Genomic DNA, 246,183 nt, shown 5'->3' with positions numbered 1-246,183 from the left:
AATCACTTTAACAAGGGTGATTTTTGTTACAATGCTTTCATGTATATTTAAAAATGGTTTTGTTATGTGGTGTCCCAAGCACTGGGGATGGGGGTGGTGTCTTTAGCAATAAGTATTATATACACTGTGTGTATTTGTTATACTTGGAGAATAGGTATGGAGCACTTGACAATGGTGAAAACACACTAGAATAAAGACAAGCGTGTTTGTCTGGAAGATGTTCTGCACCAGCCTGGGCAACTCATAACTACTGGAAAAATGTGAAATGTACATGGAGAAAATGAGTAGTGCAGAAAACATGAATATAATGAACTTCCAAAACATGCCATATAATCAAGACTGTGTGTATGTGCATTTGGGATGCTATTAACAGTAGATGAGTTAACACCGTTTTCTAGCGATTGGTTGATTAACTAAAATCTAGTCTAATGCAAATTAAGCGATTAAACAGCTACTCAGTCTTTTTCAGACTTGCTCACAACCGTCTCCATTCTGTTAGTGCCTCTCAATGCATTGTCACTGAAAGGTCTGAGAGAGGCAGCACTGAATGGCTTAATCTTCCATGAGAGAAGCAAGGTATTTTCTTTTACGGTTTGTTTTATAATAGCAATAATGTTGATTGCATTTTAATATACTCACAATAAAGGCCTATTGAGATTGGTTAAGTGCCTGGGCTCCCTTTTGGTGAACTAACATTTCAACAAGCTGATCTATGCTTTATATACTTTGGAGCATTAGGGAACTGTGTCTTAATTGTATAAAGCCTGTCAACTAGTTTTGTGTACACATTATTCATTTGATTACATTCAGAGAGACAAGACATTGATTACTGTTACAGCACTTTGCAACAAGTCTACTTAACCTTTCTAATACTTGCCTCCTTTCAACCAAATTTGTCAGAGATGTAAAATGGGAGGGTACCTTCAAATGAAGTGGCCTTTCAAATATGAAAGATAGTGTGGCTGGGCCAAATTCAGACCCTACTGTAAGCAGCTGCACCATTATTGAAATGAATGGAGGTGCATTGGCTTCTTTATGTCTGGACTGTTTCCTTAATACGCTCCCATTTGGGTTGAAACTCCAGTGGATTCTGCTTCCTTCACCTTTCAGACATACCCAGGGGTGTGAATACATACAGTTCTATACATTTAGCTTTTGTAATAGGTAAAAGATGCATACAATGGCAATCTGAAAAACTGCACAGGGTCACCAAATGGATACATGAGAGGAAAGCCGTTATTCCTATCTCTCTCCTTTGAAGCATCAGAGATGGTCATGGCTGGAGATGCTTGGCTGGCTGGTTCATGCTGACATGCTCAGGTTCTAACTGATTGCCATATGTGGTGTTGGGAAGGTCAGATTGGCAGGGACCTTTTGGAGTTTTTTCACTTTCCTCTAGCATGGTATGTGGGGTTAGTTGCTAGGATCATCTGGGTATGTCTCAGTTCATAGAATCATAGAAGATTAAGGTTGGAAGAGACCTCAGGAGGTCATCTAGTACAACCCCCTGCTCAAAGCAGGACCAACCCTAACTAAATCATCCCAGCCAGGGCTTCGTCAAGCCGGGCCTTAAAAACCTCTAAAGATGGAAATTCTACCACCTCCCGAGGTAACTCATTCCAGTGCTTCACCACCACCCTCCTAGTTAAATAGTTTTTCCTAATATCCAACCTAGACCTCCCCCACTGCAGATTGAGACCATTGCTCTTTGTTCTGTCATCTCCCACCACTGAGAACAGCCTAGCTCCATCCTCTTCAGGTAGTTGAAGGCTGCTCTCAAATCCCCCTCACTCTTCCGCAAACTAAATAAGCCCAGTTCTCTCAGCCTCTCCTTGTAAGTCACGTGCTGCAGCCCCCTAATAATTTTTGTTGCCCTCCGCTGAACTCTCTCCAATTTGTTCACATCCTTTCTGTAATGGGGGGCCCAAAACTGGACACAATACTCCAGTTGTGGCCTCACCAGTGCCGAATAGAGGGGAATAATCACTTCCCTTGATCTCCTGGCAATGCTCCTACTTATGCAGCCCGATATGCCGTTAGTCTTCTTGGCAACAAGGGCACACTGCTGACTCGTATCCAGCTTCCCATCCACTGTAATCCCCAGGTCTTTTTCTGCAGAACTGCTGCTTAGACAGTTGGTCTGCAGCCTGTAATGGTGCATGGGATTCTTCCTTCCTAAGTGCAGGACTCTGCACTTGTCCTTGTTGAACCTTATCAGATTTCTTTTGGCCCAATCCTCCAATTTGTCTAGGTCACTCTGGACCCTATCCCTACCCTCCAATGTATTTACCTCTCCCCACAGCTAAGTGTCATCAGTGAACTTGCTGAGGGTGCAATCCATCCCATCATCCAGATCATTAATGAAGATGTTGAACAAAACTGGCTCCAGGACCGACCCCTGGGTCACTCCACTTGATACTGGCTGCCTACTAGACATCGAGCCTTTGATCACTACCCGTTGAGCCAGACTTTCTAGCCAGCTTTCTATCCACCTTACAGTCCATTCATCCAATCCACACTTCTTTAACTTGCTGGAAAGAATACTGTGGGAGACCATATCAAAAGCTTTGCTAAATTACCTTGTATTGCAAGGGCCTCACACATTGGTGCACCTCGGTCCCTCCCATTCTCTTCCTGTGGCATACAAGATCTAATCTCCTGAGGATTGTAGTACAGTAAAACCTACCAAGAGCAACCACTCATGGGAGTTAGCAAAAGTGGTTGCTTGTAAGAGACGGTCTCTCTTCAAAGGTTTGTTGTAAAATGGGCACTTTTACAATGTACAGAAAGGCTACTATTGTTTCCGATATTTCATGTTTAACTTAATTGCCTTATAAATGAACATTACATTATGCAATACAGTACTGTACTGTATTTAAAATTTAAAACGGCTGTTTAGAAATATAGTGACAAAGAAATCATCTGTAATTTATATAACTTGATTAATTGGAAATCTTAATTTTAAAACAACACAGCCAGAAACAAAAATCAACGTGAAACCAAATCTGACAAGAGCCTGGGAAAAGTGATTCATGCTCAGAAATAAATCTCCCCCCTGCCTGTTACAGTACACTATAATATGCATCTTTCCACTCCTCTTTTTTTGTGAGCTTTAAAGGTGGTACTCAGTAACATCAGTCTACAATTTTACTTTCCCTGGACTCATCAGAATCGGATGAGGACTGTTCCCTCAGTTATAAATATGTTTGTTTGGTTTCATAGACTTGGAAAAGCGATGGCATTTTTAAAAAACAGACACTGTGTATGCATCACTTGATAAAGTTGGCCATTTGGCACTGAAAATCCAAAGTTCTCCCTGAGCCACACTGGAGTCTCCCATTTTGTTTGGCTCATGTAATCAGATCGAGGCCTCATTTTGTACACTGCTGGTGTACAGCCAGGCACCTGTGGGCACCGGTGGTAAAATTTTTCGTGCACAAAAATCTTTTATCCAATGGAGCCTTGTGCATGCAGACACCATCACAACTGCACAGACATGTTGGTGCTGGGAAAGTGTGTGGGAAAACTGTGTGTGCACAAGTGGAGACTTGAGGCTGCACGGAAAATCAGGTCATTTATCCCTAAAGTTTTCATGGTTTTAGGAAGTCACCTTATCATTCCCTTTCTTCCCCAAGCCCAGTAGAGAATGCCCAACAAAGCTCATAGTCTAGAGTTTAAGAGCCACTATATTTATTTAGTTATTGCAAATAGTTATTGGAAGTCTAAGAAACTGTTTCCAGAGGTAGCTTAATGATCTCTAAATCATTACTGCGTGGAATGAAGTCTGCCAATATGGTCGTCTAAACAGTGAACAGAGACCCTTTCCCAGTCCCTGTCCCCTGCCCCCAATCATTTCTACACTAAATTAAGGGGTACTTCCATCTTCAGTGGAGATAGGGCTGAGGTGATGACAATATTGTGGACCAGTCCATCCTGTCTCCATTTTTTATCATGTTATTGGCTGGGATTCATTTATTTTGAATTTCAGGCTGGCCGTAGACTTCAAATGCTTTTAACCATTTTTGAAGAATGTGGATTGCACAAATTGCTCTGTAAACTACTTTCACCCGCCCCAAGAAGCTGTTGCATCCCATTGAACATGTCTGTACCAAGATTCATGTCTGGGCTTTGACGCAGATCTAGCTCTGCTCAAGTGGTGCTGAATGCCAGAACTCACCAAGTCAAGCTTGAACTCACCAAGCTGAACTGGGATGGCCCAGGGGATGTTTTAAGGAACTAAAAGTAATAGCGGTATCAGTGATCTTGGCTGGTTCAGCTAGGTATGTTCTATAGTCAGCTTTTACAAGGCTTTCTGCTCCCAAAAGCCAGGACCTGCTGGCATTTCTATTGTACAGACAATAGAAGCTTTTTTCTGTATTGCAGAAGCCACAGCAGGTCTTGGCCCTCATGTCCTGGGTCTTGGGCACAGAAGGTAATAACACCACTTTCTTTGGATAAAATTAATTGAAGCCACCAAAATGCACAAGCTGTACAAAGTCACCTCCTGAGGTAGTTTACCCTCAATCCTGGAAATGCCTTCACCAACCTGCCCCCCATTCTCATAGATACAACCCCTTCCACCCTTCCTTATACTTGTCCACTGGGTATTTATTCATTTCAGATTCCCTTTCAAAACTACATTTCTTGCTTTTAAACCCCTCCACAGCCTTGCCTCTCTCCTCCCCTCCTTATTCCTTCATCTGTTAGCCCCGGTCTCCTTTTAATTGCTTTACATACAATCTTCACCCTGGCTCGTGCAAGAGCCTTCTTCTCTGCAACTCTTTCTATGCCTCATCTTCTTTGTCTCCATCTCTTTTCAAATCTCATCTTAAAACACATCATTGCCTTCTTGCCTATGCCACTTAATTCCTCTCCTGATACTGATTATGAGCCCAGCTGTGCCACCTTTCTTCCCAAAAGTCAGCACTGCTCACACAAGTCCCAGTGGAATTACTTAAGCAAGAGCTTGCCAATGAAGTAAGCATTACACAGGCAAGTCCTCAGATTTTAATGATGATTTACACATTAGGGGGATTTCAGTGCCAGGATTTCATAATATTTCACAGGTATTAATAAGAGAGGCCTCATGTCACCCCTGTGAAGTAGCTAAGTATTATTATTCCTATTTTATAGATAGCAAAACTGGGGCAACAGAGAAGTTAAGTGACTTGCCCAAGGTCACACAGCAAGCATGTAGCAGTGGAAAGAAGAGAAGCCAGGTAACCTGATTCTGTGTTTTTTGTAGTGCAATAGTGCCTGCAGGCCCCGACTCTCACTGGACCCCATGGTGCTAGGCACCATGCAGTCACATAGTAAGAACAGTCCCCGCTGCAGAGAGCTCATGTTCTAACTAGACAAGACAGATAAAGGGTGGTTTAGCTTTAGTTACGTAAAGGTAGTAACACAGCGGACAGAGTGTGTTGGTTATGTCTGGTTGTCTTTCAGATGCAGATCTGTACTGTACTGACACTGAACCGTTTTGTGAAGACACACAGGTATAGTCCCAAAAAGAAACTAAACTGCATCTGGTCTGGAGCCAAACATTTTCCAGCTGGGATGAAAAATATTATCCCTTGCTGTGCTGCAACATTTATCACTTATTGCCTGTCAGCAACATACCTAGCACCATCCATTCATCTGAGTTAGCCACAGCCTATATGATTTAGTTCAGATGCACACAATATATAGCAGGTGACACTCTAAGCTCCCACTCGGCAAAGTCTAGGTCCTTTTGTGCTTTAATTATGCTTTTGCACGTGGGTTAAATTAAGCCCTCCAGTCTCCTCCATTGTATGTTGGCTGTTTGTTCTGCTTGTTCTCCTTTCAGGTGACTAGGTGTACAAGTGCTCCCTGGAGAGGAGAGGAGAGCTGACTGACGAAGAAATCCACTGGGGACGTTCCAGGTGAATGAGGCCCTCATGATTTTCTTAGAAATATAACCTGCGTCAGTCACCCTATTTAGTGCCCAGTCTACCAGCTCATAAGTGAATCTGTTCAAACAAAGGCTGCTATAAAAGTCTGCCAGAAGCCAGTGCAGAGCGTGCAGGGTCTTGATCCCTCAGCATAAGAAGGGATCATAGCTCCTGCATTGAAAGATGGGCCCCGTACTTCTCAGCACCCTTTTTTTCTTTATTAGCACAGCATCAGCCAATATATTCGGTAAGTTTACCTTTACTCCCTCTTGTCCCTTATGTGTGTCAGGCTGGAGCCACGCTGCGCTTGCCTCTGCCTGAGAACTTGGCACTGATACTCCCCTATTATTGATTATTTGTATTATGGCAGCACCTACAGACTCAGAATTTGAGCAGGGCCCCATTGTGCTGGACAATACACCATGAAACAAGACTGATCTTATTTACCAAAGAGATGTGCCACTGATTCAGTGGTCACTGCATTGCCAGGGCTTTGAGCTTGGATTCCAAGCTACAGCCCACGCTCCTGGGGCCAGCAAAAGCTCCGATTCTGTGATGTCAGCATGCACCTGTCTCAGGGAGGTGTGACATGGGCTGATGACTCCAAAAGAAGCTGCTGGAAGGACTGACTGGCCAGCACAGATGCTTGGGTGAAAAGTATGGGGCGGGGGGGCGAAATACAAAGGATCCTGGAGGATGCCCTCAAATTTAGGCACCCCAGTTATTCATATTGATTAACCATTATTCCATTTTATGATGAGACTCGTGATCTCTGGTGCGTTAATGTGAGTACACCAGAATCTCAACTTGCATTATTTAAAAAAAAAAAAAAAGTTTCTCGCCTTCATGGTTACAGAGATCAGGTTTCAGAGTAACAGCCGTGTTAGTCTGTATTCGGAAAAAGAAAAGGAGTACTTGTGGCACCTTAGAGACTAACCAATTTATTTGAGCATGAGCTTTCGTGAGCTACAGCTCACTTCATCGGATGCAAGTATGCATCCGATGAAGTGAGCTGTAGCTCACGAAAGCTCATGCTCAAATAAATTGGTTAGTCTCTAAGGTGCCACAAGTACTCCTTTTCTGGTTACAGAGAGAGGCTCAAAAATGTGACCCTGGAAGGTAAATAAATATCGCCTACTGGTGAGTGTCTATTACCTGCCCCCTGCTGTGCTAATCCACAGCAGATGTGAGTTGATACTGCCCCAAGTCTTAGAGGCTTGGTTCTTTCAGTCAAACTGTGGCAGCTCATGATTTTTAGCTCTGCTGGCCTCTGATTCAATCCCTGCTGTGTTGGCCAAGTGGGCAGCCATCCAGCAAACATGACCCCAAATGGATTATTTCTCAGAGTTCATTCTTTTAAGATAATCTCATGATTTTTTTCGGGCGGGGGGGGGAGGGGAAAAACTAGCTCGTGGTTTTTGATCATTAGGAGTTGGGAATAGCTGGTACAATCTCCTCACTGTGAGGTCTGTTAGACTGTGGAATAATCTCACCAAAGAAGGGGAAACCCCACTGTGGTGTTTAAAATCAGACTCAAAATGGCAGCACAGACGATAGTGTTGGAGATGATGCTGAGCCAGGCTCAGGATCTAACAGGAAGGTAGAGAAATCTCAGTGATCTCCTTCCCTGTTTATTGCATGCAGAGTACCAGGCTGAGTCCCAGCCTCTCCGCCCCTGTGAGCTCCAGAGGGAAAAGGCCTTTTTGGAAGGAGAAGTCTACGTCCCCCAGTGCTTGGAAGATGGCCAGTTCCGGTAAGATAGGACAGCCACCTGTGGACCCAATCCTGTACCACTGAGGCAAAGGGAGCTCTGTGGCTGAGTGGGATTGAACCCCAACATACTGGATAAGGAGGGCTGTGCTCCAGCTTCAGACTCTGTTGAATGAGTTCTGTCTCTCTCTCGTCTGCAATTATCTGTGGGGTCCCTACTATTAATAAAAAAGAACAGGACTGTTTTAAATGTGGTGGGCCAGATTGTCCTTTGCACAACACACCTGGTGGGTTCCAACACAGGGGGAGAGCATCCTACATGGGGTTGCTACTTTCCCTCCCACAAATGCGGTGGGGAGGGGTTGGAGTCAAAGCTTTGCCACCCCCAATGTGATAGCCTGCATAGCTGAGCTGGAGTGAGGAGGGGGGGAAGTAATCTGTACCAGGTACAGGGCTGGCACAGTTCATGACTTCCTTGGAGTGAAGGTGGAGACCAGCAACTGGATTGGGACTCTCAAATTACCAGACTGGCCTAGATTTGAGCTAGAGAAGAGACTGACCTGTGCAGAGTGGATCTGGATCTGGATCTGGATCTGGATCCAGAAAGGAAAGATAGCCTTGTGGTTAAGGCGCAGGACTAGCAGTCATAGTTCTGCTATCAACTTTCGGTGCCACCATGGACAAATCACATAGGCCCAGATCCTCAGATGTATTTAGGCACTTAACTCCCTTTGAAATCAATGGGAGTTGGTGCCTAAATACCTTTGGAGATCTGGGCCTTAATCTCACTGTCTTTCAGTTCCCCATCCTCCCAAATAGGATAACAATACTCTCCGACCTCACGGGGCATTGTTAGGGTAAGATCATTAATGTGTGTGTGGTGCTTAGATACAAGAGTGATAGAAAAGCCTATAATTAAAAATTAATGCAGTATTTACAAAATGAATCTGAGCTTTCCCGCTATATGGGGCTGTTCAGGCCTGAATCTAAATGAACATATTGTAGATCTGATAAGCAGTTGCACAGCTAGGGACCCATCGTACTACGGGCTGGGCACTGAACTGAATGAAGACAGGAGGGGCCCTGTGAGAATTCCAAAGAGATCCCATCAGTTAGATCTGAATAGCCTAGAAGCCATTTCTAGGATACAGTTCTTCCTCACGCCATTGCTGTGTTGTCACATTGTTCTTTGTTCTGTGACCGTCCCGTTGCTGACAGGTATATTTCATATTGATGGACAGTTCTGTTGCCAATAAAAAATGATGATGTGTGTCTTCTCCCCAGGACTGTGCAGTGCAATACGAATGGCCTCTCCTGCTGGTGTGTAGATGCCAATGGTATTGAGGTACCAGGCACTAAACAGACTGGAGTTCCAATAGCCTGTAAGTCAGAGGTCATCACTTTTTTCATGTGTGGTGGTAAAAATGCTATTTGCATCTCAGTGTGACAACCATTGAAGTCGAGTGGCGTTTGGCCATTGACATCAATGAGAGCAACAGCAGGCTCCTGGTGATTTATCGATCGTCCTCAGTGGAAGCTCTTTAAGTTACTCAGGACCTGATCATGCAAACTTTACTCACCTGAGCAGTCCCTTCTTGTGTGAGTTACCCCAGTGTAATCAATGGTGGCCTTGCAAGGGCACAAGGAGAAAGTGTGGGGAGGGGGGAGGATGAAACAGAGGCCATGGGCCCCCATCCCTCACAGTTTGAGCCTAAATGGGGCATAAATTTTCAAAAGCAGGTGCCAAAATTTCACATACAAAAAAATACAAGTAACATGTGGCAACAGCATATGCAAATGTAAGCTCCATGTGGGATTTCCCACTGTTTCCTTTGCACTTCCATGACCAATTACTTGTTTTAGTAGGAACAATTACTCATTTACTTTCTAAGGGCTAAATCTGCTTTCCAGTGCCACACCCAAGTAGTCAGGTTGGGTGCAAGGACCTGGGAGGAATTTACTACAAAACACCTATTGTCTTTAATAGGAACCGAGTGACTATGGCTTTAATAGCAGCTGGGAGGAGAATTTGCTCCTCCTCCGGCTCTTAAGGGAAAGAGCAGGAAATTGACATGATACAGCATTGTTGTGGCTTTAGTCACTCCCAACCTTCTGGTACAATCTCACTTCACATGGCTTCACACCCCCTGAGTTTGGATTTTGAAGCTCAGACCGTCGGCTGGTGTAACGTGAAGTAATGTCACTGATATGAACAAGTCGATTCTCATTTAAGCTGGCTGGTGAGTCATAGATTCAAAGGCCAGAAGAGATCATTGTGATCATCTAGTCTGACCTCAACTCAGTTTGATAATCTGCCCTTGAAAACACGCAGTAGAACTCACCTGAACCAAGCAGGGTTTGCCTGATTTCAGCTGATGTCAGGTAGAATCGCTGTGTTTCTCTTGGGTAACTAAAACCATAAATCCTTCCCTGGTCCCCACAAATGGTGAGTTTAATCTGAAATTTATCCCAGGCTCTCTTGCAATATTTGATCACTCTCCTGGGCAAACCTGGCTGAGCGCAGAACAAATTCATGGTCTCAGTGTGGCCCAGAGAAAACTCAGATGTCCTCTAGAAAAATAAATGGTTTTGTGCCCAGCAATCACCTTCCGCTAATGATGCCTCTTTGGTATTGTAGGTTTATCCTTTTGCCAGCTCCAAAAACAGCAGATCTTGGTAAGTCATTACATCAACAGCAGCAGCACCTCCTACGTCCCAGAGTGCTTGAATTCTGGGGAGTTTGACCCAGTGCAGTGTGATGTGGGGCCGGGGCAGTGCTGGTGTGTGGACTCTGAAGGGATGGAGATTTACGGCACAAGGCAGACGGGGAAGCCAATGCAATGTAAGTAAAGTTCAACAAAATGTGGATTTGATTTCATGTTTGGAGGAAGGGAAATAAAAAGCTTGTATGTGATGAATGGCAGGTCATAAGCTTGGCTGCCAGGAAATTTCAGGGTTGTCTTTTCCGAATCATGGGATGATGGTAGCATGTCCAGACAACTTGCATCCAAGAGCTGGATGAGGAGCTTGCTGGACTGTTAATGTTGATTTTCAATAAGCCTGGGAGCACTGGGGAAGTTCCCAAAGACTGAAAGAAAGCTAACATTATGCCAATATTTCAAAGGGGTAAATGGAATGACATGGGTAATTATAGGCCTGTCAGCCTGACATTGGTCCCAGGCAAGATAATGGAGCAGCTGATACAGGACTTGATTAATAAAGAATTAAAGGAGGGTAATAAAATTAATGCAAATTAACAGGATTTATAGAAAATAGATCGTGTCAAATGAACTTGATATCTTTTTTTTTTTTAATGAGATTACAAGTTTGGTTGATAAAGGTACTAGTGTTGGTGTAATATACTTAGACTTTTGACTTCATACCACATGACATTTTGATTAAAAAACGAGAACAAATAAAATTAACATGGCATACATCAAATGGATTAAAATCTGGCTGATTGATAAATCTGAAAATGTAATTGTAAATGGGGAATCATCATTGCTCAGGTGTGTTTCTAGTGGGGGTCCCACAGAAATCTATTTTTGGCCCTCCACTATTCAACATTTTCATCAGTGACCTGCAAGAAAACAAAAAATCATCACTGATAAAGTTTGCAGATGACATAAATATTGGAAGAGTGGTAAATAATGTACCAGGTCGGTGATACACAGTGATGTGGTTTGCTTGGCAAACTGGGCTGTGTTGTCAGGTGTTTGGCTGCATGTGTGTGTGTGTGTTCTCTCTGTGTGCTGCCCCCAGCCCTGTGCAGACAGCTGGCACGGCAGACCTCGAGCGAACCAGCCAATGGCCACAAGATCTGATAAGGTACGAAGGCACCTGGCCAAGTTTGTTGTCGACAGACCACGGTCCTAGCTCCCCGGATCAATGTCTACAGTTACACTAGCATGTGTATGCCCATGACAATTGACACAGCTCAGTGAATGGCGGGACTTTTCATTCCCCCCCTAGACTGGCCAAAGACACTCCCTCTGAGATACCTCTTTATACACCGATACGAACGAGTTACATATTGCCCCTCTGACATATCTGGGTGCCACCTGTTGGCTTATACTTATTGGCTCAATCAAAACATTTCTATCCATCATGCTTATCTTTAGGATGGGTCAGCATGTTCCTGTTATCTTTGGGTGAATGTGTTTGGTATTGAGGCGTTCTGGTACCACCCTTCTGGAATGTGTTTGCGTGAGTGCCTAGCACTACTTAGGAATGTGTATTTCTGCAATATCAGCCCTGTTCTTGCCAGATCCTGTGAGCAGGGCCTGCCTCTTGCTCACAACTTAACTTTGCTTTATATCAGCAAAGCTTGGACACTACTTTAGCCCAGGCCTCACACCAGGTCTCTGATACAAGGGCTTATGTCTCAGGCTCTCTTCCCACTACAGGCTGAAGCAAACAATATGCCTTTGAATAGATCTCAGTGTGAATGTATGCGTCTGGAAACAAAGAACATAGGCTATACTCACAGGATGGGGGGAGTCTATCCTGGGAAGCAATGACTCTGAAAACGAGTTTGGGATGGGATGGGGGAGCTAATTAGCTGAACATGAGTTCCCAGGTGCTACACTGTGGCCAGAAGTGTGAATGTGATACTTGGATGCATAAACAGGGGAATCTCAAGTCGGAGGTTATTTTACTCCTATTTATGTATATTTACGGAGGCATATTAGGCACTGGTGCAACCACTGCTGGAATACTGTGTCCAGTTCAGGTGTCCACAATTCATGATTAGAAAGGATTAGAAAACCTGCCTTATAATGGCAGACTCAAGGAGCCCAATCTATTTTGCTTAACAAAGAGCAGGTGAAGGGCACTCGTGGGAAGGTGAATTCATGACAGTGGATACTTGTTTTCCGTCAGGTCCGGGGAGCTGTGAGATCCGAGACCGTCGCATTCTGCATGGAGTTGGGGAAAGGAGCCCACCACAGTGCTCAGCAGATGGAGAATTTTTGCCTGTCCAGTGCAAATTTGTCAACATGACGGACATGATGGTCTTTGATCTTGTTCACAGTTATAACAGGTAGGAGCAGACATTTCTGCAACTGAGCGGCAATTCTGCAGACCTCTGTGAGTCATTACCTCCTTGCCCATTCCAGCTGTAGGAGACTGATGGGTCGTCTGTTTCCCAAAAGCGAATAGACATATGTTCGTTTCCTCAGTTGCCGTTTGTGGTTTAAAAACCAGAGCCAGCTCATCAACCCCACAGGCCTTGGAACCAGAGTATCCTTACGCACTCTCAGCTACCTCAGTGTGATTGTCTTTTGTGCAGTGTCTGTCATCCAAGGCAGCCCTCGCCGTACAGAATGAAATAACGCAATGAACGAGCTAGATCAGAGCAGCGGGAGAGAGAAATTAAGAGGGGACGGATAAGAGATGAAAGATGTTCCCACTGGAGAACAGGACACAGATGCAGAGTCAGTGAGGAGGAAAATTACAAGGAGGATGTTTCAGCTCTCAGGGGTGGCAGCGCAGAGGCTCTTGCACCCACGGTGGTGAGGGTGCAGGAAAGGGCATGGCAGCAAGTCAGCCAGTGGGAGATGAACAGAGGGTGCAGAGAGGAGTACAGAGAGAGGCCAGGGCTCTTCCATGGCTGAAGCAGGCCATGTGTGGTGGGCTTTAAAACATTAAAACACACAGAGGGGGCGGCTCTCTTTTTGCACAGCTGCTGCTGAAGTGGAGTCCAGTTTTTCTGTGAAACAGTTTTGCCTGCCTCTCTCTAGTGCGGCTAAATGGTCAGGACTTCAGACTCATTGCTTGTCTCTTTCCACTAGAGGGCAGTAAAGTAAACCTAATGCCTCACTTCTGGCTAAAGCCTATTCCAGTGAATCTTCTTGTTCTGAGTTTTGGCCTTTAATTTAAGCAAAAATAAAAGTACTGCAAGGCAGGCCAAGTGCCTGGTGCAAAGTTGTCAATGTGTCAGAGGAGGCTATTTTGGTAAGTGAAGGATAATGTGTCTGTGTCACTAGCTGGCTGGTGGGTATGGACTACCAAAAAGGCAACTAGAGTGAAGAAAGTGATGCTTTAAAATGACATTTTGTTGTTCCCATTGGGAGTTTTGCCTGGAAAGTGGCTTCAGGACTGGGTTTGAGTAGCTTCCATATCACCGTATAAATCTAAGCAAGATTGTTTTTACTTCCAGCTTTCTACCCTTCTCTCTAAGGAACTTACATAGACAACGTTACTGCAGCATCTGAGCGCCTCACAGTCTTTAATGTATTTATCCTCATAACACCCCAGTGAGGTAGGGCAGTGCTATTATCCCCATTGTGCAGATGGGGAACTGAGACAGAGAGAGGCTAAGTGACTTGCCCAAGGTCACACAACAAGCCTGTGGCAGAACAGGGACTTGAACCCAGGTCTTCCAAGACATAGTGCCTGAACCACTGGGTTATCATTCCTTTGCACCCTAAGAATGATACTCAAGACATGAACATTCTTTTCTACCTAAAACCCCCCCAGCCACAATAATCAAAATTACCCTGAAACAGATCAACCTTACAAGAATGGAAGTAAATAAAATCAACCCAGAAACCCTACTCCAAGCATAATAAGGAGAGGAGCCAGGGACTCAAGAAGTCCATGAGGGACTTCGCTGTTGCTATTGATTTTCCATGGAAGTTGCTCAGATGCTGTGGCGATGAGCAGCAGCACAAAATCTGGAGATAGAAAGGTAAGAGTTGGAGAGCTGAGAACTATTTTCTTTCTGCTTCCCACATCATTTCCTCCGCAGTAAAGATTCTGGGGCAGATCTCTCAGCTGCTGTAAATTGTCATAGCTCCATGAAGGTTCTGCCTCTCTGTGTTGTTTGGTTGTTGAGGTACAGAACACAACTCAGCCACTTTTCTTGACACTGGGTGTGGTCAGTAAATGGTAGATACAATTGGAGCTGCACAGTCTGATGGTAAAAGGGGGCTTTCTTAGAATCACTGAAAAATGAATAACAATGTAAGCCAAGACCCCTGATGATACCAATAAATCTGTGTTTATCTCCTTTACTTTTCCATTTTCTTTATATCTGCTCCCGTCTCAGAACACACAGGACAGAAACACGAACATGGTCACAGTTCACACATTTGCTTCAGCCATTTTTGTGACAGGGTATGAGAGCTAAGATCTTGGCCATTTTGTCATTATCCACTGCTGGACAAGGACAAGCAAATAATGGGAACAATGGTAAAAAAAGGAACAGAAACTGTAAGAGGTGGATTTTCAAAGCTGGGTGCATGCAGTCCTAGACGCATTCTTACGTGGGCCTGATTTGTACTTTTTGCATTTTATTTTGTCATATTCTGACTTCAGGACAGAAATGACTGATACCAGGATATGACCATGTGTCTATCCACACATTACACATAGCATAATTTGGTGTGTAGTCCATTTTTCAAATTGAATTATTAAAAGAAAATCCTGTGCAGAAATGTATTTACCCAGCAGCCTGTTTGAAAGCCATGCAGGTTCAGATGCCATGGTGATAGGCACGGTATAAGCACCTGAATCGACTAGAAGACTCCCATTGCATTTAGTCACACTACTCTCATAAGAACAGAGGATGTGCCACCCAAGAGCACACCATTGGTTGAACAAGTGTGGTGACCTTTCTTCTGAAAATGACCGATGCTTGGTGCTTAAGAGGAAACTGAAAGCACCAGCAATGCACCAAGTCACTTGTGCCACTCTGTACATGGGGGACAGGAGCAGAATTCTCTGGCCTGTGCTGTGCAGGAGGCCAGACAAGATCAGCATACAGGTCCCTTCTGGCCTTAATAATTTATTACTGAATTTCTTCCTTACCCCAATAACAATCCAGCTATGTCCTGGGGCATGAGATTTGATTGCTCTTCTTTTATCACGCCAACTTTATTGTTAGTGGGCAGATTCTCTCTTGGGGTGTGGCAGCAACACCAGTGTAAAGGGGCCCCAAAGATGATTTAACCAGCCAGTGGAGTATGAGTGATCATCTGTGGTGTGAAGCTGACATGGGGCTCTTACATCTCTCCTCCCATCTCACTCCTGGAAGCATGGCCAAGACAGCCCTATGCCAGAGTGATACTTGGCTGTATATTTGGCCTCTTGGGAATGTTGCAGCCTGATGTTAGTCAGAGCAGCCCCAAGGCTACTGTAGTATCCACGAGCTACTGCATGGGGGACCAGCCCTGTATACAGCTGCAGTAGGACCAGGGGAATGCAAAGAGGAGCTTCAAACTGCCTTTGTGCAACATCCCTGACCAGTATCCCAGGGTGCAGTCCAGTATGTATCTACCCGTCCATCCACCCTGTCTCACTTTTTTATACAGCACGAATCACCATGATATCTAAGGGTGTAATACATTATTTCTGCTTATAAAAGCATCCATCATTTTTGAAAAGCCTGACTAGATTATTTGATTCTGTTTACTTCTTTGGTAGTGAATTTCACAGCCCTTTACTGGATTTCTTCACACAACTGCACACAGCTGGGAGTTGGGTGCCTAAACCACATTTAGGAATATGAGCATGGATGTATAATGCTAATCTCATTGCACTAACACATGGGGAAACTGTTTCATTTGCCATAATACCTGAACCTAGAATGTTGTATCTTCTATTTGCTTGAAGAAGCCCTGATATATCTGTCAGCTAAGATCACACAGATGTTTTTTTCAGCTCTGACGGTATTAAGTTTCCTTCTTAAATCATTCCTTTGCTGGAATCTGGCTATCGTCACTACTAGAATATGTTAAAAGAATCCAGAGGTCCTTTGATCTCCAGAAATAAGAGTCAGTCTCACTTGTAATATGTTTAAAAAATAAACTTTCCTTTTAATCCATTGACCCATGTTTTCATAATGTAACAGATTAGTGTTAGTTTTTATTTGCTGTTCCATGCTTAATTCAGTGTGGAAAGCAGATGTGGGGGGGAAAAACAACCTCTTTGTTTAGGCTTTCTGCCATCTTGTGTGGCTTTGTGGAAAGCTGCTAATGAGTGGGTATTCGTAATTACGTTTGCCTCACTGACACATATTTTACAATTTTTGCTGCGCTTTCAAAGGTTGGACCAGGATCCAAAATTATCTGTCAACATTTCTACCACCTTCATCATTGTAGTACATTAGGTGCTAATAAGGCTAAAAATGGCCTGAAATCGGTCCAAGAAATGACCTCATTGCCCTTTGCTCATTGGGTTCTGTTATCCAGAACGATGGTGCTTAGGCTCATTTGTTGAGGAAACATGTATAAACTCTTGTAGCATATAGTGAGCAAGGCAAATCTTGGACTAATCCTGATCTGTGAGGAGCCAGGACACATTGCTCCATAGCCTAAGGCCTTGTTAATAAAAGGAAACACTAAAATTTGGATCACAGTGGAGTAGAGTTGACATAACTAGCCCCAGAAGTGCCATAATGCCTTTGTGCTGTGATCCCTGCAGTGGGAGTTTGGAGAAGAATATGATTTCTTTGTTATTGTCAAAGGATCACCATGAACTTTCCACTTCATAACCCGCTGCTTTTCCTTTTAGGTTCCCAGATGCATTCCAGACATTTAGCTCCTTCAGAAGCATGTTCCCAGAGGTCTCTGGGTACTGTTACTGCGCTGACAGTCTGGGGCGGGAATTAGCAGAGACTGGTAAGTGCCTTCCAAAATCTGGTATGTCTTAGCAACGGGACTCAGAATTCTCAAAGAAGGGTAGATAATGAACAAACACAATGACCACAGCTTCATTTCAGTGAGAAAGCTAAGGGCTAAGCTGGAGTCATCTGTGAGCAGGCACAGCAGCCGATTGTCACCAGATACATATCTGTGGCAAGATCACTTAAGGATGGATATTACTAGCTACATTTTCTCATTAAGAGAGTGGCTGACCACAGCATCATCAGTTGCACTGGCCAACCCAGGTTGGCATCTTCCTCGGTTGCGTTGCCCAGCCCAGTTTAGCTGTGATCAAAAGTCATTTTCCCATTGTTGTTGAGTCCCTTCTGTCAATAGTCCAGTTCCTACTGGGCTGGTTGCATATCCGAAAGCCACCCTTCCAACCGGCCATCTCATGGGCAATCTCAGCAGAGAGGTGCAGAACTGAATGGACCTGGAGACTGAACTACTCCCTTCCCTGTAGAGCTGGAGTTCTCAATCTTTTTCTTTCTAAGCCCCCGCTCCCTCCCCCAAAGTGCTATAAAAACTCCATGGCCTACTTGTGCCACCACAACTGGTTTTCTGCTGGCATTAGGAGGTAGCAAGAAGGGTAATTGCCTGGGGCCCCATGACACGGGGGCCCTGTAAAGCTAAGTTGCTGAGGCTTCAGCTTCAGCCCCAAGTGGTGGGGCTCATGTCCCCGGGCTTCAGCTCCATGCAGTGGGGCTTCGGCTTTCTGCCCTGGGCCCCAGCAAGTCTGTTATAAAGAGGATGGGCCCCAGCAAGTCTGTGAAAGTAGGACAAGAAGTAATCAGCTTAATCTTCAGCAGGGGAGATTTAGGTAAAAATATTAGACAGTAGGAAAAACGTTCATACTATAAGTGTAGTTAATCACTGGAATAGGCTTCCAAAGGAGGTTGTGGAATCCCCATCACTGAAGAATAGGTTAGACAAACACCTGTCAAGGGTAGTCTAGGTTTACTTGGTCCTGCCTCAAGGTGGGTTAGGGACTAGATGACCTCTTGAGGTGCTTTCCAGCTCTACATTTTTGTGATTCTTACACTGCATGTCCAGTCACCCATACACAGTTACAGCTTGCTTAGCTATCACAAAGCAGCTCAACCCAGCCCCTTTGGGGTAGATCATGCAGCCCTCATTCATTTAGGTAGGCGCTTACTCACACAAATAGTCTCCTTTAGCTCAGTGGAGCTACTTGTGTGAGCAAATGTCCATCATCTAGCCTCATAGTTCGACTGATGGAAGAGTTGATGTTTGTCTGGTAGGAGGCATCCATTTCTGTCACCTCTCAGATGTGTATGAATAGCAGATGAAGCCTCTCTTTTTAAAATTCCCCCCTGTGCTGAAAGGCTCTCTTCTCTCACAGGCTTGGAATTGCTGCTTGAGGAAGTTTATGATACAGTTTTCACCGCATTGCAACCTGCCCACACGTTTACTGAGACCAGCATCTATCGGATTCTGCAGAGACGGTTTCTAGGGGTGCAGCTAGCGACCTCTGGCAGGTTCAGATGTAAGTAGCACCAGACTGGAGTCCCATGGGTGACACAAGAATTCTGGAATGCAAGTGTGATCACCACTCTCTTGGCTGGCACACTGGGGACTGAACCAGGAACCTCCAGAGCTAAAAGCATGAGCTGCTTCTACTTGAAATGAAGAGCTAAGCCTCTTTAGCTGGGGCTCTGCAGACCAGGCACAGTGTGGGACTTGTAACACGCACTCAGCATGAGAGTGTTATGCCTCTGTACTGAAGCAGGTATTCTTTCGGCTACACGGAAATCATTTTGCCTTTCATATTTTCGGTGTTAGATGATCATTCTTGGGGTCAGGAAGGAATTTTTCCCTCTCATGTGGTTAGCATTGTGAAATAGACTCTGACTGCATATATTCAGACATGACAATTGTCAACAGAGAACAAAGCACGGACTCTCAGCACCTCTAGCACCGTAACAGCCACTAGAGAGAGGCTTGATCGCATGTGCTAAGACACTGTACTACAAGTGGGTAGGTGCATGATGGGAGTTTTACATCATCCTCTAAAGCTGGTACAGGTATAGACCATTATATACCCTCTGGCAGATGTAAAATGAGTTGGTGGCCTTGGATCCATTCCTAATGTACAGATGTCCACAGCACAGACAGCATTCTTCTTAATATTTGCAGCAGAGAGACTAGGGATTGTCCTGTCCAGGAAATGCAAATACCATCCTACCAGGCCCAGGGTAAGAAAATGTGGGACTGGCTCATATTGCCATTGCCTACTCTGGACCCATTGCATGGATAAAGAGAGACTGTATACTCTGTCCATCCACTTGGTACCATTCATTACCATTAAATCCACTTTAAAAGCAAATGCTTGTGTAGCCCTGCGCCATTGCCCACTGAATGAGAAATTACTGCATTTACAGTTATGCAATAGCTATTAAAATGGCTGAAAAGTGTGTTGAAGTTTTAGTCTGTATCGTTTACTTTGAGGAAGTAATTCTAACAATTTAAAAAAACCTAAGCATCGGGGCCTTCCCTGAACAATTGTCAAGGAGTTATTCAGACATGACAGAACCAGGACTGAATGTAGATGTGCTCCAACACTTAACACTTTTCATCCTTAACCAGCAGCATTTCTGTTCCAGGCCCCTCTAAATGTGAGCTTGAGAGGTTTGCAGCCATTCGCTTCAGACATGCTTATAGTCCGTCTTGTGAGGATAATGGGGACTATGCCCCAGTGCAGTGTGAGCAGGAAGGGCCGTGCTGGTGCGTGGACCCTGAGGGGCGGGAGATCCAAGGAACAAGGAGGCAAGGGCAGCTCCCGACTTGTGGTATGTATTGGAGTGATATAGTAATAAATTCCCAGCACTAATTTTCACATAAGGTGTACAAACGCACATTATGTATCCTCCTTAGATCCCCTGGAAGATTTGTTAGATTCTGGGACAAAATACCACAGTTATTGTCAAAATCTCCTGCAGGCTTCTATTTTCTCTCCACCCCTTTTTCTTCTCTGGCCCCACAGTTGCACAATACACAGTCCTGTGAGAGAACATCAGCACTACCAAATAGACTTCACTTCCTGCCCACCCAACCCAGTGATGGCCCCCTATCCAGGACCTCATGTCAGCCTCCCTCTCTCCTAGCCTTTATCCTGAAATGGGAGTGTTCCCTGAGTGAAAGGTGCAGCACCAGTTCTCTTCTCAGTATTGCCAAGCCCAAGCATTCAGAAATCATGAATCTGGCACTGAAAATTCATTAGATTTTAAAAACAATAAATGGTGGGTTCCTTTTGTTTGACCTCCTGATTTTGGCTCCTTTTGGGTTCAGATTTTCAAGCATTTTCCCCTAATTATGACAGCTAGAAAGTTACATTTGTTTTAAAATAGAAGCTGAGATTCACCTGACTCCAAGAGCTCAGACTTTAAGAAAAACAGCCAATATCACAAGGCTTGTGACAAAATTGCGAGTGTTGGTGACACTGCACTTGTGGTTTAACCCTCTTTTTCTGCTGTGATGCCTCTGGTGTGGGGGTGCTTTGCTTCTGTGATCCCTCTGGTGTGGGGGTGCATTGCATTGGTCTCTTTCCAGCCACCTTGTTCCCTATTTCTGTCCCTGTTTTACTTGACCATGAAGGTTGCCAAATCCCATAGAAGCAAATGAAGAAAAGGTGTGTGAGCTGCCATGTCATGAAACAAGGGAGATTTCATTAAGGAAAAAAATGCATCAAACTGGAGCACAAAATGGAAGATGACAGCAGAAAATGTCAAAGGGGTCAGATGGGGGCAGGGAAGGATTTGTTTAAAACCCTTCATTCTGGAGAGAAATGCCTAAATGTTCAGGTTCATGCTGGAGGGTTGGGGCTACAAAGGCTTAACACAGGCAGCCTTCGGAAAAATTAGTTTTCTGTCTACTAGACATAGTTATGCCATGTAGACAAAGAAACAATCAATTCTGGGTGTCACTCATGATCCAGAGTCACTATAATCTTTAGGCAAAGATGGGCTTACTGTAAAATGAAAATGTTTGCACGCCTTCAAGGCTGACGAGCAAGGATATTGCGAAAGAGCCTCTGAGAGGCCTCTGGATCTGGCGGGGCTGGTTGTTTTCTCTCTGACTGTGCTCCTCTGAGATCTGCTGATGGTTTTTTGTGACATAACTTGAGGCTGCTTGAAACTCAGCTATGCAGATTTTTTTTTGGCAGACTCAGGAAATCTAAGCAGAGAAATTGGAGATTCTGCCAATGAACCACTGAAAAGGAATTTTCACAAGGATATATTCTTAGGGAGACTGTTCTAGCAGCCACATGCAATACAATCATCGCATTTTTTTAATCTACCACTTTCTGATATTACAGTAGTGTGTTGTCAAGCAGACTGTCTTCTCTTTACATGCTGGTGTGATTTGCTTCAATGAGGGGAGGGGAGAGCATTTAAGAAGCATGTATTTGTTTCTTATTGATATTTTTGGGGATGTGGATTTTGTATTGGTGAAAGGTGCTGGCCTATCTGATCCCTTGAAGGACCTCCCCGAAAAGTAACGCAAATAGCCACTAAAAATAAAGAAGGGGAGGCTACTGTTATACCAATAAAATAAAAACCAGCAGGAGCTTATTAAAGGGAAAAAGGCAAAATACCACATTTATTGTGAATACAGAAAGAATCATAGTAAGCAGTTAGTTATAGCTATAACATTCCATTCAATCTCATATTTATTCGCACATTCATTCATACAAACACACACACACAGGTTCTGCAAGGTTGTTATCATAGTTACCAGCCTTAGAGTTGCTCATGCCAAGCCACTGGCCAGGTGGCCTGGACATGAGGAGGGAGCAGGGCCTTGTCAGATGCTCATCTGATGCTCCTGGAAGTTGGTTTGCAGAATCAGACCCCAAAGTTCTCACTTTTTAGAGTCTATTTTTATAGGAATTTCTTCCTATGCCAGTCTATGGGAATTGCTTCATCATGCTGTTGCTGAATCAATCAGCAGATAGCACATTCCTGACGGCTCCGTGCTGCTAGATGTTATCTTGTTCTTTGGTTCTCCCATTCTTGAGGCTGTTGGGTGGATTCCAGTCTGCCCCCCGGGGGTCCTCTGGTTATTTCCACTTGACGCCTTCTTCAGCCGCTGGACGCTGGATTCTTAGGCTGGCACCTCCCTGATCATTCAGTTATTATCCACACCAAGCATCCATCCACATACATCCTCTATCTCTATTTTAATCACAATTGTTAATACAACAAAAGGGCGGGGAGTCTCTGGGTGCTGTTTCTGTTGTTAGAGTATTGCTTTGAGTCTCTCTCTCTCTGAATTGCTTTGAGAACAGACTCTGTCTTAGAACGTACTAACACAATTAGCAGCTTGCAAGTTTCACACATAGAGGGAGAGAAACAGTACCAAAAACCAAGAGACCTCTTAATTAGTAATACCCTGGAATTTAAACTATGGGGAATCAAACTCATTTGTGATTTTAATACAGAACTTCTTTATTATGATCCAACACTACAAAAGGACAAGGATCAACAAATTAAGGGAGAGAATCCAAAAGCAGGAACGGGAGTGCAGGCTAGAGGATGCAAATGAGGGAACCAGAAGGGGACACCAAGCACAGATCCTCCAGCAAGGGGCTGGCCTACTGGAATCCTAGGAGGTGGTGGGTGGATCCCACCAGAGCTAAAGGCCCACTCCCTCAGGTGAGGGAAGTGTCACATGACCTGGGGGACAACAAATGAAAAAACAAGAACAGGAGTGAGGGTTAAAAGTTCAAAACGAGGGTCTGGCATGGGGACATTGACCAGAGAATCTCGGACAAGTTGCTGGATTGATAGCCTAAAGGACCGAAATGTTTATCCACAAAGCAGGTACGACATGTGCAGGATCTGTGCAAGCTACCCCACCCATGTGCCTCAAATCTGTCTTCGGCTCTAGAGATGAAATGGTAGTTTAGTCTCTGTGGCCTCAGCAGAGGCTGCCATGAACACTAACAATGATGACTGTGGGTTCTAGGATCTTTGTGAGACGGTGGATTCTCACCTGCCCCAGGGTGTTCAGCAAACAATCACTACTGTGACTTGGCCCTCCGGCTAAGCCCCAAATCCTACAGCTCTGAATGTCACCAAGCCATTGCCTGATGACCTGACCACCACAGAAAGGGGTCGGGATTGGGGAGAGAAGGAGTACTTAGAAAAGGGGTGTGTCAGTATTTAGTTTATAATCATCTACACCCAAAGTCTTTAGTCCCATTTCCCCATTAGTTCACTTATCTCTCAGGCAAGTCAACAGTTTCCTAGGGAGGCTAGTCCCAGCCGGTGCCCTACCCTCCCCAAACTCATTTCCTTTTCCCCCAGAGTGATTGCCTCTCTTCTTGCCCCTTCCTGGGGCTGTTTTTCCTTTAGCCCTCCTTCACCTCTCTGTCTTCTTGGATGCTGCCTCTCCTCCTCTCTCTCTCCCCCCCCCCCACCCCCAGGATGAGCTGGTTGGGTCTGGTTTATATAGACCGACCCCACAACCCTCCTATTTCCACCAGCCTCTGAGAAGATTGGTTGATGGAATCATCTGCTTGGGGATTTCCCCCCTCCCATGTGACAGCTCATTCTATGTCACCAGCTCCAAAATATTTGTCTCCTTGTTTTCCTGTGTCCAGGTGAAGATCGAGCATGTGCCTCAGAGAGACAGCAGGCTCTGTCGAGGCTTTTTTATGGACCCGTTGGGCACTTCAGTCAGCACAGTTTATTCGACACCCCAGATATGAAGTCAGAGAATATAGACAGGTTTTCGAGTGCTTGCCCTCCTTCCTTCAAGGAGTTGTTTGTGGACTCTGGATTGCTATCTCCTATCACAGAAAAGCAGGATGCCAGCCAGCTGTTTGCACTAGAATCCATCCTCAGTGATGTTGTCAGAGGGATGTTTCCATCAAGACAATTAGCTCAAGTTGCCCTTCAGTTCACCACCAACCCAAAGCGCTTCCAAGAAAACCTGTTTGGAGGAAAGTTCTTGAAGAACCTGATCCAGTTTAACTTTACGGGAGCACTCGGCACTAGAGGGAAATTCAGCATTGGCCAGTTTTTCCAGCAGGGAAGCTTGATGGCAATGGACAACGGAGGAGGCTTTGCAGAACATCCCCTGGGGCTGTCACTGGAAACATCAAAGGAGAGCTTCAATTTGAGTCAACCTCTTGTGGACAGCTTTGGCCGCACAGTTAGTTTACAGAACAATCAGAATGGGGTGGAATTTCTTGCTTCTCTTCTGGAACTTCCCGAGTTTTTTGCCTTTTTACAACATGTTATTTCTGTCCCTGAAAACATCGCTGAAGATTTAGGTGAGGTGGTAAAAATGGCTTTAAAGTCCAAAGATTGCACCGAGCAGCCCATGGATTTGTTTGTTCCGACATGCACCAAGGAGGGGAGGTATGAGGAAATTCAGTGCTATGCAGCCACGTGCTGGTGTGTGGACTCACGGGGTAAGGAAGTCCCAGGCTCAAGAGTGCTAGGCAAACGTCCAAGATGTCCCACTGCATGTGAGAAGCAAAGGGAAAGTCTGCAAAGCTTGAAACAAAGCCAACCTGCAGGGTCTGATCTGTTTGTTCCCTCTTGTACCAAGGAAGGAGGCTTCCTACCAGTCCAGTGCCATGGAACGAATTGCATCTGTGTTGATTTGGAAGGCAGGGCTATTCCAGGAACAACAAGAAAAGCTGGGGAACCCATGCAGTGTAAGTCTGGGGGCTGGTGCTTTAGAAGGGTTTATTTTTTTGGTAGGGGTTGTGCTGCTGTTCATGCTGCTTCTCCTCTTATTCGATACTGGAAATATATGGGCTAGTATGTGAGAGCACCACTGCCCTCTGCTGGAAATAATCAGAAGTGGTTCAGCACGTGTTCATGTAGCCCTCTAATGGTTGGGGAATCACAGAGAATATCGTATCCTCAAACACTTCTAGAGATAAGGAAGAGTCCCCCTTAGCACAAGTGGGTGTAGGGCCTGCACATTCAGAGCAGAAGGATGTGAGCTCTGTCCTTGTTAATGAGCATGTCTCTGAGTTCTGCCCCTGCTGATGTCCTTGTGGCTAGTGTGAGTGGTATAGCTAGTCACCATGAAACCGAGTGAGTCCATGCAATTGATACATCATGCTCTGCTCACTGTCTCTAGAATAGCCTGCCTTTCAGTAGGGTGGAAAGCTGCTTCTCTTGTGGGACAAAATAATCCATGCAACTGCCATTGACCCACCTTGGGCTGAACCCAGGACCTTCTGAGCTAAAACTGTGAGCTGGTATTATATGAGCTACAAGACTGTGTCCCTCGACTGCTAGCTGTAGGAAACACATTAACTTCATGTGTGCACCAGCCACTAAAGGGGACAAAGGCCAAAACACCTAATGTGGGTCCCACAGTCAGGTCAAAACATTGAGTGTCAAATGTTACCTGTCTCTTATATAGTGATTTTCATCATAAATGAATCTGATGATTAGATGTTCTTATGCCTAAGTATGACACTGGGCATAAGCCTGTAAAATGTAACAACAGCCCCCCTCCGCTCTTCTATTAATATGATACAATGGCAGAGTGAAGGGCCTTGGCTAAAAAAAGAGGTCTTATATTGACACCTAAAGCTTAGTGGGCTCGACCAATGGCAGATGGGCAGAGGAAGCTGGTCCCAGAGTCCCAGGCCCCTATTGAGAAAAACCTGCTGCACATTGTGGAGAATTCAGCAGCAGAAAACAGTAGCAAAGCAGCGGACAGATTATCACTGCCATGATGGTCCAAACGGGGGGAGAGGGATCTCAATAACTATGTCCTGCAGCATTTAGGGGTTCATTGATTGCAATCTATTACCTGTTTGGCCCACAATCAGAAGCAAACAGGTACCATAGCCAGGGGAGAGCATGGAACACTGGTGTTTTAGGCTCATAATGCTCTGCTGGACTCAAAGAGACGTGCTATTACATTTTGCTGTTTCTATTGAGCCACTAGCAAGTGTTAACAAAATGAGATTTGGCCCTGACGGCAGTCGTGGCCTCCAAAGGAGACAAACTGACGCCTGTGCTTTGTTTGAGGGCTGAAAGTACATCCTACGAAATGGCTGTAAAATTTAGTTGGTGAGAGAAGTGAGGCTAGGAGTTGAAATTTCTTTTTAGATTGCGGTGAACACGTTCAGTAGGACTTTGCTACACAAGTATTCCCAATGGTATCTATGGGGCTTGGTTTTTACTCCAGCGGAAGTTATCTGAATAAGGATGGGAGGGTAGATTTTTGAAGGTATTTAGGTACCTAAAGATGCAGGTAGGCACCTCACCTCCTTAGATAATTTTGAAAATCCCATTTGGTGCCTACCTGCATCTTTAGGTGCCTAAATGCCTTTGAAAATCTGGCCCTGGGTAAAAACCTCAGGATTTGGTCCTCTTTTAATAATGGAACAAATAATAATAATTGCCCCAAAATAGTCATACTAATCATTAGCAGCAATAAGCAATTTCTCTAAATGTGTTTGCAAAGTAACCAAGTTCAGGTCAGCTTGCATCACATACCTATGGTGCATTCCTGAGATGGTTGAATGTATATTTTCCTTTCCCTAGGTCCAAGTGCTTGCCAAGTAATTGCTGCTCAAGTTTTTCTAAGGACGGTGCAGCTACTGTTGTCAGACCCACACGCGCTATCTCAGCTGTCCAGTGTTTATGTCCCACAATGCAGCACCAACGGTAACTGGAGACAGGTGCAGTGCAATGGCCCCCCTGAGCAAGCTTTTGAATGGTACCAAAGGTGGATCACCCAGAATAACGAAGGCAAAACTCTGCCTGTTGTTGACCTGTTGAACATACTACTTGAATATAAAGAATCATCTTCCCAAGGCTTTGCAGCCTTTATTAAAGGCTTGTATGTGGCTGGACACCAGAATATCTTCCCAGCATTGGCCAAGTATTCTTCTTTTGCTGCTCTTCCCCCTGGAGTGCTGGAGGGCAATGTGACAGTTGCGTCAGAGAACATTTTATTGGATCCATATACATTCTGGCAGCTTCTGCATGGTCAGGTCACCCATTACCCGGGGTCCTACACTGATTTCAATGCCCTTTTAGGCCACTTTGAACTGCGCAGGTGTTGGTGTGTTGACAGCAAGGGAGAAGAACTGCAAGGAACTAAGGCTGAGGCAAACAAGATTCCAGCATGTAAGTAACATGACAGAGTTTCTCGTTCTTTATTTACTCCAGTAAGAAAAAATCATTTAGAGAACTACAAAGTAGAAACTTACTGACTCAGGGAAGGACCCATTGATTCCACAGTCACCGCTAGCAAACAACTGTCTTTTGGAAAAGAATAGATTGCCCCAACTTTAGTATCAGGGAGTGTGGTGTGTTGAAAACTGTTCAAATGACAAGCTATCACTTTAAGTTTCAAGAGGTTTCCTGCTTCTGCTTGCAGGCTAGGGAACTCTTTAGGCAAGCATGAAATCTGGGTTTTCTGCAGTCAGTCTGCAAAAGACCCAGTTGGGTCCAAGACGGACTGAGTTGTGCCTTTCTGCCTTAGGTAGCAGCCTGCTCTCTCTCTCGCTCGCTCTCTCCATTGATTGTTGTGTGTTAGATTTCTGGATTCTAAAAAATGAAGTAGTATTAAATTGCAGCCTTTCCGGGAGCGTATTTATGTTTTGTTTCTAACACTGTGTGTGTATGCCGTGAACATAACATGGAGAAATAAAATACAGCAAATCCTTTCTGTGGAAAAAAATGACAGACAGCCTTATACCAGGGTCAAGTAGATTTTATAATAGTTACCAATTTTGGAATTTGAACACAATCAAAACACAGATCATGAGAAGGAGTTGAGCAAGTACAGATGGGTGTGGGTCTTAAGGAGGTAATAAATGCAAGTTATGAAAGCGATTTGTTACGTGAACTTATCATACAAGCATTATGTTAATGATAAAATAAAAGCACTATAAAGTAAGGTCAGAGGAATTTTCTTTGCCATTCTTATTACTCAGTGTCTTTATGCCATCAGCTTGATTCAGAAAAGCAAACCTCTTTAGGAAAGCACTTGAGCATGTGCTTAAGTCCTTTTGAGGCCAATGGGACTTAAGCATCTGATTAAAGTGAAACACATGCTCAAAATCTTTCCTGATTTAGGGCTTTAGTTAGCATGGTATAGTCGGATGCTGCAGCGATGAGGACCATGTAAGTACCTAGATAGATGGGCTGGATTTTCAAAAGCACACAGCAGTGACCTAATCCTGCTCCCATCAACTCAGTGGCAAAACTCCCATGGAAGTCAGTGGGAGAAGAGAAAGGCCAGTGAGGAATGCTTTTGAAAATCCCACCTGCACAGGCTCTGACTTTGTCATTTCCCAGGGTGAGTGTTTGATCCCTGCTCTGTCCCAGGCCCTGCCCCACCTCTTCTTGCCTGTGCCCTGCCCCTGCCCTGCGTTTTCCCACCCCATTCTGCCCCCTCCTCTGAGCGCACCCTGCCTTCGCTCCGCCCCCTTCAGCGGTTTAGCGGAGGGAACAGCTGATCGTGGCAGCTGTGAGATGCTGGGAGGGAGGGGGAAGAACTGGTCAGTGGGGCCCACCAGCAGGTGGGAAGCACTGTGGGTGAGGGGAAGGAGCTTATCAATGAGGCTGCCAGTGGGTGCTAAGCACCCACTATTTTTTTCCCGTGGGTGCTCCAGGGCTGGAGCACTCACGGAGTTGGGGACTATGCCCACCTATATATCATGTTGCTACCAAAGCAGTGGCGTTCTGCACTGCACCACTTGGGTAGATGAGCTGTGAGATAGCCCTGGGAACTAGAATCACCGTCTTAGTTCTTCAAGTGTGTGGAGGAAAGGACAAAGGGTGGAAAACTTCCAATGGGGGAAAGAGCACACAAAAACTCAACTATGGGTTTGGGGGGCAGGACTGGAAGAAGGGAGATATTAGATTAACACAGAGATATAGTTGCAGAGAAGCTTGCATGGAGCCTGTTCACAGTATGCCTGTCTACAAGAAATGAGTAAAAGAAAAAGTATAGAAAATGCAAATGACAGACCATATGCCAGTCATGACCTTGGATGCTTAGCTTGTATGTTGTATCCTTTCTCCCAACCTTTGTCTTAACTGACTCAAGGCAGGGACTGAGCCTTTCTGCCTGTTTACATGGAGCCTAGCACATTCTGGGTCATGCTTAATACAAATAAAGAATAATAATAAATAACTCTTACTGATCACTTATTTCGGGGTGTGTGTGTACAGAGGATTTTTCTTTTAACTGATGCAAACCAAAGTAAATATAGAAAGAAACAAGAAATGTTAAGTAAGAGACTCTTGAATATGAATGTGTGAATCTTTACTGGAGTAAGATAAAGGTTACTAAAACAACCCTTTGCTGTACATACAGGCCCTGGTGCATGCGAAAATGTAAAGAAGGAAGCTATGCAGTTCATTGATGAAGCAGAACAACTCATTCTAGCTTCGAATGGCTCCCACATTCCTTTGGGACAGAGCTTTTTAATGGCAAAAGGACTTCGACTAACAGACAACGATCTTCTTCATTTTGCGGAGACCTTTCAATCAGGGATCGCGTTCTCTGAAAAGCTGTTGGCAGGAAGTGACTATGCAGTCCGACTGGCAGCACAATCAAGTAGGTTGGGAGGAGTAGAAGTTGGTAAAATTGATTGAAAGTAAACTTTCGGAGAACAGGGCTTTTGCTTAAAGGGGAGTAGTGCACAAACTAGCCCCAAACATGATCTGTCTGTACTAGAGCTCTATAGGCCAAAGTCAGCCTTGCTGAAAGTGGATGTAAATCCATCAGAGTTAATGAAGTTTCAACTGCTTACATCAGGGCTGAGTTTGACCCTTTTTCTTATGTAGCACAGTGGGTGACATTAGAATCTGGACATTTCCCATTCATTAAATTTCCCAGTGTATTTGTAATATTTCCCCTTCTAAATAAAGGGAATAGAGTAGGGTGTCGTACATGTGCTTTTTTAAATAGCATCCATTTGAGGAATGGGTATAAGGAATTTGACCACATCCAAAATATCCTGGTTTGTTTATTTTTTTTATAGCCTTGCATTTCTACTGGCGGAGTCACTTTACTTCAAAAGGTTCTGCTGGACAAGCTACGCTCCTGGGATTTCATCCTTACATTCCCCAGTGTGATGGCCTGGGGAACTGGGAACCGGTCCAATGTTACAAGAGTACTGGTGAGGCATCACTTGCGAAATACTCACTGCTTCTTGTTGAGATGAGTAAAGGCAGGTCAGACTGACATATAATATAATAAAATTAGAAGAAATAACATCACAAGTTATTTCTTAACCAAAAATATATTTGCTGCATGTTATTTTAAATATATATCTGTATTGCTAGGAGAAAGACTATGGATGCAGCATGAAGATACTTGGCCAAATTCTGCCCCTCTGGCTCTCTGTTGTGAGGAATCCCTGGGCAGCACAAAGCTGGCATACCGGGCTTTATCACCCATACTCTTCCAGGTGTAGGGAGTATTCCTGGGGGCCAGATATGGGAAGGCAATCAAATAGCCCCTTGAGGTCTGTTTTACCTGAAGTAATTTAGAACAATCTTTAGGCTAATCTAAATTATGGCAGGGAATGGCTCAGCTGCCGCTCAGCTCTAGCTGGGCTTAGAGTCCCCTTTTCCCCTAACATTGGGCCCATTGTTGACTGCAGCTTGGCCAGACTGAGTGTTGCATGTTCATACAGCAACAATGGAAATAATATTCTGAACTTGTTATTTTTAAAATTAATTTTCTTATAAACCTTACAGGCAATCAGCCGAATTTTCACCCGACTTATTACCCTATAATAATTCAAGTGATTCCAGTAAAGTCTTGTGGGTTAACTGAGCTCAATGTGTTTGTGCGCTGATCACGTGGTTTACTCTTCAAAAAATGTGCCAGACCGAATACAATAAGAAATACCCTGATTCTTCAGCTAAAGTACAAACCAGAGCCCCCTGATGCAGAAATTGGAAACTTTTTGGTTTTTCTTGCCAAAATGAAAAACTGACAAAAAAAATTAATTTTAGGTGCAAAGAAGCATTTTGTTCAACCCCCAAATATCTTTTTTTAGGTTTGGTTTTGTTTAATTCTGTGGGTTTTTTATCCTTTTAAAAATAATCTAGCTAAATTTAGAAACAAAATGTTGTTTCTAAGCAAAAAATCAAAACATTTCATTTAAAAAATGTTGACGCTAAATGTTTCAACTTTTTTATAACAAATATTTCTATTTTTTGGAGGAAACTATTAGCTGAATTGGTCCTGAATTCACAAATAATTTCGGTGGACCCAAAACTGCATTATTATTATTTTGGTGAATAAACTATTCATCCAAAAAATTCATCCAGCTTGCTCTTCACTGATCTGGATTGTGGAACTAGCCATTATATTGTTTTCACGGTGATGCTGCCACATGGGCTGTGTTCAGTATTCCAGCCAGCAACAACAAAATCCTCCTGCAGTTCAGATCAGCATGTGATAATAACAAAGGAAAGGGACATACATTTTTCTAATGTACGGCTGCTGCTATTTCTTGCCTAGGTCACTGCTGGTGTGTGGATGAAAGGGGACGCTACATTACAAATTCTCTGATCATACGCTCAGCACACTTCCCAAAATGTAAGTTAATCTTTTCTTCCTACAATTTTCCCTATTCTTAGCTGACACATGCATATATTTTAGGTTTTTTTAATTGAGATTTTTAGTAAATCGCATATAGCATAACACAAGGTTGTTGTTTTTTAAAAAAACCTTCATAAAAGAAAGCAAAGGGAAGACAGATGTTTTGTTTTGTAGCTAGATGAACTGTGTGTGTCTGTCTCAAATATTTGGCAGACTATTTAGAACGTAAGAACAGCCATATTGGGTTCCTGGTTCATGGCAATGAGTTCCACAGGTTAGTTGTGCGTTGTGTGAAAAAGTACTTCCTCTTATTTGTATTAAACCTGCTGCCCATTAATGTCATTGGGTGACCCCTGGTTTTTGTATTGTGTGAAAGGATCAATAACACTTCTCTATTCACTTGTTTTCCACACGGCTCATGATTTTATAGACCTCCATCATATCCCCTCTTTCTAAACTGAACAGCCCTGCTCTTTTTAGTTTCTCTTCATATGGAAGCTGTTCCATACCCTTGATCATCTTTGTTGCTCTTCTCTGAACCTTTTTCAGTTCCACTCTTTCCTGTTTGAGATGGGTGACCAGAACAGGACACAGTATTCCAAGTATTGTGCGCCCCATGGATCTACATAGTGTCATTATGATATTTTCTGTTTTATTTTCTTTCCCTTTCCTAATGGTTCCTAAAATACTGTTAGCCTTTTTGACCACTGCTGCGCTGAGTAGATGTTTTCAGAGAACTGTCCTCAGTGACGCCAAGATCGCTTGCTTGAGTGGTAATTAGCTGATTTAGAATTCATCTATGTATATGTATTGTTGGGATTATTTTTTCCAATGTGCATTACTTTGCACTTATCACAGTTGAATTTCATCTGCCATTTTGTTGCCCAGTCAGCCAGTTTTGTGAGTTCCTTCTGTAACTCCTCGAAGTCTCCTTTGGACTTAACTGTCCTGAATAATTTTGTATCATCTGCAAACTTTGCTGCTTCTCTGTTCACCCCCTTTTCCAGATCAGTAATATGTATGTTGAACAGCATAGGTCCTAGTACAGATTTCTTGGGGGATCCCACTGTTCACCTCTCTCCATTGTGAAACTGGCCATTTATTCCTACCTTTTGTTTCCTATCTTCAACCATCAGTGATACTTGAGATGACCTTCCTTCTTATCAGTTGGCTACGTAGTTTCCTTAAGAGCCTTTGGTGAGGGATCTTGTCAAAGACTTTCTGAAAATCCAAGTCCACATATTGACTGGCTCACCCTTCATCCATATGCTTGTTGACTCCCTCAAAGAATTCTGATAGATTGATGAGGCATGACTTCCCTTAACAAAAGTAGAACTGACTCTTCCCAGCAAATGTTTTTCTGTGTCTGATAATTCTGTTGTTTGCTATAGTTTCTACAAATTTACCCGGTACTGAAGTTAGGCTCAGTGGCCTGTAATTGCCAGGATCTCTTCTGAAGCCCTTTTAAAAAATCTGCAATATTTGACTTCTACATTTACCCTTTTGCTTGATAGAATTTAGGAATGGATGTGGTTTTTTTCAAGGAAGTCTTTTATTTTATTCCTCAGAAATTGAATCTACAGGGTGATTAACTGGGCTAATGTGTATGTGCACTCCGGCACTCTACTGCATGGAGTTGGGATGCTCTGCTGAGCTTCAGAGGCCCTTTACTGCTAACATCAAAGAGCAATTCTTGGCCTTGATGTAGCAAAGCATTTAAGCATGTGTTTAACTTTAAGCACGTGAGTAGGTCCCTGACTTCAATGGGACTTGTCACATATTTTAAGGTAATCATGTGCTTACGTGCTTTACTGAATGGGGGTTGTAACTCAAATGGAAAAGGCATAAGCTTTTGGAGTATACGGATTTGAGTTCTCTCACTGCTCTTGTTGTGAACTTGCAGGTGGCATGGTCTGCAGAACACTGATAATAATGAAAACTTAGGTGGCTATAGATTTGTTTCAACAGAGTATAATTTCTTTTGCATCCGAGATGCATTCCTTTTCTGTAGGACCTCTCAAATTCTTTCAATATCTAGGAACCATGTTACTTTTCCCACTTTTAAATTTGGTGAAACTCATTTGGTCTTTCCATATTGCATGGCTGATAATACTGAGTTTTCTGCCAGGAGACATAAAATTTGAAAAACCTGGAATATTTTCTCTTATGATTCCATTCATTGTGATTTAGTTTCTTGGTCAGCTCCAAGACATGTGTTTGTAGGTTCTGATTTTCTTTGAATAGGTGCCAGCAGAGATTATTGGGCCAACTCACCAGAAGTCAGTGAAGTTACTCGGGGATGAATTTGTCCCATTACCACTTCTTCCTTGTTTGTTTGCCACGTTTGCTAATATAGGAGGCAGAATTAACACTTAACAAAGAATTCACATGGCAGCTGCCAATCTGAGACCATGGGATAGTACAAAGAAGATGTGTATGAGATCTGAGATGTTTAGGGTGACCATATTTCCCAAAAGGAAAATGGGGAACACTGTGTGGGGCTTGCTCAAAGCTCCTCCTCCCACTTCCTGCCAGGGCTGGCCCAAGCTGCTTGCCCAACCCTTGCCTGCCCCCCTGCACAAGGCTGGGGTTGCTGCTCACCCGAGCTCTGCCTGCCCCCTGCCTGAGCCCTGCCTCCCCCTTGCACGGGGCTGGCATTGCAGCTCGCCCACCACACATTCCTCCACACTTCACTTTTTGTCAAACGCGGCATTTGTCCTGTTTGCTCTTGCCAGCTGATCACTTTTGCCAAAAAAGTCAGGATGGCCAGAACTTAAAAAAGTGTTTGTCCTGGCCAAAACTGGACATATGGTCGCCCTAGTCATATGCTGCCTCATTCAGGAAGGCATGAGGAGATCAGATTTATGTCCTTCATGCAGCCGTACATTTTCTCTCTCAAAGGCCAGACATCATGTCAGCGATCTCGAGCCAATGCTTTAATTTCCAGCTGGAAACAGAGCGGATCAAAGCTCAGCGCTACTGCTGCAGACTTGTTCATCCCCTCCTGTCTTGAGGTAAATGAGTATAACTGGGGGATGGGGAGGGAAGGGGCAAACTGAGCCTTCCCTACCTTGTTTAATGCCCTGGCAAGGACACAGGCAATTGCAGTTCCTGTGCTGAGGCGCTTCCGCCACACCCCCCCCCGGGGGTTCACATCACCCTTCAGGTGGAGGCATAGAGGTAGGATGCTAAGCAGGGTCTGTGCCCAAAGGAGAGTAGATGTCACCCTCCTTAAAGGATGGCTTAATGTGCTCACCCTCCACACAGGGAGCTGGGGAGGAGACCGTGTCTCCTGAGCTGCCATTCCGGATGAAGCTTTCCCTGGACAATGTGGCTCTGCTCTGGCCCCAATGAAGAAATGTGCCTAAGTGACACTATTCAGTTAACTGAACTTTAAGAGGAACTTTCCGATGATTTCTTCCAATGGAGGGGAAGATTTGGGCCTCAGAGACAGAAATCAGTTCTGTCTGGTCCCAGGACAGGCTCCTCAGGGCTTTCTAGTTATATGACAATGATCCCAATGGGGCTTTGAAGAAGGGGACAAAGGATAAAATGTAATTTTAAACCGAGGCTTTTATAGGATTTCCATATGAATTCTTTGTAAAGGTAAGTGCTGCTTCTCTCAGGGCCCAGTTTTCTCTGCTGAATCAAGCTTGTGGGCTTACGAGCAGCTTTAATTTGATTTTTGTGGTTCATCTTGTCACTGCTTTCTTACATGAAAGTGGAAGATGCTTTTCACTGTAAGGTCCCATTGGAAGAAAATATAAGGGATAAAGGATTTCAGGAAAGCAGGAAGTTTCTCAGGGAGACACTATTAAAGCCACAACTGCAAACTATCCTGATGCAAATGAAAAACAGGAAGAATAAAAGGAGGCCAATATGGCTCCATCAGAAGCTTCTAAAGTGGAAACATGGATGAATTGCTAAAGAGAATTACAAAAGGATAGCACCAGCATATAGGAACCTAATCAGAAAGGCACATAATGAGTTACCCCTAGAAAGTGTAACCCTTCTGCCAGGTGGAGCCAGGAGCAACCAGGGCTGGGTTCAATATCTAGGGGTTCCTTTCCACTGTTACAACACAGAACTGGCTTGAGCGCCCACCCAGTAACCTGGGAAATTTATACACCACCCCTTGGGCACCTCTGAGAGGCAATACTTCCCCACTTGCAAGCACAGAGTCTGAGTGTAGAAAAGAAACTTTTAATAAAAGAAGGGAAGTAACTTGCTATTAATTTGGGAAAACACTGCAAACAGGGTTCATAAACATAAACCATGAGTAAAAGACCCACCCCCAAGTAGGTTGGGCAGTGTCCTTTTCCCCTCAGGTTCTTAAGTCCAGCAACCCAAAAGTCCCTTTCACATGCCCGACCCTTCTCTGCACCCCTCTAACAGTTGCTGTCCTTGGTCAGTGCAGACCCAGGGTTCAGAGGTACATCTGCAGAGTTCACCTCCCCCACAGGTGGCGTAAAGAGGTACCTTATTCACTCCGCTGCTCGGGCACTTGCTCACTGCCCCTCTCTGCCAGCTACCCTGCTGGCCGCTCCTGCTGGCCGCCTGCTTGCTGCTTCCACCAGCCGCCTGCTCACTGCTCTCGCCGGGCCTTTCCACCAGCTGCCCTGCTGGCTGCTCGTCACGGCCCTCCGCCGCCACCCTGCTGGCAACCCGCTCGCTGCTTTTGTCACGCCTCTCCACCAGCCTGCTGCCCGCTCATTGTGCCTCTCCGTGGCATTAGCCACTTGTTCACCTGCTGACTGTCAGTCGCCTTCTGCTGCCACCTGCCTCTCTGCTATGACCTCTGCGCTCCAGTCTCTTAGTAATGTTCAGCTCTGTTCGGACTGGGCAGAAACACTGCCCCATCTCCAGTAATTTCAGCTCTCAATGTTTTTTAGCTCTTAGCAGGCAGGGCAGAAAATTGGTTAGTCTCTAAGGTGCCACAAGTACTCCTAGTCTTACCACAAGTGATTTCAGCTCCTATTGAGCATTTAACATAACAAAGAGGCTCCTAATGACGCCTGTTTAGCTCTATTCTTTGAACAGTGGGGAGGAACAGGTTAAACCCTTGATGAGTGCAGCCTCCTGGTTGGATATACCTGTACCCAGCCCTCTTACTTTCACAGGGCTCTGACATGTGAACCCCTGGCTTAACGAGGTTCTTTCAACTGAAGGTGGCCTCCTCATTTGGGACAGGTAAAGCACAGTCCTGCTTTCCTCTGTTCCTACAATAATTACAACATTGGCAACCATATTTCACTACCCCTGCATTCAGTAATAAGGAGATTTGTACCCAACACCAGCCAAAGTTGATCACTTTGACACCACTGTATCTGTTGAATATGTAGGCAGAGCAGGAGCAAACGGTATTTAAATAAACACAACCAAATCATTCCCCCTCCCAGCTAGTTGTCAGGGAAGCATTCATTCATACTCTGCTTGCACAAGGAACATAAAACAACGTTCTCAACCAGGGGTCCATGGCCCCCTGGGGGGCTGTGAGCCGGTTTCAGGGGGCTATGAGGCCCTGCAGCTGAAGCCCGTGCCCCAAGCCCTGGCACCCCCGTGGGGCTGAAACCAGGAGTGGAACTGTGGGGCTGGAGCCCCATCGCTCCCCACGGGACTAAGACATAAGACTCAAGAGGTCATTGTAGCATTCTCCTTGATGCTGGTGAGGCCTCACCTGAATTACTGTGTCCAATTATGGGTGCCGCACTTTAAGAAAGATGTGACAACTTGGAAAGAGTCCAGAGGAAAGCAACAAAAATGATACAAGGTTTAGAAAACCTGACTTATGAGGACAGCTGGCCATGGTTTGTGTTGAGAAAAGACCTGATAAAAGTCTTCACATATGTTAAGGGCTTTTATAAAGAAGTTGATGACCAATTGTTTTCCATGTCCACTGAAGGTAGGTCAAGAAATAATTAGCTTAATCTGAAGCAATGGAGACAGGGTAGATATTAAGAAAACCTTTCTAACTCTAAGGGTAGTTAAGTTCTGGAAAAGGCTTCTAAGGGAGGTTGTGGAATCCCCATCACTGAAGGTTTTTAAGCACAGGTTGAACAAATACCTGTCAGGGATGGTCTAGGTTTACATGGTCCTGCCTCAGTGCAGAGGACTAGACTTGATGACCTCTTGAGGTCCTTTCCAGCCTTACATTTCTATGATTCTATGGCCAAGGCTTTTGAAATGTGGGTTCTGTTGCACATTGCGTGTTAACAACAGCTCTGTGTAAAGTACATCATCCTACAGTGACATTGTAATTTGTCCATCTTAGACTGGAGAATATACTATGCTACAGAAATCAGACACAGATACTTGGTGTGTGGATCCCACGTCAGGAGCCATAATACAACACAGCAGCAAGGATTCAGATGGCAGCCCCCAGTGTAAGTACTGGTATTCACCAACTTGCTGGCTAAACCATTTTGAAACTCAACATTTAATGCCTCAGTCTGACAGGTTCTCTATTACACAATGGGGAGTTGAGAGGCTTGGTTCTGTTCCTGGGCCTGCCACTAACTTGCAGTGTTCCCTTGATCAAGTCAACCTCCTTAACCTTATGTACTCGATAGTTGTAAATTGGCTTAATTGAGCTTCACTGATGTATATCAGCTGGAGGTCTGGTTCCTGGATTTTACAGTCCAATGGCTCATACTGGGGTATAAATTATGAGGAAGTCTCTGAGTACCATTGAACTTTAAAATATCCTCCTCCAAAGGGTGTAAAATAGCATATGCACAAAATCACAGGATGTACAAAATATCATCTATTTACATGGCAATCTGTGGACAAGCTCCAGGCTCCTGTGAGATTCCACTGTTGCTATGACACCCCAAAATTGTGCCCTGTAGCTCAGTGGAATAGGGAACAGTCCTATTTGGACATCTGGGAACCTTTTATGTTCTTAAAAGATAGGTATGAATCTGTCCCTTTTGCCTGTGCCATTTAGGGCTTTCAGTACATTAAAATACATTTAGTTTTTTTATTAAAAAAATTTCAAGGTGCCTTCAATACGTCTTGCTACTGGCTGAATAAATCATTACAAATAATTTATTTAACAAATTTTGCTTTTTTTATGTTTGCAAATTGTCCACAAAAAAGATTGTAAAACCCTTGAATTTATTCTTTTCGCTGAAATTGTTTGTGAATAATTTCTGCTTTCAGACTGTTCATTATCAGTGGATTGTGAATATACACAATTTACATATGCAAGAGTACAAGCTTAGTTCCCAGTTCTGCAAGATCTTACATCTATGTAATTTTACATACATGGTCAGTCCCATTGAGTAAGAACCAGGCTGAACACTTTGCCCCAAGCTGGGATTGAGTTGATTGGAACTATTCATGAGTGTATGGTTACGTGTTCATAAGTGTTGGCAGGGTTGGGAGATTAAAGTTAGATTTTTTCTGTGTATTAGTGTTAATAAATAGAGCTTGCTGGGAATCTTCTAATGAAATATTTTGGTCAGAAAATGCCAATTTGTCAAAACCAAGACAGTTCACAGGAAAGAGTTATAGAATCATAGAATATGAGGGTTGGAAGGGACCTCAGGAGATCATCTAGTCCAACCCCCTGCTCAAAGCAGGACCAATCCCCAATTTTTGCCCTAGATCCCTAAAATGGCCCCCTCAAGGATTGAACTCAGAACCCTGGGTTTGGTTTTCATGGATCTCCAGGTTCAAAATAATTAAACAAATAAATCTGGGGAACAAAAATTTGAAATTGATGAAACATTTTCAAAATGATAAATTAATTTTTTTTGGTTCAAAATGACTTTTTGTTTGAAAAAATTAATTAATTTATATTTAGGCTTGACAGAATTCGATTTTTATTTTTTGTATAATTTTGATGGATAATATCAATGTCTATCTTTGATCAAAATTTTAATCAGTCAAAATGTTCATAGTTGCTGTAAATTATGGTGTGTGTGAGTGAGGCAATGAGAGGGCAGACAATAATTATTTAATAACAGTAGATTTTGAAATTCAAAAAGTTAAAGCTCTGTAAAAACACAAATGGTCAACATCCTATGTCAAAGTGTACAAAGTAAATATCCTTAAATCAGACTCTAAAAGGTTCTCAAGCAGCCTTTTTTTTTCACTTTGACTATCTGTAAATTTTGATTATTATTGATGGAAATATTTTTTCATAAGTTTGTGAAATTAATGTTGACTGATATTTACTAATAAACAAACTACTCCCTCCAAGCCTCTTTATACTAAAATAAGGATTAAAAAAAAAGAATAAGTTAAATATATAAAAAGGTCAAAATCAAAATGTAACATTTTGAAATGATTAAAATGAAACATTTTTTACTGACATGATCCAAAAAAGTTTGATTATTGTTTTGCAAAAAATTTTGAGATTTCAACTATTTGTACCAGTTCAGGCTGGGAATACTCATGGAAAGTGAACACAGAAAGTGCTCAAGCACAGTTGAAGCAAAACTGTTTTAAATATGAACAAATATCAGTATCATCAGTACCATATTTATACAAGATCCACTTTATGAAGATTCAGATAGGTTGCATATTAATGGTTCAAAATGGCAGCATTTTGTAGAGATAGTAAAGTCCCATGTATATCTATACTGATACAAACTTAACTATGGTCTCATGACGATTTGTCCATTATAATCTCTCTGTTTCCTTCAGTAATAGCCCCAAATTTAAAGTACCATTATGGTAAGATGTAGTGTTTTGGACAATTACTGGATATTACTGAGGTTCATTTCTGTAGTTGCTCAGAGTTTCTCCTTTTCTGCTCTTCTTTCGCTTGTAATCAATCTCTTGTCTTTAAAGGTCCTGGTTTCTGTAGTATGCTGAAGTCCAAAGTTCGCTCACGAGAAATTGGCAAAGGATACATCCCTCAGTGTGAAGGGGACAACGGGAACTTCTCACCAGTGCAGTGCGACCAGGATCAGGAAAGCTGTTGGTGTGTCTTTGAGAATGGAGAGGAGGTGCCTGGAACACGAGTAAGAGGAGAAAGGCCAGCATGTGAAAGTGAGTCGTGGCAACAGTCAAAATAACTTTTACACAAGGTTCAGATCCAGAACAGGACCTTGATCTAAACTTCCCCAACATTTAGCTGTGTTGAGATTTAAGGTTCCTGTTCAATCTATTATAGAGATTTATTTTTATTTATCTATGTATTTAGAGGCTCCAGCCAGGCTGGGCACATTTTCCAAACTTCCTTAAAGTTCAGAGGGTTTTGTTAGGTTAAACAGGGGAGAGGGCTTTTGGATTCAGTGGCCAGTCTTAGTGATAAAGAATAGTCAAGACAGATGAGTCAGTTATGCTAATCTAAGAACCACCCTGAACACTTTGCCCAATACTTGAACTGAGCCCAGTCTCAGCCCGCCCTTGGATTGAAAAAAATTTAACTGGCTGAGGGAAAAAAAAGTATATTTCTGCAATTCCTACTTTTGGCCTTTGACCAGGATGGTAAAGTATATTGGCCAAAACACTACATGTTCACGGTGTATTTCCTGCATCACCAAAGCCACAAAGATCTGCAATTCTGTCAAGATTTCCAGCATGGTTTCAGAGAGGTTTGGATAAACTTAATTTCCAATAACTATAATAGATTCCCCATCACTGAACTGAAGCGGAACAAATTAAACATTTTTCAATAATATGGTCCAAATTGCAATGATAAATTCACAGAAATTAGATCTAGAAAAACCTCTTTACAGCCAGAATTATCCCCTGCTGGATAGTCTTGTTCTCTTTGTTCTGTTTTTGAAATGAATGTTGTTTGAAAATTTGAAAAAAGACCAAACTACAAGAAAGTATTTAGGATTCCCTATGTGATTCTGGGATTTGCAGAGTTCTCCCATATCTAACTGTTTCAACACAGGGCTACTGCAATGTATGTTAGTCACATGGATGAATCCTTTAGAAACTTGGAAGCGAATGTACTATATTACATTGCAGCAACAGAGCATTCTGTAGGAGAGATCTTGTGAGAAATCATGACGTTTAGGGAGCCTAGGAAGCCAGGATGCTTTGAGAGCGCCGGGAGAGCAGCAGGGAAAGGTGGAACAGCTTTCAACAGGCTCCAGGAAGAGCATGAGTTGGCAGAAAGGATGAGTGGAGAAGATCCAGACTAGATCCTAAATTCTGAAGTCCTTTCTCTGTCCTTTCTCCCATTGAAGGTCAATAGTAGTTTTCCCTGAGTATGGGCTGAAAATGGACTTCAGAAGCTACACTCGAAGATGTTGGCAGGTTTTGCCTGGGTGCCAGGCTCCAATTTTGGAGGCTTCAATGCCCACTAGGTTTTTCTCCATCTCTAATGGATCCAGGCACAAGAGTGATCAGTAACAATTCATGATTTAGATACTTCTCCAGCCCCAAATTGTTAGAAAGACGTATTGTAAAATCTCAAGAATAGGTTTTCTTGCAAGATTTCTGTTACCTTCTGGTTATGGTCAGGTTATGAAGATACCCTGAGAACAACCTTTCTCCTGGAATTTTGTCACATCTATTTCTGGAAGCGCAGAAAAAAATAATAAAAAAAAGGATAAAAAAACGTTAATGGAATGTTTTTGCACTTAAACAATTTGGTTAGAGTTTAGGATGAAGGTTCAGGGGGTTCTTACATTCCTACAAGTGGCTTGTCCATCCAGCCTGTAACTCCTTGTTGTTAAGAGCTCTGGAATAGGCCTGAGAAGTAGCCCAAGTCTTTATCACTACCCTGGACATATGTCCAAGATGGCCTGTCAGCAGATGAATAGTGGGAGAGTACAATAAATCCATATTCCTATATCAGAAAAGACAGTAGTAACTTTCTAGTGCACATTGAATACAATATGGTTTTTATTAGACCAATCAGTTCCATAATAGCTGGGTTCCCATAGCTCATTTTCTGCCTCCATATAATAGCGTTTGATAGAATCCAATATTTTCTTGTTGATGTGTATGTCATGTTAATTCCAAGTATTCTTCATATTCCGCACCATCCACATTCCAACTTTCCACTACTGATAAATGGAGTGGGGCAGAAAGAGAGACAGAATGCCCTGAGTAAATTCAGACGCAAGTCCCTGGATGTGACGACTTTCCTAGGTAGATCGTTAAAAGTGCTGGGGAGAGAGGAGTCAACATTCTATTTAGTGACCATTACGCCACAGGGATGAATTGCCAGTGACCGGATGGATGGTGAAAGGCACTATTCATTCCTCCCACAACAACAAATGGGCTTCAGACATGTAAGAATGACAACACGCCCTTTCTCTCGTGAGCTGCTGGTCAGTCTAACAAGAATGAGGAAGGAGCTGGAGGCTGGACCAAACAAGGAAGTTACTGATTGTGCTCAGTAATGAGGGACCCAAGTTGAAACCTATATATGATACAGAAAATACAAAGGGAGTACAGCCAACAACTCCAAATGTTACGTTCTTTGGGGAAAATTCTGCTCTTGATACACCAGCACACCCCATTAGAATTAACCATACTGGGCCAGTATAGATGAGAGCACAATGTGGCCTGTTGGTTGTGAAAAATATTAGAGCAATACAGAAGACAACAGATTGGTTTTACATTGACCTGTGTGAAGAGCTATTAATAGAGGTTGCCCTAAACGCCTACAATGACAACAGTTAAACTGGTGATGATAGAAATTACCTGTGTTATGTGTTAGAACTGATGGCATTGTGCTGACGATTGTATTCGTCTCCAGAAGTCTCAGGAATTGCTCTGGGAGTTTGTAAAGCAAGCGACCACCTCCCTTCCTGGCCTCTGGCTTTGGGCTTATGAGCTGATCTGGAATCACTAAGAGGATAGGCAATCTTGCAATGACCTTTTTACTGAGATATAGTACACTTCATTTTTTAAAAAGGTGCAATAAGGGAAACTTGTAAAGTAGCATAAGAGCTGGAAATTAAGACAATGAGCAACTGATATTCTTCTCTTCGCTCCACACCATAATGTTCGGCACTGAAGAGTGACAGGAAGAGGAGGTGCTATGACGCAGTTAGTGTTTGGGAAAACAAGCTATATTTGGCAAGCAAATGAGCTTTCTGATGGGAGGTCAAGAGAGTTGGATGAAATTGATATGAAGGCCTTTCCACTCTAATGGCCAAATATACTTTCAAGCCATGCATGCAGTAGTCTCTGACTACATCCCAGTCCAATGCCCACTGAAGTCAGTGTAAGTCCTTTCATTGGCTTCAAAGGGCATTGGATCAAGACGATTGACACCAGTGGGAACTACATGCCTAGGTCTAGCACACTGTGTGTGCTCCCGTGGGAGGTGATGAGGGTTATTTGGAGAGTTTATCCTGAATGAATGTTTCATAGTTTTATCTTCCACATGTTCCTTTTTCTTCCTATCTTCCCAGGTCCCCAATGCCTCCTGCCTTTCAATGTGTCTTACGTGGTCAATGGAGCACTTTTCTGTGCAAACATCTCTGATCAAAACCAGAGTTCTCAGAAGTGCCAGCTGATTTGTCGTCAAGGCTTCCATAGCGCCTTTTCCAATGTGACATTCTTGTGTGATAGAGAGAGTCGCCGTTGGATCTCAGAACCCCCCCTCTCTCAAAGCTGTCAGAGTAAGTACAGCTGCTACAGAGGAGTGTTCTCTTATTTAACCAGAGATCAATGTTTAGAAGCCACCCATGTTTAGTTCCTGCACCTTCAGGGATGATGCAGGGGAAAGTAAATAGATTTAACAGAAGCTGCCCTCATTTTGAATTACAGTAAGAGGAGAAAGTAATTAGATCTGTGGCTTCTAATTAAGATGTGCAGTAGGTCGATCTTGCTCTCTGTCTTCATCCTCATCTTCAACTTTGCCTTTCAGCTGCTCCCATACCTGGAACAGTCCTCTTATTTTGTAATAATAGAGATATAAATAGATGGATATTTAATCTACATGCAGATTTTTCTCTGTAAGTGAAAAGACATGGGTGTCATGAAATGGCTCTGATGGAATCACTTGCTTCTGAAAGAACAGATGAGTCCCAGATGTCTGAATCTGGCAGAACAAAAATGTTTATTTGCATAATCAAGTAACTTTGTTACTTCTGTGTCTTTCTGCAGCAATCTGTTCCCTAAGGTTATTGCCATCTTCATTGGCTGCGGCGTGGTGTTTTTGTTGTGTTCAAGAATAAAAATCACCTCATATCTTGGAAGCTGCATATGTCGTTCTGAACTCATGTGGCCAGTTCTTTCTTACCACTGGCCTTGACAATGATTTGGACAGAAATGGGGTCCGATCAAAATGTCAAAGCTGAACACTACTGAAGTTTGAGGTAATATGGATCAGATCTGGAACTCAACTTTGCAGCTGACCCTTGTCTCTGCAACAGGCTGGTTTCAAACATTCCTACCCACAACAAAGCACGCACCCCCCCCCACACACACACACGGCCCACCACCCAAAAAATAAAATAAAAAGTTAAACACACTTGGATCTGGATTCTGGTCTCCATCTAAAATTTGATCCATCTTTCACCCTAAGCCTAAGCAGTTGTCTCTCTTTATTTTTAAACATGTTCTGAATGACTTTAGTGTTTGCAGAACAGGGGTTGATGCAAGATCAAAACTTGGCTTGCGGTGTCAATGGCTTTTCTATACCCCTCACCTAGGTCATTTTGAAAGGCAGCTTTGGTACATGTTGTGTCATAAATATTAAGGGTACTAAACACCCTTTTTTCTTTTTCAGAACTCCAGTTATTTCAGAATGTCCAAGCTCAAACACACTTTGAGCTATTGCTGCCTTCTGAGAAGTCCTGCAGTTCTGACTACGCTGGTTTACTGCAGGCATTCCAGATCTTTATATTAGATGCATTGAAGGCCCTTGGTTTCTGTCACATTCAGGTATTTTACTTCTCTTTTTCTGGATGGGTGAAAAAAGTATGCAGCATCTTATGTTCTGGACATGAAAAGGTGGAGACAAAAAATATGGGGTCTTATAGATAACCCATTTACAGCTGATCACAGACCAAAAATCTCCCAGTGATCATTTGGAGTCTGAATTTTTCCACAGACTTCCAGGACTTTAAACAGACTTTCAGCCACGGAGAAGAGTGAGCAGGATTCTATTCTGACTCATGCAGCATCAGCTAACATTACACATTATAATAAATCTCAATGTTAGGACATTTATTTTGATAATCAGGGTCAAATTGACCATTCTTGAATTTCATTTCATTACTAGTATGTTTTCTCATAGGTGGTCTTGCCTAAATGTGCAGTGCAGTGGCTTTCTCCAAACTATGATATGTTTCTCTTATGTTAACCCTTTCTACTGAGTGAACTTCAACCCTTTGTGGAAGACCAGCATAAGGCCTATGCATTGCTTAAGTGGTACATAGACACTATGACAGCCCTTTGCAGAAGGGTGAATTTCACTCCACCATGCATAACAATTATTTCATTTCATACGCAAAATTCCAGTTCTTCTGCTGTCTCTTACCTGTTAAGGTTTCCTACAATATAAAATTAAATCAGTATTAAATATGGAATATGAACCAGTTTGATAGTTACAGTATTCCATTAATGCTGCTTAAAATTGTTGCTGTACTGTGGTGGGCAGCTTCAGGTCAAGCTGCAGATTCTTCCTGCTTGATAGACCTGTTCTACTATAACCAACATGACATTTACAACAATTACCCTACCCCCTCCAGTCCACTCCCACAATACCAGTGAATCCTGTCACAGCTGGGGTGTGAGTGGCTGGTCTAGTGGGTGGAGACAGAGTTAGGTCTTGTGGGTAGAGCTGCAGCCAAGGATCAGAGCTGGAGTTGGAAGCCAGAAATCAGAGCCAAAGTCAGAAACCAAAGCAAGGTGAAGGAACAGGGTCTGTCATAGCAGCCAGCTGGGGATCTAGCTAGGTGCACAGACAACTTCCAGGTTTCCCCTCTAGGCTTAAGTAGTGTGCCTGGACCAATCAGGGATCCGGGGAGCACTGCCAGGCAGGTTCTCTGTGGGTGGCATATCCTGTGGTGCTTGACCCCATGAGGCTCATAGCCCGTCAGTCACTACTCTGCCAGAGCTCTTGAGTGGTGGCACTGATGTGGTAGTTTCTCAGCAGCCAGTGGACCCAGGTTTTAGCCCCACACCTACCTAAGGCTGAGATGCGTATCATCAGAAAAGAGAAAAGGTAAGAAAATTCCATGGAGCCTACTCGGAACCTTGCCATGCCAGTCAGATAAACTGGAAATTACTTAGACATGAGGGTGATGGGGGCCAGTTCAAAAACCTTAGATAGGGAGTGAAATCTCCTGTGTGTTGCGTTGTCTATGCCACAGATATTGTGACAAAGGAAAATCAGTTAAGCAGTCTTATTCTGGTACAAGTAACAGTAAATACAATAAGTATAGTAAGCGCAATACATTTTAGAGTCAATATCTGGTTTGTGTATAAAAAAGATCTTGGATAAAAATTTCAAAAGCATCCAAGTGATTTAGAAGTCCGAGGTCCATTTTGAAAAGGCACTTAGAAGCCTAACTCTCACTGAAAGTCCATAGGACTTAGGCTTCTCAGTGCATAAGTCATTTTTAAAAATGGGACTTAAATGATTCTGAAAACATCCCCTCTTGTCAAATGCTTGTTTTGAGCACAGGCCTGTGTAAATATTCTGATACAGAGGCAGCAGGGAGGGTGAAAAGGCCGCAAACCTTAAAATCTGTCTCTTTTTAAAAATTATTATTAAGGTAAATACGTTTGGAAACCCGGGCTCAGTTTCTGTTTGCGATGATTCTGCTGTGCTGGTGGAGTGTTTGAGTGTGGACCGACTGGGGGTGAACGTCACATGGAAAGTTCAGCTTGAAGGCATCCCAGCAGAGGGTCTCCCGGATTTACATGATATTGGTATGTCTCCCCCCCCCCCCCCCCGTTGATGTTTCTATTTATGTAGCCTGTTTGGCTGTTAATTCTACTCCTCTGCCTACTCCTGGGAGAGAATAATGAGCTTAAAAACTGTCAGGAATGCCAAGTGGCATTGGGGGGTAGTCCTGGAATGTTTTTCCCCTCACTCTGAATTGGAGTTGAAGTTTAAGGCCTTCAAAATTTGGCTCTGAGAAGAATCAATACATGCCATTTTCAGGCTGTGACTACACTATGAAAAGGAATCATGTCTGAATATACTTATTAAACAGGGCTCCACAACCGAGCCTCCCTCAGCTGGTGTTGAGAATTGTTGTGTTTCTGACATGGGCAGGCTCATCCCAGCTGTTGCACTGCACTGGTCATGTCCCCAACAGCAGGAACAGCTGTGTTACATGTGACTTGAGTTGGACTCGGTGGAAGCCATAGTTTGCACCTGTTGTCAAACTTCCTCCCCAATACTGTTGTATTCTATATAGGTTCTTATGCTGCCTTCATCACCATAGTATCTGCGTGCCTAACTCTTTACATCCTAAATCCTGTGTCAAGTACGCACAGTCCATCACTGTGGTTGCTGAGTCAGGTACAGAATCAGGGCAAGGCAATCCTTTCTTGACTAGAAGCTGTGGACACTGCTGGCCTCTACCAACGTAGAAACAAGAGACAGAGCATTTATTCCAAGCTCAGGTGCGCCTCATGCTGGCCTGTCTGCAGTACTGTGGCTTCGGAATGCCATTCCCAGCATTTAAAAACCAACAATCCTACCTCCACAAATTCCCTCTTCTAATTTGGGAATTTCAAGACTCCATGTGCCTTCCAGATCGGAACTGAGTTCAAAAGTCTTTAGAACTTGGCTCTGAGTGGAGTGGTTGTGTGGTTACCGTACAATTACATGGTCTGTTTGTGTTTACATCCATTTGGGGAAACATGAGTATTAAATTGTTTGCGTATGGTGGATCAGCGTACAATTATGTTCAGTTTTATATTCAAGTTTATTCTGAAAAGTCTTCTAGAGTATTGAGAATACATTTTGTCCCTGTCCACGCTACAGTTCCCCCCGCCTCCCACCCTCACCCACCCCGTCTTGAAATGCTTTTCAGGGAATGATTGAACACTACAACAACACAGATGAAAATATGAATTTAGCCTGAATTGATGTAAAATGTCCCATTTTTCTCATACTGGAGCTATTCTATACACCTGAATGACTGCAAGGGGAGAAGAAAGGTCAATTAAAGTTGCACCAGCTTCAGTTTCTTACTATTGTAACTGTTCCCTGCACACTCACAGAGAAGCATCTTGGTTCTCCTGTCTGCGCCTTGGCTGTACTGTATGTACAGTTTGTGAAGACAGGAAGAATTTTCACCTGCATCCCTGGAGCACAAAATAGCTTCACAAGAAGGTGTTCCTATCATGACATAGTCAGTAGCATTACAAAACATTTCCAACAATTTTTCTTCCTCTCTTCTTTTTGTCTTGAGGATGGCTTACTATCCCACTGGAATCCAAGGACCCAAAAGTTCTTAGATGATTCACTGATCAGAGAATCTAGGGATTCCCCAGTGGCATAGCAACTTCCATAAAACTGTTCTATCCACTGTATCAAAGGCTATACAATTCATGATTTAGTTGGGGATTGGTCCTGCTTTGAGCAGGGGGTTGGACTAGATGACCTCCTGAGGTCCCTTCCAACCCTGATATTCTATGATTCATATAAAGCGGTGACTGCCATTTGACTGGCAGTTCTACAATGACATGTAGGGTTACTATTTGATCTATACATGATGTCTCCTGTCAGAACCTCGTCTGTTCTTGTCTTAACTTTGAATCTACCAATTTCTTTATTCTGTCTAGAATAATACATGTAAATACCTTACTTGGGATAAACAGCAATTGAATTCCCCTCCAGATTTTATACTGACTGAGGTTTCTTTTCTTTGGTAGCTTCATTATATAACCGTTTTCCCATTTGTTTGGTATTTTTTCTTCTTCCCATATCTTTTGCAAGAGGCCTTTCAAAATATTTACTGTGTTCAAGTCATTGACTGTACTCTCTATTTCTGCTCTGGGGCTAGGACTTAATTTGACATCCAGATCTTGTCCTTCTTTTGTACCTGGGGGATTGGTCACTGACTTGCTATTCAGTAGTTGACTAACGTACTGTCTCCGTGTATTTAATTGTTCTGATTACTTTGTTTTTAAGTTGCCCTTATTGCCTTTAATTGGTTGGTTGGTATTGTTTTTCTTCCTGACAACTGTCTAGCGATGTTGCAGAGTGTCTTCGTGTCATTTTGTGCTACAGTGATCTATGCATCCTCTGCTATTTTGTATATAAAGTCTTGTTTGTCTTTCCTAACACTCTTTTTAGCCTCTTCTTTCTTTATGGCATATTCCTCCTGGAGTCACTGTATCTGTGTTCTTGTTTTTGCTTGATTTAGTTTAATTTTCTGTCTTTCTTCTATTTTCTTCCATGTATCCTTACATAACCATTCATTGCGATGTTTATTCCTGAATCCCCAGTGCTTCTTCACATGTTTTAGTGAAAGTTTTCTTTACCTGTTTCCATTTGTGTCACCATCTCTCTTCTAGGTATATTTGAATTGAGTTGGATTGAGTTTGTTGAACTGAGCTGTGTGTGTGTATGTCTAAATTTCCTTAAGTTACAGATCATATTAATATGTTGCAGCAGTCCTTAGAACTATTATATTAACAGATTCGTAATTTAGTTTTATATAACTATAACTATAACTAACTAACTAACTAACTACATATATATATATATATATATAAAATAAATATATAATTATATATATATATAATAATATATATATAATAAATTTCCTTAAGTTACAGATCATTTTAATAAGTTGCAGCAGTCCTTAGAACTATCATATTAACAGATTTAGTATATAGTTATATATACTAAGTTACAAATCTGTTAATATGATAGTTCTAAGGACTGCTGCAACTTATTAAAATGATCTGTAACTTAAGGAAATTTAGACGTGCTTGGTGATTTGATTTTCTGTTGCTTTCCTACATGAGAATTCCCTCCAGCTGTCATTTAGAGATTATTTTTCTTCCGCTGCTATAGTTTTTTTTACTGGAAAATTCAGAGGGGTATCTGCATGTGTAAGAGACTAAGCTGTTTGTTCATGCTTTCAATTATTTAGACAATTTTTGGCAAAATCATTTGCAGAGAGCTAATTGTTATATGGCAAATTCCAGTTACCTGCCATTGATCTCAATATTATTCTTTATATCTGGGATTTAACACAACTGTTGATTCAATGTGTATCTCAACATTGGAAAAATGTATTGGTAAAAATTAAAGGAACTGTTGCAGTGAGGACATAAGCACTTGGCCCTCTGTTGCCCTAGCATAAGATCTGTGCATATGAACCACTTCAACCATAAGTGAAACTTAAGTGGTGCATAAGCCTTTTGTAGATCCTGTGCACGTGCGTGAATTTCATCCAGATATCAGAATAACTTATGGACTATGGATAAGAAAGTGGGGTCACTCATACACCTGTGCTGCAGGTATAGAGTGTTCTTGCAGAATAAGCATAATAATACTACAGTCTCTTCAGTGCAGCCATCTGTACAGAGTTGTGTCATTAGCTGCCTGCACCTAGTTGTGAAATTTTCCCACTTAGTTTAGCCGGAAAGATACTCCTAGGTTACAGCACATAGTTGGGAAACTAGACACAGTAGACTGCAGAAGTACAATGATTGATTTGAGTTGGCTGCTCTTCTGAAAATAATTTTACTGTAGGATGCACGCTTTCGCATACCTAACTCTCTGTTTATGCACATTTTGCTGTCTTTGAAAACCCAGCATTCACAGTCCAGAAGCTGTCGTTCCATTCAGGAGAACCCAAGTACAGTACAAAATGTACTCCTGGGATGCTTCCTGTTTGCTGTATTACCACCCTGGGCATCAGTTATAGCTATTCGGAGGCCATTTGGAATCTCTCAACTTGCAAATTCATAGCAACAAAATCCATGAACATTTCAAATGAAGCCATAAAGCTTCTCAGCAAGGGTTAGCAAACAAAATCTCCTCCAAGAGCCCTGCTCTGTCTCTCTCTCCTGGCCCATCCAAACCAAAGAATCCACACATACTTAGTGTAGGAGACTGTCCTTACAGAAGCAATAGGATAGCCAGGTTGTTTGGTCACAGAATAAAGGAAAGGAAAGGGAAGGATACTCGCGTTCCCCTGGAATGCAAGTCTCCAATTAATCTTTATCCTGAACTACAGGGCAGAGGGGCTTGGTCATCTCTGCACAGGTAGGTATCCAATCTGGTGCCGCAGGGCAGTAGAGGCTGGTTGCTACACTGTTAAAGGTCAGGAAGTTATTTGCCACTCCCCACCCCCGCCCGAGTCTGATCTGGCTTCTTTTTTTATCTCCTTCCTCTGAAGCATCAGGGATGGCCATGGCTGGAGATGAGTCACTGGCTGGGATGGGCCAGCACTCTGAAGTCTCACCAAGCTTTCTCTGTCTCAGGAGCTTGGCTGGCTGGTTCTTGTTCACATGCTCAGATTCTAATTGGTCACCATATGTGGGATCGGGAAGGAATGTTCCCCCAGGTCAGATTGGCAGGGACCTTGGGGGTTTTTCACCTTCCTCTGCAGCATGTGGGTGTGGATGACTTGCCAGGGTTATCTGGATATATCTCACTTAATCGGTTCCCTGACATTGCAGAAGCCTTGAGCATTGATGCATCTTGGTCCCTCCTATTCTCTGCCTGTGGCACATAATAGCTTAGTCTCCTGTGGGCTGTAATACTTTGATCTAATTTTGATTGTTGGGTTTAGGGTCCAGGTGCTGGGTGGTGGAGGTGGCCTGTGATATACAGGAGGTCAGTCTAGATGATCTAGTGGTCCCTTCTGGCCTTAAACCCTATGACTCTATGATTCTAAGAGAGAGAAAGCAATATCCACTGAAACAATATGTATAGGTTAAATCTGATTATCCAAACCTCAACTCTCTGAAATTCATGTTATCCTGAACTGGATTCTGTGTCCCAAATCTGATAAAAGACTAAACATTGAATTTTGTTCATCTGAAATGCCAATTACCCAGAGGTGTTACCAATGACTGGTTATTGTTTGTATTAAATAGCACCAAGCACTCCCAACCAGGTTGAGGCCCCACTGTGGAAGCATTATACAGATGTCTACACATCAGCTGTCCCCTGAGGCATCTGGAGAATCTGAATCTATCTGTACCTTTTCTATAAAGCTTATCAGCCTGGTATTATTTTTTTGCATCTAGATCCAATATCATAAGTGTGCTGCTCTATTTCTTTTTCCTTTAGAAAAAGCAATTGTTGGGGAGAATCTCATTGGACGCTTTGTAGCACTGGTTGAAAGTGGTGGCTTTGTGCTACACTTGGACTCCAAACGGTTCCCAGCAGATACATCCATTCATTTCCCCCGAGATGAAGATTTTGACCTATCTCCCAGTGTTCAGCTCGGATGCAGGAGTGGATTTCGAAGAAGTTCATCTCTTGGGAGAGCAATCCCAAATTCCCAAGGATGTGGTATGTTCCCTTTTGACTTTCCCTCCTTTGTTGCTGTGGTTACTGTGAGTCAGTGCAAAGTTACAGTTGGAACATAAACAAGCAACTTTCATTGGCACGCTTCTCAAGTGTCAGTCTTTAGCTATGGGTGGGATGTGTGAGGCACCAATATGAATTCAAGGCCCTCGCTACTCCTGTGCTACTCTTGCTATCCTTAAAGTGCAGTTACACTCTGAAAAGTGACTCTCTGCAAAGGGCAGCATTAGATTCTGTGTCTGACCCTCAGACTTCATCTGAAATGTGGTCATTTTATAAATAACAAGATCATGTTTTTGCAAGTTCAGCCTGGTATCTGAAAGTCAGGGGAGGCTCTTTCTGGCTTGTGCACCACCACTAGTAATGAAGGCTCTGCTAAAACGTCTGGTGGTGATGCATGAACCAGAATAGAATCCAGCTCACTGAGCAGCTACAGAGGTGTCAGCAGTCCTGGGATCTTGTATTCCTGGGCAAAGTCCCAGGCAGCTGGATGAGCCAGTACAAGACGCAGATGGAAGTTCTCTCAGCCCCGGCCAACACACAACCTAATAGCAGCTCTGCCCCCTTATTCCCCTGCTGTTAGGTTTCTGTGTCTCCTTCTTTCCTGGACACTGACTCACGTTCCCCCTAGTTCCCCTTCCCTTAGTGACTTTGCTCCTTCTGTCATTTTCCCCCACTATTCCTGCATGCTCCAGTCCTCCAGAAACTCTGACCCCTCTCCACTCTCAATGGCCCATTGAGCCCCAACTTCCCCAGGGCCCACATCTCCCAGCTGGACAGAAATTCCTCAGAACTACAGGGTAAGAGCAGGGACAGCTATCCTGTGGTGCAGGAGCAGGAGATGGGGTTGGCCAATCTCCTGGTGCAATGATACTCTTGGTGTGGCAAACTTCAGCATTGTCTTGCTAATTTTTGAAAACTGTATCCATTTAAAGCCCCTGACCATGAATAAATTCATATGAAGACAACCTGCCAGAATAAACTCACAGGGCCCTGTTTTCATTGGGAGAATTCCCTTATGGTTGGCATATTACAGGGGCAACAAAAACACTGAAAGCTGCTTGATGTCACTATGGTCAAACAATCTGACTGGTATAAACAGGGTGAAATTCACCCCAGTACAGAAAGCCAAGCCAGGCCTATGCACTGCTTAACTCCCACCGAAAGTCTGTTTTGAGGGCTGTGGGTGGTGCAAAGAGGTGAATTTCACGCAGAAGGAGCACATCTGCAGAGTGAAATGGTGCCATTCTGCCACAATCCTTTGTCAAACCCCAGACACCCTTTGTTTGCTTTCCCTGGAGCCTGGTGGGAGTTCACTGTTATGTCCGAAAGCAGAGAATAAAAACAGTTATTCCCTAGCTTTACTACACCAGATAATACCGACAACATCTTTAGTTAGTTTCAGTCCCATATTGCTCTGTTTAATGTTCTTTATTAAAAAAAAAATCGCAATGCCTTACAATGCCAGCTAAGTAGCTGGCCTGAAAACACAAGTTGGAGTTTTTATTTTTAAAGTTCTGAACATGCTGCAGCCCTTTGATGCTTTTTATATCTTAAAGAGGAGAAAAAAACCAACAATAACAATAAGTAACCAGATGATAAGGAGTGACGCTCCTACCTTGCTGTCAGTGGGAATACTGGCAAAACATTTCTTTTTCTTTGTTGTTTTAAAAGTTTTATGAATTGTAGTGCTGGTGAAAGGTTCTGGGTTGAAAGCCCTGGTGTCTGGTCTACACTATAAAGTTGAAAAGCTTTCACTACACCAGGATAATTAAAGCAGTACAACCCCTCTTATGGTGGCTGTAGTTGTACTGGTACAAAGGTGCTGTTATACCTATTCATGTATGGGAAGAGGAATACGCTATCCTGATGTAACTGCATCTACCTTAGGGGTTATACCGGTATGACTATTTTAATAAAAAAAATTCACACCCCTAACCAAAGTAGTTATACTGGTACAAAAACTGTGGGTTTGTCTTCACTAGGAGAAAACGTGTTCCTAACTCATGTCAGCTAACATGTGGTCACCTAAAGTCTGTGGGGAAGCCTAGGATCTTATTAAAGGGGAAAAGGCAAAATGCCACATTTATTGTGAATACAGAAAGAATCATAGTAAGCAGTTAGTTATAGCTATAACATTCCATTCAATCTCATATTTATTCACACATTCATTCATACATACACACAGGTTTGGCAAAGTTGTTTTCATAGTTACCAGCCTTAGAGTTGCTCATGCCAAGCCACTGGCCAGGTGGCCTGGACATGAGGAGGGAGCAGGACCTTGTCAGATGCTCATCTGTTGCTCCTGGAAGTTGGTTTGCAGAATCAGACCCCAAAGTTCTCACTTTCTAGAGTCCATTTTTATAGGAATTTCTTCCTATGCCAGTCTATGGGAATTACTTCATCATGATGTTGCTGAATCATTCAGCAGATGGCACATTCCTGATGGCTCCGTGCTGCTAGATGTTATCTTGTTCTTTGGTTCTTCCATCCTTGAGGCTGTTGGGTGGATTCCAGTCTGCCCCTCGGGGGTCCTCTGGTTGTTTCCACTTGACGCCTTCTTCAGCTGATGGACACTGGATTCTTAGGCTGACACCTCCCTGATCATTCAGTTATTATCCACACCAAGCATCCATCCACATACATCCTCTATCTCTATTTTAATCACAATTGTTAACAAAGCGAGATAAATACAACAAAAGGGTGGGGAGTCTCTGGGTGCTGTTTCTGTTGTTACAAAGTATCACTTTGAGTCTCTCTCTGTGTGAGTAGTAGTTACAAAGTATTGCTTTGAGAACAGACTCAGTTTTAGGATGTACTAACACAATTAGCAGCTTGCAAGTTTCACACAGAGAGGGAGAGAAACAGTAAAAATAAGAGACCAAGAGACGTCTTAATTAGTGATACCCTGGAATTTAAACTATGGGGAATCAAACTCATTTGTGATTTTAATACAGAACTTCTTTAATATGATCCAACACTGGAAGTTGCTACAATTTTTTGGTCATGGGTGTCAATTTTATTCTGGGGGAATGTAATCAAAATATTTGGACAGCCTGGACTGTACATCTCCTGGGTTTCAGAAGTCTGAGTTTTGCTCAGCTCAGCATTCTGCAAGGGACTGACAGACCACCAAGCAAACTTAACTTGGTGTTAAGGTAATTTTTTGCCATTGAATTTAATGGAATTCAGTGCACAGAGCAGGAGGACTTTTAAATGTAGTGGATCTTTTATACCTATCATGTATAAATACTACAGAAAGTGAAGATCAGGAATATGTGTTAACTGTAGCATTAAAAGTACAATTAATTTTGATGGCTCCTGTTTTGTATTGTGGTGATTCTACCAAACTTGAGAAACGGTCAACTGCCTTTATAAAAGAATGTCTTAATGGGCTTATGAAAGAACTGTTGAGTGGGGCAAAATGCTTCATGGTCCAGCTTTTATAGGGATTTCATTTTCTAGTTCTTAGTCTAGAAATGCAGCTGTGCCATTACTTGGTGAAGCCAGTAGGTCATGGCCTAGGAGTCTCTAAACACAGGTTTTAGCAGGTAGAAACTCCTGAGTTCTTATCCTGATTCTGCTATTATATGTTGTTTATGGTTACTAACTATTAAGCATCACAGATGTGCCCTATGGCAAGTCATTTATCCTCTCTGGCTTAGTTTCCCCATACGTAAAATGGGGATGATGATAATATTAGTAACTTATTACTTAGGAGTCTTTGTAAAGTGCTGTGAAGATGAAAAAAACTCCATCTGAGACCGATTCTTCAGTCAAAACCTCAATAGATTTACCTTTACATGCGAAATATAATTAGCAGTGAAAGCCATTTTCCTTGCTCTTTTCTCTCTTTCCTGGTCCAGTTGGTGGTTGAGCTACAAAATATTTTCTCAGATCCTGAGCTTATTTATTTAATGAGTTGTTTTATTTCTCGTTCCAAGACATTTTCCCCTTGCTACAGGGCAGTTTGGGTAGCTCTTGATGGCAGTGAGCCATTCTGATGGTCTCAGGAATTTGTTGTGTTCAGTGTATTCCTTCTGAGACATGCACTGCACATTAATCTTCCTTTTCATCTCCATTACATTTTCCTTCCTGTCATCTGGACAAAGAATTTAGGCCATACTTACAGGATAGAGGACTGTATCCTGGGAAGCAATGACTCTGAAGAAGATTTGGGGGTGGTGGTGAATAATCAGCTGAACACAAGGTCCAAGTGTGACGCTGTAGCCAAAAGAGCTATTGTGTTCCAGGTGTGTATAAACACAAGAATCTCAAGTGGGAGTAGAGAGATTATTTTGGCCTATATTTGGCACTAATGTGACTGCTGCTGGAATACTATGTCCAGTTCTGGTGCCCACAATTCAAGAAGGATGTTGATAAATTGGAGAGAGTTCCGAGAATGAGCAACAAGAATGATTGATTAAAGAATTAGAAAAGATGCCTTATAATGGTAGATTCAAAGAGTTCAATCTATTTAGCTTAACAAAGAAAGAGGTGACTTGATTAAAGTCTGTAAGTATCTAGATGGGGAACAAATGTTTTATAATGGGATCTTCAGTCTAGCAGAGAAAGGTATAACATGATACAGTGGCTAGAAGTTGAAGATGGACAAATTCAGACTCAAAATAAGGAGTAAATTTTTCATGGTGTGAGTAAATAACCATTGGAACTAGCATCATGGTAGATTCTCCATCGTGACCATTTTAAAATCAAGATTGGATATTTTTCTAAAAGGCATGTCTAGGGATTATTTTGGGGAAATTCTGTGGTGAGTATTCAGAAGGTCAGACTGGATAATCACAATGGTCCCTTCTGACCTTGGATTCCATGAATTTGTTGCTTCAGGTTTGCATGTATTGGAGGTCTATAACAGCATTTTTTCCTGACTGGCAGATGGATGTTTCTTTTTTCGTGTTTGCCATGTCTTAGTTTACTCTTATCTGCATTATCATTACATTGACTAATCCTAATCTATAAAGTATTTTGTGGATATAGTTCTATGTCAATTTGAGGTGATCAGTTGTTGTTCATAATTGAACCTTGATGAGTGTGGCAACAGAAATCTCATGCTTTTCTAAGATGTTAGTGGAAAAATAATTTTAAATACAGGCAACTAGTGTCTTTGTGAGCTTGGAAAAGCTTTTAACTTCAGGAGGACAATCTGAGGCCTTTCATGACACCATTTTATCAGTCACTTTTGTGTTTGGTGGTGATATGAGGTTCAATAATATGATATGATACGATATGATATGATATGAGGTTCAATAAGGATAAGAGCAGGGTCCTGCACTTAGGACGGAAGAACCCAATGCACCGCTACAGACTAGGGACCGAATGGCTAGGCAGCAGTTCTGCGGAAAAGGACCTAGGGGTGACAGTGGACAAGAAGCTGGATATGAGTCAGCAGTGTGCCCTTGTTGCCAAGAAGGCCAATGGCATTTTGGGATGTATAAGTAGGGGCATAGCGAGCAGATCGAGGGACGTGATCGTTCCCCTCTATTGGACATTGGTGAGGCCTCATCTGGAGTACTGTGTCCAGTTTTGGGCCCCACACTACAAGAAGGATGTGGATAAATTGGAGAGAGTCCAGCGAAGGGCAACAAAAATGATTAGGGGTCTGGAACACATGACTTATGAGGAGAGGCTGAGGGAACTGGGATTGTTTAGTCTGCAGAAGAGAAGAATGAGGGGGAATTTGAGAGCTGCTTTCAACTACCTGAGAGGTGGTTCCAGAGAGGATGGTTCTAGACTATTCTCAGTGGTAGAAGATGACAGGACAATGGTCTCAAGTTGCAGTGGGGGAGGTTTAGGTTGGATATTAGGAAAAACTTTTTCACTAGGAGGGTGGTGAAACACTGGAATGTGTTACCTAGGGAGGTGGTAGAATCTCCTTCCTTAGAAGTTTTTAAGGTCAGGCTTGACAAAGCCCTGGCTGGGATGATTTAATTGGGGATTGGTCCTGCTTTGAGCAGGGGGTTGGACTAGATGACCTCGTGAGGTCCCTTCCAACCCTGATATTCTATGATTCTATGAATTCATGCTAGTTCCCTTTTCCATTTAGAATTTTCTGTAATTTGTATTAAAATTGTTTGAAACAGAGATCAGTCTGAATCAAAAAGCTGCTAGGTTCACAACTGAATTAGCAGTTCAACCCTTTCTCTCTGATAGGCTCTACCCAAACACTAGTATCCCCAGACTTTGGAGTATCTCTGAGGTGCCTATCTCCATGAGGTCGAAGCACCAGACAACAATTAGAGGAAGCATTTAGCATATCCTAAAGGAACTAAGAAAAGGAGGACTTGTGGCACCTTAGAGATTAACAAATTTATTTGAGCATAAGCTTTCTTGAGCTACAGCTCACTTCATCGGATGCATACAGTGGAAAATACAGTGGGGAGATTTATATACACAGAGAATATGAAACAATGGGTGAGAGTGATCAGGTAAGGTGAGCTATTACCAGCCGGAGAGCCGGGGGGGGGGAAAACCTTTTGTAGTGATAATCAAGGTGGGTCATTTCCAGCAGTTGACAAGAACGTCTGAGGAACGGTTGCGGGGGGGGCGGAAATAAACATGGGGAAATAGTTTTACTTTGTGTAATGACCAATCCGCTCCCAGTCTTTATTCAAGCCTAAGTTAATTGTATCCAGTTTGCAAATTAATTTCAATTCAGCAGTCTCTCGTTGGAATCTGTTTTTGAAGTTTGTTGAAGAAGTGCCACTTTTAGGTTTGTAATCGAGTGACCAAAGAGATTGAAGTGTTCTCCGAGTGGTTTTTGAATGTTGCTATGGGTACCCGCATGGCCCCACAGTATGCCAACATTTTTATGGCTGACTTAGAACAACGCTTCCTCAGCTTTCGTCCCCTAATGCCCCTACTCTACTTGTGCTACACTGATGACATCTTCATCATCTGGACCCATGGAAAAGAAGCCCTTGAGGAATTCCACCATGATTTCAGCAATTTCCATCCCATCATCAACCTCAGCATGGACCAGTCCACACAAGAGATCCACTTCCTGGACACTACGGTGCTAATAAGCGATAGTCACATAAACACCACCCTATACCAGAAACCTACTGACCGCTATGCCTACCTACATGCCTCCAGCTTTCATCCAGACCACACCACAAGATCCATTGTCTACAGCCAAGCTGTACGATACAACCGCATTTGCTCCAACCCCTCAGACAGAGACAAACACCTACAAGATCTCTATCAAGCGTTCTTACAACTACAATACCCACCTGCTGAAGTGAAGAAACAGATGGACAGAGCCAGAAGAGTATCCAGAAGTTACCTATTACAGGCCAGGGCCAACAAAGGAAATAACAGAACGCCACTAGCCATCACCTTCAGCCCCCAACTAAAACCTCTCCAACGCGTCATCAAGGATCTACAACCTATTCTGAAGGACGACCCATCACTGTCACAGATCTTGGGAGACAGGCCAGTCCTTGCTTACAGACAGCCCCCCTACCTGAAGCAAATACTTACCAGCAACCACACAACAAAACCACTAACCCAGGAACCTATCCTTGCAACAAAACCCGTTGCCAACTGTGTCCACATATCTATTCAAGGGACACCATCATAGGGCCTAATCACATCAGCCACACTATCAGAGGCTCGTTCACCTGCACATCTACCAATGTGATATATGCCATCATGTGCCAGCAATGCCCCTCTGCCATGTACATTGGCCAAACTGGACAGTCTCTACGTAAAAGAATAAATGGACACAAATCAGACATCAAGAATTATAACATTCAAAAACCAGTCGGAGAACACTCCAATCTCTTTGGTCACTTGATTACACCTAAAAGTGGCAATTCTTCAACAAAAAAACTTCAAAAACAGACTCCAGCGAGAGACTGCTGAATTGGAATTAATCTGCAAACTGGATACAATTAACTTAGGCTTGAATAAAGACTGGGAGTGGATGTGTCATTACACAAAGTAAAACTATTTCCCCATGTTTATTCCCCCTCCCCCCCCCACTGTTCCTCACCCGTTCTTGTCCACTGTTGGAAATGGCCCACCTCGATTATCACTACAAAAAGTTGTCCTCCCGCTCTCCTGCTGGTAATAGCTCACCTTAAGTGATCACTCTCGTTACAGTGTGTATGGTAACACCCGTTGTTTCATGTTCTCTAGGTATATAAATCTCCTCACTGTATTTTCCACTGAATGCATCTGATGAAGTGAGCTGTAGCTCACGAAAGCTTATGCTCAAATAAATTTGTTAGTCTCTAAGGTGCCACAAGTACTCCTTTTCTTTTTGCGAATACAGACTAACACGGCTGCTACTCTGAAACCTGAATCTAGATAGAACAGCACCAAGTTTCAAACTCATATATGGAAGTGTTAGATCCAAGGTTTTGGTTTCTCCCATTTTAGGGGTATAAAGATTGAGTCCAGAGCTGTAGTTTAGATCTGGGGTTTCGTTCAGGCTCTCCTCTTGCCTGGTTAACATGTATAGATTTTAAGCTAGAAAGAGACTATTATGATTATCTAGTTTGACCAGAATAACACAGGCCACAGAACTGCACCTATTAATTGCTTCATTGAGCATAATTTGTGGTTGAACTAGGGCATATCTTTTAGAAAGACATCCAGGCTTGACAGCTTTATTTTTGCTTTAACCTTTCATCTTTTTTCCTTGCTGTTCACTTTTTGCTTCTATTAAGTAAGAGTATAAACGAGACATAAATCTACTCCGCCTGTTTACATACATGTGATATCAGGCACATACAACTTTCACTCTGTGACTCTACAACAAGAAACAGAGGAGAAAGTTCTAAAAAGTTTTTCTCCTTTTAAAACTTTAAATGGCTTAACTCATCTCTCTGTCATCCTATGCATTCTGCCCCCCAATGGCTTGTAGATTCTTTATTTCATCTGTAAGTAAAAAAAATAGTTTCTTCCCTTCAGGTTCTTTTTTATTTGTATGATCCCTTCTACATACATTGGAAAACCTCTTTAACAAATGTAACAAATAGGCTGGTGTTCTGAACATACGTGAGAGATGAGTGTCCTGTCTCTTCCAGGATTTTGTTCTGTCTTAATTGATTTTAGATATGTATCGTGCCTGGTTTGCCTGGTTTGGTGCCCATTGAAATGAATCCTCCAGTCCCATGACTATCCCAGACTCTCCTACTGGAACATGGCAAATGTGAAGAGGAATGAAGGAAGATGGTTGTTATTAAGCTGTCTGTCATTCTGATTTATCACTGAGGCATTCCAGTGAGTTAGTTAATTCACAAGGCAGCATGTTGGCTGACTAAACGCAAATACAGCACATCCACCCTGTGGACTATAGTGGTAATGGCCAATGTTCTACTAGAGTTACTCTTTGGTACAGGTTTAAATTGCTGTCAACACACTGGGCAAGAACAGAAGTGAAATTTTGCACCATATCATTGTCCCAAAATATACATTTGATGGTTTTTGAAGGAGACCTACATCTGGAAAGCAGCTGTGAAATAGCAAATAAACACACTGTCTGGTAAATGTGTCTGAGGCTCATCTGTGGTGGTGATACTGGTCCGAGTGATCTGAAAGGAAAGATGGTATTACATGATTGCCCAGAAGACAATTAGTCATCTGCTTCATCTGCAGACTGTCAGCTGGAAAACTTGCTCTTGGTTTTCTGAAATGCTGAACTCAGAAAGGTATTGTTAACCTATGGGGAGGAAATCTTTGTGTTGTGGTTGTCATGTATACAATAAGTTAGTTGTCTTTAATCCAACAATTACTTTCCTGCCTGGAACTACTTACCAACACTTTCATTACCAGAATTTTTTAATGAAAGCATTACCATATGGTAGCTTTTCCCTGAGTTTTTCAGAGTTTCTGTTAATGTGAATTTTCCTATTTTTGTCTGAAGCCTTTGTTGCATTTCGCAATCTGCCCCCACAATTGTATCTTATTACAGATGGACCTGATCCTCAACATTCACCCTTGGAGTCAGGTCCATCAGAGTTTGATGTGCTCTGGTTTGAGGGTCTTCTTTTAGACCCATCTGAATTAGGACCCTGGTCTAGGTTCCCTGGATTCCAGTCACTGGAGGCTTTAGGTGAACATTTTAAGTGGGGCAGTGTTGGTAAACCCTCCTAAGGTGCACATGTGTTCATCAAGGTCTTGCTCCAAAACCCATCAAAGTCAATGGTAAGTCTACTGAAGCTGTGTTCTGCTTATGAACATGTGTATGGATGTCTGAAATGGTAAAGTTTCAGTTGAATTCCGTAGAACTAATAATGTTTTTTTCCTCTGTAGTTGTTTGTCCTTCAGGCAGCTCCTTTCAGACTGATGAATGCATTCCGTGTCCTCCTGGGTTCTATCAGTTGCAGACAGGAAGCTCCTCATGCATCAGGTGTCCTGTGGGAAAAACTACCATCTCTGCTGGAGCTTTCAGAGCTGATCATTGTAAGTTCACTGATTATCATCCTGGAGGAATGTCATTCAGTATCTACTTGGTGAGAGCTTTTGAGCTTTCACAGAGCTCTTCTTCAGGTCTGGGCTTACTCTCTCTCTCTCTCTCACCAGAAGAAGTTACTCTAATAAAAGATACTACCTCACCTACCTCAGCTCACTTCACTGAAATTTCTAAGGACCTAACCAAAACTTTTCTTTGATAACTGTGCCCTTCTGTAGCACAACTTTTGCCCATAAGGCAGGGATCAATATACTTAGTAATTTGTATACTAGTAAAATCAACCTGAATTGCCTCTGTTGGCCCACAGACCGATGAAAATAAAAGCAATGATGCCTAAAGGAATGCACAGATTAAATAGGTCAGTTTGCTTTCAGTATCAGCCCTTGCGCAGAAAAGAGAGGAAGCAGAGAGCAGAGGTATGTTGATAACGTGGGGGAAGGTATTTGGGTTGAATTGTTGAAGGAGTGACCTGCATTTTGGCTGGTATCTGTTTAGTTTCGAACCTCCATTGAAGTCAAGGAGTTATGCCAGGGTGAATTTGTCCCGTGGTTTTATTCGTATAGGTAGCTCTTTGGGATTGATAAGGAAGGGGGCATATTTCTCATTTATGCTTTTTCCATTAGTATCACCTTCTGCATTACTCCCCAAAACACATGTGAGGAGACTGATGTTAGAGTAGACTAGCTCCTTGGGAAAACTTCTCTCTCAATACAGATTACTTTCTATGGGTGTATGAACTGGGGGGTTTAGTCAAGGCATTCCTTGGGCATTATTGTCACTTAAAGCATGACCCCTTTATCCAGTCAGCTTATGATTAATGAAAAAGTGAGTTGCAATCTCAGACATAAATGCACACTGCTTTCTCATTTTACAAAGCTACTGGGTTTCTTTAATACTCTTAACTAATTGGGCTATACCAATTTTTGAATAATAATAATAATTAATAAAACCATACTCTTAAATATATGGGCCTGCCCTCTGTAGCTGAATTTCCTCCTAGTGCCATGGACCAGAGCAAAGCATATGCACTGCTTAAATCCCACTTAAGTCATTTTCTGAAGTAGGAGGTGGGATTCAGCAGCACATTGGCCTAATGCTGGTCCTTTGCACAACAATAAATGTTATGCCTTTGGATTTATTCCCCTTTCTCCTCTAGCTTGCTGTTGGTAGAGTGCTGTCTCTTAAAAAGTGCTGAGGATTTGCTGGGCTGGGTACGGGGAGAAGAGTGAAATCCTGACTGTCATTATGGATTTGTTCCTTTGTGGAGTGGAGGAGACCTTTGGTCACTTCTGAATCACTAAAAGCTCCAGTTAGCACTGGGAAAAGCATTTTAAAATATAAAGCAAAGCTCTTTGCAATTTAGGAATATCTGGGAGGACTTAGTTCTCCAAGAAAAGGGGAATAAAAAAAAAATAGCAGCAGCAAATTGGTTTGGTGAGATCTTGTGGCTCCTTGTGACTGTTCTTGATATTTCAGCTTCCCATTGTAGCTGGCACTGCACAAACACACATAAAAACATGCTTCCTTCTCTGAAGAACTTGCCTGTGCGGTAGGATCCTAAGGAACCCACCGTAATCTCTCTGTGGCAGGGACTTTGTTTTTGTTCCGTGTTTGTGAATGGTCCATGGTTTGCACATGGTCCATGACTAGGGCTTTTAGGCTCTACCACAATGCAAATAACAATAAAAATCATTTAAAGTGATGGAATGGCAACTGCGAAATGCTCACTGTAAATGACATGAGAGAGCCCCTGCCTTCAGGCAGTAATAAGCATCCATTTCTTCTAGAATGTCGTTGTCCTACTCATACACTGAATGCAAGATACATAGTGGCCCAACTCTTCCCTTTCATGTGACAGGTATCACAGATTGTGAGAGAAACAGGCAGGGTTTACAGTGCAGTGAAGATGGACAGTATAGACCTTCTCAGGCTGATCCCATCACTAAGAAATCCTTCTGTGCTGATAGTCTTGGAATGACACTGGACTGGACTGAAACAGACCACCCATTGACAGATTCCCAGTGCCTAGGTAGGTATCAGAAAACTAATTGCATTCACTTTGATCCTATGCAAGTAACTTCTCCTTAACAAAATTCTGGTTTCTAAGGACAGCTGAATCTGAAAGGTTATGGAAATTCACTTAACTATAAGTCTGGTCTCTTACTCTCTTCCTCATCCCACATGCCTGCCATTCTCCCTGCTGGTGGGTTTATTTACTACCTGGAGAAAACATTATTTTTGAAAGGGAAGGGGGTGAAGTATGTTCATAAGTACCCTTGGATAATTAACAAATTGTTTGTATGAACATCTCTTGTTCTCTATCTGGTGGAGTCATTACGGTATAATGTAACAGGACCAAGGCAGAGTGAAGGATTTCCTAATGTAAACAGCACTCACGGTTGCTCTCATAAGACCTGCTCTGTAGTGTTAGACAAATGAACACATTGTCACTGTTTATTATCACATTTTGGTACACTTGCTCATGTTGTGTAGTGCCTTACTCCATGAGTGATCCCAGGTAAGTCAGAGGACTGGACTCCAGCATACATAAGGTTAATTTAATCTGTCCCTTAATGATTAATAATTAGATTTTAATTGATATTTTTAAAAAGTTATTTATAAATGTTGCATTATTGTCAAGATACGAATCTACGGCCACAGACTAGATTGTATACAGCATCCAGAGCAGCGGAACAGGAATCTCAAACATAAAATGAAATAAAACAGATGGTCACTATGGAAGGCTAGGAGACAATCCATTAAAAGTTCACAGACAGGGTAGGGAAAAGCAGCATTTCAACATGCTAATCATACCATATAGAAGGAGATGTTAATAACTACAGGAAATAATCCATCACACAACCCAAAACTTGCTTGTGGTCATTTGCAATCATGTTCCTCAGCCAGAAAGCTTGTACTTCCCCCTCAACCAAAGTGATCAGTTCAGCCTATAATTTTGTAACTCTGGGCTTTATCATGCCATCAATGGTGCAATTATTGAGGATCACTACTTAAAAAATGATGGCATGGTACTGTCTTCTACCAGTAATTTGGTAACACATTTTTGGTATGTGTTGAATGAAAGGTGTATGAAATGAAAATTTTCAGTAGTGAAGGAATTGACAGAACAATTTCATAGAATCATAGAAACATAGGACTGGAAGGGACCCTCGAGAGGTTATCTAGTCCAGTCCCCTGAACTCCTGGCAGGACTAAGTATTATCTAGACTATCCCTGACAGGTGTTTGTCTAATCTGCTCTTAAAATCTCCAATGATGGAGATTCCACAACCTCCCTAGGCAATTTCTTCCAGTGCTTAACCACCCTGACAGTTAGGAAGTTTTTCCTAATGTCCAACCTAAACCTCCCTTGCTGCAATTTAAGCCCATTGCTTCTTGTCCTATCCTCAGAGGTTAAAAAGAACAATTTTTCTCCCTCCTCCTTGTAACAACCTTTTATGTACTTGAAATCTGTTATCATGTCCCCCCTCAGTCTTCTCTTCTACATGCTAAACAAACCCAATTTTTTCAGTCTTCCCTCGTAGGACATGTTTTCTAGACCTTTTAATCATTTTTGTTGCTCTTCTCTGGACTTTCTCTAATTTCTCCACATCTTTCCTGAAATGTGGTGCTATTTTCAGTCCTGCAGCCCAAGCCCTGCAAGCCTGAGTCAACTGACCTGGGCTCAGACTTGGTGCTGCAGGTTTTTCTATGTGGTGTAGAAATACCCTCACACACCTAGACAGTTATAAAATCACTGCTGCTTAAGCAGTTCTGATTCCATCCAGTAGAGGCCAGTAGCTGATATGTGTACTAGCTTTACACATTATCAGCTAGGAGAGCTAGCTAATTTTTTTCAACTTTCAAAATGCTGATGCTTCATAACTTTAAAATTCAGGAAAAATGTCAATGGCATTTTCATAAAATCCCCCTGATTTCTGAGCAACTCTAGAACTTGTTGATTTTTTTTTGGCAATTTCAACCATATTTTGCATTTCAAACAAATTCCAATTTTTTAGTTTAAAAAAAAAGAGGGGGGGGGGAATGTGGTTGCTTTTACTTTTTCCATCCTGACCAGCTTCATTAACTATATTGTAGAATGGGACGTAACTGTGTAATCTGGGGTGGCTGATACTGCTTTGAGAGAAGATTGATAGTGGAAGGGGGTGGATAAGATTGACCCAATAGCTCTTCTGTCTTTCTAAGCTATCTGTCTTCTGGGGAAAAAAATCTCCTTCTTAAAATAGAAAGTGATAAATTATAACAAAATCTGGGCCCACCTGGGGTGTCCTCATTCCCCCTATGTTGCAAACTATGGGCACTCAGAATTGTATGGCAACAGCATGGATGGAATCTACATCTTCCTCCGCCAAGAGTATAGACCCCTATCATTTGAACTAAAAAGGAATCTTCATTAACAGTTATCAGAACAGGGCCTATGAGACACAGCTGTGCAATTCTATTTCCATCCCGACAGTGATGAACAACCAACAGCAAATTCATTAACGTTAGGGCTGGTTGAACGTTTTTCATTATGCAGGGTTTTTTTGACAGAAAATATATTTTTGAAAAAAAACCATAAAATTTTCAGTTTTCAACATTTTTTATTTCAATTTTTTTTCATGAAACAAAGTATTTAATTTTTAAAAACGTTTTTGTGTCTAGGGTTTTTTTTGTCCCACTGCTCCCTAACTTTTTTTTTTACCTCTCTCCCTTTTCCTGTGGAAATTTTTTCTTTTTAATTTTTTTAAAGAGAAAATGGGAAGCTCCTTCCCCAGGGAAAAAGACATTAAACAAACCTCTAACATTTGCATCCAAAAATAAAAAACCTTCATGAACGTTTTCAAACAAAATTTTAAAAATGTAGTTTATTTTGACTTTTTCCTGAAAATTGAAATCTGTTTAAGTTTTGTTTTTTTAACCAGCCATAAAGACAACAGTCATTCAGCCTGTGCATTTGAATAGAAGGAATTAACTGTTCTGCGTGGAATGGTTTTGGCATCGTACTTTAAGAAGGAAAACTTTTCTCCCCCATCTTACCCCCCTCCATCCCCTGCCTTTCAACCCTCTTCCCAGCCTCGTTAAATTGCAGGATTTTTTGGTGTTATGTTTTTGGCTTACTCCTTTGTTCTTTCCAAGCAGAAAATGACAGTTTTATCAAAAGCACCTGTTGACTCAGCTTTGACAACAACAAACATTTGTTGTCAATTAGCGCTGGCTGTTTTGCTTTAAGAGGACAAATGATTGTTTTAAAAATTGATCCTCAGCTTTTATTCTGTGGTTTATCCAGACATTTCTGGACAAGAGCTCGGCTCTTGGATCCTGGTGTAACATCTCTTCTTCGCTATTCCATTCAGATGTGCAGGGGAATGAGAGCTGAGCCTGCAGCTACTCCATGCAGAGAGCTCTAGGGGCTGAGTCCAGCTCAGGACGTCTGGTTGCTTTGGCTGTGTTAGACCCAGGGGAGGCTCTACTGACAGTCAGTCTGAAACCTCCCCTCGGTTGGTGGTCGGCCAAGGAAAGGAGGTGGTCAGGCCAACTGGGTGATGCTGCTGGCTCAGCTCATCCCCTACACTCCCGGAGAGACCTTAGCGGATACTATGGGCCAGAAGTCAATGCTGCTGTACTGATTTACACTCTCTGAGGATATCTCCCCACTCCCACCCCGGTGGAAACCCAAAGGGAGGATACATTTCACCAGGTCACAAGGGAATTAGCTGGCGTGAGAACCAGACTATAATTTAAAACTCTTGGAGCTGTGGTCTGACCTCCCCACCCCTCCGCCCCGCCCCTTGTCGAGTGGCTGAAGGATTTGCAAGGATCCAAGAGGAGAAGTTTCTGCTCTCTCCAAATCTTTGCGTGTTCGTCCAATTTATGCTCTTAGTGACGCTAAGGTAAATCTGTAGTAACTCTGTTACCCTTAGGGGAGTGGACTTAGTTCCGATTTATATTGGTGTGTCTGAAAGCAGAATTTGCTCCATTGCCTTTGTGTTTCATGTCATCACAAGAAAGAAGTAAAAACATCAGCCACAGCACTTTTCAATCTACCCCATCCAACGGTTTTACCAACCTGCTGGTGACTTTTCTTCTAACATCACTCTCTCCATTTAGCTCGTATTCCCTGTACTGTAATAGAATCTCCGCTAACGACCAAAGAAAGTCAGGATATTCCACACAGACTTCCACATTCAGTTTTCCCTTGCTTCAGAACTTGCTGTTGTACTGGAGACCATTTCTGGGATATTTGCTTTAGCAAAGTGGCTTTGTGTAGCAAAATGATTTGGACTCTGCTTCCATGACAAGATTGTATTATTTGGAGTTGTTATATATCCAGCATGACTAATTAAATTGTCTTGTTTTCCTTTCCTCCTCTCAAGGACAAATATGACAATCAGGTTTTATTTTAGGGTCATGTTCAGTTGGAGGGAAAGAAAAGAAGCATTTATTTTTCACTTTTCCATCTACATGGGAATAAATCTGGCTTTGATGAACCAAAAACCTACCAGGTTTGGAGGGATGCTGTCCAGGGCTTTCTCCCCCGCCCCCCCTTTTAAAAAAAATTCACAAGTGAATTTATGGCTATGAAAAGTGATTAACTGGCACTGCTACAGACTGCAATCACTGATTTACAGTGCAAGCACATCTCTCACCTGGAGGGATAGGTCCATCAATGGGTGACAGTGGATGGATCACTGGATGATATCCTGTTCTGTTCATTCCCTCTGAAGCACCTGGCATTGGCCACTGTTGTCAGACAAGATACTGGGCTAGATGGACCTTTGGTCTGACCCAGTATGGCCATTCTTATGATCTTCACTCAGAGAGAAGGTAGCTCCCTTTCGGTGTATTCTTTAACATCCGAGAATAACAACAGGGAAGATGCCTGGTTCTCTGATGGGCCCAGTTGCATGCTAAGGGCCACATTCAGATGTGATACACACCATATTGTAAATTTATCTCACATTAAATTAATTGGACTCAGTTAAACTCCCTTTGAGCTTCTGACTGATCTTTAAAGGAAACTAATCTTACATGCCAAAGAGACAAAGAGAGTTATAACAAGATATAAATTAATTCTTATTATTAATTATATTCCAGTAACTCCTAGAGGCTCCAAGTGAGACTGAGGCCCCATGGTGCAAGACACTGTGTGTGGTGAGAGAGACTCCTTACCCCAAATATCTTACACTCAAAGGGGACTACAATCTTCTCTGTACGTTTGAGGTTTGTTTCAACCAGTGAAAGTGGTCACATTTAGGTTGAGTGGTTGCAGATCCTACGTACACACAATGCGTCAGATTAATAACCTTATTCATTAACTCCTTGGCTCCCTTTTCTCTACTCAGCCCAACAGTAAAATGAATGCTTATCCCCAAATAGAGCTCACAGTTTGCATAAACCTGAAGACTGAAAAGCAAGAAGTCACCTTCTTGCCCATTTATGGCCTCGTTCTAATACATTCTGCTTCAAACAGAGACCTGGCCCTGAGCATCTAATATCTCCAAGGAGAGTTCTGCAACAGTTTGTTTCAGACGCTTTTTCATTTTTTCTGATTGTTTCACAGAAACCTGATACTGTTTGTCCATTTAACTAACGAATCCTTCCCCCTACACACCGTGAGTTTTTTTTTTTTAAGTAAAGTCTGTGTTGAGTTTCTCTGGAACTGAGGAGCAATGGAAATAACATGCAGGAGACTTGACCATGCTCTCTGCCTTTTAGTGCTCAGAAAATTTGAAAGAGTTCCTGAATCTAAACTGATCTACGGTGCAGAAGATGCTAGGATCCTTCGCTCAGAAACCATCCAAGGAGACTCCCAGAGTGCACTCTTGCAATGCATTTCAGGTAAGGGATGGCTCTCAGCAAATGTGTGTGGCATACGGTGGAGGTCACCAAAGAGGACAGCTTTCAAGGACTGAATTTACTGCTATGCCTTAGCCTAGCATTGGCTGCCTTTCCGTTCAGCAGCAAATTCACTGTGGGAGGATCAGTGTTTGTTGATCTTCCTCTCATATCAGAGAGGACGTCTCTGTTTGTGAATGTGCTTTCAATTACCATGTGGCCTTGGACAAGTCATCAATGGTCTGACTTTCAGAAATGCTAAATGCTCATAATTCCTGTTGACTATGGCTGGACACTATGGGTTTCAGTACCCCTAAAAATCAGACCACTCACCTCTCTGTACATTGGCTCTGTACATTACCTATAAAATAGGGAAAAACAATCCTTGTTTACCTCACAGGGACATTGTGAGTTTTAATATTCATGCATGATCACCTCTGTTTGCAAGGCAAGTAGTCCTTTGATCACCTCATGTGTCCTAACTTTGGGGCTAATTCAAAGCCCATTGAAACCAACTGGGAATCTTTTCGTTGATGTTAATGGCCTTTGGATCAGGCCCTTTTATGTTTGGAAGTGAGGGAGTTAGAAGGCAGAAAGAGATAGGAGAGTGTTTTAAAGTCACACAGGAAAGTGAATACAACATCAGCAGGGGCGGCAGTGAGGAGGAGAGGCACAGAAAGGGAGGTGGAGGGGGACGGTGGCTGAGCAGCAAAAAGGATCCTGGTCTGGAGGCACTTGGCATGTGTTTCAGCCCCAGAAAGTGTGGTGAGACTAGTCACACAGCTTGGATAGATTTCAGAGTAACAGCCGTGTTAGTCTGTATTCGCAAAAAGAAAAGGAGGACTTGTGGCACCTTAGAGACTAACCAGTTTATTTGAGCATGAGCTTTCGTGAGCTACAGCTCACTTCATCGGATGCATGCTGTGGAAATCGCACAAGACATTTTATACACAGACACCATGAAACAATGCCTCCTCCCACCCCACTCTCCTGCTGGTAATAGCTTATCTAAAGTTGGATAGCTTGGATAGAGAATTCTGACTACTGAAAAAATGTTTGTGCCAAACCATTCAGGGCTGCAACACACTATGCACAAAATGTTCATTGAACAACTTCCAGTAACAGTCTTGCACCAGTCTCTTGGCAGGCAATAAGTGGAGAAAGAAAAAGGGGCTAAATTCAACGGAGAAATAGTTGGCCAGGAATCCTTTGACCAGCTTTGGTTTCTTGAGCAAAGGCCACAGCACTCTTACAAGCCAGGCTCATTACATTACATACCAACTCTCAATCAAGATAGTCTGTCCTCCAGCTCAATCATGAGTAACTAAAGCCTGGTCTATATCCCTGGGAGCAGGTTATTCCATATCTGTCTGCTGCTGGGTTTCTTGCACCTTCCTCTGCAGCAGCGGGAACCGGCCGCTGTCGGAGACGCACTACTGGACTAGGTAGATGTGGGGGGTCTGATCCAGTCTGGAAATTCCTGTTTCTTTTACACATTGCACTAGTTTAACTAAAGGTGTGATTTTTAACTGATTTAGCTAAACTGCTGCAAAACTTGTGTGGAGACTTAAATCAATTTGTACCTGGCTTATGTCAATTTAGCTCAAGGAGCTTCGTGACCCAGTGACGCTAACTCGATATAAGCTAAATTTAAAGTGATTTAAGAGTGTCCAAACAGGGTTTTGCAGCAGTTTAGTTAAATTGGTATAAATTGATTTAAAAACCTGTTTTAGTTAAACTGGTGCAAGTTGTAATATAGCTGAGGGCTATAGTTCAAATCCAGTAAGAGGAGTCTTTGTGTATGTAGAAGACATAGCTATCAGCCAGCTGGAAACATGTGGCTTTGTGTAAACGAAATGGTGAACCTTTACATTTCTTTCATGCTTTCAGACTGTGAGACGGATGAGTCATGTGGCTTTATCACAGTATCTGCTCCAGGTTCTGAGGTGCTGTGTGAACTGCACAGTGCTGCTGAAACCAACTTCAACTGTACCACTTCTGGACTGGTAAATAATGACACTTCTTTAAAATGCATAGCCTGGACAATACCTGATAGCCAGTATGAGAACCCATTGTCAGAATGCCAGAGAGATTCCTGACTGTTTAGATGTTGTGTTTTATTATGGTAATGGTGAAGTGCTGGTGGGTTAGCAAAGAAATGAGAGTCAAGGTTTTCCAAAAGTGATTTTTGGGTGCCTCTGTGTTTGGTTGCGACACCTTAAAGAGGCTTGATTTTTAGAAAGTGCTGGACAAACACCCACTAGAAATCAGGTCCCTTTAAGGAGCTTTGATTTCAGCACCCTAAAATGGAGGTACCCAAAATCATTAGTCACTTCTGAACATTTTGGGAACAGCAGAGTGCTCTCTAATTCCTGCATCCCTGTCATGAATAGCATCCCCCCAATATTGCATCAGAGTATCAGTAAAACCGACAGTGAGATGAATTAACATGTCCAGAGTGTCACACTGAGTCAGTGGTAGAGTCAGGAATAAAACACAACAATCTGGGCTCCAGATCTCCTGTTCTAACTCCTGCACAGCACTTCCTGCCCTTATTGCATGTGAAATAAGAAAACTAATCTTAAATTTGCTGGACTGCCACCTATACTGGTCTTTCCTAGAAGATGTTTGCCTCCCCTGAGCTGATCTGCTACAACTCCAACCAAATCACCATTCACAAACTCCCATTCTTCAAAGATCTAGGCTATGCGAACACTGAAACAGATAATCGTGTCACTTGTCAGATCTTTGTCCATTCCTACAGTCCAGGGTCTTGAGCTAGATGGCATTTTGCCACTTTCTTAAGGCAACTCATTGTTTATGAAACTACGCTGTCATTGTTAATGTGTAGAGTAGCATCAAAGAATTATGCCCTGAGCTGATGGAATTGTGATCAAACAGCAGAACTAGAGGGCCCCAGGGAGTTGTGGCAACTATGAACAGTATATACTAATTCATCATCCTCATAAGCTTGAATAGACTGTATTTTCCCGGCTATGAATTAAAGCACCTTTATAGTTTCTCTGTCTGTCTCAGATGAAAGGTGTTATGGGAAATTCTGATGCCACTAGCATTGCTAATCTTAGCTGCCTGCTTAAAGTGAGGAACCCAGAGAAGGATGAAGTGACCGTGTATCTGAAAAAAGGTAGGTACTGAACCTCCACTGATAGGTCAGTTGTCTAGAAAAGTGAAAAACGGACCCTGCCAACAGTTAGGCCTCAACTCCATAAGGACATGAGTCTTTGCAGGGTCAGGCACCGAATAACAGCACGACAACCTCCGTCAGTCTTCCAGAAATAACGGATAAAGGTTTTTTGATTCTATTAAGATTTATTTTCTTGTAGTGTGATTTATATATAGGGAGCTTGAGTGGGTTTTTTTACCATCCTCTGGGGTGCTGAGCAGGAGTTTAGGATCAGGTGGGTATGTCCCACACCATTAGTTCCTTGGAACTGCAATGTGGGGCTGGGGGTGGAGGGTGAGAGGGCAGGGGCAGATGAGAAGAGTAGAAAGGCATTAGTCATTCTTAGCCTATTCTCTTACTTCTGTGTTTCTGTATGATGGGGAGTCTTTAGTTAGCCTAGGTTTTCTGTCTTTTTATTAATTACAGAAATCCGACACAATATTGTAAAGAATCATATACAAAATTAAAATCTTGTTCTAATTTTTCCTCCTTAGTAAAACCTTAGATCATTAAAATGGAATTTGCTTTTCACCATTTATGCTCTATACATTTGGCATTTCTCCTGGCTTGGGCAGTAATACTAGACTGGTCAGTTTTTAAACTATTATTAATATTATTAATTAGTATTACTGTAACACCTCGTCTTAGATCAGAACCCCATTGTGCTAGGTGCTGTATAAACACAACATTCAGGGGAATGTTCAAATTTTTAACAAAGTCATCAAAATTTCAATAATATCACAAAAATATTTCTATTCAGATTAGATTTAGCAAAACCATTTTTATAATATCAGAATATTGGGGCCTAAAACTCAACATTGTTCACCTTTTAAGCAACTACAAAATGTTATAAGAATTATCAATTCCATTGGCGGAAAAGCATAGCAACATGTGGGCATGTAGAATTACTATGTTATGTAGTGCCTCATTTCATATCTCAGGATCAGCTAATGCTCTGTTGTAAGTGTGACTGAAGGTGATTATATCTGAAAGTTTCTAGGTTGATTATTTTAATTATATTATTTCCTCACATTTTCAGGTCAAGACAGCGCAAAGAAAATTATTTTAACAAAATAAATGCAGCCAAACCAACCAAACAAAAACAAACCCAAAGCCCTACAAAAAACACATTTAATAGGGCACCTTTGATGCCTTTTCCTTTACAGTTTGAGTCAATCTTTAATGTCAAACATGAACATCTAAATGAATCACACAAAATTTGCACCTGCACCTCTTGCTTAGAAATATCCATTTCTGTGTACAGAGAGTACACACACAATCTTGTGGATAAGCACCCCCATTCAAACCTGTCTCCCTTAATGTCTCATCAGAAGGAACTCTAGAATCTGCTTGGAGCAGATATACAGATTTTTCACAAAAAGAAAGTTCTTGGCAAAAAACAAGTTGTATTTGATGTGTCACTTCATTGTGTCTGTTGTAGAACTGCATTGTTTGGCTATCTTGGCTCATTTTGACACAAATTGTGATACTCTTACACTGAGAAATACCTTGCTCCCCAGGTAATCTCATTGGCTTCAACAGGACTTACTCATGGTGTAAGGTACCATTCAGCCACACAATATTATCTGTCCCATGCGTTTTTTGTTCATGTGGGTTTTTTGTTCACTCCTTGCACAAACTCCAAAGTTCAAACAAACCATCCCAAATGGCAGAGTTCTACTAGGCCTGGGTCCAAAACATCTCCTTTCACTATTTCATTTGATTTCTATCAGAAATCGTAAACTGAGCTCAGATTTGCTCAAAATTAAGTCAAGTCCCACTTGAACCTGGGCAGAGACTTCTGCCTTGCATCTTGGTGTTTTAGACCATCTGAGATTTGAGAAAGATCATAGTAGCCTGAATATGTAATCCTGTTGGTGAACTTAGTGTGAGTTTCAGATTTGTAATGAAACTTAAAGGCCAGAACGATTTCGCTATGTTGGGCTTTTATTATAAAACATACAGCCAGCTTAGGTCTGGAGATATTCTGCGGCTATTGCTTTGCCTCCTGCACTTGTTGGAACACTCATTTCTTTTTCTTCCTGTTCTGTTCAGGACAAGAATTCACCATATCTGGTCTCAAGATCTTTGAGCTGACGGGTTTTCAGAATGTGCTCTCTGGTGTGTACAGCTCAGTGGTTCTCTCAGCAGCTGGCACATCTTTGACAGACGTTCATCTCTTCTGCCGTCAGGCTTGCAGCCAGGATCCTTGCTGTGACGGCTTTATCCTCAGCCATGTTGTACTTGATGGAGGTAATATTGTTCAAACTGCAAAGGCAAAATATTATCCCATACGATGGGAAACTTAACAGAAGCAAACCACTGGGTGCAATTCATGCCTGTGCAGAGGGCCAGTGCTATGCCTATGTGCAACTTAAATCCTATTGGCCTAATTGAGACTTAAGTGGCGCATAGACCTTGGGCTGCCCTTTGTCCAGGGGTGAATCTCACTCCATTATGTGGGCAGGCAGAATGTCTAAACACTGGATGTCTATGGTAGTAATCCCCTTTCTGTATTTGTATACATCTTTTAAATGGCAGATACTGCAATAATGAGGGTTATCAGCAAGTTTGCCAGAAGTGGGTACTTGTATGTTGATGGGGGAATTAAAATATAATATGAAATGTTTAAAATATAAAGACGGGTTTCAGAGTAACAGCCGTGTTAGTCTGTATTTGCAAAAAGAAAAGGAGAACTTGTGGCACCTTAGAGACTAACCAATTTATTTGAGCATAAAATGTATTTTCCACAGTATGCATCAGATGAAGTGAGCTGTAGCTCACCAAAGCTTATGCTCAAATAAATTTTCCACAGTATACATCCAATGAAGTGAGCTGTAGCTCACCAAAGCTTATGCTCAAATAAATTGGTTAGTCTCTAAGGTGCCACAAGTACTCCTTTTCTTTTTAAAATATAAACTGATTACCTTTTTCTATGAGCAGGAAAAGGAGCTTTTCAACTTTTTACATCAGGTTATGGTTTCCCAGGTACTCCATAATCACTGGAGTCAAACTAGAACTCAGTGAGATGGATGGAGTGCAAAGCCCAACCCAAGTGCAAAGGCTATTACATTGATCAGGGCAGTCTTGTCCATTCTGTCCTCTCATGCATTCTCTCCCTTGCCTTATCCGTATCCCCTACAGTCCTTCCTAAAGTTAGAATAACAGAGTTTAAGGCCAGAAGGCACCATCAGATCACCTAGTCTGACCTCCTGTATATCATAGGCCACTAACTCAATCTAGCACTCCCACTAAACAAACATGTATCATCCTGTGCAGTGCATCTCACTGACTTCAAGACTGTTCCCAAATATCTTGGCAAGATCATTGATTCTCTGTCAATCAATCAGATTTATGGTCTATCTACTGCATCATCTTTAAGGGCTATGCTTACCTGTCATGATGATATTCATTACTCAGTGTACATTTCTGTAGCTGTTGCTCTCTAATATAGTGTATCCTGGCTTGGATATTGGGATATGGTCTGAGAGGTCATACCTTTTGAAGTAAATGGTGGTATTCAATCTGGCCCATTTACCACCAGCACTTAAGCATGCACTTAACTATAAACACATTTAAATCCCATTGACTTAATTAAGTTAAGCATGTGCTGAAGAGCTGTGCTGAATCAGGGCCTCTTTGAGGCATTTGATTTTACAACACTGGTTCTCCAAGAATTGTTCAACTCTTTCTTGTATTTCCAAGCAGTAGATTGTACTTGGCAATGGGGCTGCTCATGGTAGAAAGTGCTATGAATGGGGTTTGCTCACTGGGACAGGGACAGCATGTCTTGAACATTTCTAAAGAATCATGCACTCTTGTAGTGTAATAGATACAAAAAACTGCATTAACAAATCATCATTAATTCTGCAAAGGATGATATGTATACTTAACTTTAAGCACATGGATAGTACCATTGAGTTCAATGGGAATGTTCATAGGTATAAAATTAAATACACTTGTAAGGGCCTGATTTTCCAAGGTCAGAGCCTGAGACTGCAGCACTTAACAGTTAGAAAATGCCAGATCTAGGGTTGTCCGTGCAATCGTGACTTTGCCCCTTGTGTATTATAATATGGTCTTTGATTAGATGGGCGAATACTGGTTTTTTCCCAGAGAACATCTGCATTATTCAGAGCACAGGATTTATTTATGCCATGTGAAAATTCAGTGCTTTGCAAATCAATGGCTTTGGATACAAACTTTCCTTCGTGTCAGAATTATGGAAGAAATGTTAGTGTCCCATGTGGCAATAAATATGTGAAAGAAAGTCAGTTTTTAAAGGAATCTTGGCTGGCATTTTAGCTATCATTTTTCTGGAACTTTAATTCTTGGTAACGGATTATGTGTATTGTACACAAAGTCCAAGTTATTAATGAAGGTCTAACAGAGTGTATTTACCAAGATTGATTTTGTTGGCAGATTTGGGGTGTATTTTTTGTGCAAAATGCCAAGATGAACAACCTTTGATGTTTCAAATTCATTGTTAATATACTTGCAATTTTATTTATGATGTGGTACAGTTAGTATATTTCTGCTCTTTCGGGATTGATACCCTGATATTTGTTTTTCATTTCTACTTCCTGTGTTAAACTTCGTGATATATTTCATTGCTTAGTTTTTTGGCTCATGTCATTTTAAAATGAGAGCTAATGATGCAGACCACAGCATGATGATACTGTAGAAAGTCACGAGTCATTCAACAAAGTGGAAGCACAGCAGGCCTGATTAACTAATGTGTAATCCAGTGTAACTCCAGTGAAGCCATTGGATTTCCATCAGCACAAAACTGGAGTAATGCAGTCGTGAATCAGGCCCATCATATTTCTGTTAAGGACAATACAAAACGAAAAGCAACCCAGTATAGTTTTGTACACTTTGCATGCATTCATTGTCAGAATGAGTTGGCCTCCCTTTTATGTGTTTAAGGTCTTACTATCTGAATGTGTGGAAGAGAGTATGAAATGGCTGCACATTATGAAGCTGTCTGTTTACCTGTGATAGCATGTTTGGGTCAATAATGTCTCAAAATGCAGGGTTCTGACTGTTATTTTTGGTTAAAAATTTAGCACATTCACTGCTAGTTGGAAATACTTACTTTTACTTAGTGAGTGAATTATTAAAGGACATTTTAAGTACATGTAGAATACCTCTATGTCTGAGCCATGACAGCAGCCACAAACCAAGAATGCAATGAGTCTAGATATTATAGGAGTAGATTGGGAGCCAGAATTCCTGGATTCTACACCTGGCCATGCCACTGACTTACGGTATAAGTTTGGGGAAGATTTACACCTAAGTTGACTGAATTCAGGCCCCTGTCCAATAAAGCATTCAAGCACATGCCTAAGTGCTGTGTTGGTTCAGGGCCCAAGATTGTAAGACTTCTGAGGCCATGAGTATGTCTCTCTAGGTCTGCTATGAAATGCCTTGCACACAGTTGGGTGGTGTTAATTATTGTTCAATGTTATCTGATAAAGTAGGAGGTATCCGTGGGTGCCTAGCATCTCTGAAAACCAGGCTACAAGCTTATATGTCTTAGGTATGAATTTAGGTGCTCAGCTTTATGCACTCAAATTTGTAAAAATTGGCCCAATTTTCTGAGCATCCACTTCTCTCAGTTTAAAAAGGGGATAACACTTATCAGTCTCACTGTGGTGTTGAGGTTTATTTAGTGATTACAAAGGTGCAGTATAAGTATTATTACAAACATACAATTCTCTCTTCAATTGAATCTAGGTACTATCCTGTGTGGGTTGATGAGCTACCCAGATGTGTTGATCTGCCACAGAAATGACTGGAATAGAAACTCAAAGCCTGGAGGAATATGTAAAGGGGTGAACTACAATGAAAAAAAGCAGCAGTTTTTATTCAGTCTGGGAGGACAAGAGTTCGCTGGAAGTAAGTAAATATATTCTTTCATCTTAAATTACGTTTGCTAAATTATCCTATACTCACTGTCCACATAGACCCTCCAGCCCTTTTCTCCTTTCCACTCAGTGAAAGCTCTCCCTGACTTCAGTGATAGCTTTGCTGGAATAAGGACTGCAGGATCTGGCTATGTATGAGCCAAGTAGAATGAATTTAATTGCAATGGGCTTAAAATGCAGCAAGAGCGGTTTAGGTTGGACATTAGGAAAAACTTCCTGACTGTCAGGGTGGTTAAGCACTGGAATAATTTGCCCAGGGAGGTTGTGGAATCTCCATTGTTGGAGATTTTTAAGAGCAGGTTAAACAAACACCTATCAGGGGTGGTCTAGATAATACATAGTCCTTGCATGAGTGCAGGCGACTGGACTAGATGACCCCTTGAGGTCCCCTCCAGTACTACGATTCTATGAATTATCCATTAGTCTGGTGCATTTGCAGGGCCACCCAGAGGATTCAGGGCGCCTGGGGCAAAGCAATTCAGGGGCCCTTTAATTAATTAAGCGCCTTTTTAATTTTTACTCACCCGGCGGCGCTCTGGGTCTTCGGCGGCATTTCGGCGGTGGGTCCTTCACTCGCTCCAGGTGTGTTCGGCGGCACTAAAGGACACGCCGCTGAAGTGCCACGGAAGACGCTATAGAATACTATATTCTCGTGGGGGTCTCTGCAGGGCCCGGAGCCTGAGGCAAATTGCCCCACTTGCGCGCCACCCCGCCCGGGCGGCCCTGGCATTTTTATGACTTAACCTACAAGATGGGCCCTTTGTACTTTATTGTGGCTACCTGTGTTAATGAAAATGAACAGAGTTCAAAACACATTGTTGTACATTGTTCTGCAAGGGCTTTGTTGAACACTTAATTCAGGTCTGTTCAAGTAAACCATCTATCTAAAAACAAAGGTATCCATTGTCTCATTTGTACTGTAGTCAGTGGCTGCTTCCAGATTTCATGTGATCTAAACTCTTGGCATAAATTAATTTTATGGCAATTTAATTTTCAAGGTTTGTAAACTCAAAACCATGTTTCAAAGACAAGGGATCCTGTGACTGTGCAGTTATGTGTTTTTATTACTTATTTAGATTCAAAGGTCAGAAGAACCTTAGGGATACGCAAGACAGATACCTTGTGTGGTGTGTTGTCTAGAGGAACTAAAAATTCTTATTCAGCTTTTAGAGTTAGATTTTTTTTTTAAATAGTGAGGCACCACAACTGCTTGTGTAAATTAATTATGTGTTTAAAATATGGGCATGCAGATGCAACTGGTCGATTGTGTGCACAAAGGTCTTGACTCACCACTCTACGGGAGTGACAGCTGGGTAAAAGCAGAGCAATATAGCAGTGAATCAGGCTCAAAATATGGAGTCTCACATTTAAACAGGATAACTGCATGAGCAAACAGATGAATGTATGCAACTGCTTTTGTACCCTCAACTATATACTGACAGTGTTCAGTTGCCAGTTTTTACCCATCACCATGTATTATGTATATGGAGTTCAGGTACCAGGTTCTGAAAACTTAAACCCAGCATTATCACAAGTGTTCACAATTTTAGCTGCCTCTCAGGGTCCTGATTTTTCAGAGGTGTGGACACCAACAATTACCGTTTAAATTGAGTGGTGTTATGAATGCTCAGAACCTCTAAAAGCCAGCCCCGAATATCTCAGCTTGAGTGGCCAAAACCTGGGGCACCAAAAATTGGTGAACGCTTTTGAAAGTAAGGACCCCAGTACTGCAGCTGGATCTGTCTAGGCAGAGACCCAGGCCCTGTGGCGCTTCATTGAATTCAGTGAGATACCATATGGGCATGGGGTCTGCTTGCATAGATCCCATTGCGGGATGAGGACCTTGGGACTTAACTTGTCTGCCAAAGATTCACCATGTGTAAAAAAGCAATAATTATGCATCGGGGTGGGGGAGAGAGGAGAGGAGGGGGTGCTGTGTAGGTCAGTTGATGTTTTTACAGCATTTTTAAGATAAAAGGTGCTGACTATTATAATGCAGTCTGTTACCAATGCTTTGACTGGTTAGACAGCATTTAAGATTCTTATTGCAGCGCTTAGCTGCTATGTTGATGGGTGCAGTATCAGAATCTATATGGACAGATAGAGAAATGCTGCTTACGGTACTTATGACTTCTCAATAAACGTCTGGTGGAGGTTCTTATACATCCTCCATTACTGCTGTATCTGAGCACCTCATACCCTTTAATGTATTTAGTCTCATGACATCCCTGTGAGGTAGGGATGTTCCCCCTTTTACAGATGGGGAACTAAGGCACAGAGAGACAAGTGACTTCTCTAGGTTTACATGGGAAGTCTGTGGCAGCACAAGGCTCACCAGACATAGGCTAGCACCCGAACTACCAGGCCATCTTTCCTTTAGCGTCGTCGTACTGTAATTGTTATTGTTTAGTTGTATTAAGCTTTGGAATGTGTTTTGATATAATGTCCTGGCCATTCAGCATAAACCATTTAATTAATTTTAGCAATTGCACTACTGAACATTTCTTTCTTTGTCAGCTTCTGAGCTCTCAGAAGAAATGGAAGGAGCCTTTAGCAGCTTTCAGCGGGTTTACCTGTGGAGAGGTGAGTTTTATCCTGCTGTCAGTTATAAGAGGTTGGAAAAATAAAAGACCGGAAAAATTGGGGCCACATTCTCTGCCAGTGTAAATTGGAAAAGCCATTTGACTTTAATGGAGCTACACCAGTAGAAAACTTGGCCTTAGACCAGAGTCTTTTCTCACCTACAAGGCATGATGCTGGTGTAGAATCAGTGTAAGCAAGAGGTGAATTAGGCCCATTGTTTCTTAAATCTATGCGAGAAGCTATGGAGATAAAGCCATTTATCTCATTGTCAGCCCCTAGATACCATGGTAATTTGGCATTTTGCAAATATCTAGATAGATTTGTTTAATTATCATGACTCATCGCAAGCTTCCATTGTTCCCATTAGATTTACTGCATGAATATCCCCAAACACTTTTTTGCTACTGCTCTAGGAGTACATAGGGTGACATGCTTCTAGATCCTTGGTATTGATTATTTCCTGATTATGGATATTTACTGAATTTAGCGGATTCATTTTGGTTCAGCATGGTGGGATTTTCAAAAGCACCTAAGGCACTTCTAGAGCTTTTGAAAACCCAACACTCAGAATATAAGAACTTCCCTATCAGAACAGACCAGTGATCATTCTAATCTGGTGCCCGTCTCAGCCAGTGGCCAGTGCTCGGTTCTTTAGAGGTAGTTGTAAAGCCTCCTGTAGTGTAATTCACTTGTGCAGTATATATCACAGAGAGGAATTTCTTCTGAACTCCAGCTGGTGAACTGCTTGTACCCTAAAGCATGGGGACTGATACACTAACTGGCCCCAAAACAGGGGCTAAGTGCAGACACAACTGTTTCATCCTTCGGTGAAACTTCCTAAGCTGTTTGCTTAGATAATAACATTGCACGGTAAAATGTTGTTTGTTAACTTGTTGTGTAAAACTCAGTACCAGCAAACTGTTTAGGAACGAATAGTCAGTGTGTTTCATAGAAGAACTGCATCTGGAATCAATATGAGCTTAAGGGACAGTCTCTTTGTTTTGTGTCCCTACAGCGCCTAGCACAATTGGGGTCCTAGTTCATAACTAGGGCTTCTAGGCACTATATTAATACCAATAATACAGAATAATAAATAGCTCTGATTGTGTTCTAGGTTCTGATATGATTACCCGGACAAAATCCTCTGCATGTGATGCGGCTGTTTTACAAACACAGACTGAGCTAATGTTACCAGGTACTGGGTAGTACGGCAGTAGATGCTGGGTGGTGTTGGTGACCTGTGATGTACAGGAGGTCAGACTAGATGATCTGATGGCCCCATTTGGCTTTAAACTCTATGACTCTGTGAAATAACAAGGGCAAACTTCAGATTTGATACATTTCATGTGACAAACAAGCAGGATGGGCTTAAGACAGCGTAGGAGAATGCAGAATTTAGCTGTGAGTGCCCAGAACACTTGGTGTCAAGCCTATTGTTTTTCTCTTTATTGAAGTACATGCATGGGGAATGAGTGGGTTTGGGCAGATTGGTTCAGACAAAACAAGAACCCCCCTGAACCTTCTGCCCAGCTTCTCTTCCTTTTTCATTTTCGCATGTCCCTGCACTTCCATGGCCAGCACAGAAGCGAAAGGTCTGGAATATCAGAGGAGAGCCTGTTCTCATGACAACTGTACAGACTCAGAGGATTTGGCTTCTTCTGATAATCTTCTGAATGAACATAATGGTCCATAACTATGCTGATTTGCACCAGCTGAGGTTCTGGCCCACAGACTTTTGGGAGCTTAATGGAACCAAGCCTGAGCTCTGAAACTAGAATCATAGGCCTTTTGTCCATAGCCACCTGCTGTTCCAGATTCTGCTCTTGGTTAGGCCAGTGTAAATCCAAAGCACCTCAACTGAAGTCACTAGAGTTTCTACACAAGTGTAAATGAGAAAAGGATGTGGCCTCTTGATGGCAGCGTTTTGGTTCATCTTTACCAAGTTGTAATCCTTCTGTGAAGCTTTGATGAATGTCTATGGGAGATGCAGCTGTGATTTAAGGCAGCTAAAATGGTAAAACAGGGCAAACTGTTATTGATTTACCTCATATAATTTGCATGAAAGATGAACTAAAATTCCTGTTTAACTGGCTAAGCTCCCATATGATTAGTGGACCATAAGTCTAGACTTTAAAAGGAGGAATAGAAACATTTAAAACATTGACTGAAATTCTTTTCATTTAGCTGCCAAGACTTGAGTTCAGGGCCTTGGGGTTCTACGTTTTCCCTGCAACAATTGATGATATCATTAAAACCTAAAGCAATGTAAGGAATGCAGCTTTCTGCACCGTGCCTTAGGGATGAGTCATATCAGCTACTGTTTCAAGAGGGGCTGTCCCTAAATTACGCAACACATTTTTGGTGATTTTTTTTTTCCAAGACCCACCCACCTCTTGTAACTTTTTGTAACACTGAAACAAACACACCCACTTAAGGACCTACTCACCCACTAATGTGTTACAAAATTTATGGACAGCCCCAGAGAAACCTAGGAGACTGAAAGGCTTGGGTCTTGACAGATAAAAAGACTTCAAGGTCACCTGTTAAAAATACAGAGTGACTGAGAAATCTGGGGAAATATCTGCAAGAGTGAGACTTTTTATTACCGCACGATCATGTTTAGAGCACATGGCAACATTTCTGAATATTTTATGATAAGGGAAAATGAATAGATACAATAAGCACCCTGCACATGTTCAGCCTGAGATATGTGTGAGGTTTAGCATTTGTGATCCAAGTATTAGTGTCTCTTTGGTTTTGTGTTTCAGTTTTTCGCTATTTTAGTGCTTCATGGATTAAAGAACGTGGGAGTTGTACAGCGCCAAAATAATGTGCGGTGTGGTCTGCTCCTCTCTTTTGACAAATAAGCAAGTGTTAATTGACAAACTGGAAGGAGATCAGTGAAAAAACAACAAAAATGTCCCGAGAGCTGCATGGGCTTATTTAAGGGGAACAATTGAAAAGAGACAAAAATAGCTCAGGGACAACAATGGGAAGGCACCACAGTCTACACACATTTGAAGACAGCATATGTCAGGGATAGAGAAGAATTAATTAAGGTGCTATGTGGGGGTATTACTGGGAGAAATAGGATTAAATTAATAAAAGGAGCATTTTGGCTAAGTATTGGGGGAAACTTGCTGATAGTGGGCTGTTGGATAACTTCCCAAGGGAACTGGTGGAAATTGCATCACTGCAGGTCATTAAAACTAACTTGGCTAACATACAAGAAAAGATATTGTGAGCAATGATCCTACAATGGCAGGTAGATGGACTGGATAAAGTTAACAGCCTTTCCATTTCTTGCTGGTGCATTTATTTTTTTAATTCCTGGTTGATGGAGATGCTGTGATATGAGCATATTCAGCTCCTTAATAGACTCTTGAGAAAAAAGATAAAATACCAACCCAAACACAGTTCAAATACAGAGGCATTATCCCTGGAACAGTCCTATTTAAAACCAACCTGGATATACATTAACCCTGAGAAAAGGTTTCAGCTGTCACACTGTAGAATTCAGAGTTTTACATATAAACAATCCTCATGTATCCCAGATTGTAAATAAATCTTCTTCTTCTTCTTTTTTTTTTAATGTGGATCAGATTCTGTTATGGAACTTTTTTCCCTAATGGACAACAGCCTGATACAACTAGACCAAAGCCGCTCCCTCCCATCCCAGCAGTACTGGCTCTTCAAACACAAGTATTCAGCAGAGCAGGCAACACTCTGGTGTCTCACACGTAAGAAATCTTAGACCTTTAGTCTACATGTTAGTAGGGAAACAATAATTAATCAGCAGTTTCGATAGCTACCCTAGTCATGGGTGTTAGAACCCGCAGCATTTATGGATTTTTTCACAGGGAAGGCGCAAAAATTCACATGGGAGTCATGTAATCGCCAGCCTCAATGAGATGCCACCCAGCCCATGATGAGGCTGGCAGGCTGGCACCACTCCCTTGCCGCTCAGTGGCTTTGTCAACTGTGGCAAAAAAAAAAAAAAATCACTGCTGGTGCATCTTCACTAGCGGTAGCAGCCGTGGAAGCTATAGAGTAGTGTAGACCGTACCCAACTGTTCGTACTACCAAGTTAGATGGCGTGTTAAAATCATCTGAGTCTTGCCTACATTAATGCTGTGGAGCTGCACCAGTGGTGAATTCCAGAACATGAATTTTTGCCAGGGTAGGCACAGTTGTTTGTAAAAACTTGAGTGAGCCCCTAGGTAAAGAAAAGGACAAAAGTCATGGAGTAATGCTCAAAAATGTTTGTTATAAAAGGTGAAGATCTCTCCAGTTTTCCGTGATGCTGGGGTTCAGATATGGGTCTGATGCTCCTCTCATACTACAGAGTCACTCCACTGATGTCGGTGAAGTTACACTGTGAGGGTAACAATGGGGTAAGAGAGAGGAGAATCAGGCCCTGTGCTTGTTTATTGCCTGTTCATCCATTGTGATGTCCCACGTGCCCGACTTTAAGACATTAAAACACCAAAGAAAGGTGACGTGCAAATGAGGAAAAAATGGTTTGCAGCCATTTTTGCTGTTTTAATGATGCATAAACAAACCCTGAAAGGTTTCTTTTAGCCACAGTGTGACCTGGAAATGGAATAAAAGGTAGTAAAGAATAAAGAAGGCGATCACTGCATAGTTTTCTCAAGTCATCTTCCTGGCACCTGTTATCCCTCTGTAAGACATCATTCAAATCAAGTTTATTGTCTATAGTACATATTTTATGAAACAGCGCTGGCGCAGTGTAGAAATGTTGGGGGATAACATATTTCCATATTTTGGAAAGATGGGTTGCTACGTCTCTGGCTATGTTTACACTGCTCAGGGCATCAGTTCAGTAGCACAATAATTAGCAAACTGGCTTGATCAGTTCTTTATTTTATTTTTTTAAAAGTGCATTAGCACCTTGGAGTTTTGCAAAATTCCTCTGCTGTAGCAAGGAAGGAAGGCAGCCAGCCAGGGTGTGAATTTCAAGGTAAACCACTAAAAGGAAGCAACTCATATGGTCAATCTGCATAAAAGCATTTTTAGTGTATGAGAGAAACTCTCCAGAAATAATTTTACAAACTTTTCATAGGACATTCTGGAAAATGTTTGCTGATATTGCCTTTTTTATTTTATAAACCAGAAGAAATATGCAATTGTTATTGTAGGCTTAATATATTGAATTAGTTTGGAAATCCTCATATCTGTTTCTTGGGTGTTCTGATCCCTGTTTTATAAAAAGATTGCCTAAAACAAAAAAAGACTGTGAACCAGATCCTATTCTCAGCTTTTTCTGTGTAAACCTGGAGTAACCCCACTCATGCCAGGAAATTATTTTGAGTTTACACCAGTTGAAAGCAGAATTTGTCCCTATTTATTTTTCTTATACAGTAATAGCATAATAAGATCAATAATACACACCTCAATAAAGAGTATTTGTGCTAAAGGTTTAATATTAAGAATGATAAACGAGTGAGAGATGGGAATGGAGAGAAGGGGAACACAAATAGCTAAGTTTATAAAACTGAGCTGCTTTCTGCCTCTTAGGTTGTGCACAAGAAGATGCATTTTGTCAGCTGGCAGCTCTTCGGAATACCACAAGCACATATTTTGCCTGCATTCTCTATCCAGAGGCTCAGATCTGTGATAATTACATCAACCACATCCCCCAAAACTGTCAGACTGTATTACCTCAGCAGCTGCAGACCGTGTATCACAAAATAGGTGAGCTTTAATTTCTGTGTTAAATTGTATATTTCAGACAGATGTATATTGTATTCCTGGCAGCATCGATCAGCATCTCAGCTTTTAATTTGAAGGATGTCAAATGGGAAGGTAGGAATGTTATAAACTGCAACAAGGAAGACTAGGTGGCTCTGGAAATAACATAAAGTAGCAATGAAAGACTAACATTAGTAACTGAAAGGCATCATGTCTATGTGGTGGCCAATGTGCTGGTGATCTCCCTTCAGTTTCTAGTGGAAGGATATTCATAACGCATCCCTGTTAGCGTCTATGTCAGAGGAGCCAAACGAAGCTGCGCCAGGAGTCCTCAGACCTTTTCCTAGTCTTAACAGTATTTGAGTATGGAGATTGTCTTTGGGATGCCTCCCTTCACATTCACAATCATTGACATCCCTGTGGCAACTGCAGTAATTGCGTTCATGGGAAAAGAAATGTTAGAAAAGTGTTTAAAGTATTTTTAGCTTCCTTATAGCTTCCAGCCCCATAATATCGCTCTGTTTTAAATGAAAGAACCCAACACCTGAAGTACTCAACATTGACTCTATTAAGAGCCCAAAGGGAAGGGGAAGCTGCATAAAATACCCACTCTGCATTCTTCCAGTCTGTCCAGAGATGTTGCATTCAGTCCAAAGTGGACTGCATAATTCAGTGGACTGGAATCACTTCAATACAAGTCCCTGCTAGCCTGGGAATTCAGAACCTGAACTTGAGTCCCTTACTTATCAGCCCATCTAGCTGCCATTATAATGCCTGTTGGGCATTCATCCTGTGTAGAAACAAATCTAACCGTCAAACATATTTATTGTTGGTCTAAATTTATCTTCCAATACACTGAGAAATCAGCACTGTGTCGTAGAAATGTTGCTTTCTCTCTCCTCTTTATGTTCGCTTGATAGTATAAATCATTTGAAGAAAGAAGTAACTTTCCCTTTGATTTTTTCAGTCACACTAGAAGGGACTGTGAAGAGCTTCTACACACGTTTACCATTCCGTAAAGTAACTGGAATCTCAGTGAGAAACAAGATTGATATGAGCGGGAAAGCCGTTTCCGATGGGTATGATTCAACTCAATTCAGTTTTGTTAGCATGGGACTTTGGCCACATCCAAAATATCAAAACCATATCATGTAAATGGAGAGGATCAGGCATATTCATTAAAAATATTAAAGAGCAGTATATCTTTTGGGAGAATAACCAATATATTACAAATATTAATCACACAATTTTAAGTGAATTTATAATGTATTCATTGTATTATCTAGTCTGTATAATGCGACACCACAAAATCAGTGATTGGCTGGATAGAAATGTTGTCAATAACACACAAAATGCATCTATGCTTATGTTTTCAGTACAGTCGCTCTTCTAAATAACAACAGCTGAACTCTTATACATACAATACAAAGAACTAGATAGTGCAGTCAGAGTTTGCAGAATCTGCACAACTCCTCACTGCAGTGTATTGGCTAAACCCTAGGGACCTGCAGACCTAGGGTTGCCAACAGTCCCATATTACAAGGGACATTCCTTATTTAAATAGAAAATTGCCTATCCCCTAATAAATTAGTGCAGGATGCCTTTTATCCTGTACCTCAACATATTAAAATATTATCAGTATGCAAAACCATTTTTATTATGACCTTACCTTCCAATGAGACAAAGTTTGTAAAATTAGACAATATAGTAATGCAGAGTCGGTCCCAGGATTTACTGAACTAATGTATGTCTAGCATAGAGAATCCCAAACTATGGGGTACAGCCCCCTGGGGGAGCACAATAAAGTTATCGGGGGGCATGAAGACTTAATGGGGCCATGCTGAAAGGCTGGAGTCAGAAGGGGGCTCTGTCCGGCAGGGGAAGCAGACAGGGCTCTGTGCAGGTGGTCTTGGCTTCCAGGACCAGGCTCCTTGCCCACCTTGTCCCCCCACTCCTGCAGCTGGAGTAGCCACCACCCAGCGGTTATGCTCTTCTGCTGAGGATGTTGGCAGAGACTCTGTGAGTGGGGAACAGAAGGCTGCACCCTGGGAGGACTGACAGCCCCTCCCCCCCCGCCGCCAGACAGAGCCCCTTCCTGACCCTTGCCCCTCAGCCCAGCTCCACACAGCCCCATCCACTTGCCCTGCCAGATAGAACTGGTGCAGGAAAAGCAGATGGGGCTGCGCTCAAGGACTGGAGTCAGCAGAGGGCCAGTAATCACTGGTGCATCTTTCCACTCCCGTCCCAACCCTGGCCCGTCAGTGCGGCCCTGTTCACTTTCAGAGCTGGGTCCCAGCAGCCAAGAGTGCCTGCCTGCCTGCAGGGAGAGGAAGGTTTCCTCAACTGCCACATGGTTCGTACGCCCTACCCTTTGTGGTACTGGGCACCCCACCCCTGGCCCCTGTGGGTACAGGATATTCCTCCGCCCAGGGGTGCTAAGAAAACAGTTCTGTATTTTTGAAATACAATGCTGGCAACCCTAGGCAGACCCCTGTCGGAATTGTGAGCAAGGCTATAGTTTCAACAGGCTGTCAATTGTACTAAAGTCTGGAGTATTTTTTCTTCTTCCCCCTGTTAGGTTTTTTGAGTGTGAGCGCCGATGTGATGCTGACCCCTGTTGCACAGGATTTGGGCTTTTAAATGAGTCACAATCAACAGGTATTCTTTACTGAAGCAGTCAGGGGGCGGGAAGTGGGAGGGGGCCAGGTTGTTTGGGGAGGCACAGCCTTCCCTACCTGGCCCTCCATACAGTTTTGGAAACCTGATGTGGCCCTCAGGCCAAAAGGTTTCCTCACCCCTGGGCTAGGCCCTCCATTTCTCAGAGGTGCTGAAAAGTTAGCTGAGAGACTCCCATTGACATCAATGGGCTTTGGAACTAACCCTATTTACCTGATGGTGTCCCCACTGAAATCAAGAGAGTTTCATCGCTAACTTCAATGGAAGCAGGATCTGGCCCTAAGTGACCTAATGAGTCTTTTCCTTCTCCGATTTCTGAGCCTAAGGAACTTTCATATAATACTTAGTGGAACCAGAAAATATTAATTTTCTTAAAAGTCTTATTTAAAACAAAGTTACCATGGTGATTTTTGTAACTGGATATTTTCCCGGTAGGTGGTGACGTGCTCTGCTTGACTCTGAACAGTTTAGGAATCCAGACCTGCACTGAGGAAACGGGAAGCACTTGGCAGATTTCCGATTGCAGCTCTCCAGATGTCAGAATATATCCATTTGGCTGGTATCAGAAGCCTGGTGAGTAATGCAGGTGGTCTGCCATTTAGAACGTCTTCTGCATAATGTTATTTATTTGCTTTATAGTAATGCCTAGAGGCCCCAAACAAAATTGGGAACCCATTGTATTAGGAACTGGACAAACACATAGTAAGAGACAGGCCCTGCCTCAAAGACGCTACAGCTAGAGGAGGCAGACAAAGGATGTATTTTATCCCCATTTTACAGATGGGAAACTGAGGCACAGAGAGGTTAAGTGAGTTTCTCAAGATCAAACAGAAAGTGAGTGACAGAGCCAGGAACTGAACAAAGATCTCTTATATCCCAGTCTAAGCCCTCAGTTTAGTTACAAGGTCATACTTCATTCCCACCATCCAGATTATACTAAGGTTCAGCAGTCAGTAAACCGTACCAATTTTAGAAGCTATACTGGGGTATGTGGAGGCCAATACTCTCTTATCTAGGTCTTGACTTTTGAACCACTGAAGTCAATGGGAGTTTTGTTCCTATGTTTAGTGAAGGCAGGATTATGTCCAGAGTTTAAATACCAATAATACTGCATTTCTAATGTGCCTTGAAATAATTCAGCCATTAATAAAAGATAGCCTATTTAGGTGAAGGAAGTGTTTCCAGAAGACAAGAACAGCATAAAGAGGGAAGTTTATTGGAACTGGTCAAAATATATTTTATTTTCCATAAAAAATGTCAACAAAACTAAATATTATTTCTGATGAAAATTTTCACTGAATTAGTTTAGGGTCAGGGGTTATGTGTTGTTTGTTTTTGTTTTTCAAGAAAACTCACAACCCCATAATTTTCCGTTTCGGAAAACTAAAACCAGGATAATTTAGGTTTTTAACAACTGCAAACCAAACTTTTTTTTTTTTTTTTTTTTTTTTTGCAAAAACATCAAAAATGTAAATGAAAATGGAAATTTTCTTGGGAAGATGTACATTTAATCAACAAGCCATTTTTTGTCCAAAAATAAAACTGGAAACCTTTCAGTCATCAATAGTAATAATCAGAGTTTCAAGCTACCAAGTAGCTCAAAAATATAAATTATGGTGTTTTTTCTTTACTTACAGAGCAATTCAGTGACAGTCACATTTCTTTTAGAGAAAGAGAACAAAACACAAGAAAGAATAAAAGTAACATGACTGTCAGTTATTAGCACTTAGAGTAACAGCCGTGTTAGTCTGTATTCGCAAAAAGAAAAGGAGGACTTGTGGCACCTTAGAGACTAACCAATTTATTTGAGCATGAGCTTTCGTGAGCTACAGCTCACTTCATCGGCATACTGTGGAAACTGCAGAAGACATTATATGCACAGAGACCATGAAACAATACCTCCTCCCACCCCACTCTCCTGCTGGTAATAGCTTATCTAAAGTGATCATCAAGTTGGGCCATTTCCAGCACAAATCCAGGTTTTCTCACCCTCTGCGCCCCCCCCCCCCCAACACAAACTCACTCTCCTGCTGGTAATAGCCCATTTTGAGAAAACCTGGATTTGTGCTGGAAATGGCCCAACTTGATGATCACTTTAGATGAGCTATTACCAGCAGGAGAGTGGGGTGGGAGGAGGTATTGTTTCATGGTCTCTATGCATATAATGTCTTCTGCAGTTTCCACAGTATGCATCCGATGAAGTGAGCTGTAGCTCACGAAAGCTCATGCTCAAATAAATTGGTTAGTCTCTAAGGTGCCACAAGTACTCCTTTTCTTATTAGCACTTAGATATTTAAGTGCCCTGCACAGAAAATATGGACATAACGTTTCCACAGCTAAATGGCCCATATAATGCAAAATCTTTCTTGATGACTTTCAGTTACTCTGCTTACAGTAGCTATATTGGTGCACTTGACACCAAGATTGCAAAAAAATGTAAAAGAATTTAGAACACCGAAATCCTCTTGTCCATTTATCTAGTGGAAAACTATAGTCATGTGGTTTTTTGACTTTATATTCTAGGGAGGGAGGTCCCAGGGAGGATAATTTCTAATTCGGTTGGGGTGAGGCAATGACAGGAGAGGGAGCAGTAGAGTAACGGGATGGTGCATAGGTGCTGAAAATAGGGGTGCTGCTGCACCCCCTGGCTTGAAGTTGTTTCCATTATATACATGATTTACCGTTTGGTTCAATGGCTCTCAGCACCCCCGCTATACAAATTGTTCCAGCACTGCTGGGATGGTGCATTTTGGAGTGAATGTTCTCTTGCTGGTCACCTGTTTTCTCGGAAGTGGACAGGCTGACCTGAGCTACAAAGTTCAGCTCCAGATCTGGATTCAAACTTCCCTGGATTCTGGAAATGTTTATAGATTCATTCATAGATTCCACTGCTAGAAGGGACCATTGTGATCATCTAATCTGACCTCTTGTGTAACACAGCCAGAGAGAGGCCATAGAACTTCCCCCAAATAATTCCTGGAGCATATCTTTTTAGGAAAACATCTGGGATCTTGGTTTAGGCTCATTTCTGCATAAAACTATTGTTTGTTAGTTTGTTTTTTTTGTGGTGGTGGGAAACAGGGAAGGAGGGGTAGTATTGTTTTTAGGAAGCCCTGCTTTACACTAAAATGCTCAGCCACCCTGAATTCTCTCTGTGTGGCCTAAAAAATATGCGCCACAGACCTTAGAGAACACGGGGGAGATTTCTGCTTGCTGGAGGGGTCACTGAACTCTGTTAGACTTGCAGTCTCTTTTTTAGCTTTGCCAAGCTAATTAGAATCCTGCCTGCGGGTGGCTGTTCTGCATGTACCACATTGGAGCCTAAATTGTTTATTTTTTCTTTGTCTTCTTGGAAAGTATTAAATTATTCTGAGCAACAAGCTCTGTGCTGTCTGACTAGCTGACCACAGCGTGTGGGCGGGGTTCCACTTTCTCAGGCTTTCCTTTGATGCAGCAGAAACACTAAGGGAAAATGGAGGCATGCCTGAGCCCAATCCTGCTATCGTTACTCAAGCAGACTACAGTGGGACTAGTTCCATAGAGTTTAAGGCAGAAAGGACCATTAAATCATCTAGTCTGACCACAGCCCATTTAATATCACCCTGTATTGAGCCCAGTAGAGGTATATGCAAGGATTGCTCATGTGGAAAAGGGATTACTATAGCAGGATCCACTGAATATGCAATCCAATCGGTGTGGGGGGGGGGGGGGGGCTTTGCTTCTGTGCAGAATCCCACTGAAGACAGGGCTCCACAGGGGTGCAAAGGCCTGCTGGGGTGGATCAAGGCCTGCATTTGTACCAAATGACAGGAGTAAGGACCCAATCCTGCTCCACCCCTGTTGAAGTCAATGAAGACTTTGCCACTGAATTTCATTTAGGGCAGGATCACACTGCCGATTGCTTCATTACTGCTATTTTTAAGTCTATTTCCTTTCTCCTCTGTAATACATAGAAAGCTTTCGCTTCTTGTCTCCTCTTTCCAAGGGAGGCTGTTGAGCTAATTGTCTGAAACAGCATTTGAAAATCCTTCTCTGGGTGACTATTGACAGTTTTGGTTATTAGAATTGAAATAACTGAGCAATGAATCCACTATTTACATTATGTTCTGCATTTCACTCAGCTTGGGCATTGAAATTAGGCTGGTCAGTTATGGTTTATGGTAGATTTTCATTGTTTGGTTCTCATGCACTGGCACAACATTTGAACTATAAAATGTGCTGCAGGGACCAATCCTGCTTGGGCGGGGAGATAATCTAGATGGCCTAGTGGGTCCCTTTCATCTGTAAATTCTAGGGTTCTGCCATAGCAGAAAGCCCAGTGGAGGCTGAAGGTACACCTGCTCCTGTGTTCCGGCTGCACAGAGCAGACACAGAATGTCCTCTTTAGTCTTTTGCAGCTTGACTGGCAAAAACGCCAAAGGATTTGTCCCCATTTTGTAGGTGCCCTGTTGTCTCTGTAATCATCCCTAAAACATAATTCAATTGTAGTTAAAATGATTCACTCTTCCTAAAGGGTACGTCATTCTAAGAGGGCAGATAATTTAAAACTATCAAACTTAGGTACATATGCACCTTTTAATGTATTTATCCTTACAACACCTCTGTGAGGGAAGGAAGTACTATTACCCTCATTTTACAGAGGGGAAATTAATGCACAGAAAGGCTAAGTGACTTGCCTCAGGTCATATAGGAAGTCACTGACTGAACAGGGGCTTGAACTCACATCGCCTAGGCTAGTGCCTTAACCTCTTGACCATCCTTCTTCTCACTAACAAGCAACCCTGTTAAAGTCCAGAGGATTTTTCATTTCATTCACTCCAGGCTTAGGTATTATACGGCAGTTCCATCAACAGAAGAAGTCACTTCTTACTGGACAAAGGCACTGCAGAAAGGAGCCTATGCCATTGGCAAAATGGGGAGCCGAAGAGAGAATGGAGTTCGCAGCATTTCTTTCTGATGGGAAGGAAGTTTTAATGCGTTCCCACTGCCATGCATCAAGACAAAAGTCTGCACAGATGTTAATGCAAATCAAGATATTTGCAGACAAAAATTTGTATCACTTGTGCAGGTGTGTTCCAGCTCCGGGCACTAGAAGTGGAACAATTATGATGAAAGTTTTGAGGCTGAAAAAGAAAGTGTAAAGTCAGTGGCTGAAATCTGGAGGGCCTTACAGACGCCGATGGACGTTTGCTCAAATAAAGTCGTCTGGCTTTAGCCCACTATAAAATATTTATCTTGCTGCTGAAATTTTGCTGAAATCTTTATATATTTCATGGTATGTTGGTATGCAAATAAAAAAGAGCTAAAATAACAGCAAATATGAACAAGCTCTACACCCTACAGCCAGTGTTTGGGAAGCAAAGATATTAAAGTCTGGTTGGTTTGCGTGGTGGATATGCAAATCCCAGAAATGATATTGCAGGTTCAGAGACGATCTAGTTAGATTTAAAAAACTGTCTACCTTACATTGTTATATCAAACGATGTCTTTTTTTTTAATTTTAGCAACCATGACGAAGACTATACCCAATGCGTGCCCACCTGTTCTGTTACCTCGTAGCCCAGAGAACGGTGAGTGTCATAGTGTATTAGGGCAAAGAAAAGAATTGAGGAAAGGTGTAACCTCTATTTTTCATGCTCTGCATAACAATCACTTGTATAACGATCCACTTATGTTTCCTTTTCTTACTCTGTACAGATATAGCAGGTAATTTCTTTCTTATGTATCATTTAACCAAAATAGATGAGCTATTGGCTGGCATGATTAGCCTGTGGAATTCATTACCACAAAGGTATTATTGAGGCCAAGAACTTAGTAGGATTCAAGAAGGAGTTAATCATTTATAAGTGGAATGGTAACATCCACCATAATATTAAAGATGATTTTAAAGGGATATATATACCTTCATATTTTAGTGCATAAGCCAATCACTAACTGATGAGGTGAAGAAGAAACTTCCCCTCTGGGTAAGTTGTTATTGTTCACTGTGGGGTTTATTGAACCTTCCCCTGAAACATTATTAGAGACATCATACTGGACTAGATAGACCACTCACAATTGCTATATTACTACGTTGTTCAGGGGAGGCTTTACCAAATAAAGGGAATCCAAATGAGTTTTCAGGTGATATACGGGAGCCTGTAATGTACAGTTGCCAATTCCCAAAACACAGAGTTTCAAAGTATCTGGGTTCCAGAATCTGGGAAAATGGAGGATGAAATTAGAGCTAGGATCCTCAATGCTTGACTCAAATGGAGAGAGAGAAGTGGTACCAGTAAGATGAAAAGGGAAGTCTATAAAACAGTGGTTTGACCAGTTTTAATATGTGGTGTTGAGTGTTTGGCAACAAAGAAACACGAGCAAATGATCTATTCCACTGAAACGCAAGTGTTGAGATGAATGAGTGGTGTAAGGAAGAAGGATCATGTAAGGCAGGTAAGAAAGTCCAACAGATCAACACTGAAGGAGGAAGACAGAGAGGCCGACCCAAGAAGTGGTGGTGGGATGTCATAAAGGAAGGCATGTTAGCATGTAGTGTGACGGAGGATATGGCATTGGAGGGAGAGGGCTCATAGAGCAGAGCCCATTTTATGGGATTAATGGAAGGGAGAGGAATACAGTAGCCTGTAATGACTGTACACAATTGCAACTCCAAGCTGAAATCTATTTTATTCCACATAAAGCATTGTCTTTTTTTAAGATTCTCTTTGAAATCAGAGAAGAAGGGTGGTGGTGAATCAGGACTTTCACGGTTTCTTCTTTTGTTGTTTCCTGTGATGGTGGAAATAACATGACAAATGTTGATCTGTTGGTTGTATATTAAATTACGTTGATCAATTAGAAATTCCAGTGAACACTCTGTGGTTTGACACAATCTGTCTTGACTATGGAGAGATCTCTTTAATGGATGAAGCTTAACTGCTGTTTGTTGGGACTTTACAGCTGTTGTCTTCCAGAAATGCACATAGACTGTCAGCAGGTATGGGGCTTTGCAGAAATGACTTTCCATTACTATACTATAATAGAAACACATCTGGAACCAACTACATTTAAACTTCTCTGCCAATGACTCGCTGTGTGGGCTTGGGAAAGTCATTTAGGCTCTTTGCTTCCATTGCTCTATCTGGAAAATGGGGATAATAATACCGACTTAGCGCACAAGAATTAGCTAACACTTGTAGAGCACTTCGTAGATATTTAAAGCAGTGTGTAAGGTTAAAGGTTTTTTATTCTTAACTGTATTATTTAAACTTGGTTGTAAGGTCTGTGTAGATGTCGCTGTGTAACAGGAGGAAAAACAGGTGTCCAGATGGGCACGTTCAGAGATGACTCCTTTGGTGTAATACTGACGTGAGCTAACATGGGTTTCTAATGGATCAGCGTCAAGCTGGAAAATTCCATTCCTTTGCAAACTATCTTTTCACCTGGAAATCCAGAAAAGGCAGTTCTATTTTAAGCCCTCTCTTCCTCCCCTTGTTAAAGGTGGTACTAACCTCATCAGCTTCCTTTTTCATTCTCTTGCTTTAGTGCAGGGGGCTGGAGTTGATGATCTCTTGAGGTCCCTTCCAGCCCTACATTTCTATGATCCTACGACATATGATATTTAAAAATTTGCAGATGACCAAGCTGGGAGGGGTTGCTAACACTTGGAGGACAGCATTAGAATTCGAAACAACCTTGACAAATTGGATAATTTGGTCAAAAAACATTTCCTCGCCGTGGTATCTGAGAGAGTGCATTTTATTTCTCTCCTTAGAATAGGACATAACTAGTTAACTACATATTTCAGACACCATGACGTAGTGACCATTAATAGAGGTTCATTTTTTAAATGGTGACCTCTACATCTATATACTGTGTCAGTCTTTTTTATACAGAAATATGATATTCATGGCCAAATCAAACAGGCCCCACTCAGTACAAACTCGGGTAAATCTCCCACTTGCCTCAATGTACAGTAAGGAAAAGTCCTACACTGGCCAGGGGATGGTTTAGATGATTCCTTAGGCCTTTTGCCATCATCTCCTATGGTTCTAATGGGAGATTTTCCCCAAGGAAGAACTGAACAATGGCTGTAAGGTCCAACTGGCCCCATGAGAATACATTTATCAGCATGACGCCTCCAACCTCAATACAAATGTTTAAAAAATGTGGATGCACCACAGCATCCAACCAGGAGAGGGAACAGTATGTTATGCTGGAGACAGCCTGAGCGAGGTCACAGGAGAGCTGAAAGCCAAGGGGAACGGAGGGACCAATTTCCTTCTTTCTCCCCCTCTCCTATCTCTCTCTCTCATTCTCAGCAGGTGAAATTTGCTCTTCTGCAAGCACCCTTATGTCTTGCTGAAGCCCACAGAGATGAAAGTGGTGCCTAGGCTTTGCGCTGACCCTTTGCTGTGGGATGAATCTTCTACTTTGTGAATCATCCCCAATTTAAAGGGCCTGATCCTGGGAAACCCTATAGTCCTTATCCTTGTAAGCCACCCCATTGATGTAACTGGGGCTGCACTGCCGAGAAAGGGCATCTCACTTGACTACCAGGTCCAGAGAAAGGAAAGGGACTGCTGAGGCAGCCTGCAGAGGGGTGGTCACCCGCTCGGCCCTGAAAGGGTTAAAGCCAGCCCTAGGAGAGGGCTGGGGCTGTGAGCAAAGGCTAGGCTGATTGGGGGAAGCAGCCACAGCTGAGCCATGCCCCAATCAGGCCACACCTGGCCCTGTTATAAGGGCTCAGGGAGGAGCTGGGTCAGGACTCTCCCTCCAGCTTCAGAGGGAGAAGGACCTAGCTGCCTGGGAGCTGAGGGTGCAGGCAACAGAGCAGTGCTGGGGAGCTCGTGCCTGGCAACTCCCCAGGCTGCAGGCCCTGTGCAAGGGCAAGCCAGGTACTGGGGTTGCAGAGGCTGCAGCCCAGAGGGTAGGCAAAGGCAGCAGGTCCAACCCCCCCCCCGCCCCGCCCCACCCCGCCTTTGCCAATGATGAATGGCTTGTACACTGCAGTCTGCCCCAGGGAGCAGGGGCTAGATGGTGACTGGCAGTACCCAAAGACTGAGGGGAGGTGGGGATAGAGGGTTGGGGGTTCCCTGGGGAGGGGAGATCCAGAGAGATGGTGTAGTGCCAGGGGGCAGCATCCAATATAAAGGGGCACTGGGGTCTGGGAGGGACAAGGGGGGCCTGAGACAAGCGGGACACCAGCCTGCAGAGGGTGCTCTGGAGGCTAGAGAGCTAATTCCCAGGAAGAGCAGCAGGAGGCGCCACGCCGGTGAGTCCCGCCCTGCTACACAGCTTCATACTATGTGGCATTCTGCCACCAAGTCAGAAATGGGCAATAGTGCAAACCTGGGTCTGCTGTACAAAGATCGTTCACCCCCATTATGGTCAAAGCCTGTCTTATACTTGCAGGTGTTAAATTGGGTGACCCTGAGACACTTTGCCATGTCAATATAGGCCCAATCCTTCAAATTTACTCATAGGAGTGATCCTTGTTCACGTGTGTTATCCCACTGACTAGTTGTGTGATTAAGGATTATTTACACAAGCAACAGTTGCAGGAACGTGCCGGGAAGTTATTGAATTGGTCTGATGTCTTCCTCCAAATGCTGTGGGTATATCAGAGGTCTAGATAAGGTAAGAACCTTCCCTTTCTCAACATTCTCCTTTAATGTATTTGGCACTTTCCTTGAAATAGTTTGAAGAGTTGGAGTTTACCCTTTTTAAAAACTGGATAAACATCTGGTGTACTTCTGTTATTGTCCTACACCACTTACTATAACTGGCACCACTGAAAGGACACTTGCTTCCATTTCACATCTGCGCAACATCATTACTGTGTCTCAGTGCCATAAATAACATCTTTGTATGTAGGTTAAAGTGATTATAGTTATTATATGGTAGGCTTAAGAAAATGGTTTATTCCGATTCATTTATAGCCAAGTAGGTTGGCAAAAATGTGAACAAAACCTATTTTTAAAAGGGAAGTGAATCCATGCTGCATTGATGATCTCCAGTGAGCTGGTTTTGGAGAGCAGTAGAATAAAGGCATTTTCTGAGAGGCATCACTATTAGGCCTGAAGGCATATACCGCATGCTATACACCAACTGTGAGTTTTCACTGAGTGTTTCCTACCATTGAGGTAGATAAAGTTCTGGACCCCTTTAAATCTGTATTTTCTAGTCATAAAGTTAGAGATGAATGAATTGGTTCTGAGTGGTGGTAGTGGTGAATCAGCCTTAGCCACCTTCTAAAATGCAAACCAAACTGACTCTGAAGTTCAAAAAGCTTGGATGACTTTTTCATTATCATGCATCTTTGCTCTTCTTCCTGGCTCTGCCCCTTGGTGTAGAGACCCTGTAATGCTATGGGAAAAGCTGTTCCCATGATCTTCCCAGCCAGAAATCTTGCAAGACAACTTATTTTCATGAGATTTTTCAATTCTGTGTTGCAGTGTCAGGAGGAAGATGCTTTGGAAAAGAATTTGAAATGTTATGGCATCAAACCTCTGCATTTTTTGAGATTTGTCCATCACTAGTAAAGACAGCTGACACTTTCATTCGTTATAATCATCTTAAAGAACCTTAGCCAATGCTGCTCTGTATCAATAGTGATAGTAGCAAATCTGCAATTAATTTGTCTAGTCTGAGTAGCTCAGATATTGATGGTTGTGTAATTGTTATGTTGGTGCTTAAATAGGATGTGGTGTAATCTAACATCATAGTATTTGAAGTGCAGATAATATCCAGTCCCTCTGGTCTGGGACTGTGCTTAGAAGGGAGTAACTTGCAGTAATCTTTGTGTACCCCAAGTGATGTTTACGTTAAAGTCCTTAAGCTTTGAAATCTCCCTCCACTATGTTTTAAAATGAACCAGCCAACTTTTAGTGGGAAAGAACAGCTATAAGAGACAGGGTCCTGTTGCAGAATTCAGATAGAGATTCAGAACACCCCAAAATTCAGGGGGGTTTGGATTTGGGATTTCAGCTTGATCCGTTACTATATAATCATAGAGGTCACTTGGAAAATTCAGTTCTAGATGTGAATTTAAAACACCCCAAAAGGTTGGGATTGCTTACATCCAGGTGTTCAGTTTAGTCCAGTTTAAATATAAGGGTCACTTGTGAAATTCAGAGTTTGTCTTTTGAACATAAATTAGGCATGTCAGATTCGGGGATTTGGTTTACGCCCATCTCTAAGCACATCATGCATTTTTCTCTGAACTGAACTCTATTCATTACAGTGTGTGTGTGCCTCTACTTCCAGACATCAGGGGTGGGATTGTCCAAAGCTTTGGCCTATCTCTGCTCCACTGAAGTCAGTGGAGTCCGTAATTGACTTCACTGGGAGCAGATAGAGAACAGTACTGAGTGCTTTTGAAAATCCGACCCTAAACCTTGCATACCCAAACCATAAAACATCTGGAAGACAGAAGTCCTCTGTATAGATGTATGTGACATCTGTAATTTTTCTATAAAAGTTAGAGCTGGATGGATTCAGACCACTATAATTATGCAATGCAAGCAATTGCTAGAATGGGGTTAGGAAGAGTGGCATCTAGCCTATACATAAAACAGTAACTTCTCCCATCAGGTGCATTCAGCATCTATGTACATTCAACAAAGCAGCACTTCTGTTGACCTGTGTGCCTTGTAATATATTGAAGAAGCAATTTCCACATGAGACAAGCTTAGATCAGACTTGGGAAGGCTTTCCTTTGGGTCATATTGGAGAGTGAGTGGGAATGAACCGGGGACACAGGTAGTTAGCTACCAGTTGGCCGATTAGTACTCCCCTTCTTTCCCCCAAGTCTACACCAATGTGATCAACAGCACAGCAATTAAATGGGTTCGTCCCAGAGTTCACGCTATGTTCGTCACCCAAATGGTCATGATTTTGCATGTATCTGGACTTGAACTCAGCGGCAGGGAGATAGCGAGACGACAAAGCTGAAAGTAATTTTGACAGATATTATTTGAGAAATGGAAAACGTTCCCATAGCAGTAAAATGGAAAGGACCATACATGAACGATGCCAGGGTCAATTCTTTGAGGATTAAGGCAAAGAACGAACAAGGATTGTGCCTAGAAAAGGACACTCTTCATACACCATGTGTGCTCCTTGTAAGTTTGCATTGTGCTTGTATGATCTTTGCACTGCTCCTAATATGGGTTGCAAAGCAGCTGCTGAATTCTCTGTGTTTTAAACTGAAATGAAATGTTTGGATCACTCCCTTTCACACACGACCACGTGTGCACATACACATATATCACACAGGTGGATAAAATCAATTACCCATTAACTTCTAATCAAGTTAAATAAGCCATTTGTATTCCTTGTTTCCCTTGGGGTATGTCTGCACAGCAACTAGACCTCCACGGCAGGCCAATGCCAGCCGATGTGGAAGGACAGGGTTTGGGCGGAGGGCTGTTTCATTGTTGTGTAGATGTCTGGGCTTGGGCTGGAGCCCTGGCTCTAGGACCCTGCGAAGTGAGAGGGTCCCGGAGCTTGGGCTCCAGCCCGAGCCTGAAAGTCTACACAACAGTGAAATAGCCCTGCCACCCCAACCCCATGAACCTGAGTCAGCTGGCATGGGTCAGCTGCGGGGTTTTTTGTTGCTGTGTAGACATACCCTAGGAATAAACCTTGCACAGCTGCTGTGAGGTAGCTATACTGGGCAAAATTCGACACTGGTATGAATCCAGAGTAACTCCATTCACTCTACTAGAATTGCTCTGGATTTACTCCTGTGAGAACAGAATTTGGCCTACTAAGAACTATTTTGCATATTTTGTAAATGGATAAACTGAGGCACAAAGGATATATGATTTGCCTGAAGTAACACAGTGGATGTTATGGAAATATAATTATCCTAGCGAAAATAGCTTCCAACCTCAGCAATGCACACCAGACATGTTGATTTGCAATGGAATCCAGACAAAGCTCTCTTTTTTTATTACATAATTAGTAATTTGAAACTTTGTGTCTGAAGCTAGACAGATCACCAGTTCCATGCTGTCAGAACTAGATTATTGGTACTCTGGGCTCTGGAAATTTGAAGCATAATGATTATGTAACAATCTGTAGCTTAAGACACATTGCAAAAAAGCTTCTTTTGTTCAAACAACAATAATAATAACAGAATTTTTGAAAAATTATTTAAGTGGGAATTGGAAAAAGAAGTCACCAAAATTTAACCTAGCAAAAAATAAGACATGGATTTCTAACAGTGCAGGCAAATAACTATTGGAACAGATTATCAAGGGAAATGGTAAATTCTGCATCATTTGGAGATTTTAAATAAAGACTGAATATTTTTCAAAAAGATATGCTCTAGTTCACCCACAGAGTATTGGGCTAGATGTAGGAACCGCGGCGGGAAATTCTTTGGTCTATGTCTTACAAGGGTCAGACCATAATGGTCCCTTCTGGCTTTCAAACAGTGAAGTCTTACAAATCTTAACAAATAAGATTTGCCTTATGATTCATATCATTGGGCCCCTGAGCATTTTGCCTCTTGTTCTGGCCAATACTCGGTGCTTTGAGCGAAGTTGAAAACCAAAGTATAGTGTACCTGGTATGCAATGCAGGGACAAGTTTACAGTCCCACTGATTGTATTTCTAGTGATGGCTATGCTCATTTGTAACTTGAAATTCTGTGTTTCTTCTTAAATATCACTACACGACCAAATTCACTGACTAATTATTTTTAGTTAATTAGGGACAATCCGCCTCCATCGTCATGGGCACAGGTGCCCTGATGTGTAAGAGAAGCAGCATGGTTCCAAAGTGTGTGGGAAGAAGATTAGTGGAGGCTGTGTATACGGCTCGCAGCTCTTCCTGCACTCCCCATTCACAGTTGGCCAGGGATGTGCCGCTCAGACGCAAACAGGCTGAGGGAGGGGGGTGGGTAGGTAGGTGGATTGGTCACTGCATGAATCCACTTGACATTGCTCCCCGAAGAGTGGAAGCGGAGGAGCTGCCGAAGCGTCTGCAGCTTCCAGGCTGAAATGACAGCCATGGCACAGCTTTGCAGCAGCTCTTTAAAGTGTGGGGTGCAATTCATTCTGTCTGATCTTCCCATGGGACCCCCATAGGACAGCCTGACCACGTGGGCTTCACACTGAGCACAGGATTTGTCCTTACTAACAAGGGACTTTTAACAAAATATATTTTGGTTTAATAATCCAGTGTAATAAATCACATATTATTCTGAATTCACAAACTGCACCTTCCCCTCTTGGGTTGCTTACATAGTTCAAAGGGCAGTGTCAAGGTGAAACTCTGAGCTGCGATATTTCTCCTGTGTTACTCATACGGTCTTAGATAAATTCTTCTATTACACTGTGAACAGTGGAACAAGACCAGTCTGTCAGTTTCACTTCCTTTTTCTCATGAACTAGCAAGGTGTTTCACTGTTAGGGTGAAGAATATGTCACAGCCCTGTTTATGTGAACCACCAAAACTTTCAGCGATAAGGTGCTTCGGATAATGGAGGAACCTGCTGACCAACTTAGAAAAGGCTCTCTTCCAGTGATGGGAATCAGGAGGAGAACGCTGGCCATCTTTACAGACCGGCTGTCTTGAAACAGACTAAATCCAGTCTTTATTAAACATACACAGCTATAAAATTGCATCTTGCATGGTAGGTGAACTCAAACAGCAGGCATTGCTGTTCACCAGCAGTCATAACACAGCAGCTGGAGCAGCTTTCCTCCACCCTACAATTATAGGGAGAGGGTAGTCCCAGGCTTGCAGGCCCCTCTGCTTTATAACCTGCTGAATTGGTGAAAGAAACCAAAGTAATTAAAGACCCATCCTGGCCCATAATTTTTCTACTTCTGAATGTCATTTTCTAAAGGACCCACATATGTTATTTTCTCCATTTGTATATGAAAAAAAATTCTGAATATATGGGGTGTTTTCCTTTGAAAACTGCTGTGGAAAACTCTAGGGCCAAATTAAAAAAAACCAAGAGGTGCCTAAGAGTTAGATCCTAAGTCCATATTTAGTTGTGGGCCTGATGCAGGAATCCCTGCCTGAAATTCTATGGCTTGCGTTACATGGAAGATCAGGCTAGAGGATCAGACCAGTTCCTCTGACCTTAAAATCTATGAATCCATGAAAAACTCCCATTGACTTCAGTGAGAGTTAGAGCAGATGCTGTATATAAATAAATTTAAGATAAGTCAAGGGGTAAAACTTTCAAAAGCATCTAAGTGACTTAAGAATGCAAGTCCCATATTTAGAAGTGACTGAAGGTGTGAAAGTGCCTAACGATGCAGACAGACACCCAGAGGGGTTTACAAAAGCTCTTAATGACAGGTTTCAGAGTAACAGCCGTGTTAGTCTGTATTCGTAAAAAGAAAAGGAGTACTTGTGGCACCTTAGAGACTAACCAGTTTATTTGAGCATGAGCTTTCGTGAGCTACAGCTCACTTCATCGGATGCATAGCATATCGTGGAAACTGCAGAAGACATTATATACACACAGAGACCATGAAACAAAACTTCCTCCCACCTCACTCCCCCGCTGGCAACAGCTTATCTAAAGTGATCCTCAAGTAGAGTCATTTCCAGCACAAATCCAGGTTTTCTCACCCTTCCCCCCCCCCCCCCCCCCCCCCACACACACATACAAACTCACTCTCCTTAAGTTAGTTGTATGCCTAACTCTCATCACTTTCAATGGTAGTTAGATGCCTCTCCTGCTTAGGTGCTTTTGAAAATCCCACTAGGCACTTATCTGTATCTTTAGGTGCCTAGTTTGAAAATGGAACTTGATCTCCTCAGTCACTTAAGTTTGCTTTTGAAAAGTTTACCCAAGATCTTCTCAGTCAGCCCAAAGGTAAATCAAGGTCTGCTGATGCACCACACCGCTTTTCCTCCTTGACTAGCTATTCCCTCTGAAGTTTGTGCTGGTCTGCTTATTCTGTTTGTTTTCCTATGCTTTGTCTCATAGTGCCTTTGGACTCCTGGCTGCTCTTGGATGCCTCCTCAGTACTTACTGATCCGTCCATCTTAAACTTTGACATTGCACAAGTCAGCAGAGAGTTTTCTGATGACTTCTCCACTGCTAGAGATTTTTGTCTGTCAGGTGAGGAACTGATTTTCTTATATTGAAGATGGCTGTTTTCTTTGGCTTTGTAGAACCTGATGTACTGGCTTATGACAATGAAGCATGTTGTTGTTGAGAACAACCGATTTTTTTTTTAATAACACTACCCTAGCATTACTTGAATTGGGAAGAGGGACCTGACATAATTTACCTAATGAAAGGCCTAACAGAGTCATCTGGTGAAGTGGCATACTTTTCAGCTGCTTTTGGATAACTTTGACACCTCATGTGTTCAGAGACCTTCTAGCATCTACTAGCCACCAGGCAATTTAACGAACAGCAACAAAAAATGTTTGAGGAGCTGATGGGATTAATTTATAAGTAACAATTAAAAGATAACTATGTGTAGCTAGGCTAAAAACTGACTAAGAGACTAGATGTGACCACTACTTTCAACTTTTTGAAGGCTCCAGGAACTGTTTAGGATGGCCCAAGGGGGCGGGGGGAGGTATAGTTAGGAGTAATGGGTTGAAATTTAGCAAAGGTATGTTTAAGCTGGGCCTGAATATCAGGGACAAATCTCCCCAATAGGAAGGCCTACTAAACAGTATATCAAAGTCTTCTCTCTCTAACTTCCTGTGCTCAATAAACCTTTATTCCCAACAAGTCCTGGGAGAGGGGCTAATATGAGAAGAGGAAGCTCTGAGTTTGAGTAAAAGCTTCCATTTGCTGCAGAAGGCTCGCTCTCGCTGCAGTGTCATCCCTCCTATTGTGCAGCTGGAGCTGTAATTCCCAGCTTGGGTAGATGTACAGTCGCTAGCTCTGATTGAGATAGTGTACTAAAAATAGCAGCGTGGCTGCAGCAGTATGGGCAGTGGCTTGGGGTAGCCACCCACATACAGTCCCATTTGAGTTCTTAGGTACATACTTAGGTTCCTAGTTCGAGCCATGCTGCCACAGCTACACTCATTTTACTGTGTTAGCTCGATCAGAACTAGTGCGTATCTGTCAATTGGAGCTGGGAATTATACCTCCGAGCTGCAGTGCACTACTGGGCTTTTCCATTTTATTTTTTTAAAATACTTTTAACCATTGGAAAGAGTGATTTCCAAAGGCAAAAGATGGCAGACAGTGGCTCAGCTCCATCTGAAAGTCAGGGGGAGTTAGGAGCTTCATTTTCCTCTGTGCCTTTGAAAAATCTCCTCTTAAATTGTTTGGGAGGTTTGATATTTTTAGGGTGACCATACATCCCATTTTTGGCCAGGACAGTCCCTTTTTTTAAGCCCAACCGTCGGGCAAAAATGGGCATTCATCCCATTTGCTTTGACTGACTGGATCAGTTGGCAAAATGGGACAAATGCCCACTTTTGCCAAAAAAAACCAGGGTGTGGAGGGCAAGCAGTGATGCCAGGGTTCGAGCCTCCCAGCCTCATGGGGGTGGGCCAGTGGAGCTCGAGTCAGCCCCAGCCTCACACGGGGAGCAGGCAGGGCTTGGGTGAGTGGCTCGGGCCAGCCCCGTGTTGTCGGGGGAAGGGCTCAGACTAGCTCCAGGTGATATCCCATTTTCCTTTGGGGAAATATGGTCACCTTCGATATTTTCAAAAGACATGGCATCTGCTTGCCTTGCTTGCTTGCTTTCTCCACAGCCTGTTCAAAGAACCAGTCCTGCACAGTGATTACTCTTGAAATCCAGCCATCAGCGATACGATGCATTTTCTACCCTGATACACAGATATGCACACATGGCCTGCAAGGCCACAGCTGTCGAGTTTTACTCAAGGAGCCAGCGACTTATATCTATTGGAGGCAAGGTAAGTGCAAGGCAGTACCATATTGAAGTAGACTCCATTGTAGAAGCTTGGGGGCTGTTCCGAAAGATGAGAGAATGGTGAAGTATCTGGTAGAAGCAAAGCACTAGAGTTGTCACCCATCTGATTTGTATGGGATGGTCCCAGTTTGGGTGGGGTGGCTGTTCTGCATCCAAAAAACCATGTGAACACCTCCCAAAATATCTTTCATGGTGAAGCCCAAAATCCTCCTCATTGTGATGTTGTATCACAACAGTGGGGTGCAATAAGTTTGGTCTGCAAAAAGACTTTGAAAGAGGGTAAATCTCTAATAATTTAGTAAAATTTTCATCCGTACCTAAATTACATAGAAGCCTAAGTTCCATTAACGTTTAAAGAGACAGGATCCATGAGGCCTAGATTTTAAAAGGTATTTAGGTGTTGCTAACCTCAGCAACTCTTAGCTGATTTAGGAGCCTAAATCTCATTTTCAAAAGAGATTTAGGCTCCTGAGTGCCTAAATCCCTTTTGAAAATGAGATTTAAGCTTCCAAGGAAAACAATTTTTTCTTTTTTTTCCCCCCTCTACAAATAGATTCATTTGCACCCATCTCTGCACCTGATTTAACTTCATCCGTGTACATTCCATCCCATGGAGTTTTGCTTGGCAGGTCCCAAGTAATCCGAGTTGGTTCTGAGTGGAGAAATGTTAGTCAGTTTTTTGGGATTCCATATGCAGTACCTCCGATAGCAGAGAACCGGTTTCATCCTCCAGAGCCCTTTACCTGGCTGCAATCCTGGAATGCTACTATGGTTCGGTGAGAAGACGCATTGTTGAATAGTCTTTTGATGTCTTTATTTGGCAGTGATGATCTAAACCCATTCAGGCACTCAGATACCATAATGACGAGCATGGTATAAATGACTAGATATGTTGATAAATGATTATATTTAGGTGCTAACAGAAAAACCACCCTACACTACACACTGCCCAAAAGTTGTATTTAACTGTACACCGTATAGTATATTATAAATAATACTGAGATTCCAAAATTAGTGCTGCTTCCATTTTATTTCTTTTTTTTCCCCTACATCTCTCGTATTTCAGCCTTAGTGAGATCTGGAGGGGGTTGATGTAGTTTGAGGTTATTGGTTTTTAACTCATTGAATCCAACAGATAGGCTCTTGCTCAAATAGAAGTCATGGGCTAGATGCAGGAATTACTGGGTGAAATTGTCTGACCTGTGTTATGCAGGAAGTCAGATTAAATAATCAGAAGGGTCCCTCCTAGCCTTAAAATTCTGTAAAAACACATTGATTGAAATAGTGGGAGTAAAATACAAGATTCTGAACATTACTTGTAATGCAGAGACTGATGTTCAGTGAGAGGAGGGCTTGGTGGGCATTGGGCACGTTACCTTGCAGGATTTCATTCATCTTTGTCGTGTGAAGCCAGTTATCGTTAGTCCAGGAGAGCCAAAGTGACCTGTCACAGATATAAATTGATTAATGAAAGACAGGAGATTCTAATGCAGTTGTACAAAATATCTGTGCATCTGGAATCTTTAAGTGTTGAACTTGGGCAACTAGTTAAAAAAAATGCAACAAAAACAAAAATGTCATGAAAGTAGATATATATTTATTTAAACTATTAAAGGGGTTCCTAGCGCAAAACATCTACATTCTATAAAATAGAAAGTACCGTACAACACACATAAAACCAATCAAACTGAGCCATGCTGCACCAACACACAGGAAGCTGGCATAGGAGGAAATGAGAGGATGGAGGATAGGTCCATCAATGGCATCCCGAGCCTCTGTTTGCCAGAAGCTGGGAACGGGCAACTGGGGATGGATCATTTGATGATTACCTGTTCTGTTCATTCCCTCTGGGGCACCTGGCATTGGCCACTGTCGGAAGACAGGATACTGGGCTAAATGGAATTTTGGTCTGACCCAGTATGGCCGTTCTTATGAGATTGCCAAAGACATGAACTTTCGCTTGAGCAAAAGTGATCAATTCCCAGCTGGTACAGAGAGCAGCAGACTTTTGTCTTAGTAGTTGGAGAAAAACGAAGGAGGAAGCCTAACACAGGAATGTTGTAAAGGCCAAAAAATTACTGGGTTCAAAAAAGAACTAGATAAGTTCATGGAGGATAGGTCCATCAATGGCTATTAGCCAAGATGGTCAGGAAAGCAGCCCCATACTGTGGTGTCCCTTAACCTCTGACTGTCAGAAGCTGGGATTGGATGACAGGGGTGGATTACTTGGTAATTGCCCTGTTCATTCCCTCAGAAGCATCTGGCATTGACCACTGTGAGATACTGGGCTAGCTGAGCTATTGGTCTGAGCCAGTATGGCCATTCTTCTCTACTTACGTAAAAGGGACATGGACAGACCCATTGAAGGGCCCCAGCTGACCTTTTCTGGGAGAGAGTCCAAGAATTAAAAACCATTGACCAAGACCTGTGAGGCTAGTAATCAAGAGCAGACCTGTGCCAGCCATGTGGGGGACAGGTAATAGCTCCCGTACTTTGGATCTATGTTATCAAGGTCTTTAAATAACACGCTCAAGAAGTGAATGCAACTAGAGACTCTTTTGTGGGTGGTTGAAAGCGCTTGGCGTTTGGTGGTCTTGTGTTGCAACATGCACCTGAGCCATGTGGGTGTCAGCAGCGTAACCACATTAGCCACGCAGCTTGACAGATGCTCAAGGGATCTGATGAGATGCAGCTTGTTTATTCAGGTGCACGGTGATTATGTATGGTTGATATACACAAACTGTTGCAGTAACATATACAGCATCAATTCTTGGTGACTGCAGCCAGAATGATGTGTACAGTCATCTGCAGTACATGTTTGGTAAGGGCTATCTGCCTCTACTGCCTCCATCTAAAAATCATCTCTTTCCTCAGCACAAAGAATTTGGCTGAGATTTTCAAAGCTGTTGAGGGGTCGTGGGTGCCTTGTTCCCATTAATTTTAATGGGAGCTGGCTGTCCAGATCCTTAGGTGACTTTAAAAATCTCAGCCTTTGTCTTTTGTTGTTTGTTTTAAGATCAAAAGCACTGTTCGTAATTGTAAGTTTAGATGCAAGGAGGGTTGCCATGGAGAATCACACAGACCTTAAACTGCCAGGTCTCCTGGTATAAGTAATAATGCAGATCATTATTAGGGCCTGTAAATCATTATAGCACAATATTTTTGTCTCTTTATAACAAAAAATCAAATTGGGAGGCCAACATTATTGATATGAGAGACAGTTTCACATATATATTTATTATCACGGTTGAGCGGGGTCATCCTTGGATAACAGATCTCCAAGAAACAGCAGGTTGGTGCAGCACATATGATAATTCAGTAGGTGGCGCTATTTCCTCTGCGTCAGTACAGAACCGCTTCTCTTGTATGTTAGGGGAATTCTGGTGCTGGAGTTGCTGTATTTTTGATGAGATGTAAACATGAGGCTCTGATTACTTGTGATTGTTTAAAAAATCCAACCATGGTGTTTTTCATGAATAAGCACATTAGGGTTGTGTCCTGCCCATGTTCTGACCTGAGGAATGCGTATATTGCCCACCCAGATTTTCCCCTGCAAAGTCAACTCAATGTGCTTCTTCAGTTTTAAACTCTTGCATGGCCTTGTTGTGCTACACAGCTCCCTTGTGGGAAAACTCTGTAGAATTTAACAAAAGACGATAATTTTTCTGTAATATATTTGAACCACCCTGAAGAAATTAATAGCTAATTACATCCCTAATATTGATTTCTGTCAGACAATTTATAAACAACTTAGAGATAATTCCATAAGCTTTTAGGGTAGTTTCTATAGAACCCTATCAGTTCCATTCTTATTAAATTTGTAAGTCCGTAAAGGGTTAAACATCACAGATGTGGCTGCAATTCAGTAAGTGGGATTCCTCTTAGTCCAAAATAGCCCAAATGGTGGTTACCTTTGGACACATGCAAAAGACGTTTGTTTGATGGGGTTTTTGGAGAGCGCTGACAGTATGCTCTCTGTGATGATGAAGGGATGGAGAGGAGTGTCTGCAGGTGTCTGGCTGATTGAGTTTCTGTTGAAAGAACTGTTTGAATGCTGCTGGGATTTTGTTGTATTTATTGTATTGTTAATGATTTGTTAGGGCACCTCTGACATTGGATAGACATCCTTTTTGTTTTAAATCTAAATAAATATATCCTTTCTTTGCCTCCCAAGGGGGTTGTTAGATGGATGCTAGGAATGTGTTTGAGATACACAGATATAAAGGTGCTGTTGAAGGGTAAAAAAATTATTTTATTGAACTTCAGCTCAAGATAAAACAAGCTTGAACAGTACAAAAGTAATGCTGGTTTGTCAGCCAAAATTAACACCGCCTGTATCTTTAGGGCTAGTTGTTGGCAACCTGGAGATGGACTGCACCAATCTTCTCCTGTCAGTGAAGACTGCTTGTACCTGAATGTGTTTGCGCCTGCCAGCATTGTAAGTATCGAGTTACTGGAACATGGTGCAGCAAAATGTTGTTGTCATGCTGTCTGGAGTGGCCCACGAGTGAGAATACCCACCTCAGGGTAGACTGTTAAAATGCAGGGCACAAACCCCAAATTGGTTGAGAGTTCTATAATTAGTTTTCACCAACCGAGTAACAAATGTGATGTCCTCAGGCACTATACAGCTTTAACATGGAGTCATAGACAGTCCCCTTGGGCATTCTGGTCTATTTTGCCACACAGGCAAGCTTGACTCTGTGGTAGGCAATCACTTTACACCAAAGGTCACAAAATATTCAGGTTGCTTCCAATCCCAAAGGACCGGTCGCTTATCCCAGGTCAATTTGCACCTTAGATCTTAGACACCAAAGACAACGCTTATAGCCAATCCTGTAATACATTAACTAAAGGTTTATTAACTAGGAAAAAAGAAATTAGAATTATTTGTGAAGTTAAAACAGATAAACATGCCCATACAAATGAGTTGCAGTCTTAGGTTTCAGGTGGTGATAGAGCTGTTGAAATATGCCAACTTTATATGTTCATTAGGGCTAACTCAGCTTACTTTTGGGGATCTCTTGCTTATGTTTAAGAATCTTTGCCCCTTAAAGTCCAAACTGCATAAAAAGACCCTAATTCTTTCTGGTCAGGAATTTTTATTCTCATTTCCCTAGAGTCCAAGCTGATGAGACGAGCGTTTCTGCATGTAATCTTTTTGGGTGGGGTGGGGGAGCAGCAATTGACCAAATCTGTGTTCCACAATGGCCCAATTGGATTCAGTAGTCCTTCCTGATGGGCAGGAGATGACACCTTCTGTAGGAATCCAGCATTTTGTGTTAGGTGAAGTTTTTTCTCCTGTTTGGTGAGTTATGGTTTCAGAACAACCTTTTTATAGTTATAGAGCAAATACTTAAGTATTGCCTTATAGCATGGGATACAGAGATTATAAATAGGATTAATACATGCAGCGTCAAAACACTAAACATATTTTTATAAACAAATTTTTGTTTCTCAGCTATGCATTTGTCAGTATTAAGTGAGGCCTACCGGCCTTGGCAGCTGGTCTGCTAGCGTCACAGTTGAATCATTTGAAAATGTTTTAACCACGATAAGCGGAAGTGTTTAAAATGGTATCCATAGCATCCTCGAAGTAAGAGCTGGAGAAGCCTTAGCAATGGTAAGTCACCTAGTCCAGTCTCCTGCCAGTGCAGGACTCTGCCTTACAGTATAGTTATTTGTGCTTTGGCTAAGCTGTGTCTCAGTATGTCTGCAGAGCAGGAAAGGCGAGTGGGCAGAGGAGGAGATACACAAAGGGCTAGTCTGTACTACACAGGCTCTGCTGATGCAGCTGTCACAGTTCGGGGCAATCACATCTGTATTTCTCCACCGTGGTCCACCACTTTAGATTCCCTGCTCTTCAGCCATCACGTCTTCGGCTGAGACCCATGTGTCTCTCCCTCTTTACTGGGGTTTGTCCAGTCTGCACAGTTCCCTCCCTACTCTGTGATATCCCTGGCAAGCCAGTCTTCCTCAGCAGACCAGCAGCTGCACTTTGCTCTCTCCTCAGAGGCCACAAACACTGCAATTGCTACAAGTTATAAGTTAATACACAGCCCTTTCTAAGCAAGTACGTTTATTCTTAAAGTTAAAGCATTACAGAAAATACATATTAAAAAAACAATAAAAGAACCAGTGCGCCTACTAAACTGCTTTACAGAGGTCACACCAACTCCAGTCTTGGGCTCTGGCAAGTGTCATCCTTTCAACCCTTCCCTAAGGATTTGGGGCCCCCGTTGGACAGCAGGTCCTGTCCATTTGCTGGATCAGAAAGAAGGCTCCGAGTCAGTTTAAACTCAGGCTATTTATCCAAAAGTCCTGTCTTTGTCTGTTGAACCAATACATGTGAGCCTCACTAGGTGGTGGTACTTCTCTGGTGGCATTACAATTTGACTGAGGCAATTTGCCTAATCACCCCTCTCCAGCTGTTTTTAATTCCTGGAGGGCTGCAGTCATCACATACAACCCTTGTCCCACAATGATGTATAAACTTAATGCAGTAAGATCTCCTAAAGATACTGCAAGAAATTGTTGTATCTGTCACAACTGCTATATCGGAATAGCTATCCTGGCACAGCTCTTTCGTGTAGATGCAGCGTGTATCAACAGAAGGTGGCTTTCTGCCAGCACAGTAGCACCACCTCCCTGAACAGTATTATCTATGCCAACGACAGATGCACTCTTCTCTTTTGCGTCTGTACTTAGGGTTTTGCTAACACAGCTATGTCAGTCACACCCCTGACTGACATCGTTATGCCAACAACATGTTGCAGTGTAGAGCTGGCCAAAGACAGGGAAAGAGAGAGGGGGAGAGAGAAAAGAGGATGGGGAAAAGAAAGAAACTAAGGGCAGAAATAGCAGTGTTCCTAAAAACAAGACTCTTTTCCCAGGAGGCGATACTGAATGCCACACAGCTAATAGTGATGATGACTAGCAGTTTAGTTACTATATACGGGCCATAATCTACCCTTGATCTTTGTGGAAACCTCCCACTGATGTCGGTGGAAGGTCTGCTGTGGATTGAGCGGAGTCAGCAGTGCTAAATTTATGCCCCAGCCCACGGATCACAAAAGTGTTCCTCTCCAAAAATGGGCACGGGAGCCTCTGCACTCAGATAAACTGTCAACTGAAAATTTTAAGTTCATCTTTATAAAAAGTAAAAAATAACCCTTCCCACTGGCCTGGGTAGTCTAGCTGAGCTTTTAACAAGAGTAAACAGGGACTGAGGGGCCTAGGGTATTGGTATAGGAATGTGCCTAATGTATAAGCATGAATTTCTGCATTCAGTATTCTTTGAGCTGCTTGAGTGCAACTTCCTGTATCTTTTAGAAGTGGCCAACAGTCTGTTTTCCCACTGCAACGCCAGATTATCGACTTTCTGTGCAAAGTCATTGCATCGTAAAAACTTCAGGTCATCGTCTCGGGAAGCTTGCCAGCTCCCTTTCGCTGCTGCTTTCAGAAGAGCAGGGGCTTATTTGAAAGCATCGTGTTTATAACAACCCCAACTATCCAAATGGGCTCTTTTTTTGAGAGAGAGTGAGTCTGTGGACCTAATACTCCTCTCACTCGTATGGGTGCAAATCAGAAGTAGCTTCACTGAGGTCAATGGAATGTCGCATAGGTAAATCTGATATAACGGAGAGAAGGATCAGGCCCTTTATTTTTGCAGCAGAAAGTGGGAACAGGATAATATGCCCCAGACTGTCATTTTCATGCTTTTTATTGTGGTAAACTGTTTTTACCCATATGCAGAGAGCAATAGCTGATAGTTTCAGTCTTGATGAAGTTAAAAGAACAACCAATATGATGTCCCCTGGAGAGAGACAGAGCCCAGTGGCTTGCACGGTAACATGCTGCATCTGAAGTGAAACACAAAATGGGAGCTTCCTCCTGTAGCTGGGAAGCGACTCTAACATTTAAAGCTTCAGTGCCCAGAAAGCAGAACACACAGTTATGTGCATCACGTAAACTTCCATGTACAGCTGGTATTTCTGAGCTCCTTTTCCTGCCAGTAACCATCCTCGCTTGTCGCACTAGCAAAGCAGGGCTGGGTTTTGGCTCGGGTTGCCTGATGCAGCTCAAGCAGAGGGATGATGGTAGAATTTTGCTGGCCTAAATAAAGAGTTGGATTAATGTCGGCTGTGCATCCTTCAGGGAAGAATCTTCCTCACCTTCCCAGCCTTTCTGTGCCGTCAGTGTGGTGCACAGCTCCTAATGCAATCCTGTTAAGGACTGTTACACATCCTGGAACTCGACTGGTTCTGTCAGGGTTAAAATGCTCCTGCCAAGCCCCTTCTGAAATGCCTTGCAGTGGAGCGGAGAGGATAATTGAAAACATTTCTGAACTCCAGAAAGCCTGTCAGAACTGCCTTTTATTTTGCGTGTTTCATGAAAACCAAAGGTGTCGAGGCTCAGGTCGATCATGATGCCTAGCCTAGCTGTGGAAGGCAAAGACAGTTTTATGCTGCTGCCCATCACCGTAGTATGTGAGCTTTAACTGCAGAGTTCAGATCTGCGTTCGCATCCTAGTCCCCGAAATTCAGGAGGGCTCTGCTCCTGGCTTTTGGGTCAGGTCCATTCTATCCTGTCCTGAGTTCAGATCTGGAGCCACAGGTGTCCAGACTTCACGAACCTACAGCCCTGGCATTGGCACTGGGCACAAAGGACCCACTGGTGTAAAAATTTGGCTAGTCCTAACTCATTCTCTTTCTTTCTTTTATGAGAGTGAGGCTTCATTTTGGGCCCAATCGTGCCAGGCACAAATCTGCTCCTATGAAACGTAGAGCACCCTCTGCTCCCAGGATCAGGCCCATTGGGAGTACCAGCTGAAGGCCAACTGCTAGAGCGCACATAGCCAATTAGTGTGGACCCCAGCTGATGACTGGGCATGTGTGCCCTGCACATTAGCACAAGGGCATGCCCTCTGAGTCCTTAGGCAGCAGCAGCTCCCCTGGGTGAACCGAAAGGCACCTTTCCCACTAGCTGTGCCAGAGTGATTCTACTCTCATTTACAATGGAGCATCGCCATTGACTTCAGTGGAGTTACTCCAGATTTCCACCTATGGTCCAAATTTGGTGTGAACCAAAGGCCTTTAGAGTCCATGGAAAGGGTTGGCTTCACTTGGCTTTAGACCAGGCCCTACATTCTCTCTGCCCTAATATGTAGCTGCCACCTGTTTTGGCTCTGTTGGTTAATTGACTGTAGCTCAGGATAGAGAATAAAGAATGTGATAGATTCCCAATTTTTTTAAAAAAATTATTAGATAGCCAATATATAGTATAAAATTAATTGGATACCAAATAAGAACCTGGACAATACAACACATCTCACATTTTGTATGGAATAGTTCATTTTTAATATAAAAATATGGTAGCATCCTCCTGAAATGATTCACTCCAAAAAGTGAAGGAGAGATGATTAGTGGTTGCCACAATTCAATATAAAGATCTGCTTTAGATGACAGCATTAAGAACCAGTAGCTCTGCGCTTGAAATCTGTGCTCATCAGGGGATCACTACCCAAATTATCCCATGTGCTTCTCAAAAGGTTGGATTAATGTGCAAGACAAACCAACTGGGGAATTTGCCACTTCTCTGTGCAGAATAACCATGGGGAAAAGGAGCCAGTGTATCTAAACCTTGTGTATTTTAAGGCAGATGCGGAGAATGGGTGGCATTCTGTTTACCCCCAATACTTGAAGGCTGAATCTTCTCAGTAAGGTGCTCCACATCTGCGAGCACAGCTTCTGCTTCCCCCCGTCATCGCTTCTCCTTCCCCCTTGTTATCACTAGAAAATTAGGTCATGTTATCTAACATGACTTTAAACACAACTGAGGAGTCAGCAAGACTGGGACCGTTTCTAGGGAATCTCTACTGGAACCACTATGACCAGCTGACATGATGTTATGTGAGATTTGCCCCTGTGATGTTTAACGTTGTGTTAGCTAACATGACTCTGCAAAGTGGTGTGTGTTAGACCAGATTTTCAAGTGAAGACAAACCCTCACATCCGCTCTCTCTCCTTCCTTTGTTCCTCCCCTCCAATTCCTTGGCCAGGACCTGCATAATTCTCTGAATGGGACATTGGGGATGAAACAGTCTGAATTAGGCACTTTCTCTGGAGAAGAAAATGCAGAAGATTCAGAGAACGCAGCACTTTTCAGCATTTCTGGATGAAGGCAGCACATTTCCCAGTCACACTACTTTGCTCATAATAACAAACGTCTGAACTGACTTTCCACCAGACAGTGGACCAGAGGGTGCAAGTGTGGACCAGAGGGTGCAGAGGGTGCAAGAGTGGACCAGAGGGTGCAACACATTTTCAGTTCATAAATCAGGGTCACCCCTTAACAATTAGAGAAAGCTGAGGGCAGTTTGCTACTTGCTCCTGGCCTCTGTTTTTTCTGGGAACTGACACTCCTGTGATGGTTTCCTCCTGCACGGATGGCCACACGTTTGCTGGAAACAGATGCTCAGCCACCTCTTTCGTCTGTGCAAATGGGATCGTCCTGTTTAGTTAATTCTGTTCAGAAAATGACAGCAGCAGAGGCCAGGGCTACCTAGTTCCAGGCAAAAACAAACCCCAGATGTGTTTTGGTGCTGGTGTACAGACCACCAGCCTGTCTCTGAAAAACACTAAAGGCTGTCAGGCTGGAGGGAGGTTACTAATGGGATTCTTCAGGATTGGGTCTTGGGACCTATCTTATATAACATTTTTATTAATGACCTTGCCACAAAAAGTGGGAGTCTGTTAAGAAAATTTGTGGATGACACAAAGTTGGGAGGTATTGCCAATACAGAGGAGGACCGGAATATCACACAAGAAGATCTGGATGATGACCTTGAAAACTGGAATAATAGAAATGGGATGAAATTGAAGACTGCAAAGTGAGTGGTCATGCACTTAGGAACTAACAACAATATTTTTTTCTATAAGCCGGGGGCTCATCAGATGGAAGCAACAGAGGAGGAGAAAGACCTGGCTGTATTGGTTGATCACAGGATGACTATGAGCCACCAATGTGATGTGGCCATGAAAAAGGTTAATGCAGTCCAAGAATGCATCAGGCGCAGTATTTCCAGTAGAGAAAGGGAATTGTTCCTGAATATTGTGTACAATTCTGGTTTCCAGTGTTTAAGAAAAATAAATTCAAACTGGAATAGATGCAGAGAAGGATGATCAGAGGAATGGAAAACTTACTTTATGAGAGGAGACTCAAAGAGCTTGGTTTGTTTACCCTAAGCAAAAGAAAGCTGAGGGGAGATACAATTGCTCTCTACAAATACATCACAGGGAGGGGGAGGAGTTAAAAAATTTAAGTTAAGCAACAGTGTGGACACAAGAACAAAAGGATGTAAACTGGCCATCAAGAAGTTTAGACGAAGGTTTCTAACCATCAGAAGGTTTCTAATCAACAGCCTTCCAAGGGGACCCGTGGGGGGGAAAAAAACTTAACTGGCTTCAAGACTGAGCTTATGGAGGGGACGGTATGATGAGACTGCCTAGAATGGCCTGTAGCTGATCTGCGGCTGGTGATGGAACACGAGCTGGGGAGAGCTCTGAGTTACTACAAAGAATTTTTTCCCAGGTGTCTGGCCGGTGGTTCTCGCCCACGTGCTCAGGGTCTAACTGATGACCATATTTGTGGTCAGGAAGGAATTTCCCCCCAGGTCAGATTGGCAGAGACCCTGGTGTGTGTGTGTGTTGGGGGGGCAACACTGTTGCCTTCCTCTGCAGCATGGGGCATAGGTCACTTGCAGGTTTAAACTAGTGTAAATGGTGGATTCTCTGTAACTTGAAGTCTTTAAATCATGATTCAGCCAGAGGTTATGGGTCTATTACAGGAGTGGGTGGGTGAGGTTCTGTGGCTTGCAACATGCAGGAGATCAGATTAGATGGTCATGATGTTCCTTTCTGGCCTTAAAGTCTATGCCTGTTCACTGAGCAAAGGAGGATGGAGAATGGTGTAGGAAGGTCCCAGGGGATATAATAATGGGATGAAACTGAGGAATGGAAAATTGAGGCTGCATATCAGAAAATAATTCCTAACATTAGGGCCAGGCTTCAACCTCATGCAGAAAAGCCCACTGAAGGGAGCCATAAAGAGAGGAGAACTCCAAAAGACTCATCCCATGGAGTTTTCAGGTGAGCCATCCCCCGACTGGGTTTGAGGTCCACTAGGGTTTGCAGAGACCACATGGCCAACTCTTGTTTCTGTTCTGCTGTGGGGGCCTCTCTGCTCCCTAGCAGTGCAGCCTCAACAGGAGGGAGTCCCCCTGTAGCTATTCCGTAGCAAGTGCAGAGAGGACCTAGGGAGAGCTGATGCTGCTTTTTAGACATTACCTATGCTGACGGGAGGGATTCTCCCATTGGCACAGATACATCAACCTCCCTGAGAGGCGGTAGCTAGGTTGACAGAAGGATTCTTCCATTGACCTAGCGCTGTCTTCACGGGGACTTAGGTCCATTTAACTGCACTGCTCAGGGGTGTGAATTTTTCACATCCCTGAACAGCAGAGTGATGCCGAAGTAATTTTTAAGTGTAGACCTGCCTTCAGGAAAATTAATCTAGATTAATTTAAGGCGTGAATTTAAACTGTGTTAAACCCCTCTGTAGACACTCTCATTCAGAATTAAAGTGGTCTTAATTTGATTTAGTTTAATGCACTTTTTGGAAGATAAGCTAAATTGAATTCAGGCCACTTTAATTCTGAATAAGAGAATCCACACGGCGGTTTAATACAGTTTAATTTATCCACTTTAAATTCTCATTTTGAGTTAATTCAGATTAACTTTCTTGAGTATCCCCATGTAGACAAGCCCTATGATTAGGAGGCTGGATTCAGCTTAATGGCACATAGTCCATTCCAGGGACTGGTAACCAGTCAACAAACCAAATTTAATTCTAGGGCTGCTGCCAGGCAGGCAGTTCTCCTCTCCTCAGTGTCTTTTTTTTTTTAGCAGTGCATGAAATTTTGCAGATTTTATTGAATTTGAATACAGCACAATCATCAGTGTCATTGCCAGGCAGTTTTGCATTGCTTGGAATGTTTCAGAAGAGAGGATAATCAGGTTCACAGCAATGCGCTGAAGGAGACTATAGCCATAGGAGTATCAGTTGCTTTCATTCTCAGACAGACTCACTGTTGCATTAACTTGTCTGTGATCCTTACAGGGCAGAAACATGGCTGTGCTGATGTTCTTCCACAATGGTGTGAGTGGTGAGGGTGAGAAAGGGAGGACGGTCGTAGACGGATCATACCTAGCTTCTGTCAGCGATGTCATCGTTGTAACTGCAAGTTACCGTGTCGGAGTTTTCGGCTTCCTTAGCACTGGTAAGTCTGTACGCTGTCATGAATCTATGAACTGCAGGCCAATCACATTCTGCAATGTTTGCTTCCAAAGTGTGTGTGTGCTCTGCCTTTTCATAAGCCGGAATCTTTGAATAAGTGTTTTGGAAGACACATCCAAGGAAAGTCGGGATTGTTGTGTCAAAGGGACATGGAGAGTAGCATGAGCCAAAAGGGGGCACAAAGCAATCATCCCATTTCAAAAGAGCAGCTTGACTTTTATTTACAGATAAAATCCTGGATGTTTGTATGTACAGTAGAACCTCAGAGTTACGAACCTCAGGAATGGAGGTTGTTTGTTTCTCTGAACAAAACATTATGGTTGTTCTTTCAAAAGTTTACAGCTGAATATTGATTTAATACAGCTTTGAAACTTTACTATGCAGAAGAAAATGCTGCTTTCCCTTTTTTTTTTTTTTTTTTAGTAGTTTACATTTAACACAGTCCTGTACTGGTGCTTTTTTTTGTTTTGTTTTTTTGTTCTCTGCTGCTGCCTGATTGTGTACTTCCAGTTCCAAATGAGGTGTGTGGTTGACTAGTCAGTTCATAACTCTGGTGTTTGGAACTCTGAGGCTCTACTATAAAGGGAAGTGGGCCAAAGAGAAGTTCTGGCTTTAAATCTTAGGGCCTGATTTCCAGAAGTGCTGCCTGACTGTAATCCTAGTTGATGGCCCAGTGGTTAAGGTGCTAGCCTGAGATTTGAGACACTGTGGTTCAATTCCTTGCTCTATTATGGACTTTCGTATGACCCTGGACTAGTCACTTCATCTCTCTGTGCTTCTGTTCCCCATTTGTAAAATGACAGTACTTCCCTACTTCATGGGACTGCTGTGACAATAAGTACATTAAACTTTGTGTAAGATTAAAGATGGGGATGGGTAGTTGCTTGGCACCTCTGAAAGTCATCCCCTTGTCTCCTATACAGGATTTGGCACTATAATGTTCAGTGACCAGTTAAGCGTTTTTTAAAGACAGCTTCATCATCACCATGTCTCTGCCTCACGGAGCCAACAGAGGTCGCCCACATTATCTTCTGACAGATAGGGAGATACCGTCCATCAATATGAGTTGTTACCATTTTCCATTCCAGACACTACAGCAAAATCACGTGGTTCATTACTGCAAGCCGGGAATTTGCACACTTTCCTCATCATGCTCTGTAATGCTGGGGACTTCTGCTTCCCAGTGCCCGCTGATCCAGACTCCTATAAATAAATGGCTTGTTTGGCCAAATTTCCAGAAAACAGGTGCATACCTTGCACGGACAAAGTACCCGGTCTGCCTGCACAAATACACATTTGCACCTACCTATGTCTGATGACAGCAGTGCAGTTACCTGCTGTTTGGCTTGGCTTTTATTAGGTCTTTTAGATTCATTTTAAACACTTACAAAATATTTTTCTTTCTGCTTATTTGCCTGGCAGGTTTATTTGTCTTTAAATAGGGGGTGGATAAAGGAATGAGGGGAGGAAAAACAACAACTGAGTCTGGAGTTCTGGCCCCTCTTTCCTCTGGCTACTAGAACACTGTTTATATCCCTGGTCTTATACTGTACCTTTGAGTCCTTGCTGCATGCCTTATAGAGTTTCCTGGATTTCTTCACTGGACCCTCAGTCCCCACCACTGCTTAATTAATAATCTATCCTATGCATCTGTGGGGATCTGAGTAGGGAACTAACTCTTTGGTCTTAGTTAAGGCCGCTGCACCTTGCCACATGACGCTTCTGATGATCCTGAGGTTGAGTTTTGCATGTGTAGTGACTCCGCTGAGTTTTGCCTGGTGCGGGGTTACAGCAGCATTTCCCTTCTAGGGTGTCAGGTGTTTTTGGAGCTCATCCCCAGCAATGCCTGGTTTTAGTTCAGCCACCTGAGAGCCACACACTGCAAACTCCTTGTGCATTTTGGTCTGAGGTAGGCAGGGTGCATCTGGGGAAAGTATCACTATGGTTAGTTTTCTGCGAACCGGATGCTTATGAAACTGACCCTTCATATTGGCTAGAGCTAGACAGGCATTGTGCAAGCTTCCATTATGCAGCACTACTCACACATCTGTCACTAACCTCCTTCAACCCAGCTCGTCTTATCTTAGTCCCTTCCTGAGAGGAGTCTGTTAGCTGGGCTGAATATTGCATGGTAGCATTGTGGTGTGGTCAGATGTCCTTCTCGGTACTTGGACGAACCCTTCAAGTCCATTTTCACCTGTATTCCAGTTGGAATTAGAATTTGGGTCTCCAGGGGAGAAAAGGGCAGTGCACAAACCCACCACCTAGACACTAGTGAACAGCAGCGTCTGTAGCGTTCTTTGCCACTGCTGCAGCTGTCCACAGAGACAGTGACTGATCTGTGTGTGGGTGTGATGGCAGACAGAATGCAGGAGCCTTCCCCCAGCCCCTTGGTCCAGTTCTCACAGGGCAGGGACTGGTACCATCTCTGTGTTTGGGAGAGCTCAGAGGTGCTTGGGGGCCCAAAGGGGACAGGGAGGAGGTGGGGCCACACTTCACAGCAGCCTAGGCAGACTGGGGAGCTACTCCTGCACAATGGGGAGCATGGGGAGCTCCCTGAATACAATCACTCCTATTTCCCCTGAGGGCAGGGCAACTCCTCATCACCCTCGTTGCAGGCCAGGGCCAAAATGGCACACTTTGATCTAGTCTGGGGAGAGCTCACACATTCATTGCAGTTAGAAACTTTGCCACTACTGTAGTTACCCTTTACCTTTCTGTAGCACAATGCAGACTGCCTAAGATGCTTTTCTCTAATGTATAGCTGCAGAAAATTACAGTGAAGGGTCCCCAGCTGCTTCAGATACCGTAAGAACTTTTGCCTGGCACACACACAAAGCCCAAATAGAAACTTCTGGGAGGTTTTCCTTTTCAAGTACTTGTTGAATTAAATCCTGGCCTCACTGAAGTCAATGGGAGTTTTGCCATTAACTGCAACGGGTCCAGGCTTTCGCTCCTTGATTCTGGCTAAATATAGAAGTGTGAATATTAAAATGCCATATAAGGGGCCCAACACCATGAACGAAGGTTCTGATTCTCCAAGCAAAGGCAACTTCTGGATCCTTTGATGTTTCCTTATCATAAATTGCAAACTCAGGAACAAATGGGTTAAAGCTAGTAATTTTCTTGCAACAAAAAAGCTGCCTTTTCTATTGCTAGCTCTGCAGTTATTCCTGACTCTTATGTGGCAGAGCTGTTTTAGGGCTAGGTGGGTCATGGGTATATACACGTGGTGGTTGCTTTGAGTGTAGAGAAAACACAGATATGGGTTACACCTGCTTTTCTGTACATATTGAAAGGGCACTGTTGTAGGTATGTCTGGATGTAGGCAAAAAAAAATATTGTTTAAACAACTTTCCTTATTTATGATACAAACAACACCTGGGGTGGTTAGAACTGAACAAATCTGAAAAATCCAATCCATTATGTGTTGTGTGGTTTGACAATGAAAATAGGCTAGTGCTTACCTTTAAACATCTGAGTAATCCCACTCTATCAAACTTAAAGTGAAGCCAGTTTATAACTGTTCTCAGGAATGGAGTCTTAGTAACTAAAGTCACTGCCTGTGTCTGGCATAGTCATCTTTGTCCTGACACCCATTTCTTTTCACTCTTCTGTGTTCCTCAGGAATGTGTTTTTTGTCTCCGAATAGATTGTTCATAAGATTTATATTGAGGCCCACCACCAAAGTAGTGAAAACAATTCCTGGTGGACATGGGTCTTCGGTCTAACTACAGTAAATGTTGGTGCATAAATCCTTTGCTTGAGTTCTTTGGTTCATTAAATACATTCCACAGCCCGTCTGACTCTTGCCAAGACAAAAGAAACTGGTCAAATTCCCCTTGCAGTATTTTCATTGTACTAGTGGCTAGGCCTGTCTCTGTGGTTAAAGAATTTACATGGATTTCACTTCCTTAGGTGAGCTCTCATGAGACTTGCAGCAGTATTTAAAATGAGTGAATTGAGTGTTGAATTGACAGCTCTGGATACTGATGATCTCTATCGATAGAACAGGCTATGGCAGTGAAAGCTTTCCCCATTGCTCTGCCATTATCTCTCAACCCAACATGGCTATAGGCAAGAAATTCTAGTCTCCATGCTCATTCAAGTCCTTGTCATTCTTAGCAGAGGGGCCAATAGCTGTGGTGTAGACACCCTTAAGAACTACTAAAGAACCTTAAGACCACTAAAGTTCTATTCTATTCTGATTCTTATATTTCACCCATCACTGTGGTATTGAAGCACCTCATTATATTATGTTGGGGGACAACTATTACAAGAGGGGAGCTTTAGTCACTATTGGCCAGCGTTGGATTTGAACTATTGATCTACAAACCAGAAGGCTTCATATTCCATTACTGATTTGTTCCCCAGAGTGTTTTTAAATGTATCCTTATTTTAAAGATACATTATTTTGGTCTTGGCAATGGAAGGAACAAATATTTTCACCTAGATTGCTATTCTTGGCTGTTCTGTCTCCTTTTAAAGCTTTTCTAGTTTTGAATATGAAGGTTTTGAAGACAGGTAGGTAAATATAAATAGCCTATTGTGAAGCAAAGTCATAGACAATGAACAATTATTTTCACTTCCTTTTTGATACTTAACAAGGAATTGCTTATTTCTGCTTTTATTGCTTTAAGTTCCAGTTTCTTAGAAATCAGTGTCATTGGGAAACTAAATGCGGGACGGTTTTGGCATTAAAATATCAGGTTACTGTCAGGCACTGTTGAATAGTTGGCTGTCCTTTGGGTAGTCCTGGGGAATGTATGGTACTAGAATGTTCTCAGATTTTTTCATTTCCAAAAGGGCTGTGAGTGGTAAATTTGACATAACATGAATTTTACAACATTTATATGGGGCCAAACTCAGAGGTGATGTATTTGTTGGGGTTGTATTAAAATACATATTGTATTTTAGTTAGAAGACTGTAAGGGGGTGCAAGGGAATCCAGAGGGTTGTAATTTTATATGGCAAGGGGCTAGACAGGATGGGTACAGGAGGAAAAGATGCTACAAGAATATAAGTATTGAGAACTGCAGATACTCGGCATTTTGAAGATGAAGCTACCTATTTACGTAACTAAATATGGATTGAGAAGTCTAACTTGAGGCACTCAATTTAGAAAATCTTGGCCTTGGTCTGTAGATAGTATTATAATTTACTGGTCGACTAGCTCAGCTGCCCTTTCCTTATTATAGTTTAAAAACAAACAACAACAAAAACAAAACCCCCACCCCTCCTGTAATTGTAGAATTCATAGCTGCAATGTCTCTGTTCTAAGCTGTAATGTTTTGGGTTATTATTGGGAAATACTGTAGTACTTTGTTTTATTTTTTAATAGAGGATGGTAGATTTTTGGTTAATTTCATTGAGACAGAAAAGTCCCAGCCAGCAGATATAAAATGAAAACAGAACAACATTCATGATTTTTCCATTTGCAGAAAGAGAGAGGTGTGTTGTTGTTGTTACTACTAAGTAAAAACCTCTTTCTCATGGCAATCCATACAGCTGGAAAAGCCATTTGTTTTATTCATTTTGTATAAACTGGCAACTCTTATATTTTTGTTAATATTCTCTGGGAGCAGAGTGGAACATGCTACTAATATATCACAGAGGCTTTGAAGAAAAGTTTCATCCGTAGTTTGCTGCTCTCATGGTGTTTTAATTGTTAGCCTGCTGTTTCCAATCATCTCCAGAACATTGCCAGAGAACGCGTGAAATGCTGAACTCATTGAGGTCAGCGATAAAGCTCCTATTGACTTCAACAGAGCCAGGATTTCATCTCATGTGCTTGGCTCCACTTTGCTGCAGAACTTGTCAGTGATGCCTTCAACACCTCCCCCCTCCTTTCCTCCTTTTATAGACATCAGAGCACTGGACTGGGACTCAGGACATCTAAGTTCTATTCCTGGCTCTGCTACTGACCTGCTGGGTGATCTTGGGCAAGTCACTTCCCCTCTGTGCCTCAGTTTCCCCATCTGTAAAATGGGGATTATGATAGTGCCCTTCTTTGTGAAGTGCTTTGAGATCTACTGAAGAAAAGCACTTGATAAGATCTATGTATTATTATCACTACTGTTACTGCTCTGTTGCACTGGGAAATGGGACCATATCTCCCCCAGTCTTCCATCACATTCAAAGGCTTTCTGTCTTTGTTTTCCCATATACTTTAAATCTAAATGACTTTTATTTTAGAATGAGGGAAAACACAAAGCAAAAAAAAGCAACACTAAGTCTCCCCCAGAGAGCACAGTGTGTGTCCCCTTCATACCTGGCTGCATCCGAACTGAACACAAAACAGCATCAGTGTGTAGCAGACCACTAGAAACCTAAAGCTTCAGTACACAAAACTGTAAATTACATAGTTCCAGTATATGGATGTCCAGTAGCTGTCTCCCAGTTCAATTTGAATTGTCCTCAGGGTTCCCAGTGCTCTCTATGGGTTTACTCACACCTGCCCCTCTGATCTCTCATCCACTTTCTTCCCTATCCCCTCCACCTCCTAATATGGTCTCTCTATGATATGCTGCACTTGGGGATCCTCTTTCATCTATTTTGCTCCATCTAGCTGCAGTCTCACCCCCTCCCCCACATCTGGGCCTCCCAACCAAATGCCTTCTGCACCCCCAGAGTGGAAGTGGTATAAAGTGTGTGTGTGTGGGGGGTGGGGGGGATTCGAAGTGAAGACCATCCCATGGCTCCTTGTGCTGGCTATAGCACCCCAGGCACTGAAGTTGCTGTAGCCCAGAGAAGGGTGCAGACTTAACTAGAGTGAACCAAACAACCTGTTTTTAGTGGGGATGGCTGACGCTTGGTGGTAACTGCTGGGCTAATGAGACAATTGGCTCAGTAACTGGGAGGAGATATAATTGGGAGGAGCTCAGTGGGTGAGCTGGAGGACGAACGAAAGCTGTTCGGGAGATTCCATTTACTGTACACCTGTGCTACATCCTGCTATGTTTGGAAACTGAGGATTGAGGGTACGCATGGTGCAAAAGAAACACTCTGCATATTTGTGAGTAGGAGACTACGAAAGCAGGCTAGGCGATGCTGCTCACTGGGTAGCTGAAGAACTGCCCTGTGACACTTCTCCATTGCAACTTGCCTCACCTGAGTCTGTTAGATCCTAGGCTCCTTGGGGCATGTCATTTCTTTGTCATGTACAGGGCCAAGTACGCTGCCAGTGCCAACAAATAATGAATAACCACAGAGTCCCCAGGCTTGGTTGTAACAGTGATGCAGCCGAGCTCTTAAGCTGTCTACACTACCAGGGCTTTAGCGGCACAAGTATGGTGCCGTAGCTATGCCGTCATAACCCTGGAGTGTAGGCGCTGCCTACAGCGATGGAAGGTTTTTTTCTGTCCGTGTAGGAACACCCACACCCCGGCCCTCAGAGTAATGGTAGCTAGGTCAGCAGGAGCATCCTTCCATCGACCGAGCTGCATCTGCACTGTGGATTAGGTCATCGTAGCTATGGAGCTCGGGAGGGGCGGGGGGGTTCCACACCCCTGAGCACTGCAGCTATGTCAGATTAAATTGTAAGTGTGCACCAGGCCTTAGAGAAGATGCCCCCACACCGGGTTTGAAATGGAAAAGCTTACATGGTCACGGTCTGTGCCCAACCTGTTCGGTAGGGGAGATTTCTGTTTCCAGGGCTCCCATTCTGGCATCCAGTGCCCAGTCTAAATCCCACTGATGTCAATAGAAACATTCCAGTTGTTTTTAATGACTAGTTACATTGAGCCCCTACGGAATAAGGCACAGAGCACTGAAAACTGTCTCCTTTTATCTCTTGTAATGGAGGCAGCTCTAAGGGGGGTTGTCTGTACAGTGACTGCCATGGAGGAAGGTGCTATAAGCTGTGGGCCTGATATTAAAAATGTATCATTCCACCACTTAAATGTTCAAGGGTCTTGCATGTATTTCATGTCTGCTTGCAGAGCAGTAATGGCCCTCTTCCCATTTCGTCTAACAGGTTCTAGTGTGGCCCGTGGAAACTGGGGCCTTCTGGATCAGGTGGAGGCTCTGAAATGGGTGCAGAAGAACATTGCTAGCTTTGGAGGAGATCCAAGTCAGATTTCAATAGCAGCTGATCGTAGTGGGGCAGACATTACCAGCATCCACCTACTTGCAGGTGCAGCAGATTCGAATCTCTTCAAGAGGGCATTGCTGATGGTGAGTCCCATTCCTCTGTATCTTAGTAGTGGATACCAATGGAAAAGACGTGAATTAATGTTAACAGAACTAGGGAGTGTGCTTGCTGGTCTTATTTTATACATATCTGCATTATATGTTTTATTTTATTTTATTATTTTATTTTATTTTAGCCTCACTAAAATATATTATTGTATAATAGCACCTAGCAGCCTCAACTGAGATTGGGATTGCCTTGTCCTAGGCATTTTACAAACACATGGTAAGACCCATTTAAGTGACTGATTTAATCAAACTGACGTTTTGATTCCTGTCACTGTGGTTTTTCATGTGTGTATATACATAGAACTGGTTCATAATTTATACAGTTTCCATTCTGCAAATATCATTGCTGTTCAGCACTTTTTAGACTACAGAGCTGATTTGCCAAACATCCGGCCTCTTTGAAGGATCCATCGTCCTTGAGGTATGTTGCCAGTCCCATGACCGATTCACATTCTAATTTTCACTTTTTTTAAAAAGGAAGTTTCTAGTCTTTGTGATTGTGACAGTAACTTGCTGACAGGGATTGCATGTGCTACTGTTTTACACAGCAAAAGAAGTGTCCCCATTCATCTTAACTTGAAGTTAACTCTTAAAACTAACAATGATAATTTAAAGGTGCAGTTGATTTGCATGTAAAATTACTGCAGCATTTCCATACGAAATGGATAATTGAATTTGCAAATGGCTGAGCGAACAAAGGGCAGAAATAGCACTGGTCCTAAAAGTGCACTGATTTTATTTCTTCTTTTAGTGAGTTCAACGATGACTAGACCCATACCTCTCCAAGTTACCTCGTTTTGAGGAAAGTTACTTATTTTAGTCCCAAAGTTCAACATGAATATTGTGTTCTCTCACTTTTGGGGGGGGGGGGGGGGTGAATATTCGTTATGCCAGAAATAAGGAATCATGAGACTAAGTTTCTAGCAAGAGTTACTTTCATGAAATGAGTAAATCCCTTTAAGCATTTTAATTTTCCTGAATGAATCATTTTTGTCCCCCTCATTATGGTCTTTGTCACATATTGAATTCCACATTTTGATCTTGGCATGTTGAGAGGTATGACATAACCAAGGCCTTATCTATATTGAAAGTTGCACCCGAGAGAGCACAGGAAATGTGAGTGTCTGCTCTGTAACAGATTTAACAAATTCATTTGAAAACTGATTTAGTTAAACCAGTGCAAAACTCTGAGAGGACTCTGATTTATTTAAACCTGACTAATATCCATTTAGCTTAATGAGGTAAGGAATTGAGTTAAGAAATATATATGACCAAGATTTAAATCAAATTAAGAGTCTTGATGGAGCCTTTTATCTTTCTCTTTTATTGGACAAGCTTGTCTCTCTCACCAACAGAATTTGGTCCAGTAAAAGATATTACTTCACCCACCTTGTCTCTCTAATATCCTGGGACCAACATGGCTACAACTACACTGCATGCAATAACTAAGTCAGTTATTCCACCTTTAGTTAAACTAGTGGAACTTTGATAGAGACAAGGGACTTTTGATGAGACGTATGCACTGAAGTCACTTTGGAACTGGGACTTATGCTCCACAGTAACTTACCTGCTTTTGAAAGTTTTACACAAGGCCTAACTAAAAATATAGTTTTCCTCCGTCTTTGTGCATAACCCTGACTTATCAGAGAGAGATCTGCTGTGGATGGAGGGTGGTGTATGATCCTAACTTTGTAGTACCAGCCATCAAACCGTAATTTAAAATGTAATTTGTTCCTTTCATTAGAATGAGTTTGACAGCTCACTACTGTACTGTAAATATTAAAATAGTTTCTTGAAATATTCACACACAAAGAGGGGCGTGTGCTAGTAAGTAAGAGTGTGTGTTGTAATGCCTATATGCTAATGATCCCTCAGGTTACCCTAGACAACAAACTTAACATAGCGCTAAATAGCGATTACATTTTATTTTAATGGGGAATAAATACAAAGACGTGATTTAGAAAATGGTAATGCTTCACATATATGCTTCATTGGTTAAGAGCCGGACCCTTTAGTAGCAATATATTAGAGTGTACAAACATCTAGAGTTCCTGAGTCCATTTTGTTTTGTGGTGGTCACTATTTGTAAGTAAGTTACATTCACGTTTTAACGTTCCCAAATGTTTTTAATCAGACTATGGACTGTTTACATAGATCACTGTGAACTTTTATCACTAGTGTAGATGATCTGTTATAGGATCTAAAAAGTACAGACATACACAGATTGTGCTAAAAGACAAGTACAGAAGATATCCATAAAGGACCCAATTCTCCAGTGCTCCCTACCTTGGATAGTCATTTAGACCTGTGCAGAGTGGCTGTATTAAATTAAAAAAAATCTCAATTCATGTACATGGATAGTACAGTTTTATTCCTACAGGTGTAAATGACTATCGGAAGCTGAAGGCACTGGAAAATCAGGGTTCAAAGGGCCAAATTGTGATCTCATTTACAGACATACAAAAAAAGACACAAATGCATCAGAAGATACTTAGTCTATGATGGTTCAATCTATTGGTCACTAGATGGCTTTAGGTAATATCTAATTGCAGCTGTTCCCAAACTGTGGGTTGCAACCCCAAATGGGGTCGTGCCATCAGCTGATGGGGTCACAGCCATCCCTACTATGCAGAAGACTCCATTTTGATCTGCACAGCATGACCTTACATGTACAGCATGTGAGAGGTCACAATGCATGGAGAATGCCATTTTGCTCAGAGTGACTTCGCATGCACCATACATGAGAGGTCACAGTGTGCAGAGGATGCAATTTTGTAGAGCTAAATGGTATCCTCTCTGTGGTGTGACCTCACATATGGTGTGTGTGTGTGAGGTCACGCTGTGTGGAGGACGCCATTTTGCTCTTCAAAATGGTATCCTCCATGCTGCCTGGGGTCCTGGCAGGAAATTCATTAAAATGGGGTTATGCAGTTAAAAAGTTTGGGAACCCCTCTGTTATTGCTATTTCATGTATCTTTTCAGAAAAGATGTTCAGAAAAAAAAATCTCTTGTACCTGTTGCTGCTAAACTATTATATAGTTTAAAATAAAAAGCATTTAATATAAATATTATACATAAATATATGCAGCTTTCAAGAAATTAACTTGAAATCTGAGCACTTTCACACAAATTTCAGACATACTGCAACTCACTGTGACTGTAGGACCTAATCTGAACATATTTCACTTTAAAACCTTTGCTTCCTGGTGTATATTACTAGATTGGGTCTGAGCAGCTGAATTCTACTCTGTTACAACCATGTATCCACTTTGAAGCCATTTAGCTCACTGAGAAGAACAACTCCAAGATTGCTCTGTCTTGTGATTTCACTTGGCATTGCCAGCAGCTGGGTTAAACCATTGCAAAGAGCAGGTTTGTTTTGTTTTTTTCGAAGACGACGAAATTCAGTCTAGATTCAGTGTCACCAAAGCAGTTCTTGGAAGCTAGATACCAGCTGCGTTTTAATTGTCTTTGGGGAGCCAGGGAGCTCCTGATTTCTCTGCAGCAGAGATGGAAATAACTTTACATCCAGAAGAGAATAGCCTTATTTCTGAGAGTCTTCTAGTGATGCCGTAAAGGTGATTAACAGCAAACCCATCCTTTTCAAATAACACTATGTAATATTCTCTCTCAAGGATGGTGCCAACATAAGGCCTAGTATGAAGGCTCAAGTGAGTCTTAAGTGGTGCCCAGACCTTGCTCTGGCCCTTGGTGCAGTGATTTCACCTTTTGTTGAGTAGTCATTTGCTTCACTTTATCATTTTTTAGTTAGAGTTCCTCTCTCAACTTAAATTATAACCTGTGCATGAGCAAATTAAAGGTGCAGTGTGTTATTATTTACGTACAGAGTACTGAGAAGGGTTGTTTTTTTTAAGTATCTGGTTAACATTCAAAATACATACAAAGACAAAACCAGCATTAATTTTGGCTTCATTTCCTTCAATCTCCTCTTTGATCATCCGCTGGTATGCGTGTCTTTCAGCTGTGGTAGGACTGCCTGGTGATCATGGTTTGCTCTTACATCTCAGTTCTTTTTCTGTGGACTGCATCTGTCTCAGGTTCATTCTTCATAATATGTAGTTGGCAAATGGAGGGTACTCTTGCGTTTGCTTCCAGTGTATATGAGAGACTGGCTTTTTTTCTTTCTAGTACTCAGAAAAGAAGAGTTGTCCTCCCCTGCTAGGGAGATGTAAGAGGCGATACTTTCCCTGAGGCCATAGCTGAGACAGGAATCATCCATGGCCAGTGTGTTTTCTGGTTCTTCGTTACTTATCTGCAGCCTTAAAAAAAAAAAAAAATTATGTATACTGGATTTACTAGTTTGTTAGTGCTACATGGTTGCATATAAGAAAACTCCTGGCTCACAGTTGATTGTGATCAATTCTGTGTCTCATCTGTTTCCTTAAATGTACCTCATCACAGTAATATCTGAGCAACTTTGATGTATATAAAATACAGAAAAAAAGAACGAAAATCTTTCTTCCCAGCTTGTAGGAGAAATAGCTTGAGTAGTGTGTGGGTTTTGTCTGTGTGAGCAAGTGAATGAGGTTGTTTTGAGGAGAGGAGGGAGCTGCATAGCTTATTGAGAGAAGGTTAAATTGAAGAAATGAGTTGAGCATGTATTTCTAAAATTGATTATTTCTGTATGGTCATTCTTATTTCTTGTGGGAGTAGCTTTCTCTGTCCAAGCCCAGCTCCATGCTTTCATGAGCCCCTCCCACACTGGTTGACAGCATCACAGGTTAGGTGGATAGTAACTGTCTTGGTAGGATCTAGTTGTGGAGGGAGAGGTGATCTCTCAGGTGGCTAGATCTATCTACAGGCAACTAGATTTGTAGGAAAGAGATCTCTACAGAGCATGCCTAGAGACGTGTTCTATGCTGAAAGGCTTGCTTTTTGTCTGATATTACCTACCTGAGCCTCTGGTGTGATGCCAAACTATCTCCCTCCTGAAACCTGACCCTCTTTCTCCAGTTCCACTCATGGATCTACAAATCCCATGGAGGGCTTTGAATATCATGAAAGGCATTCAACTGGGCTCTGTATTAAATTAGGAGCCCGTGCAGAGAGCTGAAGTCTGGGATAATTTGTTCATGGTGGCCTGTGTTGCTGCAATTTGAGCAAGCTGAAGCTTTTTCAGACTATGTGGATTCATTCTTAGATATAGTAGGCCAGATTCTCAGCCGGTGTAAACTGTGTGTGTATGTCTTTATTGGGGGAATATCCTTGGCAGACTTCATTGCCAACCATGTTACCCAGAGCAGCCCTATATCTGCCAATAAGAACCTGTGGAGGCAGTTAAATGCAGCAAAATTTGCATCAGTGAACACTTAGACTGAAATGTTCAGTCACCTGAGAGATTTGGATGCCCAATTCCCCTGTTACAAAGCCTTCACTGGCTTGGGAAATTTCAGCCTTAAGCCTTAATACTGACATCAGCAGAAGTGAATAGTTTCTTATTATTTTCTGTAATTGCAAGTATATATTTAACATGTTGAAAATAAGCATGTAGACTCAGATGCTGTATGGAAGATGTGGTACCTGTGAATGTTTTTCCAGTTGAAGTTTTTGTTCCTCATCACGACAGGCGGTTCTTGGTTCCTCGCTGCATTGTTGTTAGTGCACTGAGCAAGACAGGGTGTTGTAAGGGTACAGCACAGACCATCAGGTACCTCTGAATGAAGAAACCAATACAGGATGAGTTATCCAGTATTGCGCAATAGCATCTCATTTGCTATCACCAATGTTTTCTCCACTAAACGTTCTTGGAGATGAGTGTGTGGTAAGTAGAATAGTCATTTAGACGCTGGACACTGTGGCATACAATTGTTGAATTGCATTATGGCATACTGTGTTAGGTGGTTTTGTTCTTTGTTACTAGCTGTTTTATTGTAACATGCTGCTACTTATGTTTGGGCCTACTTGCTTACCACAGTTCTTACATTGCTGTAACTCCAGTGTAACGGCTGAGGGCATCAGACTTTCTAGAGCTAACCACACCCTTTCTGTTAATGATAACACTCCTGAGCATAAGGCCATACGAGGCCTGTGCACAACTTATCTCCCACCTAAGCCCTATTTTGAGAGTGGTTGAACCTTGTGCTGGCTTTGGGCTCAGGGTGAATAGCAGCCACAGTGAGTAAAAAACAGATCTATTTGTGGCAATGATGGTATGCAGCTAAGTTCCCCGTAAGCTGCACGGTCATGCAGCAGACTATCAAGGGCCACGCAGCCGGGGAGAGGTGCCCCTCCCCCAGCCCAGCCCTGCTCCACTGGAGCTGCTGGGGAGAGGAGCCCCACGTCCGGCTGGGCCCACCCCAGCCCTGCCCCACCCCGCCGGAGCTGCTGGGGAGAGGAGCCCCTCCTCTGGCCCGGTCTAGATCCACCGGAGCTGCTGGGGAGAAGCACCTCTCCCCCGGGCCAGCCCAAGCCTGCCGGAGCTGCTGCAGCCCAAAAGAGGTACCTCTCACCCAGCCCTGAGCTGCTGCAGCGAGAGAGGGCTGAGGGGAGTCCTCTCTCCCCACCACAGCCCTGGGGCAGCCTGCATCCCAAACGCCTCATCCTTGGCCCCACCCCAGAGCTCGCACCCCCTTCCCACACCTCTACCCCAGCCCTGAGCCCCCTCCAGCACCCCAATCCTCTCATCCCCAGCCCCACGCCAGAGCCCTCTTCACCCCCCCCCCCCCCCCCGCACCTCAACCCTCTGCCCCAGCCCTGATCCCCCTCCCACACTCTGAACTCCTCGGCCCCACCCCCACCACACATCACCTCATATTGGTGCACATAACAAAATTCATTCCGCACATGGATGTAAAAAATTAGAGGGAATATTGGTGCAGTAAAGTGCGTTGGGGCAGAATGGATTGAAATATACACATGGCAAGTTGATAACTATGCCGTATTCTTGAAGCTTAGTTCTATTCCTAATTAGGTTCCTGTTTGAGAAGAGCACATACAGGATTCTAGCACAGTTTAAATGTGTATAATGAGGCTTTTGATTTAGTTATATTCTTAAAGTGTTGGTATTCAGAAGCACCTTGTATCACATAGCTTGTTGAGGTTATGTAGAAGGATGTGGACTCTGACTGGGTATATCAGACAAAAGAGGGGTGTTGATTTGGAGAAATAGAGCCGGATTTTGCACTGCCTTGCCATTTGCATAGTCATTTACACCTCACTGAGTTATTTGTATGGCATCCATTACTTTACCCCTCATCATCATTAATGCATTTAGCTTCCCAAAACCGTCGTGGGAAGGGAAGGACTGTTATCCCCCTTTCATAGGTGGGCACCTGAGGCATAGAGAGACTGACTTCCCCAATGTCACACAAAAAAATTGTGGGAGAGCAGGGATTTGAACGTTGGTTTTCCTGGTCCTAGGCCAGTGCATTCACCATTAGGGCACAGCATGGGTGTAAAATGCTACTATTCTGATTGGGTCATACTTTCACCTACTCTGCTCTCACTCTGCACTGCTGTACATGACTATGCAAAAGACAAAGCGGCAGACAATCAGGTCCATCATGTGTAACTTACCCAACCAAAGCATCAACACATGTTCACCACTGTGAATACTGTAAAATATTCCAATGTACAAAGTAGAGCTGCCCCTTGACTGCTCTAACCTGTGCTAATGAATAGCACTATGTAATTGGTAAATTCTGGGGTTTTTTCCATACACTTATTTCACTATCAATTTTGTATATTCTCAGAGAGGCGAAAGTCATTCAGAGACAAAATGTTGATCATTGCCATCCAGATGTTATGGATTATAAAGTTTCAGATTCTCATGTCCTTTCTTTACAGAAATACTTTTTTTTTTAAAAAAAGGGAAAAATTAACTAACTAAAACATTTCAGAAAAGAGATTAGTATCCTGTCAAGTTTATTACTGCTTCCTTCCACAAACTGGTCTAAAAAATTCCTTTTATCATATTACTACAAGTCATTAAACAGAACATTTTCCTTCCTTTCTTAAAAGTAGGCTTTTTGGCCTACACACAGTATTTCAATTTGGCCAGCATTATGCAAATATTGTGGCTTCACACCTTTTAAATGATTTCATTGTTGTTATTAATTGAAAGACTAGAACCATTTATTCTTCACAAGTATGGTGTGATTAGTTTATTCCAATCCTTCTTCCTCTTTCATTTTAAACCTTTCTGGTTTTCATATGATGTCATTGCAGCACTTACTTAACTGTGGTATTTGATATAAGACTACTTTCTGATCTGAGTTGCACTGACATAAATCTGGAGTAACTCCATTAAAACCAAAGTAGTTTCTCTGGACTGACATCAGTATAACTGAGATCAGAATTTAGTCCATAATGATTACACAAACTCTGAGGTCTTAGGCCATATTTGCTCTGAGTTACACTAATATAAATCCAGAACTAAGCAGCTAAGGCAATAACAGAGTAACTGACTAATTTTCCCAGCATGCACTGATACAAACAAGGTTGTGTAGTATGGTAGGTGTGAACAAGCTAATACAGTTGACACATCATTCCAGGGGGGAAACGCTGTTGTGGTGCTACATTGAACAGTGTTCGCTGTAACCATTATCAGAGTCTCGTTTCATTTAACATGGCTTTGTCTATCTGTACTGCCTGTACTCAGCTGAGCTATAGTCTTTCTTTCTGCTGGATTAATAGTGGAGGAATGGGGGAGATATGAATTGAGGTATGAAGTGAAGTAAAAAAAATACAGTGGGCAGAAGCCAAATTTCTCTTATTAATTATTATTTATTTTGTACTACAGTAACACCTAAGATCCTGAGTCATGTCTCAGGACCCCCCTGTGTCATGCACTGCATGATATCTTTCAGTTGCTGGTGAAACCTATTGTGTTCCTGCAGTTACAAGTCTCAAGGGACTTACCTGAATAGTGATTCACAAGGTCCTCAAGGCACTGAAATGTTTGCCGTGGAGAGATGTAATACCAGTTATTCGGCAAGCGGAAGATCCTGTAATGTTTCACTTGCCTGTGCCGGACTGACAATGAATATAATCCTGCAGAAACAGGAGAACCAAATGACATCAAGTAGTCACAATCCTAGGAAAACAAAGGCGCATTGCACAGACCTCTGTGGATGCTGACTAAAGCCAGACCAGCTCTGAAATGTGGTGCCACAGTAACAGGTGTGCCCTTGAAGAATCTGAAAAAGCGAAATGACCTTTCTGATTTATAGATCTCAAATATAGACAGATGGAGCAGAGGGTCAGCAGTTATAGCCTTAAATCCCTGAAGGTGAGTCATTCTAAAGCTCCAACAATTTTTCCTTTATGCTTGTTGGTAGGATTTTCAAAAGGGCCCAAAAGAGTTAGATGGGAATGAGAGTCCTTAGGAACTTTTGAAAATCCCCACCTGTTTGTTTTTATTTAATTTCTTCCCCTTGCTGTCTTTCCATGGAGCTCTGAGAATTTTTTCACATTTAATTCTTCACCCTGCACTTTTTGGAAACTCTATATCGGAGCCATGTGAGCAGGAGGACTACTATGGACACTCCCTTTGAAACCCATTAATACCATTCCTTAACAGGCCAGAGGGGGCCCTATTCTATTCATGTTCTTATACTGTGCCCATCACCCTGCACCTTGCAAAGTTAAAAATATGCAAGGTGACTCAAAGTTTGTTCACCGTCCTTCCCTCTGGGTGTGAAACTTCTGTGTGTTTGTAAAATGAAAACACTTTGTGTTGCTATCCAACTTATAAATGAGCTACTCATTTGTGAGGAGGGAAGGGACCAAATGTTAAGAAAGAAGAGTACACTCATTAGAACTGAAGCTGGGAATTGCTGAGAGGGGATTTAAATTCAGGCTGGATGAAAAATTTCCAAAGAGTGTTTTGTCAAAAACCTAATTTACTGTCAAAATGTTTCACGAAGAGTCTGGTTTGAGGAAAACTCTGATGCTTTGTCAAAAACACACGCATAAAAACTGAAAAATTGTGCTCCCCAGCCAGACTACATCTCCCATGACATACTATGGTCAGGGACACCATGATGCATTGCTCGGCAAGAGAGGAGACCATTGTGCATCATGGGACATGTAGTCCAGCCAGGGAGCCGAGCCTACAGAGGAGAATGAAGGTGTGAGATACCCACATAACAACTCCCCTGAGGCACCACCCAAATCAATGTTTTTTTGGGTTTGGTTGAAATGTTTTAGGTTTTAATTTTTTGACAAAAAGTTTAAATTTTCCTTAGGGGATGAGCCCATTTTCTGACCAACCAGTCTGGTGGTGGAAGGATGGTCAGAAGAAAATGTCAAGTTAAAACAAAACAACCACACAGCTAAATAAGAAGTGTTTAGTTACTCTTTATGTATTTTACGTTCCTTTCCACCCCCACCTTTGTGCATCTTTGTGGACTGAGGCAAAGGGTGGGACCCTTTTGCCCATCCTTTGGGTCTTCCTCTCTGTTTGAAATGCCTTGCGACCTTAGGGCATTTTGGGTGCTACAACCCAAATAAACAATGTTTAAATGTTTTGTATGCGCCAGTGATTAGGGAACTCTCCAAAGCCGTAGTTTTCCATGTTTCCAGCACTGCTTGTTATGTAGGTGATTGCTGAAGATGTTGCACTGTGCAATATATTGGGTTTTTTTTATTATATATGGTTTAGAATTCTGGACTGATGTGTGTGAAGTGAAAAAGGCAGAGAATTAAGAGCTATGGAAAGCCCAGTTGAAAGGAGATGTCGCAGTCTGAGATGGGCAGAGGGGAATGTTATGTTTTCTCACCTTTCCTGGTTTCGCTCTCTCTAATCATGAAGGAGCCAACCTTGGTGTCAGGAAGCTGTAGAAGTTCCTCTGCTTTTTCTCTTCCCAGCCCTTCAAATAACCAACTGTGAAACAGGAAAAGAACTTCTAAAATGACATGGATGAGAAAGAGAACAGCGTGTGGCCCTTAAAGTGCAGGACTAGCTAGAAAAGTGACTGCAAAAATGACACTGTAACCTTCTGCAGTTGCTTTCTTAACTATTCCCAGGATTATTTCTCAGTTTATGGGGTAAATCTGCTCTTCTCACTCATGCCAGTACTTTCATTAAGAATGGCCCTATAAGAAAGGGAAAAACCCTTCAAGCTTGATTAATTTGAAACACTAACATTTACTAGTGTTAAACAAAGTCACTGAGTTTAACTAACTAAACCTCTTATTGTTGTGAGTCATTACCCACGTTTATTAATCCATGGACAAAGGTGTAATTATTCTGCATATGCTAGGCCAGATTCTGATCTCACTTTACTCTGGTTTTACACCAGGTCTAATTCAATGGGCTTTACCGGAGGGAGAGTAGAACCAGGCATGCCGATTTTCTCAACCACCTACTGTCAGGTATCTAATACCTTCGGTAGGAGGCTTCAGCACATGCTTAGCTGTAAGCATGGGCTAATTCCCATTGAAGTCAATAGAATTTAAGGACATGCCTAAAGTTAAGCAGGTAAAATGCTTTGCTCAATAGTGACAGACTTAGGCAGATGCTTTAATGGATTTCCTCAGTTGGGGCTGAGGGCAGTAACCAACCTCTGAACCTTCAGTATCTATTCTAATGTGCAGGGATTCACTTCTTGAATGATCTCATTAGCCTTTTGAAGTTTCCCTTCTATTCTAGTTGGTCTGTTTTTCATATGAACTCCAATTTTGTCTCAGACTGAGTTTTCCTTCACCAGAGGGGAATTCACCCCTGTGCAGAAGACGAGCCTAGGGACCCACTCAAGCCACATTGTCTTAATTGAGACTTAAATCGTGCATAGGCCTTGTGCATAGCAGTAATTTCACCTGAGTTCTTATAAGTTGGATCTTTTTATGAGTATCTTAAAATTCGAGATGGGCCCAAAGCTCGCAGCTTGGATCCAGAAGTGGATCAGAAGTTTTTCTGCGTGTTTGGAACTGGAGTTTTGCTTTGGTAAAAACAGCTGCTAAATTTAGATCTGGATTGAAATATCCCCAAAGTGAAAAGAAATTCAGATGTAGATATTTAATTCAGGTCATCTCTGCTTGACGTAGATTTTTCTAGCAGACTGCTGGTGGTGGTGGTGGTGGTAGTGGTTGTTATTATACTGTTTGGATTATGATAGTACTTAGGACCCCTAATTAAGGATGAAATGTTGATACTATAAACTATGGTATGTGTGAAATAACAGCACCTGTAGTTTTGGAATGCTGTGGAGAAAGCATGTACTCACCCATGGTAAACTTTTGCTACGCATTTTCCTGGAATGTAGTTTTCTCGACCTGTAGTGAGGGAATGGACTCTCCACCAACCTCCTTCACTGTCAAAGCAAGAAGATGGGTATGGTCAAAGGTGTTTGGGGAGCCTGCCTTCATTTTAGAAACATGCTAAGGCAGAAAATGGGCTAACATGCAATATTTGTTAACTAATCTGAGTATTCAGAAACACACGCATAGATCTACGTTTCTTTTGTTCACATTATTTCATCTTCTAAATCTCACTGTTTGCTGCATTATTGTTTAAATTGGTCACAGAAATAAGCTAAATATTAAACAATAAATTTGTTCCATTTGCTGCTTAAGTAGTGAAACCTATTCCTGTAGTCAAAAATAAGTTTCCCATATTGAACATCTTTATTACAGCTAGAAACAGAGCATTAGTAAAGTCTAGTTGGAGATTGGATTTACAGTCTAATAGGACTGATTTACAGCCCACTGTTGTCAATGGGAATCTTTTCATTTACTTCAATGAACTGCAGGTCAGGCACTGACGAATAGGACGGCCTGGTGGCTGAAGCAATAGAACTGGGAGTCGAGACACCTGGGTTCTTTTCCTGGCTGTTCATCAAACTTTCTTTGTGATCTTGGGCAAATCACTTGGGCCAGGTCCACACTACCAACCTGTATCAGTGTAACTACTGAAAAATCCACACCCCTGAGCGAAGTAGTTAAACCAACCTATCCTGCCACATAGACGGTGCTATGTCAGTGGGAGAGTGTCTCCCGTTGACATAGCTACCGCCTCTCAGGGAGGTGGATTAGCCACGACGACAGGAGAAGCTCTCCCGGGGCGTACAGCATGTCCACTAAGGTGCTACTGCAACACAGCTGCACTGCTGTAGCGCTGTACCTGAAGACAAGCCCTCACTTACCTGTGTTTCAGTTTCCCCATCTGTTAGAAGGCAACAGCGATATTACTTCTCACAGGGATGGTGTGAAGCTTAAGTCATTAGTGGAAGGGGTTACAGAAATAACAACCGTTGTTTTTCCCCCTTGTTTTCTGAGGTTTTGTATCTCTATTGCAACTGTGAACTGCATGCAATTTGAAAGTTCTTTTAGAAGGTTCATCACAGTGCTTAGAGTGAAAATCAGCGTTGGGCTCTGCCTTGCTGTGTAAATCAGCATCGCTCTGTTGAAATCAGCAGAGATGTGCCAGTTTACACCAGCCTAGGATCCAGCCCTGAGTGTGTATGCTGAGAGTGAATAGAACCCACTGAGAATAAGAAAGAGGTTCCAGTTTTTGGCATTCTTGTTACTGTCACGGGTGAGCAACAGTGATGGCAAACCTCAGAAGGTTCAGTTTGGTTCAGTAACCCTGCCCCGAACTCGGATAATTACCTGCATCACCCAAGTCTGTCAATAAGGGCTGGAAATCTCAAGGCTGCAGGGTTTTAGTGTGTGAAATCTTTGGGATTTCCTGTTTCTACGTGAGGTAAAACATACCATGAGAATAACTTTGCTCGTGGTATTTTCACATATCCTCTTATTATCCAGTCAGGCAAGAATAATTAAAAAATACCCCCTCAGTCTCAAAACCTTGCCCAGAAAAAAGTCTCTCCTGAGTAGACTCCTATTTCTTCTTTTATCCAAACTAGGACCTCCACCCTGAGTTAACTCTGCCCCTAATGAATGATGTCCAGGGAGTGAGCGGACTGTGAGGGGCTCTAAGAGGTTGGGGGCCTGTCTCATAGTGCACTTTTCCAACTGGACCCCAGCTTGCTCTTGATGAGCCAGTTCTGTCCCTGGGGGAATTCTGCCTTGAACCTTCTCACCCAGTCCAATGAAGATAGTTTTCAGCAGAGTCAGTTGTTGTGGTTTCTTTCCCCCCCCCCCCCCGCCCCCGCCCAATCTCCTCAACAAACTAATCTCTCCCTCACCCCTGCATAAGTTCCTCAACCCATAGTTCCTGGCTTTTACCTCAGAGCCTTTTGATAATAGGACTTCTTGCAGTCTCCCTTCTGTCCATTTTGTTTCTGGGAGCAGTTCCTCCCAACAGTAGCTCCAGCCTCCGGGAGGTATGGCAGTGCCCTCCATTTCCTGCTCCTCCTTTGAGGATCAGCCAGTTAAGCTGGAGGTCTTTTCCCAGGTGCAGTGGGCAAGGGTAATCAGCCAGCCAGTAAGTCAACTGCTGGCCTCTGACCTCCATGGAATGGTATTCCGTATATCTTCACAGGGGCCAATATGGCACTGCTTACCTAACACTGTTAACCATCTCCAGTTACTAGTGATCATTACAGGTAATCTATTCTGAGTAGATTCTGTGTTTTGTATTGCTGCCCTGGCTCATGCAGATGATTACCAGCAATGTTTTGAGTCCCAAGTGAGTGTGGTGATTTCAGCATTATTCCTTGTGAACTGTCTCTCCTTTACAGAGTTGTTTGAATAAAAGGCTTAGAAAAATATCATAACAGGAGCAATGTGTGCAGCATAGAAAGGTTGAGTTTGACCTGGCAGCTCTCCTGTCACTGCTGCTCTAACCAACCTAGCGTCTCTCCTTTTCTTTCCCGGAGAGGTGTATTTCTCGAATGACCTGAGAGAGACTGTACCTCCTGCTAGTGTATGCATACCCGTAGCTCCCATTAACATCCACACATACCCCAGCGGGGAGAATAGATCCTCAGTTTAGGAGAGTTGTGCCTATTTGCATAGAACATTGCAAGGTTTTTTTCTGCACTATACCTGAATCAAAACAGGAAGAGAACTTTCCATTTAATGCTTACTTCAGCACTTGTTGATCAGTACATAACAGACAAACATACAAACAAAAATATGTGCTACGTGTATCTTGTTTTCAAAGTTCCATATTAACAGTAGGACTGTACTATATACTATATGAAGCATATGTACAGTGTGTGTATATATATATATATATATGGGCAGGAGCCTTAGCTGTTCTAAATCTAAATAGCTATTTTGGGCTGGAATCTCCAGTCTGCTAAGACCATTTAGCACTATTTACACAATGATGGAGAATTGCCCTTATGTAGGGAAACATTCTATCATCAGAAAGCTGGTGGAAGCTCTTCCACCTGCTATGCCAGGGTCCCTCCCCTGATATGCCCTTCTCCTTATGGGACATCCAGGGTAGGGCATGGTCCAGATGGGGAATGGTTGACAGAGCACCACGACCCAGATCCTCCACTGTTGTAAGGTCCTTTGTACCACTCATGAAAGTTAGAGGAGACTGGTTACTTCTCTAATTTTTGTCAGGACTGGGTGGACAAAGATCAAGGAGCCACAGCCAAGTTCCTCTGGCTGCCACTCTCCACTACTTCCGAAATATGGGCATAGTGGATCATCAGGACTATTAACTTCAGTTTACTCCAGCTGAGGATCTGGCTCTATATGTCTTTGTGTGTGGGACTAAATGTCTGTATGTCTATAATACATTAGGGAAGGGTCGGAATGGGACCTGTAAGTCTGCATCCCTCAGAACTCTGAGAAAGTGATGAGTAGGATTTGGATCCAGATCTGAAATTCATGGCTCAGGGTAATCTCTATCTGAGGGTCCAAACAGGTGTCTAAAGTCCAGAGACCTTCAACCTATGGGAAAAGTTTGGTTAAGGATAAAGAATTTTTTCCTTCCCAACTCTAAAATTGGTTCAATTTGGTTAAGTACTCAAATGCCTATCCAAAGCTGAATTGGTCTCATGCAAGTAATGCCATTTTATATCCTGCAGGATGAGCCCACATTTTAGAACTGGGCCCTGTATGTTGACTCAGCACCTGGAATTTCCTATCGCTCAATCCTGTGAGGTGCTGGTGCCCTGAATTACCAGTGGGAGTTAAGCACTCGCAGGATCGAGCTCTATGTGAGTGCCTGAAAGGAGGCGCTGCATCTGGAACTGCACATTGAGCAATAAGCAGCTTTCCCAGCAACAATAGGCCTTGAACGTTCTCCTGTTCAATAGAAACAAAAACCACAGCATTCGTCTAGCATCAAATGCATAAACCAGAAGCTGTTCCCTATCTCACATCAGCTGTATCAGGGGTTAATTTAAAAAGGAACAACTTACTCTGATATCACACGTAGTTTTTCTCCTGTGTGAAATATTGGCTGGCTTATATCCGGGGAGGGATAATCACAGAGGACAGCAAGGATATCGCTCTCCTGACCTAGGGAAAAGATGAAAATGTAATTTTTTAAAGGATTATAAAATTCATAGCTAGGGTGGATGTCTTCAGAAAGTCACCCTCAAAACCTACTGTACACCAGTGTGAACAGGAGCACCTGTAAGTTTGTAGATCTTTATTTACTTCTAGTTAGCCAAAACCTTCTGCAGACTGACCTTGTTTAATAATTACCATATGTAAAGGAGAGACTCAGTCTGAAAGTAGCAAAATGAATAAATATGCATAGTATTAGGAAATGGCCTCCTTTGAATAATACCATCATGCATGAATGGCTTAAACTACAATATGAGTAATGCTGATGATCAGGTGTATTATATTAGATAAAGGCATCTTTCATTGCGTTATGTCTTTACTAATATTTTCAAAGGTACAAAAATAGATTTCTTAAGTGTAGTAAGATGGGGAACTTTTCATAAAATAATAGGAAACCAGAAAATCAGTGTCTCCTTCCTATTACGTTTATGGTTTGTTACTAGACTGAGTAACTAATGGGCTGCATGGCGCTCCTACCCCCCACGCTGCAGCTGTCGTGGTGATGGAAGAGAGAGGCTTTTTCATTTTAAAAAAAGGAAAAGTAAATTTGTGTGGTTTCCTCATTCACGCACAAACATAGTTCTGAGAACTGAGGTCAGAAAGGAGGAAGTTTGGGAGGAACGTCCTGCACCAGTCCAGAATTGCACTGCAAGTGAAGCTGCAGGAACTGAAGTTACGCTCTGCAAGTGTTCACATCTTCACAGGGCTGAACCCAAAATGTACCAAGCTTCTACAGCTCCCAGTGAGAGGCTTCTCAGGGCTTCCTAGGGTCAAATTCTTAGTGGGGATCTTTCTGCACACAGTGCTGATGTGGGGCTTGATGCGCTGGCTTCTTCCAGCATACCCCAGAGTTCAGGTTTCCTGAGTGGTGGAAATTCTGCATGGAGAAAGGTTGTGACAGTGGAAGGCAACTGCAGTGCCCTCTAGTGAGGGGCCTGGAGCCAGCCAGAAAAGCACTAAGAGGTGGGGAGAGAGCGGCATGGTACATTGTGACTTCCATTGGAGCCCTGGTAGTAATTTAAAATTGCTCTTTGGCAAAATAGCTGGCGAGGGTGATGATGGTGCAAACACTACTTGCTCCCCTCCCCCAACCTGGGTCTTAGCAGCCTCTGCTGGGTTCTGGCAGGGACAATTTGTGCCCATTTGCTGTAATGGGGATTGCCTCAAAACCAGTGTACATTACAGCTACTGACCATATTTTCAAATAATGTGATATGACAGTATTCTTTATTTAACAACGACAGACTCAGCTCCCTGGCCTGTGGCGCGCTTGCTGTCTCAGTTCAACTTTGCACAGAAAGGGATTACAAGAAACAAAGTGCATTACGGGAGTGGAAAAGGAAGGTCACAAGAGTGTGCGCTCGCACACACACCTGCATGCACATACATACTTCCTGCTAGGTCTATTTCTTTCTAATTCCTCTTTAGATAATTTTTAACCCACACAATGTATTAAAATCTGGGGCCAGCATCATGAACCAAGGCCAGGAGGGAGTTGGGCTGGCAATACCACTCTACAAATAATCCCTCGTAATAATGACAATTAATAATATTAATGGAAGGCGAACCAAAAGTAGTGGGCTTTGAGGGATTTGAAGGAGCTGAGAGAGGTTATTCTTATTCTTATATTACTGAGGCTGGTGGGTGGGGTACCTTGCTGGATTGAAAATAATTGAAAAAATCAATAATTTCTACAACAGTTTTGTATGGATACTTGTTCTCACACCAGAGCCCAGGGGAGAGATGATCTGTTTAGTGGATATATATTTAGGGGATTCTTCAGCGAAGGACAGACTGCCATTCTATAAGAGTTTGGCCCTGTAAACCCTCACGTTTGGAAGTAGCCCTAACAGTAGTAACTGTTAGGCAGTTAGGAGCAGTAAGGTTTCTTAAGGATAACCTTAGGTTCTGCACAAGGATTCTTCTGCATAGGGACTTGCAGAGTCAAGCTCTAAAGGAGGAATGAATTAATCAACATGTTGCATGTGTGTAAACGGCGTCAGAAGCTTCTCGTGCCAGTGCCAATGAGTTAAGTGAGGTGGGTTCCCCAGGATGTGCTTTTGGATCAACTCCCAGGTTTTAGCCTAGTGTAGTATGCTTAGTATCATTTTAAAATTATAAAATATATCAAGAGCTGAATGGGCCTCGGGTGACCAGATAGGAAGTGTAAGAAATCAGGACAGGGATGGGGGTTAATAGGTGCCTATATAAGAAAAAGCCCCCAAAATCGGGACTGTCCCTATAAAATTGGGACATCTGATCACCCTAAATTGGCCTCAAATTACCTTTCTGTTATGCAGCAGAAGTTCACAAATCCCGATGTCTGTGAAAGGCTGCCTTGTACATTAGTCTTACAAGACCTGACTTAGTGTATATAGTGCATAATGTAGAATCCTCTTCAGGAATGGCAGAGAAATCATAGAATATCAGGGTTGGAAGGGACCTCAGGAGGTCATCTAGTCCAATCCCCTGCTCAAAGCAGGACCAATCCCCAACTAAATAGATGCAAGGAGATAAATTATAGGGAAGAATACACTGATACACTGAAAAATGCATGCTGCTGCCCTGAACTACCAAAGCAAAGTGACAAGTGATAGTTCCAAATTAAATGGCATTTGCTTAAACTGGTTGCATTTTATGAAAGTATCTTAGTATCACATTTTAAAATCATGAAGCTATTTATGCAAGGTTTAGTTTCCATACTGAGATATGTAGTGGAAAACTAACTGTTCTTATCAGCCCTTCTCGCTTGCTTACATGGTGGCTTGCATTCTGCTATGCACCAGTGGATGTGTTACTTTGTCTCTAGGCTGCAGGATCTGTACTTATTTGACATACTCTTTTGTCTTCTCAAAAAGAAAAGTATCAGAGTAGCAGCCGTGTTTGTCTGTATTCGCAAAAAGAAAAGGAGTACTTGTGGCACCTTAGAGACTAACCAATTTATTTGAGCATAAGCTTTCGTGAGCTACAGCTCACTTCATCGGATGCATACTGTGGAAAGTGTAGAAGATCTTTTTATATATATATATATATATATATATATATATATATATATATATATAACCTGGATTTGTGCTGGAAATGGCCCAACTTGATTATCATACACATTGTAAGGAGAGTGATCACTTTAGATAAGCTATTACCAGCAGGAGAGTGGGGTGGGAGGAGGTATTTTTTCATGTTTTGTGTGAATATAAAAAGATCTTCTACACTTTCTTTCTTTGCAAAAAGAAAAGGAGTACTTGTGGCACCTTAGAGACTAACCAATTTATTTGTCTTCTGTTTTTGTTTCAATTTTGCACATTAATTTGCTAGTTCTGAACCAGGAGGTGTGATCATAGCACCAGCTACATCCTTTTAAAGTGCCTGTGTTTACACTAGAGATGGTACAAAATAACCTAATTTATCTGAACCCTCCCAGCTGCCCCCCCCATTTCACAAACATTGGGGTTCCATTTAAAATGAAATCTGGATCCAAACCTTCCTGGGTTTTGGTTTTGCAAAATCAAAATCACTCTCGGGTTTGCCAGTGGCTAATTCAAACACTGGTACTTCAATGCAGGGACCATACAACCATGCTTCTGCCCCTAATGCAAGCTCTGAAGGGATCTGATACATTTGGCCCAGCTCCACCCAAAAAGCTTTTGGTTATGTCAAACTAAAACCTGAGTGAGGTTTTTGAAACCCATCCTTTCCTTAGCAGTTTGTTAGTTATATAAGAAGTCTCTAAAATGGAACAGTCCATCAGTTACAAAGGGAAAATCTAAGAACAGTTATTTCCACTGAATCAGGTGCTCTCTCTACAGTATTTATGCCTGAATACATGGTGCATGATTGTTTTAGATACCTATATCCAATGTTCCCTCTAATTTTTGACAGACCATGTGCACAAAAAATTTCTTCTGTGCAAATTTTTGTGCGTGCGGTGTTTCACTGTGTGCACGGGGTTTAGGATCTGTGTGCACACACGCACACAGCTTAGAGGGAACAGTGCCTATATCCCCTAGATGTCTTGTGAGGCATGAAGCTAAAGATGAAATATTTTAGGTTACGTCTATACTGTAGCTGGAAGTCAGCCTCCCAGGCCGGGTAAATGGATTCATGCTATCAGGGCTCCAGGTAGCACACTAGAAATAGTTGTGCGGATGTTGTGGCACCAGCTTTGGTTAGTCACGCAAGCTTGGATCCACCCGACCCCCTGGCTCCTAGCTTGGGTGGCTAGCCCAAGGCTTAGCCAATTCTGCAACGGCCACACCGCTATTTTTAGCAGGCTAGCCCAAGCCCCACTAGCACAAGTATGTGGTCCCAGGCTGGGAGACTTATTTCTAGCCGTAGCATAGTCATATCCTTACCCTGCTCAATAAGGACTATATTGTGACTTGCACTATGCACCCATATATGGAAGCAAAGGGGCATAATGCCTGTAACACCCATGCATTAGTTACCTAGACACTGGGGCAACCTACACACCAGCAGATTTCCTCTCTGAAGTAAGTGGGCAGGGAGGGGCAAAGAATGGGCAAAGCCTGGGTCCCACACACAATTGCCAACTTTCACGTGGTAAATAAGCACCCCGACTTTCACAATAAGCCAAAAATCAAGCTAATCCCATTTCAAAACAAGGCCAAAACAAACCAATCCCTAAGAATGCCAACACTCTATGTGACTAGATCCCCCCGGTGTGCAGTCTGGGACTGTGGTGGGCCCGCTGTGCACCCCTGACTCCCTCCCCCCCCCGCTTGCCAGAAGCCGATCAACAAAAAGAAGCAACAAGCCAAAAACTAGTCAACAAGCAATTCACAAGCCAATTAAGCCGAAAACAAGCCCAATTTCAGCATTTTTTCACGGGTTTGGCACACCCACACTCTTGCTTTCTGGCTGGCACAGCTCAGTTGGCAACAGCCTGCTGGCATAGGTTGGAGGAAGCAGGGGAAGAATTGTGACTCAGAGGTGCCTGCTAGAGTAGTGCCAAATTACGCAATACCCCTAGCTTAGCGCTGTGCTTAAAATACAAGATCCTCTGTTGTTTGTGCCTTGAGCAGCACTAAAACTGGGGGCGGAGGGAAAGTGTAGGGGTATGACCTGAGTGCAGGTCTGAATGGGAGGGAAAACTAATGATCAGAAGACAAAGGTTATCACCTCAGAACAGCTAGTCAGACTCAAAGTAACGGTCCACTTTGCCTTTCCTTCCTCTTCAGTGTTCTTTCCTTTACCCTTCTGTTTCATTCCTTCAGTTTCAGCATCACTGGTGTCTTGTTGAAATGAGCCAGGATGAAACATTTTTTCCAAAGTATTTAAAATGTTATAAAATTGTGGACCGAATCCTGAAACCCTTTACTCCATTAAAACACCGACTGAGGGAGAAATTCAGTTTTTGGCAATGTGAATTTATTGTCTGAAAGATGCTGGATTGCCAGCCATAGAGACTAAGGGCCTGGCCCAATGCCTGTTTCAGTCAATGGAAAGATTGCTGTTGACTTCCATGGGCATTGGATCAAGCCCTAAAGCCCTGGGTGTATCCACAAAACAAGTACAGCATGATCAGTAACAATGCAAACTTCACTGCCCTACCTAATCAGTGTTCCCCAATGCCAGCCTGAAAGGGCCGTGATTATGAAAGAAAGAATAGGTCATTTTTCAAGGCCATTCAGTTCTTGCTTTCTGTTGGGAAGACCAACAAGGGCACTGAATGGAAGTTGGACACCTCTGCAAAGAACTGGACTGGGACTGTCACCTCATTTCACACAGACCACGAACCCAACCATCTGACAGTAACAACTTTCAGTAAGTATCAGTCTAAACTGGATTTGAACTGGGGACCTTCCTCCTTATGCCATTACCAATCCCCGAGCTGCTCAGCTTCCCAAAACATCGATACTTTAGATGTGCTGGTTCTTGGCTCGTGCTGAAAATAGTGCTGGAGCTTCTGCCCCTCGTGGCCAGATTGATCCCTTGCCCCGAGGAAGAACTGGCACATAGTTGGGCCATCCTCAGAGAAGCCCTGGGAAAGGAGTATGACTCAGAGTCATATTTGTTTCCCCTACTCTCTTTTTGCACCTGAGGGGGGTGTAATTTTCTGCATCCCTCTATAAGACTAGCTTACTTCCCCCTTGTGCCAGCTGGCCGGCACATTGTGGCATGTGAGCTCTGCCCATTCCCTACCTACTTGCTTGTGGTGTGGAGTAGCAATGCCACGAGTCTCTTCCCCCTCCCACCTGGACTCACAATCCAGGCTGCATAGTGGGAGGCCTTATACATTTTTTCCCTGTGGGTCTACATAGGGCCAGTTGACAACCTAGCCCCCACCCCACCCCCTTTGGTAGCTGCCGTCCTTGAAATGTGTCATTGCTTCATATAACTTTTAGCAGCATGGAAAGTTTGCTGCATATTAATTTTGGTGCAAATGTTTGAAATGATCAGTGTGAGTGCAGAATTATTATTATTAGGATTCCCAGATTGGGATTAAAACCAACAAAACCTGAGCAAAGCAAAATGTGGGAATAGGTTTTGTAAAACATGCACAGGAAACACCCGAAATGTGCAATTTCTTGTTTATGGAGAAGATCCGGGCCTCCTGAATTGTGGGAAGCTCATCACAAAGAGTGCTACTAAAGGGCAATTGTTTTTAAAAATTATTTTTTTAAAAAATGACTCCTAGAGAATGAGTTCTAACTCACCTAAAAGTAAACACCTTATACTGTACACCTCCGGTCTTGCATAGCACACTCAAGCATACTTTTTCATATGTCAGACCAGTGAATAAAAATGCATATATGAATGTACCATGGGCTTCCAGTAACTTTTTTCCTCAAAGAAATTAAAAAGTGCTTACCATTTTGGGGTGGCACATTTATTTCTGCCGAGGCTCTTGTTGTTTTCATAGTATTTCCCATTGCTCTCTTTATTTTCATCAATGCACTTCAGAACTAAAACAAAGGAGACATAAAAAGGGGATTCAGGATAGCACCCGCTGTGCCAATGCATAAAAATGACCCAATTTCAGACTCTCAAGTTTTTATATAGTTGGCTTTTGAAAGCTGATGTTTTACATGCATTTGAGTATCTATTTGCAAAACTCTCACCACTTTGGTGCTTTTATCAGGGGAATAGCAGAAAACCACAACTAGGGAAGTTGCTAAGAAGTACTGTACAAAGCAAAAGTTTCCATTACCACTACCTTAGCATAATAGGAAGTCAGAGCTAAACGGTGAACATATACTCATGTATTTTCTGTTTGTATGTACTTCTCAACATTTGGAGTTCTGAAGTGATGAAGCAATTGATTAGATTGACGTATCTGTTGTCAAAGCTGGCTTTGATGTTTCATTGCCAAGTACAGGCAGAATTGTTTTGCAGTTTCCTTTTGACGCAATTCTGGTCTTGCTGTAGGTGCTCAAAGAAATTAAAAAAAAAAAAAGAAAAGAAAAAAAGAATGGCTCAAAAATTTTCTGATTCTGAAAGGTCCCATAGTAACATAGGAATTGCCAAACTGGACGAAACCAGGATCCATCTAGTCCAGTATCTTGTCTTGTCAGTACAAAATGCTTAAGAGGAAGATGCATGAAACACTGCAGTGAGCAGTTATGGAACTTGGCTGTAGAAAAAGTTCCTTCTAACCCCTATATAGAAAGTTCCTTTGTGACCTGTTATAAGAACCTATTTAGAACGGAATAGAATAGAACCACCATTAGTCAGACGTTGGCTTATGTTACAGCCTAGTTTCACAGTCAGAATAGTTAAGTAATGCCTTGTTTAAAATAGCAACAAAACAAAATGTCCTGACACCATTACCTAAAATCAGATGATTTTTATCTCTTTCAGGCTGTTAGTCTGAGAAACCGATAGGATTGGCCCTACAAAATCCTAAGCACAGTGCCTACTGTATTTACCAAACAGTCTGTGAACTGTGCAGAAAAAGCTGATTTCATCGATCTTATCTACATTAGGTATTTCAAAGACACCTTAAATCTTGGGGCCACAGTCTGCTGACCATACTCACAATCGGCTAGATTTAGATAATCTCTCATTTTGACCAGAAATTCCGTTCTCCCTCTCAGATTTTGACCAGAAATTCCATCCTGCTCCTGAGAGTCCTCAGTGAAAGTTTCATTGAAATTGATATGTTTCCACTAAAAGTTTCAGTTTTGACACATCAACATTTTCCAACAAAAGATGTCAAAAAATTCCCGGCAAGCTCTACTCCTAAATCACTTAGACCCTAATGAAAATTTTACCCTAAATCTTTAAATATATGAAAACTTTTTAGTCTCCTGACTCTCATTCACTTCAGTGGGAGTTATGTTGCTTAAACCCCACATTAAGATATGTAGAGTGTTCTTGAATGTTCAGGTTTACAAATTTTGGAAATGAAAACTGTTCACTTGAGCTGTATGTAAGACTTTTGTGCATAGCGACAAATATACCTCTTGAATGTAATGTGCACATTAGGCACCTGTATATTCTGCTGAAACTAAGAACATATGGCCAGTTTCTGCATCCTTCTTAGAATCTCAGAAATGTAGGACTGGAAGGGACATTGCTAGGTTCTCTAGTCCAGTCCCCTGCACTGAGGCAAGACTAAGTACTCTGTAGACCATTCCCGACAGGGGTTTATCTAATCTGTTCTTAAAAACCTCCGAAGATGGAGATTTCACAGCCTCCCTAGATAATTAACTACCAGGGCTTAACTACCCTTTCAGTCATAATTTTTGTCTAACCTAAATCTCCCTTACTTCAGTTTAAGCCCATTACTTCATGTCCTGTACTCAGTGGGTAAGGAGAACAATTTATCAACCTCTGTTTTATAACAACCCGTTACGTATTTGAAGACTTATCATATCCTCCCTTTGGTCTTCTCTTCTCCAGACTAAACAAACCCAATTTTCTCAATCTTTCCTCATCAGTCATGTTTTCTAGACCTTTAATCATTTTTATTGCTCTCCTCTGGACTCTCTCCAATTTGTCCCCATTTTTCCTGAGATGTGATGCTCAGTTGAGGCCTTATCAGTGCTGAGTAGAATGGAAGAATTACTTCTCATGTCTTGCTTACAAAAGTCCTGCTAATACAGCCCAGAATGATGTTCGGTTTTTTTGCCACAGTATTACATTGTTGACTCTCATTTAGTTTGTCATCCACTATAACTTCCAGATCCTTTTGTGCAGTACTTCTTCCTAGGCAGTCATTTCCCATTTTGTATTTGTGCAATTGATTATTCCTCCCTTAATGAGGTGCTTTCCATTTGTCCTAGTTTTCAAATTATTCCACGAGTAGCCCTTCTGAGATCAGTGGGACTACTCACCTATTCAGGTAACTGCTCAGTGAGGCTAAAGTTGGCAGAACCTGCTGTTTAGAAAACTAAAAAGTTCTGAACATAAAGTTTTGTGCATTCATGCAATTAGAGCTAGGGTTTTTATGTCACCACAGCTACTTTTTACAATATATCTCAGTGACATTTTCCATGTTAAATTTCACTGCCACTAATGACAGTTGTTTTAAAATAAATAAATAATTTGGGAAGTGAGTGAAAAGTTGTGACTCTTTCCCACAATTCACTTATCCAAAGTGCAAAGAACAGCCCTTGGACTTCAGTTCATTTGGCACACAATATAGTTTGCCGTTATGCACTTATCCAGAGTAACGGCACATTTTGTGCACTTCAGGGCATGTTCCAAAGCTCCTCTTTCCTCCTAGGCATTTGAAAATGGGAAGGGAGCTGTTCAGAGGGGACGTGTTTGCGTTTTCAAATTGCTCCTGGATTGTACCGCAGCTCCTAAGTTGTATTTTTAAGTAAGTTCAAGGGAGTCCGGAGTATATGGGTAGCAGCCTTATGTAGTATTTCATTCATCTAAAGCAGTGGTTCCCAAACTTGTTCTGCCACTTGTGCAGGGAAAGCCCCTGGCAGGCCGGGCCGGTTTGTTTACCTGCCGTGTCCGCAGGTTCGGCCGATTGTGGCTCCCAGTGGCCGCGGTTCGCTGCTCCAAGCCAATGGGAGTTGCTGGAAGCGGCGCGGGCTGAGGGACGTACTGGCCGCCACTTCCAGCAGCTCCCATTGGCCTGGAGCAGCGAACCGCGGCCACTGGGAGCCACGATCGGCCGAACCTGCGGACACGGCAGGTAAACAAACCGGCCCGGCCTGCCAGGGGCTTTCCCTGCACAAGCGGCGGAACAAGTTTGGGAACCACTGATCTAAATAAAGGGTGGTACACATGGTTCTTCAGTACATAAATGGATTGTGCAGATAAATAGTATGTACTTACAAACAGTGCGCTGCATCAAGATATAATAAGCTAAGCTATTTTTCCTGAATTTTGCATATAACATACACCACTAGAAGACAGCAGAAAATTGCATAGCAGCATATATTGTGGCCTTATGGATGAGCAGATTCTCTGTCATCTAACTAAATGCCTATGAAACTGTAATTGTTTAGCTGAAATTCACCCGAGAGTGGAGAGTCTACTCCAGACATTATGTACCATGTAAACCCTGTGTAAGCTTGGTACATGGGCTGAGCAAACACACAGGGTTCCATCCCCTATGTGCTATGTTGGCAGGTTTCTATGCCCGTCTCAAAAAGGATGGCGCAGAGAGGCTTACTGGATGTAGGGTAAGGCGCGATTATAGAAGCTATGCTTACATGGCTCCAATAGGCCAATATCCTGCATAGAGAAGTGGAGTTGCTGGAGCTGCTATTTAGGAACAGGACTGGGAGGACCTCCTGGGTCATCAAGTTGTCCCCTGCTATTGTAGGCAACCCTGTCAGATAGTCCTGTTCATAACATGTTCAAACTCTTGTATTAATCTTATTTCAACCCATAGGCATGGTAGCCACTGAGGTGCTGCACTGATGCCACTTAGTCTGTCTGCAGGTCTAGGAGTGGCTTTCCCCACACAGAGACCAATTACTCAGGCTCTAACGGGAAAGTTTGAATTTCACCATAAGAGCTGCATTTTCAGTCCCAACGCCATAGCCTTCCTTACATCTGCAAATAATTGTGGCCACAATTTTCTGAAAGCACAATTCAGGTTGCTTTGGCATTTTGCTTCTTGATTTCACCCACATCTCAGGTATTTAAAGACCTACGACCCTGATCCTGCAGTTAGCTCTCCGTATGGTGCCAAACAGAGCACCTTTGACTTCAACAGGGCTCTGTACAGGCACAGGGGTCAGGCCATATCGAGCTCATTGAAGGACTCGCGACTTAGCAACCTAAATTGTGGGCCCAAATAATTGTGAGCACAGTTTTGTACCAAATATTTGTACCTGCAGAAATGGATCTAAATTTGGCTCAAAATATATGTACCATTCAGTTTTTTTCACACGCAATATCTATTTTTAAGACAGTGTCATGCTGAGGTACTTCAATTAGTGCTGCATATCTGAAAGTAGTCTGCTTTTTCCCAGAGATTTTTCAAAGATATATTCAGAATGCTCAGGCGATATTGCCCAAAGCAAAAACTTGACTAATCCCAGTTCTCCAAGGAAGTTGCTTACAAATGAGCACATTTCAAATGAAGAATTCCATGGTTCATCATTTATAATATGCTCGGTGTTTTTTCTCCATTAACTGCTTATTAAACCCCTGCATCTGCAAAGAATTAATCATGGAAAGTGTGTGGCTAAATTCCACACATCTTTGGGAAACATAGGGGAGTGTGTCACTTTTATTCAGCACACTCATTATTCCATAACATATACATTTGAAACAACACATTTTACTAGTTTGCACAAATGGTGAAATCCAAGTACCATGCAAAACACAGAGAAACCTCATTTGTGAATCCCTGACAATTTGAGTTTAAGAAATGAACCTGCTGTTATATCTGTGGTGTTTCTCATAGATTATCGCATGCAAACGTTTGCTTCACCATTGGCCATCTGTCTCCCTCTCTCATTTTATTTTAAGATTTTTTTTGTAGAAATATATAATTTACGCTCATTTCATGTTTCAGAGTAGCAGCCGTGTTAGTCTGTATTCGCAAAAAGAAAGGGAGTACTTGTGGCACCTTACAGACTAACCAATTTATTTGAGCATAAGCTTTCGTGAGCTACAGCTCACTTCATCAGATGCATAAAGTTAACCAATTTATTTGAGCATAAGCTTTCATGAGCTACAGCTCACTTCATCGGATGCATAAAGTTTCCACTTTATGCATCTGATGAAATGAGCTGTAGCTCACGAAAGCTTATGCTCAAATAAATTGGTTAGTCTCTAAGGTGCCACAAGTCCTCCTTTTCTTTTTGCTCATTTCATGTTTACAAACACCAGCAGGGAGAGGGACTAGAGGATCCAATGGACCTTTTGCATCTCTCTCTTTGATGGCTTTTTATATTTAAAGTCCAAATCCTGCACTGGTTACTGGGACAAAACTGCCTTTAGCTGGAAGGAGGACTGGAAGGTTTGGCCCAGTATGCAGAGAATGCTATCCTGACAGCATCAGAGCAATGATTACCTTTAAATGCTGAGCATGGTATTCCACTTTGCAGGCTGTTTCACAAAAGGAGCAGGCATGATGGAGTTTTCATGTTGCTTGCAGTATCTAACTGATCAGGTTGAGAAGCAGCCAGCCAAATGAGAGTGTTGTGAACTTCACCCTATCATGTAGAACGGCACTTGCCAAACAGGCCACATACTTCCTCTGAGAGAAATAAGGAAGGCATGAAGTGTTTGCAACAGATGTGGTTCCTGTTGCTTTCAAGGTGTCAGTGACACTTTTTCTGTGGGCTGTGGAAAACAGGGAGGTTTTGAGTATTTAACACGAGGGTCTGTTTGATCACATAATGAAAATGAGCAAAATAATCTGTGTTTTATGCTAGTTATACATAAAGTGCTGTTCTTGTTTTCTTAATGCATTTATCCAATACAGTTGAACCTCCAAAGCCTATAGCTTGTTTTCTGTAAGGTCCTGCCTTTTCTTGATCTGCAGTTTGGGAGGCTGAAACACAAAGCTTTGCCCAAGATCAGATGCTGAGTCTCGCTCCAGCCAGACTATATCCCAAGACCCTCCTTTATTCTCAGCCTTTTGGTCCAAACACTAGCCCACTCCTATTGCAAAATATTTAATGTTTTTGAGCAGACTACAACACATAAACAATGTTGAACAAAAGCCTGTACATAGAGCACCTTCTCATTTCAATGTCTCAGACTGCATTATACCAAGTAATTAACTAAACCTCAGAACACCTCTGTTGTGCCCAGTTTTATCCCTATGTCTCAGAGGGAGAAACTAAGGCACAAAGCTATCAAATGACCTGCTCAAGATCACTCAGTGAACCCATAGAAAAGGCTTATACATAAAAGTCTGTAGGTTATTCAAGGTAGCTTAATATACCCATTGTTTTTATGACCAGCATGGGTTCTGAAATGTTAACGTCATATGGCAGGATTAAAAAAACCATGCTAGAGTTCAGCTGTTGATTAATGTTTCAGCCTTAGAATTGCTGCAGGTTAGAAGTTAATTGCCGAGCCATGACGCTTAATGAGATGGAAAAGCTCAACAGCCTTAGAAGCTGTTCGATAGGACATATTGCAACCAAGGGAGAGTGGTTAAATTTCCCTGGTAGCAGGTTGTGCCAAAACTGAACCACAGTAATTAGAGGAGAGTTTCCTTATTTTTATGTGCTATGCTAGTGGTTGTTACCTTGAACAGAGGGTAAAGGATTGGGAGGTTTGCAATGGAAGTGGGTTTGCAAGGGTGAGCTCTCACATCTAGTGCTCTTAGGGGGAGGTTTTGACAGCAGCCATTGCTACTTTAGCATTGCATCATTATCACTGCCAGTTAAAGTCTGACTGTAGGATCTGACTGTTTCTGGAAGCCACAGTTCTACGGCAGAAGGTGCGCCTCCCCTGCTAGAATTTTCCAGACAGATTTTCCAGATCCCAGACTGGGATCGTCAGAGGAGCCCAGGTCCGGTTCTGTATCAGACTGTGTGTGGAGGGGCAGGGCTATGTCTTGCCTTCACCCTTCTACTCCATATCTAACAGCAGCCCAAGCCTGGTGCAGTTCTTGTGTCAAGGAAGTGCAAGGACTGGGATTGTGTGCGGGGATGCAACTGTGGGGGGCTATCATCCCCGCTCCTCCCCATGTATATTTGCACTGGGTTAGTCAGAATCTAGTACAGAGTGTAGCAGTTTGAAGGCTGACGAGGACTCTGAACATGAAACGAACATTTTTCTATTGGAGAGGGCCAGGGGAGCATATTGTGTAAGGGATATGGCACTGAGCAACAGATGGCATTCACAAAGCTGGACTGAAACACACCTGTCCTTGCCAAAACAGGGCACAGTCTGATCCAAAAGCAGGCAGCTTACAAGGGTAACATGTTTAAAGAGAAGTAGATCAATTCTTGCTGGAGGGAGTTAAATGAAAATCCCTACTCTACATGTACCCACTTTTGATTGCTAAGGTTGGGCTCATGGATTCTGCACTGCATCTTGCATCTGTGCAATGGATAGCACCAGCACTGTAGGCTAATCACATATTTATAAATATGGTAAACAATTAGATTTGATACCGGCGTGGCTTTGCTCCCTTCTAAATCAAAGAGTTTTGCTGTTGAATTCAGTGGGGGGGGCTTGTAAATTGTGTTAAAGGTGTTCATATCCTGTTACTGAAAGTTACTGGCTTGATAGAGTAACAATCACGCAAGCAACAAGTGAGTCATTTGAGATACAGGAACACTGTGCTTTGCAGAATCTCCTCTGTTACTAGCAAAATGGCATCTGTCGAGAGCTGTGCAGGAAAGAAAAAAAGAAAAAAAAACCTTACCACCTGCAAAATGTCAGAATTGATGGAAAAAAGTCTTTTTTTTTTTTTTTTCCATTTTCAGAAATCTCAGGCAGATGCTTGCGCAGCAAAACCATCCCTAGCTCTGACCCACCATATTTCCCCAACATCGTCCCACCCATCTGCCAACGCTCCCAGCCTCGTCTGTTCATTAGCATCTTTCTTGATCACCTTTGTGCCTTCTTCACTGCAGCCCCCTGTGTTTGGTGTGATCTTCCTGAGCTCATCCAATAGACTCTTCCCACATTTAGAGACTTGGAGACCCACTTCTGCTGTGCTGGGAATGTGGAAGACCTTAACATTCTTTTTTCAGGGCATGGCCAAATGCCATTTAACTGCTGTATAACATGCTGTACTACTTCCCCTCACTTATGCACGCGTGTGAGCTTCATGACTCATGGGCTGCGCCTTCTTGCCTCTTTGTATAACACCGAGCACTCTATGGGCACTGTTAACCAATAACACTTCCTGCATTTAGGACGGAAGAATCCCATGCACTGCTACAGGCTGGGGACCGACTGGCTAAGCAGCAGTTCTGCAGAAAAGGACCCGGGGATTACAGTGGACCAGAAGCTGGATATGAGTCAGCAGTGTGCCCTTGTTGCCAAGAAGGCCAACGGTATATTGGGCTGCATTAGTAGGAGCATTTCCAGCAGATCAACGGAAGTGATTATTCCCCTCTATTGGGCACTGGTGAGGCCACACCTGGAGTATTGTGTCCAGTTTTGGTCCCCCCACTACAGAAGGGATGTGGACAAATTGGAGAGAGTCCAGCAGAGGGCAGTGAAAATGATTAAGGGGCTGGGGCACCTGACTTACAAGGAGAGGCTGAGGGAACTGGGCTTGTTTAGTCTGCAGAAGAGAAGAGTGAGGGGGAATTTGATAGCAGCCTTCAATTACCTGAAGGGGGGGTTCCAAAGAGGATGGAGCTCGGCTGTTCTCAGTGATGGCAGATGACAGAACAAGAAGCAATGGTCTCCAGTTGCAGTGTGGGAGGTCTAGGTTGGATATTAGGAAACACTATTTCACTAGGAGGGTGGTGAAGCACTGGAATGGGTTACCTAGAGAGATGGTGGAATCTCCATCCTTAGAGGTTTTTAAGGCCCAGCGTGACAAAGCCATGGCTGGGATGATTTAGTTGGGGATTGGTCCTGCTTTGAGCAGGGGATTGGACTAGATGACCTCGTGAGGTCTCTTCCAACCCTAATATTCTATGATTCTAATAGCCATAAATACAGCTTTATATTTGACATTGGTCGGATACAAGCATGGACAGTCTCATTAGCTTGAGCACTGGAGTATTTGTTAAACAGATCCCAGTCTTGCCTTTTGGGATTCTTATTATTGTTGATGTTGTTATATCTTCATTCATGTGTATGGTGCGCTTTCAGGCAGAGATCAAGACCGCGTGAATTGGCTTCTGCTCCATCATACTTGTCCAGAGTAATTCCGTTAACTTCTGTGGCAATGTGAGTATCTCAGGGCAGAAAGCAGCCCAAGAAGGATGTACAGTTAGTCCAAAAGCACAAGAAAAGAACAAAGAGGCCATGGTGCATGAGAGGCTGTGCGGAGGACAGTGATGGAGGGATACTGCTCCCTGGGAGCACAGTTTCTATTGCAGTGCAGGTGGTAAAAGCCATTTTCAGTGCAGGTTTTTGGCTATAGCTCACTGGTGATTCACCACTGAAAGACTTTGCAGAAGTGAGTTTTCAGAGTCCATGTGAATGAAGAGAGGTGTAATTGTTTGCAGTCTGAGGAAGTGGCCAGTTCCAGGCATACATGAGGCACATAGTATTATTGTGCAGAGACACTGCAGGCTAAGGTGGCTAGCATAATGCCATCTTGTCACTGAAACAGCCATTCATTACCCTTTGTACAATTGCACAACATTCACTGTAATACTTCCTACTATTCCTGTAAATGGGGCTGGGGCCGCGGGGGGTGCAATGATATTAGTTAGGATTGCTTAACTCGAATGCAGCAATTCATTTTCAGTGAGGTAATAGTTCCTGTTTTTTCAAAGGGGTTGACAAAGAGGTCAGATAACTTTCCACAGGACACAGTGAGCCACCCCAGTGCAGATAGCCAGAGCAAGAACTGTATGTGACTTAAATTCCATTTAAGCCCAATTTTGAGTGGGATTTATACAGTGAATTGGTCTCATATTGACCGTCTGCACAGGGGCAGTGTTGCTAACTCTCATGATTTTGTTGTGAGTTGCATGATATGTGAGACATTTTTTTCTTAAAGCCTCAGCTCCTGTAATCATATGATTATGTGGGAATCTCAGCTTTCATTTAAAAGTAACTTTCTAGCCCCCATGTGTGTCCAGAAAAAGACTTGAAAATCAGAAGGAAAATAAAAGAACCCCACATTTATTATTTTTAAGCCAATCTCATGATCTTTTGGTGCCTGATTCATGATGTTTGAATGTTTGGAGTTGGCGATACTGGGAATTTCAACCAGTGTGAGTGAACAATTCATTCCAAGTTTCTGCATCTCTCTAAACAGGCCCTCTTTTTTTAAGCTCATGTCCAATTTATCCCTGGTTATTATTATTAATCATACAGAGACAGTGTTTTCTAGGTGAACGTGATTAAGAGAAAAGCAGGACCCTTCACATATGTTTGTTTTTTCATGCGTCTCTCTTTATCATAGGCCTGTGCTGATGTATATAGTATATTTCTGTTAAATATGAAAATTATTTGCTCAAAGTTGAAGCCTTCTTTGTGGGTAGTCTCCAGCTTCTGCTCTCACATTTGCTCCTGAGGTCTGCAGTTGCGGATGAAGAAATGATGAGGAAACAAATGTTGTTTGTGAATTTGAATTTTGCTTGCCTAACTCTTTTGTTAACAGGAATCTCCCCCACCCCTTGACCTTCAAGCAAATTTCAGAAGGAGCTCTCCAACAGGGAAGATAAGTCTATCACTTTCAAATATTACTGAATTACGGTCCCCCCACTCCAAAAAAAAAGTGATTAACCAAGAGGCATAGCATTGGATCTATATTAGGTTTAACGCCAAAGTGCAAGACTTACTTCCTGAATACAAATGTTATCAAAAAAAGCAGACTGAGGAAATGGTCACCACCATGGAAAACAGCAGAACAAACTCTGTGGCTGAGCCTGTTGCAAAATTGCTGCTGTTAGAGGAAGAAAAAAGAGATCGCTCCTAGACATGGGTTCCAGAGTAAAACCCCTGAAACGGTCCTGACCTTTGCAACCCCCTCAAACTTCTGGGAAGTTTGGATCTTCATTTGAATTTTGCGGTTTGGGATCAGCTATTATATAATGGAGTGATGCCAGTTTACTCCCGCTGAGGTTCTGGCCCTCATTCTTTCCTCTGCAGGAATAACCTATGGGGAGTTTCAGCTTGCGGAGTTGGCTGTGAACTTTCATGTTTGGCTGGGATGGGGAGAGCAGGGGTTTTCCTCGTGGAAGAAGCTGGAGATCCCACTTGCAGAGCATGTAAATACCCAGAGATCAGGAGGGAATGCAAGGGATTTTCTTGCTTCCGCTCTGCTCTGCAGCGGCCACTAGTTCCTGTTGGCCCATAGAGAGCACAGCTCCCAGAGGAGCCATATGTCCAGGGATTCCTCTGAAAACTCCAGTGTGTAGTTCTGCAGTGCCAAGGGGGAAGCTGAGCTCATCAACACAGGCGCAGGCCATGTCTGGGTCTGCTTGTCTGGCTTTCCCTGGATTTCACATGATGATGATTAATAATTATGTTTGTTACAGTAGTGCCTCAGGAGCCCCATTGTGCTAGGCGCTGTACAAACATCAAGTAGTAAGCGGTCCCTGACCCTAAAGAGTTGCAATGCAAATAGGCAAAGACAGAGGCTGGGGGAGAGGTCATATTTTCATGCCAAGCCATGTAGTGGCCCAGGTCTCTCAAAACTGGACCAGGTTCCCAGGGAAGGTTTGTGAACTGAATTTCAAGTTAGTGGTGAGTTGTGTGTCCTTTCTGATCTCACTGCGAACGTTTCACACATCTTGACTCAATACCCCACATAATGCTCCTCCTCATATAGCCCCACTCCAGAACAGAACTTTAGCCAGGGCTCTGAAGTCAGTCAATGGGATTACTCCCATTCTTCACACTGAACATACACACAAGTGCTTTGCTGGGCCGCAACTAATTCTGAAGTTGGTAAGGATTGTCTACTACTCTGTGTTTGTGCAGTGCCAGCATAACAGGGCCCTATTCTTACTGGCCTTTAAGCGCTACCATAATAATAACCCTGTTAAATAGTCATAACATAGCTATTGCCTGAGCTCTGGGAACAAACAAAGGTTTGGGCTCCTGTAGGAGTAAGAGCAAACTCAGCCCTTATTAAGATGTTGAAGTCAAGAGGGTTCTGATGATTTACCCAAGAGGAAGATCTGGTCAGTTGCTTTCTCAGTTAATTGTTTTCATTCCAGTCCTCCTCAAAAATTGGCCAGTCTGAAAATAGCCATATGAAAATGCAGTAAAGTGGGCACCTAGAAAGCCATTCAGTTTAAATGAGAGATCAAGGGATATATGCTGTGTGGTTGTACCTGTATTGATCCCAGGATATTAGCGAGACAAGGTTAGTGGGGTAATATCTTTTATTGGACTAACTTCTACTGGTGAGACAGACAAACTTTTGAGCTATGCAGAGCTCTTCTTCGGGTCTGGGGAAAGGTATTATGGGCTTGTCCACACTAGAAACTTGCATCTCTACAGCTGCAGTGGTTCTGGTGAAAATGCTCCAAGCCAAGAGGAGAGAGCTCTCCTGTTGGCTTAATAACTCCATCTCTGCGAGTGGCGGTAGCTATGTCAGTGGGAGGAGCTCTCCCGCCAACATAGCGCTGTCTACACCAGAGCTTCAGTCTGTATAACTATGTTGCTGAGTGGAGAATTTCACACCCCTGAGCCATGTAGTTATACCAATGTAATTCTGCAGTGTAGACCTGGGCTAAGAGCGTCATAGCTAAACACAAAGCCGAACAAATAGTTTATCATAAGTAGTTAGCACATATTTTAAGGGATCATTCAAGGTGAAGTAGCCCATTAGCACCCTTGTAGTCACAGGACAAAAAGGAGCTGGGGGAAGGGGGCCAGTGGGTTACAGATTGTTATAATAAGCCATAAATCTAGTGTCTTTATTAAATTCATAACTTTGCTAGACACTAAATATCATGGCCTTAAAATCAGTGTTGACAGGCCACTTCACCTTGAATGGTTCCTTAGAATATGCTTACTTATGCGAAAGTATCTGTTCGATTTTGTATTTAGCTCTGACACTCTTAATACCTTTCCCAGACCTGAAGAAGAGCTCCAAAGTTTGTCTTTCTCACTAATAGAGGTTGGTCCAATAAAAGATATTACCCCACTGTAATGTGGTGAGACTCACCCCTGCGGCGCCTCCTGCTGGATGTCTGGGAATTAGCTCTTTTTCCAGCTCCGGAGCACCCTCTGCAGGCCGGTGCCGTCACCACCACCGCCCCCTGTGTCCCTCCCAGACCCCAGTACCCCTTTCCTCAGGGTTCTGCCCCCTTGCAGTACCCCACAGTCTCTCTGGGTCTCCCCTCCCCAGGGAACCTCCAACCCCCTATGCCCACCTTGCTTCAGTATATGGCTACTGCCAGTCACCATGTAGCCTCCGTTCCCTGGGGCGGACTGCAGTATAATTGCCACTCATCACCGCCAAGGAGGGTTTGGACCTGCTGCCGCCGCCTATCCTTGGGCTGCCCCTGCAACCCTAGTACCTATTTGGCCTTACACTAGGCCTGCAGCATGGGGGGGTTTCCAGGCCGGGGCTCCCCAGCTCCTCTGGCCTTCCCCTAGCCCTGCTCCAGTTTAGGTACCCTACTCAGCTCGCAACAGCGAGGTCCCACCCTCTCAAAAGGCGAGAGAGGGAGACTCCATGCTCCTGGCCCACTGCCCTCTTATAAGGGCCAGCTGGGCCCTGATTGGGGTGTGGCCACAGCTGAGGCTGCTTCTCCATTCAGCCTTCCCCAGCCACAGTCCTCCCCTGGGGCTGCGTTTAACCCCTCCGGGCAGGAGCGGGGTGATCACTCCACTCACCCACCTTGTTTCCCTAAGATCAAGGGATACTCATGCATGAGAGAGAGGGAGGGAGGGGGAAGGAGAGAAGTTGTGGGGTCTGGGTTGTGGTTCAGTCTATTGTTATATGTAACACACCTGAACAAGTACAAATGCAGGAGGTCAGCGTGAAGGCTTCTGTTCCACAGTTAGTCTGTGTTGCACATCTCATACAATGGAATCCACACCGCAGCAACATGACAGAGGGACACGATAGTCCTGATTAACTGAGGGAATAGCTTGCTGGGAAAAAGTAGTCACTACGATTCCTTGAACTGCTTCAAAACAAAATCCTGAAGTGCATTCAAGCAGCGTGCTAGACATGGCACACCAAAACTGCAGTCCTGGCTGTCAGTCAAATTATTAATTATTATAGCCTGTATCTCTTTATCCACCCCCTCCATTGAAACACCCACCTTTGTAAAGAGCTATTTGACATCAGCCCCATTTCTCAGACTGGGAAACTGAGGCTCAGAGAGGTTACGTAACTTGTCCAGCATCACAGAGGGTGCCATCCAGTGGATGCTGAGCACTACTTGAAAAGTGCACCCTCCACTCCTAAGGGTGGGCAGAAGAGGTGGCAATTTTAAGTGATAATAGTACTGTGCAGTCACAAGGCCAGATTCTCAGCTGCTTTTAGCTAGTTGCCTGATTCTCTGCTTCAGCTAGAGCAATGAGGGGACTGCTCTAACTTGCACCTGCTGGCAACTGTCCCTAAAGGGCCATCTGTTACCTGGGAATAGCTGAAGTGTGATATTCATCCTCCACACCTCCACAATGCTTCTCCTCAGCTCTATCCTATCCCCTGTGCAAGGGGCATAGGAACCTGTTATATTGGTTCTACCCCTACTAAAAGCACAGGTTTCTGAGTCAGGGAAGTTTTGGACCGTTTCTTCTCCCTTTGCCCCACTCAGGCAATGCTGCAAGCTAGAGAATCTGGCCTACCTGACACCTTTCCTCCACTGATCTCAAAGTGCTTTGCAATCATTAATGAATTATCCTCACAATATCCATGTAAGGCTGGGATTATTACACATGTAATTATTTGTCTAAGAACTCCTGGCAGATCAGTGGCACAACTGGGAATAGAATCCATGCCTCTTTACTCCCCCTGGCCTGTGTCAACTCATAGATCCCTTTCTACAGTAACTTCTTCGGCAACAGAAAAGCTACATTCTTGATATTTTGACATTTTCTTTACTTAGCTGCAGCCCTCCTGTAGTCTACCACTAAACTAATGAATAAATAATTATAGTGTCTTTCTAGATCCTTGAAGTTTTTTATTTTAACTTAACGAAAGAGAAAAATCATTAAGGAGTATAGTAATAATGGACCTGCGGGAGCTATCCAAGTGGCGAGCTTGCAGGACTGTCTCAGCATCTAAACAATAGTCCCTTTCTGAGTATATCTGAAAACAGATTACTTCAGGAATCAGACAGGATGCTTCACGACTACAGTCAATGTATATGCTTGCTAGAAACAATGAAATGGACGTGGATGTTTTTAACTGCTATGCATGGCTTCTCAGAGACCAAATATTAAAAATACATTTACTTTTTTTTCTTTGCCTCTGTTTTTGTGTTTTGCTGGGTATATAGTTTTGTATTTAACTTGTTTTATAGTGAAAAAAGCTAATCAGCAGAGGCGATCAGCTTCTCTGGGTTTTTTTTAAAGACGGAAGTGCATCTGAGCAATTATTATAGTAAACTGATCTAAACGTTTGGAAATTAGAACTGAGTCATTTTTAACCATGTCACTGCTTATTCCAGCCCTGATGTTGTAGGTCAGATGCTATCAGGCTATGCTAACATACCTGCATTTTGAATAAGTGGCTTTTGTGGTTACTCAACGACATTATGACATCCTTTCCCAGTGAGCTCTTTTCCAAACACAACCCCAGCTGTGACAGGTCTGGGGAAGTGGTCTGAACATGGAATTGGAAGCCAGGAACTCCTGAGTTCTCGTCTGGGCTCTGTGGCTTTGGCTCATGATTTAAATATTGATCCTACTCTGAAGAGCACTGTGATGTTCTATATTCTCTGTATCTCAAAAACTTCCACATCAAGCTTTAAAGTACAAAGGAGATTCCCCACCTCTGCAATTGTTAGTCCTGCAAACTCACCCTGAGTTTTGAAAGTCAAAACTGGCTTCTTTCCTGCTCATGCTTTATCATCGCTAGTGAAGAATCCATATCATGCTCCCCTAGCATTTTTGGAATTGCAATGCTTACAGATATAAGAGGCTAACAGCGTATGATAGATTGTAAGATCTTTGTGTGGGCTCATGCCCACCTGTGTGTTGCACAGTGCCTAGCACAAGGGAGCACTGATCTTGGTTTGCAACCTTTGGTTGCTTGCATAGCACAAATAAGGAATAAGTAATAATTAATAAGTGACATTAAGCAATGGCTACTACTTTCATTGAGCTAAACTCCACTAACTCTGAGATTTGTGAGACCACAGTAATAATGTATACCACTTTCCATCTAAAGGTTTCAAAATGCCATGAGGTGGATTATTGTCCCCATTTTACAGATGGGGGAACTGAAGCACAAAGAAATTAAGTGACTTGCCCAAGGTCTCACAAAAAATCAGTGACAGAGTTGTGAATAGCACCCAGCCCTGCTCTCTCCCCATCCTTTGCTTTAATTGCTAGACCATGCTGCAGTTCTTGCACATTCCATTTTCCAGTCAGTGACTGAGCAGATTTTTTTTCTGTCATCTTCCCATCATGCACCAGGGAAGCACATGTTGACAGGATCAATTGACTCATAGTCTGTTTTCTCTTCTAGGGAGGATCTGCTTTTTCCCCGGTGTCAGTGATTAGTGAGAAGAAAGCTCAGGACCAAGTGGCAGTTCTGGCTAATGAACTTGGATGCCCTTCGTCCAGCAGTGAGGAAATTGTATCCTGCCTCCGCCAGTTGCCTGCCAATACTCTCAACGATGCACAGACTAGGGTAAGCCATAGCAATATATGTGACTTTGTATTATAACTGAAATGTAGGCTGCATGTACAGCAACTTGCAGGAAGAATTTTTTTAAATGTTGGGCCAGATCCTTAGCTGGTGTAAACTGACATTGACTTCGGTGGAGTTACCCTGATATCCACCAACTGAGGCTTTGGCCCCTTGATACTTATGGCCTGATTCTCATTTAGACTAAGGCTCCTTTGCATCGCTTTGGCAGTGTAAACGTGTCTGGAACTGAGTTTCAGTGATCCTTGTCAGGGTGGGGAATGCCTGACTGAAGTGTAAATGGGAATTAGACCCCTAGTTTCCACGAGAGTTCTCTGCAGAAAAGGCGGTGTGAAAAGATGACTGTGCTTTGCATTTAACTTAACAAAATGTAATTCTTATGAAAGATGCCAAGCTGACAGTCCTGGAGGGTGAAATCCTTCACACCCAGGTAAAGAAGAGACATCAGCAATTCCCAATCACACCATAGCGTGTGTAACACCTCACCCCTAACCTAGAAGTAACCACGCTAGGAACAACAGAGTTGTTTATTCTCTTGGCTCCTCTGCTGAGGCTATCAGCAAGGGCACCGGTTCCTTCCAGTTGTGATTTTGGACTGTGTTACGTGGACACTTACCCCTTATGAGGCCATCAGCTCAATTCATCATTTCAGACAGACAGGCAAACAAGCTGTGGTCAGGTGGGAATGACGGAAAGCCCTTCCTAATCTGGTCCAGCTGCTCACCACTGTAAGGCCCTGTATCTCATTACCAATCCCTTGGTCTCTAGGAGTGCACATTTCCCATGTAATGGGAGTTTTACCATTGACTTCAATAGCCCCAGAGTGAAGCTAACGCTGAACACTTTTGAAAATCCTGATCATGATTGTACTGTACTATTCTTTGTTCCCTTTCAACACAGCTCCTAGCCATAAGTGGGCCATTTCAGTACTGGGGCCCAGTGGTTGATGGAATCTACCTTCGGGAACCTCTAGCTGCAGCCGTGCAGCGTTCTCGACTTAGGAAGGTGGATCTGCTCATTGGAAGTGCTCAACAAGACGGGCTGATCAGCAGAGCTAAGGCAATTAAGGTAGACATAGATTTACTGTGCAAAAGAACTATCAACTCTTAAAGCACTTAAGCAAATATTAACAAAGAGGGTCTGTGCTGGCAGGAGAGAGACTTTTTGGCTTTCATAATTCTTGAATTGGACTCCATGCAAATACACCAAAGCATTGTCGTTCATAAAGAAGTCCTGTTTTGACTAGCCAATGGAATATATATCCTATTTATGCAATAATACTGTAGTTCAGGGAAGGGGCAAAAAGTTGGGAGACAAGGTTGCTTTAGCTTGTATTTTGCATGTGTTTGCATATATTGTGGGTCTCTCTGAAAAGAACATAGTATTCATTTCTCCTGTTGTATGTTATTATGTAGCTGATACTTTAACATTAATATGGCTGTTGGGTTTCTCTAGAGTAGGGATGGGCCCAAGTCAAACTCCTGCATTTAGACCCTGCTGAACTTTATGGAGGATTCAGAATCTAAACCCAGATATGGGTCCAAAATTCATAGGTTATTCCCCTCTCCAACTCCTATCTTATGTTTTTGCTCATGGATTGTTGCACTGGTTTATTTCCTATATTATTGCTTGCGCTTTTCTGTTTTGTGAATCCTCCCCTTTCTTATAAGGATGCTTCCAAATTAGAACTGCCCATGAATAGGAATAGCATCTGAGGATACATGAGCTAGGATAAAAATGAAAAGGGTTATCAATTCTCAAGCATCAGGGCACAAACTGATCATCCACTGGGGACAATTATCTAGCATTACACAAATAGTCCTACTATGGGGTGTTCTACTTTCCTCTGCAGCATCTGGCATTGGCCGCGTTGGAGACAGAATACTGGACCCGGTGGTTAAATAGTTCCTTTATCTAATGGAAATTCCTCTGTTCTTATAGCCTGTTGAAATGATAGAACAAACCATCCAGCCTGTCCCTTTCAGCTTTCTCTTCATTACCCTGCTATGTAATTAACACATGCATTCAAGAGCGAGATACATTCGTGCCCCATAATGCCAAACTCCCTTTAAACTAGTGATTTTTGTTTACAAGTGAGCAGACTTCCTGGAGACATTCTCTCCCTCACTCATTGTCTGTTTCTCTCTCTCCATATTTACTTCAGTGACCATTTATGCAAGAGTATCAGTGCAGAGCAGTATATACCGAAGGACTGGAGTATTCCTCACTAATTGTCCAGAACAACAAGCAAAAACATACAGTGGGCTCAATAGTGGAGCATAACCACTGAGTTAATGGGAGTTTGGGTTGTGTACGAAATGGAGAAATGGGCCCAGCGGTGCAACTGGCTGGGAGTCTTTAGAATATCTGCTCTGACCTCCTGTGTTACCACAGGCAACAGAACTTCAAATAATGTAACTCTTACTAACATTGCTACAGTGCTCGACCATAATGATCCAAAACACTGACGCTTGCTACCATGGGGCCCAGAGATAAAGTCCATTCTGGCCATTAATGCTGGATACCAACATATTTTTAGTAAGGAATCTAAAACAGTAGGAAAGTTTTCATGTGAGATTTAAAGAAAGCAGGAATGGGAGGAAGGGCTCTTGAGACACAAAGGATTAAACTTCACACTTGTGCAGAGAGCCAGACACTACTTAATTTCCACTTTGAAGAGAAAGGCTAGTCCAGTGGTTAGGTCACTAGGTTAGAGCTTTGGAGACCTGGGTTCAAGTAATTACTTTGCCACAAACTTCCTGCATGACCTATGGCACGTCATTTAATCTTACTCTGTGCCTTAGCCCCGATCTGTAAAATGGGGATAATAGCACTGCCCTACCTCACAGAGGTGTGGTGAGGATAAACGCATTAAAGATTATGAGGTGCTTAGATACTGTGGTACTGAGGGGCCATATAAGTACCTGAAGCCTGGTCTGCGCTAGATATTAAGTTGGTTTACCAGCGTTGCTCAGAGATGTGAAAAACCCACAGCTCTGAGCGGCATAGTTAAGCTGACCTTACCTCCACCATAGACGGCACTAGATTGACGGAAGAATTCTTTCGCTTCTTGGGGAAGTGGATTCCCTACGTTGACAGAAGAACCCCTTTCGTTGGTGTAGATAGTGTTTATACAGCTGTGCCACTGTAGCATTTCAGGTGTAGACTAGCTCCAAAAGACAGAGACCACAAAACAGGGCTTTAAGTGGAACAAGGCCTGTTGCTGTCTGTCTGCAAAGGGGTGAATTTCACCCATCGTGAAACAGTGCAAGAAAAGGGTAAACCCCAGTGCTGCCCAATAGCTGGTTGTATAACATAAGAGATTTGTACATTCAGAAATAACAACAAAGGATTTGACAGGAATCTCCTGAAAGAGTGCATTACGACAATTCTGAACAGACACAAAGTGACTGCGTTGGTTAACTTCAGGATATTTTTGCTTTTGCTTTGACATCATGTTTTCCTTTTGAATCCTTTAAAAATGACTTTAAAAAGGCCAGGGTCAAGGATGTAACAGCAACCACGGGAGTCAGCCCATAATGATCCCTGTGTTGTGACAGGGGAATGAACCTTGGTAATCTTGGCCCAGGTCATGTGGGTGGGGCCAGGAAATGAAGTCCCCTGTGTGTTACCACCCCTTTTGTGCATCATGCCTTAATTATAAACAGTGAGTGAAATCCCACTGTGTTGTCTAACAGAAGATTATGCGGCAAACCAGGGTGTTAATAAGGGAGACAGCTGGAAGCTGCCAGATTTTTCTGAGGTTCAGAATTTTTCTCTTTCCTGTTAAGTACTTACACAGAACTTGGACTTCTGAGATGAGAATTTGGAAAGTCCTTGTAATTCCTCACTGCTAGTAGTAGTAATAATTCCAGTAGTGCCAAGAAAGCACAACCAAGGACCAGGGCCTCAGTGTGCTAATCACTGTACAGGTATGTAACAAAGACAGTTCTGCCCCAGTGAGCTCACATTCTCCATGTTAGACAGGCTGCATTTCAGTCCTTCCCTTTCATCTCCTTTGCCTCTTAATAACTGCTGATTTATTCTCATTTGCTCTGGCTTTGTTTCTGCCTTCTCATGTCCTTAGTTTCTTTCAAATAGGTTCCAGCCTATCTTGCAGGCATCAGGATACCTTACTGAAGAGCTGCTGCAAAGCTTTCTAATTTCACGCTCAGTATCTCAGCTCTGTTGCGTTCACTGCTGCAAAATCATAGCATGTCCTCTATCTCCGAACAGAGGACAAACTGTTCATACTGTTTCTTACAGCCAGCCCCCAAAGTGCTATGCTGCCTCGCAGCCATGATCACCTGCATGGAATCAAAACCTGGTGACAAAATCCAGCACAGGCAACAAAATCATCTAGTGGCATCAGTAGATCCTAGCGTGTGTCTAGGGTGACCAGACAGCAAATGTGAAAAATTGGGACGGGGGTGGAGGTAATAGGAGCCTCTATAAGAAAAAGACCCCAAAATTGGGACTGTCCCTATAAAATCGGGACATCTGGTCACCCTATGTGTGTCTGTGTGTTGAGGGTGAGCAGTGTCAGCCTGTTCCCCTCCTTCTGGAGTATGTCATGAGGAGGCCTTGTCATGCTGTCCTGCTTCCCTCTTCCTCCTCCTGCATCAGAGGGATCTGATGGAGCCCTTCCCACTTCCCCCCTTCTCCTGTATCAGATGGAGGATGAGAATTAGTAGTGGCCTGCACTCTTTGTAATGGATGGAAGGGGGTTATCATTGTGTCCTGCTGCCTTCATATTCTAACCGGGTTGGGAAAGTGATGTAATGAGTATGGTTCTGCTTCAGACCTTCTTTCTGACCTTGGGCAAGTCACTTCATCTATGCTGTGCCTCAGTCCCCTACCTGTAAAATGGGGTTAATACTTCCCTTCCTCACAGGAGTGTTGAAAGGAGAAAATCCATCAGTGCTTGTGAGGTGCTCAGACAGTATGCGAAGTACCTAGATAAGTACCTAGAGAGAAATAGCTGTGTCAGAGGATCCTGGAAAGAGTGAAGCTGGTAAGAGCTTGCTCTTCCATTTACTACAGAATAACTGCTTCCATCATAGCCAGCTGCAGACAGGGGGTTCATAAAAATATATGCCCTGTTGGCTGGGTCTTCCAGCTGTTGGAACTGTTATGGATCACAGTAAAATCTAGTGTCAGAAGCCACGAGAGAGACCAGCTAGTTCCATACCGGCTAAACATTTGTTTGATTAACATCTCTTTAAGAGCTGTGTTCCTTTCAGGTGGTCATTTATAGTAGCAACTGAACATGAAAATTCTTGCCCAGCGGATGCTGAGTTCGACCTCATGAATCTGACTGTCTGCTGACATTAACAAAGATATTTATTTGCATGAGCTGAAGCAGATATATTACTGATTGGAATGCTTTAAACTTCTCCCCAGGGCAGTTGTCAGAGGCTATGTCTATGCTGGCGCACATATTCGGTTACTTGACTGTATATACCGGAGTGGCCAAACTGTGGCTTGTGAGCCGCATGCGGCTCTTTTGCAGCTAAAGTGCAGCTTGCAGAGCCCCCCACGACACCCTCCCATTCGCCACCTACCAGACTTGGGCAGTGGGAAGCTTGGGATCTCTGCTTTGCAGCAGGGTGGTGGGGTAGGGGCTTCTGCCCAGTGGGGAGGTGGGTCTAGGGGCTTCAGCCCCATGGGGCACACCTGCCGGGGCTCAGGGCTTCAGCAGGAGCAGGGCTGAAGCCCTGAGCTCCCGCAGGTGCCTCCCACGGGGCAGAAGTCCCAAGCCCCAGCAGGCACACCCCAGTTCTCGAACTTCTGAAGATTGTCGTAGGTGGCTTGGAGGCTCAGTAAGTTTGTCCACCCGAATATATATGCTCATGCGTGTTCCCTGTATCCAGGCCGAATGTCCCCATACTCTGTGCTGGACATACATATAATGCTGTGTACATGTGCATCCCCACCTCCAAGTGGATGCTGTCGCTACAGGACGTTAGCGCTACTATTTCAGAGGTGATATCCCGGGATTCTGTGCATCACAGGGGAATGCTCTAGGGCAGTGGTGGGCAACCTGTGGCCCATCAAGGTAATCTGATTGTGGGCCGCTAGACATTTTGCTGACACTGACTGTCCGCAGGCACGGCCCCCTGCAGCTCCCACTGGCCACAGTTCTCTGTTCCCGGCCAATGGGAGCTGTGGGAAGCGGCAGCCAGCACGTCCACCGCAATCAGATTACCCTGATGAGCCGTATGCGGCCCGCAGGCCACAGGTTGCCCGCCACTGCTCTAGGAACCACTTTGTTGTGTGTTGTTGGTACTGTCCCATACTTTTCCCAGTGGCAGTTCCTGATCATGCCTGCCCCACCTAATTGGGTGGAAGACATGGAATGATGGGATGATGATGTGGTTCTGCTCCTGTTCCTTATCACAGGACAGACATTTATGCAGTGGAGTAGGTGATCACAAGATGCTGGATGGGATTTGGGTATAACTTTCTGACACGTCAAAGATGGCTGACCTGGAGGGTGAATGACAGTTCATTCACTCCCATGGTAGAGATATGATAATGCTGGTGTTGCCACAGTTGCCCATGATTGGACTGTTGCTTGTGGTGCAAGAGAACATGCATTGTTTTGGAAACCCGGGATGATGAGCAGTGACTTCAGAACTTCCAAACGAGGAAATCACACCTCATGGAGCTGTGTGAGGAGCTTGCACCAAACCTCCAATGCCAGAATATTCGACTCAGGAAGCTGGGTGATTATTGCCCTGTGGAAGCTGGCAGCACCAGCTGTAGGTCCACTGCAAACCATTTCAGGGTTGGAAAATCCATTGTCAGAGTCGTGTTTGTGCAGGTTTGTAATGCTATTAACACTGATCTACCCACAGGTGGCTGCCATAAGAAAAGTTCCAGAAATAATAGCTGAATTTGAGAAGATGGGGCTTCCAAACTGTGCAGGGGCCATTGATGGCACTCATATCCCAATACTTTGCCCACCAAAAGGGGCCAAGTGGTTGTGAACGAAAAAGTTTATTATTCACTCATTCTGCAAGGCTTAGTGGACCACCGAGGCAGATTCATTAATACCAACACGGGAAAGGTTCATGACACTATGGTGCTGAGAAGATTGGGATTGTTCTTGAAGGGGGAAAGAAGGCCCATTATTCCCCAGAAACTATATGGTTCTCTACCGTGTGTCTGTGCCAGCTTTTGTTTTGGCATTACCGCTCCTAAGTTGGCTCACGAAACCATACCCCAGCATCAATGGGAATTCAGTTACAGAATCAGTAGCTGTAGAATGGTCATGGAGTGTGTGTTTGGTAGGCTGAACTCTTGTTTGCAGTGCCTGTGCCCCCGTCTGGATGCCAATGTGACAAATGCTGTTCATATAATCATTGTCTGCTGCACTCTCCCTAACATTTGGGAGGGTAAAGGGGAGTGCTTCCATCCCGAGTGGGCACAGCACAAGTCTGGTTTACAAACCCTGTACAGGCAGCTGGATCCCGTCCACATGGGAGGGAAATCATGTACACAGGCAAGGGAAATCAGGGATTCCAAATGTGCGCACTTCTCAGAACAGCACAGGGGCAGAGGGGGGTACTTTGTGAGGGTTTAGTTCCCCTGTAGCTGAAGGTCATTAGCTAATCCACAGATATCCATTTTATATCCGAGGCTCATTTTTGCTGATTGGATGCGGATACAAATTTTGTATTCATGCAGAACTCTAGACACCTTCACACCATAGGTGCTTGAACTAGGGGTCCAGGAGGAGCTGATGCACCCCCTTGCTTGATTTTTCCATCATATCCAGGGTTTGCAGTTTGATTCAATGGCCCTCAGCACCTCCACTATAAAAATTGTTCCAGCGCCCTTGCTTCTCACCCTGTGCAACTGCTGAAGAGCATGAGGGGACATGGGCATGCACTTGTGGGGATTACACAGCTTTGTGAGGGTTTTGTTTCCCTGTAGCTGAAGGTTGTTAGCTATTCCTTCCTGTGACTACTCACACATTACAGATAATTCTAACAAGGCCCCTCCCCTGGGTTAACACCTTTTGGGTTAGATTTGTGCTGCCAGGGGGGTGGCCGAGTTGTCATGTGGACATTGTGCAATGCTTTTGCCCTAACTGTTCACACTTCTCTACAAACCTGTTACCAAGTGCACTCAACCTCTAAGAATCTTACACCTACATTTGTTTTGCAGGAGTGTGCGTGTGCTCATTCATTTTTATCCATTTTTTGTCAGCACTGCTAACTGCACTGAAAGGCTATTATGGATAATCACTAGTAAGGTTGAAACTCGTCAAGGATTTGCGGCATGGGTCGGGGGGGGGACAGCTGTTTAATCACTGATGCCTCTGTTGTTACTTGAATTATGTTTTGTTTTTCTGCCTGTGAACCAAGCCGTGTTTATCTCCGCATTTTCTGGGTTAGAGACAAGGTGGGTGAGATAATATCTTTTATTGGACCAACTTCTGTTGGTGATTACCTCATCTACCTTGTCTCTCTGATGTCCTGGGATGGACACAGCTACATCAACACTGCACACATTTTCTGTGTTGTGAGTTCTGGTACTGTCAAGGTTCCTCCCCCAACTCTGAACTGTAGGGTACAGATGTGGGGACCTGCATGAAAACCTCCTAAGCTTACTTTTACCAGCTTAGGTTAAAACTTCCCCAAGGTACAAATTAATTTTACCTTTTGTCCTTGGAATAACCACTGCCACCACCAAACTCTAACTGGGTTTACTGGGAAACATAGTTTGGACACGTCTTTCCCCCCGAAATCCTCCCAACCCTTGCACCCCACTTCCTGGGAAAGGTTTGGTAAAAATCCTCACCAATTTGCATAGGTGACCACAGACCCAAACCCTTGGATCTGAGAACAATGAAAAAGCATTCAGTTTTCTTACAAGAAGACTTTTAATAGAAATAGAAGTAAATAGGAGTAAAGGAATCACCCCTGTAAAATCAGGATGGTAGGTACCTTACAGGGTAATTAGATTCAAAACATAGAGAATCCCTCTAGGCAAAACCTTAAGTTACAAAAAAGACACACAGACAGAAATAGTCATTCTATTCAGCACAGTTCTTTTCTCAGCCATTTAAAGAAATCATAATCTAACGCATACCTACCTAGATTACTTACTAAAAGTTCTAAGACTCCATTCCTGGTCTATCCCCAGCAAAAGCAGCATATAGACAGACACAGACCCTTTGTTTCTCTCCCTCCTCCCAGCTTTTGAAAGTATCTTGTCTCCTCACTGGTCATTTTGGTCGGGTGCCAGCGAGGTTACCTTTAGCTTCTTAACCCTTTACAGATGAGAGGATTTTTCCTCTGGCCAGGAGGGATTTTAAAGGGGTTTACCCTTCCCTTTATATTTATGACAGGTACGTTTAGAACTAGCAGTGCTTTCTGTGAGCACGTGTCATAAATATAACGGGAAGGGTAACCACCTTTCTGTATACAGAGCTATAAAATCCCTCCTGGCCAGAGGCAAAACCCCTTCACCTGTAAAGGGTTAAGAAGCTAAAGGTAACCTCACTGGCACCTGACCAAAATGACCAATGAGGAGACAAGTTACTTTCAAAGCTGGAGGGGGAGGGGAAACAAAGGGTAGGTCTGTCTGTGTGATGCTTTTGCAGGGAACAGAACAGGAATGGAGTATTAGAACTTGTTAGTAAGTAATCTAGCTAGAAATGCGTTAGATTTCCTTTTGTTTAAATGGCTGGTAAATAAGTTGTGCTGAATGGAATGTAGATTCCTGTTTTTGTGTCTTTTTGTAACTTAAGGTTTTGCCTAGAGGGATTCTCTATGTTTTGAATCTGATTACCCTGTAAGGTATTTACCATCCTGATTTTACAGAGGTGATTCTTTTACTTTTTCTTTAATTAAAATTCTTCTTTTAAGATCCTGATTGTTTTTTCATTGTTCTTAAGATCCAAGGGTTTGTGTTTGTGTTCACCTATGCAAATTGGTGAGGATTTTTATCAAGCCTTCCCAGGAAAGGGGGTGGCTTGGGGGGATATTTTGGGGGAAAGATGTCTCCAAGTGGGCTCTTTCCCTGTTCTTTGTTTAACATGGTTGGTGGTGGCAGCATAGGGTTCAAGGACAAGGCAAAGTTTGTACCTTGAGGAAGTTTTTAACCTAAGCTGGTAAGAATCAGCTTAGGGGGGTTTTCATGCCGGTCCCCACATCTGTATCCTAGAGTTCAGAGTGGGGAAGGAACCTTGACAGCACATAACTGCACTGTCCCCATCCCTCCCATGTATCCTTGGGACTTCAGATATTTCTTAATCCAGAGCGTGTCTTCACATACAGTGAAACTGTACCACTTCAGCGAAGACACTACTAGAGCTGCTCCCGTTAGCATAGTTACTCCACAGATATATAAGGCACTCAGATACTGTGGTAATGGGGGGCCATATAAATACCCGAGGCCTGGTCTGCACTAGAAATTACGTTGGTTTACCTACGTTGCTCAGGGATGTGGAAAACCCACAGCTCTGAGCAGCATAGTTAAGCCGACCTTACCCCAGTGTGGACAGCACTAGGTCAATGGAAGAATTTCTCTGTCAACCTAGCTACCGCATCATGGGGAAATGAATTCCCTACGCTGATGGAAACAACTCTCCTGTCAGCATAGGTAGGTAGTGTTTACGCTGTGCCACTGTAGCATTTCAAGTATAGACAAGCCCTAAAATAGATAAGAGACCTCAAAATAGGGCTTAAGTGGAACAAGGCCTTTGCTGTTTGTGAATTTCACCCATTATGAGACAGTGCAAAAAAAAAAAAGGGTAAACCGCAGTGCTTCCCCTATGCAGGTGTTATAACATAGGATATTTGTACATGTCAGCCCTTGGGAAATATTTATCACAGAGTTCTGTACCCCAGACAGTATTGAGAATGTGTAGGTCATGGTTCTCAACCTGTTTACTACTGAGCCACTTATGCAGCTCTCTATGTGTTACGTGGGCTGCATCTACACAATACATATACTACCTGTGTGGCCTTGAGGATGTCACATAGGCCGCAGCTGAGTGCTGACTGGGTCACGGGTTGAGAACCACTGGTGTAGATCTACAGAATCTGGTAGTGGGGGTGGTATTTGTAATTTCTTTCCACTAGTGCCCACAATGCTTTCCAATCATAAAAGGAGACATGGTCCTTACTCTGAAGAGCTCACAATGTAAGGGCTAGATTTTGACTAGTCCCAGCAAGGCTGCACAGAGCAATATACAGAAATAAGGTCTCCCCCCAGTGCACTGGTTCAGCCCTGTCAGGGATACCTCGATCAAGGTTGGGGTATTTGGTGGGAGAGCAGAGGCTGTGCACCTGATATTTCCTTCCCCTCCTTTTTAGTAAGTTGTTGAGGAAATGGTGGAGACGAGGTGGAGCCATGGCTCCATCCCCCCAGGCACTGGCCAGAGGTGGTTGAAGTAACCTAATATCTCCCTCAAGCAGAGAAAGTCAGAACAAGATCCAATGGCTGGAAGTTAAAGCCAGACAAATTCAGATTAGAAATAAGGAACACATTTTTAACAGTGGGGGCTGAATAACCATTGGAACAGACTACCAAGGGAAGTGGTGGATTCCACATCTATTGAAGTCTTCAGATCAAGACTCGGATGCCTTTTGGATGATATGCTTTAGTCAAACGTAAGTTATTGAGCTCAATAAAGGGGAAAATGGGTGAAAATCTACTGCCTGTGATACACAGGAGTTAGCTCTTCACACCTACGTCTGTCAGTGGTGTGAAAAAAACCACATCCCTGACTGAAATAGCTGTGCTGACCCGACCGCCAGTGTCGATGCAGCTACATCGATGAAAGAAAGCTTCCATCAGTGTAGCCGCTGTCACGTGTGGGAGTGTAAACTGTCTCTATGCTTCAGGGTTATGCCATCATAGCTACTGCAAATGTAGCTATGCCAGTATAGTCCCTGTAGTGTAGACATACCCTCAGACGAGATGACCTAAGATCCTTTCTGGTCTTAAAGACGTGTGTGTGTGTGTGTGTACACACACAGTGTCTTTAGTACACAGTAGACAGTACATGTATTGCAAGGAGGGATGCGTAGCCATTGTGAGAGTTGGGATTCTGTTTAGTTGGTGGACTAAGGTTTTGGCTTTTTCTGTCTTTTTCTCTGCTGGTACACCCACCCTAGTACAGACCCAGGCTGTCATGCACAGCCAGGAAACGGGGTGGGTGGATGGAAAGTTAGCGATATTATGCATTTATCCCATATATGCAGTCTGAGCTGTGCAGGCAGTCCCGTACACCCACAGCGCCTGCAGTCAGCGGGGCTTCTCAAGGGCACAGGACCTCACCTGCATGGAACCCATTGCAGGAGTTAGTCACTGTAATGACCTCAGGGGAAAAACCTGCTATTAAGCTCCATCTATTATGAGAATTGACTCTTTAATTCCAACTCTTTATTTTGTCTCTTAACTAGCTTGAATCCATGACAGGGTTGTGCTGAGACTCTCACCTTTTGGCTAGCAAGTTTTCTTAATAGTCTCCTGTGAGGGACTTAGTCAAAAGCCATTTGAAAAACTAAAATCACTATATACATTGTTTCCCCTTATCCACTCTGTTTGAAAGTTAACTCTTAACGCTATTCTAACACATTGGAGAGGTACCATTTAGCCTTACAGAAGATGTGATGGTTTGTCTCTACATATGCTACTCAGTTAGGTGCTTTATAATATACTGGGCCAAATTCACTGGCATACTAGAATTTTGCTTCCACAATGAAAGAAACCGTAAACTCAGGGTAATAGTCAGTTAAGCCATGTTTATGACTGTTTCTTGTCACCAGAACAGTGCAAAGCAACACATCACTGAATCTGGCCCATTGTTTTTAATGATTTTCTTACCTAGTTTTTTTTATAATACTGAAGAAAGGCCCATAAGGCTATAATTCCTGAGCTTGGTAAACCTTAGCTCTGAAAGAGTTTGTAGAATGTAGATTATTTGACATAGGCTGCAGTTCTTTCTATCTATCTGCTACTGTCTATTATGTTAAGCCCTCTTTGGAAAATATTTCCTATTAGAGCTGACTGAAAATTTTCAAGTGGAAAATTGTTCGCTGGAATATGCTGAGCTGATGAAATCGAAATGTTTTGTGGGAATGTATCAACTTCATTGAAATTTTCACTGAGAAATTATTTAAAAGTTTCATTTCAATAAGGCCGAGCATTTGATTTTGAGTTTATCATTCTGATTCTTTATAATATAATATAGTCAAAATAAAATATTTTGGAATATTTGGTTTTGTGGAAAATTCAACTTTTCAAATCAGGACAAAACCAAATTTCAAAATCTCAGAATTTCAAAGGAGACAGAAATTCCATTTTTCAGCCAGCTCTGTTCCCATGGTGATAGCTGACTCACAAGACCCTAGTGACTCAATTTTATGATCTGGTTGCTGAGCAAGGGCACCAAAATTCTTAGGACATTTTTGTGGTGACAAAAATTGTAAGCCAAGCACTATAAAGTGTTCTTCTAAGCGAATGAGCCTGATGTTTCATTGTTCCCTTAGCATCTGTGGCAGTTGTTGAATAATATAATGTGTCCATCACTAAATAGAAAATTAAAACATGGAATAAGGGCTGGATCATGCAAGGTGTTCAGCAATTAGCAGGACTGAGCACTATCCATAAAAGATTATCCTCTTTACCCCACTCCTCCCTTTCTAAATTGCTCAAATCCATCAGCACCAATTCTTCAATGAAAGATGCCACCAGATCATTAGAAATGCAGTGATGCAGCCAGCCCCTAAAGACCTGATCTTCCATGGAAGTGAATAGAAAGACAGCTACTGATTTCAGTGGGCTTTGAATCAGTTCCTTAGTGATAATGTTTCAGTTTCTTGCCGAAAAATGTGCACTTATGTACACCATTAATTCTCACTCAGTGAAATGGAAACAAATTAGATGACAGATCTAAAAATAAGAGGAAAAAAAAGGGAAAGAAACCAAGCTGCACTGAAATTGTGCAACTAACAGGGCACATTACCACTCTGTCACTTTTCTTTGTGTTTTATCCCATCACCTAGCCATTATCTAAGGGCCTTTCAGATCCCATGATAACGGTCATTGAAAACTGGACTGGAAAGAACACTAGAATGAGTAGTAAAGACCATCCTATGATGGCAACAGGGGATGGATTTTTTGACTTGAGACTTTTTTTCCCATCTCTAATTTCTGTGAATCTATTGGAAAAGCAATTATTCCTTCTATAGCTTTTGGTACATTCTATACAGGGTGGTGGAAAGATTTTTTTGTGGTGCTTGATGAAAACCAGACGCAGGTCAACAAAATAAAATATTCCGTATAAGTATCCATAGTAATTTGACTGGGAAGATTTAGATCTGTTTTGTTTCAGGAGGGACAGCCATGATGACAAAGACAGCTTATTAGATGTTTCTATCTGGAATGTTTTAAAAATATCTTACCAAATTTCAGCCCCCATGCACCTGTGCAAGTGTCTCCTGCAGAGAGGAAATCTCGATTCAAGCTTTTCAAGAAGTCACTCTGTTTCCAAACCTGGAATGAATTCTGCCATTTAAAAACAGAATGTGAAAGATCTAAAAGGATAACAGATAACATCCCCAAATAACAGAGATATAAAAAGCCTCCAGGACTTGTCGGCTCCATCAAGAACAGGGGCGGGAAAGTGGGCATGGCATGAGACAGCTCTCTGCATGCCGATCTCTGGATTCCCATGGGAACAGGAGTCTTTTTGCCTTGGCCCTGTCTCCTCCACCCCTCCTTACTCCTGTGGTCACATGTGTGCACCCTCTGACTTTACACCAGCTGAGGATCTGACCTCTGGTCTCTTTAGTATAACTGAAGTTTGATCCCCCATTTTCTTTGGGCTATATTGACTCACCCTGGAGGAAACCATGAGAGGGCTTCCCGGCAGGGAGCTTCCCAGCATGAGGGGGAGGGCTTGGAGGATTGTGAAGGTTGCACCCTCTTGCACCCTTGTAGATCCGTGGCATCTGTGGGGAAGGGATTTCCTCTCTATCCTGGAAGCGCCCCTCACCTTGGCAGTATAGCCCCAAGTGCAGCTGCACTGCTAATGTAGTAGCCATGAAAAGGACTCAGAGGGAGGTAATGCAGCTCCAAGCTGAATTACCTCCTGCTTTGATGTCCAGATGCAGATCTAAGGACTATGCAGAAGAGAGCAGCATCTCCCTACTGCATCCTTCCCGTAAACCCCTACAGAGCGCCCGGAGAGGGGCATCTTTGCGTGACAACAGCAGGGGTTGGAGACAGCACTCTGCTTTCCCATGGGAGTTCAGAGGTCAGCATGAAGAGTGCTGTCTCCCTGTGTGATTCTGCAGGGGGTGGTTTGAGCCTATGTACAGGACATTCTGTGAAATGTTTAACTTTTGTTTATTAAAAAAACCCTGATTTTGCTCTTAGAAATTTGAAGAAAGTCAAGGAAGAGCCAATAGCAAAACAGCCTTTTATCAGGCTCTGCAGAATTCCCTCGGAGGAGAGGACTCTAATTCCTTCATTGAAGATGCAGCTGCCTGGTACTATTCCCTCCAGCACTCGACTGCCGATTATGCATCATTTTCCCGGGCTTTGGAGAATGCCACACGGTAAGAAATTCATTTTAGCATTCTGTGGTGTGATTTGGGGTTAAACAGGTTTGGGTTTTCATCATTGTCAGATACACACTTACATACTATGGTGGTGAGGACCTTACAAGCACCTGCATAGAGAGATGGGAAAAGGGAGGCTTTAGGATCTGGATTTCATAGTAGGGTGGCTGTTTGGGGTTCTTTTTTCTTTTTCTTTCTGTTTATTTTAAATCTTCTAATAGCCATGTGCTGTTAGTAAAAGGAGGGAGATTAAATGGTTTTGGTGCCCTTTTGAAAATAGGTTTTCCACATCAGGTGCATTTTGGAGTAAAAAAAATATTAAGACCAAAAAGGTTACTGGACAGTATTTGTCTAGGGTACCCTTTGCTATTAAAGATGATTTGGTTGCAAGAAGGGATTTTCTCACCCAGGTGATCCTCATCAGAGTATGACAGTTCCTGGGCCATATTTTTCAAAGATAGGTTACTGACATTAGCCACCAGCATGCACAATTAGCTATCTAAATAACTGGCCTGATTTTCAGGGGTTCTGAGCACCTTACAGCAGCTCTTGAAGGAACTAGACAAGTCCAAAAACTTTGAAAACCAGTAACTTTTATTTAGGTGGCTGAGTGTGGATTTAGATGCCTACTACATTCAGAGAGTCAGACTTCAAAATGTTGGCCTTTGCACTCATATGTATGTTATCAAAGTATAAAAATATAGCTTATCCCTTCTGGCAAGCTCTCCACAAATGGCTCTCCTATGGAAAACAATGGGATCTGCATACACAGAAGACTTGCAGGTTTGGGCATTAACTAATTATCACACCACGTCTGTGTATTATTGATCCCATTTCACAGACAGCTAAACTAAGGCAGAGAAAGCCTTTGAGCTTGATGCTTCATTTCCTGGCACCTTGTGTAGTCATTTACACCAGTGCACAGTGACTGTAAAATGCCAGTCTCCTAAATTAGTGCACTAACTATTTCCTGGCTCCCTCCATGTACCTTCTCCTCCACTGCACCCATGCAAAGGTGGCTAAAATCTGGCCCTTTCGTGTTATTTGGAATAGATTAGAAAACGCTCCTCTTTGCAAAATCTACTCTTTGCTATCTTTGGTTAGCATACAGATTTGTTGTGAAGATTTCTCCTCATTCCCAAGTAGATGTATTTAGCGGTGGGTTAGTTTAACGTGCTGAGCTATGTCATTGTCAATGTGAAGACCCGTCTGTTTCACACTTGCTTTTACAGGAGCCCTTGCAGCTGCAGTGTTTTGATTTCCAGTGTCTGTGCTACATAGTATGGTACTCCACTTGTGTCACTCTGCATACCACCGGAGGCATGCTTTCCTTTTCAGTAGCCTGTCAGCCTTCATTTGCATTGCAGGCCACTGCCTCGGGAGAGGGAGCTGAAAGTGAGCCAAGGTTAATTTAGAAAATCTGATCCAAGAATCCAGTGAATGAATGTGTTTGGGAAAGGCCTCTGGGTGGGCCTGGTGGGCCTGTGCATTGCAGCCCAGGGGAAAACAAACAAGGAGCAGATGGAAGGCTGCAGTTTGCTTCTTGAAATGATATTTGGAGTTTTTTTTTATCAAGAATACCACTATACTGGGTTTTCCTGCCATGTCCATCCATCTGTCATATTTATGGGGTGCCAATCACTGTAGTGTCTACGTACAACTTATTCCAGTATGGATCTTAGTACTAAACATGCTAAAAAACTTGGGGAGAATTATGATAACTTGTGGGAATGCAGCATGGAAATTCCGGTATAGGTAAATCGGTCACTCATAAGAGGCACCACCTCTCAGCCCGTGTGATGGCTACCTCAGCAAGGAGCCATTATAATAATCAAACTTGGAACTTCCTTTCTGTCACGTCTTTCATCTGAGGCCTGCCTCAAAATGTGCTATATATAGGGCCCCACCAAATTCATGGCCATGAAAAATGCGTCATGGACCATGAAATCTGGTCTCCCCCTGTGAAATCTGGTCTTTTGGGTGCTTTTACACTACACTATACAGATGTCACGGGGAGACCAGCGTTTCTCAAATTGTGAGTCTTGACCCAAAAGGGAGTTGCAGGGGGCCTCAAGGTTATTTTAGGGAGGTTGCGGTATTGCCACCCTTACTTCTGCGCTGCTGCTGGAAGTGGCTCTCCTTTCAGAGCTGGGATCCAGGCCAGCAGCCGCTGCCCTCCAGCTGCCCAGCTCGGAAGGCAGCGCCGCTGCCAGCAGCAGCACAGAAATAAGGGTAGCCGCACCACAACTCCCCCTACAATAACCTTGTGGCCCCCCTCCCCTCACACTTCCATTTTGGGTCAGGACCGCTACAATTACAACACCATGACATTTCAGATTTAAATAGCTGAAATCATGAAATTTGCGATTTAAAAAATCCTATGACTGTGAAATTGACTAAAATGGACCATGAATTTGGTAGGGCCCTAGCTATAAACACTAAACAAGCCCCAGAGCACCCACCGTCCGGGGCGGGAGGGGATATTATTAGCCACATTTATCAGATGAGTAAATTGATTCACAGAGATAAGTGAGTTGCGGAAACTCATACAGTGAGTAAGTAGAAGGTCCCGTAACAGAACCCAGGTCACCAAAATTCTAGTCCCTTGTTCTAACCACTAGGGTGGAAGTGTTTACTCCAGGCTATGGCAGACATTTCAGAGAGGAGAAGGTGGTTATATATACCTTATAAATACTGAAGACAGCTAGATAGGGAGGAAGAAATGTTTAAAAAATAATTGGGTAAATATATAAACCCAGACCAGTTTCATGTTACGGGGCTATAATTTTTCTGTCAAGTTCTAGTGGGGTCACAGACCATGAGAAAGAAGCCTAAGTGGTTAAGTTGTAACCCAGATGCCCTATGTATTACGATGTAGGAGTATTTCTGGGGTTTGGTTTTGGTTTTAATTTGCTTTGGGAGTGTTCTTAGATCTCTTTTCCAGCTTTAAATTGTTTCATCATTTTTTTCTATACAGTATTTTCTGAGCTATAAGAAGGTACACAAACCCACACATACTCTCCATGCTATTTGTCAGTATTCTTAAAATACACAAGGAAACTTTTTTTTCAATTATCCAAGCTTCTTCTGCGCCTAGAATCCTAACAGGTGTTTGCAGAGATACACAGGGTTTAAAGTGTTGTAGTGTCTCATTTTTGTTGTTTAAAATTTTACGATAATATTTGACTCCTTTCCCTGCTCCACCTGCACAGAATTTAGTTTTTAACGGTCCGTTGATTTCAGAATCCTCCTCCAGAACTAATGGTCTCCAAGTGATGTAGCTTCTGATATTTCAAAATATCTGATAAAACCTCATGCTTACAGGTTTATGAAGAATAGCAGCTTTAGTTTTTAATGGGTGTTGCCTGCCGTTACTCCTACAGAGAGTTGTGATCAGTCAGCCCGTGTCTTTGTGGTCTCTGAGCTGAGGTTCTGTGAACTTAAAATAAATTCTGGTGAACTAAAATAGCTGCCCCAGGGAGGGGCCATGTAGTTGAAATGCTTAAATAAAGAAATGAATTGTTGTGTTCCTCTTAATTATTCTTTCCCCTCACCGCTCGCTCATGGCAGTTCCTAGAAAAGCTCTATGTAGCAAAAAGAAAAGGAGTACTTGTGGCACCTTAGCGACTAATCAATTTATTTGAGCATAAGCTTTCGTGAGCTACAGCTCACTTCATCGGATGCATACTGTGGAAAGTGTAGAAGATCTTTTTATACACACAAAGCATGAAAAAATACCTCCCCCCCCCACTCTCCTGCTGGTAATAGCTTATCAAAAGTGATCACTCTCCTTACAATGTGCATGATAATCAAAGGAGAGTGATCACTTTAGATAAGCTATTACCAGCAGGAGAGTGGGGTGGGGGGAGGTATTTTTTCATGCTTTGTGTGTATAAAAAGATCTTCTACACTTTCCACAGTATGCATCCGATGAAGTGAGCTGTAGCTCACGAAAGCTTATGCTCAGATAAATTGGTTAGTCTCTAAGGTGCCACAAGTACTCCTTTTCTTTTTGTGAATACAGACTAACACGGCTGTTACTGTGAAACCTGTCTCTATGTAGCAGCAAGGGTAGCATATTCACTGCAATGAACAAGAATTGAAATCTCTGACTTTCATACCATGTATGCGTATATATCTATGTAGATCTGGATGTACACATACACATACTGTCTTGTGTGAAATCTTTGTGCATATAATGCAAGTGTGTGGTGGTGATTTCTATGTGATACATTTTTGAGCCATGTGGTAAATTAGAGTTGTCATGCAACTGGAATCACTTTACGCTTTACTCTGCCCACAAAACCATCTCTCCCTGACAGCTGCTTATCCTATTCTGTATCCCCAAGCAGTGTCAAATGGATGTCTTTTAAGACATGCCAAATAAATGTTCCTTTCCTTCTCCCAAACGCAGAAGTTCCCTTCAAAATTACACAGAACCGAGATCCAGAATGGGCGATACTCAGCTTTAATCAATGAGCTATTTAAGTGCTTTCACAAAATGTCACTGAATACATATTTTGCAAATCACTGGAGCAAGAAGTAGGAGACCTATACCGTTAGAAAGCCAAGAATCAATGAGAAAATGCTTCCTAGGCATGCAAGCTCCTGAGATATCAGATTTTAAATATCCAACATTATTAAGCATGGAAAAGCATAATTTTAGAGCATAATTTTTAGAGCTTTCTAAACAACATTGGCTATAACTGCCCTCTCCTTCTCCCAGTGGAGCATGGGAGCACAGAAGATCTCGTTGATCCCACTGGGAAGGAAGGCAGAAGCCATTCTGGGAGACCCGAGGAAGCCTGCTGTCAAAAATACAAAGATTATTTAAAGCCTTTTCTAGTTAATAATTGTTTCCATATGAGAATATTCTCTTCTTTGCCTCTTTTCAGTGACCACTTTATCACCTGTCCCATTATCAGCATGGCCAAGCACTGGGCTGATAACTCCAGAGGGAATGTCTTCATGTACCATGTGCCTGTGAGCTCCTCTCAGAGCAGGTAAGACCTGTCTTACCTTGTTGTTTGGATGTGGAGTTTGTGAAACCAAAACCAGGGTAGTCTGGTCTGGTTTTGTCTCTGCTCTAAATTGGACAAGTCACTGGACCAGCTTTCTCTTCTTTGCATGGTGATGGGCATAAGTCATCTATGGTCACTAGGCTTGCTTTTTTAAGAGTGATGGTTCTTGATAAAGCAGAAAAGGGAAAGGGGTGGAATTTTGAGATGCGCTCAGCATTGGTTTAAGCCCACTCCTGAGGAAGTCAATGGAGCTTTACCATTGATTGTTTGCCCAACGATGGGGAGCTTAATGATGACCTTCTGACTAGAGAGGATGGATGACCAGGTTAAAGCAGTGGACTGAGACTCAGGAGATCTAACTTCATTTTCCAGCTGTGCCACAGATAACCTGTGTGACCTTGGGCAGGTCACTGCACCAGACTCTGGGCCCTGAACCAGTCCCTGTCCACCTCTCTGGTGGCACTAACAGGCCACAAAGGAACTCCAATGGTCCCTGGAAAACTTCCCCAGTGCAGGGGCACTTTGTGCTGCGGCCATTCTTGGTTGCAGAGCAGCCCCATGGCAACTGTGGCAAGACTGCCATATGTTAGAGCAGCCTTCTGGGATGCTATAATTTAATGAGGGTTTGCATTAGTTTCCAGAGCAAGCTGAACCGGGTGGGGGGGGTGACGGTCACTTAAAGCCATCTTTCTCTCTCCTCTGCGCCTTGGCTGCACCTTCTGAGAGTTCACTGGGAAAGTTACTTACATACGTGAGTGTTTGCAAGATTGGGGCCTAAGCCAAGCATGTCTGACCTTAGCATGAGGGGGTTCCTTTTTGTGACTCTAGGGGATTACTCACATTATGTGGAGAAGCAGCATCAAGTTTTAAATGAAAAGGTTAAAACTCCAACTAGAAACAACTTCTCAAACAATTTTTTTAATGGTTTTGATAAGTACTGAAGCCCAACCCCCCAATTCTACTGGGCTGCAAGTATCCTCATCCGTAGTGGATAACTGCACATTATGAAGGTTAATCAGCTTTTACTTGTTTTATCTGAAGATTTTCAAACTTGTTTAAAAATGTCCCTCCAGAGAAGTGAAGGCTGGGCAGCCTAGTTTCCAGCTAGTGGTTGGGGCTTTTCACTACCACGAGAAGCACCCCGCTGCATTGGTTTCTGATCCTGGTTCCTTTCTTTCTAGGCCAGAAGTGTCAGAGAGTCAGTAAAGGCAACTTCTCACATCATTGCTGCTAAAGACCTCGAATGAGCAAAGCACTAAGCAGATACTTACCCTTAAGCACATGCTTAGAGTGTGTTCTTGAATTGGGGCCATGGTATTTCTACAGCAATTTTCTCTCTCCATGTCCTCCATTCACCTGATCCAATAGTGTCTTTTAAGATATATTGCATTGTGGCTAGAGCTCTCTCTTTTCCCAGTGTCTCCCTGAGGAGACGGGATGGCTGAGTGGGTAGAGGTTTTGTTTTGGTGGGTCGGGAGGGCATTGTAGCTGAAGTTAGGCTACAAGCTCAGAATACATTTGTTTCCGATTGCATGGCAGAGAGCCTTTTAAAACCAACTGAGATCTGGGCTACAGATGATGGCCACTGTGGTGTTGTAGCAGATAAAGTCACTTTGTTTAAAGCAGAGAAGAGCTGACTTCCTGGGGAGCCGTCATTTCATCAGGAACTCTTACAGGAACAGTCACACAATGTTCTGTCTGGTTACCAATGTACTTAGATAAGTGACTTTTACAAGACGCCAAATGGAACAGAGATGCACTCCACCAAAACCCAGCAGGATAAAAAGGAAGGTGTGTTCTCAATTTAGCCAGCAAGTTTCATCTTGCGGGAGAATGGAAGTAGCTCACTCATTGGCTATACTGGGGGGTAGACATGATAGTGTTTGTGCATCCCATAAGAAGTGTTTTAGAACCACAGAAATCAAGGAGGATTCAGCAAACTTTCCCCCTCATCTTGTCCCATTAGAGATCTTGTTTGTATCCGCAAGATTTACTACTTCTCAAACTCCCCATATCAGTAAGCGTGTATATAGCTTTTCCTGGCTTGAGTACACATTCTTGAAATATTTATATGTTAGCCAGTCTTCATCTAAGCCAGCTCTTTCAGTCTTGTTTCATGCTTTCCAGCCAAACATATTAAATTCTTTGTGCCGCCCTTTTGGTCAGTTCAGAACAGATCGTACAAGAAAATTAGTTGGAGCAAAGATTATTAGTTCACTTTCCCATAGCCACTTACAAAAAATCTGGTGCCTGACACTAAGGAGGTAGAAAGGTGTAGTCTAGTGGTGAAAACACAAGGCAGGGAGCCAGGAACTCCTCAGTTAGAATCTCAGGCTCTCTGAGTAGCCTGGAGCTAAGTCGCTTATAATGAGAACTGGGCCCAAACTGGAATGTTAGATCTGAGTCTTCCAAGTGTCGCGTTCAGGTTGGAGGTAAACTTCATGATCCAGGCACATCTTTACTTATGCTTTAATTTAAAAAAAAAAGAAAAGAAACAAAAATGATGTTAAAAGAGTTTTATTTAGGTTGCAAAGTCAAACCCTTAAAAGTTAGGAAATATCAGAATTCAGAGCCAGTTGAATGATTGAATGTGAGTAATTCATATGACACATTTTGGAATATTCATTTGAATACACTATTCATAAACACAGTTTCTCATAATTTAGCTACCTCTATAGATTTCCCAGGCAATTGGAAATTTTTCCATAAATCTCTGAATACATTTTTACAGGTATATTTTTCACTATTTCCGCAGCTTTCCTTCAAGCCATGAGAAGTTCAGATTTGCACCTGTGTCTAGTTTTTTACATCTTGAGCCTAACTCTAGTATATGGAAATGTTTGAGACTGGGAAGCTGCAAGATACGACTCAACTTTATTGACTTGCAGAGTGTTTTGTACAAGCTGTAATAATTTCACATGGAAGAGAGGAAGGACAGCCCAGTGGTTAGGAGCTACCCTGGGACTTGAGAGAGACAGGTTTGATTCCCTGATCTCCTATAGACTTTGTGTGTGACATTGGGCAAAGTCATTTAGCCTCTCTGTGTTGCAGTTCAGTTCTCCATCTGTCAAATGCAGACAACAGCACTTCCCTACTTCACAGAGGTATTGTAAGGATAAATACATTAAACATTGTCATGTGATCAAGTACGACAATACTGGGGACCATATAAATACCCAAGTTTCATAGATAGCAGTAATCATCATACTGTGAAGATGGCTGTTCCCAAACAGGTTGTTGCACAATACAATGATCCCTGCATGTCTTCTAGTTCCTACTCTACCCTGGAGTCAAAACTCAGTGTCCTGCTATATATGCCTTGATACTTTACACACACCTTGTGCATAAATCACATAGTCTAACATGTTGCAAGTCCTGTGTGTGTGGGCCACCGTAATATGCAGTGTAATTGTATCCATGTCAGTCCCAGGATATTAGAGAGACAAGGTGGGTGAGATAATATATTTTATTGGTCCACTAAAAGGCACTACCTGGTCCACTGTAAGTCATTAGGGCTCCCAAAACTTTTTATAGTTAATTAATAAATAACTGCAGAAGGCTAGAGGCATTACAGTATAGAGATGATGGTAAAAAAAGAATGTTGTCTTGCATTAGAATGTTTTTGATATGAATATATGCACACATAGTGTGTGCTATATTATTTTATACGTATACAAACACATGGATCTAGATGGAAAGAACAGTCGACACTTCTGTTTATTATATATGTGCAGAATTACAGGAAACCATTAACTGGGGGTTCTCAAGTAACGAAGTGGAACTTACAGAGGGTGAACTAATATCACTATCCATATGGTAAAATTCTCTCAGCTTGGCGTGACACTGTATCTGTTTTAGTCTTCAGTTTCTATTTGAGTAAGGAACATAATGCATAGCCAACTCCTGCATTAATGATCTGCAGCAAAAATATATAACCCAGATGTCTTTTTTTTGTTTGTTTTACCATTTGCAGAAGACGTAAGGCCTTAGAGTAAACATTGGTTCTAAACAAAGCAGCAAGAATGTAGCTGCACAGTGCTGTTTGTGTTTAGAGTGCAGAAATTCAGGATATAATTTTAGTTATAGGAAAATGGAGACAGGATAAGTACATCATGACCACAATGATTCTGTCTGTTTGGTTTTGTAAATAGTACCGATAACAACAAAGAAGCTATTCATTAACCCTTCAGGCTGTTTCTATATAATCCCAGATGTGATCTGGCTTGTGGATGATTCATTAAGTGGCGCTGCTCTCATTGAATTATTACTATAGCAAAGCCCCAACATGGTTTTCAGGCCCACTGTGCAGCTGGAGGCGCTGTCTTTCAGATGATATATAAAAATCAAGGTCCTTCTCACTTAAAGGGCCAGATAATGAGCTGGTGTTAATCAATGTAATTCCATTAAAGTCAGTGGAGCTACATTGGTTTACGCTAATTGAGGAGCTGTCCCACAGTCAGTAAAAATTCCATAATAGTTCTTACAAGAGTAATTGTTGTTAACCTTGACGTCCTGCCCATATTCCTGTACCAGGAATTGCATTCTGCTTACTTTCTGTAACTTTAGTTGGGATACTGTATTCTTCACTTCTGTACTGTGGTGTGGGGTTGCTGTGTGCTATTGAACAGCTGCTGCATACTCAGGGTTGGCTGCATTTCAGTAGCAGTAGATAGGATACTCATAAATAAAAGGTAGGGGAAGAGTTCTTCATTCAGATTCAGTTTAGATGTGAATCTTAGAGGCGAAGTATATTGGTTTTCTGATTAATAACAATAATACAAATGGCTGTAAAACTTACCAATAATATGGCAGAATAAAAGCAGACATTCTATATTTAACAGAATATATAAATTTCTTAAAATATATGTTTTAAGAAATTTATTTACTTACTTCATTAATTAATGATCACTGATGGGACGATTATGATGATCTAATCCGACCTTCTGCATAACAGGCCCAGGTGCAGTCAGCAGCCTACCATGTTGAGGCCCATTTTGTTAGGCGCTGTACAAGGAAATTGCTTCTAAGAACTTCTTATCTACAAGACAAAGCCTAACAGGTAGATGAGACAAACAGGTGGATTAAGATGGTGGGCAGGGGGACATGGTAACAACACTGGAGGATGTGTGGAGATCTTAGCCAATCAGGATCAGTAATGAGAGTATACGTTTATACTTGCCAAGGTCTTGTCACTTTTCCCTCTAAAACCCTTCTAAAATCAGCTCTTTTCTCTCCATCGCTTCTACTAAAACTTGGTTTTCTTCCCCTTGGACTATTATTATCTACTCTGCTCAAACCGCACTTCTCTTCTATCCATCCCATATGCTTCCACTAAAATAATCCTCCTTTCCCACTAATCTAACTATGTCACATCTCCTCAAGTCCCTTTGCTGATTCTCTGACATCTGGTCTACAGATCCAAATATTATCTTTTTTCTAAAATTTCTTCCTTTAGGGTGGTCGTATTCAGATTTGGGGGCCTCATTACTCAGCAGATGCAGTTTCTAATCCCAGCCAGGCTGGGGAGGGGCAGGACTTCCTCTTTCCCTGCATGGGCCACTCCTGGGGCTGGGTCAGACCCACCTCTGGGAACCTCCCCTGGCTGCAGGAAGCTCTGTGGCTGATGACTGGGATCCCAGCTCTGAAGGCAGCATCGCTGCCAGCAGCAGCACAGAAGTGAGAGTGGCATGGTACGGGGGGGGGTCGTCACTTTGAGGCGGCAGGGCCAGCCTTACGGGTGGGCACCCACCCATGGTGCTGTGGTAAGGGTGGCGCTGTGGTCCCCCAGCACACACACAGCCAGCCCAAGGCCCCTTTAGCCCCTTTAACAACCTTTAACCCCACGAGTGCTGGGCCTGGAGCCGGGGAGGGGCAGGGCTCAGGGCACCCCGGCCGAGGGCTCCTACCATGTGTTGGGCTTCTACCATACGCCAGGCTCCACGGTCCCACCTTTGGGAACCTCCCCTGGCTCCAGCAAGCTGCTGCTGACAGTGGCGCAGAAGTAAGGGTGGCAATATCATACCATGACACCCTCACTTCTGCACTGCTGCTGGCGATGGAACTGCCTTCAGAGCTGGGCTCCCGGCCAGCAGCCGCTGCTCTCCAACTGCCCAGCTCAGAAGGCAGCACCAGCACTGAAGTAAGGGTTGCAATCCCACAACTCCCTCCTCCCCCCAAGAGCCAGATTTCATGGGGGAGACCAGATTTCACAGTCTGTGGTGCATTTTTCACAGCCATGAATTTGGTAGGGCCACACTGATGGACAGGGAAGACAGCAGCAATCTAGTGTCACAGGAACACCAAGCTAAAAGTCTTGGGGGACCAAAAAATGCAAAAGTATCCTTTGAAACTGCACACATCAACCAAAGTCCCAAGTCTTCAAGCATTCAGTTTCCATATGTGCAGTCTGGCATTTGGAATCCACTTTTTGGATTGCATAAAATGCATCCATCTTCCTAGCCCTTTATTGGAGCTCTGGCGCTCAGAGTCTCTGTCAGTTGCCATGAGCGTGCTTGACCTGAATGGATGTCTTTTTAAATACATTCTCTAGATGAACCACGTTTTATTGGGTTTAATGCAGGAATTACTGGATAAAATTCCATGGCCTATGTTATGCAGCAGTTTAGACTAGATGATCACAATGGCCCATTCTGGAATTAAAAAGCTAATAACGTAAACATTCACATTCTTGACTTGGATCACTGTTTCCATTAGCTAACATCTGTTTGATTCAATTTGTACATCCCTACTGTATAGTTGAAAACTTTATATATTAGAAGTAAATAGTATATAGTGATTGAATCATAGGAAAATACACAAGAAAGGTCAGGATATTCTTGCAATTCAAATGTATTCACTTGGGCCTGTTTAATACAAGGGTGACAGTTTTATGCCAGTAGGAATGGTCATTCCTGTAAGTTTTTTCCGTATGTTCCGATTTTCCTTAAAGAAACCAAGAGAAATGTTTTTCTCTTTTATATATTCTACCACTTGTCTGAAAGGATTATGTAATATGTGGAGACACAAGGAGCCAAATGTATTCCTGGAGGCTATGAGATCACACCTGGGATTAATTTGGCCCATTACGCTGCTATAAATGTTTAGCTTTTTTTTTTCTTCTTTGTCTACAGCCAACTAGTATCTTCTTCTCTAGGTGGTTTGGTTTTATTTTTTTGCTAGTCATAAGGATGAACATAGAAATACAAGCAAAATGCTTAAAGTGCTGGAAGATTGCTCCTTTTCTATAAGATTGATTTAGATTGCTGCTGCCAGGGTCATCACCAGACACTGATTCTTTCTCTGTAAATCTATCAGTATTCATTCAAAGGGAATTTAGAAGTCTGTACAAAGAAGTGAATTTATCATTTCCGATACTTGAGAAAAGAATTCTGCATTTGTACCATTTGATCTGATTTTCAAAGGGCCAAAAGATTGTGCAAATGTGTGATCCATTATGTATAAATGAAATTTGGAATCATATTCTTCAGCTATAAAGCTGGCTTCATTAAAGTCACTGGGAGTTTTGTTGTTGATCTCATCGAGGCCTAGATTTCACCCATGTTGTTCTGTCAAATCAGTCTGAAAATGTTACCTTCTAACCATAAATGACCCGTGATTCTTTTCTAATCACATAGAATCTAGTGCCTTGAGCATGAAGCTGGGCACCAGGAACTCTGAATTCTGGTCTCAGCTCTGACACTGACGCTGACTCCTTCTGTAGCCTGGGGCAAAGTCACTTAAAATTCAGTTCTTCTGTTACAAAGGACTATGTAAAAATGATACTTTTTCAATCCCCAGATCTACTGCAGATCCACATCTAATGACTAGTATAAATCTTAGTACATTGCTTTACTCCTGTTAGCCCCACCACAGCCAAGAAACAGTGCAGGGTTCTATTTCTTCTTGTGCATCAACAGCGTTGTTTACTACATTCCAGTTAGAGGTCCAGTTGCACCTATGCAAATAAGTCTGCACACGTGCCATGTAGGGAATAATTTGGCCTGCAGAACGATCATGACTGGTGATGATCCAAGAGGAGAAAAGAACATAGCTTGACGCTCAGATCCCCAGCTAAGATTGCAAGGCTGGCAGGTAAATCCACTGAGGCTAATGCTATATGTTATTAAAGCTAATGTTAAAAAAAAGTTATACAATACACAGGTTGGGAAAAGAGTGTCTGTACATCTGGGTATAGTGCTTAGATTATCCACAAATACAAAATTAGTTTTCTAAAAGGCATACGATACATAGCGTACACAATCAGCAATAACCCAAATGTAGGTGAATAGATTTAACAATCCAGTTTAGATATTAGAATCCGAGTACTCGGATAAATCACTCATGAAAAATTGTACCGAGATTTGGTTGTGGAAAGCAAACTTAGAATGCGACAATGGCACACTCTAGTGCTGCAGCTGCACTGCTGTGGTGCTTCTTTGTAGACACGCTGGCCAGACGGGTTCTCCCATCGCTGTAGTTAATCTATCCCCCCAAGAGGTGGTACCTAGGACAATGAAAAAATTCTTCCATCGACCTAGTGCTGTCTACACTGTGGGTTAGGTTGGCTTAACTATGTGGCTCAGGGGTGTGAATTTTTCCCACCCCGGAGTGACATAGATGAGTTGATCTAATTTACCAAGAGAGGCCAGCCTTCACAGTCCGTCACCTCTTTTAGTAGTTGTCATGGTGGCACTGCCCACTGGGATATGCATAGGTCTGGCTTGGTACCACACGGCATTGCAGGATTTTGCTCAATGTCTGCAACCAAAACCAAGGCAGGGTTGAAGATCTAAGCTTCTCCAAATTAGCTGCTATTCCATGTTTGCCTCAAACATCTCATCAGACTCTATCATGGCTTTGCATTTCCCCCACTCAGGTCCTACCATGCTCACTACCCAAAAGAGCAAGGTTCAAAACAATATAGCTTGGGAAGCAGGGGACTTTTGTTGCCTATAAGTTACTTAGTACCATATCAGGAAATTTGGGAAGAGCTCTTCACATGGATTAAGACGGCATGAATTCTGGGGAGAGGATATCAACTAAATTCCATCCACACGTTATCTGAGCTGTGGCACTCCCCACCCTCGCCCCCTGTTTAAATCCCCATATATTTGTTCCCGTTGTGTAGTTATCAATCAAGAATTTAATAGCACAAAACGGAATGGAAACATATGGCTAGACATGTCTGTCCTGTTCTGAGTCATACAGCTTAGACAATTCTAAGTCTATCCTGTTAATAGTTATCTCTGCCTTTCAAGGAGGACGATATTAATCATCCTTGTTCAATGCAGTCAGAAAGACATTTTGCAAATAAACATCCTTTTGGTGAGTTTGCTGCTGACCTAGGTTTAGTTCATCTGGTTATTTCCATGGTTTGTCAGTAGTTCTCACTAAAGAATTATGGTTATCTTGTTATTTTCAACTTTAGCATGATTGCCAATTAGTTTACAATTTATTGCCTTTGAATTGCAACATTGATTTATGTTGGATTATATCTTTGTCTGATGGAGAAACCAAAAAAAAATTCACAAAACCAACTGAAAAGTAGAAGAATATGTGACTCCGAATGATGTAAGATTAGCTCAAATTGTTAGATCATGGGGTTAAGGAACATTTGATGGAGAGGAACAAAAGAGAAGGGTTCCATTTCAGAGTCCATCATTCATCTGAAATTCAAACCACTGCACAATACAAAAATGAATTTCTAGGGTGAAATAATGAACTAGATACAGGACATGGATAAAGTTCAGAATTATCTGCATATCTGCTAAGGGGAAATAATACAGAATGAGTCAGAATTTGAATGGGCAACAACAGCTGTATGTGTAGCTAAGATCCTGTTCAAGGAAGCTACTGTGGTCTGTCGCATCACACTCTCCTGTTCTAATTGTGTGCCCTGAGTAGGGCTGGACAGAAAACAAGAACTCTACTTCATGAATAGTGCTGAAGTTTTGACATTTGTTTTTGTTCCACACAGGAGAATGAAAATTAGACTTTTCAGCATTTGCGAGAGACTGAGATCCCCATCCCTGAAGACGCCCTGATGCAGGGATTAGTACACTCACCTGTCATGTGAGAGATCTAGCTTCAAGTCCAGGGCCGTCCCTACCCATACGCAAAGTACGCAGCTGCGTAGGGCACCAAGAAATTTGGGGCACCAATTTTCCTGGTGCCCTGCGCAGCTGCGTGCTGCTCCAGCCCCTGCCCTGCCTCTTGCCCATGGCCCCCGCCCTTGCTCTGCCCCAGCCGCACCCCCACTCTGCCCCTTCCCCAAAACCCCTGCCCTGCTCCTCCACAGCCCCACCCCCACTGCCCTGAGGACTGCCCCAGGGCTGGGCCTGCACTCACCGGCGGCAGGAAGTGCAGTGGCCCGGCCCCAGCTGTGCCACTGGTGAGTGCTGGGGAGCAGTTCCCCTCTGTCTCCCAAGCCAGCCCTGCCCCCACCTGCCCCTGCGGAGGCCTGGGGACCCATACCCCACCCCACCCCACGGGACGGCTGCGTAGGGCCCCAGAATAGCTAGGGACAGCCCTGTTCAAGTCCTTACCCCCAGGCTATTCTGGGGGGCTCTCTCTCTCTCTCTCTCTCCAGAAATTCCATTCTGGATTCAAGGACAGTTTTGTCAATGCCAATACATTTTGGAGTCAATGGGCATTTTCAGATGAAAAATATTTAACTGAAAAATCCCCAACCAGTTCCACTCCTGAATTACTGGTTGACTTTGGGGAAGTCTCTTAGAGCCAGACTGTGCCACCTGGCTTTACGTATATTGAGTAGTGGCCTACTCTGTGAGTTCTCCCACTGAAATCAAGTACTGAGCAAGGTACAGTTCAATACAGGTAGTACAATACAGCCCTTAGCTTCTCTGTGGCTCAGTTTAGCAATCTGTAAAGCAGATACGCTTTCTCATAAGAGAGTTATCAGGCTGAGTCGATTCATGTTTGGAAAACGCTTTGAGATCCTTGAATGTAAAGTGCTATAGTAATATTATTGGGTGAAATCCTGGGCCTGTTCCCATTGGCAAAGCTCCCATGACTTCAATAGAACCAGGATTTCACTCATTACGTATATCGTTACAATTGACTCTCTTCATCAGAGGTTTATTCATATAACTGATTTATTGCTTTAAAAGAGGTTTCTTTAGATGGTGCTGTTTTATGAACAGTAGTTTGGAGGGGGATATATTTTAATTTGAATGTCTGCATCTAAAAAAATATTGTTTAAAAGTCTCAGTTGCTGTTGCTCTTTACAGTAGAAACAACAAGGAGTCCTTGCTGATACAGACTAACATGGCTACCGCTCTTTACAGTGTGTCCTTTCATCAAAATGTCCTATAAAGACACCCGCTAAATCACCCTCCACTGGGCTCTGAACCTCCCCACTTAGAATCAGGATGGAAGCGGGCCAGTTAAAAGCTAATGTGGGGAGCCCTCTGGAAAAGAGGGAGTGTTGCAAGGGAAGTGACAGCAAAGAAATACTTCCTGAAAGAACTAATGAATTTATTACAGGGAAACTACAGACAGGTTATTACAGTCACTCAGCTCTGAACCCTCAGCTTCCCACTTCACTTGTACTGCAAAGGGAGTCAGTGGCTGCTTCAGCTGACTTCCCTTAGCTGCTGGTTTCCTGTCTGTTCAGAGCTCCTGCTGGCCCCAGGTCAACCACAATCTCCAAGCGCTTTACTGCTCCTAGCAATCTCTAGTGCTCTGCACTCAGATACAGTGGTGATGAGTGGCAATACAAACGCTTTGGGAAGATTTTTACCCATGGAAGAGAAAAGTTCCCCAGATATTTGCTGCCTGGTCATCTGGGGGACACACACTCCCTCCTTCCCTCCCCGGCAACATTGTCTTTTCTTCCCTATCCTCTTACTACGGACACCCACTGGCCAACGTGCAGTACTGTCAGACAAGAACAATAAACAAAATCCTACTTCGATCTCAGTTTAAGAGTTTGCTAAACATACTGCTATGAACCTAACTAACTCCATATCTGTGACTACTAGTGCAGAGAACATGATCTCATTGTGCGAGAGGCCTTGGCTAACAACCCGCCTGTTTTCTGTTGAGAGACAATTTCATCCCTGGAGTAACTCCAATAAATGGATGAATTTGTCCCTTAACTACCTCATCACGCCATTATATTCCAGACCGACTCTTTTTCTTAAACATAATGGCTCCTTTAAGTACCTGCTACTTTGACCACAGCACTGATGCCAAAAATTGCTATAAATGTAGACGGCCAAGCAAGTTATTCTTAAAGCAGAATTATTAAACTCTCCTCTTGCTTAATCCTTTATAAACATTTGGAGAAGAAAAATAGGCTTTACTCCAGTATCGGACCTACTTTTCTGGTGAAAAATCTGTAAAAAATTCCATTTCCAGATGCAAAGTATTACTGCGGTTTTATGATAGGACTAAGGAAAATAAGAGCAAAGATGTGTTTCATTTAATAGGATGCGTGGATGTTTTTTGAAATAGAGAATTTGGAGACAGAGGAGCACCACCTTCCCTCTGACCCTGACTTATAAAAGAGTCATCTTCCATTCAGTCTGCCTGCCTAGGGTGTTTTGAAATGCAAGCCTTGTTCCAGGGGAGGCAGCATCTGGGATTTATCAATACTGCAGCACTTTATGTCCATAAATAGTTTCAGTTGTGTACCCAGCTACTGCTTTTGATAGCAACCTTGTGCAGCCACTCACAGACAGAATCTTGCTGAGTGGCTCTAGGTTTTATTCATCCCAGCCTTGCTCCAAAGCCCATTGCTGCAGACTGCCTTGATGTTATCAATATTTGACCAAGACAGAGTAAGGGGTACGGAAAACGACATCTCTGATTTGTGACTCACAGTTCTGCGTTGAGCACAGTTCTGTTACCTCTTTACTAGAAGATTACTTCTGCTGAGCAACCTCTTTTGGTTGGTGTCCTGATATACTAGTAAACATATCCCAAACTATTAGGTCCTGGAAGTCTGGCATCATCCTGCCTGCCCAGAGTTCTGTCCCTGCTGGAACACTCTGGGTTGCATGCAGGAATCATTCCACTGCAGTAAAAGAGAGTTGCAGAAGCCTAATCTGACCGACAATGGAATCTACGGCATGTTTGCTGGGGTACCACTCAGAATTCAAGGAGAAGTTGGCTGCAGGGACCAACTTCTCCCCCTTCCTCCCAAGAAACTAGAATAAAACTATGTTTAAAAGAAATTTGCATAAACATATCCAGGCTTGTCTACACAAACAGCGCACAGCAATGTGGGATGCACAGCTACCTCACACTAGCCTGCTGCATGTTAACTGGACATGTGGACCCTGCTTCCAGCACTAACAGTTCCCTAGTAGGGCACTTTGACCCCGCTTTGAGATGGAAGTAGATCAAAGTGTACTAGGGAACTGTTTAGTGCGTGGCATCAAGCTCTAGTTACTGTGTGGCAGGCAGGCTAGTGCAAGGTAGATTTACACCCCAGGTTCCCCACAAAGAAACTGTATTGGAATCCAAAGATTAACGGGTGGAATCCTGGCTCTACTGAAATCAAAAGCAAAACTCCCATTGACTTCAGTAGGACCAAGATTTCATCCCATGTCTCTGAAATAAACGGAGATTTATTCTTCCATCATTAATGCCACAATCCATGTCACCAGTGAGGAGCTGCCAAAATCTTAACAACCGGTTCCCTCTTCCCCCCACGAGGGGATCATGGCCAACCCCCATCTCCCGGGACTCCTGCCCCGCCTCCTGGGATTCCTGCCCCATCCAACCCCCCGTGTTCCTTGAGGCCCCCCCGGGACCCATGCCCCATCCACCCCTGTCCTCTGACTGCCCCCAGAACCGGGTAGGAGGGTCTTGTGGGCCACCGTAGTGGGTGCCCACCCCACCCAGCCCCTAAGAGCTAGAGGGACCTGCTGGGGCGCGAGGTGGGGAGTCCCGGCGGTGCTTACCTGGGGCGGCTCCTGGGAAGCATCCGGCAGGTCCCTCTAGCTCCTAGGGGCAGGGTAGTGTAGCTGGGGGGGGGGAGCAGGAGAGTTGAATGCTCTAGCTTAATTTTTTTTAAATGATTGAAAAATTAGTATGATGTTTAATTTTAATTTTTTTATTCTGCCTCCCACCCCCACCCCCCAAGTTAATGGATGTGGGGTGGGTCATTACTTTTTTTGTATGTGTATTTTTCAGTTCAGGCCTGGAGCTCTTGCCTGATGTTCAGTATGCCTTTGGGCTGCCATTCCACCCACAGTATGAAGAACAATTTACTCTGGAAGAAAAGAGCCTTTCCTTAAAAATAATGCAGTATATAGGCAACTTCATAAAATCTGGGTAAGTGAGTGACTTTAAAGTATTATCTACTATCTTGTGGGGTGGGGGTATATATTAAAAAGCAAATTTAGGGTCCGATTCTGCCCTTATTCAAAGAGTCTCCAGTCACAGGAGTAGGATCTATATAGATGTGTAAGACTTTGGCCAGTAGTGTTAGAAGGCTGTGGCCAAACCTGGATGCCTAAAATAGTCAGTCACCTACATAAAAATAGCCTAACTTTTAGCTGTGCTGAGCACGCACAAATTCCATTGAAATAAATAGGAGCAATTGGTGACTAAATCCAGTTTTAGGAGTTTAACTTTAGGCAGCTACGTCTGACTATAGCACCATAGGGTTAGAAGGGACCACAAGGGTCATTTTGGCCTGGAGTCCTTTTTCGGAAGCACAGGAAGTAGCTGTGCAAGCTTTGTCACACTGCCCCGTGAATATTTCTCTGCACTAGTCAGGTGGGCCCATTTCTGGGAGTGAGAAATATTAGTGAGATGCTTGTGTGGGGTCTCCACTTGGAAACTGCAACTTGCTGTGCCCCTTTTGAGAGTTTCAGAGGATTGTCTTGAGTCTGAAGCCTGCTGAGGTGGCCAGTGAACATGCTAGCCGTGATGGTGTTTGTATGATGAATGGCTTGTCCAGTACAAATGGATCAGAGATCACCAGATGATCATGCCTAACATTTTTGCTAACCAGGCTTGAATTTGACTCAGTGTCCCAGAGGTGAAAAGCTCCAGTCCCTTGAGCCAGCCAATCCCCATTATACACTGTCCAGATTATAAACTGGTGATGTTTATGCCATTGTTTTCTAATAATCTTTTCTATTTCTTCATTCAGGAATCCAAACTATCCTCATAACTTCTCAAGAAGATTAACTGGAGCTGTGTCCCCATGGCCCATGTTCCTGTCACACGCTAATGGTGATAACTATAAGGAATTCACTGTTTCCTTGCCAAATCATAAAGGACTGAAAAGAGCAGAATGTTCCTTCTGGTCTGATTATATCAAAACTCTCAAAGTTTCTACAAGTAAGTAGATAATATTCTGTCACTTAATAGGGCTTGGAGCCTCTGTTTAAAGTCCTGTCCTTGCTATGGCCCTATCTACACCATAATTCCCTTTGTGCTAGCATATAGTTTTCACAGATTGCCTCTGCTAACGTGGTTGTGCTGATAGATGTGGTAATGGGATAATTTCTTTCTTTAAACTGATTTTTAAAACTTTTCTTGAGACTGCGGAATAGGGACTAAAGTTGAAACCATGTCAACAACAACTGCATTAAGCACGTTGTCCCCCGTCTCCTGTCATGTGGTCTACAATAAAGGTTTATTATAATAGTTACAAGAAAAAAAATTCTTGTCCACGCTGATCAGGGAAAACATAGCAGAGCCCTCTGTGCAACCGTTGCTGGGTGCGTTGTGAAAGTGAAACGTGAAAGCTAGTGATGCCCAGGTATGGAATATCCCCATCTTTTAACTAATGGGAGATGTTCAGATACTACAGTGATGAGGGTCATATATGTGGGCGGATGCATAGATAGGTGGGGGAAGGTAGGAGTGTGGGGTAGCCTCTCTGTAGTTAAGGTTGTAACCAGGCTTCCATTCTAAATCCAATTTTGGCTGCCTAACTCCTTCCAAAATCTTCAAATCAGAGTCCTTTCTCCTTCAAATTTCACTTGTGTGGTCTAGAGGGAGAGAACACTGGTTTTTTGGCCAAACTGGAGGTGAATTGGCCAAATCATTGGCCATAGGCGACCATAAACCAAAAAATAGGGTGTAATTAGCTTGTAGAACACTTTTCATGCTGCTTTGCTACTTTAACTGCCCCCCCGTATCCTAGAAATATCAAATGAGCAGTAATCAGTGTTTCTTCAGCAATATCTAGGGCTTGATCCTGCGAGACGCTGAGTGCTCCTGTCAGGTGTTCCCATCTCCCATTGAAGTCAGTGCTCAGCACCTTCTAGAATCAAGCCTCCAGCATATAGAATCAGTTGAAGCTTTGTAGTTGCATGTATTTAAAGTTATTCATGACTGGGTTAGAAATGGCTGAACATACACACCGCTGAGCTGCTCTCTGTAATTTTACTTCCATGAAATAAATCTGAAATAATATAAAAAGTTCTCCACCTTGAAATAGGTGTTTCATTATGTCACCCAGACCATAGCACTGGGCAATGAAACATACTGTTTGTAGTTAGCATATATTTGGAATAAAAGTCTTATTATCTTTACTTGAAGATAATTTATTGACACTCCTTCTATAAATAGTGCAAAGGATTATTTCATTACTAGCATTGCCATTGGCAGCATATTGAGAAAAGTCTGGGTCTGTTTCATTGTAAACGACTTGTAACCAAAGCTGTATGAACGCTTCCAAGTTTAGTTTGAAACTGGTTTGCAAACTGTGTATGTAGGGAACAGTTCAAATGGGGTCAGGCAGATCACAGAATTTGAATTTCAACCAATGGAGTTTTCAGGGTTGAATTTCATAGTGAGCCCACACATATATTTTGTGTTCAGGTTCGTGATTGCTTCACCAAAACCAAAAGTGAGACGTGTAATGGAAAGTGCTAGATAGCTTTTTCCAGTGTCCATGTTACCGACTTGAAATTAACTGCAAACAAAAGCCATGGAATGTTTGTGGGTATCCAGAGATAGTTGCAAGGGCTTCAAATTCCATCTGCATGACAGGGTCCATTCCATTGAATAACACTATGATCCTGCTCTCCCTCCTGCACGACAGGTAGATTTTGGGGCTCTAAGACTACAGTGAATGGAAGCTAGAAAAACTAGTACTGGGTATTTATTACAATTCAGGAAATTGCAGGTCCAATCATGCAGTCGCCCCGTATGAAATTCAAGCGTGGACCTTCGCCCCCCGCCGCCCCCCCAAAAGGAAAACTGCGACAGAAGCTGACTTAGTATAGGACATGAATGAAACACTGTATCTAAAAGGTATAGTGGGAAGACTATAGATGCCCCAGAATGTTTTGAGATGTGTGAGATTCTGGAAGGAAAGGGAAATGAATTTACAGTCTGGTAGGCCAGGCTCAAAGGAGCTTCAGGAGGAACTTGTTTTTTCACCGGGATGATTAGTGTGTAGAATCAATTGGTTTAAACATCAATAGCAGGAAGCAAAAACAACTTCTTGCGGCAACCTCCACTTCCGACGCAGGAGGGTCAAGACTGCACCACAGAATTACTGCAAATGAAGGTTTACGTTCCAGTGACAGTTACTTAAAGCATGTTAACACCTTGGTAATTAATTTTATCATTAAAGAATCTGTAATTTCTGCAATGCAGTCTGTGTGTGGGCTGCTAAATGCAAATTAGCTGACTGAGAGGTTTACATCTGTATAAAAATGTTGTTATTAAAATGTCGTCGACGAAGCATATTGCTCTTAGCCCGCTGTGTTTAAATGCTGCCTCGATGAAAAAATATTCCATTTATTTTAATCCTATTTATATTGTGGTTTCAGGCAGAACAGCTATTGGAGCGCAATCCATGGAAAGCAGTCCCAGTGAAGAACCAGGTGCAGCGTTTAATTCTGAAGACCCACAGAGCCAGTCAGTGGAAGACAAGGCGGCTTACAGCAAATAGAATGTCACACTGCATTTTAGATTGGTTAATCATGTCACTGTACATCTGTGTGACAGTGTCACAGCACACAGGCACAGTTGCTTCCATTTCTGCAATATCTTTCCGAGCATGAAAGCGTAAGTTAGATACAGCAACATTCAGTGTAAATATATGTGCATTATTAAGTGACACACAGCAAAGTAGTCTGTCAGCAATAATGTTAGGCCAAAAGAAACTGTATTTTATGATGTAAGTGTGCAATAAAACTGCAAAAAAAAAAAAAAAAAAAACACCCCAAACCCTAAAAGTCAGAATTCGTTACTTGCAACCCTAAAAAAGTCACTTAGTCAATGAAAGGAAACCTAATGGAGGATGCAATGCTGGTAGCAGTGCCATGTACAAGGTCAGCATTTATACTGAAGCACCAAGAAGTCTCTGCACAATAGACAAACCGACTGGGTATCTGTGTCCCTTTGGGGTCACCAAGGGGTACAGGGTGAATTGCTACCACCTCTTACAGTGCGAAGGAGCCTTATCCATGCTCACCGGGGGAAACTCGCCCAAAGCCACTGGCTGCTGGCAACATGAGCAGCTCACTCTGGTCTCAGCAAGCCCTGCCCTTTCCCTCTACAGGCCAGCAATTTGCACACACCAACCCTTAGGCTGCCTAAGTAACTCCTTGGGGCAGAGCAGAGGTAACCTGTTGCTAAATCTATGGAGAGAGTTAGCTCCCAGTGTTATGCTCTGGCCGCAGGTTACAAGTCCCAGCCTGTCTGTACATCCCACTTTGTATGCTCAAGTGACTGGTCCCTTGACTTCATAGTGCATACACATTTCCTGCCTCCATGGAAGCCATGCCTCCCAGTTCACGAGGTTCACCTCAGTTCACACAGCACTTTGTTGTTCCTTTAGAAAAAACACACAGAAATTTATCTCTTGTTAAGGTCAGAAGGGACCATCATAATCATCTAGTCTGACCTGCTGCACATTGCAGGTCACAGAACCTCACCCACCCACTCCTGTAATAGACCCCTAATTGCTGGTTGAGTTACTGAAGTCCTCAGATCATGATTTAAAGACTTCAAGTCAGAGAATCCACCATTTACTCTAATTTAAACCTGTAAGTGACCCCGTGCCTCATGCTGCAGAGGAAGGTGAAAAATCCCCAGGGTCTCACCAATCTGACCTGGGGCAAAATTCCTTCCTGACCCCAAATATGGTGGTCAGTTGGACCCTGAGCATGTGGGCAAGACCCACCAGCCAGACACCTGGGACAGAATTCTCTGTAGTAACTCAGAGCCCTCCCCTTCTAGTGTCCCATCACTGGCCATTGGGGATATTTGTTGCTAGCAGTCACAGATGGGCCACATGCCATTGACAAAGATTCAAAAATAGAAGCAAGTAGAAGGATTGGAAACATATGCTTATAGATGTAAGAAATATCAAACACAGTCTAGAGCTTACACATATGAACAAATCTCTTTCCTGTCTGATAAGGTATTTCTCACCCAGTGGTCAGTCCATACATCGCTTGTCCAGCAGAGAGAGCTGAGATCCACTTTCTTTGAAACATTCCCGCTGGAAGAGTGTTGCCGCCATAATGGGTGCTGTCTTGTGCCCTTACTCCTATTATACAGTTCAAGACTTTTTGTCTCTCTTCATAACCTGGGTGTTGTGTTAACTTCAGTTCACCCCTGTGGTCGCCCTATCTAAGATCTTTGTCTTGGGCTCTTTTGTGCTTTGTAAAGGTCCAAGCCTGTCCTTTGTCTAGGCTGTCAACCCTCAGCTAGGCCGGGTCGAAAGATGTCAGTTGTTCTAACTCTGGACTGCGCTAGCTCTGAGAACCACCACACCCTTGGAGATCAGTTTCACTTCCAGGAGCTTTGGAACACCATGTTCTACATGTTACTTAACTTGTAAAAGGATTTCTGTACATACATCTGACAGTAACCATAGCAACCAGTGAGTTCTCAGCTTTAGGCAAAGACCACACAGGGTTCCCTTCAGTGAAATCCCGTGAAGATGGTGATCACAGGAGAAACACGCCTGTCTGGGCATGGCTAGGCAAATCCCTGAGCATAGACTCGTAACTTGGTGCTGCCCGTCTGTTGCCACCATGGGATGCTTGGGCCACAGTATCACATCTGATTTTGTTTTCTTTTTTCTTACTCATCCCATTACAAGCCGCCAGTAGGAATGTGATTCTGATGTGGCACATTGTAGAGAAGCAGGAAACTTGCAAACAGCAAGTTTATACAAAAAAATGGAGGTCCAAGAATAATGGAGTGATATAAGCATTGCCAGGGTGTGTTGTGTGTGGGAATCGAGAGGTATGCGCAGAGATTCATAGATTCTAAGGCCAGAAGACACAATTGTGACAATTTAGTCTGACCCACTGTATAACACAGGCTGTAGACCTTCCCCCAAAGAATTCCTCAAGCAGGTCATTTCCTAAAAGATCCAATTGTGATTTTAAAAATTTTCAATTATGGAAAATCCACCATGACCCACAGTAAGATGTTTCAAAAGCTAATTACTCTCACTGTTAAAAAATGTGTGCCTTATTTCTAGCCTGAATTTGAATAGCTTCAACTTCCAGTCATTCGATCACATTACCTCTTTCTCTGCAAGATTGAAGAGCCCATTATTAAATATTTGATCCCCACGTAGATATCTATAGAATATGTGAATATGTATCTACTGTGTCGGGGCAAGGCCAGCTGGCTACAGAAAAGTAGTGGGAGATAGATATATTAGCTCCAGGCTAAACAAATCCCTGGTACCAGGTTAAGTGAAACGGAAGCTGCTCCAGGTCAATTAAGACACCTGGGGCCAATTAAGAACTTTCCAGAAGGCAGGGAGAATGCTAGGTTGATTGGGACACCTGAAGCCAATCAGGGGCTGGCTGAAACTAGTTAAAAGCCTCCCAGTCAGTCAGTCAGGTGGGTGTGCATGGCAGGAGCTGTGGGAGGAAGTTGTGCTGTTGGAGAGGCTGAGTAGTACACACCATATCAGGCACAAGGAAGGAGGCCCTGAGGTAAGGGTGAAGTGGAGCTTGAGGAAGTGAGGGCTGCTGTGGGGGAAGTAGCCCAGGGAATTGTACATGTCATGTTTCTAAAAGGTCAGCTACCATAGCTGATGCTATTAGGGTCCCTGGGCTGGAGCCCGGAGTAGAGGGTGGGCCTGGGCTCCCCCCCCCCCCCCCCCCCGACCTTTGCCCCCTGATTAATCACTGAGACCGGGAGACAACAGAGACTGTGCAAGGAAGGATAACTTCTCCTCACCTCCCTTGCTGGCTTATGATGAAAATGGCTCAGCAGACTGTGACCCTTGCCTCTAGAGAAAGAAGGGTTACTTGGAGGGTCACAGTGAGCCTCTGAGGCTAGCGAAATCCACCAAGAAATGCGGGACCCATGGAGGCAAGGACAGAGCTTTGTCACACTACTATAGGTACACAAATCTATCACCTGTAAGTAATACAGTACACTGTCTTATTGAAAATTGGGTAAAATCCTGGCCTTATTGAAGTCAATGGCAAAACTCCCATTGACTCCAAAAAGAACCAACTTTCACCAGTGGCGTTGAAATGCATTAATAATAAAATTATCCATGAGGTTTTGTTTGCTGGCTGGGACTTTAGCCAGTGAATGAGCAATTAGAGCCATCTGCATGGATCTAGGTTTCCAAAGATTTTACTGAGGACAGCAATTCGCTATATAGCATTCCTGGATTCGAGATTAACATCCTGCTCAATAAGCAATCAAAACAATAACAGAAGAATCAAAAGATGTATTGCCTAATGATGTAAGAAAAAGATACAAAGCGAGGGAAATGAGGTTATCATTTCTCTGTCTTATTTTATAGTGTGTGGCTAAATCTTATCAGAATGAAAAAAGATTAGAAAATTTATCAAATTAAGATCTGGGGTTTCATATTTTTAACTCAGCCAAGCATGCTCTGTTAACAGTGATTATGGAGACATCAATAGTGACTCGATGGTTCTGATTACATTTAATTTTTCACATAAAGTGTGATCTTGGAAATGTATCACGTAAAGATTTAATTGTTCAAAACTGTCCACATAATCTCAAGTAATCCCATATTATAGTTGGTGTGAGTGGAAAGGTCTGATCCATATTTATATTATCTACTTGTCAGCAGTGTGGGGTTGATCCAGAGCTAAGCTTCAGTAGTTCATTATAACAAGAGGTGAGTTTAAATGAAAGCAGGGCCTTCCAGCTCCCTCACTAGATTTCCACTACTGTGACCTTCTTTGTTTTTGCATGACATGACTCTAAATATCAAAGGTTTAAAGAACTCTTATTGTGAGTGACAGTCTTGTTATTGGACAATAGCAGCCAACAAAATTTCTATTCTATTCTTTTTCCACTAAACAAATATGCAGTGACTTGTCTGAAACTTATTCAGCCTAAGTTTCACTTTGTATGGTGATTCTCCAACTTCTCATTCCAGAGATATGAGACACCTTCTCCCAGGCCAACTCTCAGCCCAGCCACCCGCTGTCTGGTTCTCAAAATGTTTAAATTCTGCAGACCGCCAGGGAGATGCCTGTGGAGCAATGGTGACCTAGGGACTGTTGTTTGAGAACTTCTGCTGAATGCAGATCATGTAGTGCCACCTCCAGACTCAAATCATCACTCTGGAGAATAATGGCTCTTGGGAATGAAACAAAACACATTTGACAGCTAAGCCAACATTCCATAACTCCTGCTAAATGAAGAAGGATTCAAAAATGAGAAGGATAATGCATGGACATCACAGTAGTGCGAAAAATGCTTAATATGCAAATCTATAAAATCTCAAATATATTCTAAATGCAAGCCAGTATGTTCTTTATCTATTGTATATGTTGGCTAATTTCATAGTCTCATTTTGGAACGAACAATTCTCCTAAACTTAAGTAACCTCAATTTCTTTTTAAAACCCAAATCAACAATAAAACATCTCAAAATACATACCCAATAAATTCCAGAAAGAAAAATGTCATACAATGCTCATCCTAGTTCTGCTCATGTGCACTTTGTAACACAGTAAACCCACTGTATTCAGCACCACAACATCATAAATATAGCTACGGTGTACAAAAGTTGACTATTCTTTATAAAACTTCACAATCACACCCAGCAACAGAACCACTAATCAGCTTCATTTATAGCTAGTTACCAGATAACAACCTGAAGAAGAGCTTTGTGTAGCTCAGAAGCTTGGCCCGTCCACCAATAGAAGTTGGTCAAATAAAATATATTAGCTGACCTACCTTGCCTCGGACAACAAACATGACAGGATCCATAATGAACTTGTTTTGTGAATAAGTAAATCATCTCCCCCCACTATTTGCCCAACACTAGCATGAGCCAAAATGCTGAATCCAACTCCCCTCTGCTCTTTGGGGGAAGTTTTGATTTAGATGCAAATGCCACAGCTTGAGCTCCAACCCTCCCAATCAGTCTTATCTACCCTGCGTGTTTGATCCATACACACGATCTGATTTCTAGGCCATGCCTCCTGATGTAACAGGCTCAACCTTCCATTTGGTAGAAAGGCCATTTGTACGTATCAGATTTTGTAAAGCTTCTCGACATCATTAGTGGCTGAGTGCCCAAAAAATACTCCACATGCACTGGATTAAATGAATCAGTCCTATCACGCTCCAAACTTCTTTTGGTCCCCGCGCTCCCCTTCTATGTCTGCTTCTCCTTTCCATGCCCCACTGTTATGCCACCCACCTGTGCCCCTTCATACCACCCGCCATGTCCCCAGTCCTTTCCATCCTCCATGCCTCTCTTTTGCCCTCTGGTCCCTTCCCAGACAGTGGAGAGTGCCGTTTCATACCAGTTCACCAAATACACCACCCACTGCATTTCCCTCCCAGTCCTCTACCCCACCTCTCCATGTCCCCTTTTCCATTCCCGCCTGGACTTTTGACCCCAAACACCGTTGAAGTCAGGATGAGCATTACCATTGACTGATATGGCAGCAGAATTGGTTCTGTGGTTTCCAGTCTTTTAGAGTATGTCTACATGGCAAAAAAAACCCCAAACCCCCACAGTAGCACATCTCAGAGCGCACATCTCCAGAATCAGGCTTGTGCTACGGCTGTGTAGACATTCCAACTCAGGCTGGAGCTTGGGCTCTGAAACCCTGCTCCATCCCGAGCCAGAATGTCCACACAGCTATTTTTAGTGCCATAGTGTGAGCCAAGTCTGTAAACTCTCTGCCATAGGGGGTGGGGGATGGATGGTTTTGCTATATAAATGTACCCATTGATAGTACAGTGTAGCTCATTACTGTAGTGGTAGGCCTGATTTTGCCCCCCCTACATAGGAGGAGCAGTAATTAACTCCACAGTAGCCCTAGTGAAATCAGTAGCAGAGCATGCAGCATAAGATATTGCTTCCCTGAGTAGTAGAGATCATCAGATTTCAATTTGAAATTGATCAGAGACTAAAACACCCCACAGACATAACATGACCAGAAAAGAAAAAACATCCACAACTTATCAAAAGTGAAACCTGCCTTGAAACTTACCCCCCAACTATGAGAAATTTCATCTGAAGAGCATATTTGACAGACAAGTTATCCAGGCTTTGGGTACATGAGGCTGGGTTGTACCTGCATTTTACGTTTTTGACCATTAGGGCGTGGCGCATCCTGTGATACATTTGTATGGAAGATGCTAGGCAACGGGAAAGCATATTGGGAAAGATTCCATTATGGAAAGCCAGCGAAGGTGCTGATTTCTTTCCCTGGGCCAAATGGCAGCTGTAATTGCTTTCATTGTAGCTGCTCTCCAGCAATTGTACTATATTAAAGACATAGGCTCGGTATCCTTTGTAACTTGCATAGCAGAGACTTATGCAGTAATAACTGTGGAGGTATGTGCCACTGCTTTCCCACCATCCCTGCTCCTCCCCACAGGCAACATAATGAAAAGCAAACCTCACCACAGAGAACCTGCAAAGCCATAGATCTCCTTCCTGGTTCTGATCTGTTCTTTTGAGCAGAGAGCGTGTCATAGCAGGGATCCTAAAAAAGATTTACGATTCGGGCAGAGAGAGAAGCCAGTTTTTAAAAGAGTTAGAGATTAACCAACAACTTTAACTTTTTTTTTTTTTTCCACGGCACTGATTTCATCCAAAACCCAGATGATCTGATTCCCTGAACATACACGCTTGGTTCCTCTTTAGCGACACCCAGTCATGCTGATGTGAGTGCCACCTCCCTGTTTTCTAGCTGCCTCTGTCCAGGCTTTCAGGGAATTTCTGGGAAAAGACCTTTCTACCCTAGCAGTGCTAGAACTCAGCAAACCTCAGATGAGATCCGATGTGCTGCTATGGAGAGTTAAAGATGGTTTAAGTTTTTCATCAGAGTCCCTGCCAAATGGCTTACTCAGAAGTTTAGCAGCCTAGCCGTATGGTTGGGTGTGGAAAATACCACGCTCCACAGCACAGCTTGACTCATTATGAAAGCTGGTATGTGTTATTGTTTTAAGCATATCCCCCCTCTCTTATGGATGCTGTATCTCATGCATTCTCTCACGCTAAGAGATGGTATCTTTTAGGAACTGTTCCAGCTGTTTCATAGGCCATCACTCAGCACTCTCTAGTAAAGGACAAAACAACAAAGTCATGACCTCTAGTTTAGTGGCTCTAATCCAGCCAAGTTTAGATGTACCTAAAAGCTATGGGTGTGATTAAGGAATTTGTACATTCAATCCATGTAAAATTAAGAGAGACCTGGGCCTCCTAATCCCCTGGTGGCTTTAAAAATCTTACCCTACAGCTGTGCAGTGGCCTATGTAAAGTGAATTGGAGGGTGTCACTCCAGTTCTTCCTTGGCAAGTGGCGACACTGAAAAACACCATTGCAGCAGGCATTAATAAAACGTTTCCACAAAATGTTTAAACTCAAAAAAAGCCACCTTTCCAATGAAAAGCCTCTCCTTCAAAAACAATTTGGTCAGCTTTCTAGCATGAAACTTTATTATTATTTATTATTTCTTGTTATTAATAGCTTTCCAGGGAGGTGAGCTTTGAGCCTCAGATAGTCAGTATCTGTGGGATCTCTCCATTACAAGGGCAATAGCCTTTTGGATGATGTGGCAGTCCAAGTCTCACAACTATATTACACCACGTAATGGTATAATGCATCATTCATACAAGTGTTTTGCAATGCACGCCAGAGATGAAAAAGTGTGAGAACCACTGGGGACAGAGGCCCAGATCCACAAAGGGACTCAGGCATTGCAATGCTCAATGGTCAGATTTTGCCTGCCAGATCAGGCCCCAGAGGCAAGAGAGGTAGAGGAATGCCTATCTTCCCGGGGTTCATGGGGTCTTCTGGGGCTTAGGCAGGTGATAGGTGGCACATGCCTAGAGTGGAACAGCAGTACACATGCCCAGAGAGAGAAACCTAGGAACCTGGGGAATTTTTACAGTGAGAACATAGGTGCTGAGTGAGTTGAAGTACCTACTGGGTTGGCAGCAGCCAACCAGGGATTGTAGCTTGAAGTGGTGCTTAGAACTGGGACTTGGGCAGTTACATCTGGGTTTTAGGCACCTTAGTCCCTTTGTAGCCTTGGGCCAGAAGTCAAGGAGAGGTAGTTAGGCTACGAAGGGTGGTCAGCCACAGGCTATAGATGTATGGCTTCAGAACCGTAGTTTAAAAGGGGGAGTCCAATTATTAAAGTGTTGGACAGACTGTGCTAGATGGCTGGTGTAGAGGTAGCAAAGGCGATGGGAGCGCTGAACTGAAAGGAGACCGGCAATGGGAAGAGTGGAGTAAGTGAGAAGGGAAATATAGGAAGAGATGAGACCACTGAGCTACCTATAATTGGGAGTATGGTGATGAAGAGACCAAAAGATAAAGGGACTGATTCTTTAGTGGATACATTTGTAGGGGGAGCAGAGATAGGCCAGAGAATACATCATTTGGAGCTGCATTTTAACCCACCCCAAAGTTCAGGGAATTTCAGATCTGGCATTTTCAATTCAAGACCATCTCTACCTCATAGCTCAGGTGAATTAAGTACACTGGGGCAGTTCCCCATGTTAGATCTCCACATATAATTTACAGTCCATTTCAGCACCTCCAGGATTCCTTAGCAGCAGCTTGTGGTGTTGACCAGCTTTGCTTGAGTACAGAGATTGCAGGAGAGCACCTTACATAGTCACCTTACCCCATGGGAAGTTGAATTCTACCACATCTACCACCGCCTAAGGGAGGGAACATGTAGGAAGTGGTGGAGCAAGAACTCCAGAATGGGGGGAAGGGGGGACAATCAGCTCCTTCCTTGCTCTTTAAAGGACTACTGAGTGCCTGAGATAAAAAGAGGGTCCTGACGCCTTTTCTTCCCCATGGGTGGGTGGCTGAGTCCTTGTATAAATTGTATCGCACCTTTGGGATGAAAGGTCTTCCAGAACGGTAAGAGGCTGTTATGATGCAGCACTCGCAGGGATATGCAAATGCTCTGATTGAGATCATCTGTGCAGCTTTATAACCCCGTTTTTGCTGCAGCAGCAAGCGTAGGAAGTGCTTCACTTTCTCAATAAGCCCAGTATCGAATACATCTCCTATGTCAAATCAGAAGTGCACGTTGGGGAAAAACTACACCAGAAATAATCTCAGAAGACTGAATGCTCTGAAGTTTTTAAAACCCTTAACTCTTTCATCACCTGCTAAACTCTGCCCTCAAATGTACATGCACAACCCTGTGCCTGCAGAGGCAGGATTTCCTCATTCAGGCCCATACTATGGTGATGCAAAATTAATAGTGGCATGGCCTGTTTTCCCCAAATCTCCTCAATACCACTTTGCACTCAGTTGTTGCAAGTAAAAGTGAGGGACAAAGGGACAATGAGGGACAAAGTGTCATGACCGAGTCCTGGGCAGTCAGACCTAGTGATCAGAGTGCGAGTCAGGCCGGGTCGGGTACCAGAGAGTCAGAGGCCAAGACAGGCCAGATGTAGCCAATGATTTTATTTTATTGTTCATTTATTGTGTGGTTATGATTAACCAACATATGTCATATATAATCATTGTATGTTAAATAGAGTTAAGGTGTAGGATTATAGAAGTATAAGATCCATCAGTACGTAGAGGGAATAATCATGTATTAGATACCTAAGTAAGTAGAAGATACCTAAGAAACACAAGGCCTGTAGACTGAGACCTGCAAGATTTTAGCTTAGCTATTTTAGGCCTTGGAGATAAGACATGCTGATATAAGTAAGTGACCAAAGAATAACCTCATGCCCTAAGATTATGGGAAAAAATGCACCAATGGGTGATATTGTGAAAAATTAACAGTAAGAGTAATCTTTGCTTACAAGATACCCGGTAATCACATTTTTCTAACACATGCCCTAACTGCAGCGTGCATTGTGTGCAGAAATGCTAACGAGGTATAGTCAGAATTACATTATAAAAGAGGGTGCCTCGATTAGGAAATTGAGCTCCCTATGGGAAACTCCAGCAGGAACCACCCCTCTACTGATGATCAATCCATGAGAGAGACATCAGACCGTAACAGTGTTGTTAAGGATGTGAGTATAACTATATTTGTAACTTGGGTATGGGTCTGTATAGAATTTCTATATGCTTGGATAATCATAACTTTGTAACTTTAATAAAACTTGTAAAAGGGACATGTACTGGTGAATGTCTGTGTGGTCATTACCCTGGGCCTTTATGTGTTCGTAGAGACTCTAAATCTCTACAGCAAGTAGCAGAGGTGACTTTCACGCTGTTAAGCTTGAAACTGTAACGACCAGAGCTGAACCCACAGTGGCGTAATACCACATTACAAAATTCACGTTAAATAAAATAAAAGGCTACACAGGAGTCCGGGCAGCAGTAGGCAGGCAGGGTCCAATTACCAGGAGGTCAGAGTCCAAGATAAGCCAGAGAGTAAACCAGGAGGGTCAGAAGCCGAAGTCTGGGAATCTCTCACTCACAGGGTCTGAAGCAAGCAAGATGGGCAGGCAGTCCCTGTCATGACTTCCTGGCTTAAGTATTGGTGTCAGCCAACCAGTGGGCTGTGAGGAGCTGCCATTCAGGTCCTGCTGGGTGGTACTTCCTGCTGGGCCCAGCCTCACAGGGTGCTCTCATGAAAGCTTAGCCTAAAGCGCCTCAGGAGACGTCAGTGGTCTAGAACCCACATGGTCTTTCTAGCCCTGCTGGTTCTTACACAAAGCCTTTGAAAACTCATCATCTGTTTTTCCATCAATAGATTAGCTTTGGAGCTTTATCATAGCACAACTGAGGTCAATGGCATTACACTTGTTTACACTAGTTACACCCATGGTATCGATTGTATTTGTGAACTAGGAATTATGACTATGCTGATGCGTCATCAGCACCCTCGCTCCCACAGCAGGCATCCCTTTGAGAGGGTCTTTTTCACGAAAACCTCCCCTTGGAATCCAGTTCCCTGTTTAAACCTCATTTTTCCCTTTATAAATATTTTAGTAAGATTAAAAATAGGGCTCACAGGCTATATTTAGCTCTCAATGGGGCTCTGTATTACATAGACTAGGACTCACTGGTCTAAATTCTCTCCCTTACACCTCCTGGAAGTCCATAGAACTGCACCGGTCTCCGTGGAAGGCTATATTTAGAACCTGACTCTCTCTGACATCGGTCAGTTTTGCCATGGATTTCAGCAGGGGTTGGGGCAGGCAAATTTAATCTATTATAGTACCTAGTTCTTTTTAATTTACCAGCTTTTGCTTCATGTTATATTTGGCTTCATAGGAGTTTTTGCTCCCCAGAGTATGACAAAATGTTTTTTGGCAGACAGAGTGCCTGAAGTTCCCTTTTTGCAAGAGCAGCATGGCCCAAATTGTCAGCTACCCAGAACTTACCCTGGGGTCTCTGCTGCCGTAGGCAACCTGACACACCTCCCTCACCACTCTCAGTTACACCCCAGGAGCTGCCAAGTTCTAAGCAGCACCTTGGCTGAGATCTCTCAGGTGTGTGGGAGCTTTTCCTGACTTGGCCTGGCTGTCCTATCTAATAGTAATCAATGGTAGTACATGGTGCATACATAACACCTTCCATCTAGAGGGTCTCAAGGCCAAGATGAGAGCAGAAGCTCAAAGCTTCCTGACAATCAGGCCCCTTTAAGAGTTTTTAAGTGGGGCCCCCAAAATCATTAATATTTTTTAAAAATCATGGCTTTATGATGCTTTTTCCTGCCTGTGAGGTATAGTTTTTACTATCCCCATTTTACAGATAGACAAGTATAACCCATTGGTCAGTGTGTGTTTCACGTTCCCTGCTGTGCCCAATCTAGAGAAGACAAGGGTCTTTTACCGATCCTTTCCCACCCTGCCCCACCCCCAGTGAGTGTCTGGTTCTTAGTGTAACAACCTACGACCCCAGTCATCGGCAGGCAGGATTGAACCTGGGACTTCTGGAGTTTAATGTATGCGCTTCTACTGCAGGAGCTAAAAGCCATATGCTTCTTAGCTAAGGCTGTAGAGCAGACTCATCAATCTCTAAGTGGTCTCAGTGCCACTAGAGGGGACAGACCAACACACTGGGAGGTGTGTGGGTTACCTTAGTTCAAGCTGTAGCAATTTAGAGCTGGTCTACACTGGGAATTTACTTCAGCATAGCACATCTCTTGGGGGCATGAAAAAGCCACACCCCTGAGAGCTGTAGCTATGCCAACCTAATCCCTGGTCTAGACAGAGTTTAGGCTGTCAGAAGTCTTCGTCTGTTGACCTGTACCACCTCTCAGGGAGGTGGATTAACTACACTGATGGGAGAACCCCTCCCATCGCTGTAGTGAGTGTCTACACTGAAGAGCTACAACAGCCCAGCTGCAGCTGGTTTGCTGTAGCATTTAAGTGTAGACATGCCCTTATTCTTATAGCTTTGGAGGTCACCAGTTCAATCCTGGTGTTGGCCAAGATGGAGGCAGCCATACAAGCTTTCCCTCCCTCAGCTCCATCTGTGTTTTACCCCACCATTCTCTCTCTCTCCCCCTTCCACCCAGTCCATGACCTGCTCTTTTCCTCACCACATTGGGTCACATCTAGTATTTCATTGGTGACAGAGGCAGGCTTTAGGATAGGTGCTGTCCGTGCATTACATAATGCAGAGAGGAAAGGTGGGGCCTTAATTATGTGTGTTTGTTTCCGTGTTACAAAGGGTAGGTGGGTCTTGAAAATCACCAAAAAAGTGTTACATAATTTATTGACAACCCCAGATAGCAACTTACCTATTTAAGTCATCAGAAGCAATAACTAGTAACCACAGCACTGATGCTGTGTTCTCCGTCTCAGGCCAAGTGTACCCTAGAAAAGGCTTGCTAGGGCGCTATAACAACAAACCCTGCTAATGTAGATGCAGTTTATACCAGCAAAAAAGTGCTTTTGCCAGTATAGTTTATGCCAGTTCCCTGAGACTAAGCTCTGGGGAAAAGCCCTTTTATGCCGGTCTAACTCTGTCCACTAGGGCTTTTACCAGGCTAAAAAACTCACCCCCAGCCCACATTGCTATGCCAGCCAAAGTTTCTATTGTAGACCTGGCCTCAGTCCCCGCAGTGGGTTCCTGTCTATGTGGGTCAACAGGAAGTGCAGCCCTGCAGCCAACCCTGCTGGATGGCTGTCCCGTCTGCTTTAGCTTTCCTGCTGAAGAGTAACCCCTTATAGCACAAAATCTTCCCCATGCCATCCTCTTCCGCTCCTCCCTCGCAATCCTTCCTAGCCCCAACTTGCCCTCACTCGGATCTGGTTTTCCTCCTGCTCCCCAGGTCACGTCTCTCCCCCAGTGTTATTCCCCTCCCGTCCCCTCCCGCAAATACACGGTCTACCCTCCTCCCCCAGCTGCTGCTGCTCCAGGTTGGGTGGCAGGCACAAGGCAGCTAGGGACCGCCTGCACGACTCCACCTGCCCTCTACCTGTGCTGCCCCACGAGGCACAAAGGGGACAACTGACCCAGCCAGAGGTGCAGTAAATGGGGGAGGAGGTGGTAGCTCGACTGCCTGTCAGCTGGTTTGGGGACCGGTTTCACGTGCAGCAGGCCCTGCTTGTGAGCGATGCTTCAGCTGGGGCGTGTGATAGAGCGACAGCAGAGGCAAACATGCGCCCGCCACTTCAGACCACTGACACTTGTCAGGGATGCGGCGCCCGGACGGTGCAGCCTATTTAGTGGAGCTGGCGTTGGCTGCAGTAACACTCCGGGGCCAAGACTGAATGGCCACAGCTGTCCCGTCAGGATTCTGCTACAAAATCTTTGGCAACAATTTGCAATTTTACTCTGGGCTTCTGCTGTGGGGAGCGACTGAGTTTTGCGGCTGTTTCATTTGTCATGAAAGTTCACCCACATGTTATGATGACTTTGAATACACAAGAACATGGCGGGTGGGGGAGAAACCTGAAGTAAACGCAGTGCTGCTGAAAGGTGCTGACCCAACAGCGAGGGGGAAAGTGAATTTGGTGCTAGTAAAAAAGTGAATTTAGAGCTGGTAAAAGGTGCTTGCCTCTCAGCCCAGGAGAGTGACATCCTGTATTTCAGGGTGGAAAATGAAACCCGTCTACGCTACCATAAACACTGCACAATGTGGATTTTTATCTTTGTAAAACTGCCCGAGAGGCTAAAGGGCTGTTGCTCCAATGATCTTTTTCCCACAATAACCACAGGAAATATGTTTGTGAGAGAAAACGATGCTGAGCTATAAACCCTTTGTTGCAGCTGATATTGGACAGAAAAGCCTGTTTGAGCCTAATACATGGGAGAAACTGTTTGCGAATAGAAAAGGAGTACTTGTGGCACCTTAGAGATGAACCAATTTATTTGAGCATAAGCTTTCGTGAGCTACAGCTCACTTGCTCACGAAAGCTTATGCTCAAATAAATTGGTTAGTCTCTAAGGTGCCACAAGTCCTCCTTTTCTTTTTGCAAATACAGACTAACACGGCTACTCTGAAACCTGTTTGCGAATAGTTCATCCCAGTGAAATTATGACCACTGTAATCCAGCCAGCTCAGGAAAGCTTCTTGTAATTGGCCAAGCGAGTGTCTTATGCTGGGATCAGCTTGAATTCATGCAGCTTATTATTTTTTGCAAGATGTCAAAGTAAATAGCTAGTCTGGAGGAACTTCGGCCTGCTCCCATCACAATCAGTGGCGATTCTCCCTTTGATATCACCTGGGAGCAAGATTGGGTCCTTGAGCAGGAAGGCGGAGAATAAGTGTGGGACCGGGAGGGAGGGAGAAGCAAAAGGAGCTAAGAGAGAGACACAGTGGGCTACCGACAAAGAGACTACAAAGAGCATAAAAGTCAGTGCAAGAGGGCATCTCGGCAAAGCCCTGCTCTGGCTTAGGTGCCTCCTGCACTCACTGAATCTGGGGAGGGTTGTGTGTGCAGGTCTGAGGGCTCTCAGGGGAGCGAGTGAGCCAAACGGCAGAGAGGAGGGCGCTGAGATCGGTAGGAGCAGCGAGTCAGATACAGACCCTAGCTTGCAGAAGAGAGAGGGACATGTGTCATCGCTCCTTCAAACCAGTGGCATTATTAACCCGGCTTTTTCCAGATTGCCTGCCAAATGAGTGGTGAGAAAGAGCTGTGCTAGGTGTATGTATCTGTACAGTATACTCCCCTTTAAAGAAAACCCTATTAGCCGCACCTTCATCCTTCTCCTCCCAGTCCTGGCCGGGCGTGTCTGCTCTATTAGCCGAACGCCATATTATCCGAATCCCTTCTTTGTCCCCGCGCAGGAACTACGTGAGACGCTGCGGCATGGATCTCATGCAGGGAGACGAGGAAGGGCTTCGGATAATATGGCGTTTCGGATAATAGAGTGGAGACACCTGGCCAGGACTGGGAGGAGAAGGACGAGCCCGCTGCTGAATGGCACCTGCGGCAGTGCAGGGAACCCTCTGCAGCCCCTTGTCATGGGACTGTGTGAGCAGGGCCAGGACAGCGGGCTGCCGAAGGCTCCCTGCACTGCTGTAGGGCCGGTGACATCCAGTCACTGCAGGCGCAGGGTATGGGGGGGACGGGGGGCAGGGAGGCTGTGGTCCTGGTGGCACAGAGGAGAGATCCCCCCACCCAGGACTGCAAGGAGGAGGAGGAGGACAAGCCCATGGCTGCGGGAGAGACCACTTGCTGCTGAATGGCTCCTGCCCTCTCAATTATCTGAACTCTTGATTATCTGAATAAAATTGGTGTCCCCCTGCTATTCGGATAATTGGGAGTATACTGAACCCCCCCCCCCCCCCAGCCTTCCAATAGTTAACCTGAGCCATCAATCCAGACTGATTATGCCCCTGGCAGTGAGAAATCCCCCATGCTAGAGCAGCCTCCAAAACTGCATGTCATGCAGTCAAGCCCTATGACGTGATGGAATTGAATTATGGTTTTGAACCGAAGCTGTTACGATCGCGGGGGGAGATATAAATGATTAGCTGCTATTTGCAGTGTCTCTTCAAATGCTGCACTTGGCTGGAATGGCTGTTTCCTGCCATTTGCTAGTATAATTTAACCCTGAGTCCAAGACACAGCACTTCTGGAAAATCATAGCCAGGAATAAAGTCGTTATTCTTTGTAATAAGAAAGCAATTTTAAACATATATTTATAGCTATCTCAAACCATAGAAACATAGGGCTGGAAAGGACCATGAGGGGTCGTCTAGTCCAGCCCCCTGTGCTGAGAAAGGACCAAGCATACCTAGACCATCCTTGACAGGTGTTTGTGTATCCTGTTCTTAAAAACCTCTGATGATGGAGATGCCACAACTTCCATTGGAAGCCTATTCCAGTGCTTAATTATCTTTATATCCTTACACACCCAGAGACACCAACCCCCTCCCCCACCACCCCCCTTATTCTTATCCTGGGAAGAGCTGTGATACTGTAAAACATTATTTTAATTTTTTTTACCCTTTTCCTTATAGGGGAGTGACTAATGGGACACTGTGCCCTTTTTTGCATTGCTTTCGGAAGCGTGGCATGCTTTTTTCAAATAACATTTTGTAGCCTTTACACAGTGTAACACGCAGCTTCATCTAGATGTGCCCAACTGCCCTCTATTGGAGGGAATCAGAACTGTTCAAGAATATGACAGCATGTCACCCTATAGTGGCTAGTATTTCTTTCGATATGATTTAAACAGTAGTGGTTTAGTAGTAGGTAGGAACCATGATTTCTACGGCAGCTATACGAGAAATTCATGCCTGCAGACGGCAAACCCAATTACTGTGTAAATCACTTGTAACCACAAAAGCTAGGGCTAAAACTTTTACCTTTTGGATCCCAAAACCACAGGTTTCCACTGTGCTAGCTAATGGAGCGCTCCTGTAGTTGTTACCAGTAGTATTAGGTCTCTTATCCATTCCACTAGAGATCAACATTCCACTTTTTCCGGTATGCAAAGCCTGCATGTTACAGCAGGAATCTATAGTTTGAGGGCAGAACTTTCCTGAATACTGTCACCACAGAGGATATGGAGGTCTTGGTGACCAGTGTGAAGAACAGACCATGACTATGCCACCCCCCACCACCATTTTTACTCCAACCAGTTGATTTCATGTCTCTGATTGACTCCTCCAAAAGGCCGTGATTATCATGGCCCTGCTGCGAATAGTTTGCACTGTTCTACCATACCACAAAATGTTCTTTGTAAAAAGACCCACCAAGTACTACAGGAATCGCTCCCAAACTCCAGCATAAGGCTTGTGCTAGAGGAGGCTGCTTGCACTTCAGAAAAGCCTATAGTTATTAACATCTAAAACAGCAAGGAGAGCCTAAAACTTTCTGGGTTGTAGTGCAGTAGTCGGTGAATCAGATCCTTAAAGGAAGAGCTGGCAATAAAGTTTTCTTTTTGTTGTTTCTTTGCATACGGAATCCAGACGTTCAAATATTTGCAAACTCTCAAGCCGCAGCACTCTAGTCCTTGAAGATTAATGCTATGTCTATCAGTGAAGAAAAATGAAGTATTGGTTTAAATGAATGGTTCATGAAAGACAGAGAAATAAGAGGAAGAAGGAGAGGCAGAGATAGTCTCTTGGCAGCGTGCAGAGTTTTTATGATGGAGGTACTAGTTGCAACTGGTTGAATCAGAAGATTTCAGTTTAAAGTGACCTTTAAGCTTTTATTTTGTAAAAATCTCATTGTAATGGCAAAACACAGACTTCAAACTCTGAGCACTCTTTGAATTTTTCATGGTGAAAAGTAATTTGACACATGTATGAGAGAAAGAGAGAGAGAGATCAATCTAGGGAACAGAATATAAGGTCCCAGTCTCTCTCACAGGGCAATTTTCATTCCACAGAGATCACTCCTCCCTTAGGGGCTTTTTCCTTAGGACTCAAGCTTTATCCACCTTTCAAGACCAAGGGTCTGCTTGACTATCCTGTAGTAGGGACAGTTTAATTCATACCAATCAGTCCTGAATGTGTGACTTAAGCAAGTAGTTAATGGAGGTAAAATAAAAAATAAAAAGTGTAAGGGGCTCACTCAGCGTGGCCTTGCCAGGAGTTCCTTGTGCAGGGCATTCATCTGCATACTGTTTCACAGACATGACATGACGCAGTGTTTCCAGCTGTTTGAGTAGCTCCTCTGTCCTCTCTGTCCACCTGGAGATGCACTTTGCCACGAGCATGCCAGACGCCCTCTGTTCTAATCTGCACACACCAAGATTCCTGGCTTGAGGCATTTGGCTGAGCGGCAGCTGCAGCCGTTAAGCCTTCTTGGAAACACAGAATTTCACAGCTCCAAGCCGTATGATTGCTTTTTCTCTTTACGATGAGAAAACATGAGCTGCTGGTCTGCGACACTGGAAATGCCGCTGAACTCATGGCAATATGGTCCTTTCATTCTCGGACACAGCAAGTACAGATACTAGAGACTGCGTGCACCTTGACTGCTTTGCGTGTGGCACACACCGGATGGAGCTGATTTATTGTGGCTATAGCCGGCACCCGCCTGGATACAAATGTTTAGACCCTGACCTAGGGTAAATTCATATTTTTGCACAAAGGTGTTTTGTTTTTGAATGTTGTTCGTTTCAATGTGACTAGCGTAACCTGGAATCTGGGAGCCGCGCCTTCTCTTTCCTCCAAATGTTACACTGCCAAGTTCAGTGGACCACATCTTAGGACAGTGATCTTCTCATAGACACTACCCCTCCCGTTCTTCACACCTTCCCTACGTCAGTTACGGGGCTTCACTATGTGACACAAGTAAGAGGACATGCTCTTCATTCTGTGCCTCTGCTAAATACATTTAATATAAAGAAACAAATAAATATGCTGAGCTAGCAAATGCCCCATTCTCCCATACTGTCAGTGCTTTGTTTTCAGGTACAGATCTGTCACTTACAATGCTGGAGTCCTTAAGGTCCTGTAGGGCCTATCAAATCACAGACACCCCAATAGATTCTCTGGCAAAATGTCTTGGGTGAATTTTGAAGGCTGCAAGGACTTCAGGATAAATTAGTACCTTTGAAAACTCCAGGGAACTCTTAAGTAGTTAGAATCTCACCAATCAGCAATGCATAATTCCACATAAAGTGGTGTGACAGAGTGCAGAGAGGCAGTTGCTGACCCAGCATTCTCATCAGTTAAGGATTAATTAGCTCCACCAGGAAAGGCCTGATGGTGGAGGAGTTAATTGCCTAAGCAGACTGGTGGTTGATGAGCTAAGGAGCTAATTATCCCACCAGCTGGGGAGGCTCATTAAAAGGACAGGAAGGCAGTGCAAAGAAAAAGGGGCTAGCAGAGACCATGGGAAGGCAGGTTTCTGGCTGGTGAGATTGCTCCCTCTTTCTCTCCCTGAAGAAAGGGTTGAAGGACACTGCAATTAGACATGCTGCATAGGGAATGGGACAGGGACTTGGTGGTGGTAACATTCAGAAAACTCTGAGGTGTTGATAAGTAAGTGGGGTCCAAGACTGGGAGGGACCCCAGAGCGAGAGTTGCCCTTGGTGTGAAGACCTGTGGGCTGAGATAGAATTGTGCGGGTGACCCCACCTGCAAAGTGTGATTTTGGGGCGTGGGGAGGGGGGCAGAAGGGATGGACAAGCAAGAGGCATCCAAGACTGTTTGTGAGGGACCCCAGGACAAGAGAGGAGCCTGCCCTGTCACAGGTGGGATTTTGAGATGTGAGTAAGGGGGTTAGGCACCCAACTCCAGGAAGTGGATACTTTTGAAAATCCCACCCAAACCTTCTATTGGTCTTATATGGGTGCTACGTATTTGATGCATTTTTTACACATGGAAAGTAGCAGAAAATATCTACTCATCCCCCCCTTTCCCCTGCAGCATCCTTCTCTCCTTCCTAACTTGCTAGACTCCCATACTGTGGGAGTATGCCCACCCTGTCCTACAAAAGATCCAACCCAAACAAAGAAAATACTCAGCTCATCATTGGCTGGGACAGATACATCTGGAAGTGCCTGGTTTAACCAGCCAGGCTTCCCCTGTACTGTCAAGAAAAGCCTCTGAAAGGGTCCGCTATGTTTATAGACCCACAAACAGCCCCATCCTGCTGCCACGGAACACAGAGGGAGTTTGGCCTTTGGCTTGAGTGGCAGCAGGATTGGGCAGGAAGTTTCACTGGGCAGACATGTCCAGGGGAGGGAGAACCATTCAAAAGTGCAAATTTCTGACACTGTTACTCAGCTGGAGCTAGGTGAGCGGGAAATGATCAGGCGTTTTGTCTGAATATGCCGATGAAGGGAGTCGTGTTTGACCACCGCACCAGAATCTGAGCTCATGCAGGTGACGGGCTGTTTGAAGTGTCTCACGATGGAGAGTGCCTGCCTCAGGGCAGACGGTCAAAACCAGGGGCAGACCCCCACAAACGGGTGGTGTGTTCTATAATTAAATGTCACCATGCCAGTAACAAATGTGAACTCATGGATCACTATAACAGCCTTACCATGGAGTTACCGAAAGTCCCTCTTAGACTCTCCAGTCTATCTTGCCACCCAGACAAACTGGACTGAGTAAAAAATCATCCCTTACACCAACAATCACACCAAATCCAGGTTGCTTCCAGTCCCAAGAGACCAGTCACTTACCCCAGATCAATTGGTACCCTCGATCTTAAGCCAAAGATAACACCTGTAGCCAGTCTTATAATAAACTATCCAAAGGCTTATTAACTAGGAAAAAAGAAATAGAAGAGTTATCTACAGGTTAAAGCAAGCAAACGCATACACTCAAATGAGTTACCATCTAAATCCTAAGCGTGACAGAGTTGAAGTGATCTGTCAATTCAAAGTGTCTTTCAGGGCAGCCCCTGGAGACAGCCTCTGTGACTTTGTCCTCACCCATAACTATTTCACATTTGGGGACAATGTATACCTTCAAATCAGCGGCACTGCTATGGGTACCCGCATGGCCCCACAGTATGCCAACATTTTTATGGCTGACTTAGAACAAGGCTTCTTCAGCTCTCATCCCCTAACGCCCCTACTCTACTTGCGCTACACTGATGACATCTTCATCATCTGGACCCATGGAAAAGAAGCCCTTGAGGAATTCCACCATGATTTCAACAATTTCCATCCCACTATCAACCTCAGCCTGGACCAGTCCACACAAGAGATCCACTTCCTGGACACTACGATGCTAATAAGCGATGGTCACATAAACACCATCCTATACCGGAAACCTACTGACCTCTATTCCTACCTACATGCCTCCAGCTTTCATCCAGACCACACCACAAGATCCATTGTCTACAGCCAAGCTCTACGATACAACCGCATTTGCTCCAACCCCTCAGACAGAGACAAACACTTACAAGATCTCTATCAAGCATTCTTACAACTACAATACCCACCTGCTGAAGTGAAGAAACAGATTGACAGAGTCAGAAGAGTACCCAGAAGTCACCTACTACAGGACAGGCCCAACAAAGAAAATAACAGAACACCACTAGCCATCACCTTCAGCCCCAACTAAAACCTCTCCAACGCATCATCAAGGATCTACAACCTATCCTGAAGGATGACCCATCACTCTTGGGAGACAGGCCAGTCCTTGCTTACAGACAGCCCCCCAACCTGAAGCAAATACTCACCAGCAACCATACACCACACAACAAAAACACTAACCCAAGAACCTATCCTTGCAACAAAGCCCATTGCCAACTGTGTCCACATATCTATTCAGGGGACACCATCATAGGGCCTAATAACATCAGCCACACTATCAGAGGCTCGTTCACCTGCACATCCACCAATGTGATATATGCCATCATGTGCCAGCAATGCCCCTCTGCCATGTACATTGGCCAAACTGGGACAGTCTCTACATAAAAGAATAAATGGACACAAATCAGATGTCAAGAATTATAACATTCAAAAACCAGTCGGAGAACACTTCAATCTCTTTGGTCACACAATTACAGACCTAAAAGTGGCAATTCTTCAACAAAAAAACTTCAAAAACAGACTCCAGCGAGAGACTGCTGAATTGGAATTAATTTGCAAACTGGATACAATTAACTTAGGCTTGAATAAAGACTGGGAGCGGATGGGTCATTACACTAAGTAAAACTATTTTCCCATGTTTATTCCCCCCCCCCACACACACACACTGTTCCTCACCCGTTCTTGTCCACTGTTGGAAATGGCCCACCTTGATTATCACTACAAAAGGTCCCCCCCGGCCCCCCCGCTCTCCTCCTGGTAATAGCTCACCTCACCTGATCACTCTGGTTACAGTGTGTATGGTAACACCCATTGTTTCATGTTCTCTGTGTATATAAATCTCCCCACTGTATTTTCCACTGAATGCATCCGATGAAGTGAGCTGTAGCTCACGAAAGCTTATGCTCAAATAAATTTGTTAGTCTCTAAGGTGCCACAAGTACTCCTTTTCTTTTGGCTTTGGTTTGGTGTCTGTAGCCCCATCAGAGTTCAAACAGCAAAGAAATGGAAAATTTTCCTATGACTTTGTTTTATTTTCTTCATTCAGCTTCCAAGTCCCCAGGACAAGCTTTCTTGCACGTAGCATTGCCAAGGTGTGATAGGGCCATTAACCAGTCCTTTGTATTGCGGTGTTCCTTGATGGCTCATCTGATTCTGATAGTCCATCTGGATGGTGGGGGTGGGGGAGGGTGATTCCCATGCCTGGGTTCACAAGTTCAGAGCAAACATTTTCAAAGTTGTAAGGCAAAACTGACATATTTTCTTATAGCACAGAATACAGAGATTGCAAGTAAGATTAGTGCTTGCTGCAATTTATAAGCATTTCATAGAGTCTAAGCTCTAAATACATTCTTATAAGACTAATAGCTATTTTGAGCAAAACTAATGTACAGGTGAACTGGTCTCGTCTCCAGTTATGAGTTTGTCAGTTCTTAGCGAATGCCTACAGCCTGGGCAGGAGCTGGCATCTGGCCTGCCAATGTCACAGCAGGGTCATCACAACCTCTAGTTTCAAAGTAGACAGGACAAAGGCTGATCAAAATGGAAATTACAACAACTTGTGGAGGGAGGGGAAGGACCAAAGTGTCCAGTCATTAACAGTGCATTTAAAGAAATCAAGGGGCTTTCAGTACAGTGTGAGACAAACAAGAGTCTGGATTGCTGGAGCCATTCTTTGACTCCATCTTTCTGTTAGCTAAATAGTAACCGACAGGGTGGCCAAACCAGTAAGCCAACAGAGTTGGATCCAAACCAGTGTGGTATATTGAGGACTGTGTTGGAATTACAAGCTATAACTTTAAGAGCACTGAAGTTTTTCCTGGTCCTGCTTGCAGCCTAGGGAGCTCTGTAGGAAAGCATGTGATCAGAGTCAGTATGGAATGAGCCAGCTTACAGCAAGGTGTGGTGGGTTGTGCCTCATCAACCATCAGACACAGGCGCCCATGAAGAGAAGCATATGAATGCCACACTAGATCAGTCCATTGGCCCACCTAGTTGTGTATCCTGGGTGAACTGCAAAGAATGGGGCGGACAATCCCCAAAGCTGGTGGATATTCCAACACTTAGATTTCCCAAGCCAGCATAAAACAGCTTCTACAATACCTCACTGGTTACCCAGAAGCCAACAACACAGTTCCCTTGAAGTAACCCAGCCTCAGGCCTCCACCCAGACACCCAAGTCAAATATGAAGAGGATTACTGAAAATCTTATTCATCATATAAAAAAGTTCTACCAATGCCAAAGGACCGGACACATTAATGCATATTCCAGATCTTACCCAAATAAATGCTTACAGCCAATTCTGATTAACTAAACTAAAATTTATTTAAAAAGAAAAGAGAGAGAGCATTGGTTAAAAGATAAGTATACATACAGCCATAAGTACAATTCTTGAGATTCAGATTCATAGCAGAGATGAGCTTTGTAGTTGCAAAGAGTTCTTTCAGAATTAGTTCATAGGTTATAATCCAATGTGTATATTCAGGGTGATTCCAGGGTGATTAGGACTGGAGATCTCAATCTTGGGTTTAAGCTTCCCCTGCATGAAGCATTAAGCAGATCTGAGATAAAAAGGATTAAGCCTTTTTTAATATCGTTTCAGGCCTTCTTTGTCAGGTTGGAGTCCTTCGGTGACCAATAGGCAATAATGGAGACTTATTTCCTAACCATTGCCTGTAATTAGTTGTCCAAATTAACACAAGGCAATTTATCCATTAGGCAGTCTACCACAAATGTCAACGAGACATATAGACAATGACATTATTGCACCCAAGAGTCATCTAAATATTAATATTTCCTTTTGATCTCTGAATCAATAGCTATAGTGACAGACAGGAACTGTCTGTTTACATGGCTAACATCTTAACAAGATATGAGTACACACATACGATTATTATCAACCCTAATTTCTAACAATATAGGTTTGCATTTCAAAGTTCTAGCCTATCTACCATGGAATGGCCCTAATTACCATTCGCATACTCTTTTAACATGTCTCTAGAGGTTGGCTTTGGGTTATTTAGCCTGCATGCTGCTTAACTCTTTCTGGCCATGTGTCATACTTTGTATAAGATTCTCTGCAATTATATAACAGTGGTAGCAACAATGGTTTGCATGGTCATATCTTAATCAGATAATGTCACAGTGGGGCTCTAGTTATATATCAAATGCGAGTCCTTCTCCTATCAAAGTTAATGGAAAGAACTCCCATAGACTATGATGTCCATGGAGAACCTGTATTTAATACTTTGGTATTTGTATTTAAACACAACAGCAGCCAGAACCCAGGGTTGACTTCAGCCTATAGCTTCCTGAAGGGCAGATCCCTGCCTTCCAAAATGGAAGATGACCTTTGATCTCTGCAATCACACCCACTTCCTTAAATAATTGCAGTTACCAGGCAAATTGACTTCAGTGAGGAATAGGATTGAGCCCTCAATGGATTAATATCAGTAAAAGTACCAGCTGGGACAGCACAGAGTATATCCACAACACACATACATGCTAGGGTTGCCAACTTTCTAACTGCACAAAATAAAACATCCATGCCCCAACCCCTGCTCTGCCCCTTCCCTGAGGACCCCCCTTCCCGCTTCCCACTCGCTCCAGCCCCCTTCCCTCCATTGCTTGCTCTCTCCCACCCTCACTCACTTTCACTGGGCTGGGGCAGGAGGTTGGGGTGCAGGAGGGAGTGTGGGCTCCATTTGGGGTGTGGGCTCCAGAGTGGGGCCAGAAATGAGGGGTTTAGGGTGTGGGAGGGGGTTCTGGGCTGGGGCAGGGAGTTAGGGTGCAGGAAGGGGTGCGGGCTCCAGCTGGGAGTGTGGGCTCTGGGGTGGGGCTAGGGATGAAGATTTTGGGGTGGAGGAGGGGGCTCAGAGCTGGGACAGAGGATTGGGGTGCGGGAGGGGCTTGGGGTGCGGACTCTGGGAGGGATTTTAGGTGTGGGAGAGGGCTCAGGGCTGGGGCAGGGGTGCAGAAGGGGGTGCAGGATCCTGGAGGGGATTTGGGTATGGGGTGGGGAGCAGGACTGGGGTAGGGGGTTAGGGAATGGTAGGGGGTGCAGGCTACAGGAGGGGGTTCTGGTCTTGGGCAGAGGGTTGGGGTGTGGGTGGGGGTGTGGGCTCCAGCTGGAGGGCACTTATCTCAGGCGGCTCCCAGGCGGCGGTGCAGTGGGGCTAAGGCAGGCTCCCTGCCTGCCCTGGCTCCGTGCTGCTCCCAGAAGCGGCCGGCATGTCCAGCTCCTTGGCGTGGCCAGGCAGCTCTGCCTGGTGCAGGCTTCCTGTGCCTGCAGGTGCTGCCCCTGCAGCTCTTATTGGCCGTGGGTCCCAGCCAATGTGAGCTGTGGACCCGGCGCTCAGGGTAGGGGCAGTGTGAGGAGCTTCCCTGATTGCACCTGAGCCTAGGGGCCGCAGGAACATGCCGGCCACTTCTGGGAGCTGTGCGGAGCCAGGGCAGGCAGGGAGCCTGCCTTACCCCACTGCGCCACTGAACGGACTTTTAACAGCCAGAGCCACCAAGGTCCCTTTTAAACCGGGCTTTCCAGTCAAAAACCGGATGCCTGGCAATCCTAATACACACACTCTTTAGCGTGGAAGAAACTGTTGGCATGGGCTGTTTGACTATACTAGTTTAAAGGCTGAGGCTTAGAAACCTGTGAACAACTTTGCAGGCCAAAGTGAGAAATACTTTTAAAAAATGATTTTGGTCAAGATGGACAGGTCTGTCTGTCTGCTCATTTCAGAATGCCGACAGCAGCCTCTCACTGCTGCATCAGATTTTGTTCCAAATTCTTAGTTAAACATAGGATTATTTTGGTGGATTAGCTGTGAACTGTTTACTACTACAGACAATTCAGCATGATCATAAATCACACCAACACATTGCCACTGAGGGCTTATTTGACATGAGTGGATTTAAATTATGAGCACATTCCAGTAAAGATCAGAAGACTAATTAAACAGCTGTTTCCTACATATAAATTATATATAGTTAATTTTATTTGTATGGCACTATGAAGTCTTTGAGCATCACTGGAGATCTAAGTGATAAATCGCACTTCTCATGAACTTTGGAGCATCTAACCTGCATGATGCCCATTTTCCCATCTCCACTAGAATATTTTTCTCATATTCCAGATGTGGCTTCAAACAGATGCCAAAAATCATAGAAAAATTATCCTCATCACATCACCCTCCAAATACAGAATCCAACATAAAAATACACAGATCTGGGTGCGGGATGGATAGGGCCCTTCGTTTTCAGGTTTTATTTCTTTAATTTTTTCCTGGGAATTTGTCAGCGTTTACCACAACAACAAAAACAGGTGAACATCAGTGCAAAAACTATTAATTTTTCTGGGTTAATATCGGGGTTTATTTTGGTGGATGGAAAGATGGGGGGGAAGTATTCAGTAGATTAATGCTTTGAATTCTGTTCATCAATGTGGTTTGCTGCAGAACTAAACAGAACTGAAAACACAATGCCACCTCTGAGTTTAAGAAAACAATACAGCTCTGTCATAAATATAAAGGGAAGGGTAAACCCCTTTAAAATCCCTCCTGGCCAGAGGAAAAATCCTCTCACCTGTAATTCGGGATACTACAGGTTGTTTCCATTAGGAGGAGAAATTGACAATGGAGTCAGGTACCTTTGTGCAATCCCTGTTTGTTTACAAACAATGTACAGTCTCCTATTTCCCTGAACAAAGGAGGAATCAAACAACAAAGGACAGTTCCTTTGCTCACAGCTCAAAGCCCCTTTCAGCTGGCGCTCAGCCCAAGTGCTCTTTCTCATCTTTTTTAGGGAGTGCTGGCGGGGGGGTGAGATGCTCTTGCTGGTTGATTAAATTGTGTCTGGCTTTCTCATAGACTCATAGATATTAAGGTCAGAAGGGACCATTATGATAATGTAGTCTGACCTCCTGCACAATGCAGGCCACTGAATCTCACCCACCCACTCCTGCAATAAACCTCTCACCTATGTCTGAGCTATTGAAGTCCTCAAATCATGATTTAAAGACTTCAAGGTGCAGAGAATCCTCCAGCAAGTGACCTGTGCCCCATGCTGCAGAGGAAGGCGAAAAAACCCCTAGGGCCTCTTCCAATCTGCCCTGGAGGAAAATTCCTTCCTGACCCCAATATGGCGATCAGCTGAACCCTGAGCATGTGGGCAAAATTCACTAGCCAGATACCCAGGAAGGAATTCTCTGTAGTAACTCATATCCCACCCCATCTAACATTCTATCACAGGCCATTGGGCCTATTTACCATGAACAGTTAAAGATCAATTAATTGCCAAAATCATCTTATCCCATCATACCATCTCCTCCATAAACTTACTGAGTTTAATCTTGAAGTCAGATAGGTCTTTTGCCCCCACTGCTTCCCTTGGAAGGCTGTACCAGAACTTCACTCCTCTGATGGTTAGAAACCTTCATCTAATTTCAAGTCTAAACTTCCTGGTGGCCAGTTTATATCCATTTGTTCTTGTGTCCACATTGGTACTGAGCTTAAATAATTCCTCTCCATCTCTGGTTTGTATCCCTCTGATATATTTAGAGAGAGCAATCATATCTCCCCTCAGCCTTCTTTCTGATCCTTCCCTGCCTCTCTTTTGTTTCTCTCTTCCCGGGCCCCCATACATGTCCACTGAACAAAACCCTCTGCCCGCATAGTTCTAATTCCTGGGCAGACTAGGTGACCAGATGTTCCCATTTGCTAGGGACAGTCCCTATTTTTGGGTCTTTTTCTTCTATAGGCTCCTATTACCCCCCACTCTCCCAATTTTTCACATTTGCTGTCTGGTCACCCAAGGGCACGTATGCCCTTGTTTGAGTAGTTTTGGTTTGTCTTTTACATCTAGGCTGAATGAAGGGTGGTGTCACAGGTTGGCTGGCCCTTTAAGGAAAGCTGGGCTCAGCCTTGCCTGTGACCAGACTGCAAGCCCCCAGCTGAGCGTGAGGGAGACAATTTTAATGATTGATCCTAGCTGCAGAGGGGACTGCTTAAACAGAACAGGGAACTCAGTCTGGGAAGCAGACCCAGGAGCAAGGAGCAAGGAGAGTTCCCTCTCTTGACAATAGTCTGGGGAAGTCAGGCTAGACAAGACCTACAGAGGGCTGGTTAGGCCAAGCAAGCCACCACCAGGGGGTGCTGACGTCACCTGCAGTCTACAAGCATAATCTGAGGAACATAAATACCCACCTGTCCCCTGCTCTGTAAAGAGGAAGCTGGAGTAGAGGATTATTTTAGCTGCAGTAGTGCTTAGTGGCCCCCATGGAAATCAGAGCCCCATTTTGTCAGGAACTGTGCAAATACAGAGTAAGAAACAACCTCTCCCTGGAAGAGCTCACAGTCTTAACAGCTAAAACAAACAAAGGAAGTATTATTTTCTCCATTTTACAAAGGGGGAGCTGAGGCACAGAGAGACTAAGTGACTTGCCCGTGATCACACAGGAAGTCTGTGTCAGAGCCTGGGATTGAATATAAGGGCATTGTAGCCTGAAACCCTCACAGATGAGGTGGGCCTTTGTATAGCCCATGTTTAGCCTACACTAGGTCGACTGGAAGGTTACAAGAGTCCAAGTTATCCACTAATAAAATGCCCTGGTACCATTTCAGCGTCCAATAATGATTTTCTAGAACAACTGCATTAGAGAGAGTAGATATAAAAGAGGTCTTTTGCCAGGAGACATTCATTCATAATGACTATTTGACAACCGGTTACCTGACTGACCCAGAGTACATCAGGAATGGACCTGAGACATTACTAAGACCATGCATCGTGCATTAGGGGTCAGTTGTAGTTGTGTGTGGAGCAGTGCTTAGCTGCAGTGCCCCAGAAACACACCAGGCAGCAGGCTATGGTGCAGGGAGCACAGTTTATCTCCTGGTTTCCCTGAGTCCCAATAGCGACCGCACCCTGTGCCAGCAGCACTGACTTGGGAGGGGGGGAAGGAGCTAAGACTCTGCCCACTCCCTACCATTATGAGTGTGGGAGAAACAGGGGCTGGTCCTCTCTCTGCGTGGCTACTTGCAGTGCGGGAACCAGCACAGGGGAGCGAGGGGCGTCTTACGCTCTTGCAGTTACCTAGGAGAGGTCTCAAGCTGGTCCCTAAGCGAGACATTCCCATTTGATGTATGACCTCAGAAATACACAAGAGAAATAGTCAAACTCATGATGAACTGGGTGGGGAATCCCAGCCGAGATTTTTTTTCTCTGCTGAGTTTCAGAACATAGAACTATTATGTATATATATAAACCAGAGGACTCTGAGAACTGTTATTGTGTGTTAGTGAAAGTGCACAGCACTTAGGCTATCATTGTCACAGGGTAGCTGGTCCCTGTGGCTAGACTGCACCCAGCACCGCTGGACTGGAGCAGATGAGCCCAATCCAGCCAATTAAAGAGGGCTGGGCTACACCTGGGCTTATAAAGGGGGGCTAGAAGGCAGTTGGTGGAGGAAGGACTGAGGTAGGAGGAGCCCTGCAGAGAGAAAGCCACTCTGGGAAGGAGCTAGTTCCTGTGGTGGGTCCCTGGGGCTCAGAGAAACAGCCCTGTGGCTGTTGCTCCAGTAAGGGAGCAGAGCCAATAGAGGCTCGGAAGTTGCCGGAAGCTGGAGAGCCAGAAAGCCCTGTGAGGGGTGGCACTGAAGCCTGGGGCCAAGGACTGAGTTAAGACTGTTGTCTGTGTATTTGATAACCTCTGTTCAAGAAATAAAGCTCCTTGACTGAGACTGGGCATGGCAGTGCATGTTTTGGAGCTAGGGTGAAGCACAGCCTGGTGACAGGCATGCTGCTTTAGAGACAAATAAAGTACAGTTAGAATCATAACTGTGATGCTTGGGGGTTTACCCCGACCGGTAAGGGGGTCTGTCACTGCCTGCCCTGTAACCCTGGGTGCTTCTGTGCTGTGCAGCTTTGGCTCAGAGCCCTGACACCTGCAGCCTCTTCACAGCACAGCGGCCTCACCCTGGGTTTCCCAGCCTGGTTACTCCTTGCAGGGTGACACCAACAGCCCTTCCTGTCCTGAGTCTCCCCAAAACCCTGTCCCCTGAAGCGTCCAGTCCCTCTCACTGGATATGCACAGAAGTTATTAAATTCACTGCCTCCAAAGAGACAGAGCATCCACCAGCCTGGTTGTTTAGCTGAAGAACTGCAGTTCTGTTTAATGTGCAGCACAGAGATGGTTTTGCAATAAAACAGGAATAAATGTATTCCCAAAGAACAGGTTTACGTGATTACAAGTAAGAACAGAAGACACAAATGTGGTTACAAGTAAAACAACACAAAACACGCTTCCTAGTGACTAAAAAGTAACTTCAGCAAGTTACAATCTTTGTCTAAGCAGGGTTTTCACCTATAGTTAGTTCCCAGAGACTTCACCCGCTTTGCAGAAAGATCTAACTTTGACAGATTACAAGAGCTTTGGTCTCTTTGGTCCTCCTAGTGATGGGTGCCAAAATGGCTTTCCCTTTCAGCTTGTATTTTCCAAAATCTGTTGTCTCTGTTTCAAGAGCCAGAAAGGCTACCTGGGGTTGTAGCCTCCATCCCCCATTGTGATCATTAAGCAGCCTCCCTCACGCTCCCCAATCCTTCTCCCCCCCCCCCACTTGTTAAGCTTGATGGCTTTGTTTACCATCTACATGGATGTATTTGTCATTATCCTCTGAGGAGTTATCTGGCTTTCGGTTTACATGGAGACAGAGAAAACAGGTAAAACATCATTCCTTTCTCTCGGGCACTCTGGACTTACGCACTGCTTGCAAAACACCTTTTAAGTAAAATTTCCATCACACATCTATAATTCTTTATACACTGCCCATATATACCTCAGGCAATAATATTAATGACCAGCATGTTACCAGTTTGCATATGATACCTCAAGGACACCCTTTCTATACAGATTGTGACAACAGTGAGGGTGTCAGGCCTGATGTGAGTTATGTTACGTGGTGCCTTTTGCCATTTGTCACTGAGGGACTCCAGGGGTCACAGTAACGTCAGGCAGGAATAATAGAATCCAGGGACCTGGGGGGAAAAACCTCAACAAGCAGGGCACAGGTAGGAGCAGTTCAGGGAAAAAGGCAGAGGGATTGAAGGAATAGTCCTAATTCGCTAACAGGGCCCTGAGCTGGAACCCAGTGAAGAGGGTGGGCCTGAGTTCCCCTCCCCTTAGAATCATAGAATGATAGAATATCAGGGTTGGAAGGGACCTCAGGAGGTCATCTAGTCCAACCCTCTGCTCAAAGCAGGACCAATCCCCAACTAAATCATCCCAGCCAGGGCTTTGTCAAGCCTGACCTTAAAAACTTCTAAGGAAGGAGATTCCACCACCTCCCTAGGTAACGCATTCCAGTGTTTCACCACCCTCCTAGTGAAAAAGCTTTTCCTAATATCCAACCTAAACCTCCCCCACTGCAACTTGAGACGATTACTCCTCGTTCTGTCATCCGCTACCACTGAGAACAGTCTAGAGCCATCCTCTTTGGAACCCCCTTTCAGGTAGTTGAAAGCAACTATCAAATCCCCCCTCATTCTTCTCTTCCGCAGACGAAACAATCCCAGTTCCCTCAGCCTCTCCTCATAAGTCATGTGTTCCAGTCCCCTAATCATTTTTGTTGCCCTCCGCTGGACATTTTCCAATTTTTCCACATCCTTCTTGTAGTGTAGGGCCCAAAACTGGACACAGTACTCCAGATGAGGCCTCACCAATGTCAAATAGAGGGGACCGATCACATCCCTCTATCTGCTGGCAATGCCCCTACTTATACATCCCAAAATGCCATTGGCCTTCTTGGCAACAAGGGCACACTGACTCATATCCACCTTCTCATCCACTGTAACCCCTAGGTCCTTTTCTGCAGAATTGCTGACGAGCCATTCGGTCCCTAGTCTGTAGCGGTGCATGGGATTCTTCCGTCCTAAGTGCAGGACTCTGCACTTGTCCTTGTTGAACCTCATCAGATTTCTTTTGGCCCAATCCTCTAATTTGTCTAGGGCCCTCAGTATCCTATCCCTACCCTCCAGCGTATCTACCTCTCCTCCCAGTTTAGTGTCATCTGCAAACTTGCTGAGGGTGTAATCCATGCCATCCTCCAGATCATTAATGAAGATATTGAACCAAACCGGCCCCAGGACCGACCCTTGGGGCACTCCACTTGATACCGGCTGCCAACTAGACGTGGAACCACTGATCACTATCCATTGAGCCCGACAATCTAGACAGCTTTCTATCCACCTTATCGTCCATTCATCCAGCCCATACTTCTTTAACTTACTGGCAAGAATACTGTGGGACACCATGTCAAAAGCTTTGCTAAAGTCAAGGAACAACACGTCCACCGCTTTCCCCTCATCCACAGAGCCAGTTATCTCGTCATAGAAGGCAACTAGATTAGTCAGACATGACTTGTCCTTGGTGAATCCATGCTGACTGTTCCTGATCACTTTCCTCTCCTCTAAGTGCTTCAGAATTGATTCCTTGAGGACCTGCTCCATGATTTTTCCAGGGACTGAGGTGAGGCTGACTGGCCTATAGCTCCCAGGATCCTCCTTCTTCCCTTTTTTAAAGATGGGCACTACATTAGCCTTTTTCCAGTCGTCCGGGACCTCCCCCGATCGCCATGAGTTTTCAAAGATAATGGCCAATGGCTCTGTAATCACAGCTGCCAATTCCTTTAGCACTCTCGGATGCAGTGCATCCGGCCCCATGGACTTGTGCTCGTCCAGCTTTTCTAAATAGTCCCGAACCACTTCTTTCTCCACAGAGGGCTGGTCACCTCCTCCCTATGCTGTGCTGCCCAGTGCAGCAGTCTGGGAGCTGACCTTGTTCGTGAAGACAGAGGCAAAAAAAGCATTGAGTACATTAGCTTTTTCCACATCCTCTGTCACTAGGTTGCCTCCCTCATTCAGTAAGGGGCCCGCACTTTCCTTGACTTTCTTCTTGTTGCTAACATGCCTGAAGAAACCCTTCTTGTTACTCTTAACATCTCTTGCTTGCTGCACCTCCAGGTGTGATTTGGCCTTCCTGATTTCACTCCTGCATGCCCGAGCAATATTTTTATACTCTTCCCTGGTCATTTGTCCAATCTTCCACTTCTTGTAAGCTTCTTTTTTGTGTTTAAGATCATCAAGGATTTCACAGTTAAGCCAAGCTGGTCGCCTGCCATATTTACTATTCTTTCTACACATCGGGATGGTTTGTCCCTGTAACCTCAATAAGGATTCTTTAAAATACAGCCAGCTCTCCTGGACTGCTTTCCCCCTCATGTTATTCTCCCAGGGGATCCTGCCCATCAGTTCCCTGAGGGAGTCAAAGTCTGCTTTTCTGAAGTCCAGGGTCCGTATTCTGCTGCTCTCCTTTCTCCTTTCTTCTTGTGTCAGGATCCTGAACTCTACCATCTCATGGCCACTGCCTCCCAGGTTCCCATCCACTTTTGCTTCCCCTACTACTTCTTCCCGGGTTGTGAACAGCAGGTCAAGAAGAGCTCTTCCCCTAGTTGGTTCCTCCAGCACTTGCACCAGGAAATTGTCCCCTACACTTTCCAAAAACTTCCTGGATTGTCTGTGCACTGCCGTATTGCTTTCCCAGCAGATATCAGGGTGATTGAGGTCTCCCATGAGAACCAGGGCCTGCAATCTAGTAACTTCCGTGAGTTGCCGGAAGAAAGCCTTGTCCTCCTCATCCCCCTGATCTGGTAGTCTATAGCAGACTCCCACCATGACATCATCCTTGTTGCTCACGCTTCTAAACTTAATCCAGAGATACTCAGGTTTTTCTGCAGTTTCATACCGGAGCTCTGAGCAGTCATACTGCTCTCTTACATACAATGCAACTCCCCGACCTTTTCTGCCCTGCCTGTCCTTCCTGAACAGTTTATATCCATCCATGACAGTACTCCAGTCATGTGAGTTTTCCCACCAAGTCTCTGTTATTCCAATCACATCATAATTCCTTGACTGTGCCAGGACTTCCAGTTCTACCTGCTTGTTTCCCAGGCTTCTTCCGTTTGTGTATAGGCACTTGAGATAACTTGCTGTTTGTCCTGCTTTCTTAGTATGAGGCAGGAGCCCTCCCCTTTCGCGTTCTCCTGCTCGTGCTTCCTCCCGGTATCCCATGTCCCCACTTACCTCAGGGCTTTGGTCTCCTTCCCCCAGTGAACCTAGTTTAAAGCCCTCCTCACTAGGTTGGCCAGCCTGCTTGCAAAGATGCTCTTCCCTCTCTTCGTTAGGTGGAGCCTGTCTCTGCCTAGCACTCCTCCTTCTTGGAACACCATCCCATGGTCAAAGAATCCAAAGCCTTCTCTCCGACACCACCTGCCTAGCCATTCGTTGACTTCCACGATTTGATGGTCTCTACCCGGGCCTTTTCCTTCCACAGGGAGGATGGACGAGAACACCACTTGCGCCTCCAACTCCTTTATCCTTCTTCCCAGAGCCACGTAGTCCACAGTGATCGGCTCAAGGTCAGTCTTGGCAGTATCATTGGTGCCCACGTGGAGAAGCAGGAAGGGACAGCGATACAAGGGCTTGATGAGTCTCGGCAGTCTCTCCGTCACATCGTGAATCCTAGCTCCTGGCAAGCAGCAGACTTCTCAGTTTTCCCGGTCGGGGTGGCAGATAGATGACTAAGTCCCCCTGAGGAGGGAGTCCCCGACCACCACCACCCACCTCCTTCTCTTGGGAGCGGTGGTCATGGAACCCCTATCCCTAGGACAGTGCATCTCATGCCTTCCCAACGGCGGAGTCTCCTTCTGTTCCCTTCCCTCAGATGTATCATCTAATCCACTCTCTGCATTAGTACCTGGGGAGAGAACATGAAAATGGTTGCTTACCTGTGTCTGCGCTGCTGGTACATGGACGCTCCCCTTTCTTCTTCTGGAGGTCACATGCTGCCAAATTTCTTCACCGTCCTCCTGTCCCCACAGTGCAGCCTGCTCTGAATCTTCAGAACATTGTGCCTGTAGAAGCATATCCTGATGTCTGTCCAGGGAATCTTCAGTTTCTCTTATGCAACGCAGGGTCGATACTTGTTTCTCCAGACCTTGAACCTTCTCTTCCAATATGGAGACCAGCTTGCACTTTGTACAGACAAAGTCGCTTCTGTCCTGTGGAAGAAAAACAAACATGGCACATCCAGTGCAGGTCACAACAGCTGAACGCTCCCCATCCATATTACCTTCCTTCTACGAGCTTCCTCAGGAGTTGTAGTGTAACTACTCAGAGAAGCCGGCAAGATGTAAGCCTCAGTGGGCTCTCCCCAGGCAAACTCACTCTGTTAGCCTCTCTGCTGTTCACCGCTCAGCTGGTTCACAGCTGACTGGCTTTTTATAACAGTCAAGCCCACTCAAGGCTCACCTGGAACAAAGCACTCCCAATTCACACTTTTCAAACAACCAATCAAGCACATAGTCAAACTGTCCTCACAACAGACACTCAGATACTCACCAACACACAAAAAAAAAGACCAAGAGGGAAGGTACGGGCCTCAGAAGGAGAAAAGGCCAAATATCACAGGCCCCTGATGGAGGC

At 43.4% G+C, this 246,183-nt stretch overlaps 2 protein-coding genes across 2 annotated transcripts; one reads left to right on the top strand and one right to left on the bottom strand.

Annotated features, from left to right (window-relative positions):
* Nucleotides 1-6,095: 6,095 nt before the first annotated feature.
* TG (thyroglobulin) lies at nt 6,096-210,612 on the top strand. Its single transcript, XM_043539062.1, has 48 exons — nt 6,096-6,159; nt 7,557-7,665; nt 8,907-9,004; nt 10,261-10,464; nt 12,504-12,663; nt 17,139-17,245; nt 18,633-18,776; nt 19,894-20,079; nt 23,895-24,959; nt 26,818-27,405; nt 29,606-29,848; nt 30,276-30,413; nt 31,769-31,846; nt 34,751-34,863; nt 38,121-38,232; nt 40,649-40,849; nt 44,188-44,397; nt 45,510-45,664; nt 47,503-47,659; nt 53,001-53,225; nt 63,522-63,671; nt 65,540-65,710; nt 71,400-71,522; nt 73,410-73,525; nt 74,556-74,664; nt 76,759-76,956; nt 80,443-80,604; nt 83,151-83,216; nt 84,331-84,411; nt 86,819-86,956; nt 88,755-88,931; nt 89,896-90,007; nt 91,507-91,586; nt 92,040-92,177; nt 97,109-97,174; nt 107,551-107,685; nt 109,293-109,457; nt 110,028-110,250; nt 113,819-113,912; nt 122,654-122,813; nt 130,806-131,005; nt 171,078-171,242; nt 172,161-172,328; nt 186,666-186,847; nt 191,746-191,853; nt 206,035-206,175; nt 207,002-207,192; nt 209,643-210,612. The coding sequence occupies exons 1-48, from the start codon at nt 6,096-6,098 to the stop codon at nt 209,762-209,764; spliced, it is 8,298 nt and encodes a 2,765-aa protein (XP_043394997.1). The 3' UTR covers nt 209,765-210,612.
* On the bottom strand, nt 132,940-160,133 carry SLA (Src like adaptor). The gene is made up of 8 exons (XM_007066758.4): nt 159,885-160,133; nt 154,263-154,356; nt 147,280-147,379; nt 143,218-143,304; nt 141,772-141,875; nt 139,910-140,041; nt 136,571-136,703; nt 132,940-135,309 (listed from the first exon to the last, which is right to left on the bottom strand). The coding sequence occupies exons 2-8, from the start codon at nt 154,339-154,341 to the stop codon at nt 135,090-135,092; spliced, it is 855 nt and encodes a 284-aa protein (XP_007066820.2). The 5' UTR covers nt 154,342-154,356; nt 159,885-160,133; the 3' UTR covers nt 132,940-135,089.
* Nucleotides 210,613-246,183: the final 35,571 nt, after the last annotated feature.

The sequence above is a fragment of the Chelonia mydas genome, chromosome 2, assembly GCF_015237465.2.
Source record: "Chelonia mydas isolate rCheMyd1 chromosome 2, rCheMyd1.pri.v2, whole genome shotgun sequence".
Classification (NCBI taxonomy): domain Eukaryota; kingdom Metazoa; phylum Chordata; order Testudines; family Cheloniidae; genus Chelonia; species Chelonia mydas.
Note: the sequence above shows the minus strand (reverse complement) of the source record. Positions and strands in the feature narration are given on the sequence as shown.

Excerpts from the sequence above, each read along its gene's own strand:
- TG (XM_043539062.1), top strand. The coding sequence starts at position 6,096 with ATGGGCCCCGTACTTCTCAGCACCCTTTTTTTCTTTATTAGCACAGCA. Across the intron at positions 12,664-17,138 it reads CTTGTTCACAGTTATAACAG|GTTCCCAGATGCATTCCAGA; the intron begins GTAGGAGCAGAC and ends TTTTCCTTTTAG. Across the intron at positions 38,233-40,648 it reads TTCAGATGGCAGCCCCCAGT|GTCCTGGTTTCTGTAGTATG; the intron begins GTAAGTACTGGT and ends TTGTCTTTAAAG.
- SLA (XM_007066758.4), bottom strand. The coding sequence starts at position 154,341 with ATGAAAATAAAGAGAGCAATGGGAAATACTATGAAAACAACAAGAGCC. Across the intron at positions 143,305-147,279 it reads AAACTACGTGTGATATCAGA|TGAAGGAGGTTGGTGGAGAG; the intron begins GTAAGTTGTTCC and ends TTGCTTTGACAG. Across the intron at positions 140,042-141,771 it reads AGAGAGCGAAACCAGGAAAG|GATTATATTCATTGTCAGTC; the intron begins GTGAGAAAACAT and ends CTGTTTCTGCAG.